The following is a 288,358-nucleotide window of genomic DNA, read 5'->3' on the forward strand; positions in this document are numbered from 1 at the left end:
ATGAAATTACTTATACATTATAAGGTAGATAGATATATTTTCTAATTCCACATATTAAACAAAAGGGTGAAGAGGGCTGGATTTTTTAAAATGTAGAATGGAGTGTTTTTTTAATCTGCATTCTCTTATTTCAAACAGTTTTATTAATTCAGCTTGATAGAAATAATTTCAGTTCAGGAAATAATGCAGAAGGCTTTATGTTTGCTCATGTGCTTCATTTACATCTTAAAATCAATGCATTTCAATCATATTTTGCTTAATCTACATAGCAAAATAATTTCATGTAGAATGTATTCATTCACATTTAATACATTTATCAATCCTGTTCTTGAAATGTTGGATTCCTAATCATATCAACAGTCTGGAAATAGTTATTTAAAAGAATGAGAATTTTATCTAAGGTGAATTCATTTTTATTCTTTTCATTTCAAGGAAAGTCTTCAAGAGAAGATTTCACATAAAAGCATTTATCCCACACATAGGCAGCAGAATTCAGCACTGCTGAGTGTATTTTGATACTATTAAAGAGATGAGCATATTTTTCCCATGTGCTTCCAAAGGTCTTGCAAGCAAACTGTTTTTCTCGGAATTCTAGAAATAATTTTGTTTCAGTTGGCAATTTCTGAGAAAACTGGGAATATCAGGGAAATAGATAATGATTAATTTGTTCTGAAATCACTTATGCACAACTTTATTTTCTATTAAATATTTTCACAGGATTCTTTGATGCTATAGGTCAGCAGGCCAGAGATTGCAATGTTTGCACTGCAGCCCAGGTAATGCAGGACTAGGAGGCAGTGGCAGCAGCATGCTCTTAGAATCAATTTTTGCTCTTATTCTCTATTGTACCTTTTCCCCCCAATATTGAAGAATCATTTTCAAGGCTAATTGATGAGTCTCTGGTGGCCACCAGTGAAGAAGTCAACTACTCGGGTGGTTTTAGTGATGCTTATATTTTCATTTCCCTTTAAGTTTTTCCCTTAGTTACCTATTATATTTTCTTGACCATTTCTCTTTATGACTTATTTCTATAGGCTCTATGAAGAATCAAGCATCATTCTTTCCTCCCCTTTTAAGAATTGTGTTCCTTGCCATTTGTTTCTTCAGTTCTAAAAGGAATGAATAGCGATGGCACAATGTCCAGAGGCTGGAAAAATGACAGCAATGTTAATGTATACATAAAATGGAAGTTATTCAATAAAAAGTTAATTTTTTATTTGAGTGTGCAGTGTGTCTCTCCTGTGAGCTTTATAATGCAACTGAATGTCAGTGTTAATCTTGATTTTCTGTTTGCCTGATATTATTTAGGTCAAAGCTTTGTTGGAAAAACCATTTAAATCTATATTGTTATGTAATTTATATTGTGACATATCTTAACAAGTATATCTTCTTTAAAAAATTAATATATTGTTCAGATCAATTAATTGGCTGATAGTTGAACCTGCTATTGTTACATCACTTCTGCATGTTTGTGTTACTATGCATGTAATAAAGTAACAATCAGGTCTTCTTAATGATAAACATTTTACTGCTATTATATCTGGAATCCAAGCAATTGTGCAAAACCTTATCCTAATAAGATGGACTTTTTCTACACCAATTCACAGTCATGGGCTTTTCTAGCTTGGACGTATGCTCTGATTTATATAGAGTCAGTATGCTTCCTCTGTGCATTATTAGAGTCAGACTGGCATGACACCATACAACTCATTGCTCCACATTATCATTCAGATACATAAGTTGGAAAGCCAGGACTGATGAATTCAAGGGGGAAGGGTGAAAATAAGGGATTGTAATGGAGCTAACTATATGCTTCATGAGCAATCAAAAATTGCCATTGTTCTTACACTCTGAAGTTCAATACTGGCATGTGGTCATCATGTAGAATGCTCATTTGATGTAGTTTAGATATCTGTGTGGTTTAGAGGTTGGATCCTTTCTCATTACTTAGTGCAATATAAGGAATAGTGAAATTGCTTTGTTAAAAATATTGAGAGATTCTTTTTTCCCTCCATTTCTATGAAAATGAATTAAGTGGGTTACATAGTACCCATTGTCCGCTGGACTCTGGATTTTAAGGGCACAGCCATTTCTGTATATTGGGTTCAAACAATTTTATCTCAGGCATGCTAGACTTCCACAGTTTATTACATTTATATGTTGCCCATCTCAACAAAGCTACTCTGGGTGGCTTACAATTAAAATTGAGTTAAAACCTGCATTCATAAAACTGATAGGAACATGATCCAAAGTGGACCTGCGGAGGGGCTTGGGGGGATAGAATTTATCTTAAAGCACCATATTTGCTATCCAAATTAAAAATAACAAAATTTGGGGAGCCATCTCACTGGAAACTGCAAACAGGGTACTAATGGGTTATATATGAGATACAGGCTGCACTTTTTGTACTGTTATGTAGTTTGCCCAATGTTAACATGAAACACAATTGTGAAGAAAATGTATGGTTACCACTCACCTATATTTTTGAGTCTTGAAAAAAAACTAAAGTGGATTATAGTAGTTTGCTTTGAGGAAAGTTGATTTTCCAATTATTAGGCCAGAGATCAGAATGCAGTGATACACTGATTCTGTAAAATGAGCAGAGGTTTTTACCTTCATTTTCACTAACAGTAGCTTACCTGGGTCATTACTAAGCAGAGCACTTAATAAATATTCAGTATTTGGTTCCTTATTTATTTATTTTATTTATTTTTCACATTTTTGAATCGCCCATCTCCCTCAGAGAAAGACTCCTGATGGTATACAATAAAATGTTAAAATATGAAAATTGTGTATAAGAATTTTAAAAACTAAAATATAAGAAATGTAGAACTTAAAAGGAAGCAAGAATGACTGAACCCTGTTAAAAATTAGTGTCAGGCCTACCCCAGCTCAGGATCTTAGGAAAGAAAGACCGTCGGCTTCATTTGGTTCAAGTAATAGGTTCTTTTACTAAAGTTAAGTGGTTGCAACAAAAGAAAGGCTAGATCTGAAGATTCCTGCACAAAATATTACATTTTCCTCCTTTCCTTGGTCCTCTCCCCTTGACCAGTCCACCTCTATCCAATGACATGCTGTTTAGGTGTTTTGGGTATGACCTGGGTGTTTGGCGCCACTCAATGCTGTTTCATATTCTGTTCCCAGGCCAGGTGTCCTTGAAGACTGGTATATGCCAGTTCTCAAACCTCTGGTTTCTGTCAAGGCTGTCACCCCCCCCTTCCCTTTCATCTCTATTCTCTACATTCCAGTGCCCCCTACTTCCCTCACTGAATTTTATGACAGGATGCTAGCAAAGCATAGAAGCTGCCCCAACTTCTCATGAACTTTAGTCCTGAATAGGAAAGAGAAATGGGAGGAGAGAGAGCAAAATTATTCAATGTTAAATGGGGTTTGTCCAGGTATTTGTCATGGAACTTTTGAATGAGTCTTGAGGCTGTTCTATGTTGGGCATCCACCCACTCTGTTTCTGAAGGGGGAAAGTCCTTCCACAATACTAGGTATTGGATTTTTCCTCTATGTGCGCCTGAGTCTAGAATATCTTTGACTTCAAAATGTTGCTCTCCCTCAATAAATATGGGATTGTGTGGTGTTTTTGATGCTGGGTGTAGGGGAGAGATGGTTGCTGGTTTTAGTAAACTTCAGTAGAATACCGGATAGATGGGCCTAAGGGTCTTTGGTAATTCAAGTTGAACTGTTACTGGGTTAATTATTCTTTTGATGGGTAAAGGACCATTGTATTTTGGATCTTGCTTCTTCAAAGGTTGTCTGGATTGCAGGTACTTAATGGATAGGTAGACTTTGTCACCAATTTTAAGCTCTTTAGGTTTAGAGTGTCTTCTGTCAGCTAGTTTTTTATATGACTCCCACACTTCCTCAAGCACTTTCTGAACTATTGGCCAGATGTTTTGCAATTGTTAAATCCATTCTGTCAGAGTTATAGTTTGTGGAGTGGCTTGGGGCAATTCAGGAGTAGATACAAAGTCCTGCCCTGTTGCCACTTTAAAAGGGGTAAACCTAATGCTACTGTGTATGGTATTATTATAAGCCACTTTGGCAAAATGAAGGAGATCTGTCCAATTGTTCTGCTGGTAATTAATATAGCACCTCAGATATTGTTCTAGGACCTCATTCATATGTTCACATTCCCCCCCCCCCCCAATTTGCTTCCAGTTTCAGAAATTCTTGCCAAAAGCAAAGTGAACACCACGGTCTGATATGATTCTTTCTGGTGCCCTATGGAGTCTGTATACGTATTGCATGAGTAGTCTAGCTAAGCTACATGCTGAGGGGATTTTTTGACACAGCATGTAATGTACTTGTTTTGAAAAGACATCAGTTATCACCCAGATTACAGTGTTCCCGAGCAACTCCACTATAAAGTCTATTGAGATTTCATTCCAGGAGGCTTTGAGTTTTGCCATTGGTTGGAGAGGTCCTGGCATTTTCCATTGGCACCATTTTAGAGATACACAAATGGGGCAGCTGGCTATACAGTATAGCTTTCTATGTCCTTTTTAAGCAATGGCCACCAGAATTGATGTTTTTACAAGATGTAGGGTTTTTATGAAGCCAAAATGTCTCACTGTTTTTGAGCGATGGCTCCTTTGGATGACCATAATTCGCTGACTCTCTGGGACATATAGTTTGGCTCTTACCCATGCTAAGCCATCACATAACATGCGGTGGGCTTGAAACTACTCATCTTTCTCTAATGCCATTTTTAACACACTGAGTAAATTGTCCACTGAGGTTTGAGTTTCCTTTCCCCCCTAGTGATGACTGGGGCTGCTAGCTGCCGAGATGGGATAACTGGCTGATGATTTCAGGCTTGGAGCTATTATATTGTGGCAACCTTGAGAGAGTATAAGCTAAAAAGTTCTGCCCTCCTGGAAGGTCCACAATGTAAAGTTGAATGGGTTAGAATACTGACACCAGTGGACCTGTTTAGGGGACAGCCTCCTGGCTTTTCAGGGCCTTCAGATTTCTGTGGTCTGGTCATAATTCAAACAGGGTTTTGTTCCTTTCTAGGAAGTATCTCCAGGTCAGGAGCACCCAGCACACCATGTATGCCTCCTTTTCCCACACTGCTCACCTGTGCTCAGTCTCAGTTTTCTAGAGGTGTATGCGCATGGTTGCAAAAACTCCTGTTCATTTTTCTATAACAATATAGCTACCATGGCTACATTGCTAGCATCCACCAGAATAATAAAAGTCGTGTTTGGATCAGGGTGCTTTAACACTGGTTCAGCCATGAACAAGTGCTTAAGTTTTTCAAGCACTGCTTGGCACTCTATGGACCATTTTAGGGGTTGGCTAGTCTTCAGCTTCCCTTCGCTTTTGATCTTTAATAGGTTAATGATGGGCAATGCTATCTGTGCAAATGATGGAATAAATTGGCAGTAAAAATTGGTGAACCCCAAGAAACTTCGAAGTTGTTTCGTCATGTTGGGAAGAGCCCATTCCAACACTGCCCGCACCTTTTCAGGGTCCATCTCTATCTCCTTGTGGGAAATGTGCTAGCCCAAATAGTCAATTTTGCACTGGTGGAATTCATACTTGGACAGTTTACCATACAACTTTTGAAATTTTTTAAGTATGGCTCTGACCAGCTTCAAGTGTTCAGCCATGGTTTTGGTGTAAATTAAAATAATCTGTAGGTATACTAGGACTCCTTTATACAGGTATTCATGTAACACTGCATTAATCAATTGCATGAAGACCACAGGTGCATCCTGTAATCCAAAGGGGAGTACCCAAAATTGGAAGCAACCCAAGGGACAGTTAAAGGCCCTTTTCTGCTTGTCCCCCTACTTGATTCTAACCTGGTAGTACGCCTCTCATTAGTCCAGTTTAGTAATAATCTTCTCTTTGGCCAGGTGGGCCAGCATGTCCTTCATCAGAGGTAGCGGGTAAACATGTTTGATGCACACTGCATTAAGCCCGTAGTAATCACCGCACAGGTGAAGGCATCCATCTATCACAGTGGTGGTGAACCTATGGCACACGTGCCAGAGGTGGCACTCAGAGCCCTCTCTGTGGGCATGTGTGCTGCTGCTAGCAGCTTGCACAGGTCCATTAGGCCGCCACCACTGCTTGGAGCAGCAGCCCCACCCAGCACAAAGGCAAAGCAGCCAGCTAGCAAGCTCGAATAGAGGTAGAGCATGCCTACGCCCAGCAAGCCAAAGGCCATCCCAACCAGGGAAAGCCAGATCTCTGTTGGCGTCATGGCCCCCCAGTCCAAGCTAGGATTGCATGCCTCCCCCCATCTCTGCTGGGTCTGGACAACCATGACGCCGAGAAGATCTGGCTTTCCCCACTCGGGGTGGCCTTTTGCCTGCTGGCCCTGGGCATGCTCTAACACCTCTATGCAGGGCTTCCTAGCTGACCGCTTCGCCTCCTGCAGATCTGGGTGGCTGCCTAATGGACTGTGTGAGTAGCTGGCGGCATGCAATCCTAGCTGGGACTGGGGGGAGGGGCATAGCGCCGATAGGAATCCGGCTTTTCCCACTCTGGGTGGCCTTTGGCTTGCTGGGCGTGGGTGTGCTCTACCATCTCTGCTGGGTCTGGGCAGCCATTACTGCTTGGGTGGCCTTTTGCCCTTGGCCTGCATGTAGAGCCTGTTCCCCTCATGCACCCGACGCACCTTGGCCCCGGGCAGCGGTGACAGCAGCCTAATGTTCCTGTGCAAGCTGCTGGTGGTGGCCCAAGGCGGGGCCAAGGTTCGCTATTACTGATCTATCATTTCCCTGAGAAGCACCAGATTGGTCACCTGGAGTCTATCTGCCTGTGTGAACCCTCGCTTCAGGTTTTTGCCTATGAGCTCCCTTGGGGTCATGGAGTATAGCTTTGGTAGTTTGGTCCCCCAGTAGTATTTCTTCTGAGGCAGTGAGGGGGAAGTGTGTCCAAGCTCTTTTTGCTAAAAATGTCCCATAGGTATTTGGGTATCAGTTCTGAGGCATTCCTGCATTGCCGCTCCCACTTCCTTCTTCGCCTCATCACCCAGTGGTGCAAGCAGCCTCATTTTGGCTTCTCCCTCAGGCGCTTTTTGCCAAATTTTTAATAGCCTTGTCCAGTTTTCAAAGGGATTCCATTTCAAAAACCACATCAAACCCAGTGTCAAGCAAGAACATCCGATGTTCCCTCCTGTATCTCCTCTGGTTACAACTGACCTTGGAAATACTGTACTGAAATATTGTTATGGCTAACTATTCCCTGAGTACATACTTTCCCCCCTCCCGTCTAACATTGTCTGACTTTAACTCTAGAAGTGATACACAGGTTAAATAAAACATGTCTGCTTCTTCATACCCAGCACATTGGGTCGTTCCATGACTGGGGCCATGATAAAGCTTAGAGTTTCTGTATTGGCCCCATCTTCATCTCTACTGGTTTGGTGATGAATGTCATGGGGGGGAGCTGCTACTGACCTATCAAATTGGCATCTGGTACAGCCTGAGTCCTGGAGGGAAACTAGGTTCCTCTTATACCTGGAGGAATGCACTACCAGTTCTTTTTTTATATATAATATTTTATTAATTTTCCAATTTTACATTTAAGTATTTAAAAAGCAACATGGTGGCTGGGTTAATCAATAGTTCAATAACAAAATCTTTAGTACAAATCTCAAGTTACAACATCAAATATTTCTTTTTCTCTTAACATTTATTGGCTTGTATTTAAGCTAATACAGTTCTTATTATATCAACTCACTAAAAACATCATTATTACATTTATCAATAAATTTTAGCTTATACATATCTTAATTATTTTTTACATTCAATCTTCATAAACAATCCATATCCTGTTATTAATTTTCCCCAATTTTTAGTTTCCCATCAATATTCCAATTTAATCTTTAATATTTATAATTTTCAGGCTTTAGGTAACCAAGATTTCCCTTATCTCAATTCATAACAGAATCTAATATCCAAAATACACATTTTATCTATTTGAATATAATCTTGTTCTATTTCCTAAAAGTTATCTATTTCCCACCATATTAAATCATCTACTTAATAATACAATATCCCCTTTAATAAATCAAAACCATTATATATATTACCTGGGTTAATCAATAAATCAAACATATTCATAATAATTAATTGTTTTTCTTTTAGGTCTAATTTTTAAATATTAAACAGATAAAATCCTTATTTTCTATTAATTTCCAAATATTTTAAATCTAATGACCAAAATTCCCCTTATCTCAACTTCTCCCTTTAACCTTCTAATTAATAATATGAAATCCCCTCTAATAAATCAAAACCTCAATTTTCTTCAGCCTTATTCTGGCTTTCTTCCTTTGCCAACTAGGTTTCCATATCAGTGCTTTTAAATCATCAAATATATCTCCCTCTATTATTATGTATGTTATTTGAAATAAAGGAGACCATTTAATTGCCTTTTTTTTATTGAAAATTTTTATTTTTTAAAACATACAATCATTTATAAAAATACAATAAAATTTTAAAATAGAGAACCCCCCCTTACCCTCCCTCCCACCCCCACCCCCCCTCCCTTCACTTCCCAGAGCAGAATACAGGGTTAAAAAAAAAAGAAAATTATAATAATTAAGAAAAAAGGAAAAAAAAGAGAGAAAGAAAAAAAAATATCATAATTAACCTTTAACTCCATAACCTATAAAACAATTCTCTATAATATTTGATATTCATTCATAAAATAAATAAAACTTTTTAATTCCATACTTTTTCTGAATATAATCTATCCACCTTCCCCATACAGTAATATATCTTTCTTGTGTATGATCCTTTAAATAAGCAGAAATTTTTGCCATTTCTGCAAAACTAGATACTTTAAATATCCATTCTTCTAAAGTAGGCAAAGAATCTTTCTTCCAATATAAACCTACTAGTAACCTTGCTGCAGTTAATAAATTCAACATCAAAGTAGTTTCTTTTTCATTTAAGTCAACAAAAATACCAAGTAAAAATAGTTGAGGAGTAAACTTTATCTTTTTTCTAAAAATCTTTTGAATGTTCCACCAAATCATAATCCAAAAAGCCTTTACTTTTTTACAATTCCACCAAACATGAAAGTATGTCGCATCATTATTGCCGCATCTCCAACATTTGGGCTGTATGTTGGAATACATACAAGATAATTTTTTAAGATCTAAATGCCATCTATAAAACATTTTATAAAAATTTTCTCTCAAATTTTGAGCTTGTGTAAGGACCCACCCCACTTTGCATCTTAAGAAGACAGAACTCTTGGAATAATTCTTCCAACAGGAATCCTTTATTAAGAAGAAGTGGTTGCAGGCATGCTAGACAGGACTTGGGGTCCAAGCTCTCCCATTCAAGGTTTTAAGGGGTTCCCCAGCAGTCCCACCCAATCACCCCCCCCGTCCAGTGATAGTTTCAGGCATCACAATTCCACCCCCTTACTCCTTTCTTTCGTCTGTATGGAGACTTCAGATAACTACATGAAAGGTAATTAGCTCTCTTTTGTCATGGTAAGGTTCTTTGATGCTATTTACATTCAAAGTCTCTCTTTGATGTTGCAATAAACACATTCAGCTCTTTGGAGGTCTACTGAAGGAAGTGAGGGCCATAAAGCCCCTTTGTTCTCCCCCTTCTCTCCCTCTTATGGCAGAATCCAGAGAAGGCAGAATTGGGAGTTTCTATATTTGATAATTAAAGATGAAATATAATTGGATTCTGACATCCGGCCCCTCTTAAAAATAAGAGAGATCAACCTGCAAGAAAACAAAACAGGTATAAAAGTTAGTTAGGCTTGTTAGGATACTCTGTGTGAAACTTCTTCAATAGCTTCGGGGCTCTGACATGACGTTTATGGACCCACTCGTTTTGTGAGGCAGGGAGGTGTTTCCAGGCAACTAGGTACTGAGTTGCTCCATGATATCTCCTAGAGTCAAGGATTTCCTTTATTTCGAAGTGTTGTTCGCCCTCCACCATGATTGGAGGTGGTGGGGGGGGGGATTTTTGGCCGTAGAGGTGACTGATGCTCTCTTTTCAGCAAGCTGCAATGAAAAATTGGGTGTATTTGCCTGAGATTTTTGGGTAATTCTAATTCTACTGTTACTGGATTTATGATTCTTTTAATTGGAAAAGGTCCTATATATTTTGGTCCAAGTTTTTTACAGGGCTGTAGGGACTTTAGGTATTTTGTAGATAAGTACACCATTTCTCCTATAATGAATGGTGTAGGCTCAACCCTTTTTTTATCGGCTTGTGCTTTGTATGCCTGCCTAGCTTCATCTAGTGATTTTCTGACTATTGGCCAGGTGTTTTGTAGGTTTTCCATCCATTCTTTCAGTGAAGGGATCGTTGGTTCTTTTGGGGTTAACTCTGGCATAGGGTTGAAACTTTGACCGTTGGCTATTTGAAAAGGAGTGTAGCCTGTGCTGGAGTGGACTGCATTATTGTAGGCAACTTCTGCAAAAGGAAGTAAGTCCGTCCAATCACTCTGTTGGAAATTTAAAAAACATCTCAAATATTGCTCAAGTACCGAATGGCACCGTTCCGTTTGTCCATCCCCTTGTGGATGATGGCTAGATGTCAGTCCCTGAGTGGTCCCTAAGAGGGAAAAAAATTCCTTCCAAAATGCAGACGTAAATTGCACTCCCCTATCAGAGATGATGCGTTGGGGTGCCCCGTGCAATCTGTAAATGTGCTGGATGAAAAGTTTTGCTAAGGCCTTTGCAGTGGGAATCTTTTAGCAAGGGATAAAGTGCACCTGTTTGGAAAATAGGTCCGTGACTGTCCAGATAATAGTATTCCCATTGCTTTCTGGCAATTCCACTATAAAATCCATGACTATTTCCCTCCAGGGGGCTGAGGGACTTGCCACTGGTTGTAATAGCCCTGGCGATTTCCCTTGCAACCTCTTTGCTGATGCACAGGTTGGGCAGCTGGCAACATAACTTTCTATGTCCTTTTTTATTGATGGCCACCAAAATTGCCGTTTAATTAAGTGTAAAGTTTTTACAAATCCAAAATGCCCTGCTGATTTTGTGTCATGGCAAAGCTGCATGAACGTGATTCTTTGGGTTGTTGGTATATATAACTTTTCCCCTACCCAAGGCAACCCGTCTCTCATTGTGCACACATTTTTGTTTTTCTGGAACCATTCATCTGTTTCCAAACTTTTTCTGAATTCAATTCCAGTTTGGCTGTCCAGTTGCGGTTTTAATTTGGCTTGGGTTCTTGTGGTTATTGGTGCTGCCAGTTGTGACTCTGCCATTATTGGTCTAGAGTTTGTGGTTCGTGCGCTGTTATATTGAGGCATGCGAGATAGAGCATCTGCCAGGAAGTTCTTTCTCCCTGGTAAATGTTTGAGCTTAAACTGGAACTGGTGAAAATGCTGAGACCAGCGGGCTTGTTTGGGATTGAGTTTCCTGGACATTTTCAGGGCTTCTAAATTTTTGTGATCGGTCCACACCTGGAAGGGGATTTTGTTGCCTTCCAGGAACTGTCACCACGTGAGTAATGCCCAACGTATCCCATAAGCCTCCTTCTCCCATACGGGCCAGCGCTGTTCTGTTTCCGTGAGTTTCTTGGATGTATATGCACAGGGTTGCAATACTGCATCATCATTTTCTTGTAATAGCACAGCCCCCACTGCCACATCACTTGCATCTGCCTGTATTATGAAGGGCTTGTCCATATCTGGGTGCCTTAGTACTGGTTCGGCAGAAAAAAGTCTCTTTAGTCTCTCAAACGCTGCTTGGCACTCCATTGTCCATGTTAGTGGCTGGCTAGGTTTTACTGAGGATGCTCCCTTCGTTTTTAGTAAGTTAGTGAGGGGCAAGGCTATCTGGGCAAATGAGGGGATGAATTGGCGGTAAAAATTTGCAAAGCCCAGGAAACTTTGTAGTTGCTTTCTTGTGCGGGGTGGCGCCCAATCTAATACTGCTTTGACCTTCTCTGGGTCCATTTCAATGCCCTGTGGGGATATGCGATAGCCTAGGTAGTCTATCCTTTCCTGGTGGAATTCGCATTTTGAGAGTTTGGCATATAGGTGAGCGGCTCGCAGCTTCTTTAAAACCGCTCTGACAAGTTTGACGTGTTCTTCTTTTGTTTCAGTAAAGATAAGAATGTCGTCCAAGTAAACAAGGACCCCCTTAAACAGGTGCTCCCTTAGAACGTCATTGATTAATTGCATAAAGACTGCAGGGCCCCCTGTAATCCAAATGGCAAGACTTTGAATTGATAGCACCCCATGGGGCAGTTAAATGCAGTCTTCCATTCGTCCCCTTCCTTAATTCTCACGCGATAGTAAGCTTCCCTTAGGTCTAGTTTAGAAAAATTTTTCCCTTTAGATAGGTGTGACAGCATGTCTTTCATGAGGGGCAGCGGGTATAGGTTGCTTTCACTGATTGTATTCAGGGCCCTATAATCCACGCATAAACGTAAAGAGCCATCCTTCTTCTCTCTAAAAAGGACCGGGGCAGCCACTTTAGGCTTGGCTGGCTCAATGAAATCTCTCTCTAGGTTTTTTTTTATAAATCTTTCCATTTCCTCCTTCTCTTTTCGGCTCATGGAGTATAATCTGGGCTTCGGGAGTTTTGCCCCAGGCTTGAATTCAATGGTACAGTCTGTGAGTCGGTGGGGGGGAAGCTCATTCGCCCTCTCCTCACTGAAGACTTCAGCAAGGTCCCTATATTCCTCTGGTATTTCTGTTAATCTTTTTTCCTCTCCTATGGATGCTTTTTCTATTCTTGATTCTGGTAGCCTCCCTTGGGGTTTTAAGTCCATAGGGTCCCCCTTCGGGAATTTGATTTCTGTCGTCCTCCAATTTACCCAGGGGTTCCATTTTTTCAACCATTCCATCCCTAGAATCATTGGGCATTCCATACCTGGGGTCACCACAAACGTTAAGTCCTCTTCATGGTTGCCCAGGGAGAGGTGTATTGGCAGAGTGGCTAGGGTAGCTGGCACCCCCCCCCTGCTATGGATCCATCTAGCTGGCCAAATGAGATTGGTTGTTCCAGTCTCCTGGATGGGATGCCCAGATTCCCCACTAGTGTTGGGCTAATGAGGCAGCAGGTGCAGCCAGAGTCTATTAAGGCTTTCACCTTCACAGCTTCGGGCATGGGGGGGATTAATATAGTCACTGTTTTGAAGATGGGTGTGATGCATCCACTTACCAGGGGTTCGCCCTCCGAGCTGTCATCTGAGGCATCCACCGGCCCTGTGGTGTAGGCTGGAGTTCTTTCCCCTTGGTGAGCAGAAGTGGGGGGTTCTGCAATTTCCATCATTCTCATGGCCGTTTCTTTTGGCTTAGCTGAAGACTTTCCGGATTTGTTGATTGGGGATCTGTCTGGGTTGTGCTGGGGGGCCTTTGAGCGGCATTCTACAGCTCGATGCCCTTCTCTTCCGCACTTGAAACACCCCATTTGCTTCTTGGCTGTATCCGATGATTTCACCGGTTGGTGTGTCAGCTCAGGCGGGGGGCGGCTCCATTGTTTTCCTCGGCAGTGCCTCTTCAATATGTCGATCTCTGCTTCCTCTGCCAAGACGTACCATTCCTCAAGTCGATGTGGGTCCCCTCAGGGCAGGCAAGCATCATATAGATCATAGTTTAGTCCGTCTTTGAAATGGCCAAGGAGGATGTCTTCTGGCCAATTCAGTTTTCTGGCAATGGCCCGGAATTCTTGTGTATACTCAGCCACTGGGCGTTTGCCTTGCCTCATCGTTTTTATCCTTTCACGGGCTTTGCGATCAGCCAGGGGGTCTTCAAATCGTCTTCTCAAAGAGGACATGAAACGGTTGAAGTTACTGAGTTCTGGGGCATTGGAGTCATGCAAGTTCACCACCCAATCTGCAGCTGGTCCATCCAGGGCAGATTGCACGATCCGGATGCGGGCTTTGTCGCTGGGAATGTCCTGCCCATATTCCTCCATGTAGCTGAGGACTTGGGTTAGGAAAAACCCCAAGCGTGTTGGCTCCCCTTTGAATTTCACCTCCAACGGTGGACGTCTTGGAATGGATCGGTGCCTCCGTTGTGGGTGGTAGTGTCTTCCGTCCAGATTGCCATCTGTGGTCCGGTAGGGGGTGGGGGCTCCTGGATCAGTAGATGTCCCTGGGGTTGCAGGTTCCACGTCCCCCTCGGTGTCTCTCCCTTTGCGGCTCCAGGAGCTGGGGCGGCCGTAGGGCTCAGTATTCTCCTCTCCTAGGAAGCTGAGAGTTCTCTTCATCAGGTCAATAGCTTTCTCTAGGATCCAGTCTGAGTACGGTGCCCAGCTTCCTCCCTCTTCACTTGCGTGCAGGGATTTCTCCATCTCCTGCTTCCATTCTGGTTGCTTGGTCCCCCGTCTCAGGGTCACCTTTCTTGATTCCTTTCCCCACTCACTTTTCTTTCCAACGCCCATTGACCAGCGAGGCTTGTGGTCCCGTGTCTCCACCACTTCTTCTCCCGAGGAATCTGACCTCTCGGATCCCAACATCTGGCAAGGTTCCAACTGGGTCAGCGGCTCTCTTTCCAGGGAGTTTTCCCCCTCTCTTCTCCATTGTCTGACATGGTAAATTTTTTGCAAAATTCCCCGGCAAGGGTCTCCCTTCCAGGTGGATTAATTTTGCAAGTCCTGTCTAATGTAAGGACCCACCCCACTTTGCATCTTAAGAAGACAGAACTCTTGGAATAATTCTTCCAACAGGAATCCTTTATTAAGAAGAAGTGGTTGCAGGCATGCTAGACAGGACTTGGGGTCCAAGCTCTCCCATTCAAGGTTTTAAGGGGTTCCCCAGCAGTCCCACCCAATCACCCCCCCTTCCAGTGATAGTTTCAGGCATCACAATTCCACCCCCTTGTTCCTTTCTTTCGTCTGTATGGAGATTTCAGATAACTACATGAAAGGTAATTAGCTCTCTTTTGTCATGGTAAGGTTCTTTGATGCTATTTACATTCAAAGTCTCTCTTTGATGTTGCAAAAAACACATTCAGCTCCTTAGAAGTCTACTGAAGGAAGTGAGGGCCATAAAGCCCATTTGTTCTCCCCCTTCTCTCCCTCTTATGGCAGAATCCAGAGAAGGCAGAATTGGGAGTTTCTATATTTGATAATTAAAGATGAAATATAATTGGATTCTGACAGCTTGTGTAAATTTAACATTTCTTATCCAAATTGTCTCCCATAAATCCAATGAGATCGGCTCCTGTATATTCTGAGCCCATTTAATCATACAGTCTTTAACCAATTCTGTTTCCGAATCTAACTCTAATAAAACATTATATATTCTTTTTATATGAGCTGGACCTTGGTTTTTAATCTGAATAACCAATTGTCTATCTTCTAGTGTTATTCCCTCTTTCTTGTCTACAGTCCATCTATCCAGTATTTGTAAATATTGAAACCATGACTGTAGAATATTTTGCTGCCTTAATACATCTAGGGATTTCAAATGCCAATTCGAACCAGAACAAATTAACAATTCTTTGTATGAAATTTTATCAAAATTTGTCCCCTTAGAGGTTCCCTCAATTGCATGTCTGGGAATCCCCCAGATAGGTATTTTATAATTTAATCTATAATAATACTTCTTCCAAACACGAAGTAAGGCATTCCTCAAAATATGTGATTTAAAAGTCCGATCAACTTTCTTATTAAAAATTAAATATGCATGCCAACCATATATTAAATCCCAACCTTCCAAAAAAAGAATATCCATATTTGTTAAATTAAGCCAATCACTTAACCAAGTTAGGGCAGCTGCATCATAATATAATTTCAAATTAGGTGCCTTAAGTCCCCCTCTTTCTCGAGCATCCTGTAATATCTTAAATTTAACCCTTGGTTTCTTCCCGGCCCATATAAAATTATTGATACCCTTTTGCCATTCCTCCAAATTTGCCTCTTTTTTAAGAATAGGTATCATCTGAAACAAAAAAAGAAACTTTGGTAGAACATTCATTTTTACAGCTGAAATTCTCCCCAACAATGACAATTGCAATTTTTTCCAATCTATTAAATCCTTTTGGACTTTTGCCCATAGTGGTTCATAATTGTTCTTGTACAATTTTCCATTTGAAGCAGTTAGATATACTCCCAAGTATTTAACCTTTTTTACCATCTGAAAACCTGTGGCTTTAATCAAACTTTCCCTTTCTTTAACTGACATATTCTTAGATAATATCTTAGTCTTATAATTATTAACTTTAAAACCAGAAACATTCCCATACTGTGTTATAAGTTCTAATAAACCATCAATCGCCTGATTCGGCTGTTCCAAAATTAAAACCAAATCATCCGCAAATGCCCGCAATTTATACTCATTCTTCCTTATCTTTACACCCTTAATTAACTTCGATTCCCGAATCTGAGTCAATAAAATTTCCAATGTTAAAACAAATAACAATGGGGATAATGGACATCCTTGTCTTGTCCCTTTTTGAATATTAAAATTCTCAGTCAATCCCCCATTTACAACAATTTGTGCAGATTGCTGCTGATATATAGCTTTAAGTGCATGTAAAAAATTATCCCCAAAATTCATTTTCTCTACCAAAGAAAATAAAAATTGCCAGTCCAATTGATCAAAAGCTTTTTCAGCGTCCAAAAAGATAAAAGCCACAGGAATCTGATTATTCTTATCCAAGTACTCAATTAAGTTAATAATTTGTCTAACATTATGTTTCATATATCTCCCTGTTATAAATCCTGCTTGATCACTATGAATCAAGTCTTTCATAACCTGCATTAATCTATTTGCCAAAATTTTTGTAAAGATCTTATAATCAACATTCAATAATGAAATTGGCCTATAATTCTTAGGCTCTGTAAGATCCTGATCTTCCTTCGGAATCAGTGATATAAAAGCTCTTTTCCAAGAAGGAGGAACTTGCATACCCAACAAAATACTATTAAAGAGTTCCTTTAATGGCTCTATCATTTCTTCAGATAAGATCTTTTTTTTTTATTAAAAAGTTTTATAAGTTTTACAAAAAGAACAAAACCATACAAAAACAAGAAACAACATATAGAAAAAAAACCTAAACATTACACAACAAAACCCCCCTTCCCCAACCCCCACCCAAACACCCCCCCTTCCCCCCCGAGCTTCCCAGAGCAGAATATAGGCTTAATTAGAAAACAATTAAAAAATTATATTTGTAAAAAAAAAAAAAAAGAAAATATAACATTAAAATATATATGTATATATATAAAAATAAAGATTATGAAAAGGCTATATAATATTTTTTATATCCAGTTTAAATTGTATAAATTTTATCCATTTATCCCAAACAGCAAGAAATTTCTCTTGCGTTTGTTCCTTTAAAAAAGCCGAAATCTTTGCCATTTCCGCCAAATAAGACACTTTAAGAAACCATTCCTGCAATGTAGGCAAAGATTCCTTCTTCCAATATTGTCCTACTAACAGCCTCGCGGCTGTAATCAAATTTAACATCAATATAACCTCCTTTGTATCACAATCAGTAACTATACCCAACAAAAATAATTGCGGAGTAAATTTTACCCTCCTTCTAAAAATTCTCTGGATATTCCACCATATCTTAATCCAAAATGCTTTTATCTCTCTACACGACCACCAAATATGATAAAAAGTAGCATCCATACAACCACATCTCCAACATTTAGGTTGTAAGTCACGGTACATAAGAGACATTTTTTGTGGATCAAGGTGCCATCTATAAAACATTTTATAAAAATTCTCCCTTAAGTTCTGTGCTTGTGTAAATTTGACATTTCTCACCCAGATGGTTTTCCAGGTGTCCAATGGAACTGGCTCACCAAAGTTCTGCACCCATCTAATCATACAATCTTTAATTAGTTCCGTTTCTGAGTCCAATTCAACTAAAACCCGATAAATCCTCTTAATGTGGGTTTGTCTTTGATCCTTCACTTGCTTAATAAAATTTTCATCTTCTCTAAGAAAACCCACCTTACAATCCACCTTCCATCTATCTACTAGTTGCCTATATTGGAACCAAGAGTAAATAATATTTTCTTGTGCTAACTCTTCCCGTGATTTTAACTGCCAGTTTTGTCCACCCCATCTAAGTAGCTGTCTATAAGACACCATATCCATTTTAGCACCTCTTTTTATTCCTTCTATCGCATGCCAAGGTATAGCCCATAATGGTACTTTAAAATCACTTTTATAATATTTTCTCCAGGTCCTAAGTAAAGAACTTCTTAAAATATGAGCTTTAAAGACCCAATCCATTTTTTTATTAAATATTAAATAGGCATGCCACCCAAAAAGTAAATCCCATCCCTCTAGATGGAGTATCTCAGGATTTGTCAAATTTACCCAATCACTAATTAGTGTTAGAACCACCGCATCATAGTATAATTTCAAATTCGGTACCTTGAGTCCACCCCTCTCACGGAAGTCTTGCATAATTTTAAACTTAACCCTTGGCTTTTTCCCTGCCCAAATGAATTTATTAAGGCCTTTCTGCCATTCACCTAGATTAATCTCATTCTTCAAAATCGGTAACATTTGACAGATAAGATCTTATAATACCTAGAAGTCAGTCCATCTGTTCCAGGAGACTTTCCAACCTTTAACTGCTTAATAGCTAAACCAATTTCCTCCACAGTAATTAAACTATTCATCCCATTTTGTTGTTCCTCTGAAAGTCTAGGAAAATGTACTGATTGTAAATATTTATCTATATCCAAACCCCTTATATTATCACTTGAATATAATTTTGTGTAAAAGTCCAAAAAGCTTTTTCTAATCAAATCTTGCTGAAAAACCTCAGTACCTTTATATTTTACTTCCTCTATAATTCTAGCTTTCTGTTTCTTTCGTAACTGATAAGCCAACCACCTCCCAGGCTTATTCGCATTGCAAAAAGTATTATGTCTCATGTACGACAGATTGGTAGCCACCTGATCTGCCATCAACATGTTAAATTGTTCCTTAAGCATCTTTATAGATACCTTTAAATTATTATCAGTAGGGTTAAGAACCAACTCTTGTTCTTTTGATTTGATCTCTTCTTCTATTTCTCTACGTCTTTATGACCCTTTTCCCCTAAAAACTTTATTCAATTGAATCAAAATTCCCCTCATATATGCTTTACTAGCGTCCCACACCATAGACATCGATGTTCCCTTATTCATATTTATAGTAAAAAAGTCCTTTAAATGTTCTTTACACTTTTGTACGAACTCCTCCCGATTAAATAAGTTCTCATTCAATCTCCAGGATCTTCTATTCCCGTCTTCCGAATATAACTCCATCCACACAGGACTATGATCTGACAATGTTCTAGGAAAAATTTTCACCTTCCTCACTCTAGGGAGGAAGTCACTAGTAATCAAAAAAAAAATCAATCCTTGAAAATGACTGGTGTCTATCAGAATAAAAAGTAAAGTCTCTATCACTTGTGTTCCTTTCTCGCCAAATATCAATAAGCTCCAGTTCTTCCTTCAAATCAAAGAAAGTCATAGGTAATTTAGTTTGAATAAAAGTTTTAGAGGAACTTCTTTTGTCTATAGTTGGGTCTAAAACCCCATTCCAGTCACCCATCAAAATTACCGATTTATAATCCAACTGAGATATCTTGTCATGCAGCAACTTATAAAATTGTTTCTGTTGTTGATTGGGAGCATATAGTCCAACAATAAGAACCTTTCGGCCTTGTAATAATAATTCCACAAAAAGATATCTTCCTTCAGAATCAGCCTCAATTAGTTTAGCTGAAAAAGTTTTCTTCACATAAATTACCACTCCCCCTTTTTTCCCAGGGGCTGGAGCAGTAAAATGTGTGCCCAGACGGGAATTCATCAAAAATTTAGAATCCTTTAAAGTTATATGAGTCTCCTTGAAACATATCAAATCATTATTATGTTGTTTCAAATAATGGAAAATCTTTCTTCGTTTCTGGGGCACGTTTAAGCCTTAACATTCCAGGTCAGGAACCTGACCATCTCCACCGGCCTGGAGCCTCTGGAGCATGGCCTGCAGATCTGCTGTCAAAGATCTTTTTGGTCTTGCCCCTCCCACAGGCTCTGTAACAACCAAACTTTCACCACTCTTCTGCAACTGCTCTTTTTCTTTACGTTTATGGGCAGCTCGTGTCATCCTTTGCTCTTTTATGTCAGAATTCGGTGCAGCTTGTTCCATAACCATCATTGATGAGGCTCCTGCCATAAGAGACTCTTCCGTCATCCTTATTTGTGGAGGTGGTGACAATCTTGCTTTTAAGATAGACTGATAAAAATCTCTTGCTTTGGAAACAGTAGTTAATCTGTGACGTATCCCTTCATAATTTACTATTATTCCTCTTGGAATCTCCCATCTGAACTGAATTTGACGATGTTTCAACTCATCAGACAAGAAAGTAAAATCTTTTCTGGCTCTTAAAATTTTTGGAGGTATCTCTTTTAAAATTATCACGTCTTGATCAGCAATTTGAAACTTTTGTTTGTAAAAAGCCTGTATAATTTCATTACGGATAGATCTTCTAGAAAAATAAATAACCACATCTCTTGGTAGATTTCTCTGTCTAGCAACCCGTGAATTAACTCTACAATTTTTTTCTATCTCATTCTCAATTATTTCAGGCCACCAGCCAATATTAGGAGCAATATCTTTCACAATAAGCATCTTTAAGTCTTCCTGAGGGTTCTCCCTCAGGCCTCTGATACGCAATGCGTGTTCCATCTCCCTATATTGTGAAATGATTTGTTCATCCTGTGTAATTTCTATCTTGTTCTCTACCTCCTGCATTCTAAATTCCATCCTTGATGCATTTTCAGTAATCTTTTCCATCTGGTCATCAATCCTTTCTATGTGCAGGGCTAAGCCCTGAAAGGCCAGAAGGATATGGTCTCTTACTTGTTTGTTCTTTTTCTCCAATAATTCTTCTGTATTAGCCCTCTCTGCAATTATAAGATCTTTTACCTCCTCCTTAATATCCAAGGCATGCTGTTTTAAAGCATCTTGTAAATCATTAAGAGAAATTGCAGGAGGAGGAGGAGAAGGTGGAGGTGATTTTGGTTTCTGAGATGCAGGCTGAGGCATTGGAGAAGAAATAGGAACCTTAGGGGCGGGAGGCAGACGTTTTGAAGCCATTTTCTTAAGTTCCAAGAAGAAAGATTCTTATTGAAAAAAAAAAGGGCACAGTTCTTTTAAGTATTCTTAAAAAAAAAAATAGAGAAAAAAAGAGGAAAAAATAAAAGCCAAATTCTTACTTCTGTATTTAAAGAGTTAATCTGTATCCAGGTTTTACTCTGTAATGCAAATCAGGCAAGAAAGACGATCGCCATTTTACTTTTCACTTCCCCTTTCTTCTAAAGGGAAAGTGAACAAAAGAAAAGGAAGAGGAAACTTGCTGAAGTTAAAGGCACCATCAAACTTGAGCACAGTCTCTCCTGGTCTGCTCCGTTTGCTTTCAAATACTCACAAGCAGCTGGAAAAAAAAGCAGATGTGGAAGCGGCAACTTGCTTCATCCCAAAAGCTTCGGAATGAAGTCTCCCTGGAACGCGGAGTTGCTCAGACTCCGAGGGAGCTCTACCCTCCGATCCCCAAAATAACAGGGATCCAGGGGAGCTCTTACCTTTACCTGAGAGCTCTCCTCCTCCCTTTTTCCCAGGGAGGAGATTCAAGCCGCGGGACAGCTGATTGTCAAAGTCCCGCTGCTTTTACACGCACCAGGAACGGGCGGCTTTGTAAAACGCCGCCATTCGTCGTCGCTGGAACCACCGGAAGTGAATTGCCTTTTTTTTTGAACTAGCCCATTTGTATTCATTAAGTTGTTTCCCTATTATTCCAATTCCCCACGATTGCCCTGATATGTTTATCTTCCATTCAATTTGTTCTTCTTTCTCACATTTCTTCTGATGTATATAGAAAGTCTTTCCCATTTTCAATGTAGTCACTCCCTTTTCTGGATTTTCCATTAACTGTATTTGTTGGTCAGTTGAGTCCTCTGTCTTAATATTTGATTGTTCCACTTCTTCTGTTATTTTCTGCATTGTTAGTTCTTTGGTTGTAGTCAAAGTTTGGGTTTGTGTATCTAAGCTGGTGTCTTGATCTTTTATGTTAGGTTTTATTTTAGCACAAGCTGAAAGAATGGTTTCATGTATTGCTTTCAACATGGAAAGGATCTTTTCCTGGTCTTTTTTTTTAAAACAAGTTTTATTAATTTTCCAATTTTACAAAGCTCCAGGTATTAAGGAAGCAACATGGTGATTGGGTAATCCATAATCCCATAACAAGCTCTTTCATGTATATGTGAGGTTACATCATCAAAAATTCCCTCTCTGTTTCCCTTGGTTATTATATCACACTCAAATTAATACATTGCTAGTTATAATTCAATAGGTTAAAACATTTATCAATATCTTTTGACTTATACGCCTCCATGTCCTGTTTTTAACTTTTACCTAATTTCAGTTACAGTATTACAATTAGCTTAGTGTCCATAGTATTTAGGTTTCTGATAACCCACAGTTCCCTTAGTTCGTTACAAAATAGTTATCATATCTAAGATACACTTATTATTTATTCAAATAAATTCTTACTTTATTTCACAATTGTATTCTATTTCTCATTCTAATATCATCACTTACTTATAAAATAACCTTTATCAATCCATCTTCTATATTATAATTCAAAACTATTATTCTAATAACACTTTTTTAGTTCCCTTATAAATCTAAATCCTAAGTATTAAACCAGTTAATGTCTTTTAAAATCTCCTTAGCCCATTAAATAAGGTTTTAGGCTCTTCCATTAAAGGTTACGTAAAGAAATCCCATTTTTTTAAGTCTGACTCTGGCTTTTCTTTTGTGCCAAACAGGCTTCCATAGCAGAGCCTTTAATCCTCAGGTGGATCTCCCTTCATTCCTTCAGATGTCATTTGAATCAAGGGAGACCATCCAATTATCAATTTTTCAAGGAAGCAGGTCCCTTCATAGTCATTAGATTGTTGGCCTAATAATTTAAATCTCCATGTTTGGCTTAGTATATTTATTGTCAGTTCAGACTGGTGTTATTCTTCTTCCAGTTTCAGCTGATTTAAATAAAAAGTCATATTCAATGTTGTAGTTGTTGTTTGGTTATCTAAATTCTCAATGTGCTGTGTAAGCAGATCTTTAGCTCCTTCCGCCTTAATGTAGCTTTGTTCAGTTTCTGTTGCTGTTAGAATTGCAGATTTTTTAGTTGAAATCAAAGTTTGGTCATCAGGGTTCTGAGTAGGTTGTAGCTGGTATTAGTTAAAGTCCACTTTAGTGTCAATTCCTTCTTCTGTTGCCTTTTGAGTTGTAAATTCATCAGTTGAGATCTGGGTTGGATTTTGTAGCTTTAAGGTGGCACCTTTATCTTTCAGTCTGGAAATCATTAGCTCAGTAGCCTCTAGGATTTTTTCAAGTATAAGTTTGTAATTAAGTTGTGGGTAGTATTCCTCCATTTTACAGATAGTCCTTTAGTGGAAGCTATTTTGATAAAAGTCAATAAATGTTCATCTCCACTATAGAGAGTTGTTTTCACCACCCAGCTGTTTCAAATTCTTATCTTTTTTGATAGTGTCAAGGACAAATCTTAGTCTGGCAGGTCTCCCAGTCAGAAGAAAAAATTCACTTGCTGTACCAAATTTCACCACAAGATGTTCCCAGTAACATGTAAAATCTTTTCCCAAACTCAAGTTAGGCTTTTATCCGGTTTAAAAAAGAAAAAGAAATATTCTTTTTTTTCCAGCTTTACAGATAAGTAAGATAATAAGTCTCTGTAGGAATAGAAAACTTTTGGGACCCCAGGTATCCAAAAATTACAAGTCCAATTATTTAGTCATTTAGTTTAGTTGTTCTTTTTTCCCCCATAGCTTTGTATTTCAGAATAGGCAGAAGCCGCCAAGTTAAGAAGGGGGAAAAAGAATTTCCAAAGGCTTTTACAGGAAAATAGTTGGGAAGCAGGAAAGGTAAGGTAAGGTCTCACTCAATTCCTCCGCATTGCTTTCGTTGTGCTTGGTAGTACTTTTGACCTTCAGCTGGAATGGCTTAGTGATCAGCCATGTTGATGGCTGATCTTTTCTTCGTCGGTCCAAAGGAGTTGCCTCGGATCAAACGGAGGGGCTACTGCCCTTCCGCAATCTATCAAGGATCCTCCTCAGTGGTGGTCGCCCCTCCAGGGTGACTTTTGATCCTTTCCAGGGTCTTCCAATGGAGGGAAACCAGACTGCGGAGAGACCACTCTCCCTGCACATCCGTTGGAGCTGCTATCTGGAACCGGAAGCCCAGATCTTTTCCTGGTCTTCATCCATCTCTTCCACATGTTTATAAATAGTCTTTATAGTAGAAATCGTTTGTCAAGCAAGATTTTATAGTCCAAGGAATTTCATCATCTCATATAGTAACCAATATTCCTGAAATAAAGAGATAGGAAAGCAATTCCCCACATATAACTCTGAAAGTCAGTAAAGGTTTACATTCGCTATTCAAGTAGGCCAGTTATGCCGCCCAGCTGTTCTCTCATAGCTGAGTTTCTCATAGGTGGTGCCAAGGTCAGAAGAGTCTTATCTAAGGTCTGGGCTTCAAGCCAAGTGTCTTTTAGGAAATAACAAGTTGTAATACCAAACTTCACCACAAGATGTCACTGATGACTTTTAAGGTTTTTTAAGTCCAAAATTTTTATAATCCTTTTTCCAATTTTATTTCTTTTTTGTAGATAAAAGCAAAAGTCTCCAATAAAAATAGGAAAGAAATTGGTCCCTAAGTTTTAGGAACCTATAAATCCAATTAGATTAGATTAAAGTTATTCTTTTAGTGCTTTAATTCCCCTGGGTAGTCAGTTGCTGCTATTCTTAGAGGGTGGGATAGAAATTCCCTTCCCTCTTTCCTCACAGGGGGAAAGATACTTCAGGCAGCTTTTACACAAAAAGAAAATACTTAGGGTAAAGAGAAGATTAGATCTCATCCAGTTTCATCCACGTTGCTTTTGAAGGTGGTAAGTTTGACTTCAGCTGTCTGCAGCCTAGTGACAGGCCATATTACTATGGCTGGTTTTTCCTCCACTGGTTTGGAGGGCTGCCTGGATCAAGCAGAAGGGTTGCTGCCCTCCTGCAATCAAGCAGGGGTCCCCTCCTTGCTCGTTGCCCCTACAAGGCGACTTTTGACCTTTTCCAGGGTCCTCCAGCAGAGCAAAACCAAACGCAGAAGATGGAGTTTGCTTTCCAGCGGCCACGGCAGCTACAATGGCAAACTGGAAGTCTGCACTACCAGTTCTAAGGGGATGTCACTGGGATCACAGAGTGCCTTACCAAGGGGTCATCATCTGTGTCAATGTCACTTTCCATTGAGTCCTGGACTGATGGAGTTCTCATGCCATCATTGGGTGATGGGATAAACTCAACGACCTCCACTCCCTCCAGGGCTGTTTTCCTGGCTCTTGGTGTCTGATTCACTGGTTTCTTAGTGGGCCCTGGAATGGTCTTTTGGGTTGGGCATGTGGCTCAGTAGTCAGCAGCTCAGTGCCCTTCTGTCCCACACTTGAAACAGACAGTTGACATCGGCGCAGGCTCTGCTCAAATCCTGCTTATCTCAGGGCCTCCTTCTTTTTGGTTGGGAGGGATCATCATCACCTGGCTGGGGCAATTCTGGGATTGGACCAGGTCACTCCTCAGCCAGGACATACCACCCATGAAGGGTGCATGACACACCCCTGGAGATATAGGTGTTGTAGACATCATTGTTCAACCAATCCAGGAAGCATTCTATTACTATGTCTCGTGGCTAGTCAGTCAACCTGCATGCCAAGTGTTCTAACTCTTAGGTGTAGGCAGCTAGAGGTCACTGACCTTGGCTGATGGTTTTGATTCTTGTTCTGGCTTTGTGTTTGGCAAACCCCTTCTGGAGTGCTGTCACGAAGCAGTCAAAGTTGCGCAGCTCTGCAGCAGCACTGTAGAGGATGACCATCCACTCTGCCGCAGTCCCCTCCAGTGCCATTGTTATGTACCACACCCTAGCCCCTTCAGTGGGTACAGTAGATATGGACCATACTCTTGCATGTAGGTCCAGACTTGGGCTAGGATAAACCCCAACTGTGGGTTTCTGCTGAACTTCACCACAAGACCTGGTGATCGGCAATTTGTCCTAGGTAGTGCAGCCCAAGTCAATGGTGGTGGTTGGGCTGCTGTGGTGGGTGCTGGCTGTGGTGCTGGAGCTGGTGCTGCTGCCAAGGGAGTGGGTACTGCCGCAGCAGCAAGCACAGCCACACCATTGCCTGTTATATCTTGCACTGGTTGGGTGGCTGACAGTGCCATCAGCGTTAGAGTCTCAATAGGCTCTAAGGTTGTTGAGACAGAATTTAGAGTTGATACAAGTGTCTGAATTTTAATTATGAGACTCTGGGGATGCTGAAGGGCTATAAATGTGAGGACTGGGTGTAAATCACTTTTTCAGTGCCATTCTAACTTTAAATGGTCACTAAACAAATGGTTTAGGTCAATGACTACCAGTAGAGTATTTCACAAGTATTGGTGCAATTATCTCATTTTCAACTTCTGGGGAGATACATAAACAAACTTTAGAGGGATTATTATAATAACTTATCATTATCACTGAATGGAGACAATCTAATCATACCAGTGTAAGTGTCCTCCTATATGATGACACAAGTATATAAAAAATTGAAGTGGTAAAGACAAGTATCTGAGCTTATTGTAGCACAAATATGACATAGGTCTATCCCTTTATATATCAAAATTGGGAATTCCCTACTTAGTGATGGATTTATTATGTGCCATGATGTTGCTGTTGACTGAATGTTTCATTCATAATACCAGACCTCCCCCATTCACTAAGAAAGTGCAGCAGCATCAGTCTCCAAATAGACAATACAATAGAAGCAAGCCAAAACTGATTAAATCAAACTGATAAGATTAGATCAAGGAAATGAACACTTAAGATTAGCATATCCCCCACCCTGGGGGCCAGTCACAACCTCAAAGAGGCAACAAAACATTAGTTAAATAATAAAAGAAACACAAATCCTAGCCCCAAAATTGTGAACACCAAAAATATATAAAAACCCATCAACGCACCAAACCAACTAGTCAGCTGTCCCAGAACCGATCGCTGAAGTCACTTCACCAATAAAGAGAACCTTCTTTTCAAGCAGCTGGCTTCTCTCTTCATTCGGCAGCACCCTCATTTCTTTTGGCTGGGGATTCGAGACAATTCTTCCTACACTTTCAAGTTATTTTTATGCGAAGTTGTTTTTATCATGTCTTTGTAAATTTGACCTACATTTAGGGATAGCTTCCTCCCTATCCCAATGGGATGAAATTGGAATCACCATAGTTTTAGGTTTTGGGCTTCTTGGAAAACAATTTAAAATATGAAATAGCATTATTCTAGTGTAGATACTTATCAATCAATTTTCCCTTAATAACATGTTACATATATCATAAAAACAATTGATAAATTATAACTTTCTACAATAGTGCAATTTCCATAGGAAAATTAGAGAAGTCAGGTTGGAAATGCTGTTATAAATAATTAAAAATATTGCCCTGATCATACTTGTAACAGAAGAGGAGAAAATATATGAAGCAAATAAGTCTGTTGTGAGGTATCAGGATATCTTATACAACATGAAATTTCAAAAGGAGTTGTTGATCTACAAACCAGTCTCTGTAGAAGTAACGAGTTCTGTGAGAATCCTAGAAAATGGTCTATTAGTCAAAGTTTAAGAGTGGGTAATTTAGCTATCTGAAAAGACCCTTTGATGTCAAGCTGCTTGCCAATCATTTTGTTCTCCATTGTTTTGTTCTTGACTATTATAGTGATTGACTATTGCAACCCAGAGAAAGTCATTTGATCTTTCCTACCTGGCCAATATATTTCTGTTCCACATGACAGATATGTGATATGTGATACATCATCAGTCTCATGTAGGTGGGAGAGCTTGGCTAGAAGTTTTGGGTAGATAAAGAAGCAGGCTGGACATTGATTAGTAGGGAAGTTCTGAAAGCCAGCAAAATGAGACATGGCAAAATGAAGTAGAATAGCTTGATAATATGTCAGGCCAGTGACACTGCTGGAATTTGAAAAGTGTTGGGAAAGTTGGCACCAGAATGATATTGTGTGAAAAGTATGGCCCCTTGGGTGCACACTGCACTGAAAAATGCATATAACTCTCAAGGTCTAGTGATGTACTGTATTGCAGAAATGTGACCTTTACTAAAGTAAAGTTTCAGTTCAGCTGTTAGGCAAATATTTTTTCCCCTATCCACAATTGTAAAAAATAAGTATACTTTAAACTTTGTGTGACCTACAAAGTTTAACAATGCATGGAATAGCAAACAGAAATGTAAGAGTAATGTTCTATTAAATTTGAATCCCAGCTTTTGTGGTCTTGGTTCACTATATATCAACCTTCTTTTGGGGATAGTGGCTGTGGATTATGGGAACTGAAGCCAACTATAAATGAAAAAAACCAAGTTGGAAAAGTTCCATGAATTGCTGTGAAATACAATACAGCACACACCAATCCTCTTTTTGAATTCATCATTTGGAGCCAACAATGCTTTGCAGCAAATTTAAATTTTATTCAAATCAGGATAAAATCTAAGTATGCTGCAAAACAGTATTGTTGTCCTGATTCCTGTACACACGCGAGAAGATGACAATATGTACTGTATGTGAAGAGAGACATGAGGCTGAGAGACTGCAGCAATAAGCAATACAACATATTTCTTAATTCCTCCATTCAATTGACATCCCACCAGGGATAATAGAAATGCCATTGTGCTCCTCCTTCCTCATACCAACATCCCAATAGTATAGACTAGAATAACCATTAAATGGTTGCCTAGGTAACATGCTTCCTTCCCCTGCATTCTGAATTCCAAGTCCAGGATACCTTTGGTTCTCCTCTGGAAAGTTATTGTGCAGGAATTGGATATCTGCAGTGGGGTCTCATCTCTGGAATTCCCGGTGATAATGCTGATCTCCTAATATTAAGATAACATTTATTTGTTCTCATAGCATTTTAAATATGGAAGTATTTTCAAAAGAATTTATAGCATCATAAAACTAGCACATTTTTATATATCTGTGGATCCAGTCTACTTAGTCAGACAGTGGTCTTGATGTGATGGGTGAGCTTTTTTTTTTCTTTCTTCATCGCTTTAGAAGCAAGCTCTGTTGTCTCAGTGATTAGCCACCATGACCAGATGCCTCTAGTCTCACTGTCTGGAGGGAACCAAGAGACAACAAACACAAACAATACAGTGAGGGGGAGAGAATACCTTTCAGACTGTGCTCATCTGCTACACTTGTAAGCATCACTTCTACTTGGGTTCAATGGTTGCCATGTCCCAAGAGGCTAGCTATACAAGGTTAGAGCCCTGCCAGAAATAGTTTATCTTTATTAAATCAATCTCCTGGAGTAACATGCTAATTATAAGACATGTTTTCTCATACAGTATTTCTACATCAGGCTGGAAAAGCAGTAGAAAAGAGGGTAAACAATTCAAGCCTTAGAATAATAGGTCATCTTAGGGCACTCCTCTAATGTCACCATTTCTCCTCTTCTATCCTTCAAGGGCAGTTTGAAAATAATATGCAATTGTTTTCAATTCCAGACATCTGGAGAAGAGACATTATCATGTATTCCAGTGACAGGAAGAAAAATAGACCTCTTGAGACTTCCTCAAGAAAAAAAGCCGGTCTTGGTGATAGGAGACTCACTATCCAGAGGAATGGAATCAGCAATTTGTAGACTGGACAATCTATCTAGAGAGGCATGCTGTCTCCCAGCAACAAAAATCAAAGATGTGATGGAGAGGGTTACTAAAATAATTAAACCAAAGATTATTATTCCTTTTTCCTCTTTAATGTGGGGATGAATGATACAATCGTCATTGTTATCATTGTCATCATAAGTTGGAGGCAACCTCTTCATCTCTTATAAAGAAATCATCTCTATGCTGCGAGAACTTGCCAATTGATAAATTACAGCTTTAACACTTTTCTCTCAATTCTCATTGAGTGGGATTTGCAAGGAAGCAGATATTACCTCTTTCTATTTCTTCAAGCACAATTTCAAAACCCTTTTCTGAAAAATACATAAAAAATAAGAACTGAGAACAACCACAGTAAAAATAACAAAGAATCAGTAATTCAAGCAGAGGTCTGATGCAAATGCACATTGTGTCACATTGAAGGGTTTCAGAAAGCTGCTGCCTCACTCAGCCACATGACATCAGGCAGCGAAGGAGCACAGGAATGCCAGGCTAAAGGAGAGGCCCTGTGAAGGGAAACAGAGCAAAGATGGGCCTTTTTCAGCTGTCAGGCTTTGAAATTTCTTGCATAGGTGTGTGCAGCTGAGTATGCTTATATGAGAGCTCATCATCTCATCTCCTGTGGCTGTACATGAGCCTGTCTGTTAAGTGGGAAAGAGCAAGTCCCTTTCTGTCATGCAGAATTCAAAGATGAGAGTTGATAAAGACAATAAATACTGTTCAGAAGCCACCAGGTAACCAAGCTAAAAACCACAATCATGTTATTACTGCAGTTGTCCAAAATTATATCTTCTTCATTGGTGTTTGATGTTTTCTGCACATTGCTGGTGTTTTCAAGCAATGGCCTAGGATTGGGATGCTTCTCTCAATTCCACTGATCCCCCTGAATTGATTAGTTTTCTGCATAGCTCCTTCCTTTTGCTAAAGCAAAGAAAATTTTGAGGTGATGCTATTCTTTAAAGCAGCATGGACTGCATGAACAACAAAATAACAGAGTTGGAAAAGACCTTGGAAGTCTTCTAGTCCATCCCCTGCTCAAGCAGGAGAAGCTGGCAACTTTCATACAAAGTTATATTTAGATCAGTTATATTCAGATCAGTAGGGCTGATGTAGACTTCTTTGCCCAAGCAGGGTAATAAAATCTGTAGATATATCTGAATCTATAAACAGTTTCTGTTACGTAGTTTTTACTCTGTTTTGGAATAATTCTTACCTGGAAATACGAAATATTTTTTGGTTGAAGGGAAAGTCTGTATACTTTATTATAGGTTTTTTTTTTCCAGCAGCAGAATATTTTTCTATCCACCCATATGTTTCCACATACAGTTCACTCTCATGACCTGTTTGCCAAGCAGGCCTCATCCCTGAAGATCCAAAATGACAGCCCATGAGAGCTCAAGCACAAAGCAGAAGCCAATACAGTAGAAAGATTATATCATTTCAAGTTGTTGCTGTACTGCCTGACATCGAACTGGTGATCACGTGATTGAATTTCAAAACTCCTTTGAACTATTTTTTAATAAAATGTTCAACAAAAGTGCTTTAAAACTTGCAAGGAAGAAGATAATACAAACTAATATAAACTAAGGAAGAAAAAAGAAATCAAAGAAAAAGCAAAAAGTGTAAGAAAAGAAAGTTCAAGAAAAATAGTAATGAAAGAAAAAAGATATAAGAAGGGACTTCTGATATTCTTCACAGCACATAAATACAAATATTTATTTATTTAGAAAATTAATATGGCCACCCGCTCACTGTCAGTGACACTGGGCAGCTTACAAATGTATATTTTTATATTTTGCAAATATATTTTAACCTTTCTCTAAAGTTATATCAGTTGCTCTTCTTTCTCTATAAGCTAGCCTATCTAATTATCAAAATCATAAATCACAAGTTCATTTTTTTAATAAATATTTTATTGGGTTTTATAAGGATAGGAAAGGGATGGGATCAGTAGGGATATAGGAAAGGGTAAACTTAAGGGAATTGGGATGGGTACAGTGATGGGGTTACCCCCAGCAAAAAATCCATGCTTAACAAGCAAGTTACCGTCAAATAAACATCACTTATATAATACTAAGAATTATAATAAACAGAATTAACAATAATCATAAGAATGAAAGATAGTAAATAAATATTATTCATCTTATTAAATAACCATGATTAATAAAATATTAATTAGTTATAATCACTAATGCTTAAAATCACATTCATCCAAATTAATTTCAAAATCTTTTCTCATTCTATCGTATTACTAGCCATTGATAAAAATTTTCCCATGTTTTAAAGTAGATAGTCTTCTTTCTCTTTGATCTCTAAAGTTAATCTATCCATTTCTGCACATTCTAAAATTTTAGTAATTATAGTCTGATCAGATGTAAATCTTCATTTTTCCAAAATTGGGCAAATACTATTCTCGCCGCTGTCAATACATGTAATATTAAATATTCATTCTCTTTTCCATAATTAGTTCCTAATAATCCTAACAAAAACAATTCTGGCTTAAATTCTATTTGTATTTTAGTCATTTTTTCCAGCCATCGATGGATCTTAAACCAAAATTTCTTTGCCTTAAGACATGTCCACCAGGCATGATTAGTAGGTACCAGGTTTTTGTTTACATTTCTAGCAAATATTCGATGCGTTTTTAAACATTTTCGCTAATCTAATTGGTATCATATGCCATCTATAAAACATTTTGCATAAGTTTTCTTTATATGAGGCTGCTTTAGTAAGTTTAATTATTTCTATCCCAGAGTTTTTGCCAATCTTCTAAGTTTATAGAATGTCCAAAGTTCTTTGCCCATATTATCATTGTTTCTTTTACTTGTTCCATCTTCCAACTTAACAGAAATTTATAAAGTTTTTTAATCAAATTTTCATCTGTTGTTAGGAGTATTTTATCAATTGATATCTGTTCTTTATAAAATCCCATTAATTTTACATCTTTTTCATATCTTGTTTGAATTTGCAGATATGACCACCATGTTAAATCAATACTTTGTTGTTGATGAACTTGTCTGTCTTTAAGTTTTCCATCCTTATCCAGCACATCTTTATAAGTAACGAGTTTGTCATAGTTAATTAAATTTGGGTAAGCAAATGCTTCCATTGTAGAAAGCCACTGAGGTATTTTCATGTAGATTTGATGTTTAATTTTCTCCCACTCTGAAAGCAATAATTCCTTATGGCGTGGTTTTGAAAGTATTTATGTATTTTATTTTTCTCATACCACATAAACGCATGCCAGCCTAATTGCAAATCATGTCCTTCTAAGTATAGAAGTCGTTTGTTTCTCAATGTGATCCATTCTTTAAGCTAAAGCAGAATATCTGCTTGATAATACAATCTCCAGTCCGGGAGACCAAAGCCCCCTCTGTCTTTAGTTTCCTGTAATAATTTAATTTTAATTCTTGCTTTCTTTCCTTGCCATATAAATCTCAGTATTGTTGTGTTTAAATCATCAAAAAATTTCTTAGTCAATTTAACAGGAACTGTTTGGAATAGGAAAAGTATTTTTGGTAAAATATTCATCTTAACAGTCACTATTCTTCCTAACAGTGATAATTGAAGATTTTTCCACTTTTCCAAGTCTGCTTTTATTTGTTTCACTAGTCTCTCATAGTTATCCTCTTTTTTTTATACTTGTGTCATCATATTGGAATAAAGGAAGGGTCCAAACGAAGGACCACCCTATCCTCAAAAAAGGTACACAAATCACTCTGAACTGAGAGTGCGGTCAATTCCGAAATCCGCCTAGCCGATGTGATGGCCACCAAGAATGCCACCTTTAAGGAAAGAAAATGAAGTGAACAAGACCTGAGGAACTCGAATGGCGGAGAAGTCAGGGCCTGTAACACCCTAGGCAAGTCCCAAGAGGGATAACGATGGACCACAGATGGTCTGGCATTAGCCGCCCCTTTCAGAAAGGCACGAACTGCCGGATGATGCGATAAAGGAACCAGGTTGTCACAGGTAAGGACCATTTGCAAGGTCGCAACCTGTTTGCAGATGGTACTAGGTGATAAACCATTATTCATACCTTCCAAAAGATATTCCAATATGTTAGGAATGGTGACTGATAATGGCCTGAGCTGCTGCTTAGTGCATCACATGCAGAAGTTCTTCCACGTGGCGTCATAAATCCTATTGGTCGAGGGGCACCTTGAGGCTTGAATCATCAAGATCACCCCGGACGAATAGGATTGCCTAGCTAAACTTTCCTGCTCAAGTGCCAGGCAGCCAACTGGAGCCACTGTGGATTTGGATGCTGAAGATTCCCTTGGCTGAGAGCCACTCGGTCCGGGGGAATCCTCCACAGTGGCGAGAGCGATAGATCCACAAGGTTGGCAAACCACGGACACCTTGGCCAGTGTGGAGCAATTAAGATTATCTCCGCCCTTTCCTGAATCAGTTTGTGGATGGTTGCCTGCAACAACGGGAGGGGAAGAAAGACATAGAGCAGACCCCCCAGCCACTTGCACTGGAGGGCGTCTGTTCCCTCCACCCCCCTTGTCGGAAACCTGGAGAAGAACCTGGGAAGTTGGGTGTTCATCGGGGAGGCAAATAGGTCCAGATGTGGATGGCCAAACCTGACCGAGATTTCCCTGAACAGTGCCGGGTCCAGGTGCCACTCTGAGTGGTCTACTGTGACCCTGCTCAGGGAATCTGCTTGCCAATTTGCTTCCCCCGAGATGTGTTCCGCTCTGATGGAACCCAGAGCGGACTCTGCCCACAGACCCAGCTCCAAGGCCTCCTGCATGAGTGACCAGGACTGGGTCCCTCCCTGTTTGCTGACGTGAATCTTGCCTGCCATGTTGTCCGTCAGGATCACGACGTGCTGTTCTGTCACTAGGGAGGAAAATGATGGAGTGCTAAGTGTATGGCTCTGAGTTCGAGCCAATTTATGTTGTGGGCTAGATCTGACCAGGACCACTGTCCCTGAGCCAGATGAGTCTGAAGATGGGCACCCCAACCGAACAGACTGGCGTCTGTAGTCAAGGTAAGCCTGAGAGACTCCTTGAAAATGGTCCCCTTGGACATTGCGGATGAAGCCCACCATAGAAGAGATAACAGAGTGTGATGAGGAACCCTGACCTTTCTGGTGGATGAACTGAGGTTCCGTTTCTGGAAGGGAAGGAGGAACCACTGAAGGCTTCTGAAGTGAAGTCTGGCCCACAGAACGATCCCCATGCAAGAAACCATCTTTCCCAGGAGTTGAGACAGCTGGACCAGAGGCACTGTTTTCTCCCTCCAAACCTGAAGCACGAGCTGTCAGATGCTGACCCGACGCTCCTGTGAAAGATAAACCTTGCAAAGATCAGAATCTATGATCGCCCCTAGATGAAGGAGGTGCCTTGTGGGGATCGTGTGGCTCTTTTTGAAGTTCACAGAGAATCCGTGAACCTGAAGAGTATGTATTGTGATTTCCAGGTCTGACTGAGCCGACTGGAAGGAATTGGACTGTACTAGAATATCATCCTCCAGATAGCATTGCACGCGCACCGCATCATCCTGAGGTGGGCCGCCAATACTGCCAAAACTTTTGTGAAAACCCTTGGGGCTGAAGAGAGACCAAAGGGAAGGGCTCTGTATTGGTAATGCCGGTGCGCATAACAAAACCGAAGGAACCTGCGGTGGTCTGGAAGTATCGGAATGTGTAAGTAAGCCTCTGTCAGATCTATGGAGGAGAGAAAGTCCCCTTTCCTGATGCTGGCCAGAATGGACTTTTGGGACTGCATCTTGAACCTTCTGTAGGTCAAGAAGTAATTCAGGCCCTTTAAGTCCAGTATTGCCCTCCATCCCCCTGAGGCTTTGGGGACCACAAACAGGATGGAGTAAAACCCCTCTCCTTCCTGTTCCTGTGGTACAGGCTCTATTGCCCTGATTTCTACCAAATGGGAGATGGCCATGGCTACTAATTCTGCCTTGGTTGTGTTTCGAGACACTGGGCACTGTATGAAACGATCTGGAGGAGGTGAATAAAACTCTAGAGCTAGACCATGTTTTATGGTCTCTCTGACCCAAGAGTCGGTGGTGGTGACCTCCCAAATGTCGCTGAACAGTTCTAAGCGACCCCCTATGGGAGAGTCCTCCTTGGCGTCACTTGGACTGCCTATAGGGATGGCCCCCGGAGCCCCGAAAGGGACGCTTGGATTGGAACTGGCCCTTGGCTGCAAAGCTCTGGTGGTCCTGTTGACGATCCTGCCTGGGGGGAAAAGATCGCAAGCCTCTGGGCCAATCCCAGGACTGCCCGGTCTGAAAGGGCTGCCTCCACTCCCAAGAACCACTGGGACGGAAGGCCTGCCTACGGAACTCCTGCTGGGGCCGCCTATCCGACCTTTTGGATGGATGTGCCAGGATTTACATTTGTCCTTGCCCTCAATTATGTGTGGTTCGAGAACTGAACTGAATAAGTGTGTACCACTGTACCTGGCCGTCGACAGACGCCACTTGGACTTTAAGTCAGTCCACCACTGTTTCAGCCACAGTAGTCTGCGGGAAGCAACTGTGGCTGCAATGGATCTAGCGGAATACCTATCTGAATGAAGAGAAGCGTCTGCCATGTACTCTGACACTGCCACTAGCTTCCCTAGTGTCTGATGTGTCCGAACCTGATCAGGGGAAACAAGTGTCTGGAGTTCGCGGAGCCACATAATTGATGCCCTTGCAAAAAAGGAAGATGAAGTCACAGCCCTGATTGCCCAAGCCAAGGATTGGTGAGCTCGGCAAAGAGAGAACAAAGAAGTTAGAGGAGTGTCCACAGAAGGCACATCTAAGAGGGAAGCAAATAAAGAAGAAATATTGAACAGTTTCTTCTCTGTACTATTGGGAGAAGGTAAAGTAGCCAGAGATGACCACTGTTTCTCCACCATAATACGAAACACATGCGGACAAGGAATCTGTTTCTCCTCCACAACCTGTTCTGCAAACAAAGGATTAGACTCCTGGCTAGTGGAAGTGGAAGGTTTGTCTTCCTGTGCCGAAGTGAGGTTGGCCGTGGTACAGGCCTTCATAAGTAGAGACCTGAAAAGAGAAGGATCAAAAAGACCCGAAGTTGATGCCTGTTCAGGCACTGCCTCCTCATCCTCTGACATGGGCATGTTGGCTATCTCCAGGTCCACTGACCCCTCCTCTCCTAATTGGGAGGAAGTTTCAGAGATGCCAGACCCGGGGACTGTGGCACGTCCCACTTGAGAAGGTGGTATGGATGGAGGCAATGGAGGTTGCAAGGGTTGTTGACTCCTAGAGGATGACATAAATTGCATAAATGCATGCTGCATAAATGCCTGAAATTGTTCTGACCACATATTCTGTTGGTCCCTAGAACTAACCCCATCCTCAGTTGGGGCATACGTGGCTTCAGGACCCTGTTGAGTAGATGAAGATGATGAGTGAGGGGACCAACCTGATCAGTTTCCCCCTGAGGAGACCATGCCCTAGGGGCATCATGGGAAGGCACAAAAAGAGGCTCAAATGGAGAAGTGTCCAATGGAACGGGGGGGAACCACTTCAGCTTCACTGGACATGAGCCTTTGGCCTTTGGAGAATTCCCTCTCCAGCGCCTGGTGTCTCCTCGAGGCCTCTTGGTCAGCTGCCTTGGAGGGCTCTTTGGTGGATAAATGCTTTGTCTTGGCTTTTTTCTTTCCCCACGCGTCCAAATCAGTTGATCTGCACTTTGTCTGTGCGGGGGGATACCAGAGCCCTGTGATGCCTGGGGCGAGGAACTATCTGCCATTGCAATCTAGATAATCTGGGCAAGGCATATCCAGAAGTGGGGGGAACCCAAACACGCAGATCTAGTTGTCAGAGATGGAAAACCGATCCTCGCTCTGAACAACAGCAATGGCAAAAACAGCCAGACAGTTCACTAGAACTGCCTGTTTAGGCCTTGTGGCACAGTGCCATAGACTAAAACAGAACAGGTGGATTCTAAATAAATTCCCCTTTGCTCAACCACATTAGTAAAGAAGAAGATACAACCTGAACTTCAATGAGTAGTCAGAATAATAATGCAAATGCAACGAGGCGATCACTGATGTGATTCTCTTAATAAGCACCATATATCCAGAAAAGAGCAACAAGTTCTTCCCCCCAGTGAAGGCCTGACGCAGGAGGCCAGAGCAACTGAGAAAAACAGGCCTCAATAGAGCTCAGAGGAACACAAGATCCCTACAAAAATGGCATCCGCGCCTAATCCGTGCTCAAAATGGCGGTCGCGCCCTGAACACTCATTCAAAATGGCGGCCACACCTGTTCAATGCTTACTGATAATGGCTAACATGCCAAAGAAAGGGGAAGAGGAAAATACAAGGTCCCTGGCAAGGAAATGGCTTTTAAAGAACTCGTAATCAAAACAGAGCCCTCCCCCCCCCCCCGTTCCTTAAAGCACTTGCTGTTTGGTCGCGCAGCCTCCACTGCGATCCAAATTGCTGCTTCCGAAGGGAGCCTCATGGCTTCGACGATTGATCTCCGAGGGATTTCTGTGAGCAGCAAGCCAGCTGTTCTGCTGATCCGCGCTCCTGCTGAGCAGTTCAATCAGAGCTAAAAGCCCCAAACAATAAAATGGCCTGTAGCCTGCTCTGCAGGAGCCTGTTAGGCTCGTTAAGACCTGAAAGGCCTGAAGAACTCTCTCTCCAGGCAATCTCTCAATGAATTTGTAAAGCCAATTTTTTTTCCCAATTTGATTCCAAATATCAATAAAGAATAAGCCACATCAATCTAGAAATCTTTCTAAAAATAAATTCCAATTAGAAATTCAACCATCAATTAACCTAATCTAACTGAGGAGGCACAAGAATTGCATCCTACCGAGCTGAGACTACGTCAAAAACTGGAGGACACTCCCAGACGGAGGCGTGGCTAAAGTTCTGACTTAGTTTCATCTGAGCAGGAAGGCTGAGATTACCCACTGGTAGATTCTACATTCATCATGCTGGAGAAGGAAATGAGTAATAAGATTTGAATGAAGTGAATGGGGATCATGATTATAGTTGCAGCAAGAAGGATAGCAAAGGGAAGATAGCTGAAGAGCATTCACAGTACTTACTCCCACACCTGCTGTTCTGAATGCTCATGTGATGAAATTGGCAAATCACCACAGCTGCATGTCTGACCACTGGATCAAATAGAGCACTGTTTCAAAAGGCTCATAGGAATAATACTCACTCATATGTACATGTTGCAGCTATCAGCCATTTTGACTTGTAAAGAGGGCAGGGATCAGCACAGGTTCAGCGAAGAATAGAATAGAATGGAATGGAATGGAATGGAATAGGAATAGGGCCTTGGAGATCTTCTAGTCCAGCCTCCTGCTCAAGCAGGAAAACCTATACTGTCTCAGACAGTTGAATGTCCAGTCTCCTCTTAAAAATCTCCAGTGATGGAGCACCCATGATTTCTGGGGGTAAGTTGTTCCACTGGTTGATTGTCCTCACTGTCAGGAAGTTTCTCCTCAATTCCAGGTTGTTTCTCTCTTTGATCAGTTTCCAACTATTGTTTCTTGTCCTTCCATCTGTTTCTTTGGTGAATAACCTGGCCCCCTCTGCCTTGTGGCAGCCCTCAGATACTGGAACACTGCTATCATGTCACCCCTATTTCTTCTTTTCTTTAGACTAGTCCAGTGATAGCGAACCTTTTAGAGACCAAGTGCCCAAAAACCACACACCCACCCCCGTCCCCACTCCGCCCTGCCTGCTGGGCCACCCACCACCTCCATGGCCTGCCACAGATCACCCAGGCAGCCCAGCACCACCATGGTGGCCACGCCCTATGCCCGTGCCCTGCAGCATCATCTACGCGCAACAGGGCACAAGGGCGGAGTCTTGTCCCTGCTGCCTGGCTACCATGTCCTTGGTTGTGCTGCTTTGTGTGGGCCGTGCCTGGGGGCGACTCTCCTCTGGGGGGGGGCTGCTGGTGAGGAGGGAGCCATGGGAGAAGGCGGGACTGGGGCAACAGTGTCTGTGCCCACAGAGAGGGCTCCGAGTGCCGCCTCTGGCACGTGTGCCATAGGTTCACCACCACTGGACTAGGCAAACTCAAGTCCTGCAGCTGTTCTTCATATGTTTTAGTCTCCAAGTCTTTGATCATCTTAACGGCTGTTTTCTGAACTTTTTCAAAGGTCTCAACATCTTTTTTGTAGTATGGTGACCAAAATTGGTTGTAGTATTCCAGGTATGGTCTCACTAGGGAGAAAGGACAGCAAAATGGAGATGGGATTTCCATTGCAGTTGCAAACAAAGCTTCAGCTCTCCACTGCAAATAATGCTAGCAGGGCAGATGCCAACTTTCATCAACATGTTAGGGAATTGGGTGTCCAAACCCAAAAGAGGGGCAAGCAGCAACAGCAGTAGCAGCACCTAAGAAGAATCAACTGCATATTGGACTTCTGATTTGTGATTGCAGCCCTGCTGGACACATGGAGGCAAGCCTCGTCTCCAACGTCCAGTTTTCTCCCACTGGGGAACCCTGGAAAGGGTCGAAAGTTGCCCTGTAGGGATGGTGAGCAAGGAGAGGACCCCTGTTTGATCACGGAAGGGCAGGAGCCCTTCCATTTGATCCAGGGCAGTTCTTCAAACCGACGGCGAAAAGACCGGCCATAGCAATATGGCTCGTCACAAAGCTTCTGACAGCCGAAGTCAAATTTACTACCAAGCACTCTAAAAGCAAAGTACCTTCTTCCTGTAAAAGCTTTTTGAAGTATTTTCTCCTTGTGAGGAGAGAGGAAAGAAAAAATTTCTATCCCACCCTCTAAGAACAGCTGCCTCTGACTACCCAGGGGAATCAAATCTTTAAAAGAACAATTTCAATTTAATTGGATTCATGTGTTTCTGAGATTTGGGGACCAAAAACCCTTCCTATCTTTACTGGAGACTTTTGTTTTTATCTACAAAAAAAGAGAAAGAAATAAAACTGGATAAAGAATTAGAAAAATTCAGAACTTTTCTTTAAAAAAGAAGAAAATCTTAAACAGTATCAGTGACATCTTGTGGTGAAGCTGGGTGTGGCAATTTGTTATTTCCTAAAAAGAGACTTGGCTCAGAGCCCAGAACATAGATAAGCTTTCTGACCTTGGCACCACCTGCGAGAGATTCAATTACAAGAGAATAGCTGGGCAGTAAAATTGGCCTTCTTGAACTGTGAATGTAAACTTTTACTGACTATTGCTTAACAAACAACTTTCACTAAAAACACTATCTACACACATGTGAAAGATGGATGAAGACCAGGAAAAAATTATTGGCATGTTGAAAAAAATACATCAAACTATTCTTTTAGCTTGTGAGAAAATGAGACCCAAAATAAAAGACCAAGATGCCACTTTAGATGTACAAAGCCAAACTGACTACAACCAAAGAATTAATGATGCAGAAGATAACAGAAGAAGTGGAACAACTAAATATTAAGACAGAAGACTCAATTGACCAACAAGTACAGCTAATGGATCCTGACAAGGAAGTAACAACATTGAAAATGGAAATGACTTTCTATACAAATCAGAAGAAATTCGAGATAAAAGAACATATTGAATTGAAGACAAATACACCAGAGCAAACATGGGGGACTGGAATAACAGAATGACAACTAAATGAATACAAATGGGCTAGTCCTTCCAGAAAACTGGCAATCAAATGGTCTCCTTTAATTCAAGTTACATTCCTGCCTGAGCAGGGGGTTGGACTAGATGACCTCCAAGGTCCCTTCCAACTTTACTATTATTATTATTATTATTATTATTATTATTATTATTATTATTATTATTATATAAGAATGGAGAGAGATGTATTTGATGATTTAAAAACGCTGATATGGAAGCCTAATTGACAAAGGAAGAAAGCTAGAATAAGGTTGAAAAAAATGGGGTTTTGATCCACTAGAGGGGATATCATATTCTCAATTAGAGGGTTAAAGGGAGATGTTAAGGGAATTTTGGTTATTAGATTTAAAATAGCTGGAAACTAGTTGAAAATAAGGATTTGATTTTTTCTAATTTTAGAAAATTAGATCTGAAAAGGAAAAAAATTAATTATCATGAACATGTTTTACTTACTGATTAACCCAGGCAACTTATATAATGGTTTTGATTTATTAAAGGGGATATTGTATTATTAAGTAGATGATTTAATATGGTAGGAAATAGATAACTTTTAGGAAATAGAACAAGGTTATATTTAAATAGATAAAAGGTGTATTTTGGACATTATAGTTTGTTATGAAGTGAGTAAGGGAAATCTTGATTACCCAAGGTTTGAAAATTATGGATATTAAAGGTTAAATTGGAATATTGATGAGAAGTTAAAAATATATATAAAAATTAATAACAGGATATGGATTGTTTATGAAGATTGAATGTAAATAAGATATATATAAGCTAAAAATTATTGATAAATGCAGGGGGTTTTTTGTCATAGAACGCTTGGAATGGAGTTCTGGCACCTTTTTTGGATGGAACTTTGTAGGGTAGACAAGGCGGGTTGTGTGACATGTATGAGTTCCAGCACTTTTTTTTTTTTTTTTTTTTACAAAAAAAGCACTGGATAAATGTAATAATGATGTTTTTATTGAGTTGATATAATTAGAAATGTACTAGCCTGAATACAAGATAGTAAATGTTAAGGAAAAAAAAGAAGAAATATCTGTTGTTGTAACCTGAGATTTGCACTAAAGATTTTGTTATGGAATTATTGATTAACCCAGACACCACATTGCTTTTTAAATACTCAAATGTAAAATTGAAAAATTAATAAAATATTATTTTTTAAAAAAGAATCAACTTCATACTTATACATAGGGTGCAATTATTATGACCAACTTAAATGTGCAGAGTCTAAGAGCTGGGGCTCCTGTACCCATACCCATACTCAGCAAAGATGTGCATCCCAGTTGACCTTGCACAGAAAGAAGCAGCAGTGAGCAGCAATAGCAGTTTCTAGGAAAAATGACGCAGTGGCACATGAGCAGACGGGGCGGGGGGGATGCAAGATCACTCCCTACCCCAAGATCACAACATTTAAAGTCAAAGTCGATGCCTCTAAATGCACAGAGAGTCCTGGTGGCACAGCGATTAGAATGCAGTACTACAGGCTAACTCTGCCAACTGCCAGCAGTTCGATCCTGACCCCCTCAAGGTTGACTCAGCCTTCCACCCTTCCGAGGTTGATAAAATGAGGACCCAGATTGTTGGGCTCAATATTCTGACTCTGTAAACCATTTAGAGAGGGCTGTAATGCACTGTGGAGCTGTATATAATTCTCAGTGCTACTGTTATTACTATTTCTGTCTATCCATAAGATCTGACAGAGTGGTTTTATTTCAATTCCCAATGTTAAGCAACGTCATCAGATGGGATAACTTTTCTCAAGTTTTGGTAAATACTGGCACTATGCCCATTTGGTATGTAGTCTGCCTTGGTCATGTGATGCTATTCTCCCTGTTATATTTAGCTCCATGTGATGTTGCATCAATTTTTAGATTGCATTGATTTCAACTGTATGGTATCCATAATCTATACAGAATAAGGCAGTTTTTATAAACCTTTATTTCATTATGTGCCATGAAGTCAGTGTCAACTCTTAGCAACCACATAATAGATTTTCTCCATGCTCATGTGTCTCTACATGGGTCCTTCAGGTCCAATGGTACTCTCATCCCAATTGTAACTAAGTCCATCAACTTTGTTCTGCTCATTCTTTTTTTTTCTTTCTTTCACTTTTGTCAGTATTACAGCCTTCTCTAGAGATCTGGGTTTTTATATAATGTGTCCAAAGTAGATAATTTGATTATTTTATAGCAAACTGCGTAAAAGAAATAAGTTAGCATAACTTCTATTCCTGTGATTGCTGGAATGATGGGGGTAGCAATCTTAAAGGCACCAGAATGAAAAAAAAGCTAATTTCAATACTGTCAGAAATAGAAAGAAAAACAAGATAGAAAAAACATACAGAAACTAAACTGATGAAGACTATCTTGGCAGCTGAATTTTTACCTATCTTGCAACTGCAAATGGAGAATGCAGTACAAAGAGCAAAACAAAACAAAAACCTAGCCAGCAAACCTAGGTGCCACATTCTCTGTTTTACTTTTATCTTATCTCCCCCAGGAAAGTCATCTAACAAAAGCAGGCAAATGGCTTTCTTCCTTCAGTCCCAGACCTTGGCCAGCCACTTCCATTCCACAGTACTTGACCTCCCTGGCTTCCAGGTTTCTATTCAAATGGAGAACAGCTAAGCAAAGGACCCTGAAGCTCAAGTATTTGCTAACTGCTCATGAATGTTTCTCTCCAGCCCAAGCTGGGATAAATGGCTCCATGAGGCAGAGGCATTCAAGAGACTGGACAAAGCTGAAAATCTCTAATGCATGTTTGCATACATATCTGGAGACTGAAAGGGAATAAAAACAGGCAGATTCTTGAGGAAAAAATCAAATCATCAACTAAAATGCAAAGCTGATTTGGAAATTTCTCAGAATTACAAAGTCTGTATACTTTATTCTACATCAGTTATTTATAGGATTCAGCTTGGTAATTATCTTAAATAGGTATCACTGACTTCAAAGGTATGTATTAACAAATGTGCAAAGGGCCACAAACTGGGCCTTTTCCAAATCCCTATAAAATATGAAATTACACTTATAGAGATAAAAATCAAAATAATCTATTATATTTTCATTTAAATTGAAGATAACAATAAATAGTGTGAAAGAAAGGAATGTCATTAAATTCATTAAATTATAATTAGATATCGAAATAAATCCCACACCTTTAAACTTGCTTTTAGCTAAATATGTATATATGATTTTGTAATTTTCTAAGATTAGATAAATTATTTAAAACCAGATAATCTCAAATTTCTCACCTTAACACCAGCTTCCAATACTTATATTTCCATTTTATACCTTGCTTTTAATAAAAAATTGGATTAGAATGCAAAATTACCAACTAGGGCAGGGATAGGCAACTTTGGCTCTTTTATGACTCGTGGACTTCAACTCCCAGAATTCCTGAGCCAGCATGGCTGGGAGTTGAAGTCCACGAGTCATAAAAGAGCCAAGGTTGCCTACCCCTGCACTAGGAGGAAAAAAAACCCTGCACTCTAAAGCAAGATGAATCAACAAACCTCAGCTTATTCCTGTTCCTAGCTAACTGTTTCACAGGGGAGAACCCATCACATTGGTGATGCCACTCCAAAGAACACTGCATTTTTGTGTACTATTCAATGTAACATATATGATAATAGAATGAGGTGGTCGTCATATTTAACACTAGAGAGTATTTCTAGCCAACAGTACTTATTCTGAAATAAGTAGTTTGGTGATTGGTGGCATTTTTAGAACAGAACAGAATAGAGCTGGAAGGGACCTTGGAGGTCTTCTAGTCCAGCCTCCCCTCCCCCCCCCGCTCAAACAGAACCTTTTAGCGGGAAGTTGTTTTTGTTTATGCAGTTTAACAGTTTAAGAATGAGGGCAGTAAGAAATAAAGACACAATTTTAGTACACAGAACAGGACATACAGACATATGCATCTCCCTCTAAAAATAGCAAGAATCTTTCTATCTTCCCTCCCCAAATCTCTTCCCCAGTGACTAATCTGACAAGAGGAGCTCAAAGAGCCAGCGAATGCCCCATCCTTTGTTCATTTTGCTCTTCTGCTAGTATAAGCACCTTCTCTTTTTGCTAAAGTTAAACAAAAGTAGTGTCCATGGTACTAACAAGCCACTCAATGGTCGCATCATTTTCAAGCTGCCTCCAGAAGCCATGAATGCTCCAAAACTGGAAGTTTTTAAGAAGAGACTGGACAGCCATTTGTCTGAAATGGTATATGGTTTCCTGCCTTAGATGACAGGAAGGATGACTAGATGACCTCCAAGGTCCCTTCCAAGTTTATAATTATTATTAAGTCATCCGGAGTCTGTGGCTTCAATAGGAAGGAAAGTTTGTTCTCTCCCTGATCAGTTTCCCCCAGTGCATATGGAAAGCCTACTATTCATATGAATAAAGACATCCTTGGACAGCTCTAAATGGCGAAAGCCTAGAAAAGAAAAAGGAATCTTGAGTTGCAGAAGAGGCAATATTGCTGCAGGATCAAAATTAAAAACAAAAGCAAAGGGAAGCTTAACTCAGCCTAGCAATTCTAGGCAAAGAGTAGAAGTAAAATGAGTTTTTTGAATTGTGTAAGCCAGGGGTCTTCAAACTTGGCCCTTTTATGACTTGTGGACCAACTCCCAGAATTCCTCAGCCAGGCATGCTGGCTGAGGAATTCTGGGAGTTGAAATCCACAAGTCATAAAAGGGCCAACTTTGAAGAACCCTGGTTTAAGCTATATACAGCTCAACTTTCCATAGAATTACCAGCTGAGTCAACCTTCTCACTGCTTTTGTTTTAATTTTCATCTGCAGCAATGTTGCTCTTCTGCAACTCAAGATTCATCTGTCTGCAGAAACTGTAAAGACAGCATGGTAAAAATCTTTTCCACCTGAACAATGGGCCCTATCCAACAAAATGAGTTTCAATGTGGAGAAAAGTAAAACTTTTCTGCAGACAAATGAATCTTGAGTGTGAGACTGTGTGAGACCTGGCTTTAAAACAGTAACTGTGAGAGGGACCTTGGAGTCCTAGTGGACAATCATTTGACTATGAGCCAGCAGTGTGCAGCAGCAGCCAAAAAACCTAATACAATTCTGGGTTGTATAAACAGAGGCATAGAATCAAGATCATGCAAAGTATTAGTACCGCTTTATAAAATCCTACTAAGACCACACCTGGAATACTGCAGCCAATTTTGGTCACCATATCACAAAAAAGATGTTGAGAGTTTGGAAAAAATTCAGAGAAGAGCAACTAAGATGATTAAAGGCCTGGAAATTAAAACACATGAAGAATGGATGCAGGACTTGGGTTTGGCTAGTCCACGGGTGTCAAACTTGCCGTATGATGTGTCGAGACGTATCACAACTTTTTTTGCATTGCCAGAGCTGGGGTGGGCGCAGTCCACTGTATGATGCAACCAGCCAATGGGTGGACAGTTTGACACCCCTGGGCTAGTATAAAGAAATGAAGAAACAGGGGATACATGATAGCAATATTCCAGTATTTGAGGGGCTTGCACAAAAAAGAGGGGGTCACATTATTCACCAAAGCACCAGAGGGCAGGACAAGAATCAATGGTTGGAAACTGATCAAAGAGAGAAGCAACCTGAAATTAAGGAGAAACTTCCTGACAGTGGAACAGCTTGCCTCCAGAAATCGTGGGCGCTCCATCACTGGAGATTTTTAAGAAAAGGCTACAGACAGTCACTTTTCTGAAATGGCATAGGTCCTCCTGCTTGAGCAGGGGGCTGGACTAGAAGTCCTCCAAGGTCCCTTCTAGCTCTATTCTATTAAAAAGATCTAAAAGACAGCACAGAACTTTCAAACTCCCAAGCATCTGGGTAGAGGACCTGAAATTGAGGAAGATCCATATTACCCATAGGGGCAAGAAGGGAATTTATTACACACACACACATTTATACTGTATATATTATGCTGGAGCCTTACTAGTTATTACTATTACTATTATTCTCTGTTCTATGAGCATCAAATATGTGATTCTGTCTCCTTCCCCAGTAAACATTTAGAGGTCCTTCTAATTCCTACTACCATCACCAAACCTAGGCTGATCATTTACAATTAGTTGAAATTGTAAAAATAACATTTTATCACACTATAATGGGAAAACTATGACTGGTAAATTCAAGATAGGTTGGAGTTCCTAAATAAATAGAAGCTAAAAGCATGATTGCAAACAATTCTAATAAGAAAAAACTGGAAGGCCACAAAAAGTAGCCACAGAAAACTTAGGGAAGATCTCAGTATAAGCAAGGATGCATCCAGGAGATGAAAAGAGGACCAGATCACAAAGGAAAGAGTAATGTGAACAAAAGAAAGTTCAGAATGCATTACAGTTAGTGGATGGTTTAAAAATGCTTTCCCCCCCCTCAAAAAAACCCTGTTTAGGTACAGTTTCTATAAAAGCTACTTGGTGAAGTTGACAAAGCACTTCAAAATCAAATCAAATCCTTTATTACAGTCAATAACCAGATATAGGTACAATTCAGTAACAGTATTAATGGGTGTCTCTGGTAAAGGTGGCTGAGAGCATTTTACAGAAGGCAGAAGAGGAAAAGTACAAAATAGCAAGTAGGAACTGGAGCACTAGAATATATTTAAAGTTTGTAAGGCAGCAAAAATGATTAACTGTTAAGTAAATACAAAACAATATTGCTGTACAAGAACCTATAGTAGAACTGTATTAAATACTGATTTATTAAAGCATTTAGACAATTATTTCATTCTTTGATAAAGTGACTAAATCAGTAGACCAGCGAAATGCCATTGACATAGAATTAAGGAGAAACTTCCAAACAGTGAGGACAATTAACCAGTGGAATAGCTTGCTTTCAGAAATCATGGACGCTCCATCATTGGAGATTTTCAAGAAGAGACTAAACAGTCACTTGCCTGAAATGGTATAGGTTCTCCTGTTTGAGCAGGGGGCTGTTCTAGAAGACCTCCATGGTCCTTTCTAGCTCTATTCTATTTTAAGAATTAAAAATGTAGTGATGAAATACGTTATGTATACTAAAATGCAACAGCTCTTCCTGGAATACTTTGAGCATAACTGATTACTTATGCTTACTTAAAACCTTAATTGTTTATTATCATTATCATTATTAAGATAATAATAATAATAATGGTGATGATGATAATGATAATAATAATAATAATAATAATAATAGAGAAAATCATAGAAAATGAAAAAGTTACATTGCTCTGGGACTTTAGAATTTAAATAGACAGGTACCTGTCACATAACACCCCAGACTTAACAATTGTCAATGAGAAAGACAAAAAAGTTTGGATAGTGGACATGACAGTGCCTGGAGAGAGCAGAATGGAAGAGAAAGAACTGGAGAAGATAACAAAATACAAAGACCAACAAATAGAAATAGAATGACTGTGGCAAAGGCAAGCAAAGGTAGTACCGATAGTAATAGGTCCTTGGGTGCAATCCCAAAACAACTGGAGCACCACTTGAACACGATTGGCATTGACAAATTTGCCATCAATCAATTACAAAAGGCGGCCTTACTGAGAACAGCTTCCATCCTGCGACGATATCTGTAACACCATCAAACATCCACATCTGCCTATCGCAGGTCCTTGGTAAGGACTCAATAGGTAGACAAAAATGCCAAACCTAGTCTGAACATCTGGTTAACTGTGCAATGATTAATAATAACAATAACAACAACAATAATAATAATGGTCAACCTATTTTCCAAAGCACCAGAAGGTAAGACAAGAAACAATGGATGGAAACTAATCAAGGAGTTTCCTAAATTTCCTAATGGTAAGAACAATCAACCAATGGAACTGCTTGCGAAGTTTTGGGTGCTGCATCACTGGAGGCTTTTAAAGAGACTCCAAAGCCATTTGTCTGAAATGGTACTATAGCAGCGGTTCTCAACCTATGGGGTCGATTGACCATTTATCGGGGGTCGCCAAAGGTGGCGATCCGTCATTTTTCGCGGCGCTGTGCACGCGTGCCGCGCACGCACGTTGCGCACGGGGCGGCGCCATGCATGCGCGTTGCGCATGGGGGCGCCGTGCACGCTCGTCGCGCATGGGGGCTGTCGCGCATGGAGATCGCACATGGGGTGCTGTGCATTGGGGCCCCGCCCCCATGCGCGCGGCGCCGCGCATGCGCAGAACGTTTGTGTGACGGGGGTCGCCGTCACACAAACGTTGAGAAGCACTGTACTATAGGATCTCCTGCTTGAGCAGGGGGTTGGACTAGAAAATCTCCAAGGTCCCTTCCTACTCTGTTATTCTGTTAAGAGCCAAAAAAAGGGAGGGGGACTTGGGTACTAGAAGTGTGTTTTTCCCACCTCTGCTTGATGAGCCCATCCAAAGGTCAGCTAGATACAGTATCTGCAGCCCAGAACTGGTAACCCATTACTGGCTGTTTTTAATAGCAAAGGGTTGGTTATAAAGACTAGTGCATATTTTCTCCAGGTTATATAAACATTTTTTTCTCTGGAGACTGCATAAGCAAGTGTTTACAATAGAGAAAATAGTTTTTAAAAGTATACAAAATGACAGTGAAATGCAGAATACTACTATGTATTAAAAAGACAATATGGTCATTCAATTAAAGCTTAAAGGATATAAAAGCACCACAACCAACATTGACAACTATAGTAATTTGTGATGTTAATCACCTTAAATTAACTCCTTTAGTATATCAAGCAATATTGTCTTAAACCAAACTTCATTTTTTTGTTCCTATTTAATCATTTCAGTCTGTAACTTTCCTTTGAAGTGAAAGAAAATGTCAATGTTTAAAGTGACTGATTATTGCTTTTTTGATTGCAAACACAGAAAAATGCATTGTTTTTGATACAAATATGAATGTATACAGAAGCTTTTTGACACACAAAAAGCAAAGTCATCACTGGAAAGCCAGTCTATAGACATAGCTTTAGAAAACATAGTTAAGAGTTGTATGAAATTAGAGTAAAATGGCAGCATGCACTATTTATTTCATCTGTTTATAAGTCACTTTAATCATGTGTATTAAGTCCATAAAACAAATATAAAATTGTAAATAATCACTATCCATTTTGCTAGACAAAAATCTATAAACTGATCCCTAGGTCTGCAGAAAAAGCCATATTTTCCCAAAATGACAATAGGTTGGGACTGTGTAAAGCAAAGCTGGCTGAGGAATTCTGGAAATTGAAGTCCACAAGTCTTAAAGTTGCCAAGGTTGAGAACCCCTGGTGTAAACTATACCAGACAGATATAGGCAACATAAAAGCCACATCTCCATGACATTGTTTTAATAACAGGCAAGGAGAGTGCCTGCTTATCTAAATATAAATGCTTTAACAAACTATACCAAATCAAGATCAAGATCAACCAAATCATATTAAACCAAGAAGTGCATATAGTTTGTTCACTTTTGCTGTACATGTTACACAAACTTGCAACAGAAATCAAGGACAATAAAGAAAGTCTCTTTCAACATATTAATAAAAAGAAAAAAATCAAAGAAACTGTAGGTCCACTAAAGAGAGAAGATGGCAAGGAAGTAACAAGGTAGTAGGAAGAAAGCAGAGCTGCTTAACTCACTCTTTGCATCAGTCTTCATACAAAAAGAAACTATAGCCCAACATACCGAAAAAACTACTGTGAAAGACAAACTAGAAACAAAAATTAAAATAAGCAAGAAAATGGTAAGAGAACACCTATCTGACCTTGATGAATATAAATCACCTGGACCTGACAGATTACATCACAGAGTTCTGAAGGAGCTGGCAGATGTTATCTCAGAACCACTGCATCATATCTTTCAAAAATCCTGGAGCATTGAGGAAGTACCTGAGGATTGGAAAAGGGCTGATATTGTTCCCATCTTCAAGAAAGGAAAAAAAAAAAACAGACCCCAGGAAACTACAGGCCAATCAATCTAACATCAATAGCTGGGAAGATCCTGGAAAAGATAATCAAAAAATAGATCTGCAAACAACTAGAAACAAAGTTATAACTGGTAGCCAGCATGGGTTTGTTAAAAGCAGATCATGCCAAACCAATCTTATTTCATTCTTTGATAAAGTGACTAAATTAGTAGACCAGTGAAACGCTATGGACATAGTATACTTAAATTTCAGTAAATTTAAAGTAGACCACAATCTGCTGCTTAGCAAATTAGAAAAAAGTGGAATAGTCAACATCACCACCAGATGGATCTGTAGCTGGAAAAAGTTCAGAGAAAAGCAACTAAAATGATCAAAGGCCCAGAGACTAAAACATATGAAGAACAGCTGCAGGGTTTGGCTAATCTAAAGAAAAGAAGAAATAGGGGTGACATGATAGCAGTATTCCAGTATTTGAGGGGCTGCCACAAAGAAGAGGGCATCAAACTATTCCCCAAAGCACTAGAGCACAGACAAGAAACAATGGTTGGAAACTAAACAAAGAGAGAAGCAATTTGGAATTAAGGAGGACAATTAACCAATGGAACAGCTTGCCTTCAGAAATTGTGGGCGCTCCATCATTGGAGATTTTCAAGAAGAGACTAAACAGTCACTTGTCTGAAATGGAATAGGTTCTCCTGTTTGAGCAGGGGGCTGGACTAGAAGACCTCCATGATCCCTTTCATCTCTTTTCTATTTTGTTCTGTTCTGTTCTAAATAATCAGTGTGGTCCCAGCAATCATAGTCTGTCTGAGCCTCAGAAGGTGACAGCCATTAGCTGCTCTGAATTACAAATCCAAGCATGCTTTACCACCTGATTAATATTTGGGGAGGTCTGAAGACTGGGGTGTTTGGAAGCATCACAGAAGAAAGCAAACTCCTTTCATTCTCTTACCAATAAAATCACCTGGACTTGTCCATGAAGTTAGCAGCATTTCCAATGAATTTAAAGGAGCCTTTCTCTTTAAATCCTGCAGAAATATTTTCAATCACCTTTTTTCTCCTCCCAAAACAACACTATCTGATTCTTAATTCTATTTTGGCCAGATTCACACGTTCATAAAGTGGCTTGTTTTAAGTTTAACAGACAACCTACGTTAGATGGTAGGCCGCAATTCCCGCTCTCCCTGGCGTCCTCCCTCCCCACCACTCAGGTCCTGCCCAGGCCACTCCCAGTTAATTAGGCCACCTTTAACATGACAATGACCCGGGAAGGTCTGTCTGCCGCAAGACGGGCCATAAAAGTTACCCCAAGGAGGCTGCAGGGTTTCGGTAACTTTTCCAGTGGGATTCCGCCTTCCACCCATGAACGCCCCGCTGGCCATAAATACTGCTTATCGCGTCTACCCTTCCGGAGTGGCGGTCCCCGGAATGGGTTATGAGCAGTATTACTGGCCTTCCCCGGAGGAGAAGGCGCAGGAGCCGGTGCACAGTTCGGAGGGGGGTCCTCCTCCAGAAGCTTTAAGCGACGTGGAGGAAAAGGCGTGTCACAAAAACCCAAGTAAGTCTCCAAGGGGAAGGGCCCCACTTCTAATATTTTGGCGGTCCCCTTGCCTGGGGATGGGAGCGAGTGTTCGTGCATCTCGTTAGGCCATGGTGCGAGTCTTCTCTCACTACACGTATGTAAAACTAACTGTTCTGGTTTATGTACTTCACTGCTTTACCTGAATCCTCTCCACGGTGTGTAAATGCACCAAGGCCTAGCCCTAGATGGAGCCGCTTCGTATCTCGAAGGGTCAGAGCCTCTGCAATAGATTTGGGGAAGTCTTCGGATGGTTCAGCCACGTGGGATTGCAACCCAGAGTAAAATACACAGATTGCCTTGTTTCACGTAACCCATATTTTCAGTCGATAGATACTGAATTTCCATCGTGGAAAAGCCGATGCTGACAAACTACGATGGCTGGTTTATAGAAGATTAGAAATGAGCAAATTATGTGCGAGCCAAGCTGTTCGTGAACTTTGAATGAATATGGGTTTCTTTTAAGAAGCAATTTAAGCAACTAAAATCCCCTTTGGAGTTCGCACCTTGAAAGTAAAATCTCCCAGTGGCTCCATATTTATTCTGAAGGTAATTCGGAGATGGGGAATGAAAGGATCCTCCGCGGCTAAGAGTTCTTAATGGGATGGAAACCGGGGAGAGGCGGCGCTTGCACAGAGTCGGGCCTGATTTCCAGCCTACCTTGTTTAATCGGCGCGAGAATAAAAAAGCCGCCTCTCAAGTGAGGCGGTTGTTCAAGATTGGAAGGCTTCCCGCGAACGGGGTACACCCAAAGAAAATGAGGCTGGTGCTGGGAAGAGCGCCTGTTCTGTCTTGGGTGTTTAGTACCCGTCCCCTTCTTAAGTTTGGCCAAAATTTTCTTTTCAAAATTTGAGAATATTCTGGGTTGGTTCCTCTTCTCATAAATCGCAATTATCATTGTTTAGTCATGTGCTTTGCAGTTATGGTATATGTTTAAGCTCTAGGCATTTTGATGCTAAAAAGTACACTGTTGTGTTTATTTTAAATGGATGTTGCTCTTATGAAATATTATGAAATACAGTGTTACAATATTATAAAAACATAAGGACAGTCAGAATTTAGTTTCTTTAATTTGATACAGTGTACTATCTACTCAGAAATAGTTTGAGCATCTTTCCTGCAAAATAAATGAAAATATTTTTTTATTTCACTAGGCAAAGATAAATTACAAATTTGGAGGTTTTGGTAAAACAATTTGATATTAAACATGGCCAATAATTCATAATTGGAGTTTGACACATTAATTGATGTTGACCCTAAAAATCTATTAAAAGATGTATCATACTGAATTTCTTTCATCCTGGATGCACAATTTTTCAAATCTCAAATCTAAGAATTGTTATTTGTTTGAAAATCTGAAATAGAGCATGCATAGTGAGAAAATAGCTATTTACCTCTCTCTCTATATATAGAGGTAAATATAATATCTAACTTCTTGTGGGGTCCTTGGTGTTTTTTGAACATGGTGGTTTTCTTTCAGATGTTTCATTACCAAACTAGGTAACTTCATCAGTGTTAGAAGGGAGTGGGGTTTGTTCTTATTTATATATACTAGTGTCTTGCCCTGCCAGTGTTAGTTTAATAATGAAACCTCTGCAAGAAAACCATCACCCTTGGAGATCATCAAAGACCTGACAGTTTCAACCCTGAGCTATAAACTATTGATCTAATTTATTTAAAAGTCATCTTCTTCTGCCCTTAAATGCTGTTTTTTGCCTGATTTCTAGATCTTTCTCCAAGGTCCTCCAGTTCTGGAATATTAATTCTTTACACTCCCGACTCTGCCACCAGTCCCAACAGGCAGTCTTCTTCTCCACAGCTGACTTCTACACCCCAGAGATGCAAGGAGGAAAATCCAGGAAGCAGGAAAGTCAAAACACGCACAGCTTTCTCTCAAGACCAATTAGAGATACTGCACCGCCGATTTCAGAGCCAAAAGTATCTCAGTCCACAACAGATTCAAGAACTGGCTGCAGCCTTGAAACTCACTTATAAACAGGTAAGGACTTCTGACACAGCCAGAATTCAGCCCAAGACATTTTCATAATTATAGAGAATTAGTTTGGTGTAGTGGTTAAGGCACCAGGCTAGCTACCAAGAGAACATGAATTCTAGTTCTGCCTTAAGCAAAAAGCCAACTAGGTGACCTAGGTCAGGCACTCTCTCTGGCCTAGGAAAGAGGCAGTGGCAAGCCACTTTTGAAATTGGGCCAAGAAAATTGCAGGGACTTGTCCATACAGTCACCAAGAATCAAAAGCACAAAAAGTATATAATTATATAATTTATATAATAAGTATAATATAGAAATATATTATGTGTGTATATAATAATAAGGTTGATGTGGGGGAATAGTAGTTTTAACCGGTCAGAGGACATCTAATTTAGACAAAACTGAATCCTAAGCATAACTCTATAGAATTAGATTTTGAATTATTTTGACTAGAGATTTTTAGGATCTGTCTAAGGTACTCTATAATCTTTGAGCGTGTGCTTTCTTCTTTCTGTAGCTACATCTAAACTGCATTTTTCAATCTTGTGACTGTTTAAAGTGAGATTGACAGATTCTCAAATAGTTTTGGTCCTCTGAACAGTTTTTCCTATTTTTTTTTATTTCTGCAAAGCTTGGGGTTCCTTCAAGCCTGCTGCCACCTCCTTCTAGTTGTAGGTAATGACTGTTGGTTTCCTGAGCAGCAGATAACAAAATCATCCAAGTGCATTGTGTAAACCTGTTCAGCATTTTTTTTCCTCTTACTAGATGCTAACAAGAATTGGAAATATATGGATGCCTAAATTGATTAGCTCTGCTATTCACATTGTTGGACAGCCAGGTGCCTTAATGCAGGGGTCCCCAACCCCTGGTCTGTCGACCTGCACCAGTCCGTGGCATGCCAGAAACTATGCTGTATAAACAAGCAAAGATCCATCCGCAGTATGCAGGCAGCACATGAAACCACTCCCCCTCCAGTCTGTGGAAAAAACTCTCTCCAAGGACTGGGTCCCAGATGCCCAAAAGGTTCGGGGCCGCTGCCTTAGGGAAGCTCACATGTTCTGACAGGAGAGTAATTCTTTTTCATGCTGTTCCTTAGAATTTGGTGTTTAAGACTGTCTGCCTGCAGTTCCTAAGGATAAGGGTTCCTAAGATAATTAACAGCCATAAAGGCTCTAGCTGTGAATTTTATCCAGTCTCTTTTTAAAACACCTAAATCAGAGACCTATTACCATATTAAATTATGATAAGTCCTACAGTTTAATTTTATCTTGTAAAAAGCATTTTCCTTTATTCTCAATGAGTGCTGACGTTATAAGAAGTGGAGGCAAATTCTTGACCTATGTCTTCCCTACCCAGCATATTTTAAATACTTCTGTAGCAACCAAAAATGTACACTGTATTCCAAGAGCCAAGTCTGCTGGAGCCTTTTTGTCCAGAGAAGGACAATAGCAAATGGTATCCTATCTTTTCACCACATTCCAGGTAAAAACATGGTTTCAGAATCAACGAATGAAGTTTAAGCGAACTCAGAAAGAAACTCTATGGATGAGAAAAGGGATGTGCCAAACTCAGGTAATCGGGCAACCCACTAAAAAGATGCGTATGGGCTCTTTCTTTATTGTACAGTAGGTATCGTAGCCTGGTGGTACATAAAATCATAGCTGATAGGTGAAGTGCATGTTTTGCATGAGAAAGTTTCTTGTTCAAAGCCTTGCATTTCCATGTGGAACTGGAAAGTGCCTCTGCCATCAAAAATTAGAACGTGACTGGATAGAGGGAATGTTTTTGACCTAGAGGGATTATTGATTATAAGGCACCTGCTTCTGTTTTTAATCCTTATTGTTTAAGAACTGGGGGCTAATGGGGCTTTTTGAACAAAAAATGCCATTAATGAAATTGTTTTGCTTATTTCTCACAGAATAGTTACTTGGACATAAACCCAAACTATCATGAAGGTTACAGTATTGGTGAGGCCAGGAACACCCATTCACTAGCTGCTGTGCATGAGAACTATACCAACAATCAAAACTATAGCAGTAACCAAAGTTATAATAGTGACCACCACCAGGTCTACAGTAGTCCTCAGAATTTTTATCCAATTGGTGAGGATGGGAGCTTCTTTGTAAAAGCTGGTGGGGCCTGTTACAGCCCACAAACCATCAATTATATCAACAACCAAAAGATGAATTTTTATCCTGGCTTCTCTGCAAGCATGGAGTATGCCACCATGAAGATGGAAGATGGGTATACCTTCCCCAATGCATCTTCTGCTGCATTCCCAGGACCCTCTGTCCACCAGCACTATCAAAGTCCTCTACAAACTCAAGGACCACAGAGCAACTGTAACTCCTAAGCTTCTTCCTTTTGTAGTCTTTTTTTATTTTGACAAAGTCTCCTGCAACTTCCCACTCCCTCCAGCAAAGGGATCCTGGCACTTTTCAAAAGCTAGGCTTTTGCATAGACAACAGTTTGTGTGTGTATGTATGTGTGAGAGTGAGTGATTTTGAACTTGACTTTCATTAGGTTTCTCCTAGCTGGCACTAGGAAGAGACTGGATATGGAAGACAGCTCTCATTCAGGAAATGAGAATTCAGGGAACATCAGACTTATTAGCTCTGTGCATGGCTTGCCTGTAGGCCCCCCACCCCACCCCAGCATCCCTCAATGCCATTTTATAAGTAATTTAGCTGGAGTTCAGATACAAGTGCAGTTGGGAAGAGGCTCTGATTTGTGAACATATTCCTTTAGTGTCCTTATGCTGATTTGTTGGATTTTTCAACAGTGAATTTTCTTTTACGTGCAAGATTCACAAAAGAGATAATTTATGATTTAATGTTTATTGTCAGATAAGTCAATGTAGCAATTCTGAGAAAGGGAAAAAAATGCCTTTCTACTTATTACCTTCCCATTTATCTGTTAATAACCTGTGCATTCCCCTTTGCACCACATCATATCAAGAGCAGAGGTTTTGTTTCTCCTTTAAACAAGTATTAGTTGCTTGTGGAATTATCGTATCTAGCATCATTTTCATTAGAATGCAATAGATACTATTGCTAGCCAATTGAAAGAAGTTTCTATATTCCAGTTCTTTTGCTATGCAAAAATATTGTATGAGTGAGTCATGTGGAATGAGCATTTGTTGTAGTTCCGCAAAAGTGTCTTTCTTTCCTATGAAGCTTTAGTACTTTAGGTTTTATTTCTGATTCACTCTACTTAATTTTCAGTTACATAAGTTATCAACAACCAAAAGGCCTAGGAGGAGATAGAAGAGAAATCTATTGCTGGCAACATAGATAGGGGGAAGGAATTTGTGGAAGAACAGTTATTGAATTCTTAAATGTTGCTTTTAATTGTTGGAAGTTTGTTACAGGTAGAGCTCACAAAACTTTTTTGTTACAGGTAGAGCTCACAAAATCTGCAACATTTTACTCTGTTACCACTAGTTTTTCAATTTATATACTGTAAGGGATTTATGCTACAGTGTTATAGTAAAAAGCATGAAACCTAACTAATGGGTTCTGTTCTTGAGCTTATTTGATTTATTGTACTTACGGTTGATTTACTGACTTACGGTTGGAAGGGGCCACTGAATCTGACACTCTATTCAATTCTGGAGTCTAAATTAAAGCACCCCAGTACATGGTGTTCATCACATATACAGGGAAGGAAGTCCCACCATTGCCTATTTCCACTGTCAAAACTATTGCTTTTATTGGCAGTAACATCAGAGATTATCAATTTCTTGCTCAGTGTGAGCTCTAAAGTATTCTGGACTGGCAGCTGTCCAACCTCTCTATGAAGATTGCCAGTGAAGGGGAAAGTATCACTACATAAGGCAACGTTATATTCAGCTAAAATTTGATTTCAATTCTGTGTCCTGTACTTCTAATCACTAATCCATTAAAACATGATTATTCTGCATTTTAAAGTTAAGCGATATGCAGAAATTCAGCATGTTCCTCAACTTGAAGAACTTTTGTCTGTTTGTGTAATTGCAGTGGCCACAACTCCATTCTGTTTTGCCTTTTTATTGGATTGACTGGATTGTAGAATAATTGTATTTAATGATTTCTCTATTGCATGTCTTATCAACATTTTGAAGTGAGGATTAAATTACAGATTGCTCATTTTGTAAAAAAAAAGGGATGATTATAAAATGACAACACACACAAAAACAAATTTTTAAGCAAAGTAAAGCAAAGTGAGACTACTCCCTCCAAGTCTTTATGAATGCTAGTCAGTATATGAGCGGTACACAAGCTGATCCCAACAAACATACATTCTTCCAGTGGAATCTTATAAAAGCCTACTCAGAAGCAAGACAATATTGAGGTCACTATCTTAAAAAAGTATTAACATGGGTGTTGAGTGGAGAAATATTCTCCCCCACACACACACTTCATTACTCCAGGAGAACAAACTAGAAAAAAAATCAGAAGAAAGTTTTGAATTATTTTCTAGTCAAAAGTTGCAAGAGGGGACTCTTACTGATAACGATGGAACAGACTTATCCATTTCTTTATTACACCAGCACATTTCACGGTCCAGCCCAGACTATCTTCTTGTTGGGAGATAAGAATGATTCTTTGGTCCAAAACATTCCCTTGTCTAAGGATGATCCATGGCAGTGTGGGAAATGAGAGCACACAGTAGTTGAACTGCACACTGATTCCACTATAGGGAAAGAGGAATTTCATAGATAGAAATGTTCACTGCCTACATGACAAAAACACTATTCTAATAACTTTCTTTACTTTTCTGCATGTGGTAACAAGTTGCCCACTTTTGTTCCAGCATTTATGTTTTCAATAGTTGACATAAAAATAAAGTTGTTCATTTCCCCATCAATCACCAAGTTTTTTCCTGCTTATTTCCCATACATTGGATTGTTCAGGATACAAAAACCATGGAAAGCACAAAAAGTTTTGATTGCAACTATCTGGTACCAGTGTACTTAAATTTTTTTTTTTGAAGTCAAATAATCAGGGCCAAAATACCCAATAGATGACCAATTTATTTGATACAATATAGATGTAATATATAAATATCTGTACAAACAACCATCTGGGTGGGTGCATTCTGTAATAAAGTTGGTGTTGATAGAGTGATTAGTTTCAAATTAATCACTTTGGTCTTCTAGTCCAAGCCCAATAGTACATTTTATTTGCCAAATGAGGCTTTTAAATACTACATTCATCTAGCTCTTGATACTTCAATGTAATCTGACCCTAATCTGTTTGGCCCAGATACTTTGCAACTTTCTCAGTGCAAATGCCCTCATGGCATTTTTGAAAGTAATCAAATGATTTTCCTCTACCAAGCTTTTAGCTTTAATTGGCTGTCACAGGTGTTCATTTTGGGGGAGATGCTTAGAGTTCATATATTTTATACTTGGGCTGTTATAATCTGCCCAGAGTTTGGAGTGAGCTGTAAAACCTATAAGAAAATTGATCTATATCGTTTTTCCCTCAATTACTCAAATCTGCCCTCAGACACTTGACTGGTTCTTTCAGCTGTCTACAACAACTATATGGTTAAAAAAAATAAGTACTGAGTGTGAGCTGGGTGGGCCGCCATATAAATTTTCTAAATAAATTTTATGTAAATGAAAAAAACAATAAAAATCCAAGACACTTCAAAAACTAGAAGTGGAATTTAAGTCTACCCACTGTGCTATTTTCTTGCTGTTTTCAGAAATGATTGGAGCTTTCATATCATTACACTTTAAAGCCTGTTCAACAAGATGAGTGCTATGGTTAATGCTAGAATAAAGTTTTAGATACAAAATTATAGCTCTCCAACAATATTTTTCCTGATATAAGTCAGCTATTTTCCATTCTAAAACAGACTGGAAATCAGACTGAAATTGATTTAATTAATCAAAATCAAGGTTACCTGCAACTAAAACTTTATTCCCTCCTTTCCAATATCTGGCTCAAGAACATGTCAGATGAAAGACAATTATTTGTCCAAGATTACAGATCAAATACTTTCTGAGGATACCAAGAATCCTATTCCATCTGCAGAAAAACATACTGTCCTACTTTTAGTACTCAGCAGATCTAGCACCCCTAGTCAGAAAGGACAAAGATGTAAAATACAATTGAGGGGGTTCCAACTTCCTCAGCTCAGCCATTCTTTCATATTAGTAATAGTATAGCATAGCATAGTGCAGTATAGTATATGTTCCATTTATGTGCTTATGCCCAAAGAACACCCAAATTATACATGCATTAAATGTAAAATATTTGAACTATTAGAGGAAAAAGTAAGGGATTTAGAGGATTTCCCCCTACCGATAAACCCTTGGAGGAAGACAAATGAAGGTATGTCACACATAGAAGGCAACACAATAATCAAAGAAAGAAGCAGCATAGATCTAATAAACCCCTACTGCCCAATCTAACCCAACCAGAAGCAGCCCCATTAAAACTGAGCAATCAATTTCTCCCCCTTGATGGAAATACATAGACCCACAACCGCCCCCTGAAGGAAAACATAGAGATACCTAGCAAAGAAACAGCACCAAATATCCCTAAAAGATCACATCAACAAACACACCTGAGATAAAGAGAAAAGCACCTCAGACTGCACCCCCCAAAAAAGGAAGGTGAGTGTTGGTGATAGGAGATTCTATTCTCAGAGGAACAGAATCAGCCATCTGCAGACAGCATTTTCTATGCGACGGATTCTTGGCAAGGGATGGGCTGCACCTCATGAAAACAGGGAAAAATGTACTCAGAACAAGACTGGCCCAACTTATCAGAAGGGCTTTAAAGTAACATTGAGGGAAAAGGGTGACCAATCTTTAGAATCTCTAGAACACAAAACCAGTCATAAATCCCAAGAAAACAAATCAAACAGTGAGGTAGGGAGTGATGAGAAAAAAGAAAAACTCGAGTAACAATTAGAAGATGCAGGAAAAATACCCACAGACAAGCATAAAGGTCTTAAATGCTTATATACAGATGCTCAAATCCTGGGGAACAAACAGGGTGAACTAGAAGCAATAGTATATGAGGGCAAGTATGACATAGTTGGCATTTGAGAAACCTGGTAGGACAAAACCCAGGACTGGAATGTACTGATGGATGGATACAAATTGTTCAAAAGAAACAAATCTACAAAAAGAGGAGGGGGAGTTGTGTAAGAGTACACTAAATCTACAGAAATGCACATGATCAAAGATAAAATCCTTCCAGAATGTATATGGGTCAATATAAAAGGGGGGGAAAGGGGGAAAAAGTGACATTGCTATAGGTGTATATTACAGGCTACCCAACCAATCAGAAGAAATAGATGAACTCTTCACCAACCAGTTAACAAACGTATGTAGGAAGCATACCACAGTAATAATGGGAGACTTTAACTACCCTGATATCAACTGAGAGACAAACTCTGTAGCAGTGGGATATCAGTTTCCTAACCAACTTTGCCAACAACTTTATCATCCAAAAGGTGGAGGAAGGAACTAGAAGTAAAGCTATACTGGATCTAATTCTTACTAGGAAAGATTCTATGGATGAAAATCCTAAAGTGGAAAATAACTCAAGAAACTCTGAAACTCTGAAAAATATTATCATAAAAGCCCAATCCAGCAGAATGCCATTGAAAAAGAAAGACAAGAAATTCAAGAAGAAATCAGCATGGCTTTACAAAGATCTCTCTGACAAATTGAAAGACAAGAAGGATAAGTACAAAAAATGGAAAGAGGGACACAGACTGCCAGAACAGCAGACTGCCAGAACATGCAAAAATGAAGTCAGGAAAGCAAAGGCTCAGAATGAACAAAGACTTGCAACAGAAATCAAGGATAATAATAAAAAGTTTCTTTCAACTTATTAATAAAAGGGAAAAAACCAATGAAACTGCAGGTCCACTAAAGAGAAAAGATGGCAAGGAAGTAACAGGCAGTAGGGAGAAAGCAGAGCTGTCTAACTCACTCTTTGCATCAGTCTTCACACAAAAAGAAATTATAGCCCAACATACCAAAAAAAACCATTGCAAAAGACAAACTAGAAACAAAAATTAAAATAAGAAAATGGTAAGAAAACAACTATCTGACCTTGATGAATATAAATCACCTGGACCCAACAGATTTCATCACAGAGTTCTGAAGGAGCTGGCAACTGTTATCTTAGAATCATTGCACCATATCTTTCAAAAAATCCTGGAGTATTGGGGAAGTACTTGAGGATTGGAAAAGGGCTAATGTGATTCCCATCTTCAAGAAAGGGGAAAAAAACAGACCCAGGAAACTATAGACCGATCAGTCTAATATCAATACCTGGGAAGATCCTAGAAAATATAATCAAAAAACAGATCTGCGAACAACTAGAAGCAGACAAGTTATAACTAGTAGCCAGCACAGGTTTGTTAAAAACAGATCATGCCAAGCAATCTTATTTCATTCTTTGATAAAGTGACTAAATTAGTACACCAGCAAAATGCTGTGGACATAGTATACTTAGTTTTCAGTAAAGCGTTTGAAAAAGTAGACCACAAGCTGCTGCTTAGTAAGCTAGAAAAAGGTGGGATAGACAACATCACCACCAGATGGATTTGGAACTGACTGACAAATTGTACTCAATGAGTCGTCCTCAATGGTACTATATCCACATGGTGAGAAGTAAGCAGTGGGATACCACAAGGCTCCGTCTTAGGCCCAGTACTCTTCAATATCTTCATAAATGACTTAGATGAGGGAAGAGATGGAGAACTCATCAAATTTGCAGTTGACACTAAACTGGCAGGAGTAGCCTACAACCCAGAAGACAAGCTCAGAATCCAAAAAGATCTTGACAAACTTGAACAATGGGCCCTATCCAACAAAATGATTTTCAATGTGTAAAAAAGCAAGGCTTTACACGTAGGCAGAAAAAAAAACAAAGGCACAAGTACAGATCAGGTGAAACCTGGCTCAAAAACAGTAACTGCAAGAAGGACTTTGAAGTCTTAGTGGATGATCACTTAAACCTGAACCAGCTGTGTGCAGCAGCAGCCAAAAAAGCTAATACAATCCTAGGTTATATAAACAGAGGCATAGAATCATGATCACGCAAAGTATTAGTACCATTTTAGAAAACCCTAGTAAGACCACACCTGGATTACTGCAACCAGTTTTGGTCACCATACTACAAAAAAGATGTTGAGACTTTGGAAAAAGTTCAGAGAAGAGCAACTAAATGATCAAAGGTCTGGAGACTAAAACATATGAAGAACGGCTGCAGGACTTGGGTTTGGCTAGTCTAAAGAAAAGAAGAAACAGGGATGACATGATAGCAGTATTCCAGTATTTGAGGGGCTGCCACAAAGAAGAGGGCATCAAACTATTCTCCAAAGCACCAGAGGGCAGGGCAAGAAACAATGGTTGGTAACTGATCAAAGAGAGAAGCAACCTAGAATTAAGGAGCAACTTCCAAACAGTGAGGACAATTAACCAGTGGAACAGTTTGCCTTCAGAAATCATGGGCACTCTATCATTGGAGAAAGGTTCTCCTGATTGAGCAGGGGCTGGACTAGAAGACCTCCAAGGACTCTTCCAGCTCTATTCTATTCTATGGGAAGTGTAGTGTAGTGTAGTGTAGTGTAGTGTAGTATAGTGTAGTGTAGTATAGTGTAGTGTAGTATATATAGTATAGTATAGTATAGTATAGTATAGTATAGTATGTTATAGTTATAGTATATTTAGTTATAGGTGTTATAGTTGTTATATTATACTTATATTATACCTATACTCTATTCTACTCTACTCTAAATTTAAAATAACCTCAGAATCCCATGTCCAAGACTCAGTTACAGAAACATGTTATAGCTGTTATAGTGTTTGATCAAGAAAGGGAAGAGGCAGGTTTTAGTCCAAACTCAGCAGTGGTTAAGGTGCAGGTCCAGAAACCAGGAGACTGTGAGTTCCAATCCTACCTTAGGCAGGGAAGCAGCTGGGTGACCTTGGACCAGTCACTCTCCTTCAGCCCAACCCACCTCATAAAGTTGTTGGGAAAACAGGAAGAGTATTAGGTATATTCACCACCTTGAGTTACTTATAAGGTAATAAAGGTAGGATAAAATCAAATAAATATTGGGGATTTGGAGTCAGGCATTCCCTCAGACCAGCCTACTTCAACAGGTTGCTATTCTGGGTAACAGGAGGAAGAAGCACTGCTTTATGTGCACTCTTTTGAGCTCCTGAATGAAAGCAATACCAATCTCTATGGTGATTGGTCTTGTTAAGTGGTGGCTTTGAGCCACTCACTATCTCTCAAGTTAAACTATCCCACACAGTTGATAACATTAGATGAAATTAACACGTAAGGCACTTCAAATTTTCAGATAAAACGTGTGTGTGTATGGTGTGTGTGTGTGAATGTAACATATAAAGCAGTTCCAATATAGTTATCTCTATTTAACATTAAAAAGATAATTGTTTCCTCTTGCTCATCCTCTTGCTGCAAAGGGTAGTGGGCAAGCTTCACATAGCTCCTATTTATGGACCCTGAAATCCTCTTTAAGATTGCACCCACAAAAATTCAGTGACTTTCAAATCACAAAGACTGGATTTCACCATAGACACGAGAGATAGAGGGAGGAAGAGAGAGAGAGAGAGAGAAGAAAGAAAAAAGAAAAGAAAGAAAGAAAGAAAAGAAAAAAAATGATAAAGCAATAACTTAATCCCCAGCAATCTAAATGGTTCTATCAATGCATTAGTCTTGTTCTTGTCTTTGTGTTAGCATTTGTGGGCCAAAGAAATAGGAGGAAATAAACACCTATGATATGCAAGAGATTGGGCAGGAAAAAAAATCATCTCCTTTTGCAAATAGTTTCAGGGGCTCAGTCCATGCCTGAAGGAAGGGCAACTTTATTTTTGCAGTACCCTGGGGCTTTGGCGCCCCATGCTATGTCTGCTCTTTCAGGAAACCTGGGACTGAGGATGTTGATTGAATGGTCAGTCTCAACAAGAGTCAGTTTCCGTAATGTAGCCTGGGGTGATGTCTTTGACATTTTCCTGACCTGTGGCATTAGAGGAAGAAATTTTGCATGAGAAACTGTAAATCTCAAGCCTTAATGCTTGGAGATGTCACTTAAAGGGACAATTAGAATGGCCCTGGTATTCATCTTCAGCCAAGTAGGGGGAAAATACCTTGCAGGCTTCTTTATAAGGATTACCAAGATTATGCATGCATGGCATTCCAGAGCATATAAATGCTAAGTATATGATGATTTTGAACAGTGGTTGGGGAAGAGGCTATAGGAAATCCAATTCATAAGGAAGTTGGAGGGCAAACCTGCCTATTTCTTCCAGCACCAATTCATTTTAATTTGAAGTTTTAACAGATCTTTCTTGTCATCAAATGCTTACTAAAAAAAAGTTCCACATGCATATATCTCTTTCATTTGCAGAATAGATGAGGCAATTATTTAATAGAACTTAAACAGCTTATACATAAAACACCTACACACCAGCATTTTTCCATTGGCTAAACCTCTCAGATGTGAAATTATGTAATGCTATAAAATTCAGTCTATTGGAAGAAACCTCCCCCCCTCCCCCAAAACATACCAGACTCCACAGACATATACCTATAGGATGGTTTGCATATTCTATTTAACTCCATTCCTGAGCCTTTAAAAAGTTTGTTGTACAGATATTAAGCACATGAGATGAAATGTATCCTGGTATGGAAATAAAATAATCAGGGAAGCCTCACTGTAGCTTTTCAAAACTTACTGCCACAAAGATGAGGGGGTCAACATATTTTCCAGCAGGTGGCAGGATAAGAAGCAATGGATGGAAACTAATCAAGGAGAGTAAGCAACCTAGAGCTAAGGAGAAATCTCCTAACAGTTAGAACAATTAACCAGTGGAACACAGTTTGCCTACAGAAGTTGGGGGTGCTCCATCCCTGGAAGCTTTTAAGAAGAGACTGGACAGTCGTTTTTCTGAAATGATAGAGTCTCCGGCTTGACCAGGGGTTTGGACTAGAAGACTTCCAAAGTCCTTTCCAACTGTTATTCTGTGGTTATTATTACTTGGATCCTTGAGAGGCATAAAAGCAGATTTCCTAAGCATCAGGAGTATGTCTCTGTTGGTGATTGATCTTAAAAGTCAGGAGCTATCTACCACATCAATATCTTCTTTGTCAATCTAAGATGGATGTTCTACCTGTTACCATTAGCTCTGGGTTTTTTTTATATTTAATTTTAATCCCAGTTTTTCAATTTGCCTTTGCTTTTCATTATTAGAGTTTGCAGATCCTTTGCATTTTTGGCTATCAGGGTAGTGTCCTCAGAATATTGTGGATTATTCACATTTCTTCCTCCAATTTTGAAGCCACATTAATCTTCCAATCCAGCTTCCCTTAATATAAAGGTTAACTAAATAAAGGGAGAGTATGCAGCCCAGTCACACTCCTTTGCTAACCAGGAATAAGTCTTTCTTACCATGTTCTAGTTGTTCGGTGGCTTCATGACTTCTGGATATATTTTTCATGAGGACAATGAGTTCAACACAATCAAAGGTCTTTATATAATTTGTAAAGCACACAGTGACTTCTTTTTGGTATTCTTTGGCTTTCTCAATTATTTAATATGCATCAGCAATAATGTCTCATGGTCCTCAGTTTTTTCTAAAGTCAGCTTGAATATCTGGCATCTCTTTTTTCATATAATACTCTATGTAGGAAGATCCTAAGCATTATTGTGCTAGCATGTCAAATTAAGAATATTTTACGATAGTTTGTGTGCACTGTTAACTTTCTTTTCTTTGATATTGCAGTGTAATTGACCTCTTCCAATCTGTTGGCTACTGTGTCATTTTCCAGATTTGCTGGCATACAGTAGCTTGGATAGAACCTTTACTGATCCTTCTTCTATTACATGTCATATTTCAGTTGTATTCCGATTTGACCTTCCATCTTGGTAATGAACAAAGTGCTAATCTAACTTCAGCTTGTAGAATTAGAGGTTCTTGTAAATATTTTATAAGATTTCTTGAAAGTTGTACGGTGTTTCAATATATTCCTTCCAACTTAGTTCCATCTCCCTTCAATGAGATATTTATAATTTGCTCATTTCCCAAATGAACGAAAGAATTTTATGTACAACTACTATTGGTGGATAAAGACCCTAAAACAATTTTTGCTATTATAATTGCAGTGTGTAGAACATATGCTTTGCTAATAGCAATCTGCAACTAAGTGCAATCACAGGATTTTTTTATCTCATGTGTTCCGAGTTTGTAACTTCTACTATTACTACTATTACAGAAGCTTCATCATTCTAATATAATAGTAAGGTTTCAGAAGGGAAAAAACTGACAACTCTAACCAAAAAAAGAAGGGGCATTCAAAGAAAAGGAATATGAAGAAGGCTTTTCAAGGTTACTGACCCCAAACCACTAATTTCTGCAGATGGGTAACCTGCTTGCTGCAGTGTTATTCTTGGATGCTCTTGGAGTTTTTTTTTTTAATATGCAGAGGTAGAATGTGAGATTTCTTGTGCTAGGATCAGTGGCACAGGGCCTTGAAATATTTTTGGGAGAAGTCAATGTAATAAGTTACTTTTTCTGTTTTCCACTCTACATCTTCCTCAGAAATTGATGGATGTTTACGATTAGTGATTTTGGTAATGGCAGAAAAGAAACTGGAGAATTTTGAAGAGACTTGGAGAAGGTATTTAACCTGGATAAAGGAATTTGACTTTTATCCAGACAACGACTGGATTCTCAGATCATGTTAAACCATGGTTTACTGAATGAAACACATTTGGTTGAGTTTACACAAAACATTAATTGAAAACCCAAACCCACATACTTAACATATAGTACCTATCAGTCTCCACAGTTTATGTGATATTTATTCCATCCCATTCCCTTTAAATCTGGCCAAGACAGATTAGACTGGACAACCAGAGATTATTAAAATTGGAAGGTCATGACATGCAGACTGGATGGCATGCTATGTTATGGGACGAGAAACATGAAGTTCACCAGTACTTCTGGAGGCACTACATCAAACAAGCGTTAATAGATGTATGGACCAAAATCCGGCAACGGAATTATAGACAAGTTCCCAACTGGATTTCAACATTAGAAGTGTATATACACCCAAGGTTTATCCAGTTAGGGAATGTGATAACTTATAAAAACATATTAGACGAGAGAGGAGAATTAAAATCGAGGAAAAATCTTCAAGATGCAGGGATAGAATTAGAATGGTGGGCATACCTCCAACTACAAGCAAGATATAGGAAAGACAAAAAAGAGTGGGTTATAAAAATAGAACCAACAGAACTAGACAAAATATTATTAGGGCCCGAGGATAAAATGATTAAAAAAATATATCACTTTCTTTTAGATCAGGCAATGTATGAAGAACAGGTCAAGGAGACTATGCTAATTTGGAGTAGGGATTTTGGTTTCAATATCGATCTGCATATTTGGCAAGAATTGTGGGAAAGAAATAGGAAACTCATTCTAGCTACCTCATACAAGGAAAATCTCTACAAGATGTTTTATAGATGGCACTTCCCACCCGTAAGGCTAGCCAAAATGGGTCAAAATATCTCACCTTTATGCTGGAAATGTAAAACAGCAATAGGATCATATTACCATATGTGGTGGGAATGCCCAAAGGCTTGTGAGTATTGGAATAGGATACGAAGATGGCTGAAAGATATATTAATGTTGGACTTAGAGTTAAAACCTAAACTTTTCCTGTTGGGAATGACCATGGAGAAATACAATAATGGAACAATCTATTTGCTGTTACATGTCTTGACTAGAGCTAGGCTAGCATTCACACAAAAATGGAAGAGCAAAAAAATTCCCACAGAGGAAGAGACACTATATAAAATATTACAATGTGCGGAAATGGACAGGCTCACAATGGTATTGAAAGACAAATGTAGATCAGTTTATTTCAAAACCTTGGATAAATTTTACCGCTGGAAGGATTCGAGGAGGACGGTTGGGATTATAGGCTAGTGTTAAGATAAAAATATATGTAATTTTAGAATAAGTATTGTATATAAAATTTAGATGTATATTCAGAGATGAAGAACCGATTGTAAAATGTGGAATAATTTGATAAGAATGTATATGTTGGAATGTCACGTTATATCCAATTTTTTAAATTGTATTATAAATAAAATTTTGACAAAAAAAATCTGGCCAAGACAGCTTGACTAAGATCCCTTACTACAGTATGTCCCAAAGTACCTTGGATGGGAGGGAAATTTAGATGAGAAATAGAGTCAGCCCAAGATCACTGAGAGAACAAAGAACAGTCATTGAACACAGAAACTCTAATTTTCAAGGAGCAATATTTGATTTTTGCTGATGTCAACAGTAATCTGCTACTTTCAGATTTCAGTCTGTGTTGCCCATTTCCTAACTTGGATCTTTTCCCTACTGTTCAAACATACAATACACACAGGGCACCAGCCTAGCAGAGGCTGAATTAGGGCTACTTCTTACTTCCAAGTAATCCATTGCTGGCTTCTGGTATTATCCAGAGATATTTTTCTGTAATTTTCCACAGATTTTTATAGACAAGTGAGGGGAGGGAGGAAATTCTCTCTTCAGATTGCTTACTATAGCTTTTTTCTCCCTTTAGCAACTGCTTCTGCCATCTGGCTACAAAATTCTGTAACTACAGCTGTCTTTTTCACATTTCCGATTGCTGCCATTTTGTAAGTATGCTTTATTAATTAAATTTATTAGAACATAGAAAATAGAATAATAGAATTGGAAGGAAACTTGGAGGTCTTCTAATCCAACCCCTTGCTTGAGCAGGAGACCTATACCATTTCAGAGAAATGGTTGTCCAGTCTCTTTTTGAAAGCCTCTAACGATGGAGCACCCACGACTTCTGAAGGCAAGCTATTCCATTGATTGCTTTCACCATTAGGAAATTTCTTCTTAGTTCTAGGTTGCTTCTCTCCTTAATTTCCATCCATTGTTTCCTTGTCTTTCCTTCTGTTACTTGGAAAATAGTTTGACACCCCTTCCCCCTTGTCTTTATAGGAGCCCTGAAATATTGGAACACTGCTATGTCTCCCCTAGTCCTTCTTTTCATTAGACTAGACATAGTCAATCCTGTAACCATTCTTTGTATGTTTTCGCCTCCAGCCCCCTAATCATTTTTGTTGTTCTTCTCTGCTCTCTTTCCAGAGTCTCAACATCTTTTTTTTATGTTGTGGTTACCAGAACTGGATGCAGTATTCCAGGTTTGGTCTTACTAAGGCTTTACAAAGCTGTATAAGAACTTTATGTGATCTTGATTCTATCCCTGTTAACACAGGGGATTGCATTGGCTTTTTTGGCTGCTGTCGCATACCACCTGGCCACCTGACTCTACTGCACCTGACTCTACTACAGGTTGGTGTACAATATTAATCAATTTATATAAATCATTACAAGAAGTATTGCCATTTTCCTCCCTCCCACCACTTGTCTATATAAATCTGTGAAAAATTAAGAAAAATCTCTCTGGAAAGGACCAGAAGCCAATGAATTACTTGGAAGTAAGAAGTGGCCCTAGTTCAGCCTTTCCTAAAATGGTGCCCTATCTGTACTGTATGTTTGAACAATAGACTTTAGGTTTATTATGTAAATCTTGCATTTATTTATTTACTTATTTATGAGACTTATATACCGCTTTAAATGCAAGCACTCTCTAAGCGGTGTACACCAGTAAGCAGTGTATATATATATTTACATTGCCCCCAACAATCTGGGTCCTCATTTTACCTACCTTGGAAGGATGGAAGGCTGAGTCAACCTTGAGCCGGTGAGATTTGAACCGCTGACCTGCTGAACACAGTCAGCTAAAGTGGCCTGCAGTACTGCACTCTAACTGCTGCGCCACCTCGGCTCTTTTTGTATTAGGTTTGGGGGGATTTTTGTGTGTGCTTTTGAGTCAGTGTTTCACTCCTGGTGACTGCCAGGAAAAGTCTCTGAAGTTTTCTTGGTAAGATTTTGGAAGTGTTTTTCTCTTGCCTGCTTCCCAGGGCTGAAGAGTCGTAGTGGTGCAGTGGTTAGAATGCAGGATTGGAGGCTAACTCTGCTCACAGCCTGGAGTTTGATCTTGATCAACTCAAAGTTGGCTCAGTCTTTCATCCTTCCAAGGTTGGTAAAATGAGGAGCCAGATTGTTGGGGGCAATATACTGACTCTGCAAACCACATAGAGAGTGCTATAAAGGACTATGAAGCATATATATAAATATTCAAGTGCTATTGCTATTGAAGGCCCAAGGATACTCAGTTGACTTCCTATCTTATCTGGGATTACAGTAAATTATTACAACCTGTGAAGTATTTATAATTTGTAGACTGTAAAATTTTAGATTACTTGTAATTTATTAAGCTATCACTATAATATATTATAGAAACATGATGTCATGTTGTCATTTTATCTTACCTACTTTTATCTCATACTACTTTTGTGCTGTAAGTCCCCAACTGGCAGAAAGAACTAGCAGTGTGCCTACAAACCAATTTAAAATCATACATATACATTGATATGATACAATCTTATTTGAGAGAATACTTTTCAATTTTACAATGTAGAATGGGGCTGTTGTTATTCCATGTCACATTTCTTTAATATTTTTCATATCTTTTGAGTTCCTTTTAGCAAACAAGCCTCTTAAAACTAATTTTCTATCAGTCTTCCCCCCAGCATTATTTTCCCCACTTGTATTTTTAATTGTACTTAAACCATAAATCAAACAATGCAGATCAATGAATTATGACAGTTCTGAAAACAGCTCAGTGAACTACATGAAGTGAACTACATAGCACCCCACTCAAAGAAGCCATGAGTGCCATGTCAACATGTTTAAGAAACATGACATTTTTAAACAGATCCATATGTTGTGCTAAGAGATGCAGTCCCCAGTATCCAAGATTGTACACTCAAATTAGGGAGGAAAATAGTTGCTAATTACAGCAACCTCTGCCTTCTGGAAATGCCTCTGGATTTTTAGAAAACATCAATATTCAGTGATGTATAGAAAATTTATAAAAGATTTGCAGAATTTTGATAATCTATTACTTATGTCTTGGAAAAATACATAGAAAGGTCTTGGAACCAATTCAGAGAAATTTATCTTTTGAAAATGAAGCAGACTGTATTAAGCCTTAATTTTACAGTAACTGTAACTGAAATGTAAAGAAATGAAAGCCACTCCAATATTCTTATGCTGGTTTCCAAACAAAAAAAGTGTTGGGGCTTAGAAGCCATATTGCCTTGCCTTTTAGCAAATCCAAACAGAAACTGAAGTGAAACTGAGCTCCATTTCTGATGGGGAACAAATAGCATGAAACTTTCCTTACTACCTTTATTAATATGGGAAGAGATGAGATGGGCAGGAAAGGTGTTGGGCTGATCTATTTGTCCTCCAATGTGCATAAAGGTTTACATCACATTTAGAAAAAAAATGACTACCAAGAGATGTCTATTGTCAATTTCTCAATCACTTTAGGTGGCACTAAAAATTGCTCATCAATCATCTCCTCAGTTTAAATAGCATTTATTCTTGCATCTTACTAAGAATACAGCAATGAACAATTGAGCCCTAGAAGAAAATAGAAAGAGGAATAAATGAAGTATCTGTTTTGTTTTGTTTTCTATTACTAGAATCACCCAACTGCTTTAATTAAGAATGCAGTTGCCCGTGAACCTCCCTATCAGCTTCTTGGATTTGCTTTTCTGTCAGAATCACAGCTTTGTACTTCTCATCAAAAAGTTTCTCGTTGGCTTCCGAGTGCAAGTCATTAAAAAAAATGGTCCTGAGATGCTCTGGCAGGTACTGAAACTCTTCATTGTTGATGTCTGAATCCTGCATTCTAGAGTGCAACACCCACCAGCGCCCCCAGAAGCCTACATCGAGGACCCGGCTGGGAAAATCAGTCCACCGTGGCTTTAGATACTTGCAGTGTGCTTGATAGAGGTCTGCTCCAACGTCGTAAGGCGCCTCGTAGAGGACGGAGAAAAACACGAGGTTCTGGACGCGCAGTTGGCCTCGGTTTCGGAGCACCGTCAGCCGCTGGGTATGCTTTTCCGAGCTGCTGCTGCGTGTCCAGGGCGAGAGGAGGAGGAGAATCCCTGAGGCTTCCAGGAGGCTGGAGCCGAATGAGGCTTCACTGGGATTGCGGAGGCTGCAGCTCACTGCTCCAGCCAGCAGTGACAGGTAGAGCCCTGCTTTCACTGGCCGCTGCCGGATGCCTTGGGCGACTTCTCGGCAGGCTTCAGCATAGTCGTGCAGGAGACTCTTCCACCATAAGGCTGAGGAGGAAGAAAAGATCACGTTAAGAGGAGCGGGAAAGAAAGATGGGGGGGGGAGGAGAAGGAGCAGGCGCGCCGCAAGCAGCCTCCCTCCCCGGCCTGCGAGGGGCAAAGCGGACTCGGCTACCTAGGCGGCCGGCGCGGAGACGCCCCCCAAAGCTCGGCTTCTTCTCCCCCGTCTCTCCGGGATTCGGAGGGCCCGTCATGTCCCCTCGTCCTGATATGCGACTGACCACCAAAACAGTAACTAAGAGGAAGTCAGAGCTGGGAAGGAAGGGGCAGCGTATCACATGGTTGCTGTCCGTTCTCCCTCCCGAAAGGCAAAAGCTGCCACGAGGGACCAGCTTCGACACAGTTTTACGGCCGCAGCTATTTATAAATGTTCATAAACAGGAAAATACTCTGCCACCAAAGAATCAGGCGCGGAATGCAAGGCTTCTAACAAGGCCCGCCTTCCCCCGCTTCCGGTGGCCACAACTGGGGCAGGGGAAGGATAATCTAGGCGGCCCGTGACGAAACCGCGGCGGCCTCCTAGCGCAACCGGTAGAGGAGGAGTCTCCTCGGCTACTCGAAGGAAGCGCCAGATCTTTCTCGTTATCGATAGGCCTTCCGCGGCTTGGCGGTGGGCTGGGCCTTCCTCTCCTTCCCGTCCCCTCCACGTAGTGAGGTTGAGCAAGTCCTGTGAACGACGTAGAACCGTGGAATAAACGGGACGGTTTCGCAAGCGAGGTGGCTAGAGTGTGGCCCTAGGCGTCTCTGAGCATCTGCAGAGTGCCTTTCCACAGTCGGTAAGCAGCGCCTGACATCCTCTGCCCATCCTTCCATCTCTCCCAGGTGATGTGCGTGAGAGCAGGGTAGGGCAAGCCTGGTGTGTCGTGGGAGTAGCAGTTGAGAGAGCCGCCTGGCGTTTCTGTGGATGAGGGAAGAAAGAACCGACTGGCTGAAGGGTGTCTTCTGCCCCATTCCCCAAGCTGCCTTTCATAGTCATGTCTTCTCTGAAAAGCTGTCTCTTTCCCTTTGTAGGTACTCTGGGCTCATAATGGCTGCTTCAGATGAGCTCAAATTTCATGGTGAGTATTTTCTCACCATTTAAACAGATATGGACACCCAGGCAGGCAATGTTTTCCTTTCGATAGGTTTTGTGTTTGAGATGCTGCCATCCCAGAGCATCCAGTTAGTAAACATAGACTTTGATTTGCGATCACAATTGAGTCCAACATTTCCATTGCTAAGCAAGGTACTTGTTGAATTTTGCCTCATTTTACTACTTTTTTTGCCACAGTTGTTAAGCAAATCATGTGGTTAAGCAAATCTGGTTTTCCCCATTGATATTGCTTGTTGGAAGCCAGTTAGGAAGGTTACAAATGATGATCACATGACCCTAGGACAGTGCAACTGTCTTAAATACTTGCCAAGCACCCTAATTTTGATCATGTGACTTTGAGAATTGTGAAAAAGGGAGATAAGTCACTTTTTTTTTAGTGCTGTTGTAACTTCAATCACTAAATGAATGGTTGTAATACAAGGACTACCTGTAAAGATTTTTTTGCCTAGCTTCTGAGGACCTGCCTGCTGTTAAGGACTGAAGCAGCAACAATGGCAACAGATTTATATACTGCTCTATAGTGCTTTATAGGACTCTCTGAGCAGTTTATAATGTCAGTATATTGCCCCTAACAGCCAGACTCCTCATTTTACAGACCTTGGAAGGGTGGAATGCTGATTCAACCTCAAGTTCTTTAGGATCAAACTCCAGGCTATGGGCAGAGTTAGCCTGCATTACTGCATTCTAATCACTGCACTTCCAGGGCTCTGTAAAAAGAGCTGTATAACTACAGAATTTAGTGGAACTAAAAATACATACTAGACTAAATTAAAGTACAGAGAAAGCTGCAGTCTTAAACCTATTGAGTATTCTCTGAATATGAAATACAGTACTTTAGTGAACAATTCTTATTATGTTTGTGTATTTTCCATGTCATACTCTTCAGCTGCAGTATATTCTGATTTTTCTGAATATATAAAGAATAATAAATTGAGTAGAGCTTAAAGGGAAATACAACTGTTGTGAATAATATGCATGAATAAAATGTTCCTGTTCCTGTAAATATAAATGTAACTCTTTCCCCCCACTAGGTTTGACAAATACTGAGTCATATATGTATGTTGTGCATGTTTGGGCAGGCTTTTAATTTCTAAGTCTTACATTTAGACAAGAGAAAGAAAACCCAAACTTGGTGGATACCTTTTCTTCTTTGGGCATCATTGATATTTCTGAGATTTCTCCAACAATCTCTGAGGAAAGATCTTCTAATTTCCTATTTTTTTTCCTGAAAATCCATGTTCTTTGCAAAAGCTCAATTTTTTTCTGCCTTTTATCACATGCTTTTTAAATACTTAAAATTGTTTTTAATTTAGTACAGCACTAGCACAGTTTCCTAAGTTTAGAAAGTGCTGGTGCAGATGGTCTTTGAACGCCAGACTGAAGTTTGATTTGAGTCAATTGGATATTTTCTCTGCAGAATTTAATGAAGCCATAGATTTGCTGGCTGGGAATGCTGATGCTACTACTCCTAGCATTAGTGAGAGGCAAAGCCACACAACTCTCAACATGTCTTCCAGCTGTAATGAGGATTATGAGCCAGATGAAGAGGATGACAAAACTGAGGTGAATTTGGGGGAGATAGAGGAAGATGCATCAATTTAGTCTAGGGATGTTTTGACATAAATTGGGAAATATAGTACACATGAGAGAAATAGATAATAGGATATCAGTAAAAGTTTTGATTACCAGAGTGTGGTAGACATACTTATTTATTGCAGAAAATATGTTTCCCAATATGTGACAGAGGAACTTAGAAATGTATCTGTTTTATATATTTGCTAAATTTATGTTTTTCCAAAAATTTAAGGTGGTATATGCAGAATTTAATTTTCTATGCAATAACATTCCTGCACAATATGTAAAGTTGGGCTGAAGGATAACTAGTCCAAAGTTATTTGTTTTGCTTCCATAAGTGAGGATGGACTGGAACTGAGATAACCAGGCCTTAGCCCAACACTCTAACCACTGGTTATCTATCAGGTAAATTATCTTACCTCCCCTGACCACTATGAATTTTGACCTCAATATTCAATATACATTTAATATGATGCCTGTTTTACCCCAATGTGAAAGAATAGGAAAATTTGCACCTTAATTTCTGACACATCCCTACTTTTTCACTGTAACTGATGATTTTTATTCAACTGTTTATAATATTTAATTATGCCCACAAGTCCACTCCTAATCCTTTGGGATGCCTCTTCCCTTACAGGAAATGTGTGCAGTTTGTAGGTCCTTTGAGATTTTCATGCAACCTTCTCACACCACCCTCAATACCACTGGAGGTATTTAGTTTTTGAGATCAGACTGTCTAATGAGTAAAACTAGTTACCTAGCCAGCAAATAGATCACTTTAGCTAAAGAAAACAAAATTGATAAAGAATATATCCAGCATTTGAAATAATTTAAGTTTTATAAGTGTAAACTATGAACTTACTCCAAATAATATCTTGGGAAGAAGAAAGATGCATAACTTAACTCAGTGCTTACCTGGATCTTCAGAAGCTGGTGAGAAGACTATATGTTGCTTACCATTTTAGTGGAACATCAAACTATGAATAATATGTGCAAAAAATACAATGTTTTTGAAAAGTGTGATCTTGCAAACTCTGTGTTTTAAGCATAAATCAACATACATTCTGAGACCAAGATTCAAGGGAGCCTTTCTACTTTGGCTATAGTATTTCTTGACAAATTGACATTAAAGTTCCAAAAAGGAATTGTTTAATTTGGAATTCATGCATCAAATTGGGTGTAAAATTAACTCTGTTAGCAAACTAACATGAACAGGGCAGAAATAATAATTTAATTTACAAAAATAGAAAAATTAGCAAACTGAACCACAATACAGGGATCAATGTAACAATGGTGAATTCATTGTTCCTATCTGATACCAAACCTCTGAAACTAGTCAGGATGGGCAATGTTTGAGGGTCTAGACTTCAGGCCGCCATATGACCTTTAATCCCCTAAAGATGCTTATGATTTCCAATTTGGCAGTTTTCTTAAAAGCTGTGGAAGGGTTTTAAATGAGAGAACAGAGGTAAGCCCAATTTTTGGCTCTTTGGGAAGCAGTTAAGGTGTTTAAGGGCAGGGATTAAGAAAATTCACAAAATGCAGATTCTGGGTGCTGAATTTTAGCAGAATTTTGGAGAGGGTGCTGCTTCACATATCCTGCAGGTAGAACTATTTATTCTAGCTTCTATTTATATTTGTTGGGTCACTTCCTGTGCAGCCCAGTACCTGAATAAAAGGGAGGTCCACACAGTCAGTGGGAAGGTTAATAAGATGGGACCTTCCGAAGTCCAGTGGGGAGGCTGTTTCAAAGGATTGGGGCCGCCATGGATTCCCCATTTCTCCAATGGATTCTTTTTTTTCTTCAGTCTGTTCTCACTATACTTCATTTCCCATCCTTGATCATCTTTATTCTTTCTCGCTCTCAGAATTTTAGATTAATAACGAAAAAGTATATGTATAATAAAAGTATTAACGTATTATCGACATTAATATTCATTAGAACAGTGGATTATTACTTTTGTTTTATGTTTTGTGAAATATAACAAAATATAATAAATGGGGGAAAATACAAGTGATGGTTCAATCAAAAAGGAGACAAATATGTAAATGTAATTAAGGTGAAAAAACTGAGTGGGGAAAAGTCCCATATGTTAGAACCAGCTCATCCTTTAGCATTTTAAAGGCATCTGTAATTTTAACAAATGTTCTCTTCATCCAGATTGTGAATAAAAGTATTGAAGAATAGAGGACCAGGACTGATTTGTGCAATATCCCACTCAATGCTTCTCCAGTTTAATAAAAAGCCACTTGACAGAATTGGTTTTCACAGCCTGGGACTGATCCTTACACTGTCAGTTACTGGCCTAGCCAAGCAGAATACTTGCCAATTACAGTGCACTGTTGGTTCCTGGTCAGTTATCTCAATGCTCATTAAATCACACCTTGAGCTCTGCAGTGGAGCTGTATTTGAAAAGCTTTGGGAAATTTCAGTAGATGTTGACCTGCCTCCTGACCCGATCATTTCTATCTTGAAATAACTGCTTTTTATGTTGTAACTATTTGATATTATGGATATTGTATATTAGAATTGTACTTTACCTTTATAATTTTTAATGTCAGTATAAAATATATCCCTTTTCTCTCCTGGACATGAAGAAAGCAGTAATTTCCATTTTCATTCTTGCAGCTCTTGAGCTTCCAGAAGAAGCATTCCAGTTTCTGGACGTTTGAATATTACCAGGCCTTCTTTAATGTTGACACATACCAGGTACTAGAATCCATGGGGCCATGTATTAAAGGCAAATCCAAAAAGCAAATTCTGAAAGCAGTTCTAATATGTGCCAAAATTACTTCTTGAAAGTTTTTTGTTTAGAGTAATCTAAACTCCAGAATTCAGGAAATAGAATTTAAACATGGCAATCATTTAAATATTCTTTTAATTACATAATTCCTTAACCTAGTGAGTTTTGAGCAGAATCAATGTTGCACTGGTTCAGAATTTTTATTGCTAGACCCTAAAAGAATGAAACACTGAATGAACACTAAACACTGAAGCTATTGGGCTGCGGATAGGCAGTTTTAAAAGTTTTCTAAGCAAGCATTATGGGATCAATTTGATGAAATAAATATTCTGGTGAAAACTAGCCTTTTGCTTTGCACCATGCCATTTTTAATATAAGAATAGCAAGACAAGAAGTTTTTGTAAGCATCCTGGCACCAACAAGTTGGGCGTCCCAACAGTTATAGAGCATTCAGGAATTAAATTGCTGAGGCATGATCTTTTTCTATTTATCAGGTATTGGACAGAATAAAAGGCTCCCTACTTCCGCTACCAGGGAAAAACTTTGTATGGCATCACTTGCAGAACAATCCTGACCTCTATGGTGAGTCCAAGAGAAATTCCTACTCCAAAAATATATTCTTTATTTCAAAGGCTAGAAACTGTAAGAGACATAGAACAAAGGTAGTTTCTTGCTTTACCTTCACAGATGCAAGAAATCTGCAGAAAGCCTCACGTTGCTAATTTTCCATTTACACTGTCAAATGCACACAAGGCATGTAGCAGTCCTTGGTTTTCAGCCCATTATAGCAGACCTGGGAAAGGCCATGCAGGATTTCTGCATTCACAAGGAGCTATAGTAGGCTGAAGCACTATGGTTAGTTTTCTTTATTTCAAGGATGATTCTGTTTCCCACAAGATCTCAAATTCTGTGCTGAGATACATGCCTCATTCTTAAAGTGCTGCTGGGTTTTCAACATTTTAGCTAAAGTGCCATTTTTCCTTCTCCTTATCCCTGATAATGGAAATGTACCGTATTTTCCGGCGTATAAGACGACTTTCTAAACCATGAAAATCTTCTCAAAAGTTGGGGGTCGTCTTATATGCCCAGTCGTCTTATACGCCGGAAAATATGATACATCAAAGCAAGCTCCCCCGTATCCTGCGCCCATGCTCCTCACCCCTTGGCGCGGGGATTGGCTGTCCAGATGAGAGTTTAAGAGTCCCACGCAGCCAAATAGCTCTAGAAAAGTGTCCCTTCGAGAAACAGCCAGGAGGAAGGGGCGAGGTTGGAGTGTTGGCGGACCACTGGCGGGAGAGGAGTGCTGGCGGAGAGCCAGCTGAGTAAGAATGCCTGTGTTGGGTCAGCGCCGGGGGCTTCCCTTGCTGCCGAAGTGCTGCTCAGCGCTCGCAGAAGGCCAGCAATTTCGCAGAAGCGTCCACCCCCCAGGCGGGGATCCTGCCCCTCCCAGTCTAGGGCGGTGGAGGGAGGCGGTGTGAATGGGGCTTTTCCTCCCCTGGGGAAACATCCCCGCCACCAGCCTCTGCTCGGGTGGCTGGCAGGAGCAGCTGGTAGGAGCCGGCATCTGCGCAGAGGGTGCCGCTTCCTCGAGGTTGACCACACCCGGTGCCGTCACGCTGAGCGCCAGAAGCCCTGGGACCTCGACGGACGGACGCTCAGCGTTTCCTCTTCCGTGCTCGGCCGCTTCTTTGGCAACCTGCCACCGTGGCTGGTGCTCTTGCTGCGCAGATGACAGAGCAATCCGCCCACAGTCTGGCAGGCGCCTCTACTGACGGACTTTAGGATGCGCTGCTTTGCCAGCCCCACCCGGCATGGGCAGCCTTGGGGGTCGGGCAAGTGGGAGTAGAGGGTGTTTTCAGATCCATTTGGAGGAAATGGATCCAAAGTCTCTACCTGTTGGACAGCTGGGCTTGGCTAGCGCCGCGACCCGCTTTCCTCCCCCCTCCCGCTATCCTTTAGTCCTCCTCATATACTGCAAAGCTTCACAAGTGCACCCCCACGCTTATTATGGGATGTTACCCAGCTACATTTGTCTTCAGCAGATCAGGAACAAGCGATAAAATAGAATGAAATGCTAATGTGTTTAGGACTTACATTACTTTTATTAGAAAGTTAAAGTACCCATCTTTTCCGGCATATAAGATGACTTGCTAAAACCATGAAAATCTTCTCAAAAGTTGGGGTCATCTTATACGCCCAGTTGTCTTATACGCCGGAAAATACGGTAACTTTAGTGCTTTTAGTCATATCTGTCCCCAAACCCTATTTTCCATTAAATTAAGAAAGATGGTAAAATCTACTGCTACCCAATTGTTTTGTTATATTATAAAAATAGCTTTCCTGTTTCTATTGTGCTGATAAGACACCTTTTCCTTATGAGACTCCTCATACTTTTGTTATTTTCTATGGCTCTTTTGCCCCTCATAGGACCCTTCTGGATCTGTGCCACATTGATATTCACATTAGCCATCAGTGGTAACTTATCTTACTTCCTGGAAAAAAGAGGGAGCTCCTCCATCCACTACAGCCCTCAATTCCACAAAGGTGAGATTTTGATGCGGGAGTGCTTCCTGGAACTTCAGTTCTGAGGATAGTATACTACTGGTTGAATTATATTGCTAATCATTTTTCTGTATATAGTTTATATACAGAAACACATAAATTTATATGCCACCCATCTTACTGTGAAGTGACTATGGTTGGTGGAAGTATAGCCATATCAAGAATAAGCAAGATAAATATGTGGAAAAAAATTATTTTTGTTGCCTGCTGAGCATTTTGATACACAGCAATAGCACTTAGACTTATGTACTGCTCCATAGTACTTTACAGCACTCTCTGAGTGGTTTACAACATCAGCATATTGCCCTCAACAATCTGGTCCTCATTTTACCTACTTGGAAGGCTGAGCCGCTCAGGATCAACCTCCTGACAGTAGGCAGAGTTAGCCTTTTAACCACTGAGCTACCATGGCTCCTGATTCATACATACTGATGAATATTTCTCGTTTGGCCATGAGAAGTAAAGAACTATTTCCTTGTCTTGTATTTAAAATGTGCAGATGAAGAACATTATTAAAAATATAGAAATCCTGGCTCCCAGCTTTTATTTAATTGCTTTAGAATTGAGACAAATGCATATATTGTTTACTTACCAGTACTGAGAATCAGTTTGCCCAGAAACCAGAAGACTGAGTTTGTCTTAGGCATGAAAACTGTCTGGTGCGTTTGGACCAGGCGTTATCTCTCAGACCAGCCCACTTCACAGGGCGGTGTGGGAAAAATAGGAGGCAGGAATATTAGGCACTTTTGCCATCTTGAATTATACGTAAAGGTGGGGGAAAAAAATCAAAATTGTAATAAAGGACTATTTTACAGATTATTATAAAACGTAATTAGCTTATTCTTTGAATTCCTATTCCATTCTCTTTCTAGAAATGATGGAAGGCTGTTTCAGTTTTAGTTCTTGCTAGGGAATGGTGCTTTTAATACAGTTTTCTTCTTCCACAGTGACTATTGCAGGGATAGTTATCTATTGCTATGCCTGGCTGGTACCCTTAGTTCTGTGGGGCTATCTACAATGGCGAAAGGGAGCCCATGTCACCAGTGATGTGTATACCTTCCTGGAAATGGTGTGCATTTATGGCTACTCACTCTTTGTGTACATTCCTACTGCGGTAAGTTGTCAGGCATTTGGCAAATTTATCATTCTTCTCTGTAGAATATATTCTTGCAAGGAATCGCCATGGGGGGGGGGAAAGATGAATTCTTTTTCAAGGCAACCTTAAGAATTTGACAATGATTCACTGTTATCTTCCTTCACAGGTTCTGTGGCTAATCCCTATCCCATGGCTGCAGTGGCTCCTGATCATACTTGCAATAGGGTTGTCAGGCTCAGTTCTGGTCCTTACTTTTTGGCCAGTTATCCGTTCAGATTGCAAGCCAGCTGCTTGTGCTGTAATGGCCATTATTGTTTCTCTTCATATCCTCCTAGCTATTGGATGCAAGGTATGTATCTTCTGTACTGCACTAGTGTATTTCAGTTGCTGAAAGAAACAGACAGTTGGAGAATAAGCATGTTTAGGGTTGTTTTTTGAACCTAGATTAACATATTTTGTGAAAGAGTTTGATTTGTATATGTTTCAGTTAGGATTTATAATTTTTTTTCTGCATAATCACCCTTTTTCTGTGGACTGTGTTAGATTCAGTCTTCTTAATTGGGCCAAATGCATTATCTGCAACATGTGTCTCTAAGTAGAAAATAAAGATTAAATGCTTTCAAAGTGTGTAGTTATAGGTGTGTGTATGTGCATGCATGTGTTGTTGCAAATTGCAGAGTGTAAGATGTTAAAAGCACTGAACATCTTTGAACATTGTCTCAGTCATCCAGATCATAGTTATCCCAAAGATGCTTTTTTACAAGGCCACTGGCCTGTTTTTTCTTTGAAGATGTTTCACTTCTCATCCAAGAAGCTTCTTCAGCTCTGACTGGATGGTGGGGAATGGAAGGATTTATATTCCTTGCAGACAGCTGGTCATTTGCCTTCTTTTAGAGAGTTGCCGATATCACCTGGAAGTTTATCTGTGTCATCAGGGTCACCTGAGTGGTGCAAATGATGTGGAGCCTTCTTGGAACTGTTGAAAGTACTGTGTTGTAGATTGAAGACAGATGATGTCGTATCCCTCTGTTGAGACGGCTGTTCAGTTTTGACAGAGATGGCCTCTTTGACCCCTCTTTCAAACCAGTGGTCCTCTCTGTCCAAAATGTGAACTTTGCTGTCTTCGAAAGAGTGGCCTTTGTCTTTTAAACGCAGATGGACTACTAAATCTTGTCCTGATGGGTTTGTTCTCCTATATTGTGCCATGCATATATGAAGTGGTTGTTTTGTTTCCCCAATGTACAGATCTGCACATGGCTCACTTCACTGTACTGTATATACCACGTTGCTGTTTGTGTTTGGGTGTTTGATCCTTGAGTCAGACAAGCTTTTGCCTTAGTGCAGGGGTGTCACTCAGTTTCATTGACGGCTGCATCAGCATTGTGGTTTCCCTCGGGGTGTGTGTGTGTGGCCAGGGTGGGTGCAGCCTACTGGGTGGGTCTGACCAGCTCTACATCATTCGCATCAAAGGTGCCTGTGGGGGCCTGGGCAGGAGTGGGACAGATCTGAGGGTCTCTGGCAGAAGGGGGTGGGACCAGGGCAAGTGCCAAGGCATGGTCCATTGGAGGAGCCTCACTGTTCCTCTCAGGCCATGTGGGGGGGGGGCTGGATGGTGGTGCGGGCTGCCCAGAGTCCTGGGCAGCAGAGGTCAAATGCCCAGCCTGGCCCTCGAGCACCGTGGCACCAAGCCCAGCCCCACTTCCTCAAGGGGGGGGGGCAGCTGCACTCGTCTCCTCCTCAAGGCTGCTGCTGCTGTGCTTGCTCTCCTTAGCCAGGTTGCTCATGATGGGTATGAGGGCAAAGAGGGAGACCCATTCCCTCTCCATGGGAGGAGACCTGGCTTTGTATCCAAAGCTTCCTTAACAATAGGATGGGAGACCCCTAGGATAGGCCAGGAGGAGGGGGCAAGGGGATGTGAAAGGGCAGCAGGGCAGGACTAAGGCAGGCAGGACTTCCCTCAGACCCTCCCTCTCCTCCTGATGAGGGAGGGAGAAAAACAGGGAAGAAACGCAGCTGAGGTGTCACCCTTCGTGAGGAATGAAGAAATGTACCATCTCCTGGAAGTGGCCAGCACATGGCCCTCACCTACTTTACATATCTGGCTTGGTGGGCTCTGGGGGAAGGGATGCCATGAGCAGCGTGAGAGTCAACATTGCCTGTGCAACAATGGGGCGCTTTCCTCACACCGCCAAGAGACTGAACCGGGCGGCGCGAATCCAAAAATAAGCATGATGCCGCCCAGCCCCGTTTCGGCAGGCAGTGGGGCGCTCTCCTCACAGCGCCGAGAGATTGAGCCGGGCGGTGCGAAGCTTGTCAGCTTTTCATCTTGCTGCCTGCTGAAACTGGGCAGGCTGGGGGCTAGGCAGCATTGCACTTCTCATCAGATTCACGCCACCTGGCTCAGCTCTTGGTGCTGTGAGGAGAGCGCCCCACTGCCTGCCGAAACCCCTCCCCCAGAGCCCATCAAGCCAGATATGTGAAGTAGGCAAGGGCCATTTGCTGGCCACTTCCAGGCAATGGTGCATTTCTTCATTCCTCACAAAGGGTGACACCTCCTCAGCATGCACCCAGGGGGCGGGGCCGACACAGCAGGGGCTGGTTCCTCGCTGTTTCCAGATGGCCTTGTGGAGCTAACACTGAATGCGTTTCAGCATAGATGGCCACCACAAAATTGTACATTGGCTCCCGGCTGTCCAGGGCCAAGGCAGCGGGGGCTGTTCCCTCGCTTTCAGGATGGCTTCGTGGGCTACATGAAACCACTTTGCAGGCCGCTTCTGGCCCGCAGGCCTTGTGTTTGACATGTCTGCCTTAGTGTATTCTTGGGTTTGAAGTGTGCATGTATGTTGTGTTGACTGAAGATCCAGCTGAGCTTGTCCAATATTTCTGCAACATATGGAATGTTTATTGTTTTCTTCTTTGTTATGGAGGAGCTGCTGCTGGGTCTTTTTTGGGATTTTATGAAAGCCCACTTGGGATAGCCACAAGTTCCTATCTTTGCTGGTAGGCAGGCCTTCAGCTCAGTGGTGTAGGGTTCTGATTACTCCCATTTTGTGCTCCAATGGGTGGCGAGAATCAAAATGTAAATATTGATTTGTGTGTTTGTGTGTGTGTGTGTGTGGGGGGGGGTTTCTGTAAACTTCAGTGTTAAGGCTTCTGTCTTCCTTAATGTATACTGCACAGACCAGGAAGGCTAGATTATTTTCCTTAACATCTTCCCATGTGAATTTGATGTATTTGTCCACTGAGTTGTTTGGTGAATGCTTCCAATTCCTGTGTTTTGATCTTGACCCAAGTATCGTCCACATACTTATAAGAGTGAATGGGTGGAATTCCTGTGAAGGAATTTAGGGTGTTGGTTTCTACCTCTTCCTTGTAGAGACTGGCCACAATGGGGGACACAGGTGAACCCACGGCGTAACCATGTTTTTGTCTGTAGAAAACAGAGCTGAAGAAGCTTCTTGGATGAGAAGCGAAACGTCTTTAAAGAAAAAGCAAAGTCCAGTTGCCTCATGAAAAAGCATCTTTGGGCTTTGAACATTGTGTTACTCATCAAACTATCCTGAAGGGTAAGGGTTGGGGTAGAGAGAAGAATAAGTGAATAGTATCTGTGAAGTATCTGGAATAAAAAAGCTGCTCTGTTTACTCCTTGAACATTTTAAGAAATTGGGTAAGGACAGTCATGATGATGAAATCCATGTTATTGGTTGGGGGAAGGCAGAGTCCTATTTGATTCCTGCTTCAACCAATTTAATCTTGTCTTTTTGAAGCTCTATTTCTTTCAGAAACCAAGCATCACATCTTCTACTCCTGTTGCTTACACAACAGCAACTCAACAGCAGAAGCATACACCCTCATTTACTGCAGCAGAGGGAAAAGGAAACTGATAATACCCTACACTAGACTGTGAAAAATATGTAGTGGCATCAGGTATTTTAATTCAAGTATTACTATCCCTTTTACTTATCCATATTAATGGAAATGCAGAATCACAACATTGTTGGAAAGGTTTGACCTCTGGATCTCTCCCCAATATTTGTGCTATTGAACTGCTTCTTTTACAGACGTCGATCTCGAATATCCAGTATCAGGGAAGAGAAACACCCGCTCAAGAGACATAAAAACAATGACCTGGAAGAGGATCCTCCCAGTGGGGCAAGCAAAGTCATGCACTGCCATTTCAACATTCTTTCTTTTGCTGCTGCCAGCCAGAGCACACCAGCAGTTGGTCTGATTTAGGAAGCAGCTCACCCTGGAAGCCACTTGTGAGGCCTGGCAATTCTAAGCATTCAGAGCTGCTTTGGTTGATGCAGCTGCCATTTGCTCTGCTGTAGCAGGGTGGCCTATTACAATAGGACAGGAGAGTTGGGCTGCATGAAGGGTTTGTCTCTTACATCTATTTCAGCTAAATCCTAGGTCATTTAAAGAATTACTTAAAGTTAATTTCTTTGGCATGCAAGGCTAATTTGAATTACACTATCATCTCTAGAAAGTACATTAGCTTTTTCTTAACTTCCTACATTAATATAAAGCAGATCTTTGCAGGAATGCCTGTTAAAAAGCCAGTACTTCTGCTGTACCCAGGACTTGTCTGAGTGTGACTTGTGATCACGTCAAAGGTAGCCACAAAAAGCTTAACGGGCAACAAGTTAATAATTTCCTAAGCTTTCCTTAACTATGACTAGAAGAGAGAAACGGGCAGCTCTTTAGCAATTTAAGGAAAGTCAAATCATTTGAGGAGCACTTCAAGTGCTGTGAATGCACTTCTATCAACTGTGCTTCAAAACAGGATTGTCCAGTGAATATGTGAATAAAAATAAACCTTCAAGCTGTTTCATCTAAACGTGGGATTGGGAAACCAGCCACTACAAACAGATCTTCAAAACCCTCCCAATTTTATTCAATAGTCACAAAATCATTGATTAGCCAGACCCAACAATTGGCTTTATAGACTCACAATTCAGCCACTATGAAGGCTCTCCCTCTCCAAAATGGTCCCACCGCCTCCCTCCAATTCAGCCACTATTGGGACCCAAAGAACATTGCCTTAAGTAAACCACTTCTCTCTTCCATAAAATAGTTGCTTGTCAAGTCCTTTTGGAAACATTGACTTGAGGCTCTTCAGAAGGAAAAAAAGGGTTACAAAATACACATAAAAGTACTACAAAGGGACCCCATAACAATTGCCAATCTATTTAGAGTCTCCTGGTGGCTACTGCGGGAAGCAAACAAGTCTAGTACTAAACCAGTTGGCACCCACTTCAGCCCAGGAGGAGGGAGGGGCTAATGATAGCTGCTGCCACACCTTAAGAACGGACCAGAAAATGGGATTAGGTTTAAAATGAGCAACAGGAAATTGATACACAAACCATTTTCAGCCAGCAACAATATTTTTGGTACATTTGTGTTTTAAATTTTTAACCCTTTGATGCTACATCAATATTCCCAAGAGACAGGCAATCATCAGACCTGCTGATAAGATGCTTGTGGCACATAAAACAATCTTTTTTCATCTCTGATGTTTTTCACATGGCCCAAGACTTACAGCAGTAAGATGCTGGAGCTTTTCTGAAAGCCAAGAAGTTGATACGTCTTTTGTCTTTCCTCCTAAGTCTTAATAATGCAACAAACACTAGTCCAGGGACTAGGATGCCTAAAAAATCGACATGGATATGCTGCTGGATTTTTACCTATGCCGTTCTACAGCCATCTGCAGCCCCTTTTTTTAAAATACTGGGAGTAGCGATAAATGATCAAGTTTCTATTGGTGGGCTGCCTAGAGCATGTTAGAGACCCTATGGCAGTTCAGATCTACAGCCTGTGCCTAACGCCAATCAGTCATGGCAGACTGAAGAACGATACTATTACTGACATGATTGGTTGTAACACAGCACAGGAACTCGGTCGTGGTTGAGCAAGTTGAAATTTCCAACATTTCATGAAAATTGTATGCAAGTCCGCTATTAAGCCAGTGGGTTTTTGTCTTCTATTGTGTAATGATTAGACCATCTCTGGGTAACTTACTGGAGGGCAGAAGAAATCCAGAGAATTGACTGCCAACTGTTTAGATACAGTGGGGAGGTGGACGGGGAGGTGGAACTTTTTCTTCATTTGGTTTCCTGATGCTGTCAGTTCAGGGATGAGGGTTTCTTAGCTCCCATAATGCATTGTGTTGGTGGTGATAGACATCGGGGATGCCATAGAAATGGCTGGTCCCCCCATAGTGAATTGACTGTTGACTGGGTAATGAGCAGTTGAAGTTCCTCCACTCTGACCACTAGACGAGCCTGTAGCAAGAGAGAAAAGCATTCAGCTGGATAGCAGAAGAAATTCTAGTTTTCAGCAAAAAAAGTCTAAGCACAACTAGCCACCTATTTTCTAAAAGTGGATCCAGATCCATTCCTGATCTAGCAAATTTTAATTTAAAATCAAAACATCAGATTTTGTAATATAACTGGCAAAATGTAGTTTTAATGCCATGGGAGGGTAGGGTAAGAAATAATAAAGAGGAGATCTGCTGTTTTGGAGTTCCATCTATAAGGAAGAGCTTGCTGCCTCTTGCATGGAGAAGACTACAAAATGCCAATGATTCAACTGCTCAATTCTAGTCCACGTTATGCACCAAAGATAGCAGGCTCTTGCTCCTGAAAACTCAAGCCAGAATAAAACAGTCAATAACCATAGTGCCCCCAAACCTGCCTTGATGCAAACTGGTCTGATGGCAAAATGAACTAGAATTTATTCCATTTAGAATTTTATCTAGCTTTGTTTCAATTTCAGGGATAATGTCAGTTTCAAAATGTACTGTAAAAGTATTTGCCCCTTCTCAAACCCAACATGCTACCTACTACTTTTCTCAGCCAAAGTGTTCAAAATCCTACAGAGGAGAAGAGAGCACGCAGGGCCATTTTCCCCTCAGTTCCAAAAAAGCCCAAGGGCAGGTTTACCTTGGACAATCCCTGTGCTCATGATGGATCCCATCCGGGAATGGGTGTGATTGACAATCCCAGTGTTGGCTGCTTGGAAAAAAGAAAAATACTCAGACAGGCCTAATCTCTACACGGGGCTACTTCACCTTTAACATGTTTCCATCATCTGCAAATATACACATTACAGATGTCTCACCCATCTCTAGCCCAAAAACAGGCCATGTGCAAAAGGTCTAACCTCTTACTCTGCATCTGATTAACAACTCAGCGAGTTACCATAAACGAGAATGGAAGTTGGGAATTGAGAATTCTTTCTCCTGCATTTACCTGAAGATCAAGCACAAGCCATTTCTCACAGGATAAAAGGGAAGGGTCAACTGGAATGTTGAATTTTAGAAATCTAAAGCTGGGCTGACTATGACTGACATTAATCTCTCCCGAGCCTCTCTGGATACACCACATTTCCAGCTTGGCATAAGATGTAGTTGCAATATTATAAACTACTGTGACAAAGAAGACACAGTCTTGATAGAATTATGTGGGGAGAAGCAGATTGGATTTGGAGGGTTAGGGAGCAGGAATGTCCTATCCCAAGGGTGTTCCAGAATATATAGCCTTACTTATTCTGACTCCAAAAGTAGCAGTTACAATTTGTTCCTAAGAAAATACTTCACTAGAACACAGGTGGCTGTGGGGCTGATCCTAACCATCAACAATAGGTATCTCCTGGGAAATTAGCTCAAATATAAAGTTTCCCTTAAAAAACATTTCATTTCATCTGATACAAAGCTAATTTCAGCAAGTTTGAGATGTGCAAATCTTTTCATGTTTCCACCCTGTAACCAACAACCCTAAATCTTTCTCATCCGGAATACCTTCGGCCTGGATATGCCTGGCAGATATTTGGGAACTCTTTCCCAAATGTAGCATTAATTGGCAAGTAGATGAAGAGATTCAGCCTTCTTCAAACTGTGGTATGTGCAAAAGGACTTATGATCGCTTGTTAGACACTCTTTCTTATCATATTTGAAAACCACAGAAACATTTTTTTGTTATTATACAACGATTTATGTAGGTTCTAAAACTGCATGCCTTAAGGTAGCGGCTCCCAACATTTTCTATACCCCACATCCCTAGAACGCTTCTGATATATTCTCGCACCCCTTACAAAAGTTCGAAATAACGGCAACAAATTATGCATATACACTATAATTTTGAAAACTCAAGTTTTTTGCACCCCTTGGAATATCGCCTCGTACCCCAGGGGGTGCAAGCACCCCCCCCCCGTTGGAAACCCTTGCCTTAAGGAATGGCCTGAAATTCAACTCTCGGCTATTGCTGAATGAATTTGAAAGGGTATAATCCCCCATAGAGTATGTTGTTTCTTCCCATTCTTTTGTTTCCATTGTTTCTTCCCATCTTGGCAAAATTCTGCAGTATATCTTTAATGTTCTAGCTGATAATTTAGGAGCTCTGACCCCTACAGCTGTATCTGACAAATCAATTTGGAAACAATTTATCACAAATACCAGGAGAAGAGGCACACTTGATTCATTTACACTACAAGGTGCCATGACTTTGATTCTCATTTCTACTAAACAGTCCCCAGAACAGATAGAAATGGGAGAAAATGATTCAAACCCACTTTGCTGACCAGGTTCATTAATAAATCCTAATACTCAAAAGGACAGGAGAAATTCTTACTGCAAAGTCATTTTAAGTTCAAGGCTGTATAACAGAGGTCTTCAAACTTGGCCTTTTTATGACTTGTGGACTTCAACTCCCAGAATTCCTCAGCCAGCATGCCTGGCTGAGGAATTTGGGAGTTGAAGTCCACAAGTCATAAAAGGGCCAAGTTTGAAGACCCCTGCTGTATAATGTCCACCTATCCCTTGTATGTTGTTGTTAGTTGCGAAGTTGTGTCCAACCCATCGCTACCCCATGGACAATGTTCCTCCAGGCTTTCCTGTACTCTACCATCTTCTGGAGTCCATTTAAGGGCATGCCTACTGCTTCAGTGACTCCATCCAGCCACCTCATTCTCTGTCATCCCATTCTTCTATTGCCCTCAATCTTTCCCAGCATTAGGCTCTTCTCCAGTGAGTCCTTCCTTCTCATTAGGTGGCCAAAGTACTTGAGTCTCAACTTCAGGATTTGGCCTTCTAAAGAGCAGTCAGGGTTGATCTCTAGGACTGACCGATTTGATCGCCTTGCAGTCCAGGGGACTCGCAGGACTCTTCTCCAGCACCATAGTTCAAAGGCCTCAATTCTTTTGCGCTCAGCCTTTCTTATGATCCAACTTTCACAGCAACAGGGAAAACCATAGCCTTGACTATACATACTTTTGTTGGCAGGGTGATGTCTCTGCTTTTTAGTATGCTGTCTAGATTTGCCATAGCTTTTCTCCCCAGGAGCAAGCGTCTTTTAATTTCTTGGCTGCAGTCCCCATCTGTGGTGATCTTGGAACCCAAGAAGATAAAATCTGTCACTACCTCCATTTCTTCCCCATCAATTTGCCAGGACTTGAGAGGGCCGGATGCCATGATCTTGGTTTTCTTAATGTTGAGTTTCAAGCCAACTTTTGCACTCTCCTCCTTTACCCGCATCAAAAGGCTCTTTAGTTCCTCTTCACTTTCTGCCATTAGAGTGGTATCATCTGCATATCTTAGGTTGTTGATATTTCTCCCGGTTCTCCCTTGTATAACCACTTTTATTCTCAAGATTATGCTGGAGTTTCACTTCTCAAGAGATATTAATATTACTAAAGCATGAGTGTTAGATGCCTGGAAAGCTTCGAGATTTCCTTTCTGAGAGGAAACAGTCCTGGTTTGCTACTTTTCATTCTAATCACGAATACAATGTTTATGTATTATTAGATTTTCCACTAGGGCAGGCATGTCAAACTGCCGGCCTGCAGGCCGGATGCGTCATGCCAAAACCACGCCCACCCCATTGCCAGCAATGGGAAAAAAGTCCCCATATATCGCTCTGGCATGTCTGCACTAGGGGAATAGTTTATTCCAACAAAAGCCATTCCACTGAGAAGAACTGGAAGTTCTTTGACTTTCTGTTAAATCACTGAGCTCTGCAGACTTCCGGTGGTTAAAGCGGTGGAAATGGCGGCTACTTTGTAGCCGTCCTCCTGAGATGGTGTCAGATCCGCGGAGCACAGCGTTCATCAGCTGGCCCGCGGCTCGCAATCCCCTTCCCGGGCGAAGGGAAGGGGTAGAGATCGCATGAATAGAGGTAGAACCTCTTAACCCTCCCTGGATTTTTATTTTAGGGGGGTAGAAAGAGTGCTCCCTCGGAGTTCATTGCCTTCTCCGCCTCTCAGCTGTCTTTGTTTCTTTGGAAACAAAGCGAAACGCCGCTACCATCTCCGTATTTAAAGTAACCGTGAGTAATCTTAAACCGGACAGAACTGTTTAAAGGATTTTATTCATAGTTTAGTTTTATTTTATTTTTTTTTAGTTTATTTAGTTTATTTAGCATGTGTTGATTTTTTTTTACTTTTTGAGCTTTCCCTTTTTTTTTTTCTCGGGCGGAAAAGTGAGAGTGAAAGTAAAATGGCGTTTTGAAAGTTTTTTTTTTTTCTTTTGAAAGACGGACTGGCTGAACTGTTGTTTAATACTGCTTTCCTTTTTAAGTTTTTCTTTATCTCTTGGGAGCTTTTAAATTGATTCCATTTTATCCTATTTTACCTTATTTTTAACTTTTGGATTATTTATTTTTTATTGGTATTTTTTGAAGAAAGAAAGATAAATTGAAATGGCTTCAAAACGACAACCAGCTACTACAGCTCCTAAGGTAACTTCTTCTCCTGCTACCTCTACTGTGCAACAACAACTTAAAATAATACCCTCAGTGCAGCAACCTAAAACTACTCCACCCTCACCTCCCCCATCTGGCACATCAGCACAAGACATTAAAGAAATAATGGTAAGTGCTGTGTCACAGTTTAGGGAGGAAATGAAGCAACTTTTGGAACAGAATAAATCTGAAAGCAAGGAAGAAATGAAGAAAGAGATGAAGGAGCTTTTAGAACAGAATAATACTATATTGAGGGATGATATACTTCTAGCTTTATCTGGAGTGGCCTCAGTGGTTGTGAAGCTGGACTCTAGAGTGGAGGAAATTGAAGAAACAGTAGAACTTTTGGACTATAAATTCCAAGATATGGAGAAAAAAGTGGAAACTTCACAAGATGATATTCTTATGTTCCAGTATAGACAGATGGAATATGCTTTGAGAATAAGGGGCCTGAAAGAAGATAAAACTCAAGATCTGATGGAAATGGTGATTAATGACTTGGCTGTTATTTTGAATATAGACAAAGATGAGTTACGTGGGGAAGTGGAAAGAATTTATAGAGTTAATTCTTGGATTGCAAAACAGAGGAATCTGCCTAGAGATGTGGTGATATATTTTGCTAAGAAGTCCTTGCGAAATCAGATTCTGCAAACTTTTTATAATAAAAGATTCCAGATTGCTGCTCAAGATATTATTATTTTAAAGGAAATTCCACCTAAAATTTTAAGAACCAGAAAAGATTTTGCTTTTCTAGCAAATGAACTTAAAGCAAGACAAATGCCATTTAGATGGGAGATTCCGATGGGCATTGTTTTGAGCCATGCGGGGACACGTTATAGACTTAATACAGTTGCTAAAGCTAAGGAATTTTATAAAACGGTCCTGGGTGCAGGCTCACCTTTGCCCATGATGCACAAAGTCCTGAGTGATAAAGAGATGGAACAGAAATCTGAAGATACAGGTGCGATGACTGCTGGACAGGTGGTATGGATGTCTCAAGCAGAGGTTAAAGAACAGAGAATGACCCGTGCAGCACACAAACGTAAAGAAAAAGAACAACAGAAAAAAGAAAAAGAAATCAAAGAATCTACTCAGCAAATTGTTTCAGTGCCGGTGGGAGGAGCAAGACCCAAAAGCTCTGCAACATATTCTTCAGTAGCAGAATTTGAGGGGATCTTCTCCAGGCTTAAGGCCAAGGGAGATGGCAAAGCTCCTGACCTGGAATGTTAATGGATTAAATATTCCTCAAAAGAGAAAAAAAATCTACCATTATTTGAAACAACACAACAATGATGTTATTTGTTTGCAAGAAACTCATATTACATCTAAAGACCAAAAATACTTAAACAATCCTCGTTTGGGATCTCATTTTGTATCTCCCGCCCCTGGGAAAAAAGGGGGTGTGGTAATTTATGTTAAACAGAACTTATCTGCTACCCTGTTAGAATCAGATCCTCATGGAAGATATGTTATGCTTGAACTTGGTTTATATGGCAAGAAAATTCTTATTGTGGGGTTGTATGCACCAAACCAGCAACAGGAGCAATTCTATAGGTTGCTACATCAGAAAATAACTTTGTTGGATTATAGATCTGTGATTTTAATGGGAGACTGGAATGGTGTCTTAGACATACAAAAGGACAAAAAAGGCTCTTCTACCTTTTTTAAACAGGCTAAACTACCTAAAGCCTTTTTTGACATGAAAGAAGATTGGGAATTGAGGGACTATTGGCGTGAACGTAATCAAGAAGAAAGGGACTTTACCTTCTTCTCAGATAGACACCAATCTCTTTCAAGAATTGATTTCTTTTTGATTACAACAGACTTATACAACAGGGTGAAGAATGTAAAAATTTTTCCTAGGACATTGTCTGACCATAGTCCAGTATGGATGGAACTGTTTGCTGAGAAAGAAGACAGGAGATCCTGGAGGGTGAATGAGAATTTATTCAAACAAGAAAAAAATGTTCATAAATTAAAGGAATGTTTAAAGGAATATTTTGCTTTAAATATGAATAAGGGAACATCAATGTCAATGGTGTGGGATGCAAGTAAAGCTTTTATGCGTGGTATCTTGATAAAAATGAATAACTTGCATAGACAGAAACAGACTCAGAAACGTAAAGATTTAGAAGAGGAGATTAAATTAAAAGAGAAACTTTTAATTTCAAATCCTTTAGACGAAAAGGTGAAAGGAGCTTTAAAACTGTTAAAAACACAATTTAACATGTTGATGGCTGATCAAGCTGCAACCAATTTATTATTTATGAAACAAAATATATTTTGTAATGCTAATAAACCAGGGAGATGGCTGGCTTATCAGTTAAGAAAGAAACAGAAACAGAGGAATATAGATAAAATAAATTATAATGGTAAATTGGTTTATCAGAAAGAATTGATTAAGAAATCCTTTTTAGAATACTATCAAAAATTATATAAGAGTGCCAATATTCAAACTACAGATATAAACAATTATTTAGGTAAAGTTAACTTTCCTAAATTAACAGAAGATCAGGAAAAAGAGATTAATGGCTTAATTACTAAAGAAGAAATTGTTACAGCTATTAAACAATTGAAATTGGGCAAAGCGCCGGGTACGGATGGGTTGACATCTATCTATTACAAAACTTTAGTAGAAGAGATGATTCAACCATTGTGTGAATTGTTTAATAATTTATTACAGGGTTTAGAGATCCCTCCATCTTGGCGTAATGCATTTATATCATTGATTCCAAAAGATAATCAAGATCTTACATTGCCTAAAAATTACAGGCCTATATCTCTTTTAAACGTGGATTATAAAATCTTTGCAAAAATTTTAGCTAATAGGTTTATGGGGATCTTGCAGCAGTTTATACATAAGGATCAATCGGGTTTTATAACTGGAAGGTATATGAAAAATAATGTTAGACAAATTATTAACTTATTAGAGTATCTAGAAAAGAATAACCAAGTCTCTGCAGGCCTGATATTTTTGGATGCTGAAAAAGCCTTTGACCAAGTGAATTGGCAGTTTATGTTATGTTTAATTAAGGAGATGAATTTTGGACAAAATATATTACAAGTATTATCTAATATATATCAAAAACAGACTGCTCAACTTATTGTAAATGGGGGTTTGTCAGAGGCTTTTGTAATAGAAAAAGGAACAAGACAGGGATGCCCGTTATCTCCGTTATTGTTTGTTTTAACATTGGAAATTTTGTTGATTAAAATTCGGGAGTCTCAAGAAATAAAAGGAATAGAAATTAATAAAAAAGAATATAAATTAAGAGCCTTTGCAGATGACTTGGTTGTTACTCTGTCTCAACCTACCTGTTCGGTGGTAAAATTATTACAATTGATTCAACAATATGGATGTGTTTCTGGTTTTAAAATTAATAATAATAAGACCAAAATATTAGTTAAAAATATGACTAATGGTGATAAACAGGTTTTAGTTAACTTAACAGATTTTGAAATTGTTGATAAGGTAAAATATTTGGGGGTCACATTATCTGCTTCTAATGCAAAACTGTATAAAAATAATTATGAAAAGCTGTGGATGGAGGTACAGAAGGATTTAAAAAACTGGAACAATCTACAGTTATCCCTTATGGGTAGAATTGCAGTTATCAAAATGAATGTCCTGCCAAAGTTTATTTTTTTGTTTCAAATGTTACCTATTTTAAAGAATGAACGTAATTTAGATGAATGGCAAAAAGGTATTAATAAATTTGTTTGGGCAGGGAAAAAACCAAGGGTGAAACTTAAAATAATGCAAGATTTTCGTGAGAGAGGAGGACTCAAGGTACCAAATATGAAATTGTATTATGATGCTGTAGTATTAACATTGATCAGCGACTGGGTGAATTTAACAAATATAGAAATACTTCATTTGGAAGGTTGGGACTTACTTTTTGGATGGCATGCCTATTTAATATTTAATAAAAAAGTGGATTGGGTTTTTAAGTCTCATATTATAAGAATCTCTTTGCTTAGAGTGTGGAGAAAGTATTATAAAAGTGACTTCAAAATACCATTATGGGCTATACCTCGGCATGCCATAGAAGGCATAAGGAAAGGGGTTAATATGGATATGGTCTCTTATGCACAGTTACTTAGATGGGATGGCCAAGATTGGCAGTTAAAATCTTTGGAAGAATTAACGCATGAAAATTTAACTTATTCATGGTTCCAATACAGACAAATAGTGGACAGATGGAAGATGGATTGTAAAATGGGCTGGCTTAGAGAAGATGAAGCTCTTTTAAAACAAGTAAGAGATCAAAGGCCAACCCATATTAAGAGAGTTTATGGGGTTTTAGTGGAATTGGACTCAGAACCTGAATTAGTTAAAGATTGTATGATTAAATGGGCACAGAATATTGGTGAAACGATTTCAATGGATACCTGGGAACTTATCTGGGAACTTATTTGGATAAGAAATGTTAAATTCACACAAGCGCAAAATTTAAGAGAGAATTTTTATAAGATGTTTTATAGATGGCACCTTGATCCAAAGAAAATGTCCATTATGTACCCTAATCTGCAGCCGAAATGCTGGAGATGTGGACATTTGGATGCTACTTATTATCATACTTGGTGGACGTGTAAGCATATAAAAGCTTTTTGGATTAAGATATGGTGGAATATCCAAAGAATTTTTAAACGGAGGGTAAAATTTACTCCGCAATTATTTTTACTAGGTATTGTTATTGATTGTGATGCTAAGGAGGTTATATTGATGTTAAATTTGATTACAGCCGCTAGGCTGTTAATAGGGCAATATTGGAAGAAGGAATCCTTGCCTACTTTGCAAGAGTGGTTTCACAAAGTTTCGTATCTGGCAGAAATGGCAAAGATTTCGGCTTTTTTAAAGGAGCAATCTCAAGAGAAATTCTTTGCAGTATGGGAAAAATGGATAAATTTCATACAATATAATTTGGATATGGAAAAATACCATTTAGCTTTTTTATAACTTGTAATGATTGTTTTTTCCTTCTTTCTTTCTTCCTTTTTTTCTTTACGTATTATTACTTATATATATGTTCTATTTTTCATCTACTTTTTTCTTTTTTCTTTCTCTCTCTCTTTTCTTTTCCCTTTTTTTTTCTTTCTTTTTTTTTACTATATATTATTTATTTTAAAGCTTATGTTATGCATATTATTATTATATATATTATTATTATGACCTTTATTATTTTTATTAATTATCTTATAAATTGTAAACGTTATTTTTTAAAATTTGTTAAATAATCCTATATTCAGTTCTGGGAAGTCGGGGGGGGGGGGAGGGTGGGGTGGTTTGGGAGGGGGGGGGATGTTTATTTGTAAAATTTTTGAAAAATTTCAATAAAAAAAAAAAATCACTGAGCTCTGCAGTGATTTTGTCTAGTCTATACCATCATGTAGATGGTATTTAAACATGTGGAGTTCAGGTTTGACAAGTCTGTTCTGCAGATCATGTTTTCATGAGGGCACCATTACCCTTCAGGGAAATCAGGTTATATTGCTTGTAAAATTAGGGAGATTTTGATTGCCTACTGATGAACCCACTACCAATTGCACTGCTTTTTATCCTGTTTTATTTTAACTTATTTTTAATGTTTTTCTATCTATAATTCTGGTTTGTGTCATAATAAAAATTATATTCTTTTATTCAGGGAAGCCAACTTGGTAGATACCCAGATACAAAAAGGAAAAAATAGGGGTAATGAGAATTACTCTAATACATTTGCTGGCTTCTGGACATAATAGTTTTTGCCTGCCTGCCTGCCTGCCTGTCTACCTACCTACCTACCTACCTACCTATCTACCTACCTATCTTCAATGGTCAATGTAGCAAATTTGGATACTTTCCCAGTAAAACATGTTGCAGTTACTTTTGTTCAATTGCACTGTATGGAAATAGATTATTTAAAACTAAACCATTTTAAAACTTATTTTTCTAAACCAGAAAACTATAAAATAACAGCACTTTGGAACTAAATTCATGTTCAGTTCTAAGGCAGTAAAGTACATTTTTTTCAGAAGAGTGTGAAACAGTGGCACAACACAAAATCAAAAAAATGGAAAGGTAATTCTGTGGCCAAAGGCCCACATACCCTATCAGGCATTCAGAGGAGAGTTCTTAGATGAAGCAGGATATATTAGCTTTCCAAAAGGCTTAGCTACAAGTGTTGAGCCAGGTGTAAAGCCCCAAAGACTCAATACTGAGGTGATAGTGATGATCTGAACTCTTCAGATCTGCCACCAACACTGCTTCCTAAGACTCCCTCTTTAAGCCAGAATATACTGCACAATGCAAATAAACTCACCTAGAGGAATAAGGTTGTTGTGGCCAACATTAGTGCCACCGGCAATCACACTGCTGAGGTCATAGGCTGTGGGCATTCCTGCAGCAGAGTAGAAAGGAATAGAGTCAAATGTGAGAAAGGCACTATTCAAGACACAAATCTTCAAAAACTCTGCTTAGCCCTTTTGATGTAGGAAAGAACACTTGGACACTTAAAAAGCACTACAGACACAGGAGTCTCTTAGGCAAGTGCAGATACAGCACCACAATCTATAAGCCACACTTAAATGGGGTGTCTATTCCTGCCCAATCTGGAAGCTTTTCTACCCAGGTATATGGTTGCAGGGCAGTAAAATAAGAAGTGAATGCACAAAATTATATTCTAGTCTAAAGAAGCATGGCAGACAAGTGATAACACAAAACACAGATGTGGCTGACATCAGTGGACAAGGACTGTCTGACTTAATTTCCCAGTTAGGAGAATAAGACTTGCAGTCAATGTTGATTGGGAACTGGAGGAGGAAAGATGATAAGAAAAAAGCAACTTTGTGTATTTGCTTGGTAAGAGACAACCAGTTTTTCTTCCGCTCTGGGTATTATCCTCAATGGCGGATACAAATGTGATGTACTACATAACCATTATCAAAACATAATCAAGACTCTTCCAGGAATAGTGATAATGCCAATGGAACATACTTGTGTTAAGCTTATACTTGTTCACCCTGAGGAAAAAGCTGCTATATCCCAAGCAGCAGCATTCTTCCTGCAAAGGAACCCTAAAAACACTCCTTTCAGGAGAACTGAACTCTTTAAGGCCATCCTTTTTTTAACGTTTTATTGATTTTCTAATTTTACATTTAAGTATTTAAAAAGCAACGTGGCGGCTGAATTAATTGATAATTCAATGACATACAAGTATCTTTAGTACAAGTCTCAAACTACCACGTTAAATATTTCCTCTCTTTTCCCCTTAGTATTTATTGTCTCATGTTTAAACTAATATGATTCTTATTATATCAATTAAATAAAAATAACATTCTTACATTTATCAATAATTTTTAGCTTATACATATTCTGGTTACTTTAATATTCAGTCTTTATAGACAATCAATGTCCTAAGTAGTTTTTCCCAATTTTTAATTTCCCATTAATATTTAAATTTAGCATTTAATATTTATGATTTCCAAGTTTTAAGTAACCAAAATTCCCTTTATCACAATTCATCACAAAGTCTAATATTCAGGATACAGGTCTTATCTATTTGAATATATTCTGTTTCTCACCATCTTACATTATCTAATGAATAATACAGTATAACATTCTTATTTTCTATTAATTTCCAAATGCCTTAAATTTAGTAACCAAAGTTTCTCTTGTTTCAACATCAAATACTTCCTCTCTTTTTCTCTTAATGTCTACCATCTCATTTTAAGCTAGTACAGTTCTTATTATATCAGCTAAGTAAAAACATGTTTATTACATTTATCAATAGATTTTAGCTTATATATATCTTAATTACTTTTACATTCAACCTTTATAAACAAATCAATATTCAAATTTAACTTTTAATATTTATACTTCCAAGTTTTAAATGACCAATTTTCTTTATCTCAGTTCATAACAAAGTCTAGTATTCAAAGTACACATCATGTCTATTTGAGTATATTCTATTTTAATCCTCACTAATAAGTCAAAACCCCAATTTTCTTCAGCCTTATTCTAGCTTTCTTTCTTTGCCAACTTGCCTTCCATATCCGTGCTTTTAAGTCATCAAATAGATCTCCCTCTGTTATTATATATATTGTTTGAGATAAAAGAGGCCATCCAGTCTCCATTTTTTTGGAAAGGCTAACAAATTGTCTCTCAATTTTTCCATATCGACGTACTTGTCTTGAAATGTTTATCTTCCCTTCGGTCTGTTCTTTTTCTTGATCCTCAGGTTTCTTCTGGTTTATATAGAAAGTCTTTTCCATTTTCAGTGTTGTCAATCCCTTTTCTGGATTTTTCGTTAACTATGTTTCTTGATCAGTTGAATCTTCTGTCATAGTATTTGATTGTTCCACTTCTTCTATTATATTCTGTGTAGTTGATTCTTTAGTTTAGTTGGGTTTGTATATCTAGGCTGACATCTTGTTCTTTCCTGTAGCTTCTTATTTCACCAGAAGCTGTAAGAATAGTTTCATAAATTGCTTTCAACATAAACAGAATCTGTTCCTGATCTTCATCCATGTTCTCTTAGTGGTGTGTTAAATTAAAAGCTTTACAATCAGAGAATGAAAATAATTTTGTCACTGAGTATAGAACACAGCTGGGCTTGTCACAGCGGATATCTGCCAAGGTTGCAAAAGTCTTATCTATAATCTGGGCTTCAATCCAGGTCTCTTTTAGACAATAACAAGTTGTAACATCAAGTTTAGCCACAAGATGTTGTCCATACCGTTTAAGTTTTTTTAAAAGTCCAAAATTTTTATAATCCTTTTTCCAATTTTACTTCTTTTTTGTAAGTAAAAACCCAAATCTTCAATAAGAATAAGAAATCTTTTAGCCCTCAAATTTTAGAAAGATAGAAATCCAGTTAAAATCAGGTTATTCTTTCAGCATTTTAACTATCCCCTGGATAGTCAGTCGCCGCTGTTTTTAGACAGTGGGATAATTTCCCTTCCCTCTCTCCACAGGGGGGAAAATACTTTGGGCAGCGTATACAGGTAGAAAAAATAGGACTGAAGAGAGGTTCAGATCTCACCCAGTCTCATCCGCGCTGCTTTATAGGTGCCTGGTGTTAAGTTTGACTTTGGCTGTCTGCAGCCTAGTGACGGGCCATATTTCTATGGCTGGTCTTTCGTCCGCCAGTTTGGAGGGCTGCATCGGATCGAGCAAAAGGGCTACCGCCCTCCCGCGATCAAGCCGGGGTCCCCTCCTTGCTTGTCGCCCCTTTCAACCCTTTCCAGGGTCCTCCAGCGGTGCAAAATCAGATGTGGAAGACAGAGCTCACTTTCCAGCATCTGCGGCAGCAAACCGGAAGAGGTCATCCTTTTACTTTATGGAAAGATGCCAAAGTTGAAGTCTTGTGGCTTTCAGGATCATATTGATATCCTGATTGCTCATGTTCTAGTCCCAAAATAAACAAGAGGGATGTAAAACAGTATCTTAGCCTAGAAGTGAGAAGCAAGAATACAGTACCAGTAACGGCCATCCCTGTGTTCATGTTGTAGGTGCCACCTGTATTCCACATGTTCTCTGAAGGCGATGTATAGTGTGAACCTGGAGGTGGTGAAGGAGTTGTACCTGTGTACCTGAAAGGCAGACACAAACACACTCACTCAATCACCTGCAACAATGCCAATACAATCCCCTCTCATTAAGCTACATCTTGGATAAAGTGCCTATTGGCCTTTCTAATGTGAAAGATCCTACATAAAGTCTTACAGACTCATTTGCAGAAAGACATCATGTTTACTCTGCAGTGGTTATGCTGCTTCCATCCATTCAGAGAGTCAAAGAAATATCATTTGATCAGAGTGTCTAAATTTTACATGCAACAATGTAAACATAACTACTCTATCTCGTGTATTCTAGTTTAGAATTCATTCATGCAAACTCCATCCTCTCTTAAAGAGTTTTAAAGATGATTTATACCACACTATTATTTCAGTTCTGTGTTAACTTTATAAGAGAGGCCATTTCATTATTTCTATCATTTCCCATTTTTAGTTTCAATTTTAATGTTCTAGCCAGCATTTATCCTCAACTCAGTTTCTGGGAGACTGAAGTTCAGACAATGGTTCCTAATGTGGAAAACAAAAGACTGCAAGATGCTGAAATTTGAAAAATATATCATGCAATGACTCAAGCAAATTAGCCACCTCTCAAATTAACAAAAAAAGTTATATTACCATAAAAATTATAAATCAGAAAGTTTCTGAAATAATTATTTAACAGCAACAAATAAAGTAGTTATGTTTACATTGTTGCATGCAAAATGAGAGAAATACCATTTTTGTGTGGAGACTGAAGACTCTCTCAGTTTTGATTTTCAAAATACATTTCCAAAATCTAAATTCCTTTATTGTCCCTTTATATGTCCTCTGTATCAGGATTTGTTAATTCATAATAAAAGATAGATTCCACAGACTAATATAGGTAGACAACTGGGAAAAGTTTCTTTCTCTTATCAATATAAATTTGGGATGATATAAAGTGCAACAGAGTTTTTCTGAACTATGGCAATACACATTACCGGTAACACCTAACCAGTGGTAAACTATTGCTAACAATAGGTAATTTTTTAAACTATTATTTTACTGTCTACATATTGTAGTTTGAAGAATTTACATCTTTGCTGTGATCTCCTGAAGAAATAACTAAGAACAAATATGCTGTCTTCTACTACTGTTTGACCATATATGTTAAGCGAGAGAGGCTGATTAAAAATTTACAATAAGCAAAAGTACAGTATAGTGGATTCTAATATTATGTATTTCATATTTGCTCAGTGGCAAGTAGAAACTGAACCAATGCATAATCTACCAGATGGTAAGGTCCTTCTAATTTTTGGAACTGTTTTGTGTAGCTTTTCCCATGTAAAAAATTGTGCACAATATGAACATATTACTAAATTGCAAAAACATGTAATAGTAACATGTTAAAATCTTTATGGATTTCTCAGGCAAAATGAAGAAACTACAAAGTATGTTAAATACACACAGAAAATGTGTTCTTTCAAGTTAATTTTGACTCCCTGCCCTTTTCTTGGTAACTTTTTTCAGAGGTTGATTGCCATTACCTGCTCTCCATGGCTGAGGGACTGGTCCAAGTTATACAGTTGACTTTGTGCCTCAGGCAGAATTAGAACTCACTGCATTCTAGTTTCTAGCCCAGCGGTTCTCAACCTATGGGTCGGGACCCCATTTGGGGTCGATCGACCATTTCACGGGGGTCACCAAGCAAGGCTGTCTGCCATTTTTTTCCCCTTTTCCGGCGGGTGCCTTACCTCCCTTGGGCTGGGCCAGCTGGTGGCCCAGCCGGTGATCAGCCTGCTCCGTCTCTGCCGCTTGCCAGCTACGCCTCGGCCGGTGCAGGGGGTGGCATCACGCATGTGCGGCGCTCCCGGGCAGGGAAAGTCCTCGACTTATGACCGGTTGGGTAGCCCTCGACTTACGACCGGTTTAGTCCTTGACTTATGACCGGTTTAGTCCTCGACCTATGACCGGTTGGGGGTCGCGGCATTAAAAAGGTTGAGAACCACTGTTCTAGCCTGATGTCTCAACCATCATACCAAAGTAGTCTCTCCCATACATGCTTAGATCAATAATATAAACACATTACCCATTGATAATTGACAGTTGCAATCAACATTTTGTAAATATTTAAAATTGTTATTCTTTAATGTGATACGGTAATGAAAGATTTTCTTTTAAATGAAAGGGAAAAAATTATACAAAATACAAAAAGCATTTAGATAACCTTCTCTCTTTCATTTTTCCTCCACTGTTTATATGCTGTTCCTCTATAGTTCTGGGGGGACGTCTTCAAGCCAGTCTTCAAATCTCTATTGCAGGAAATAATCCCCCTCCCCCATTTTAAAGGAGCCTTTTGTCTTTTTACAGCATAAAGCTTAAAGCACTACAGAAAATTAAGTGTGGCTGTTTCTTAAGAGGCCATGGTGGGCCACAATAAAAATACCTCCTATCCTTTGATCCCTGAAATCTTCTCTCCAAATAAAACTAGTGGAAGAGATTGAGTTCAGATTTTCTTTCTTCCTGCCTCAAAGGTACTTTTTCAAAAGGCAACTGGATTTTGTTTTTTCCTTGAAGATGTTTTGCTTCTCATCCAAGAACCTTCTTCAGTTCAGTCAGAGTGCTGATTTACCACCAGCCTATCAAATACAACTGACCTTCCTAAACCAGATGTGGGCTCACTTGGATTGCTACGCTTATGCCTACTTGGATGGGGCTATGATGGTGAATGCGGTAGCGGCAAATTTATTGGGGGAAGCGGCTGATTGGGTGACCAACCTCCATGATGAGGGGTCTCCTGAATTGCACATTAATCTATTCATGGAGCAACTGAGGGGTCAGTTTGAAGATGAATCCCGAGTCTTGATGGCCGAGAAAGAAATCCAACGCCTGAGGCAAAGAGGTTGCCCCGCAAAGGAGTACCTCTGTGAATTCAGGAGTTGCTAACTGGTTGGGGCAGTAGCCTGAACAGTCACTGGTCAATTACTTCAAACGGGCTAGATCGCAACTTTTGCCAACTTTTATCATCAATTTATTCCCTCTTTCGCAGTGATAGCCATGCCAGTCACAGATTTACTAAAAACAGGCAAAGGGGGGGGGACCCCAACTTTGTTAGCCACTGCAATGGTCATTAAGAGTGCCAGGCAGCATTCAAAAAATTAAAGCAACTGTTTGCAGCTGAACCAATCCTTAAACACCCTGACCCCGGACAACAATTAATCATTCAAGCTGATGCAAGCGATGTGGCCATAGGTGCTGTTCTTTTACAAAAAAATCACAGAGGAGAGTTACAATCTTGCACTTATACTTCCTGGAAATTAACTGAAACCAAGAGGAGGTGGGTGATTTGGGAGAAAGAGGCTTTTGCAGTTCGTTGGGCTTTGCTGACATGGTGTCATTTCTTGGAGGGGGGGGAATATCTCTTGTGGTATGGACTGATCACAAAAATTTGGAAGCTTTCAAGACCCCCCACAAATTATCCCCCAAGCAAGTCCGATGGGCTAAATACTTCAACTGTTTTAATTTCACTTTAAAATATTTTCCTGGAGGCAAGAACTTTTTAGCTGATGCCTTGTCTAGAATGCCCAAGTTCAAGAGGAACCGAGAGGAAGTAATTAACTCCATTATTCCTCTGCCACAATCCGCTTCCCAAATAACAACCAGATTGCACACACAGACACCCCCTGCTGGTCCTGACGATTGATCGCTAAAGGAATTGAAGGAGAAATTAGAGCAGTGGTTCTCAACCTTTTTAATGCTGCGACCCCCAACCGGTCGTAAGTCGAGGACTACCCAACCGGTCGTAAGTCAAGGACTAGTCAACTGGTTGTAAGTCGAGGACTTTCTCTGCCCGGGAGCACCGCGCATGCGTGGTGCCGCCCCCTGCGCCAGCCGAAGAGTAGCTGGCAAGTGGCAGAGATGGCGCAGGCTGACCACCGGCTGGGCCACCAGCTGGCCCAGCCCAGAAACCCTCCCTGCGCCCGCCGGCCTCCCACCTCCCACCCCTGGCCCTTTTTTACTTACATTTTTAGTAGTTGCTCAGCAGGGAGGGGTGGAAACTTCCAGACAGCTCGTCTTCGCTGCAGACAACTTGCAGCACCGTTTGCAGTGGGACTTTTGGCGGGCTCAGCAGGGCAGAGACAGTTTGGACAATTCCTATTGGCTTTTGAAAGCCAATAGAATTAGACTCTATTCAAGAGAGTCTATTCTATTGGCTTTCAAAAGCCAATAGAATAAAAGGGAGTAGCACAGCTAAGGAAAAGGGGAAAAAAATTTGCGGACTGCGTTGTTTGGCGACCCCCATGAAATGGTTATTCAACCCCAAATGGGGTCCCAACCCACAGGTTGAGAACCGCTGAATTAGAGACTGATGCCTGGTTTAAAGATAACAAATCTATATTGACTTTAAGAGGAGGATTAGCTTGGAAAGTTTCTAAGTTATACCTCCCTGAAGGCCTCGGACTCCAGATGTTGCAATGGAGTCATGATGCTAAGTAAGCGGGTTCACTTTGGATTTTTAAAAACATTGCATCTAGTGCACAGGCAGTTCTGGTGGCTGAGAATGACAAGGGCATTGAGAGTTACAGTATGTAAAAAGTTGTGCCACTTGTGTTACCATGAAGAAGCATCCTAAACAACCACCAGGTTTATTGCAGCAAGTGGCCAACCCCTCTCAGCCTTGGAAGGAGATAGCTATGTATTTTATAGTAGAATTACCTGAGAGCATGGGAAACACTGATCAATCTATTTTCCAAACATCACTTGCTCAGGACTTCCCTCTACCCAGAAGCTAATCAAACTGTTTTTGAAGCACATATACCGACTCCATGGTGCCCCAAAGAAGATTATTTCTGACAGAGGGGCCCAGTTTACTTCAAAGTTCTAGAGGGAGTTTGTTAAGCTGCTTGGTTCCTTCCAGGGGCTTTCATCTGCTTTTCATCCAAATACTAATGGAGCTGCTGAGAAAGCTAACACAATGGTGGAACAGTACGTCAGATGTTATGTAAATTACCAGCAACCTAATTGGGCTGACCTTTTGCAGAGGTAGCCTACAATAATACTGTGCACAGTACCACTGGTCTCATCCAATTCAAAATAGTGATGGGTTGAGATTTTGTGTCCATGCCTGAGTTCCCACAGGAGCCTCTACTTCCCAGACTTTGGACATCTTTCTGGGGGGGGGGGTGAAGATGAAAAAGGCATTGACCAACACTATCAAAGTTTACAAAGAACAAGCAGACAAATGATGTGCCCCTCAAAACCCTTTTTATGTTGGACAATTAAGTTTATATTTCAACAAAATATCTACAGTTAAAGTTGCCCAGCAAAAAATTGGGTCCGAAATTCCTTGGTCCTTTCCCCATTATCAGGATCATAAACCCTGTGACAGTGGAGTTAAAACTTCCACAACTGTTGGGGAAAGTTCACCCAGTGTTTCATTGCAGTCTTTTGAAACCTGTGTCAGAATTCACTTTAAGACCTATTCCAAAAGATCCACCTAGTCCAATGGTGGTAGAGGGAGAGATGCATTATGAGATAAAAAGTATTCTCGATTCTAAGCTGTACAAGGGAAAGTTACAATACCTTGTCCAGTGGAAAGGTCACCCCCTTTCAGAGGCTACATGAGTGAAATGTACAAATGTGAAGGCAGACAGATTGATAAAAAAGTTTTATGATAAATACCCTCACAAGCCGCGAGAGGATACCTAACCTGATTTTTGTTTCCCCTGCAGGAGACGTTTTCTTTCTGAAGAGGAGCCGACTGTCAACTTTGAAAATGAGCGTGGCTGCAGCCATTTTCCCTACTCATTTTTGGTTGACACATAGCATGGAGGGAGGGGGATTTACTAGGTGCTTCGCTAGACAAAACAGACTTTCTCCCATGGGAACCAAGGTCAACGGCTGCTCCCAGGACTGCAGGCTGTGCGTTTTGTGAAAAGCCCAAAAAGTTGTATTGGGGAACATAGTTGCTAGCCTAGCTTTAGAGGTGGGATTTCTTAACTTTGTATTGAGGATTGTTACGTGTCTATTCAGACTTGGTTTCACTTTTGATGTGCTGATGCTTTGTATCAATAAACATGTTCTTTGAGGAACTTGCAAACCTCGGAGTTCTGCTTTATTTGTCGGAACCATGACAGATATTCTGCCTTAGTTATGTGTCCCTTTCCCCATTTTTTATACTTATCCTTTTTTTTCTTTCAGTTTATCAGAGAGGGCTTCAGTTTATGAAAAGGGCTTTAAACTAAAATTGAGGGGGGGGCAATCTTCATGACCTTTAGAAACTTATTCCAGTCCGGTTTTGACATCACGGCAACGCCTGCTGGGGGACCCTGGAAAGAATCGAAAGTCACCCCATAGAGGCGGCAAGCAAGGAGGGGATTTTTGTTAATCACGGGGGGGAGGAGCCCTCCCATTTGATCTGAGGAAGCCATCCAAACCGGTGGGGGAAAGACTGGCCACATTCGTGTAGCCAGTTCAAAGCTGCTGATAATGCAAGACAACAAGCACTATCAAGCAATCTTACAGCAACGTAGATAAAACTGAGTGAGACCTGATCCTCTCTTTATGATTTGAAGACTTCTTCCTAAAAATCTGCCCAAAAGACTCTCCCCGATGAGAGAGGAAAAGGGTATTTCCGCCCCATTCCATCAGAAAAGAAAAGCAGCTAATTAAATTATGTGGGGGGAAAATGGAGATACCTGTAAGACTAATTTGGAATTAATATATATATATATGAGTAATAGCATTAAAAATATGAACCCTGGGTATATTCATGTTTAAAATAAAATGAGCACCAGGGTAGTTAAAACTATAAAAAGTTTAATTAAAAAACGCCAAGCTTTTGCCGTCACCTGCCGGCATCATCAGGGCTTAAAACGCTAGGAAGTGAGGAAGTCCCTTATAAGCAAGCCAAGGTCTGCTCCCGGCTCCTCGATCTTGTTATCGGACCTAATTGGGTGGATTGCAAGTTGTCTACTAAAACATTAACCCAATCACAACTTACCCTATTGCAACGGGATGTGGGCTACAACCTCACAGATGCAGGTACGCTTGATTTTGTGGCAGCATTAGAGCCTGCCTTATGCCACATTAGAGTGGGGGAAGAGGTTAAGAGTTCCATTAAGCAGCAAGTCACAGGCCTTATAATAAATCACAGACGCTACCAAACGTTATCTAGGAGTGAAAGGGAAGCCCTGAGCCAACTTAAAAAGGATGACACTATTGTCGTACTTCCGGCAGATAAGGGGAGGGCAACTGTCGTCATGGACAAGGCAGGGTATATAAATAAGGCGCTTGAATTGCTCAATGACAGTACAGCATACAAACACTACGTGCTATTATGTGCCCCAAGGAGCCGCTCCCCAGCATGGAGAGATCAGCAGTCATATACAAGATTGATTGTATGGACTGCCCATGTAACTATGTTGGGGAGACCTCTAAACAAATGAAGACCAGGGTCCATGAACACAAATTGGCAGTAAAAAGGGGCGAGCAGCACTCCCAGATATGAGCACATATGGCGGAATTTGACCACCGCTTTAACTTCAATGAGGTATGCGTCTTGGCAAGTGACAATACAAAGGGGGGGCGGCTGCTCAAAGAAGCATGGCTCTCCAATAGGGACTCCATTACCCAGCATATTGACCTCTGCTCGGCACACTTGGCATTAAGATCATGGAGTGCACCCAATCACCCACCCCGTTACCGGCAGCTTGATGGCATATTCAGCAGAGAAATCAAGGAGGATATGCCAACCCCCCGACAGATTGTGGACAATTTAGAGGGGAAGGAGCAACGTCTAAAAGCCCTCACCACCCCTGCAGTACGGACGCGCCTCCAAAAGACCAGGGAGGCGGCAAAAATCGAAGCCCAGAATCTCCACGTTATGAACACTGGGGATATCCCAATTGGAATGCAGGAAAACATCGCAGACAGAGAGGCAAAGAGACAATTAAGATTGACATCCCACTTGCAGCTTGGGAGAAGGCGATTGATCCAAAGAGGACGAGACGGCTCCCCCACCCAGTGACGCCAACCGAATTAAGAACATATGGAACGTGGGATGACGTTGAGAGTAACGACGTGTGGATGGATAGCCCGAAGATGAGGGAGAAGAGCGAACCCCGATGGGAGGATGTGTGTGTGGGGGGGCTTGTGAAACCAGCTTGCTGCGTCTTGCACCGGTAACACCCATTGACTCTAACGATCCACACCATACTCATGCAACAACAAGAAACATCGGAGGGAGGAGGAAGAGGAGCATGATGACGTCCGAGGAGACCAAAATCCCACCTCCCCCCACACCGATGGTATTGATGGTAGCGTGTGGAGGAGGGATGCAGAAGACGGCAGTAGAAGGGGGGGGGAGACATGATGACTGGGCATGGGCATACTTACAAGGTTTATCATGCGGACAAACAGCTTACCGAATCACCCCAATTCATCACTGTAACCCAGATAGCTCAGAATGTCACACAGGACCACCCTAGTAACAACTGTGCACGAGGAAGAGGTATTGGAGAAAAAAGAAAAAACACTCGTAGAGAGAACAGCTGCATGGATGTGGACTGGGGGAAAAAGAAAAAGGGGAAATGCAAATCATCACACAAGCCCGAGCGGGAAAGTGGAAGAGGGGGGTGAGAACGACCAGGGAGATAGAGAGGGCGTTCCACCTATCCTGGAATCCAAGGAAAAGAAGACAAGTGATGACATACACTTAGATAAGTGGTGCAGGGAGAAACGGATCACCGGAGTGCAATCCACCCAATTAGGTCCGATAACAAGATCGAGGAGCCGGGCGCAGACCTTGGCTTGCTTATAAGGGACTTCCTCACTTCCTAGTGTTTTAAGCCCTGATGATGCCGGCAGGTGACGGCGAAAGCTTGGCGTTTTTTAATTAAACTTTTTATAGTTTTAACTACCCTGGTGCTCATTTTATTTTAAACATACATACATACATACATAAATACATACATACACGGCTTAGAAATTTGTGGACTAAAAGTGTTTTTAAGACCTTTTTTTAAAAAAAAGACTTGAAAAGTTTACATTATAAGTTTTAGATTTAAAAACTGAAAAACAGCGTTGATGACATTTCGTGGTGAATTACTTATGCCTAAAAGAAACATGGTTCGAAGCCCAGAATTAGATAAGAGTTTGGTTGGCCTTGGAAGCTTTTACTATTGAGAATTGCAGCTGAGAAAAAAAGGAACAGACTTGGAGGCTGCTGTGTGGCAGAGATGACAATATTATTTTAAAATTGGCCTGTCTGAATTATGAACACAAATACTGACTTTCAGAACTGTATTGTGGAACTATTTTCCTGTAGAAGAAAAATATGGAACACTTTGGATTATAAATCTTGATTGTTAAATAATCTTTAATGGTTCTTTTTTCTCCCTGGACAGAAAGGATATATTTCTCATTGGACAGAAAAAATTGAAATTTACTTATATCTGCTTAGGGGAGATTTAGGAACGGCTAGTTGGTTGGATAAATTTATAAGGCTACTTACAAAAAAAAAAAATAAAAATAAAATGGATGTTCCATACTTAGCTCTAAATAGTAAAAAACCATCCTTAACATCTGTCCCCAGTAGTCTTAGTTTGCCATATCACCAAGAAAATACTGATGAATCACAGAAAGAAATTCTCTCCACGTTGAAATCAATAACAAGAAACAATTGCTTTAGCTTGTGATCAGGTTAAAAATAACACAAAGGAGACAAAAGAAAAATTTTCTAATTTAGATCTACAAACTGAGAAAAAAACTACAGAGAAGAAACCAGCAACCCAGAAAATAGAAGGAAAACTAGAGAATGCTGACACAAACATTGAGGATCCAAAGGAAGAAGCTAACGACCAGACAGATAAATGAAAACTTAGAAAACACAACAATAATATTGGAAACTGAAAAGACATTTTACAAACCAAGGTTTCAGAACATACTGGAGGATAAGGAAGGAGAACTGATGGAATGGAAGATAAAGCTGTTAACAGAATTGTGGGGAACTGGAGAAGGAGGAAGGCTGTTTAATGAATATCAATGGGCTAGTTCTTCCAAAAATACTTTAATTAAATTGTTTCAAATAATATATACAAAAATAGAGGAAGAATTATTTGATGATCCAAATGCACTGACTTGGAAAGTTAGTTGGCAAAGGAAGAAAGCTAGAGTAAGATTGAAGGAAACAGAAGCTTTGACCTATTAGAGGGGATGCTAGATTACTAATTAGATGTTTGAATATGGTTAAGAATAGATTGTTAGAAATAGAAGTATTATTATAACTAGATAGATAGGATTTGTAATCAGAATATCAAATCTTGGTATGAAAAGGGAAATAAGAATATGCTAAGAACTTTGAATAAGGGAAGCTTTTGGTTACCCAAATATAACTTGTTTTGAAATTATAAATGATTGGGATACTTTGAACATGGATGGGAAATTAAAATAGAAAAAAGCGAAAATAGGATATGGACTAAATAAATGGAAATTGAGTGCAAATGCAATTAAGATATGCTTTGGTTAGAAAAGATATTCTAAATTGATATTATTGACACTACTAGAAAAATGTAACAAATGTTGATACGCAATTGTATATTTACTAACAACAATAAGAATTGTATTTGCTTAGTGTGGAAAAACGGTTATTTCCAGAAGAAGAGTAGATGTACTGGAGGGTATAATATTGGACTTAGTTTGAAGAAGCTTATATGTACCAAGGAATCACTAATGGACTCATTCATCACATTGTGTATTGGTCACTTGATTGTGAAAATAGAAAATTAATAAACATTTATATAAAAAACACAAAACTTATTCCAAGCAAAAACCACTAGATAACCAATCAGATAAGGAGGTAGGGAGTAAAGAGAAAGAAGAAATTTAAAAAAAACATAATGAAGTAGAGAGTGATGGAAAGGATGGAAATCCCAGTTACAAGTAGGAGATATAAGAAACATACCCAAGACCCATAAAGGACTCAAATGCCTAGACACTAATGCTTAAAGTTTAGGGAACAAACAGGGTGAACTTGAGGTATTAGTACATGAAGGTATAGTTGCCATTACTGAAACTTGGTGGGATGAAACTTGTGACTGGAATGAACTGATGGAAGGATACAAACTATTTAAAACAGACTTAACAAAAGAGGAGGCGGAGTTGCATTATATGTAAGAGATCACTACATCTCTACAGAAATCCACGAAAGCAAGGATGAAAACCTCATAGAATCCATATGGGTCAATATAAAAAGGAAAAAAATGACATTGCTATAGGCATATACTATAGGCCATTCAACCAAGTAGAAGAAATAGATGAACTCTTTGCTGATCAGTTAACAAATGTATGTAGGAAACATACTACAATAGTAATGAGAGACTTTAACTACCCTGATATCAACTGGGAGACAAACTCTGCAGCAAGTGGGAGATCGAACAGATTCCTAACCAACTTAATTGACAACTTTGTCACCCAAAAGATAGAGGAGGGAATTAGAGAAAAAGCTATACTGGACCTAATTCTTACTAATAAAAAAGAAGTGATAGAGGGAGTTCAAGTTGCTGTAACATTGGCCGAGAGTGACCACGTCATACTAGAATTCAATATAATACAAACATAAACAATAGACTATAATTCAACTAGTGTCTTAAACTTTAAAATAGCTGATTTTAACAAACTCAGAGAGAGTTTAAGCAAAATTTCATGGATAAAAATTTTAAAGGGGTAAACAACTCAAGAAGCTTGGGAAACTATGAAAAATATGATCACAAAAGCCCATACCAGCACAATACCACTGAAAAAGAAAAGCAAGAAATGCAAGAAGATACCAGCATGGTTGCACAAAGATTTCTCAGACAAACTGAAAGACAAAAAGGACAAGTACAAAAAATGTAAAGAGGGACACATAACAAAGGCCGAGTATCAGCAGATAGCCCAAATCTGCAAAGATGAAGTCAGGAAAGCAAAGGCTCAGAATGAACAAGACACTTGCAACAAAAGTCAATGATAATAAAAAAAAGTTTCTTTCAACATATAAATAACAAGAAAGAAGTCAAGGAAACAGTCAGTCCAGTAAAGAGAGAAGATGGCAAGGAAGTAATAGGCAGTAGGGAGAAAGTAGAGCTGCTTAACTCATTCTTTGCATCAGTCTTCACACAAAAAGAAACTATAGCCCTGTCTACCAAAATCATAACTGTAAAAGACAGACTAGAAATAAAAATTAAAATAAGCAAAAAATGGTAAGAGAACACCTGTCTGATCTTGAGGAATATAAATCACCGGGACCTGGTGGATTACATCCCAGAGTTCTGAAGGAACTGGCAGATGTTATCTCAGAACCATTGTACATATCTTTGAAAAATCCTGAAACACCAGGGAATTAACTGAGGATTGGAAAAGAGCTGATGTGGTTCCCATCTTCAAAAAAGGGGAAAAAAACCAGACCCAGGAAACTACACACCAATCAACCCAACATCAATACTTGGGAAGATACTGGGGGCAAAATAACCCCAGATCTATAGAACATCTAGAAATAAATAAAATTATAACTAGTAGAGAGTACGGGTTTGTTAAACACAGATCATGCCAAACCGAACTTATTTCATTCCTGACAAAGTAACTAAATTAGTAGACCGACAAAATGCTATGGACATAGTATACTTACAGTAGATTTCAGCAAGGCATTTGACAAAGCAGACCACAACCTACATTTTGGTAAACTAGAAAAATGTGGGATAGACAGCTTCACCACTAGATGGATTCGTAACTGGCTCACAAACCGTACTCAGTAAGTATTCCTTAATGGTATTATGTCTACATGGAGGAAAGTGAGCACTGTGGTACCACAAGGTTCCGTCTTAGGCCCAGTACTCTTCAATATCTTCATAAATGACTTAAGATGAGGGAATAGAAGGAGAACTAATCAAATTTTCATATTACACTAAGCTGGCAGAAATAGCCAACATCCCAGAAGACAAGTTCAGGATCCAAAAAGATCTTGAAAGACTTGATCAATGTGCCTGATCCAATAACAACTTCATAACAATGAGGACAATTAACCTGTGGAACAGCTTGCCTTCAGATATTGTGGGTTCTTCATCACTAGAGGCTTTTAAGAAGAGACTAGACAACCACTTATCTGAAATGGTATAGGTCTCCTGCTTGAGCAGGCAGCTGGACTAGAAGAGGTCCTCTTCCAGTTCTATTCTGATTTGATTTGATTTGAACATGAAATTTAATGTGGGGAAAAGCAAGGCTTTACACCTAGGCAGGGAAAATCCAAGGTACAAGTACTGATCAGGTGAAACCTGGTTCACAAACAGTAACTATGAGGGGGACCTGGAGTCCTAGAGGACAGGAAAAGAGCTGATGTGGTTCCAATCTTCAAAAAGGAAAAAAGTAAATCCAGGAAACTATAGATCATCTGTAGTTAATTAACATTAACATTAATCATGAATACCTAGAAAAATCCTGGAAAAAGTAATCAAGCAACTGATTTACAAGCACCTAGAAACAAACAAGGCAATTACTAGAAGCTACCAAGAGTTTATTAAAAACAGATCATGCCAAAGAAACTTTATTGCCTTCTTTGACAAAGTGACTAAATTAGTGGATCAGGAAAATGCTGTGGACATAGTTTTCTGAGACTTCAGTAAGGCATTTGACAAAGTAGACTATAGTTTACTTCTAGGTTAAAACAGAACATTGTGGGATAGACAGTACCGCCACCAGATAGATTAGTAATTGGCTGACCACCTCACAGCATGTAGTCCTTAATGCAGAGGTGGACAAGTAATTTTCCCAAGGAGCTACATGAAAAACTGGAATTATGGTAGAGGGCCACTGCTCCCCTGCTACCATCCCCACAATGGGCTGCCCAGGAACAGTCAAAAGGCTGAATGTGGCCTGTGGGCTGTAAAATGCCCAGGTCTGCCTTAATGAAACTACATCTACATGAAGGAATGAATGCAGTGGGGTACCTTAAGGTTCTGTCTTAGGCCCAGTACTCTTCAACATTCTTACAAATGATCCAGTTGAGGGACAGAAAGGGTGCCTATCAAATTTGCAGATGACAGCAAACTGGGGGGGAATAACTAACACTTTGGAAGATAAACTCAAGATTCAGAAGGATCTTGACAGATCTGAACACTGGGCACTATACAACAAAATGCAATTTAGTGGTAAAACAGAATATCAGAGTTGGAAGGGATTTTGAGGTCTTCTAGTCCAAGTCTGTGCTCAAGCAGGAAACCTTATAGTATGTCAGACAAATGGCTGTCTAGTCTCCTCTTTTAAAAACCTCCAGTGATGGAACATCCACAGCTTCTGAAGGTAAGCTGTTCCACTGGTTGATTGTTCTCATTGTCAGGAAATTTATCCTTAGTTCTAGGTTGGATTCTTCTTTGATTAACTTCTGTTGTTTGTCTTCCTTTGGATGCTTTGGAAAATAGGTTGACACCCATTTCTTTTGGCAGCTCTTCAGATATTGGAACACTGCTACATGTTATCCTGGTCCTTCTTTAGAGTAGCCATACCCAATTCCTTCAACCATTCATCATGTTTTAGTCTCCAGGTCCCTAATCATCTTTGTTGCTCTTCTTTGCACTCCCCCCCCCAAAGTCTTAACATCTTTTTTATAATGTATTATTTCAGGTGTGGTATTAATAAGGCTTTGTATTTCATGTGATCTTGATTCTATCCTACTGTTAATACATACTTGGAGTGCATTGGCTTTTTTGGCTGCTGCTGCACACTGCTGGTTCATATTTAAATCATTATTTACTAGGACTCCAAAATTCTTCTCAGAAGTACTGTTTTTGAGCCAGGTTTCACTTAATCTGTACTTGTATGTTTGTTTGTTTTTTGTTTTTGTCTAACTATAAGAACGTTACTTTTCTTCATTCAATTTGTTGGATAGGGCTAAGTGTTCAAGTCTGTCGAGATCCATCTGGATCTTAAGCCTACCATCTGGGGTGTTGGCTGTTTTTTCAAGTTTAGTGTTGTCTGCAAATTTGATGAGTTCCCCTTCTATTCTCTCATCTAAATTATTTATGAAGATATTGAAGGGTAGTGGACCTAAAAGGGAGCCTTGGGGTACCCCACTGCTTACATTTCTCCATTTAGATGTAGTTTCATTGAAGGCTACACATTGAGGGCAATTTGTCAGCCAGTTACAAATTCATCTGCTGGTGATGTTAACTATCCCACATTTTTCTAGCTTACCGAGAAGTAAGTTGTGGTCTACTTTGTCAAATGCCTTACTAAAATCCAAATATACTATGTCTACTGCATTTTGCTGGTCTACTAATTTTGTCATTTTGTCAAAAGAATGAAATAGGTTTGTTTGGCCTCATCTGTTTCTGACAAACCCATCGCTTCTGGTTATAACTTAGCTTGCTTCTGGGAAATAAGATTTATTCACAGATCTTTTGCTTGATTATCTTTTCCAGGATCTTCCCAGGTACTGATGGCAGGCTGATTGGTCTATTATTTCCTGGATCTGTTGGCATCATGTTTCTGACAAACCCATTGCTTCTGGTTATAACTTTGCTTTCTTCTAGGAAATAAGATTTGTTCACAGATCTTTTGCTTGATTATCTTTTCCAGGATTTTCCCAGGTACCAATGTCAGGCTGATTGGTCTATTATTTCCTGGATCTTTTTTTTTCTTTACATTTTTTGAAGATGGGAACTATATCAGCTCTTTCCCAGTCCTCTGGTAGTTCCACTAGGTCTTTGAAATATATGTTTCAATGGTTCTGAGATCATGCCTGCCAGCTCCTTTAGAACTCTGGGATGTAGTCCATCAGGTCTTGGGGATTTGAACTCTTCTAGAGTGGACAGGTGTTCTCTTACTATTTTCTTGCCTATTTTAATTTGTATTCCAATTGTATGGCTATGTTTTTGTTATATTTTGGTTTATATTTTCTTTTTGCATGAAGACAGATGCAAAGAGTGAATTAAGCAGTTCTGCTTTCTCTCTACTGCCTGTCATTTTCTTGCCATTTTATCCCATCAGTGGACTGGTTGTTTAATTGACTTTTTTTAGCTTTTTATATGTTGAAAGAAACTTCATTACTTTTGACATTTGTTGCAAGTCTTACTTCATTCTGAGTTTTTGCTCTTTTGACTTCCTCTTCACAAATTCAGGCTATTTGTTGATATTTTGCCTTAATTATATGTCCCTCTCTCCATTTTTATACTTACCATTTTTATCTTTCAGTTTATCAGTGAGATTCTTGTACAATTATGCTGGTTTCTTTTTGGATTTCCTGTTTTTCTTTCTAAGTTAGGCACTTAGGCAAGAAAAACTAAATGCACAGGTATAGAATAGGAGGTATCTGGCTCAACAGTAGTAATTATGAGAGGGATTCAGGTGTTCTAATTGGCCACCAGTTAAGTATGAGCCAGCATTGTACTGCAGTTTCCAAAAAACCCCAATGAGATCTTAAGTTGCTTCAACAGAGGGATAATATCAATATCATGTGAAGTGATAGTGCCCCTTTAAACTGCACCAGTGAGACCACACTTGGAATACTGTTTCCAGTTCTGATCACAATGATACAAAAAAAATGCTGAGACTCTTAAAAGAACACAGAATAGAACAAAAATGAGGCTAAACTGTATGATGAATGCTTGACAGAACTAGGTTATATCTAATCTAACTGCCAGAAGGACTAGGTGACATGATTTATTTATTTGTCTCCTACCTCTTATTATATTTACAAATAACTCAAGATAGTGAACATATCCAATACATCTGCCTACTAATTTCCCCACGACAACAACCCTATGAGATGAGTTGGATTGAGAGAGTGACTGGACAAAGATCATCCTGCTGGCTTTTCATGGCTAAAGTGGGACTAGAAGTCATAGTCTCTTGCTTTCCAGTCTGTTGCCTTAACCACTAGATCAAACTAGCTCTTGATAGCAATCTTCCAGTACTTGAGGGGCTATGACAAAGAAGCGTCAACCTACTCTACAAAGAACTTGAAGGCAGGACAAGAAGTAACAGTTAGAAACTTATCAAAGAGAGATCCAATCTAGAACTAAGGAGAAATTTCCTAACAGTGAAAACAATTAATCAGTGGATCCACTCTATTGCAACTTTATCTAATTCAGCTCTGATAAAGAGCAGATTTTTACCTTATCTGCCTAGAGAAGCTCAACCTCTTCAATGTCGGTCTGAACTCAATCATCCCTGGCCCAAAGCTGACTTGAAGTTATGTAATATATTTGTCATGGTTGACTCACTATGCAGCCCCACTCGCAATCAGGGAGGTGGGAAGGAAGGCATTGGAATGTAAGATAGGCCTGGGAGGGTAATTTGGAATGCCAAGTGGGCTGACTGGAAGCTTGAGACAGACCCAACTCTCCAAGATCACCGGCTGGGAAGAGCTGGCACACCCTCAGGCCGGAGCAGGAACGCAAATCAACTGGAGCATTGTAAGGACCCACCCCACTTCGCATCTTAAGAAGACAGAACTCTTGGAATAATTCTTCCAACAGGAATCCTTTATTAAGAGAAAATGGTTGCAGGCATGCTAGACAGGACTTGGGGTTCAAGCTCTCCCATTCAAGGTTTTAAGGGGTTCCCCAGTAGTCCCACCCAATCAACCCCCCTTCCAGTGATAGTTTCAAGTATCACAATTCCACCCCCTTTCTTCTTTCTTCCGTCTGGATGGAGACTTCAGATAACTACATGAAAGGCAAATACCCTTCCTTGTTATGGTAATGTTCTTGGGTGCTAACACTTTGAGGTTACAATAAACATACATTCAGCATTCAGCTCTTTGAAGTCTACTGAAGGAAGTGAGGGCCATAAAGCCCCTTTGTTCTCCCCCTTCTCTCCCTTATGGCAGAATCCAGAGAAGGCAGAATTGGGGTTTTCTATGTTTGATAATTAAAGATGAAATATAATTGGATTCTGACATCCGGCCCCTCTTAAAAATAAGAGAAATTCACCTGAAAGAAAACAAAACAGGTGTAAGACTTAGTCAGGCTTGTTAGGACACTTTGTGTGAAACTTCTTCAATAGCTTCGGGGCTCTGACATGACGTTTATGGACCCACTCGTTTTGTGAGGGAGGGAGGTGTTTCCAGGCAACTAGGTACTGAGTTGCTCCATGATCTCTCCTAGAGTCAAGGATCTCTTTTATTTCGAAGTGTTGTTCGCCCTCCACCATGATTGAAGGTGGTGGGGGGGGGGATTTTTGGCCGTAGAGGTGATTGATGCTCTCTTTTCAGCAAGCTGCAATGAAAAATTGGGTGTATTTGCCTGAGATTTTTGGGTAATTCTAATTCTACTGTTACTGGGATTTATGATTCTTTTAATTGGAAAAGGCCCTATATATTTTGGTCCAAGTTTTTTACAGGGCTGTAGGGACTTTAGGTATTTTGTAGATAAGTACACCATTTCTCCTATAATGAATGGTGTAGGCTCAACCCTTTTTTTATCGGCTTGTGCTTTGTATGCCTGCCTAGCTTCATCTAGTGCTTTTCTAACTATTGGCCAGGTGTTTTGTAGTTTTTCCATCCATTCTTTCAGCGAAGGGATCGTTGGTTCGTTTGGGGTTAATTCTGGCATGGGGTAGAAACTTTGATCGTTGGCTATTTGAAAAGGAGTGTAGCCTGTGCTGGAGTGGACTGCATTATTGTAGGCAACTTCTGCAAAAGGAAGTAAGTCCGTCCAATCACTCTGTTGGAAATTTAAAAAACATCTCAAATATTGCTCAAGTACCGACTGGCACCGTTCCGCTTGTCCATCTGTCTGAGGGTGATGGCTAGATGTCAGTCCTGAGTGGTCCCTAAGAGGGATAAAAATTCCTTCCAAAATGTAGACGTAAATTGCACTCCCCTATCAGAGATGATGCGTTGGGGTGCCCCGTGCAATCTGTAAATGTGCTGGATAAAAAGTTTTGCTAAGGCCTTTGCAGTGGGAATTTTTTGGCAAGGGATAAAGTGCACCTGTTTGGAAAATAGGTCCGTGACTGTCCAGATAACAGTATTCCCATTGCTTTCTGGCAATTCCACTATAAAATCCATGGCTATTTCCCTCCCGGGGGCTGAGGGACTTGCCACTGGTTGTAATAGCCCTGGCGATTTCCCTTGCAACCTCTTTGCCGATGCACAGGTTGGGCAGCTGGCAACATAACTTTCTATGTCCTTTTTTATTGAGGGCCACCAAAATTGCCGTTTAATTAAGTGTAAAGTTTTTACAAATCCAAAATGTCCTGCTGATTTTGTGTCATGGCAAAGCTGCATGAACGTGATTCTTTGGGTTTTTGGTATATATAACTTTTCCCCTACCCAAGGCAACCCGTCTCTCATTGTGCACACATTTTTGTTTTTCTGGAACCATTCATCTGTTTCCAAACTTTTTCTGAATTCAATTCCAGTTTGGCTGTCCAGTTGTGGTTTTATTTTGGCTTGGGTTCTTATGGTTACTGGTGCTGCCAGTTGTGACTCTGCCATTATTGGTCTAGAATCTGTGGTTCGTGCGCTGTTATATTGAGGCATGCGAGATAGTGCATCTGCTAGGAAGTTCTTTCTTCCTGGTAAATGTTTGAGCTTAAATTGGAACTGGTGAAAATGCTGGGACCAGCGGGCTTGTTTGGGATTGAGTTTCCTGGAAGTTTTCAGGGCTTCTAAATTTTTGTGATCAGTCCACACCTGGAAGGGGATTTTGTTGCCTTCCAGGAACTGTCGCCACGTGAGTAATGCCCAACGTATCCCATAAGCCTCCTTCTCCCATACGGGCCAGCGCTGTTGTTTCCGTGAGTTTCTTGGATGTATATGCACAGGGTTGCAATACTGCATCATCATTTTCTTGTAATAGCACAGCCCCCACTGCCACATCACTTGCATCTGCCTGTATTATGAAGGGCTTGTCCATGTCTGGGTGCCTTAGTACTGGTTCGGCAGAAAAAAGTCTCTTTAGTCTCTCAAACGCTGCTTGGCACTCCATTGTCCATGTTATTGGCTGGCTAGGTTTTACTGAGGATGCTCCCTTCGTTTTTAGTAAGTTAGTGAGGGGCAAGGCTATCTGGGCAAATGAGGGGATGAATTGGCGGTAAAAGTTTGCAAAGCCCAGGAAACTTTGTAGTTGCTTTCTTGTGCGGGGTGGCGCCCAATCTAATACTGCTTTGATCTTCTCTGGGTCCATTTCAATGCCCTGTGGGGATATGCGATAGCCTAGGTAGTCTATCCTTTCCTGGTGGAATTCGCATTTTGAGAGTTTGGCATATAGGTGGGCGGCTCGCAGCTTCTTTAAAACCGCTCTGACAAGGTTGACGTGTTCCTCTTTTGTTTCAGTAAAGATAAGAATGTCGTCCAAGTAAACAAGGACCCCCTTAAACAGGTGCTCCCTTAGAACCTCATTGATTAATTGCATAAAGACTGCAGGGCCCCCTTGTAATCCAAATGGCAAGACTTTGAATTGATAGCACCCCATGGGGCAGTTAAATGCAGTCTTCCATTCGTCCCCTTCCTTGATTCTCACGCGATAGTAAGCTTCCCTTAAGTCTAGTTTAGAAAAAATTTTCCCTTTCGATAGGTGTGACAGCATGTCTTTCATGAGGGGCAGCGGGTATAGGTTGCTTTCACTGATTGTGTTCAGGGCCCTATAATCCACGCATAAACGTAAAGAGCCATCCTTCTTCTCTCTAAAAAGGACCGGGGCAGCCACTTTAGGCTTGGCTGGCTCAATGAAACCTCTCTCCAGGTTTTTTTTTTATAAATCTTTCCATTTCCTCCTTCTCCTTTGGGCTCATGGAGTATAATCTGGGCTTCGGGAGTTTTGCCCCAGGCTTGAATTCAATGGTACAGTCTGTGGGTCGGTGGGGGGGGGGAGCTCATTCGCCCTCTCCTCACTGAAGACTTCAGCAAGGTCCCTATATTCCTCTGGTATTTCTGTTAATCCTTTTTTCCTCTCCTATGGATGCTTTTTCTATTCTTGATTCTGGTAGCCTCCCTTGGGGTTTTAAGTCCATAGGGTCCCCCTTCGGGAATTTGATTTCTGTCGTCCTCCAATTTACCCAGGGGTTCCATTTTTTCAACCATTCCATCCCTAGAATCATTGGGCATTCCATACCTGGGGTCACCACAAACATTAAGTCCTCTTCATGGTTGCCCAGGGAGAGATGCCTGAAACCAAAGACTGAGAAGTCCGAGCAATATAGCCACCAATGAATACAATAGAGCTGGAAGGGACCTTGGAGGCCTTCTAGTCCAGCCCTCCGCTCAAGCAGGAGAACCTATACCATCTCAGGCAAGTGACCATCCAGTCTATTCTTAAAAACTTCCAGTGATGGAGCACTCATGATTTCTGAAGGGAAACTGTTCCACTGGTTAATTGTCCTCACTGTTAGGAACTTTCTCATTAATTCCAGGTTGCTTCTCTCTTTGATCAGTTTCCAACCATTACCCTCTGGTGCTTGGGAGAATAATTTGACCCCTCTTTGTGGCAACCTCTCAAATACTGGAATACTACTATCATGTCATCCCTACAGTATTTCTTCTTTTATTTATACTAGCCAAACCCAAGTCCTGCAGCCCTTCTTCATACGTTTTAGTCTCTAGGCCTTGGATCATCTTAGTTGCTCTTCTCTGAACTTTTCCAAGGTCTCAACATCTTTTTTGTAGTATGGTGACCAAAATTGGTTGCAGTATTCCACATGTAGTCTCACTAGGATTTTATAAAGTGGTACTAATACTTTGTGTGACCTTGATTCTATGCCTCTGTTTATGCAACCCAGGATTGTATTATGATTCTATCCTACTGTTCATGCAGACTAGGAGTGCATTGGTTTTTTTGGCTGCTGCTGCACATTCCTGGCTCATAGTCAAGTGATCGTCGACTGGGATTCCAAGGTCCCTCTCACAGTTACTGTTTTTGAGCCAGGTCTCACCTAATCTGTATTTATATCTTTGATTTTTCCTGCCTAAATGTAAAACTTTGCTTTTCTCCACATTAAAACTCATTTTATTGGATAGGACCCATTGTTCCAGTTTGTCAAGATCTTTTTGAATCCTGAGCTTGTGTCAGAACCCATTTCTTTGATGGGGGGCTTTCTTCTTTTCCTTTTCCTTTCTATGGGTTCTGCCACACTCCTGGGGGGGGAGGGGGAGGCTTTGGGGAATTGTATATGTATTGCCCTTTCACTTAGCTGCTACAATGTATCCTCTCCGCTTCCTCTATCTGCTTGCTCTTTGAACTATTCTCCCCTTGATACCAACCTGGGGTGGCCATCTGGCTTATCTCTTGCTGTGGAAGAGAAAGTGCAAGACCCAACGTTTTCACAGGCTTGGGAATGGAGTCTTATCAGCCTCATTCCCACAGCGGACGTAACACCTGGGATTGGCCCATTTGAACTGACCGGATGAACTGTTGGGGTGGGGTTTGCTTTTTGCTCCAACCTATTGATTTGAGTGGGAAAACCTCAGATCCTGCCTTCTATGCCTGCTGTCAACAACTCCTAATAAAAGTTCCTTTTGCAATGAATCTGTTCCAAGAGTTCTGCTTTCTTGGGAAGAGGTTTAGAGGCGGGCCCTTACAGCTTGTCTTCTGGGGTGTTGGCTATTCTTGCCAGTTTAGTGTCATCTGTGCATTTGATGAGATCCCCTTCTATTCTATTGACAACCTACTCCTTGGCAAACTAGGAAAAGATGGGATAGGCAACATCACCACCAGATGGATCTGTAGCTACCTAACAAACCATATTCAACAAGTAGTCCTCAATGGCACTACATCCACATGAAGAGATGTAAGTGGTGGGGTACCACAAGGTTCCATCTTAGGCCCTGTACTCTTCAACATCTTGAGAGAATAGAGAGGGAACCCATCAGATTTGCTATTGACACCAAACTGGCAGGAGTAGCCAACACCCCAGAAGACAAACTCAGGATCCAAAAAGATCTTGACCAACTTGAACAATGGGCCCTATCCCCCCCCCAAAAAATGAGTTTGAATGAGGAGAAAAGCAAAATTTTACATTTAGGCAGGAAAAACTAAAGGCACAAATACAGATTGGGCAAGACCTGGCTAAAAACAGTAACTGTGAGAGGGATCTTGGAGTCCTAGTGGATGATCACTTGAATATGAGCCAGCAGTGTGCATCAGCAACCAAAAAAGCTAATGCAATCCTGGGTTGTATAAACAGAGGTATAGGATCAAGATCACGAGAAGTGCTATTACCGCTTTATAAAGCCCTAGTAAGATCACACCAGGAACACTGCAGCCAATTTTGGTCACCATATCACAAAAAAGATGTTGGAAAAAATTCAAAGAAGAGCAACTAAGATGATCAGGGGCCTTGAGACTAAAACATACGAAGAATGGCTACGGGACTTGGTTTGGCTAGTCTAAAGAAAAGAAGAAATAGGGGAGAAATAATAGTAGTGTTTCAGTATCTGAGGGGCTGCCACAAGGCAGAGGGAGCCAGGTTGATCACCAAAGGACCAGATAGAAGGATGAGAAACAATGGTTGGAAACTGATCAAAGAGAGAAACAACCTGGAATTGAGGAGAAACTTTCTAACAGTGAGGATAATCAACCAGAGGAACAGCTTACCCCCAGAAATCGTGGGCAGTCCATCACTGGAGATTTTTAAGAGAAGACTGGACATTCACCTATCTGAGATGATATAGGTTCTCCTGCTTGAGCAGGGGGCTGGACTAGAAGACCTCCAAGGTCCCTTCCAGCTCTGTTCTGTTCTACTCTATTCTATTCCCTCATCTAACTCATTGATGACGATATTGAAGAGTACTGGAGCCTTGTGGTACCCCACTGCTTACTTCTCACCATTTTGGATGTAGTACCATTGAGGACTACTTATTGAGTATGGTTTATCAACCAGCTACAAATCCATCTGGTGGTGATGTTGTCTATTCCACCTTTTTCTAGCTTACCAAGCAGTAGTTTGTGGTCTACTTTGTCAAATGCCTTACTGAAATCTAAGTATACTATGTCCACAGAGTTTCACTGGTATACTACTTTAGTCACTTTATCAAAGAATGAAATATGAGAATAGGATATATGGTGAACTAATAAGATGATTTTTATAAAAAATAACATAAATTAATAAGAAAAAATGTCATACATGGACATTATTACTATTTGTACAAACTTGAAAAAAATATTTATATTTAACCATCTATGCATTGAAAATATTAAGAATGATATTTAAGTTTGAAGAATACTATTGGGAGAAGGGAAGATCAAAGAAATACACTATTAATTAATATATAAATTATAGAATTACAAAAATTAATTATTACTGTTAATTAACTATTATTGCTTTTTTCCCCAAAATATATGACCCAAGACAACACACGGTACACTAGGCACTAAGGATTGTTATTGTAAAAAAATCAATAAAACATTTCTAAAAAGAAAAAAAACAAAGAATGAAATAAGATTGTTTTGGCATGATCTGTTTTTAACAAACCTGTGCTGGCTACCAGTTATAACTTTTTTCGCTTCCAGTTGTTCACAGATCTGTTTTTTGATTATTATTTTCAGGATCTTCCCAGGTATTGATGTTAAGACTGATTGGTCTGTAGTTTACTGGGTCTGATTTTTTTCCTTTCTTGAATATGGGAACCACATCAGCCCTTTTCCAATCCTCAGGTATTTCCCTGGTGCTCCAGGATTTTTTGAGATATGATGCAATGGTTCTGAGATAACATCTGCCAGCTCCTTCAGAACCTAGGTTGTAATTTGTCTGGTCCTGGTGATTTATATTGGTCAAAGTCAGATGGGTGTTCTCTAACCATTTTCTTGCTTATTTTAATTTTTGTTTCTAGTTTGTCTTTTGCAGTGTTTTTTTGGTATGTTTTACCATAATTTCTTTTTGTGTGAAGATTGATGCAAAGAATGAGTTAAAAAGCTCTGCTTTCTCCCTGTTGCCTATTATTTCCTTGCCATCTTCTCTCTTTAGTGGGCCTACAGTTGACTTTTTTCTTGTTAATATGTTGGAAGAATTTTTTTATTATCCTTGATTTCTGTTGCAAGTATTTGTTTATTCTGAGCCTTTGCTTTCCTGACTTCATCTTTGCATGTTCTGGCTGTCTGCTGATAATCAGCTTTAGTTATGTGCCCCTCTTTCCATTTTTTGTATTTGTCCTTTTTGTCTTTCAGTTTGTCAGAGAGATCTTTGTGCAGCCATGCTGGTTTTTTTCTTGAATTTCTTGTTTTTCTTTTTCAGTGTTATTATGCTGGTCTGGGCTTTTATGATAGCATTTTTCAGAGTTTCCCATGCTTCTTGAGTTGTTTTCCCCTTTAGGATTTTCATCCATAGGATCTTTCCTAGGTTCTCTCTGAGTTTGTTAAAGTCAGCTCTTTTGAAGTTTAAGTCACTGGCCGGATTTTTTTTCTATTGTTATTGTTTGCATTATATTAAATTCCAAGGTTTCAGCAACTTCAACTCCCTCTATCACTTCTTCCCTATTAGTAAGAATTAGGTCCAGTTTAGCTTTACTTCTAGTTCCTTCCTCTACCTTTTGGATGACAAAGTTGTCAGCTAGGTTGGTTAAGAATCTGTTTCATCTTCTGCTCGCTGCAGTTTGTCTCCCAGCTCATATCTGAGTAGTTGAAGTCTCCCATTACTACTGTGGTATGTTTCCTACCTACATTTGTTAACTGATTAGCAAAGAGTTCATCTATGTCTTCTGCTTGGTTGAATGGCCTGTAGTATATGCCTATAACAATGTCATTTTTTTTCCTTTTATATTGACCCCTATAGATTCTACAAGGTTTTCATCCTTATTTTTGTGGATTTCTGTAGAGATGTAGTGATCTCTTACATATAATGCAACTCCGCCTCCTCTTTTGTTAAGTCTGTTTCTTTTAAATAATTTGTATCCTTCCATCAGTTCATTCCAGTCACAAGTTTCATCCCACCAAGTTTCAGTAATGGCAACTATATCGTATCTGCCTTCATGTACTAATACCTCAAGTTCACCCTGTTTGTTCCCTAAACTTTGAGCGTTAAGAGTCTAGACATTTGAGTCCTTTATGGGTCTTGGGTATGTTTCTTATATCTCCTACTTTGTAACTGGGATTTCCATCCTTTCCATCACTCTCTACTTCATTATGTTTTCTTTTAATTTCTTCTTTCTCTTTACTCCCTACCTCCTTCTCTGATTGGTTATCTAGTGGTTTTTGCTTGGAATAAGTTCCTAAAGATTATGAAGATTGCCCCCCTCCCCCCTCAATTTTAGTTTAAAGCCCTTTTCATAAACTGAAGCCTTTTCTGATAAACTGAAAGAAAAAAAAGGATAAGTATAAAAAATGGACTTTAGAATTCCAGGCCCAGAATGGACTTCTGGAAGTGGTATTCACACAGAGAACTGGTTGTTCACATATTTGAATCCCACCACTGCCCTTATGGCAATGCCATTTTCCCCCCCTTTTATATTGACCCATATAGATTCTGGAGGGATTTTATCTTTGATTATGTGCATTTCTGTAGATATATACTATTCTCTTACATATAATGCAACTCCCCCTCCTCTTTTTGTAATTCTGTTTCTTTTGAATGATTTGTATCCATCAGTCCATTCCAGTCATGGGTTTCGTCCCACCAGGTTTCTTTAATTCCAACTATGTCATATCCACCCTCCTATACTATTGCTTTTAATTCACCGTTTATTCCCCAAACTTTGAGCATTAGTATATAAACATTTAAGACTTTTATGTCTGTCCATGGGTTTGTTTCCTGGATCTCCTGATTGTTTAATTTTTTTTTCTTTTTTCTCATCACTCCCTACCTCTTTGTTTGATTTGTTTTCTTGGGGTTTATGATTGGTTTGTATTCTAGACATTCTAATGATTGGTCATCCTTCCCCCTCAATTTTAGTTTAAAGCCCTTCTAATGAGTTGGGCCAGTCTTTTTCTGAGTACATTTCCCCGTTTTTGTGAGGTGCAGCCCATCCCTTGCCAAGAGTCTGTCGCATAGGAAATGCAGTCCATGGTCCAGGAAACCAAAGTTTTCTTGGCAACACCAACCTTTTAGCCAGTGGTTTATTTCTAGAATTCTTTTTTCCCTCAATGGGTGTTGGCTTTTTGTTAGGACTACTGAGGAGAACACTACTTGTGCTTCTAGCTCCTTAACTTTATTGATTAGCTGCTTATAATCTCTCAATATTGTGCTCAGGTTCTTTGTTGTGTCATTTGTCCCAATGTGAGGGAGTAGGAGAGGATAGTAATCTGTGGTCCGAATTATTTGGGTTAGATTCTCAGCCACATCTTTGATTTTTGCTCCAGGGAGACAACATACCTCCCTGGATTGTATGTCCGGTCTGCAGATGGATGATTCTGTTCCTTTGATAGTAGACTCTCCTATCACCAACACTTGCCTTCTTTTTTGGGGGGGATGCAGTCTGAGGTGTTTTTCTGTTTATCTCAGGTGTGTGTGTTGATGTGACTTTTTAAAGGGATATTTAGTATTGTTTCTTTGCTGGGTTTCTGCATGTTTTCTTTGAGGGGGAAGTTGTGGGTCTGTGTATTTCAATCTAGGGGGAGAAATCAATTGCTCAGTTTTAATGGGGCTGCTTCTGGTTGGGTTAGATTGGGCAGTAGGGGTTTATTAGATCTATGCTACTTCTTCCTTTGATTGTTGTGTTTCCTTCTATGTGTGACATACCCCCATTTGCCTTCCACCAAAGGTTTATCGGTAGGGTCAAATCCCCTGGAGTTATTTGTCCATTGTTTGTTTCGACTTGGGTATAGCTTTCTTTTGTAAGTTGGAGTTTGGCTAGAGTTGCCTCTAGATCCCTTACTTTTCCTCTAGTAGTTCACATAGTTTACATTTAATGCATGTATAATTTGGGTGTTCTTTGGGCATAAGCACATACATGGAACATGTATTGCACACCACAATAATATCCATCAACTGTTCCATGAATTTTTTGTTTGACAATCCCTCTTTTATGATTGTTGGATGTGCTTTGCTGTTAGCATGCTTCTCTATTCTAGGTAATTATGCCTATTTTCTTTCTATCCTATGTTTTGCAAATAAAAATAGCATCAGTTTCTTTTTCCAAGAGTCTGTTGTACGGCTGCTGGTCACAGTCCCCGGCCTACCGGTCTGCTGCCTTTCGCAGTCCCCGGTCTACTGGTCTGCGAGGGATGAGGAATGAGCGAGGGATGTCCTGAACTAGGGGATGAAGACTTGCTTTGCAACGAATGTGGGCAAGGCAGCAGAGGCTGAAGACCCCCTTCTCTTTTCTCAGATCAATGTGGTCTGAAAGCTAAGAAACTAACTGAATGGGACAACCTCACTAAGTGGAAGCTCCTGATCACCAGCCACAGCCTGTCCAGTTGAGGAAGAAGTTCAGAGGGATGGAGATTCATGCTATGACAATGCTGGAAGCCATAACCACCATCAGTCATCTGGGAGTTTTGAAAACTCTGGTGATCCTGGCTACTTCTCCTATTCTCTAGCTGGTGTCCCTGGTGGCAGCAACTGCAGCCAAGGAACCAATGCAAGCAGCGGGGGGCTTCGCCACTACTCCTCTGTTGCAGCCAGAAGCTCCAATGGCCCCAGCCCAGTCGGGGCCTAAGCACAAGCAGCCGCAGCTGGAATCCTAACACTGGTGGTGGCAGCTGGTATTCCACCCCAGGGGTTCATCCTGATAAGGGAGGAACGTCAACTCCCTGGTGGACCATTTCAATGGGTGCCTAAACTGCCTAGCCCATTTCTGGCTCAAGCCTGGCACTAAATGGAATGTTATGGAGTAATGTACCCAGACAATATGGCCTGGGTCATGAAAAATTTTCAAGATGAAATTCTTATGCTTCAATATAAACAAATGGAATATGCCTTAAGAATCAGAGGTTTGGGTGAGTCTGTGCAAGGAGATCTGAGAGAGATGGTTGCTGTGATTTTGAATAGAGAAAAAGAGGAAATACTTAGTGAAATGGAACAGACATTTAGAGTTAACTCTGTGGTGGCAGAGCAAAAGAATTTGCCAAGAGATGTGGTAATTTACTTCGGGAAAAGATCTCTGCGCAATGAAATTATACAAGCTTTTTATAAGAAGAGGTTTCAAATTGCTTCACAAGATGTTATAATTTTAAAGGAGATCCCATCTAAAATTTTAAGAAGAAGAAAGGAGTTTGCTTTTTTAGCAGACAAACTTAAAAAGAGACAAATTTTGTTTAGATGGGATGTTCCGACTGGAATGGTGGTGAGTTACCTGGGGATACGTTATAGTCTTAATACTGTTTCTAAAGCAAAAGACTTTTATACTTCGGTCCTGGGGGTATGCTCATCGCCATCTACCACGTTCAAAGCTTTGGAAGATAAAAAGGCAGAATTGCAGTCTGAAGTGCTTACACTTATGAAAATTGGGAAACTTCAGTTTGAGGGGCCTCAACAAGTAGAGATGGAGGAGCAGAAGACAACCTGTGTAACATACAATTGTAAAGAAAAGGATCGACAGAAGAAGGTCAAGGAAGTTTCACAAGTATTGGTTCCTGAATCTGCAGGAGAAGCAGGATTTATAAACTTTTTGGAGCAACCTTTAAGGGCAGAATTGCAGTGTGAAGAGCCTATATTAATTAAAAAGGGGAAATTTCAGTCTGAGGGGCCTCAACAAGTCGGGATGAAAGAGCAGAGGACAACTCGTGCAACATATAAACATAAAGAGAAAGACCAACAGAAGAAGAAGGTTAAGGAAGCTTTACAGCTATTGGTTCCTGAGCTTGTGGGAGAACCAGGACTCACAAATTTTTTGGAGCTATCTTCAAGGGCAGATTTTAAAGCATTTTTTTCGAGGTTTATGGACAAGAGAGACTGATAAGGATTGTGTTTATAGTGAATGGAACTGGCTATTGGAGAGAAGATTATGGAGATCGAATGAATTTTAGATAACAAGTTTAAGTTTAAGTACTTAGTTTAAGTACTCAGAAGACTATTGAATTGTGGGAGAAGTAAGATTTACAAACTTTTTGGAATTACCTTTAAGAGATTTATGGATAAGAGAAGGAATGTGTTTATTGTGGAGGAATTTGTTATTGGTAAAGATTTAAACAGGTATAAGGGAATTTTAATGTCTTAAGTAATGTTTAAATATGTGTTTTGGGGTAATAATATAAGTATGATATGAAAAGGTTTAGAGTATATTATAAAATGATGGATAATAATATAAGTATGATATGAAAAGGTTTAGAGTATACTATAGTTTGTTTAAAGATTGGTTTTTTTTTTATTATTATTATTATTTTTAAGAGAAGTTAATTTGTTTAATTAAATGTATTTAGATTTGTTTAGGATTTATATGTTTTTTAAGTCCTTTTTTTGATAGGAGAGAAGATCATGGAGATTGAATGAAAATTTTAGATAAGAAGTTTAATTATAAGTATTTAGTTTAATTATTTAAATGGGTATCCAGTTTTGATGGTATAATGAATGTTTATATGCTTATTTTTGTGTTCTAGAGTAAAGAAAGAGGGAGATTAGATTTTATATTGTAGGTATAGATATTTAAAGAAAGTAATGTTTAAATTTGTGTTTTGGGGATTCTTTATAGAATGATGGATAATAATATAAGTATAATATTAGAAAAGGTTTAGAGTATATTATAATGTGTGTTTAATGTTTGCAATTATTATCTTTTAGAGAAGATATTTTGTTTAATTTAATGTATTTAGATTTGTTTAGGATTTATAAGTGTTTTAAGTTTTTTTTACTTTTTATTTTCTTTCAAAAATTTTAATTAAGCCTGTACTCAGCTCTGGGAAGGTTGAGGGGGGGGGTATGGGAGGTTTGGGGAGATGGGGGAGGATATGGGAGGGTGGGGGGTTTGGGGAAGGGATTTGCTTTGTAAAATTCAAAAACTTTCAATAAAAAAAAAATATGGCCTGGGTCCATGTCATCGTGGTCAACCTTTCGGAGCGGTTGGTGTTATTGCATGATGAAAATGCCCCAGACCTGAATGACCTCAGCGTCTTCAGGATGTATCTGGATGATATATTAAATCTATAGCAAAACCAAGGAGGAACATGTGAAATTGGTCAGAGCAGTGCTTGAGAAACTGTGGAAGGCAGAACTTTACATGAAGTTGTCCAAGTGAGATTTCCATAAGACCAGCCTAGACTACCTATGGTACTGGATTTTGAAAAGATGGCATAGAGATGGATCCCAGGAAGGTCCAGGTGATGTTACAGTGGGAGCCCCTGTGAATGAGGAGACAATTGCAGAGCTTTCTCGGCTTTGTAAACTTCTATCGTCAATTTATTCCCACTTTTGCTCAAATAGCTCTATTGAGCCCAAACCCAGCCAACCCCTGGTCACTTGAATGCCAAGCCGCTAGAGTGTCTTTTTGCTGCTGAACTGGTCCTAAAGCACACTGACCCAGATGAGCCATTTGTGATACACGTAATCCCTGAGTTATGAGTGTTCACTTAATGCTCGTTCAAAGTTATGTGATGAGCACCCCCTAGTGATTACGAGAAAGTTCCAAAGTTACGAATATGGCAGCTTCAGTGGCACTGCAACTTTCAAGGGCCTGATCCAAGCCTTGGAGGCGTTTTCCTAGCCATTTGCGCCAGGAATGGAGGTGTGTGTGGGGGCTTCTACATGTCTCCAGAGCTCAGTTCCGGGTGGCAGCAGCTTGGAGCAGTCCTCTGAGGGCTGGACCCAACCACTGGAAGCATGCAGAAGCCCCCCCCCATCTCCGTTCCTGGGGCAAACGGCTAGGAAAACCCCTTCAAGGCTTGGATAAGGCCCTTGGAAGCTTCTGCGTCCTGCCGTGGCCTGATCCAGACTCCGGAGGTGCTTTCCAGACCCAATCAGGCCGCTGGGGGGGGGGGCTGAGGAAGCGTTCCTGGCCTCAAATCCGGGCCGCAGCTGTCTGGAAAAGACCTCCAGAGCCCGGATCGGGCCATGGGGGGGGGTTTACGGAAGTGTTCCCTGGCCTCAAATCCGGGCAGCAGCAGCCTGGAAAAGGCCTCTGGTTTGGGCCATGGGGGGCATGGAAGCATTCCCTGGGCTCAAATCTGGGTGGCAGTGGCCTGGAAAAGGCCTCCGGAGCCTGGATCGAGCCACAGTGGGGGTGCACAAGCATTCCCCAGCCTTGGGCTGCGGCAGAGATGAGACGAATCTTTTCCAGGTGAGTCCGGTGCAGCAGAAAGGGAGGGAAAGCATGCAGTATCTTAGTGGGTCGGGGAGGCCTTGGCCTTCCCCACCCTGAGATAACTCATGTTCTCTTAATGAGCTGCGTGCATTTTAACGAGCAAGGGAGTAATCTCGTACCTCGAACGAGATTCATACTACGAGTTTTCGAGTTATGAGTGGAATGGGCAAGCTCCATTACACTTGTAACTCAAGAAATACCTGTACATGCAGACTCCGGTGATGTGGCTGTGTAGGCAGTGCTGCTCCAAAAAAATACAAAAGAGAATTGCATACGTGCACCTATACCTCCTGCAAACTTTCAGAGACTGAAAGAGACAGAGAGATGATAGGCTATCTGGGAAAAGGAAGCCTACACAGTCCGCTGGACTCTCCTAACATGGAGACAATTCTTGGAAGACAGTAAGATTCCTTTTGAGATGTGGACGGACCACAAGAACTTAGAAGCACTGAATGATCCCTGAAAGCTGTCTCAAAAACAGGTCCGATGGGCCCAATACTTCAATTGCTTCAACTTCACTCTCCACTATCTACCAGGAAGGTGAAAAGTCTTGAGAGGAGGTCATCAATTCCATTATTCCTTCCAAACAAGTAGCAGCATCGGCCCTACGAGACAGCAGGAAATTGCCATCACCACTGACCAAAGACCCAATGCAACCACTAATAGAAGCCTTGGCAGGGGATGAAGGGTTCCAACAACACAAAGGCAAACTGTCCTTAAGGGATGGACTGACATGGATGGGGAGCAAACTATACATCCCGTTGAGCCAAAGGACCTTAGTATTGCAGCAGAGCCATAATGCGAAGGCAGTGGGACATTTTGGATTTTTAAAAACCTTTCATTTCATAAAGAGACAGTTTTGGTGGCCGCAGATGAAGACATAGAAGCCAGCTGTCCTGTTTGTGCTTCGGTGAAGAGGCTGCCTAGCAAGCCTGCAGCACTTTTACAGACTGTGGCCAGCTCCACAGCTCTCAGGAAGGAGATATCTATGGACTTTGCCAGAGAGTACTGGGAATACTGTGATCTGTGCCATTATGGACTTATTCTCTAAGCAAGCCCACTTTGTGGCATGCCTGAGGATCCTTTCTGCTCGATCCTTAGCTAGACTCTTTGTACAACACATGTACCAACTGCATGGTGTTCTGAAATGCATAATCTCAGATCAGGGAGTGCAATTCACATCAACGTTTTGGTGTCAGTTGCTGAGCTTGTTAGGCTTCTCTCAGGGTTAGTTCTGCCAATCATCCTCAAACAAATGGAGCCTGTAAAAGCGTGAATGCAGTCTTGGAGCAATACCTTTGATGCTACATGAACTACCAGCAAGATAATTGGGCTGAACTTCTGTTCTTTGCTGAGGTGGCACAGAATAATTCTGTACATTGCAGTATTGGGATTACCCCTTTGAGTGGACATTGGTGCAGAATTTGTGCCTATGCCAGACCTTCCTCCAGAGTCTCCTTCGTTGACTTCATTGGCTGAATGGATAAGTACTTTGAAAGCCATCTTGCCTGTAGTGCGTCAAATGTTAGAAGAAGTAAGGGAAGTGCAGAAGAGACAGGCTGACAAGAAGAGAGCACCTCAGAAGAAGTTTAGAACAAGGGATGAGGTATACCTATCCATGAAGTTCTTGCATAGGGGCAGCTCTGCAAGAAGTTGGGTTGTAAGTATACAGGTCCTTTTCCTGTCATTTGGGTAGTGAATCCAATAATGGTGGAATTAAAATTGCCAAAAAACCTCATGCACATTCATCCAGTGTTTCACTGTAGTTTGTTAAAGCTCTTCTGTAGCTCACTGCTGAGACCGACCATTGACCCTCCCCCTCCCTATAAGGGTAGAAGGAGAAAGACATTTTAAGGTCGAGATTCTTGACTCTTGATGCTACAAGGGAAAGTTGCAATATTTAGTCTTATGGAAGGGGTTTCCCTTGACAGAGGCAGAATGGGTGACGGCAACAAATGTCCATGACCCTAAGACTCATCCAGAGGTTCCATGTTAGGTACTCAGACCAATCCCGATAGATTAATTAGTGCAAAGGATAGGATAGGATAGGAGCTGGAAGGGACCTTGGAAGTCTTTTAGTCCAGCCTCCCGCTCAAGCAGGAGAACCTATACCATCTCAGAAAAGTGACTGTCTAGTCTCTTCTTAAAAACCTCCAGTGATGGAGCACCCACAATTTCTGAAGGCAAGCTTTTCCACTGGTTAATTGTCTTCACTGTTAGGAACTTTCTCCTTAATTCCAGGTTGCTTCTCTCTTTGATCAGTTTCCAACCATTGTTTCTTGTCCTGCCCTCTGGTGCTTTGGAAAATAATTTGACACCCCCCCTTCTTTGTGGCAGCCTCTCAAATAGTGGAATAATGCTATCATGTCACCCCTATTTCTTCTTTAACTAGTCAAATCCAAGTCCTGCAGCCGTTCTTCATATGTTTAGTCTCCAGGCTTTGGATCATCTTAGTTGCTCTTTTTTGAACTTTTTCCAAGGTCTCAACATCTTTTCTGTAGTATGGTGACCAAAATTGGTTGCAGTATTCAGGTGTGGTCTCACTAGGGTTTTATCCAGCGGTACTAATACATCACATGATCTTGATTCTATGCCTCTGTTTATGCAACCCAGGATTGTATTAGCTTTTTTGGCTGCTGCTGCACATTGCTGGCTCATAGTCAAGTGATCGTCCACTAGGACTCTCACAGTTACTGTTTTTGAGCCAGGTCTCACCTAATCTGTACTTATATCTTTCATTTTTCCTGCCTAAATGTAAAACTTTACTTTTCTCCACATTAAAACTCATTTTGTTGGATAGGGCCTATTGTTCCAGTTTGTCAAGATCTTTTTGAATCCTGAACTTTTGGGGTGTTGGCTATTCCTGCCTGTTTAGTGTCATGTGCAAATCTGATGAGTTAAAGAGTTCATGTATTAATACATGTGTTTCTTTCCCTGCAGAATTAATCTTCTTTCTGGAGGGTTGGCAAATCATGGTTGACTCGCTTCATAGCCCCACTCAAAACCAGAGAACAGTAACGGGAGGAAAGAGGGAAGGCACTGGAATATAAGGGAAGTCTGAGAGGGAAATATGGAATGCAAGTGCGTCGACTGGAAAACTTAGACAGACCCAAGATCACTGACTGGGAACATTCGAGATGTCATGGTTCTGACAGATGAAACTCTTCAAAAGAACTATGAGGCATTGTTTACCTTAAAGAATCTTTTATTCAAGAAGCATAGTATTGGTACTACATCGTTGAAGGCAAAAATTGGATTCAGCCAAAAACTGAATTCCCCTCCCCTAGGCACAAAGTAGCAAAGCACAATTCCCTCCTCCAATTAACAGTCATAAATCACATTCCCCAATGAGCTTGAAGTGCAGCCTTTCTTCCCAGCTCTCCAGCCCACCAAATCTTCATCGGCTCTGGGCGCAATAACCTTCATTCCCACAGCTGAATTATTATTGTTATGATTAACTGGACACTCATCCACATCCCCCCTCCCAGCATCATCTAACTCTAAAAGCGAAAGAGAAAAGATTGCTACGTTTCCATCTGTTGTCAAAGCAAGAACATTCGATTTTAGCAGCGATGATATCTGACCCCCCTTACAAAAAGGACAAAAGCATATGTTAGGGGTTGCCTCTTGGTTTCAACTCAGCTTCAGGTGGGGGTGGCTTCTTATAGCGGGTGATCTGAACGTCTAGTTTTACTGCTGCCTGGTACTATTCTTGCAGCTGACTAGGTACTCAATAGATACAGGCCTGGAAGAGGTGGTTGTCTAGTCCCTCCATGAAGTGATGGACTAAGAGCAGTGGTGGCGAACCTATGGCACGGGTGCCAGAGGCGGCACTCAGAGCCCTCTCTGTGGGCACCTGAGTAGTCACCCCAGTCCTAAGCCTTCAGCTGGGTTTTATAAAACCTTTTCACTTTAGGCCTCCGCTGCCATGTGCAAAAAAAAAAAAGGTTCAATCAATCAATCAATTTCAACTTCTCAGGAAAAAAAAGATCTCGCAAAGTTGGAATTGATTAATTGAACTTTTTAGTCCCACCCAATCTGCCGTTACCACCGCAGCCACGCCCACCTAATGGGCCACACCCATCCAATGGGCCACACCCATCCAATGGGCCACACCCACCCATCACCTGACAATACGTAAGTGGGTTTTGGGTTGCAGTTTGGGCACTCGATCTCTCAAAGGTTCACCATCACTGGACTAGGGATTGCTCGGGCCACCTCTCTATCTAACCAGCTATCTTGCAAAACTCTCGTACATATTCCAGTGCAGGCTTGCTTTATCTTGTGGACTTGTTCCTCTGCTTTGAGGGCAATGGATGGGTCCTCGAACCTTGCTCTCAGTCCTAGATGGAAGAGATAGGAATCCTCCAATTCGGGTGCTTGCTCGTTATATAAGTTGTTCAGCTTCCCCTTCCAAGCTGGATGAAACCATGTCGACCATAGCAGCTGGGTTCGGATAAAAATAGGCACAGCAGTTCAAGTGAGAGCGCACCTGGTTGAAGAAAAAGATCAGCTTCTCCAGATCCCTATCTAAGGTTGCTCTAAGAGGTGGCACCATCAATGGTTGCTGGCCCCCTCACTGTGGATGTTGTACCCCCAACTGTTGCTGCCCCTCCATGGCAGCTACCTCATGCCCAGTTGCTGCAAGCCTCCCAACAGTTGCTGCACGCTCGGGGATTGTTGCTACATTGCCTGTGGCTGGGGTAACCCCAACTGATGTACGGCTCCCACCAGTCTCAGTGGCAGCTGTAGTGGTACCCCCAGTTGCTGCAGACCTCCCAGTGGTTGCTGCATGGGCAGGGGTGCGGCCATCCCCACTGCTGCTGGCTTGCGGGGGGTTGTGTCATCCCCAGTTGCTGTAGGCCCCCGAGGGGGTTGTTGCTGGATCCCTATCGGTTGTGGGCCCCCCAGCATTTGCTGCATGTTCGGGGGCAACAGCCAGCCCTACTGCTGCTGTTGTACTCCCAGCTGCTGACCTCCTGACAGCTGTACCCCCATCTGCTGCTGCACATTCGGGGGCTGTGGCCACCCCCAGCTCAACTGCTGCATTGCCAGAGACTGCTGGCCCCCCACCTGTGGGGGCTTCAGCATCCCCCATTACTATAGGGGTCCCGGGCTGGGTGGCTGGTAAGCGTGTCGATCCAGAGTTTGGCTGTCCTGGTGATGGCTCGGGCTCTTATTTCGTTGTCGGTGATCTGGGCTTTTGGAGGGGCGACTGGAAGTATTCCTTCCCGTGGGGCTGGAGACCCTGGCTTCGAGGACGGGGAGGCTGCCTGGTCTGCACAGGTGGGACTGGGGGTTCCCCTTGTCAGGAGTTGGTGGCTGCCTCGCCGATCATCGTGATCGCTCGTGTATGGGGAACGGGAAGGTTGCTCTCTACTTCTCATCTCTAGCTCCTCAAATCTTTCCACCAACTTCTCCACTGACTGACTACGGGCTGCGGTCAGGTACTTCCACACCCGAGTCCTCAGTGGTAGTTGATTTTGTGGCTCACCATCAATCTGGGGAACATGACGTGCAGGAATCCCCTCTCTCCAGTTCAACCTCATCCATCTTTGAGGCACTTGATGCTGGCAAGGCCGTCTCTAGATGTCTGGTGTCTCTGCTGGGTAAGGTCCACTCCAACGACCCGATCAGCTGTTCTCATGGCTTGGGCTTTGCCTCCAACTGAGAGGCCTGGAAATGTTCCTTCACCACTGGTGCGCCTCTGGGGCAGCAGCCACAGCCGGAGTGCTGGTGTCAGGCGCTCTTTCTTTCTCCATTCTGAAATCTTCCCCGAATCTTTGTCAGTCTATCCCTCAACTCTAGGGATAGCCACTGGGGCTTGGGACCCCAAGATAGTTAGGTAAAAGTTGCAGTTTTGGGCTTAATGTCATGGTTCTGACAGACGAAACTTTTCAAAAGAACTTTGAGGCATTGTTTACCTTAGAGAATCTTTTATTCAAGAAGCATAGTATCGGTACTACATAGTTGAAGCCAAAAACTGAATTCCCCTCCCCTAGGCACAAAGTAGCAAAGCACAATTCCCTACTCCAATTAACTGTCATAAATCACATTCCCCAATGAGCTTGAAGCACGGCCTTTCTTCCCAGCTCTCCAGCCCGCCAAATCTTCATCGACTCTGGGCACAATAACTTTGATTCCCACGGCTGAATTATTATTGTTATGACTAACAGGACATCCCCCCTCTCAGCATCATCTAACTCTAAAAGCAAAAGAGAAAAGTGGCTACGTTTCCATCTGTTGTCAAAGCAAGAACATCCGATGTTAGCAGCGATTGATACAAGGTAGACAGACTGTTCCCAAAATAAAATGAGTGCAAATAATTGTTGGAAAATGGACAATGGGAGGTCCGGGGGGGGGAGGGAAAGTTTTCCTATGGTGTTTGCATGCAAAACAGTTAGAACTGGCTTTTCTATTGTACCCATATGGAATTTTCAGTAACGTTGTACTCTTGGTAAAAAATGTCCCAGGAATTTCTTTTGCTATCTAACCCAATGGGGTTAGATGTTGACAGTATGAATGTAAACTGAGTTTTATTAATCCCTCACAGCATATAAAACTGAACAGCCTCATACTTTGATCTTAAAGTCCAGTTCCCAAGGTTTTGAAATATAAAGAAAACATTAGAATAATATTAATATTCTTACCTTAAACCAGATGGTTTAATTGCTTCTATGCCTTTTGGCTAAGAACAATATAAAAGTTTTTTTTAATTGCAGACTTTAAATATATTTGTTGGATATATAGCTAAAATTTGTATTTTGGTTCTGCTTGATAATATATTAGAGTAGACTTCAGACACACCATTATCAGACCACAGACCTACACTCTCTCACTCACACACAAAAAGGCAAAGATACATATAAAAATTCACAGTATGATACCTGAAAAAGGGATTTTTCAGGTCAAGAAGGTTGCTGGATTTAGAGCCTGTTTGATCCACTTGAGCAACAATACTTATGTCATAACTTTGTCTGAAAAAAAAGAGTAAGAGATATGGTGAATAATCATCTAGTTATCCTTTATGACAATTAGAAAAGACCAATTCAAGCTAATGGAGATCCTAAATGTATTGGAAGATAAGAGAAAGCAATTGTGAACTTGATTTAAAAAGGAAATATAAGAGGCACTAGAACCAATTTCAGTCACTGCTCTTCTAAAGTATTATAGAAAAGGCCAAACATTTTCTATTACACTATTTAATCTAGAAAGTGCAATAATTGTAAATAAATAATTCTATGTAGGCCTATCTTATTTTATTTTATGAATGCACAAGTATAGCTTGCTGCTTTTCAAGAACTGTTCTCAAATGTACCGTATTGAAAAATAATCAGTACTATTAGAGATAATAAAGGCAAGTTGACAATGAAATACTAATTGCAAAACGTTTACTTGAAAAAATAAGTTTTTATATTAAATTGTACTTTGTAACTGATTTTGGAATCTGTGAAGTAGCAATCAACTCACAACATCTAACAAACTTATTTCAAATAATTTTTGCTACATTCAAATTCACTATTGAATACATTAGATCCTCGGCCATAGCAAACTTTGAGAAGCTATTTTGAGGACACTTCCCCATCTTCTCAAGATGATTCCTCACATCTTACCTCTTGTTGGCAATGAGGAGGCATGTCCCTGAGAGGGTGTCACCAGCCTTAGCAAAAAGTGGAGACTGAAAAAGGCACCGAACTTGGTACCAATGAGTAAGAGGTTCTGTGGGAGCAGTTGAAAGCCAAACAGTCATTCTAATACAAGGAGAGAGACAAAACTCAGTAGAAACTTCATAAATCCATAGTCTACCTTTGAAATATTTACTGTAGTTTTAAAAATAGATTCAGCTGTGCAACTGATTTGTGCAACCAATATAACATGCATTAGAAATTCATATGTAACATATTAAGTGCATAGATTCAGGGTCAAATAACTCAACTTTAGAATTAACTACCCTTTTTAATTAGTCTTGAGATAAATAATGCTAGATTAGGAAACTCTTCATTTCCAAATAAGACCAAATTCTGTTTAAGAAAGAAAATGTAGAAGTACATTTTCTTTCAGAATTATTCTTCACATATTCAGCCATAGGAAACAAATCAAAACATAACTACCATTTATAGTTGTTACTGTAATCTGGCATGTTCAAGTTAATGTTGCACAACATTGTAATAACAATTAAAATTAACACTTGATGATAGGAAAGCACATCTTTGTCCTCACTTACAATGAACCAATGAAGGCTACATCAAACCAGAAAGCCAACCCATGGACTAATCCTGAATGTAGCATGTGGAATTTGAATGGAATTTCTATCCTGGAAAATAAAAGTCACAGTCATTCGCATGAAGCTAACTTCTTGTAGATACATTGGCCTATATACATGGACAATATACAGTGCACATTACATATTAGGAATATAAAATAATCCCTTTCACACATTATATAAGGCACAATTACTCAAGTCAAACATTATAGTCTAGAGCAGGGGTAGTCAACCTTGGCTCTTTTATGACTTGTGGACTTCAACTCCCAGAATTCCTGAGTCAGCATGGCTGGTTCAAGAATTCTGGAAGTCCACAAGTCATAAAAGAGCCAAGGATGCCTACCCCTGGTCTAGAGCAATGCTAAGAATTGTATTTAGAACTTTTCCAACGCAGAAGAATTCTCACTGCACATTTCAGAGGCTCAGAATGGCTTATGTACTGACATTTTGACAAAGAGGGTCACGATTTTCCTTTAAGTATTATTTGATTAAGGCAGTGTTTCTTTAAAGGAGACCTTAAGATGTATGGACTTCAGTTCTAGAATTTCCCACACAGTCACACATCTTAAAGTTGCCAAGGTTGAGAAAAATCTGGATTAAAGAAATGTAATCATTCTTTTAAAAAAGACTGATTCTTAATTCCTATTTCAATTTAAATTTGCACATTCACATTTCAAGATAAAAAAAATCTTCAAACAAATATAATATATAATAATTCAATGTTAGGCTTCCAGTTCTGCGCAGCTAGTGCACCAGCCGAGGGATCGAGACAATCCGATCCCTAAGGTTGATTTCTCTCTGTTTGGGGACCCTAAATGAGCCCAAAGCCATCCCGGAGAGGTGGCAAGGAAGGAGGGAAGCCCCATCGATCCTGGGGAGATGGTGCTTGATCCGGACATCTGAGGAAAACTCTCCAAAAACCAACAGAAGAAAGGCTAACATCATTCATGAGTCTAGCCCAAACTACATGCAGCCGAAGCCAAAAAGCACTAAACTAAACGTGATTGTAAACAGCGTGACTGAACTGGGTAAGAATATCGATTTTCTCTTACCTGACTGATTTCCTGAGAAAAAAAGAAAAAACAATCCTCTGAAAGTCAGGGGGGTCTTTGTTCTACCCTCCTCTAAACAGAAGCGGCGAATTAAGTTTACGGGGGGAGGGGAAATTGAAAGATGGATTGGTGCTGACATCTAGTAGTGGATGAAAATACTACCCTAAATATACAGCCCAGAAAGAGAAGGCTGTTGTTGTGACCTTCAGGTTGTTGATTAAACAAAGAGCAGCTGAACTAGCTACAAAGTGAGAACTACAAAACTTGGAAAAAATTGACCTTCCTGGATTATAAATATTTTTTAAATTGCGACTTTAAAGTAATTGGCAGAGAAAGGACTTTTGGTCATTATGGAGCATCAGAGATCTGCAGAAAGAACATACCAAGAAAAAATAAATACTTACCAAGAGGAAATGTTTGTTCTGTTACAACAAATGCAAACAATATTAACTTCAAACCATGAGGAAATTAAAAATGAATTTGAAAATTTAAATGAATGTATTCTCAATTTAACATCACAACAATCAAATGACCAGAAAACAAAAAGAGAGAGAGATCATGTAAAGCAGACAACTGAATATAAGCTAGTGGAGACTCAAGTGGAGAAGGACTTCCAAGAAACATTGAACATTGAAAAGATAACTCTAAGATGACAACGTAAATTTGAGGATAAGGAAAAAGATTTGACAAAATGGATTGCTGAACTGTTGGGAGTACCACAAGAAATGGGGAGACAAGGGATGATGAGAGAAATCTTCAATGAATATGAAGGGTCAAAATCTTATTACAAAGGCATGATGTTTGATTTGTCTACTACATCCACAACATTTACAAGATTATGGAAAGACTCTTTGACGCAACGGAATATATTGATTGGGAAAGGTGCTCGGCAAAAGAAGAGGGCTAAAGTGAGAATTGAGGAATTAGATGATGGGGTGTATCAGAGGGAATATTTAAAAATTAAACACTTGTTTGAATATGATTGAAGAAATTGAAAGATTTTAGTTTAAGAGCAATGAACTCTCTAAGACAGTATCTTTTTTTTCTTTTGTTTTCGATATGAGAACTATAAAAATGTGTGGGATGATTAACATAAAGAAAATGTTTTAGATATTTAAATGTAATTGATTTTAAGAAAATTCCAATGGATAACTAAAAAGGGGGAGATGTTTTGAACAGAGTTAAAAGATTAGATGATTGGATTTATTAAATGGAGCATTTAAAGATTAAACATAGGTTTAATTAATGGGTAAAAAGAACAGAAAGAATTTGGAAATAAGAATTTGGAAATAATTCAAGAGGGATACGTATTTTAAGTAGTATATTATTTTATTTTTTTCTCTTTTTTTCTTTTTCTTTTTCTCTCTCATATCTTTTCTTTTTCTACGTCTTTTGTGTCTTTTTCTTATTTATTTTTTAAGATATGAAAATAGATTTAAATACTTTAAGGTAATTAATTCTGGGAAAATTTTAACCAGTAGAAATGTTTTGAACATTGTAGGGAAAATAAATTTAAATAAGAACTGTGAACAGGATTTGTGATGAGGCAACCAAGATGACCAGATAGAAAAGAAGCATGATATTGATGAGATTATTATTATTAGAAATTTTAGAAAAATCTTTATATTTAATTGTTACGTATCAAATTAATAAGAATTGTATTAATTTAAGTTGCAAAGAGAATATTATTGGAAGAGAAAATCAAGCAAAGTTATAATGTGGATTTTGGAATATAGAAATTAACTGTTAGTGATTACTTTGTAAATATAAACCCAGACAACATGCTGTTTACCAAATATCAAGATGTTTATATTAAAAAAAATCAATAAAATATATATTTTTTAAAAAAACAATTCGATGTTAAATGTTTACCTATGCTGATAGCTCAGAATTATCAACTGGGTTTCAATTTGACCTCAAAAGTAACCTACCTGGATTGAAAACAGGAATTAGCTAAATGATACGGGTCTTCTTTACTTCTCACAAGCAAAGTACGCTTGATATAAACACTATAAGAGCTTTGTTCTTTCACCAGGGCAAAATCCACACCCCCAATGTAAGTAAAGAGGCTAACCAGAATCAAGGTCTATCTTGGGTCAGTTCTGGATCACCATGGAAAATATTTCAGGGAAAAGTTCTATCAGTTCCAAAGTAATGAATGAATATTCCCAAAACAGAAGGTTCAGACTACTATTCATGCCAGTTTCTCAAACTATAAGCCCATGATGGCTCATTTGTATAGATTCCGAATGGGAAGTGCATGGAGGAAGGAGAGTTATATTGTCAAGTGAGATCAAAAGATAGCTGCAAAAGTTTGCTAATGTGCTATAGAAAATAATTGACCATAATTATGTTGGTTGATATTTTGGTATCTAATTGCAAACAAGTCTTATTAATAAAAAACAAATGTAATATTTCTAAAGGAAATATAAGTTCTCCAACTTGGAATCAGAGTGGGATCAGAGTCTTGAATTTTTGGGAGAAAAGATTACCTGTGCAAATCTGCTTCTTTGGCATCTAAGAAGTTTACGGTGTATTTAACAGATTTGGCCATTAGAATCCTAATATCAAAGGTATCCTAGGAACAAAAAAAATAAATTAATGACCACTTCTGTTTGGGGCAGGGTGACTAAAATCTTGGCTCCCAACTAATGGAAGGATGATAGTATATTTTCTTATGGACTGGAAAATGTCTGAAAAAAAAATCTTTCAGTTTTGATTTTTCCTCCAGCTCATCTGCAGTTCACCAAATGGAGAAAGCTAGATTATATTATAGGGTTATGAACTTTCTACAAAAACTGAAAGTTGTCTGTCAGTACACACATACAGTACATGTCTGCAACTCCTTAAACCTGGCAGCTGCACAAACCTGGGAATAAATATAGCTATTTCAGATCTGAAGCATCACACAGTTCTATTATGCTACATTTTCCTTCTCAGTTTTCAGGCACACTGAGGCAGGACCACAGGCAGACAGTGGCAATGGAACAAACTACCTTGTGATTTAAACCCCCCTCTAGTTCCAACTTTCTAGCTAGCCAACATTTTGGTCACAATTAATTCCAAAAACCTTTAAATGGAAGAAAACCAGCTATCCATGAATTAACATAAGCACAGTGTTTGCATTCAGAATTTTTATTCTAAGTAGGCTTCTTTTCAAGAAAAGAAACAAGGATGTGCTAACACTGTGTCATAGCTGCCATTCTGCTGCTGCTTCACTTTGCATGTTGCCAGCCTGACATAGCAAGAGTGGGCGGAATTGGAATGTGGGTGATTTGGAAGGGATTGGGTTTGAAGGAGAGCCCGCTCTGATGTGAGGAGCACCAATCAGGCACAAGGTCAGTGAAAGGAATGCAGATAGGAAAAGCTCAAATATAAGGTCTGTTTCCAAAACAACCTGACAACTTTCAATTAGACAGTGACTGAGGGGTTGGCTAGGGACAAAAGAAAGTTAATTACTGTGTTTTTGTGCCTAGCCGACAGATTAAGTCTGCTCTATTTTGTAACAAGACTGAACATCGACTTCTTAGGAATCAGCGAACTAAAATGAACAGGAATGGGTGAATTTAATTCAGAGGACCATTAGGTATACTACTGCGGACAAGAATCCCTCAGAAGAAATGGAGTAGCCTTCATAGTCAATAAAAGAGTAGGAAAAGCAATACTGGGATACAATCCCCAAAATGACAGAATGATCTCAGTGCGAATCCAAGGCAAACCATTCAATATCACAGTAGTCCAAGTCTATGCCCCAACTACTGAAGAAAATGAAATTGACCGGTTCTATGAAGCCCTACAGCACCTTATAGAATCAACACCAAAAAATGATGTCCTTATCATCATGGGGGATTGAAATGCTAAAGTAAGAAGCCAAAACTAGAATAACAAGCAAGTTTGGCCTTGGAGTACAAAATGAAGCAGGGCAAGAGAATACAATGGTCATAGCAAACACTCTTTTCCAACAACCCAAGAGACTGCTCTACACATGGACATCACCAGACGGTCAACACAGAAATCAAATTGACCATGTGCTCTGCAGCCAAAGATGGAGAAGCTCTATACAGTCAGTAAAAACAAGACCAGGAGCTGACTGTGGCTCAGATCATGAGCTTCTCGTTGCAAGATTTAGGCTTAAATTGAAGAAAGTAGGGAAAAACACTGGGCCACTCGGGTATGAACTAAATCATATCCCTGATGAATATACAGTAGAGGTGACAAATAAATTTAAGGAATTAGATCTGATAGACAGAGTGCCTGAAGAACTATGGATGGAGGTTCGGAACATTGTACAAGAGGTAGCAACTAAAACCATCCCAAAGAAAAAGAAATGCAAGAAAGCAAAATGGCTGTCTGAGGAAGCTTTGCAAACAGCTGAGGAAAGAAGGGAAGCGAAAGGCAAAGGAGAAAAAGAAAGATACACCCAACTGAATGCACAATTCCAGAGAATAGCTAGAAGAGATAAGAATGGCCTCTTAAATGAACAGTGCAAAGAAATAGAAGAAAACAACAGAATAGGGAGACCCAGAGATCTCTTCAAGAAAATTGGAGATATGAAGGGAACGTTTCATGCAAAGATGGGCATGATAAAGGACCAAAATGGCAGGGACCTAACAGAGGCAGAAGAGATTAAGAAGAGGTGGCAAAATTACACAGAAGAACTAAACAAGAACGAGCTTAGCATCCCAGATAACCACAATGGGGTGGTCACTGACCTCAAGCCAGACAGCCTAGAATGTGAAGTGAAATGGGTCTTAAGAAAGCTGAGCAACAACAAAGCTAGTGGAGGTGATAGTATTCCAGCTGAGCTATTCAAAATCTTAAAAGACGATGCACTAAAAGTGCTACACTCAATTGGCCAGCAAATTTGGAAAACTCAACAGTGGCCACAGGATTGGAAAAGGTCAGTTCACATTCCAATTCCAAAGAAAAGCAATGCCAAAGAATGTTCACACTATCGCACCATTGCACTCATTTCACATGCAAGTAAAGTTATGCTTAAAATCCTACAAGCTAGACTCCAGCAGGATGTGGATCGAGAACTTCCAGAAGTATAGGCAGGATTTTGAAGAGGCAGAGGAACTAGAGATCAAATTGCCAACATACGCTGGATCATGGAGAAAGCTAGGGAATTCCAGAAAAACATCTACTTATGCTTCATTGACTATGCTAAAGCCTTTGATTGTGTGGATCACAACAGATTCTGGCAAGTTCTTAAAGAGATGGGAGTACCAGACCATCTTATTTGCCTCTTGAGAAACCTATATGCGGGTCAAGAAACAACAGTGAGAACTGGACATGGAACCACTGATTGGTTCAAAATTGGGAAAGGAGTCTGGCAAGGCTGTATTCTGTCGCCCTGTCTATTTAACCTATATGCAGAGCACATCATGAGAAAGGCAGGGCTAGATGAATCAAAAATTGGAATTAAGATTGCCGGGAGAAATATCAACAATTTAAGATATGCAGATGATACCACTCTAGTGGAAAAAAGTGAAGAGGAACTAAAGAGCCTCTTGATGTGGGTGAAGGAGAGTGCAAAAGTTGGCTTGAAACTCAACATCAAGAAAACCAAAATCATGGCATCCGGCTCTTTCAAGTCCTGGCAAATAGATGGGGAAGAAATGGAGGTAGTGACAGATTTTATCTTCTTGGGCTCCAAGATCACTACAGATGGGGACTGCAGCCAAGAAATTAAATTGCTCCTGGGGAGGAAAGCTATGGCAAATCTAGACAGCATACTAAAAAGCAGAGACATCACCCTGCCACCAAAAGTACGTATAGTCAAGGCCATAGTTTTCCCTGTTGCAATGTATGGCTGTGAAAGTTGGACCATAAGAAAGGCTGAGTGCAAAAGAATTGAGGCCTTTGAATTATGGTGCTGGAGAAGAGTCCTGCGAGTCCTCTGGACTGCAAGGCGATCAAACCAGTCAGTCCTAGAGGAGATCAACTCTGACTGCTCTTTAGAAGGCCAGATCCTGAAGTTGAAACTCAAGTACTTTGGCTACCTAATGAGAAGGAAGGACTCACTGGAGAAGAGCCTAATGCTGGGAAAGATTGAGAGCAATAGAAGAAGGGGATGACAGACAATGAGGTGGCTGGATGAAGTCACTGAAGCAGTAACGTGAGCTTAAATGGGCTCCAGAAGATGGTAGAGGACAGGAAGGCCTGGAGGAACATTGTCTATGGGATCACGATGGGTCAGACATGACTTCGCAACTAACAACAACATTCTATAACCACTTCATTGTCACTAAAGTATACTCTTGGAAAAAGAAATAAACCAGGAGTCTTTCTTTGCTAAATCTTAAGGAGGAGGAGTTGTATCAAGTTTCTGTATGAGTCAGATTAAGTTCTTCTCAAAGAACTTCCAAGATTCCATGAATGTGTTCAAAATCATAAAGTGGTACTTGAGATGAAGTATTGTCTGAAGAATTCCCAGCCAATTTTTGCTTGGTGACAAAAGGACAAATATTAGTTAATTTAGTTATTCTGTGTGAGGGAAGGGTGCTATTATTAACCGAACAACTATATCTAGGATTAGAACCACCATGGGTAATATTCATGCAAACATGGTCTTGAAGACATGTCAGCACATTTATCTGTGCATAGCAGTATGGCTTCCATTCTTGCCATCACAGATTATTCCAACTACTGCCAAACCTCCAAAGCATTACAGGAATAATCCAACTTACCACAACAGGCTGTCTGAAATATTCATCTACTGCTGCACCCCGGAGTGCTGACAAATCTACTCCATGAAAAGATGGCTGATACCTATAATATAAGACACCACCAACTGATAAGATGAAAAATATAAAATAAAATATAAAATATTAAAGAGAAGAAACCCAAGAGGAAACTGATGCAAGATTTGAAAAGAAACACGTCTCACATACATTAGCTTCATCTGAAAGAACCCATTCTGGAAAGATAGCTATGGCACTGCAGAACACCCAGAAGAACTTGCCAGCTACTTAACTAGAGTAGGCAGAACAGGCAGCACTAAGTTCAAATGAAACCAGAGATTCTTCATGTAGTTCAACACTACAGCAAATTCCTCTTCATACATATCATACATTTGGGGAGACAGTTCATGTTTTCTGTGGGATAAACTACAGTGGCAGAATCTGGATTTCAGCGGAGAAAAGACGCACCAAAAGTTAGCTTTTGTGAACTGTTCCATGTATAGCTGTTCATCTGTAAATGGGGCTAGATGGACATCACCAATAGTTGGAAACATATTTCCTGAAATGGAGCAAAAAACAACATATATTTATAGTTTTATTTTTTTCTGAATAGAAACATTTTATCTTATTGTTCAGTTTCAATAAAATCCCCAAAGTTTAAACAAATATGTTTTAAAAACCAAACCATAGACAAAAACAAAAGACAAATATGTTTTAAAAACCAAACCAAAAACAAAACCAAAAATGAGATAGGACAGAATTTTGATTTGATTTGTTAACTTACTTTTATTTTGTTTTGATACCTTATCAGTCTTGAAAATTGGCCATAGATGTGGCCAATTTTCAAGACTGATAAGGTATCAAAACAAAATAAAAGTAAGTTAACAAATCAAATCAAAATTCTGTCCTATCTCATTTTTGTTTTTGTTTTTTTAACATATTGGCTGACAAATTCTAAAGAACTCAAAAATTTGCATATGATTTGTATCCTTGAATTCACCTAATAAAACTACCTTATACTATTAATGGTGCAAAATTACAAGCATGGAAAAACATTCAAGTTAAAGCCATTTCAACATTAAATGGGCTTTACTACTTACTGAAAATGTTCAGAACTTACCAAGAAAATTCTATCCTTGAAATAGCCCACCACCAAAATGTTTTTGATAAAGTCTGAATAGCCTATTTGAAGAGGTTTGAAACCTCTGGTACATCTTTGCTTAGAACCCCAAATTCTCCTTCCATCCTGACCAAAGGACTTGAAAGACAGCCATAGTATATCAGCAGGAACAGCCTCACAGAAGAGGACTGAAGTTTATTCAAACCTGGGCTTCAAAGCTGATCCTGAAGCCATGGCTATTTCAAATGGGAATGGTCATTTTTCATGATGGATTGATGTTTCTTCCCATTACTCCATCGTTCTTCCTTTTCAAAAAGTATATATATAGAATAAGATATAAGTAGATGTGCATAAATAAAAGCACCACACAGAGGAGGATCACCAGTACCGATATTTTGTTAATCTTATTAATTACAAAAATTATGGTGCTAGAGTTTGATATAATAAACAACTCTAATAGTCAATTCCAGCATTCAAGCCAACCATTCAAATATAAGTAAATGTTCATTCCATCTTTGGAAGATTTTTTTAAATAGGAGAAAGGTACTGGTATTGGGAGAATACTAATAAATGGGCCGAAATAAAATTAATGAAGTTATTCTAAATATAAAAGAACTGCAAGAATCTAAAAAAATTCCATAAACCTAGCATATTTAAAATCACTAAGGAAAGATACTGCTTATCTACACAAGACTTATTTAATAGAACAGGATAAATTTCTATTAATGAAGTAGAAACAGGGTAGAAGCAGGGTGGGACAGGTTCTAACACCTACTTTAATAAAAACTAGGTTCTTCTCCCCCAAGTCCTGCCCTGCTGCCTCACCGTGGCCGGGGGTATATGTGTGTTTTTGGGAGTGTATGCCAAGTGTACATATTCCCATCAGGGTCATCCAAAGCATAAAGGTCATCCTAGCTGCCCAGCGAAAGCAAGCAGACACCTACTTTGGGCAGAAGCGATATAGGAAAGTGCTTGAACGCATTTTGGTGACAACAGCAAAGGGATCCATTCATACTTCATGGGAGAAGGCAATGCTAAAGCATTCCTGTACCTTTACTAAAAACCCCACATGGACAGAAAATATAACATGATTGATGATATAGTGTTTGAGGATAGACCCTTCTGGTCAGATGGCATTCAATATGCTACTGAGTAAGGACATCTTTTGGAGCCTTAATTTTGTTTATGAAATGGCTAGATTAAAACCTTTGGGGCATCTAGTTTTTGATATTGCCATATAGAAAAAGAAGTCAGAAGTAGCAAAGACAAAAGTAAAGTGGGAACAAAAAGCAAGAAGGCTCAACACAGTGAACAATGAAACACCAAATTGACACCTTAAGTCATCAAATCAAGATGGACTGGTAAGATTACAATTAATTACTCAGGATATGAAAAAGAAGGTAATTAGGAAAGTTATAGCAAGAACAATACAGGTAGTTCTCTCAACTTAAGACTGTAATTGAGCCAACAATTTTGGTCATAAGCTGTGACAATGGTAAAGTGGGCCATCATGTGACCAGAACTGATTTTATGACCTTTTTGTTGCAATCCTTAAGTGAACAGAGTGGTGGTAAAGGGAATGGTCATTACTCATTGTTTGCTATGAGGTGATTTCTCCTGGAAACTAAAGTACCGTATTTTCCGGCGTATAAGACGACTTTCTAAGCCACAAAAACCTTCTTAAAAGTTGGGGGTTGTCTTATACGCCGAGTCGTCTTATACGCCGGAAAATACGGGTATTCTATTTTATTCCTTTACACATGTGGTTTGGTATATTACTCATCAAGTTTTCTCTCCCCCACCCTCACTCAAAAAGAGTCCTTGATTGGTAGAGTGGCAGTGGGGAGAGCAATTAAACTCTAAGCTGTTTGTTTCAGCAATCCGTCCCCGCGGCTCACCTCTAGCAGGCGTGTGGTTTGCAGCTGCTTTTTGCTAACTTGAAGTCACAGGCTGGTAAGTGCCTGTGGGTCTCAATCTGTCTCCTCGCTGCTTCGCACTTTCCGAGCTGGAGATCAGGGTGGGAGGGAAGGATTGGAGGGAGAGGGAGGAGGGAAAGGAGGCGTGTGTGTGTTGTGTGTGTGTGCGCACGCTTCTCCTCGCTGCTTTCTGAGCTGGGAAGGATTGGAGGGAGAGGGAAGAGGGAAAGGAGGCCACGCGCACGCACACACACGCTTTGCATTTTCTGAGCTGGAAATTGGGGTGGGAAGGAAGGATTGGAGGGAGAAAGGAGGCGTGTGTGCATGCGTGTGTGTGTGTGTGTGCGCGCACACACACACACTTCTCGCTGCTTTGCACTTTCTGAGCTGGAAATGAGGGGGGGGAAGGATTGGAGGGAGAGGGAAGAGGGAAAGGAGGCGTGTGTGTGTGTGTTGTATGTGTGTGCGCACGCTTCTCCTCGCTGCTTTCTGAGCTGGGAAGGATTGGAGGGAGAGGGAAGAGGGAAAGGAGGCCACGCGCACGCACACACATGCTTTGCATTTTCCGAGCTGGAAATCGGGGTGGGAAGGAAGGATTGGAGGGAGAAAGGAGGCGTGCGTGCGTGTGTGTGTGTGTGTGTGTGCGCGCGCGCGTTAAAGAGTATGGCAAGGGGTAAGTGTGCATTAAGAAGAGGCACCCCACATTGGCCAGAACTTGAAAAACACGTAGCAGACATGGTGAATGAGCAGCGCCAAAATGGTTATGTAGTGACACGAAATAAAATATGTTTGTCTGCACTTCAGTGGGCCAAATCTAACCCAGATCACAGCAACAGATTTAAGGCCACAGTATCTTGGTGTACTAGATTCTTGAAAAGGCATAATATGGTACTGAGGCAAAAGACAAAAATGGCACACAAATTACCTGCAGATCTTGATAGCAAAGTAATTAGTTTCCATCGATACGTAATACAACAGCGCATTAAACATGGCTATGCATTAAGTAGTATTGGAAATATGGATGAAACTCCAATGAATTTTGATATGGTTGGAAATAAAACTGTCCATCAAAAAGGTGAAAAAACAATTTTAATTAAAACAACAGGACATGAGAAGTCCAGTTTTACAGTGGTACTAGGATGCACAGCTGATGGTGCCAAACTGAGACCAATGATTATTTTTAAAAGAAAAACAATGCCGAAACTCAAGTTCCCTGTTGGTTGTTTTGTACATGTGAATGAAAAAGGCTGGATGGATGAAGAAGGGGTAAAGCTATGGCTTGATAATGTATGGAGCAGGCGACCAGGTGGACTTCTTCAAAAACGTAGTCTACTGGTGTGGGATATGTTCAGGGCTCATTTAACTCCCAGCACCAAGCAAAGGCTTGCAAGAATAAACACAGATACGGCAGTTATTCCTGCAGGATTGACATCGTTGGTACAGCCACTGGATGTGTGCCTAAACAAGCCATTTAAAGATCGCATTCGAGAACAGTGGAATGAATGGATGGTTAGCGGTGAAAAGTCATTCAGAAAAGGAGGAAACATGCGTGCTCCACAGTTGGATGTTTTGTGCAAGTTTGTCATAAAAGCCTGGAATGATATTGATGCAGAAACAGTAATCAAGTCTTTCAAGAAGTGTGGCATATCAAATTCATTAGATGGTATGGAGTATGACTACTTGTGGCAAGATGAAGAGGAAGCTGAAGCTGAGACCACACCATCTGATACGGAATTCGATCCATATGATGACTGCCTTACAAATGTACCACAAGATGTCATTGATATTTTTATGATATCAGATGATGAACAGGATGATTTTGAAGGCTTTTAAAGGGAAACTGTCACGCAAGCAAAACCTGTAAAAATAGCTTGCAGTTATGATGGGCGTTGCTGACTTGCCAGGGACTTGCCCGGCACTTGCTCTTTCTATTGTTTTTTATCTTCCTCCTATCATCATCAGTTCAGTTTGGTTGACAGCTTAGAAAACAAACAGCATGGCAGCTCCCATGGTTTTATTGTCTTATCCTTCCTTTCAGCTTTAGAGTGAATTAGGAAAAGTTTAATCCACTTGCACTGTTTTATGTTTATATGTTTGATGACAGCCTTATGTTTATAAATGACAGTTTTTCTGTTAAGTACCTGCATGTCATAAGCATTTGAATTAAAATTACCATATTGAAATCAAATCTGATGTTTTTAAATTTTTATTTGGTGTGCGTTGGAAGAGGGGTAGTCTTATATGGTGGGTATAGCCCAAACTCTATATTTTAACTTGAATAGTTGGGGGTCGTCTTATACGCCCAGTCGTCTTATACGCCGGAAAATACGGTAAATGCCAGTTTGCAGCAAAAACATAGTAAATCATAGTCATATGACCATGGGGTACTATGACCATAAATGTAGGCTAGTTGCCAATCACGCAAAATGCAGTTACCATATATGCCAGCGTAGTAGGCGACCCGGCGTATAAGACGACCCCCGTCTTTATCGCCGAGTTGCCTTCCTAGAACGTCGTCTTATACGCCGGAAACTACCAGTATTTCCGGCGTATAAGGCGACTCGGCGTATAAGACGACCCCTGTCTTTGGCGCCGAGTTTAGCGCTTCCGGAAGTCGTCTTATACGCCGGCATATACGGTATGTGACTACGGAGTGGGAGGGTCATCAGAACTTCAAATCTGGGTTGTAAGACCCATTTGGGGGATTTGCTGTAATTCTGAATAGTCACTAAGTGACTGATTGTATGTCGAGGACTACCTGTATTTTGCTACAATCCAATCAATGACCAAGCAATATCAATTATACTTTGCAGACAACCCTTTAATATGACATTCAAATAACTATGCACTTTTTCAAAAAAAGAGAATGAGTTTTATGATAAATTTAAAATACACAGAAAATGCAAGCAAGATGTACTACTTTGTGATTGGAATGCCAAATTTGGAAACTTTAATAAGGAAAATGTATTTGGAATATAAGACTTAGGAAAACAAAATAAAGCAGAACAACTTATCAATTTCTGCTGCTCCATTGATTTCATCATAGTAAAGTCTGTCTTCAAACAAACAATAGGTAAATATATAAACCAAGGGCATTTGCAGACACTTTGGTTTCAATTTTGGAAAAATCTATGGAATAATAGAGGTATTAATGGAAGAGTTCAAGGAATTTTGTACACTAGCTGGATTTAAAATTAACAAATCTGTCCTCTGAAGATGTTGACAAAATATGAAGATGGAAAATCAAAAAGAAGTGATAGCAAAAACTCATTTTCAGATTGAGAAAAAAGTAAAATATCTAGACTTTTTTTTCTTCCATTCAATCGTGTCTGATTCTCAGAGACTGCTTGGACAAAGCACTGCATTTTTTTCTTGCCAAGATTTTTCAAAAGCAGTCTGCCATTGCCTTCTTCCTAGGGCTGAAAAAAACTGGCCAGTCCAAGGGCAAACAACCAGCTTTGTGCCTAAGATGAAACTAGAACTCCAGGTCTCTTGCTTTTTAGCCTGATACCTTAACCACTACACTGAACTGGCTCTCTAAGTGAAAACCTTTAGATCTTCAGACTAATGCTCTCCCAATGAGCTATTTTGGCTTGTGCTAACTGTAAACTCTCCATTCTAAGAGCTATTAATACTTTATTCTGCCATACCTGTGAACAAATGAAACTCACTGTTCAATAGCACACCAGATACGATTCACCATTAAAAAAAGGGTCAATACAGGCAGTCCTTTTACTTACAGCTGGTCATTTAACAACTTGTTCTGTGATGGTAGGCTCGGACAATATCACACCATCCTAACCTATCACACAGTCACATGGCCAAGTTCAGGCATTTGGCAAATGGCTCACATTTACAACTGGCTGCAGCAACCCCTGGTTAAGTGAGTGCAATCTGCTATTTTTTTTTTTTTTTTGCCAGTTTCTGGTGAAAGATGGTAATTTGGGAAGAATGGATTCAGATTTATGATTGCATGATTCATTTAATGATTTGCTTAATGACCACCATAAAAACAATTGTAAAATTGGGTCCAAGTGGATACCTCAGCCTATGACTGTCATGACTGAAATTCTAGTTCTAATTGTGGTTTTAAGTTGATAACTACTTATAGTAATACAGCAGGAGGGTAGTCAGTGAATGATCAGAATATAACTAGTATTATTGTCATATATAATGCTGATCTGATAAGTGCTATCCTTGGAGGGGCCAACATGTAATCAAGTAGCAGCATATATCCAAGCTCCTGACTTATGACCAGCCTTATCCTCTCTGGCCCAGATCCTCTGGTCTAGACACCATCCAGAACAAAGCAAAGAAACCAGTGCCCAGAATGCAGAGAAACATATAAGAAGTGATTCCCATTTCCTACCAAAGAGGCAGCCAAAACAGTGTGTAATAGATCTATGGTTACTAACCTATGTTAACTAATTGAACAATGCCTAGTATCAAAATTCCTAACACCATCCTGAGCATGCCAGAAGAGAGCTCCTCTTTCTCCTCCCTCTATTTCATTATCATTGGGTGACTTTGGCCCACTCACATTCTCTCAGCCCTAGGAAGAAGACAGTGGAAAACCATTTCTGAAAAACATTGCCATGAAAATTGCAGGGACGTGTCCAGATAGTCTCCAAGAACCAAACACAAATGAACAGAAGAAAAAAAGAAGAAGTTACTTACCACTAGGTTTTAAATACTTCTTGGCATGCAGGTAACTCTCCAGCATTCGTTCGTTGAAAAGCATGTAGCCCATTGGCTCAGAAATAATGATGTCCACCTGTTCTGGAAGTGAGATTTCCTCTACCTTCCCAGGAATGACCACAATTCGATCAGTAAGATTATTACTCTTCACTAAAACCTGGACAGAAAGAAGGAAAAATTAGAAAGCAGTCATTACACAGATATTTACGAGAATTAGTGCTGTGATTTTGAATAAAGAAAAAGAGGAAATACTTAGTGAAATTGAAAAATTATTTAGAGTTAATTCCGTGGTGGCAGTGCAAAAGAACTTGCCAAGAGATGTGGTAATTTACTTTGGGAAAAGATTTCTACGCAATGAAATTATACAAGCTTTTTATAAGAAGAGATTTCAAATTGCTTCACAAGATGTCATAATTTTAAAGGAGATCCCATCTAAAATTTTAAGAAGAAGAAAGGAGTTTGCTTTTTTAGCAGATGAACTAAAAAGAGATGAATCTCGTTCAGATGGGATGTTCCGATTGGAATGGTGGTGAATTACCTGGGGATATGTTATAGACTTAATACTGTTTCTCAAGCAAAAGATTTTTATACTTTGGTCTTGGGGGTATGTTCATCGCCATCTATTAAGTTTAAAGCCTTGGAAGAAAAGAATGTAGAATTACAGTTTGAAGAGCCTATATTTATGAAAATTGGGGAACCTTTGCTTGAGAGGCCTCAACAAGTTCAGATTGAGGAGCAGAAGATAACTTGTGTAGCACATAAGTGTAAAGAAAAGCAGCAACAGAAGAAGGCTAAGGAAGCCTCACATCTAGTGGTTTCTGAATCTGTGGGAGAAGCAAGACTTATAAAGCCTTTGGAGCAATCTTCAAGGGTGGAATTGTTGTCTGAAGAAATGGAAAATGGGAAATCTCAGCTTGAGGGGTTTCAACAAGCTGAGAGGAAGGGGCAGAGGACAATTCGTGCAACATATAATTGTAAAGACCAACAGAATAAGGAGTTTAAGGAATCCTCACATGTATTGGCTTCGGAGTCGTTGGGAGATTCAGGAATTTTGGAGCAATCTTTAAAGGCAGATCTCAAAGCATTTCTCTCGAGCTTGATAAGGATAAGGACGGAGAATGAAAATTAGAGATTGATAAGGATGGAGAATGAAAATGGACAATTGAGACTGATAATAATAATATCAGTATGATAAGGATGGAGAATGAAAATGGACAATTGAGACTGATAAGGATTGTGTTTCTTGTGGATGGAATTTGTTATTGGTGAAGATTTAAATGTTTAATGTGTTTATTGTGGATGGAATTTGTTATTGATAAAGATTTAAATGTGTATAAGGGAATTTTAATGTTTTAAGTCTTAAGTAATGTTTAAATTTGTGTTTTGGAGGGAGTTTATAAAGAATGATAATAATATCAGTATGATATCAAAAGGTTTGGAGTATACTACAATGTGTTTAGTGTTTGGGTTTTTTTAATTATTATTATTACTATTTTTAAGATGGAATTTGATTAAATGCGTATAAGGGGATTCTAATGTTTTAAGTTTTAAGTAATGTTTAAATTTGTGTTTTGGAGGGAGTATAACTTGTTTATTCTAATGTTTTAAGTTTTAAGTAATGTTTAAATTTGTGTTTTGGAGGGAGTATAACTTGTTTAACTAAATGTATTCAGATTTGTTTATGATTCATATTAGATTTTATATTGTAGGTATAGATGTTCAAAGAAAGTAGTGTTTAAAATTGTGTTCTGGAAGGAGTTTATATAGAATGATGGATAATATTATAAGTATGATTAGAAGATGTTTAGAGTATATTATAATGTGTTTAATGATTCCAATTACTATTTTTTTTAGAGAAGATAATCTATTTAATTTAAGGTATTTAGATTTGTTTAGGACTTATATGTGTTTTAAGTTTTTATTTTCTTTTTTTTAAAACATTTTGGACAAGCCTGTAATCAACTCTGGGAGGGCTAGGGGAGGGTTAGGGAGGTTTGGGGAGCTGGGGGAGGGTATGGGAGGCTGGGTTTGGGGAGGGGATTTGTCTTGTAAAATTTAAAAAACTTTCAATAAAAAAAAAAGAACTCTCCCACCTGACTTCCGGTGGATTTGCGCTGGCGATGGCGGATACTTTGTATCCGTCCTCCTGAGAAAGTGTTAGAACCGCTGAGAACAGCAGGCATCAGCTGTTCTGCGGTTCAAAACCTCCTTCCCGGACAAAGGGAGGGAGGGGAGTATCAATTGAATAGTGGTAGAGCCTCTGAAATCCCCCAAAGAATTTTTTTTTGGGGGGGGGAGAAAAGAGTGCTCCCACGGAGTTCAGATTGTCTCCGCTTCTCAGCTGTCTTTGTCTCTAGGGACAAAGCAAGACGCCGCTCCCACCTCCGCTGTTAAAGTGATCTGGTGAGTTATTTTAAAAGCGGACAGAGCTGAATAGAGGATTTTATTTTTATTTTTATTTTTTTTTTACTTTAAGTTTAAAGATTTATTTTTATTCCCTTTTTTTCTTTTTTTTTTGCTGAGAAGGAAAGTAAAATGGCGATCGGCAGGCTTTTTTCTTTTTAAGTGATCGGAATGGAACGGATTTGATTGTTTATAATGATTTTCTGAAGGTGGATCTGGGTTTTAGGAGGATTATTTTCCCTCTCTGTTTAACTTTTTTTCGTCACTTTTTTAAGGGATTTTTTTTTGTATTTTTCTGTATTTTTTTTTTCTCAAGAAGGAGGAACGAAGAAATAAATCTTTGAAGATGGCTTCAAAGCATCAAGTGACTTCTACAGTATCCAAGGTGGCCTCTTCTTCTGCGATATTACCAGCACAACAACCTAAAGCTACACCACCATCTTCTCCTCCTCTGCAACCAATAACGGTAAAAGATATGCAAGATATAATGGGAAATGCTATATCTCAAATTAGAGGGGAAGTGAAAGAGCTTTAAGCGGAGAATAATAGTATTTTGAGGCAAGATATAGTTCTGGCTTTAAAAGGACTTGCTTCTGTGGTTGAAAAATTGGACTCTCGAGTTGAAGAAGTTGCAGATAAAGTGGAGATGTTGGAGGAAAAATTTGAAGGAATGGAAAAAAAGGTGGAAATTTCTCAAGATGAAATTGTTATGTCTCAATATAGAGAGATGGAATTTGCTTTAAGAATCAGAGGCCTGAGAGAGGACATGCAACAGGACCTGAGAGAGATGGTAGTAAATGACTTTGCTGTGATTTTGGGCAGAGAAAAAGAGGAAATATCCAGAGAAATTGAAAAAATATTTAGAGTTAACTCCTGGGTTGCAAAGCAAAGAAATCTGCCAAGAGATGTGGTAATTTACTTTGGGAAAAGGTCTCTGCGCAATGAAATCATACAAGCTTTTTACAATAAAAGGTTTCAGATTGCTGCACAAGATGTCATCATCTTAAAGGAGATCCCATCTAAAATTTTAAGAAGAAGAAAAGAGTTTGCTTTTTTAGCAGACGAACTTAAAAAAAGGCTGATGCCATTCAGATGGGATATTCCGATTGGAATAGTGATGAGCCATGCGCGGACACGTTATAGACTTAATACTGTTTTTAAAGCAAAGGAGTTTATATTTCGGTCCTGGGAGCACGCTCATCACCACCTACAATGTTTAAAGTCTTGGATGGGAAGTAGGTTGAACAGCAGTCTGGAGAAGCTGTATTGATGAAAGCTGGAAAATCACAGGCTGAGTGGTTTCAACAAGCTGAGATGAAAGAGCAAAGAATGACTCGGGCAGCGCATAGACGTAAGGAAAAGGAACAACAGAAGAAAGATGTTAAAGAAGTTCCACAAGAATTTGTTTCTGAGCCTGTGGGAGGAGCAAGACCTAAGAGATCTTTGGTAAAATCTTCAATGGCAGATCTTCAAGCAGTCTTCTCCAGGCTTTTGGATGAGGGAGATGGTAAAGCTCCTGACATGGAATGCTAATGGCCTTAATTCCCCTCAGAAGAGAAAGAAAATCTTTCATTATTTGAAGCAACATAATAACGACATTATTTGTTTGCAGGAAACGCATATTATCTCTAAGGATCAAAAATATTTAGTTAATGCTCGATTGGGATCTCACTTTGTATCTTTTGCTCTTGGGAAAAAAGGGGGTGTAGTTATCTATGTTAAGCAAAATTTATCAGCTTGTTTAGTAGATTCTGATCCTCAAGGGAGATATGTTATGATTGAAGTGGGATTGTATGGTAAGAAAATACTTATAGTAGGTTTGTACGGACCAAATCAACAACAGAAACAATTTTATAGGTTGCTACATCAAAAACTGATTTTACTGGATTATAGATCTGTTATATTAATGGGAGATTGGAATGGAGTTTTAGATACATATAGAGATAAAAAAGGACTTTCTACTTCTTTTAAACAGGCCAAATTACCTAAGGCCTTTTTTGATTTGAAAGAGGACTGGGAGTTGCGAGACTATTGGCGAGAACATAATTTGGAAGAGAGAGATTTCACCTTTTTTTCGGACAGACATCAATCTTTTTCAAGAATTGACTTTTTTCTGATCACAACGGATTTATATTTTAGGGTAAAGAATGTAAAGATATTTCCAAGGACATTGACAGATCATAGTCCAGTGTGGATGGAATTGGATACTGAAAAAGAGGAGAGGAGATCTTGGAGGTTGAATGAAAACTTGTTTAGACAAGAAATGAATGTTCAGAAACTTAAAGAGCATTTAAAGGAATATTTTGTTTTAAATATGCATAAGGGAACTTCAATGTCAATGGTATGGGATGCAAGTAAAGCTTACATGCGTGGGGTTTTGATACAAATGAATAAGACTTATAGACAGAAACAGGTGCAGAAACGTAAGGAGTTGGAAGATGAAATTAAATTAAAAGAAAAAGTTTTAATTTCGAATCCTACAGATGAGAAGGTTAAGGAATCCATAAAATTGCTTAAATCGCAATTTAATATGTTAATGGCAGATCAGACTGCAACTAATTTATTGTATAAGAAACATAACACATTTTGTAATGCTAATAAGCCAGGGAGATGGCTGGCTTATCAATTGCGAAAGAAACAGAAGTCGAGAATTATAGATAAAATAAATTATAATGGTAAATTGGTATTCCAGAAGGAATTGATTAAGAAATCCTTTTTAGATTATTATAAAAAATTATATATGGGTAGGAAAGTACAGGTTTCAGATATAGATAAATATTTACAAGATGCTCATTTTCCTAAATTAACAGAAGATCAGAAACAAGAAATTAATAGATTGATTACTATAGAGGAAATGATGACAGCAATTAAAGAATTAAAGTTAGGTAAAGCACCTGGTACTGATGGATTGACATCAATTTATTATAAGACTTCGATAGATGAGTTGATAGAACCTCTAAGGGAACTTTTTAATAATATATTACAGGGTTTAGAGACCCCCTTGTCTTGGGGTAGAGCTTTTATATCTTTGATCCCAAAAGAAGACCAAGATCTTACTCTACCAAAGAATTATAGATCTATATCTCTTTTGAATGTAGATTATAAGATTTTTTTCGAAAATTTTAGCTAATAGATTTATGATTGTGTTGAATCAACTAATACATATGGATCAAACTGGCTTTATAACTGGAAGATATATGAAAAATAATGTTAGACAAATTATTAACTTAATAGAATATCTGGATAAGAACAACCAAATCTCTGCAGGTTTGATATTTTTAGATGCTGAAAAAGCTTTTGATCAATTAAATTGGCAATTTATGTTAAGATTGGTTGAGGAAATGAACTTTGGAGATAAAATTTTACAGGCTCTTCGAGCCATTTATCAAAAACAAACGGCACAACTTATAGTTAATGGAGGTTTATCAGAGGTATTCTTAATTGAAAAGGGGACCAGACAGGGTTGTCCATTGTCCCCATTGCTGTTTGTTTTAACTTTGGAAATTTTATTGATCAAAATTCGGGAATCATCGAAAATAAAAGGAATAGAAATTAATAAAAAAGAATATAAACTAAGGGCTTTTGCAGATGATCCGGTTGTTACCTTATCTCAACCAATTCATTCCGTAACGGAGTTGTTACCATTGATAAATCAGTATGGACAAGTTTCAGGTTTTAAAATTAATAATAATAAGACTAAAATATTGCCTAAGAACATGACCAACTTGGATAAGGAGACCTTGGTTAGATTGACAGGCTTTGAAGTCGTTAATAAGGTAAAATATTTGGGTGTTATTTTATCTGCTTCCAATGTAAAACTGTATAAAAATAATTATGAAATGCTGTGGGTTAAAATACAAAAGGATTTGGACAATTGGAAAAAGCTGCAATTGTCCCTCTTGGGGAGAATAGCAGCGATTAAAATGAATGTTCTGCCAAAATTTCTTTTTTTATTTCAAATGATACCTATTTTAAAGAAAGAAGCAAATTTAGGTGAGTGGCAGAAAGGTATCAATAAATTTATCTGGGCAGGGAAAAAATCAAGAGTAAAACTTAAAATTATACAAGATATACGAGAGAGAGGTGGACTTAAGGTACTGAATTTGAAATTGTATTATGATGCTGTGGTCTTAACATTAATCAGTGATTGGGTTAACCTAACAAATGTAGATATACTCTTCTGGAGGGATGGGATTTACTTTTTGGATGGCATGCCTATTTAATTTATAATAAAAAGGTTGATAGGGTTTTTAGATCTCATATCTTAAGAACTTCTTTACTTCAGGTTTGGAAGAAATATTATAGAAGTGATTCAAGAATTCCATTATGGGCTATTCCATGGCATGCAATAGAAGGAATAAGGAGAGGAGTTAAGATGGATACTATTTCTTATACACAATTACTTAAGTGGGATGGTAAAAATTGGCAATTAAAATCTACGGATGAATTAGCACAAGAAAATATTATTTATTCATGGTTTCAGTATAGACAACTATTGGAAAGATGGAAGATAGATTATAATGTGGGCTTGCTCAGAGAGGATGAGAATTTGTTAAAACAAATTAGAGATCAAAGTCGAATCCATATTAAAAGAATTTATGGTGTCTTGGTGGAATTGGATTCAGAAGCAGAGTTAGTTAAAGATTGTATGGTTAAGTGGGCACAAAATTTTGATAAACCGATCTTATTAGATACATGGGAAATTATTTGGGTGAGGAATGTTAAATTCACGCAAGCCCAAAATCTACGGGAAAATTTTTATAAAATGTTTTATAGATGGCACCTTGATCCACAAAAAATGTCTCGTATGTATTCAAACCTGCAGCCTAAATGTTGGAGATGTGGTTGCTTGGATGCTACTTATTATCATATCTGGTGGTCATGTAAAAGTATAAAAGCTTTTTGGATTAAGATATGGTGGAATATTCAAAGAATTTTTAAAAGAAGGATAAAATTTACTCCAAATGGTTTTTGTTGGGTATTGTTCCGGATTGTGATGACAAACAGATTATTTTAATGTTAAATTTAATTACTGCAGCTAGGTTGTTAATAGGGCAATATTGGAAGAAGGAATCTTTGCCTACTTTGCAAGAATGGTTTTTTAAAGTTTCTTACTTAGCGGAAATGGCAAAAATTTCGGCTTTCTTGAAAGATCAATTGCAAGAGAAGTATCTCTTGGTGTGGAAAAGATGGATAAATTTTATACAATATAAGTATGATATAAAAAAATATTATCTAGCTTTCGAATAATTTATATTTAAAGTTTAAGATATTATCTAGAAGTGTAATTATTATTATTCTTTAATTTTTTATTTATTTTTTATTTTTTTATCTTCCCTTTTTTCCCCTCTTTTTGTTTTTTATATATAATGGAGTTAAAGTATTTTACAATTTGTTTATTGAGTGTAATTATATTTGCTTAAGGTTTATTTGGGCTTAAAACTTTTTTTCTTTTAAGTTCTAGTTAAGCCTGTATTCAGCTCTGGGAAGAATGGGGGAGGGTTTTGGGGTGGGTTGGGAGGGATTGGGGAAGGGGTTTTTATTGTAAAATCTTAAAAATTTTTAATTAAAAAAAAAAAGAACTCTCCCAACTTGAAATATCCCTGGTATGGTCATTTAACAACCTCAACAGGAGAGTTGGGATTGTAGTCGCTGACTAACAACTAACCTCTGCATGTTGAGCCATCGTGCTTGCTTCCACTGCATAAATTTTTCTTGCTCCAGCTTGGGCTGCAAAAAATGACAGGATGCCAGAACCACAGCCAACATCTAATACAATCTGGAGGAAAAATTAAATCAATAAAATCATAAAAACTAAATATCAGTAAAAACTTTTCTATAAAATGTAGTTTTACAATTGATTAAATATTTATTAAATACTAAATATGTAAGATAAAACTAAGTCATCCTTACTGATAGCTACTGTCAGAACCCCAATGTATTTTGTATTTCTTTCCTATGCCCTCATTTTCAGGTTCTACCATTCTATTGGTGGGAAGGGAACCTAAGGGTGTTCTGCTGTATACTTCCTTTGCTCTGTTCTATCCCCTTTGAAGTATCTTTCTTGGGGTGTGAAAGGAATGCGCTTTCAGCTATCTGTCTTATCTCCAGGTGGAGAGACAGAAGCCGCAGAGAAACCTGACAGCCTTGAGAATGGCACTTTATCGGTTCTTTCCCACATCAATTTAACACCTATGGATTGGCTCAATTCAAATTAGCCAGACAGACATTTGGGGTGGGGTTTGAATTAGCCAGATAGACATTTGGGGTGGGGTTTGGAAGGGCCCTTTTAATGTAACATTTCACATGGGAAATCCTCAGATCCTGACTTATTATCCTGCTATCAATAGCTTCCAATAAAAGTTCCTGTTGAGACAATGCAAGTTTTAAGAGTTCTGCTTTCTTGGGAGGCTTAACTGAGGCAGGTCCTTACATTAGGCAGGATCTGCAAAGTGGTCAACCCAGAGGGAAGAAAACCCCTACTATGGGTTTTCCACGGTGCATGGTTGCAAGCAATGTCTAACCATTGCAGCAAGAGGGAAGAAAGTGAGTGCTGGGTAGCAACCCCCCCCCCGAAGGCTTGCCTTAGCGACAGCTCCTCTAATTCTTCTGGCTTGGGAGATGAGGCTACAACTGGGGAGACCCTCTCAAAACCAAAGTGGTTGATCAGCATTGGGAAGGAGGACTGGGAAGGAAGGTCCCGGAAAGTGACCATCAGACTTGGCAGCCACAAGCTAGGCTGGAAACAGGAAATGGAGCGGTCACCCAACCTCAGCGAAGAGGAGGATAAAAGGCCGAAACGAGACGATCGCTTCCTTAACAAGCCATAAGTCTCATGATGGAGCTTTCAAAAACTTTGAGAAAGAAACAGACCCTTGCAGAGACAGAGATGAGGAAAGCTGGAGGAGGAAGTTAGAAGGGGGGAAAGTGAACCCTCCAACTCAGCCACCTCTGCCAATGCCATGGACACCGCAGGAACCGCCACCGCAGCAACGACCCCAGCTTGAGCTACACTAGTCAGTGGTGATGGGCACAGAGCCAGAAGGAGGGGCCCCGCCATATCGAACATAAGACTCCCCCCCCTTGATGTGGAATACAATGGGGATCCCTAGCAACTAGGTTTTTTCCTGGCCCACATCCTGGGTTACATGCAGGAGTATGGCCAGGAGATCCCTAGCGAGAGCGCCCAGGTCAGGGTCGTCACCCTGGCCCTAGAAGGTGCAGCAGCTTGGTGGATGGTCACCTTGCAAAAGGTGGAGGCGCCGAAGCTTTGAAATTTCAATTGATTCATGGCAGCACTGAGACGGGGGTTCAAGGATCCCTTGGCTGACTGGAAGGCCAGGGATTGGATTAAAACTGTTAGGCAGGGTCGATGCCCCGTGACCAAATACACTGAAGAATTCCGAGATCTGGCTTGTTGTCTCAACTGGCCAGAGGACATTTTAGTAAGCTGTTTCAAGGATGAGCTGAACCTCTACCATGTGTATATTGCCCAAGGAGCCCCTACCTGTCTCCACAACTGGTGCATCCTAGCTGAGGAAGCAGAGATCAATCAAGCCCGAAATCAACATCATTTCGATCAAGTGTGGAAATGCTCCCCACTGGAGAGGAAGCGAGAAGTGACAAAAACCACTGCAGTGACCCTGCGCTCAACTGCCTGCTTTAAAAGTGGCTGTCAAAGCAAAAACATCCATTCAGATCTCGGCATCCACCATGCTGTACCAACACTTTGTTTCACGATTAAAGACTTTTTAGGATAAACAATGCCCGAAAGTTCTTTGAAGTGTTTTGTTAGTCGGAGCCTGGACATCGGCAAAGTGGGCCATCTAGCTATGGAGTGTCATTCGAAGACTCCGGTGAGAAAAGGAGATAGGCTGGGGGGGGGAACCCATAAAAACACCCAGTGCCCCAGGGAGATGGCGATGATAAGGGCTGAGGTCATGGAGTTACAGCCCTCCAAGAAAACGGGAGGGGGAACTCGAACCCCACCAGAGAAGGGACCAGACGTCTGACAGTGACTCCGATGATGAGCCCTTGGTAAGTGGACCCATCACACCCATTACCAGGCACATAGAAATGCTGATCCCAGGGATGGAGAGAAGGTAGCCCTAAAGGCTTTACTGGACTCGGGCTGCACCAGATGTTTAATAAGCCCAATCCTAGTGAGAAATCTGGGGATCCATGTGAAGAAACTGAAGAAGCCTGTTTCATTCGGTTAATTAGATGGCTTTATTATAGGGGGCATCTTGGCCACCTTTGTCATGATGCCAGTAAAACTAACCATAGGGGACCACGCTGAGACTTTGACTTTTATAGTGACCCCTGGCATGGAATGGCCCCTAATCCTAGGACTGGTATGACTAAAAAATGGAACCCATGGGTGAACTGGAGGACAGGTTCCCAAAGGGAAACCCCACTTGCCCAATAGCCACCGCAGCACCAAAGAGAAGTGTGAGCCTGAGGTGGTGGCAGCTATCAACGATCGGGAATCAGAAGGCATACCCAGGGAGTACCAGGACTTGGCTGAGATCTTTAGTGAGAAGGGAATCTGATGAATTGCCCCCTTACCGTCCCACTTCCTGTGCTATTGAGATCATGCCTGAAGCTAAGCTGCCAAAACCCAAGCTCTATTCGATGACCCCTGAGAGTTAGAGGAGCTATGCAAATTCATAGATAAGAATTTGATGCATGGCATCATTCAACCAGCAAGACCAAAATGGCTGCGGTCTCGTCTCTGCGTAGATTATACATGCTTGAATGCTGTGTGCATGGACAATGTCTACCCCTTGCCACTCATGAAGGACATGCTAGCCCATCTCCCGAAGAGAAAGATTTTCTCCAAGCTAGATCTGCAAGAAGCATATTACTGGATAGAATGAAGGAGGGAGATGAGTGGAAAACTGCATTCAACTGCCCCTTGGGGTGCTTCCAGTTCAAAGTACTCCCGTTTGATCTACAGGGAGTATTTCCCTCCTTCGCTCAGATCGCAGTCCTCATTACTAACTTGCTAAAAACAAGAGGAAAAGCCAAAACCTAGCCAGCTGCTAAAGTGGACTATGGAATGCCAGTCAGTATTTGAAAAATTAAAATGACTTTTTTTCTGCGGAGCCAGTGCTAAAGCACCCAGATCAAGAGAAACCGTTTGTCATCCAGGCCGATACCAGCGATGTAGCAGTGGATGCAGTACTGCTCCAGGAGAACCAGTAAAGCCAATTGCAACCTTGTGCCTACATCTCAAAGTAACTCGTAGAAACCAAGCAAAGATGGGCGGTCTGGGAGAAGGAGGCTTATGCTGTGTGCTGGGCCCTACTCACTTGGAGGGAACAAGATGCCTTGGTTGGTCATAAAAACCTCGAAGCACTAAAGTCTCCTAGGAAGCTGTCCCCCAAACAGGCTCAATGGGCCTAACACTTCCATCAATTCAATTTTACTTTCCAGTACTTACCTGGAGGGAAAAACCTCTTGGCAGACATCCTATCACAGATGCCATGAGCAAAGAGCGCCTCAACCCTTGACAGGACAGCAGCCACCGAATTCAAGCAAGCTCTGGAGAAGGACGAGTGGTTCCTCAACCACGAAAACTTTGCTCAATGCGAGATGGACTGCCATGGGTGGGGGGGAAACTATAGATCCCTACAACCCAGAGATTAAAATTCATGCAAAACTGCCATGATTCAAAACTAGTGGGACACTTTTGGTTTGTGAAAACCCTCCACCTGATAAAGAGACAATTCTGGTGGCCATCTTTAAAAAAGGACATTGACAGCTATGTAGCCAATTTCCCTGTTTGCATAGCAGCTAAATGAAGACAGGAAAAAACACCTGGCCTCCTACAGGTAGTTGCGAGCCCTTCAGCACCATGGAGAGAGATCTTTATGGACTTTATCGTAGAGCTACCACAAAGCACTGGGAACACTGTCATTTGGGTATTGACGGATTTGTTCTCCAAACAAGTCCCTTTCATTTCTTGCCAAAAAATTCCAACTGCTAAGGCCTTGGCTATGATGTTTGTGCAACATGTCTATCGGCTACATCAGTGGTTCTTAATCTTCCTAATGCTGCGACCCTTTAATACAGTTCCTCATGTTGTAGTGACCCCCAACCCCCAATCCAGCTGGCCGGAGGGGGGGCAGGAAGGCCGCTCTGCTGGCTCCACCCAGCCTGGTTGGAGAAGCGCCATTCCTCTCCCTCTTTCCTCTCTCTCTCTCTCTCTCTCTCTCTCTTTCCTACCTCTTTCCCTTTCTTTCCTCTCTTTTACTGTTTCTCTTTCCTCTCTCTCTTTCCTCTTTCTCTTTCCTTTCTCTTCTCTTTCTCTCTTTCCTCTCTTTCTTCTCTCTCTCCCTCTTTCCTCTCTCTTTCCCTTTCCTCTCTTTTTCTCTTTCCTCTCCCTCTTTCTCTTTCTTTCCTCTCTCTCTTTCTCTGTTTCCTCCCTCTTTCTCTTTCTCTCACTTTCCTCTCTCTTTTCCTCTCTTTCTCTGTCTTATGGCAGCATCGTCGGGGATCCCCACCGCCCCCGGCCCAGCCTCCGCCGCATCCTCAGCTGAACGGGCAGGGAGGGGGAGCAGGACAGGAGGCAGTGGCTCCGGCGGCACGGCAGCATCGTTGGGGTTCCTCGTTGCTGCCCTTGGCCCGGCCACTGCCCCGCCACGTCCTCAGCTGAACGGGCAGGGAGGGGGAGCAGGACGGGAGGCAGCGGCGGCGGTGACAGCGGCGGCTCCACAGCAACATCGTTGGGGTTCCTCGCTGCTGCCCCCAGCCTGGCTGCCGCCGCATCGTCAGCCAAACGGGCGGGGAAGGGGAGCAGGACAGGAGGCAGTGGCTCCGCTGGTGGCGGCAGCACGGCAGCATCGTTGGGGGTCCCTGCTGCCCCTGGCCCGGCCGCTGCCCCTGCTGGGACTTCACGTTGCCTGGCCTCACCCTCTACCCATTGATGGAGCCGCGGTGGGGGCTGGTATTGGGCGGCCCCTGCCAGCCCCTCTGCCAGTCCCTGGCCTCACCCTCCGCCCATAGATGGAGCCATGGTGGGGGCTGCTGCTGCGCAGCCCTCTGCCAGCACCCCTCTTGCCCCAGCGCCCGCCCAAGCCGCCTTGGGGGCAACAGGAAGAAGAAGGGGAGGAGGAAGAGGAGGGCAAGGAAGGCGCCGCCAGTGCCGGGCCCCAGGAGGTGGCTATCCTCTCCTACCTTTGCTGCATCTCCTTCTTCCTTCCCGGCAGCCTGGACTCCGGCGCGCCTTCCCGGCCAGCAGGTCCAATGGTTGGGCTGGCTGGGGATCGCAGGGGCTGGTCTCCTTTGGGCTGCAGCTTGTGGGAGGGCTGGCCCGCTCAGCGGAGCCTCCAGCGGGTCGCTCCCAGCAGGGATCCCGGGGCTTTCCCGGGCGGCTCCAAGGTCACGAGGCCCTGGGCGCACTTCTCCCAGGGGGTGGGGCACCTGGGCGCAGGGCCAATCAGGAGCCCTGCACGAGGTAAGTCCGCCTGAGAGAGAGAAGGGAAGCAAAAGTGCCTCTCTGTCTCTCTCTCTCTGCAAATGGCGGAGGAGGCCATGCGGAGACGGATGCGGAATGGTGTCTCAGTTCCTAAGACCATCGGAAATATGTGTTTTCCGATGGTCTTAGGTGACCCCTGTGAAAGGGTTGTTCGACCCCCAAAGGGGTCGCGATCCACAGGTTGAGAACTGCTGGGCTACATGGAGCTCCAAAATGCATAATCTTGGATAGGGGGGTCCAGTTCACCTCCAAGTTCTAGAGAGCATTTTTGGGCACAGATCAGGGTCTGTCATCTAGTCATCATCCTCAAACAAATGGGGGGGACAGAACAAATGAACTCAGTGCTAGAACAATATCTGAGATGCTTCATAAATTATCAATAAGACAATTGGACTGATCTGCTACCATTTGCTGAAGTAGTTTATAACAATGCAATGCATTCCAGTACTGGTTACAGACCTTTCCATGTGGCTATAGGCTAGAGCTTCAACCCGATGTCTGAATTGCTTGACAATGAACCTATCATCCGTCCCCTTGAGGAATTGCAAAATACGTGACCAGTGGTTAGAAATGCCTTAGATGAAGCTATTGAAGCTTATAAAGTACAGGTAGACAAAAAAAAGTGTGGAGCCCAAACCTTTTAGGGTGGGGGACAGGGTATATCTCTCCACTAGGTTTCTGCAATCCCTGCAATCCTCAAAGAAGTTAGGGCCAAAATTTGTGGGACTCTTCCCTATTAAACGCATCATCAACCCAGTCACAGTAGAGCTTGAACTCCCTAAAACATTAAAACAGGTCCATCTGGTATTTCACTGTAGTTTGCTAAAACCTGAAATGAATTCACCTTAAGGCCAGCAATAGCCCCTCCACCACAACCAATTATGGTGGAAGGGGAATAACATTTTGAAATCAGGGAAATCTTAGACTCCAGAAAATACCATGGGTCTACCCAATACTTAGTGGTATGGAAAGACCTCCTGGCCCCCCAGAATGTGTGGGTACATAAAAAGCAAGTGAGGGCCTCTAGACTGCTCAAACATTTTCATACTCGTTACCCGGATAAACCTGATTACCACTATGTTTCATTTTCTCTTCCTGTTATTATTTTCTCTTCTCCAGGTGGATCTCTCTTTTTTTAAGAGGGGGAGGGCGGCATATCAGAACCTCAATGTATTTTGTATTTCTTTCCTATGCCCTCATTTTCAGGTTCTGCCATTCTATTGATGGGCGGGGGGCCTGAGGGTGTTCTGCTGTATACTTCCTTTGTTTTGCTTTATCCCCTTTGAAGTATCTTTCTTGGGGTGTGAAAGGAATGTGCTTTTGGCCTTATCTCCAGATGGAGGGAAAGAAGCTGCGGAGAAACCTGACAGCCTTGAGAACGGCACCTTATCAGTTCTTTTCCACAACAACTTAACACCTATGGATTGGCTCAATTCAAACCAGCTGGATGGACAGTTGGGGTGGGGTTTGAAAGAGCTCTTTTAATGTAATATTTTGCATGGGAAATCCTCAAATCCTGCTATCAATACCTTCCAATAAAAGTTCCTGTTGAGACAATGCAAATTTCAAGAGTTCTGCTTTCTTAGGAAGCTTAACTGAGGCAGGTCCTTACAGCTACAACATCTGGAAGAGTGGATCCTAAAGCCAAGCTCTGGTTCCAATGCTCAGAGTTCTAAATTTGTTTATTATTAGTGTATTTATTAAAGATATGCAGCTTTGGATCCAAAGCAGAAAAATTGCTTTGAAGAAGACACAACTTGAATGCTTATGCACAACTTTTTGAGAATTAATGTCCAATGAATCTGGAGGGCACCAGATTAGGAGATCTGCAGCAATTCAAAATATTTGTAATTAGGGCATTAATAATTATGGCATAGTTATCTCTAGAAAACAGTGTAGTTGATGAACAAATGGAAGCTGATAATGCCTGCTCCCTGGCTATCAGCTCTACCTGTAATTCAATTTACAGCAATGGATTATTAGAAATCTCAAATTGTGTACCTTGCCTTTCGAGCTTCATCCAGTATTATAGCTGCAGATCAAAATTTTCCTGTTCAACAGTATCTTATATGAGAGAAACCGGGGGGGGGTTGCACCTCATTTATTGCACTATCCCTGTGTTACTAAATCAGACATCCTTCTTTTTCAAATTCTTCAAGGTTCCATCATTTCCAGATAGACTAAGCAAAATATTAGAGTAATGTGACTTAGATATGATATTTGAATATATATTTACAATATGTAAATTCAGTCTTACCCGTTACCAACTATGCAATATTCAGAAGGAATCTTCATTGGTTGCACTTAAGGCATTATTAAACTTTAGCCTTACCTTATCTTTGAAATCACTGTGGTTTTGCAGGATTGCTCTCTGATATGTGCCTGTTCGGACATAATCCTGCATCATATTTTGCTGTTGGGATAAGTATCCATAAAACTAAAAGAGGAAAGAAAAAGTATCTGCTAAAACCAATGCACTCACAGAAAAGAATGCTACAATTTTAGAAAATGCTCTCTAACATTTCCAACACCTAAGACCGGGTAATCTTGGGCCCATGTCCGAGACCCTGGCACTTAAGAATCTGTAGTTTCTGTTCAAATCCCTGAGCTGTGTATTGGTAATTTTCCTGCATTTTAAGCATGTCAAGAATCTACATGACTTTCCAGCAGGAAAAGTCCTACTTAATTTCTTCATTAGCTAGCCCTCTACAGTTTGTTTTAAAGAGCATGCAAGCAACAGATCTTCACCAGTGGATCCAAGGAACTGACATAGTTCCTCCCTCCCCTCCACCAGAAAAAAACAATTGTTGAAGTCACCTACCTGGAAGTATTGCACAGCAGATGATTCCTCTGTGCGCTCACTGAATACTGACTGCTCCATGCTGTGGCCTCGGCAATTTTTCAAGATATTATAAAATGAGCAGAAGTCTAAAGATAAAGCCAAAACATTGCTTTTCAGATTTCAAAAAAACATTGCCCCAATCACATCCAAAAAGGATACAAACAACTTGAGTGGAGATGTAATCCAAAACCTATTGGTACCTGATTTTTATGGGAACACTTGCCCAGGGCTTTTCTCTAGGAACATTTAATCAGGTTATGTGATATAGGTAGTCCTTGACTTACAACAGTTTGTTTGGTGACCGTGCAAAGTTACAAAGGCAATGAAAAATGTGACTTATGACTGTTTTTCATAGTTATGACCTTTGCAGCATTCCCATGATCATGTGATCAAAATTCAGATGCTTGGCAACTGGTCCTTTGCAGTGTCCCAGAGTCATGTGATCACCTTTTGCAATCTTGTGGCAAGCAACATTAGTGGGGAAGCTGGATTCACTTAACAACCAGATTACTAACTTATCAACTGCAGTGATTCACTTAACAACTGTGGCAAGAAAAGTCATAAAATGGGGGCAAACTCATTTAACAAACTTAACAACATAAATGTGGTTATAAGTTGTGTGTCAGTTGTGGTCATAAGTTGAGGACTACCTGTACATTTATAAATTACTTCATTTATTTACTGGATTTATGCCTTGCTTTTTTGCTTACTCATAGCAGTTAGAACATTTCAAATAAAAATGCTAAATTTAAATGTAATATTCAGATCAACAGATTAAAATCAGCTAATGTGGAAGTGATATGTTCTCCATTTCACAAAATTTTCCTCTCAAGGGAGAACATTCATAGTCTGAAACAAGAGATGAGACAAACAAGCCTCTGTCGGCAGGGCATCTTTTTCAAAAATTCTTCTCTTGCTGATTTCCATGAACAGCTACCTTCATTATAAAAGATGCAGTCTAAGCTGTGTGGGGCTTTAAAGGTCAACATCAACGTATCAACTATGCCCAGGAAGCAATCAGTAAGGAGTAGAGATCTTTCCAAACAGGAATCATACAATTCCTATACTTTCTACTGTTTAAGGAATACATTTTGGCCCAACTGCAATTCTTAGATGCCTCTCAAGCAATACCTACATACAACATGTTGCAGTAGTTAAGCACGAGGTAACTAATGCACGGATAACTATTACTATGTCTAAATCATCGCTGCAAGGATCACAGCTAGCACCCTAGACACATCTATGCCAATGTAGTCCAGGTCACAATAATCAACTGTGAATCCAGTGACAACTGAGGATCAAGGAGCAACTTTAAACTGTGCATCACTTTTCAATACTAGTTCATGCTTACAAATGGCAGAACTACTTGAAATTTCTTCTCTAATACTACATATATATTTAGTTAATTTTTGGACACCAAAAGAGAATGTACATTTTTATTAACAAATAGAGGTGAATAGTATCAAAATCCTATAGTCACATTTAAGTTAAATTAAGTACAGATAACTGTCCATACAAATGTTATAATTTTAGCATGATAAACAAAATTTTGTTTTTTTGTTTTTCCCCCAAATATCCTTTCTCTTATATCTTAACTTTTCCAAATGTTCCAACAACTGTCCAACCTGTCTACTGAATACAACATAAATAGCAAAGGTTTAAAATTAAAATCTAGACAGTTGGGCTAAACAAGGCATGACTTTGCCACTTGATGGTCCAAAACTTCTATTAAGGAGAACAATCAATGCAAATGATGTCATAGGAGAGTATGTCAGACTGAATTATTTAATATGATGGATGTTTATCCATCCTGAAAATCTATGTGTTGGCGGTGCATAGAATTATTTGCCAGTGCAATATTATTGTTCCCCAAAACTTCAAAAACAACAACTCAAAATTGCTAGTACATACCACTTGGCGCTGCAAATTGTATAAGGACACTATTGCATCCCAATGTGATAATAAAGGACTGTTTTCCCACTCGGCTGCATTCTGTCTCCTTTGATACAGAACACTTGAATACACAAACATCATCTTCTAGGAAAGAAAAGAGAAAAAAACAATGATACACATTTTGCTTTTTCAAGATGGAGAAAGCCATTCTGAACCATTCCTACTTTCCAAACTGTCAGATGCAAAATCCACAAATAGAACAGGAGCAGATTATCTCATTCACATGCCCGTGTATGTTATCAATAGATATTCAGGGGCATGTTAGGCCTACTCATAGGGATAGATCATGACCAGTAGAACTAGCACTAACAATAGCACTTAGACTTATACAGTATACTGCTTCATAGTCCTTTACAGCACTCTCTGAGTGATTTACAAATGTCAGCTTATTGCCTGCAACAATCTGGGTCCTCATTTTACTGACCTTCGAAGGATGGAAGGCTGAATCACCCTTGAGCTGGTGAGGATTGAACTCCCTGGCTGTGGGCAGAATTAGCCTGCAATACTATATTCTAATCACTGTATCACCATGGCTCCCTACAGATTATTTCAAAGTTGCCTTTAGCTTTTCTGTAGTTGCCTTTACTAATTCTCTAGCTTCTTATTTTTATATCTGACAAGAAATTCCTATTGGCAGTTTCTAGAAATGTTCAGGAAAGTGAGCAGACATTTTTCTAATAAAGGAGAATATTTGTAACCCATGGTTGAAATGAGGGGTCCTCAGTGCCCTCTGAGATTGGTTGTATTATTGTAGATGTTTCATTATCCAAACTAGGTACAGTGAGGGAAAAAATTATTTGATCCCCTGCTGATTTTGTACATTTTCCCACTGACAGAGAAATGATCAGTCTATAATTTTAATGGTAGATTTATTTTAACAGTGAAAGACAGAATAGCAACAAAAAAATACAGAAAAACACATTTCAAAAAAGTTATAAATTGATTTGCATTTTAATGAGTGAAATATGTATTTGATCATCTATCAATCAGCAAGATTTCTGGCTCCCAGATGTCTTTTATACAGGTAACGAGCAGAGATTAGGAACTCTCTCTTAAAGGGGAGTGCTCTTAATTTCATCTTGTTAGCTGTATAAAAGATACCTGTCCACAGAAGCAATCAATCAATCAGATTCCAAACTCTCCACCATGGCCAAGACCAAAGAGCTATCCAAGGATGTCAGGGACAAGATTGTAGACCTACACAAGATTGTAATGGGCTGCAAGACTATTGCCAAGCAGCTTGGTGATAAGGTGACAACAGTTGGTGCGTGTCAGAACCCAGTAAGTCATTTCTTTATTTTTTATTCCTGTGGGTTCTGCCATACTCCTGGGGGGGAGGGGGGAAGTCATAGCTGTTACAATTTATCCTCTTTGCTTTACTATAGCTGCTACAATTTATCCTCTTCACTTCTCTCTATCTGCTTGCTCTTTGAACTATTCTCCCCTTGATGCCAACCTGGGGTGAGAAAGGAATGTGCCTCCAGCCATCTGGTTTATCTCTTGCTGCGGAAAAAGAGGCGTAAAGGCCTAACGGACAAACAACTTTGGGAATTGCGTCTTATCCCCGTTCCCACGGCAGATTCACACCTGGAGATTGGCCCGTTTGAACTGACCAGATGGACTATTAGGTGGGATTTGCCAGCTGCTCTTTTAACCTATTGATTCATGCAGGAACCCCTCAGTTCCTGCCTTCTATAACTGCTGTCAACTTCTCCTAATAAAAGTTCCTTTTGAAATGAAGTCATTCCAGGAGTTCTGCTTTCTTAGGAAGAGGGTCTGAGGCGGGTCCTTACATTAGCAGGATCTGAGGGGTCCAAGAGCACCTTTATAAGGGGGTACTTGTCTACTTAGGTCAGTGGTTCTCAAAACCTGTCTAATCCCGTGACCCCTTAATACAGTTCCTCATGTTGTGGTGACCCCCAACCATAAAATTACTTTAGTTGCTACTTCATAACTATAATTTTGCTACTGTTATGAATATTAATGTAAATATCTGATATGCAGGGTGTATTTTCATTGTTACGAAGTGAACATAATTAAAGCATAGTGATTAATCACAAAAACAATATAGCGATGCTTGCTGGAGAAGCTTACTCTTCCTTGCTCAAAAATGTTGGAAGGGAGGGAAGGGGAAGGAAGGAAGGAAGATTGAAGGGGAAAGGAAGGAGATGGAGAAGGAAGGAAGGAAGATTGGAGGGGAAAGGAAGGAGATTGAAGGGGAAAGGAAGGAAGGAAGATTGAAGGGGAAAGGAAGGAAGGAAGGAGAAAGAGATTGAAGGGGAAGGGAAGGAAGGAAGATTGAAGGGGAAAGGAAGGTGATGGAGAAGGAAGGAAATTGAAGGGGAAAGGAAGGAAGGAAGGAGAAAGAGATTGAAGGGGAAGGGATGGAGATGGAGATGGATGGAAGGAAGGAAGATTGAAGAAGGAAGGAAGGAAGGAAGATTGAAGGGGAAAGGAAGGAAGGAAGATTGGAGGGGAAAGGAAGGAGATTGAAGGGGAAAGGGAGGAAGAAAGATTGGAAGGGAAAGGAAGGAGATTGAAGGGGAAAGGAAGGAAGGAAGGAAGGAAGATTGAAGGGGAAAGGAAGGAGATGGAAGGAAGACTGAAGGGGAAGGGATGGAGATGGAAGGAAGGAGATTGAAGGGGGAAGGAAGGAAGGAAGGAAGGAGAGAGAGATTGAAGGGAAAGGGATGGAGATGGAAGATTGAAGGGGAAAGGAAGGAAGGAAGGAAGGAAGGAAGGAAGGAAGGAAGGAAGGAAGGAAGGAGAGAGATTGAAGGGGAAGGGATGAAGATGGAAGGAAGGAAGATTGAAGGGGAAAGGAAGGAAGGAAGGAAGGAAGGAGAGAGATTGAAGGGGAATGGATGGAGATGGAAGGAAGGAAGGAAGGAAGGAAGGAAGGAAGGAAGGAAGGAAGGAAGGAAGGAAGAAAAGAAGGAAGGAAGGAAGGAAGGAGAGAGATTGAAGGGGAAGGGATGGAGATGGAGAAGGAAGGAGACTGAGGGAGGGAGGAAGGAAGGAGAGATTGAAGGGGAAGGGAAGGAGATGGAAGGAAGGAAGGAAGGAAGGAAGGAAGGAAGGAAGGAAGGAGATTGAAGGGGAAGGGATGGAGATGGAGAAGGAAGGAGATTGAGGGGGAAAGGAAGGAAGGAAGGAAGGAAGGAAGGAAGGAAGGAAGGAAGGAGAGATTGAAGGGGAAGGGAAGGAGATGGATGATTGGATGGATGGAAGGAAGAACTGATCGATCTTTGGAGAGTCATGTTTTTCCAGATGGTGATGAACTGCAACTCCCAGCATTCCCCACTCTTTCACAGTGCTTTTTAGGGCTGCTGGGGATGATAGTCCAGTAAGGTCTGGAGACACACACAGATGCCCTCCGACAGTGAGGGAGGCAGGCCGGGCGGCACAGGGAAGACTCCGGCGCAGCATGGAGGGTGGCCGGAGGGCGAAGCACGGCCGGGCAACCAGGAGGTGTGGGGATTGGCTCAGCACCGCAGCTCAGCTCAGCCAGCAGTAGCAGCAGCACGTTGCCCGAGGAGGACAGGAACAGAGGGGGTGGTGGTGGCAAATCATGAAAGCAACGTCCACACATTCAGGGTGCAAACGCCTTGGACCGTTTGGCTCCCCCACCCCTTTATTTACTGATCTGCCACAAGCTCATGCAAACAAGCCCCAAGGAGTTCTGAACGAGTGGTTGTTTAAAAAAAAAAAAGCTTTCAGCAACGAGGCAGAAAGGGCTCTTTTTTCCCCCTTTCTCAGCAACTGAGAAGGCAGTCTCTTTCCTCTCTCTCTTTCCTCTTTCTCTGTTTCCTCCCTCTTTCTCTTTCTCTTTCCTCTTTCTTTTCCGCTGTTTCTCTCTCTTTCCTCTCTTTCTCTCTCTTATGGCAGTATCGTCGGGGGTCCCCACCACCCCTGGCCTCTGTGCGTCCTCACAACGGGCGGGGAGGGGGAGCAGAACGGGAGGCAGCGACTCCGACGGCAGTGGCAGCGACAAGGCAGCATTGTCGGGGTCCTTGCTGCCCCCGGCCCGGCCGCCACCCCCACTGGGACTCAGTGCTGCCCAGCCTTGCCCTCCACCATCTATGGAGCCGCGGTGGAGGCAGTGCCCGCCCGAGCTGCCTGGGGGGGCAACAGGAGGGAGGAGGAGGGCGAGGAAGCAGTCACCCTAGCTGGGACTCTGTGCTGCCCGGCCTCGCCCTTTGCCCATCCAATGGAGCCGCGCTGGGGGCTAGTGCCGCATGGCCCCTGCCAGTCCCTCATCCAGCCCAACTGCTCCCCCCAGGGCACCCCTCTTGTCCCGGCGCCTGCCCGAGCTACTTTGGGGGCAGCAAGAGGAAGAAGGGGAGGAGGAAGGGGAGGGAAAGGAAGCCACCGCCAGCGCTGGGCCCCAGGAGGCGGCTCTCCTCTCCTACCTTTGCCGCATCTCCTTCTTCATTCCCAGCAGCCTGGATTCCGGCGCGCCTTCCCAGCCAGCAGGTCCAATGGTCGGGCTGGCCAGGGATTGCAGGGGCTGGTCTCCCTTGGGCCGCGGCTTGCAGGAGGGTTGCCCCGCTCAGTGGAGCTTCCAGTGGGCCGCTCCCAGCAGGGATCCCGGGGCTTCACCGGGTGGCTCCAAGCCACGAGGCCCTGGCCGTGCTTCTCCCAGGAGGTGGGGCACCTGGGCGCAGGGCCAATCAGGGGCCCTGCAGGAGGTAAGTCCGAGAGAGAGAGAGAGAGAGAGAGAGAGAGAGAGAGAGAGAGAGAGAGAGAAGGGAAGCGAAAGTGCCTCTCTCTTTCTTTCTCTCTGCACGTGGCGGAGGAGGCCATGCGGAGACAGATGCGGAGCGGTGTCTCGGTTCCTAAGACTATTAGAAATATGTGTTTTCTGATGGTCTTAGGCGACCCCTGTGAAATGGTCGTTCGACCCCAAAAGGGGTCGCGACCCACAGATTGAGAACCGCTGACTTAGATGATATCCTGATATTCATAGAGACTAAAGAAGAACACGTGAAAGTGGTTAGAGCGATATTAAATAAGTTACGCATAGCCCATTTGTATGCCAAACTGTCTAGGTGTGAATTCCACAAGGAGAGAATTGATTACCTGAGATATTGTATATCCCTGAATGGCATAGAGATGGACCCAGAAAAGGTCTGAGCAGTGCTAGAATGGGCTCCGCCACGCAACCAGAAACAACTGCAAAGCTTTCTTGGGTTCGCAAATTTTTACCACCAAGTCATCCCCTCTTTCGCTCAAATTGCACTACCCATCACGAATCAATTAAAAACCAAAGGGGGGGGGAGCTGAAACCCAGCCAGCCTTTGAAATGGAGTATGGAGTCTCAAACTGCTTTTGAGAAATTAAAAATACTATTCTTAGTAGAACTGGTCTTAAAACACCCGGACACCGAAAAACCTTTCATTATTCAGGCAGATGCCATTGATGTGGCGGTGGAGGTGGTACTGCTTCAGGAGAATAATGAGGGGAAGTTGCAACCCTGTGCCTACACATCGAGGAAACTGATGGAAACTGAGCAAAGATGGGCAGTCTGGGAAAAGAAAGTTTATGCTGTTTGATGGGCTTTCCTAACCTGGCAACATTTCCTGGAAGGGTACAAAATCCCCTTTAAAGTATGGACTGACCATAAAAACTTAGAGGCTCAAAAAATGCCCAGGAAATTATCCCCCAAGCAAGCGAGGTGGTCCCATTTCAATTTCACCATTAAGCAGTTGCCAGGGGGGGAAATTTCCTGGCAAACGCGCTGTCATGATTATCGTAATACAATAGCACCAGAACCGAAATAACAAACCTGCTCATGCTGTTGAAACAATTAGCAGCATCGATCACTACGTGAGCGCAAGCAAAAAATCCCAAACCATTAGCAAGCACTGCAGGGTTGGAGTTCAGACAAGCATTAGAAAAAGATGAATGGTTCCTAAGCCATAGGAACTTGTGCACAATGAATGATAGATTACCATGGGTGGGGGGAAACTCTACATTCCAAAGAGCCAGAGACTAACCTTCAGGCAGCTGTACCACGATTCCAAAGCAGCTGGACACTTTGGGTTTGTGAAAACCCTTCACCTAGTGAAGCGGCAATTTTGGTGGCCGTCAATAAAAAAAGGACATTGAAAGCTATGTAGCCAGCTCTCCCATTTGTATCATGGCCAAACGGAGGCAGAGGAAAACTCCAGGGTTATTGCAGACGGTAGCCACCCCGTCAGCACCCTGAAGGGAGATATCTATGGACTTTATCGTGAGGCTGCCAGAAAGAGGGAGAAATATGGTCATTTGGGTCATGACAGACTTGTTTTCAAAGCAGGTGCATTTCATCCCATGTCAGAAAATCCCCACGGCAAAAACACTAGCAAGAATGTTTGTACAACACATATACTGGCTGCATGGAGCCCCATAACGGATCATATCCAATAGGGGGGTGCAGTTCACATCAGAGTTTTGGAAAGCTTTCTTGGACCTTTTGGGGACCACCCAAGGACTGTCATCTAGTCCAGGGCTTTTCAACCTTTTCACCCATTGTACCACTTTTAGGATATGGCAATATCCGAGTACCACCAATCGCCTAGCAAGGTGTCAAAAACTTGATGACCCAAAAAAAAGAGGAAAAAGTGATAAAGTACAGGTAGTCCTCGACTTACAACAGTTTGCTTAGTGACTGTTCGAAGTTACAATGGCACTGAAAAAAGTGCCCCCAAGCCACAGCCGAGCAAGGCACCTGCCTACCCACCCAGTGGCGCTCTTCCTACTGTTCAAGGTTTTCATTGTTGTGAGCATTTCCGTTGAGGATTGGCAGTGGGGGTGGGGTGGGAGGGTGTTTGGTTTTTATTCCCCCCATTTGCTGGGTGGTTGCAGCAGGTTTTGGTCACTTCACATGACCCTGGGATACTGTCATAAATATGAATCCGTTGCCAAGCATCTGAATGTAAATCACAAGACCCTGGAGATGCTGCAACATTCCAGCTGACCGGCACTTCTGGGCTCAGCAGAAGCGCCAGGATCAGCGCCGAGCTCCAGCTGGAGCCTCGTGCTGATCCTGGTGCTTCCACTGAGCCCTGACAGTCCCGAAGAAGCGCTGATCCTGGCGCTCCCACTGAGCCCTGATAGCCCTGCAGCTCCAGCCATCTCTTGCTCAGGCTTGTGTGGTGCTGACAACGGTTCAGCTCATTCCCCCCCCACTACCACTTTTCTAGGATGGTCGCGTACCACCTGCCAGGTGCCAATGTACCACAGGTGGTACCTGTATCACTGGTTGAAAATCCCTGATCTAGTCATCATCTGCAAACAAATGGTTGGACACAACGTTCAAACTCAGTACTGGAGTAATATCTGAGATGTTTTATAAATTACCAGCAAGACAACTGGACCGACCTCCTTCCTTTTGCAGAAGTCGCCTACAATAATGCTGTGCACTCCAGCACTGGCTTCACTCTATTCCAAGTCGCGACAGGACAAAGCTTCAATCCGATGCCTGAACTACCATCTAACAAACTGAACACCCCCTCCTTGAAGGAATGGATTGCACAAGTTCAGAATACCTGGCCAGTTGTGAAAAAGGCTTTAGAAGAGACTAAGGAAGCATACAAAATTGAGGCAGATAAAAGACGATCAGAGTCCAAGCCTTTCCAAGTAGGAGAGAAAGTATACCTGTCCACTAAATACCTAAAATCCTTACAACCATCCAAAAAACTAGGGCCAAAATTTGTGGGGCCTTTCCCCATAAAACAGATAAATCCAGTGACAGTAGAATTGGAATTCCCTAAAACACTTAGACAGGTTCACCAGTGTTTCACTGCAGCCTGTTAAAACGAGAATTGAACTCGCCCTTAAGGCCAGCTGCAGCCCCTCCTCCTCCTCCAATCATGGTAGAGGGAGAGCAGCATTTTGAAGTCAAAGAAATCATAGACTTAGGAAGTATCATGGCTCCACACAGTATTTAGTTCTAGTAGCTTGGAGAAACGACCCTCCTTCCCAAAATGAATGGGTCCATAAACACCAGGTCACAGCCCCAAGATTACTTAGTAAATTTCATGCTAAATATCCTGACAAACATGACTAACCTGTGTGTATGTTTCTTTCATTTTTGCTTCCTCTACAGGTGGATCTCTCATTTTTTAAGGGGGGGGGAGGCATGTCAAAACCCAGTGTTGGGAAAGGGGGTCATTTCTTTATTCTTTATTCCTGTGGGTTCTGCCATACTCCTGGGGGGAAGGGGGAAAGTCGTAGATATTACAATGTATCCTCTTTGTTTCACTATAGCTGCTACAATGTATCCTCTTTGTTTCTATTTGCTTGCTCTTTGAACTATTTCCCTTGATGCCAGCCTGGGGTGAGAAAGGAATGTTCCTCCGACAATCTGGCTTATCTCTTGCTGTGGAAGAAGAGGCACAAAGATCTAATGGCCTAACAACCTTGGGAACAGCGTCTTATCATCCCTGTTCCCACAGCAGATTCACACTTGGAGATTGGCCCGTTTAAACTGACTGGATGGACTATTGGGTAGGGATTGCCAGGTGCTCTTTTAACTTATTGATTCGCATGGAAACCCCTCAGATCCTGCCTTCTATGCCTGCTGTCAACTTCTCATAATAAAAGTTCCTTTAGAAATGACATCCTTCTGGGAGTTCTGCTTTCTTGGGAGGAGGGTCTGAGGTGAGTCCTTCCAGTGCGATTATTTGCAAATGGAAGAAACACAAAATAACTGTCAATCTCCTTCGGTCTGGCACTCCATGCAAGGTCTCACCTCGTGGAGTTTCAATTATCATGAGAAGGGGTGTTTTCTTACCTGAACGCCTTTTCTCAGCAGGATGATGTAGAATCCACCTGATTGGGTTTCATGACAGCCTTCTAGCCCGATAGATTAGGTCAAAACTTTGGCCACACCCCTCCTCTGGGCGTGACTCCAGTTTTGACTGAGACGAGAATTGCTTGATGAATTCTCTGTAATAGCTCCTTGTTAATCACCTGCCTAGACTAACTGTATGGGGGTGTGTGGATTCTACATCATCCTGCTGAGAAAAGGGGCGTTCAGGTAAGACAACGCCCCTTCTCCAGCAGGATGGATGTAGAATCCACCTGATTGGGACATACCAAAGCCCTCATGTCCCCCTGGGAGGGAGTGTCTAGGCCACTGGATCCTGAGCAGAGACTACCTGTTGTAGCACCTTTCTACCAAAGGCAGCATCCGCCGCCGCAAAGGAGTCCACACGGTAATGTTTAACGAACATGGAGGGAGAAGACCAAGTTGCAGCCCTACAAATTTCTTCCACCGAGGCTTGTGTGGACCACGCGGCCGATGTGGCAGCGCTGCGTGTTGAGTGAGCTGTCACGTGTGGGGGCATGGGAATTGCCTGAGAGACATAGGCTTGGGCTATACAAGCTCTAATCCACCTGCCTATAGTTGAAGATGAAACTTTCTTCCCCATAGTTGATGGTTGGAAGGAAACAAATAGTGCTTCCGACTTATGGAAAGAGGAAGTACGCTTTAAGTAGTAACACAGAGCTCTATGCACGTCTAGTTTGTGCCATCGATGTTCTAGCCTGTGTGTGAGTTTTGGATAAAAATTGGGAAGAATTATTTCTTGAGACCTGTGGAAGATGCTGTTTACCTTTGGGATGAACGCAGGGTCCGGTTTAAACCACCTTGTCCCTGAAGAAAGTGCATAGATCCTTTCTGACTGATAATGCTGCTAATTCCGAGATCTTTCTAGCTGAAGTGATAGCCACTAGAAAGGCTACCTTTAAGGATAAATGGTGGAGAGAGCATGAATTGAGAGGCTCGAATGGGGTTGATGTCAAGGCTTGTAGAACCCTGGGCAAGTCCCAAGAAGGATACCGATGTACAACAGGTGGTCTGGTATTGACTGCTCCCTTTAGAAAGGCGCTAATAGCCGGATGTTGCGACAAGGGACTTGAATTGTCACAGGAAAGAACCGTTGAGAGGGCTGCTAACTGTCTACGAATGGTGTTGGCTGATAGGCCTTTATTTAATCCTTCTAATAAGTAGTCTAAGATATTTGGAATAGTAACCGAGAGTGGATCCAAGTAATGTATTGAGCACCACCTGCAGAACCCCTTCCATGTAGCGTCGTAGATCCTGTTTGTCGAAGGACGCCTTGATGCTTGAATGATCGATATCACCCCAGTTGAGTAGGATTGCCTGGCTAAACTTTGCCGCTCAAGTGCCAAGCGGCTAGTTGCAGCCACTGAGGATCTGGATGTAAGAGTTTGCCCTGAGGATCACTCGGTCCAGGGGAATCCTCCATGGGGGTGATATCGAGAGATCCACAAGGTCGGCAAACCACGGACGCCGTGGCCAATGTGGAGCAATCAAGACTACTTCTGCCCCTTCCAGGATCAACTTGCGTATGGTTGCCGGTATCAATGGGAGTGGTGGAAAGGCGTACAGGAGTTGCGCCGGCCACCAACATCGGAGAGCGTCCGTTCCCTCCGTTCCCGGTGTCGGGAATCTAGAGAAGAACCTGGGTAATTGTGTGTTCTTTGGGGTGGCAAATAGGTCCAGGTGCGGTCTACCAAACCTCTGTGAGATCTCCTCGAACAGAGCCGGATCCAGACGCCATTCCACATGGTCCACTTTGGCTCTGCTCAGGGAGTCTGCCTGGAGATTTGCCTCCCCTGAAATGTGTTCCGCCCTAATGGAACCCAAATTTGACTCTGCCCACCGAGCTAGGACCGATGCTTCCTGCATCAGTCCCAGGATCGTGTTCCTCCCTCCTTGTTGACATGGGCCTTTGCTGCCACGTTGTTGGTTAGAACTAGAACATGTTTTCCCATTACTAGGTGGGAGAATCGACGGAGAGCCAGGTGTATGGCCCGAAGCTCCAGCCAATTGATGCTGTGAACGAGATCCGAGTGTTTCCACCGATCCTGAGCTAGGTGAGTTCCCAGATGAGCTCCCCATCCGAATAGACTCGCATCTGTTGTGAGAGTGATCTGGGTCGGTTCCCTGAATATGTTTCCCTTGAGCATATTGGGTGATATCCACCAATTTAGGGACCTCAGTAAGTAAGGTGGGACTGTGACCCTCCTGTTGGAGGTACTGAGATTCCTTCTCTGATAAGGGAGGAGGAACCAATGTAACTGTCTTGAGTGGAGTCTTGTCCATGGAACGATGCCCATGCAAGATATCATCTTCCCCAGGAGTTTTGATAGCTGTGCCAGAGGCACTTTCCTGTCTCTCTGAACCTGATGGACCAGTTTCAAGATGCTGTCTCGACGCTCCTGGGAAAGATATACCCTGCAACGGGATGAGTCTATTACTGCTCCCAGATGCTGAAGCTTTCTTGTGGGAGCGAGGTGGCTTTTTTCGAAATTGACTGAAAATCCGTGATTCTGCAGGGTGCGGATTATGGTTTGAACATCTAATTTTGCTTGCTCGTGTGAGCTGGATTGAATTAGAATGTCGTCCAGATAGAATTGTACGCGCACCGGCATCATCCTGAGATGGGCCGCTATGACTGCTAGTATCTTGGTAAATACCCTTGGGGCTGAGGAGAGTCTGAAGGGTAGGGCCCTGTACTGGTAATGCCGGTGTGCGTACGAAAATCGGAGGAATTTGCGGTATTTGGGATGAATGGGAATATGCAGGTACGCCTCCGTGAGATCTATTGAGGACAGGAGGTCTCCCTTCCTGATAATGGCTAATATGGACTTTAGGGACTGCATTTTGAACCTCCTGTACGTTACATAATAATTCAGACCCTTTAAGTCCAGTATCGCCCTCCACCCTCCTGAGGTCTTTGGTATCACGAAGAGGATGGAGTAGAATCCTTTCCTCTCCTCTTCCTTTGGTACCCTTTCTATGGCCTGAATTGACAAAAGGTGTGCAATGGCCGAGGCTACCAACCTTGCTTTGGATGTGTTTCTGGAGAGGGGGCACCTGATGAAACGGTTTGGTGGGGGAGAGTAGAACTCTAAGGTGAGATCGTACCTGATTGTTTCTAATACCCAGGCGTTGGTGGTGGTCTGCTCCCAGACCTCGCTGAACTTTCCCAACCGACCCCCTATGGGAGAATCTTGTTTGGCGTCACTTGGAACGCTTAAAGGGTCGACTTCCCGATCCCCTGAAGGGACGTCTGGATTGGAATTGGCCTCTGGCTCCCATGTTTGGACGATCCTGGGAATGATCCTGTCTCTGATAGAAGGATCGTGAGCCTCTAGACCAGTCCCAGGATTGCCCCGTTCAAAAGGGCTGTCTCCACTCCCAGGAGCTGCTGGGACGGAATCCCTATCTGTGGAATTCTTGTGGGTTTTTTCTATCCAGCTTTTTTGATGGGTGGACTAGAATCTTACGTTTGTCCCTGCTTTCACTTACATGTGGATCCAAAATGGATCCAAACAAGAGTGACCCACTGTATTTGGAAGTTGATAGACGCCACTTGGCTTTTAGGTCAGTTTTCCAATTCTTGAGCCATAGGAGTCTGCGAGCGGCTACCATGGCTGCTATTGACCTTGCGGTGTATTTGGTTGCGTGTAACGAGGCATCTGCCATGTATTGTGAGGCAGCCAGTACTTTGGCCAAAGTTTGGTGAGTTCTGACCTGATCAGGTGGTACAGTGGTTTGCAGTTCGCGAAGCCACATAATACAGGCCCTGGCGAAGAAAGATGAGGAAGTTGCCGCCTTGGCCGCCCAAGCTGAGGCCAGGTGCGCGCGACGGAGGGAGTGTTCAAACTTCTTATCTTCAGCTCTCAGAGCTTCTGCCATGTCCCCTGGAATAGCAGACGTGGAGAAAAGTGAAATCAGGGGACTATCCACTGTGGGGACCTCCAGCAAGTCGGAAAAGGAAGGAGGCACATTAAATAACTTTCTCTCCACGCTGTTAGGCGTAGGTGCTGCTGCTAAGGAAGACCATTGCTCCTCTACAGAGATGCGAAGTACCTCAGGACAAGGGATGTACTTGTCCTGTGCTACTTTTTTGGCGAAAAGGGGGTTAGCCTCCTTACTTGTGGAAGGATTCTCCGCTTGAACTGACATTAGATTGACAGTGGAAACTGCCTTGATTAACAGGGATTTAAGAAGAGCTGGGTCAAAAAGGTCAGTGTTTGTTGTCTGCTCAGGAATGGTCCCTTCATCCTCCGAAAGGGGCATGTCAGTCAGGTCCAAGTCTATGGATTCCGTCTCTCCTATTTGAGAGGAGGTCTCAGCAATATTTGTAGCAGGATCTTTGTTCCGCCCTTTAAGGGATGGGGGTTGAAAAGTTAATTGTCCTTTAGAGGACATAAATTGGGAGAAAGCATTCTGCATAAATGCTTGAAATTGGGCAGACCATATGTCCTCCTGAGCTCTGTCGTTAGATGCAGGTACAGGTGGAGTATGGTCTGGTGAAGATGCTAGTGATGAGGAGTGAGGGGAATCCACCTGTTCGTTTTTTCCCAGAGGAGACCAAGTTCTGAGGACTTCCTGAGGAGTAGGTTCTGGTATAGGGGCCTCCAATGGGGCAGGGGAAACCATGTCAGCCTTATTGGATCTGATTCTCTGGGCCCTGGAGAATTGTCATTCAAGCGCCAAATGTCTCCTTGAGGCCTCTCGCTCAGCTGTTTTGGAGGGTCCCTTCTGGGAAATATGTTTTGTTTTGGCCTTCTTTTTCCCCCCCACTTCAGATTCTGTAGATCTGTGCTTTTATCGTTGTTGGGGGGGCAGTTTGGGGCCCTGTATAACTGAATGCGAGACACTATTTGCCATTGTGGCCAGGTACCCTGAGTAGGCAATACCTGGTGTGGGGGAAAAACAGACACGCAGATCACTTACAGAGGTTGGAGGCTACAAGCCAGACTCTGACACCAACACAATGGCCGGATGGACAGGTACTTTGTTGAGAGGAAAGGTCCTGTAAGGCCGGTGACAAAGGTCACCTTAGAGAACAGGTGGGATTAAATTGGAATTTCCTCGCACTCCTCCAGCAAGGATAGTGACTAACAATAAACCAATAAAAATTGGTTGGAGTAATTGTACTGTCCCCTGATATATAGGCTGTTAAAACAGACCCAAGGGAGTGAAGAAGGTAAGCTCTATTCTCCCTCTCTTCCCTCTCCCTTCTTCTTTTTTTGCTTTTATATATATATATATATATATATATATATATATATATATATATATGTGTATATTATATATAACTCTGTTGCTAGGAAGGCAGAGAATGCCTGAGGGAGCCTCTGGTGGTTGCTCCACCTAAAATGGAGGACAACAGTGAGCACGCTCAAAATGGCGATGAGGGAGAAGGCCACGCCCCTTAATTGTCAAAACTGTCAGAAAGCCACGAGATTAAAATGGCAATTGCGGCGTTTAGTGTAAAAAACGGCTGAGGTAATTAGTAGGGTGGTCAGAGGAATGGTGGGGGGGGGCGGGAGTCAAGAAGATCTCCCTTGGCCCGCTTAGCCCTTATTTGGTTAACGGGGTGATCCGCAGTTCTGCCGGTCGTTCCGTAGACCACGGAGCCCGTAGCGCCTCAGCTGAGGGAAAATGTTCTCTGTCAACAACAAAAAACCTCAGAACTTCTCTGTTCGCACGAACGGCGATCCGCGGATCAGCCGGTTTTCCGGGGGCCACGGAATAGTGCGTCTCAGCTGTTTTCTTTTGCCGAAAGGACAAGGCTGAGTAACAAAGGGCCTATCTCTGTGCGATCTGCACAGCTACGCTCACCTCGCTGTATCTGCCGGAAAGCTCAGAGCTCCGAGCCAGCAACCAGAATCGTCCTCCTGTGCTCCCTCAGCAAATAAAGATTGCAATTAAAGGTGAATGTAGAATTCTGACTCAAATAATTTTGACTATCTGCGGAGCTAAAATCTTCTGCTGTTAACGGGCTCGAGACTAAGTCAAAACCGGGGTCACGCCCAGAGGAGGGGTGTGGCCAAAGTTTTGACCTAGTCTATCGGGCTAGAAGGCTGTCATGAAACCCAGTCAGGTGGATTCTACATCCATCCTGCTGGAGAATAGTGAGGAACTACACAGGAGGATCTCTAGGCAGCTGGGACCATAGTCACCAAGAAAACAATTGGTAACACAGTACACCATGAAGGACTGAAATCCTGCAGCACCTACAAGCTTCATTTGTGCATGGGTGGGAGCTAGGTTGCAACCATTTCCTCCCCCTTGCTGCTGCTGGTCCATGGAGCCAGAAAGGTTGGGGAACACTGTACTAGCAGATCAATAATACAGTATTTAAAATAAGTTTGCACAAACTGGATTCAACACATCATGCTGAACCAAAATATGACTTGCATAGTTTTACAAACCATCTGTTGTCATTAATAATATACTATGCTTCTATAGTTTAGGCTGAATATAATCTGAGAAACATGCTATGGCCACTATAAGTCCTGTGCCTGGTTTTCAAACATTTCCATTCCCAATACTTAAGAAAAGACCAAAGCACTTATTTGTTCATGCCAAAGAAGCACCAAGTATCAACAAAAATTAATCCTGCAAAATATGCCAGGCACAGGAAGAAAATATATATGCCTGTCTCAAACTTGCCTGAAACTGAGGGGTAGCATCACTGAGCACTTACAGCCACTTAAAGAAAGAAATATATCATCTTTTCTTCCATATTAGTTCTTGGCTCTTATTGCCCCTTTCATTACCTTACAGTACTTATATTTTGGTTCACAACTATGAAGCCTCATACTCAGTTAAAAAAAAAGCTCTGACACAATATTTGTGTTTAACAAGAGTCTTTGGAGAGCTTCTTTCTATTAACAATCATAACCAAAACCAAATAGATTTTTATCCACTATGCCAGTAATGGGAGTCCTATAAACCAACTGACAAAGGGATTTTCAGTGAATCCATATACCAGACAAGATTCAGTAAAAAAAAGCAGTGTTACAGAAAAAAAAGCAGAAACAAGAAAGTAAAGGATATGAACCTAAACAGATGCTGTGGCCTCCTCTAGCACGCCTTGAAGGCATACTTTCCATTATCTATTATGACTAGGGATGCAAAAATACAGACAACTAATGCCAGTTGCTGCCACCTACTAATCAACTTAATTTTTGCAACCTAGATATGGAAGGACTGAACTGTATCATTAAACCATATGAAAATTAACTTTGTGTATGCTTCTTGAAATATTTTGTCAGACATGTCCAGAATCTTCTCATAGGTTCTTTGTGGCAGCCCCTCAAATATTGGAAAATTATTATGTCATTCCTAGGCCTTTTCACTAGATATATCCAATTCCCTTCTTTACATTTTTTATCTTCCAGCCCTCCTAAACAGCTTTGTTGCTCTTTTCTGTACTCTTTTCCAGAGTTTCAACATTTTTTAATATTGTGATAACTAAAACTGGATACAATATTCTAAGTGTGGTCTTACCAAGACATTAATGATGTGTGTTTCTCCTGCAGGGAAATAGTTCCACAACACAGTTCTGAAAGTCAGTTAATATTTATATTTGTAGTTCAGGGAGGCTGGTTTCAAAGTAGTTCATCATTTCTGCCACATCGATAAGCAGCCCAAATGTTTTTTTTTTTCCTTTTCCCAGCTGCAGTCTTCAAAAGTGAAAGTTTCCAAGGTCAGTAAGAATCTTATCTAAATCTGGGCTTCAAGCCAAGTTTCCTTTAAGCATAACAAATTGTAGTGCTATAATTTGCCACTAGAAGTCATTAGCACCGTTTTCTAGATTTTTAAATCCAAACTTATATTACAAACTTTTCAAAAAAATTTAAGTCTCAAAAGCACTTTTAGTCCCCAAATTTCAAAGCCATATATGTGTATTAATTCCAAATTAATCTTGTAATTTTCTGTTTCCCCCAAGTAATTAGCTTGCCACTTTTCTTTTCCTGAGGGAATAGGGTGGAAATTCCCCTTCCCTCTCTCATCGGGGAAGGTGCTTTGGACAATTTTTTCCAGGAAGAAGTTAGAGTCATAAAGAGAGGATAGAGTCTCACACAGTTTCATCCACATTGCTGAAAGGTTGCTTGTTAGTGCTTATTGTCTTCCGTTGTTAGCAGCTTCTGACTGGTTACACAAATGTACCCAGTCTTTCCCCCACTGGTTTGGAGGGCTTCCTTGGATCCAATGGAAGGGCCACTGTCCTCCCACGATCAATGAGGGTCCCCTCCTTGCTTGTCATCTCTACGGGGAAACTTTCGATCCTTTCCAGGGTCCCCAGCAGGGTGAAATCAAACGCGAAAGATGGAGCCCCGTCCTCCTTCACCTGTCACACTGTGACATCAAACCAGAACCGGCAGGTGTTCTTTTACCATTTTCTTGCCTATTTTAATTTGAATTCCTAGTCTTTTTTTTTATGTTTCTGTTTTTAGTAGGTTGGCTATTTTTTTCTTTTTGCGTAAGGACAGATGCAAAGAAAATTAAAAAGCTCTGCTTTTTCCCTGCTGCCCATCACCTCCTTGCCATCTTCTCTCATTAGTAGACCAAGTCTTTCTTCCACCTTTTTCTTGTTTTTTATATTTTGAAACTTTTTTAAAAATATTTTTGACATTTGTTGCAAGTCTTACTTTATTCTGAGCCCTAGCTTTCCTGACTTCATCTTTGCAGATTCAAGCTATATACTGGTATTCTACCTTAGTTATGTTCCCTCTTTCCATTTTTTATACTTATCCTTTTTGGCTTTCTGATTATCAGAGTTCTTTATGCAACCATGCTGGTTTCTTCTTGGATTTTTCTTTTTCTTTTTCAACAATATTGTGGTGGACTGGGTTTTTATAATCACATTTTTCAGAGTTTCCCATGCTTCTTGAGTTGGATTCCCCTTAAGATTTTCATCCATGGATTCCTTCCCATGCTCTCTTTAAGTTTGTTGAAATTAGCTCTTTTAAAATCTAAGGCACTAGTTTTATTTTGTTCTATTGCTTGTGTCTGCATTATACTTTAAATATAAACATTTATCTGAACTAAATAGTCTTCACATCAATCTGAAATAAAACTTAAAGCCACTGGTTATGCAGTTCATAATTTAGAACAGCTATCATAAAATCAAGGTGTTCAGTTCTAAAGCCACGTTTAAGGATAGCAATGTTGCTTGAGAGCCAGTTACTCAGAATGAAGGATTAAAAGTTATTAAGCAGAACAACATTTTTTCATGCCTTGGAAAGTGAATGCTCATGTAGAACACTACTACTTGCAGAATGGTATTCAATCCATATTCAGTATACGGAACTTTAAACACCATTTCAAAACAGATAATGTGCTTTGATTTTTTCGTATACAGAGAAAATTGGAATTAAAATTAGCATTAAATAGAAGATTCAATTTTAGATACAGGTAGTCCTGGACCTGTGATTACAATTGAGCCCGAGATTTTTATGGCTATGTGAAACATTTGTTAAGTGAGATCTGCTCCATTTTACGACCTATCTTGCCACATTTGTTAAATGAATCACTGTGGTTATTAAGTTAGTAACATGACTGTTAAATGAATCTGGCTTCCCTATTGATTTTGCTTGTCAGAAAATCACAAAAGATGACCCTGGGACACTGCAATCGTGATAAATATGAACTAATTGCCAAGAATCCAAATTTTAATCAGGTTACCATGGGAATGCTACAATGGTCGTGTGAAAAACGGTCATAAATCACTTTTTTCAGTGCCACTAAACAAATGGTTGTAAGTCAAGGACAATGTGTATTACATGTAGTTTTATTTAAATGTATATTCACATACCATTTTAAAGCTTTTTATAAATAGAGAACAACTATGACTGTTCTGATATCCTTTTTACCAACCATGGAAGGAACCTAACAAACTGCTTAGAAAAATAAACTCTTAGAACTGTCAGGTCCCCCAAAATATTATTGTTTCCTAATGCCTTTTCCTGAATCTGTAACTTCTTTGTGGCCTGCCATTCTGTTGGGAGGGAGGATGTCTTGGGGATGCTTTGCACTGTCCTGCTATTGTGCCCTTCTCCCAGGGGATGGAATGTATCACCCTCATCTGAGAGACGGTTGCACTTGGAACCAGAAGGAAACGAAAGCAAGAGAAACCTTGAATGAGCGTGCCAAAGAACCCAGTTACCAAAACACTATTCCACCTGTGGATTGGCTAGAATTCAAATGAATACCGGGACTCTGGGGGGAGGAGTATTGAATGATACTTTTATTACATTGCTTTCGTAGGTTTTTCCTCAGACATTGCCTTGTTTTTCCCTGCTATCACTAGCCCCTAATAAAAGTTCCTTTTGAGACAATGCCTATTTCAAGAATTCCGCTTTCTTGGGTGGCTTTTCAACCAGTGGTACGGGTACCACCTGTGGTACATTGGCACCTGGCAGGTGGTACGCGACCATCCTAGAAAAGTGGTAGTGGGGGAGGGGAATGAGCTGAACCGTTGGCAGCACCGCACAAGCCTGAGAAAGAGATGGCTGGAGCTGCAGGGCTGTCAGGGGTCAGTGGAAGCGCCAGGATCAGCGCTTCTTCGGGACTGTCAGGGCTCAGTGGAAGCACCAGGATCAGCACGAGGCTCCAGTTGGAGCTCGGCGCTGATCCTGGCGCTTTTGCTGAGCCCAGAAGAAGCGCCTGTCAGCTGGAATGTTGCAGCATCTCCAGGGTCTTGTGATTTATATTCAGATGCTTGGCAACGGATTCATATTTATGACAGTCACAGTGTCCCAGGGTCATGTGAAGTGACCAAAACCTGCTGCAACCACCCAGCAAATGGCGGGAATAAAAACCAAACACCCTCCCACCCCACCCCCACTGCCAATCCTCAACAGAAATGCTCAAACAAATGAAAACCTTGAAAAGTAGGAAGAGCGCCACTGGTGGGCAGGCAGGTGTCTTGCTCGGCTGTGGTTTGGGGGGGCACTTTTTTCAGTGCCATTGTAACTTCAAACAGTCACTAAGCGAACTGTTGTAAGTCGAGGACTACCTGTACTTTTATCACTTTTTCCTTTTTTTTTGGTCATCAAGTTTTTGACACCTTGCTAGATGATTGGTGGTACTCGGATATTGCCATATCCTAAAAGTGGTACAATGGGTGAAAAGGTTGAAAAGCCCTGGCTTAGTAGGCCTTACAAGAACGAATTATGGATAGACACTTAGATTATAAATGTGGAAAGAATAGAAAAAGAACTAGAGGCACAATACCTGATACATTCCTAAAAATGGCTGATGAGCTTAATATACAGGATATTTGGAGAGAGGAATCTAGGGAAAAAATAGTTTACATTCTACTCTGGACATCATCAATGGTCCAGAATTGATATGGTGTGGATGTCAGCAGACTTAAATTTAGAGGTAGAGGATATTGTAATTGATACAAACTCCTGGGCTGACCATAATCCAATTAGAATTAGATGGAAAGGGCAAAAAAGAATGAGGAGATGGACCTTGAAAAGGGCAATCCTAAAATACAAAGAATTTAGATTGAAATTGGAAGAACAAATGGATCTGTTTTTCGAGACAAATAAAAAGGAAGATATGAACTGCCAAAACTTATGGGATACAGCCAAAGCATATATGAGAGGCGCTGCAATTTCCTATATGGCCAGGGAAAACAAAATTAAAACACAACGACTAAGAATTAAGTAGAGTTGAGGAAGATTTGCAAAAGGAACCACAAAGACGTGAGTTGAAAAAGCAGATAGATCTAATTAAACATAAGATGAACATTATTGGGAAGGAAGAGCTAGGACAGCAGATAAAACGTACTAAACAAAAAATTTTTGAAAACGCCAATAAACCGGGGAGATGGCTGGCCTATAAAATTAAAAAACACAACAACAAACAGAGGATTACTAAACTTTGCAACACAGAAGATGATATGGTGTATCAAAACGAAGGAAAGAAATTAGTGGCATATGAGTTCTATAAGAACCTATATAAAGATGATGAATGGAGAAATAATGATGACGTTGTATAGTATTTGCAAACAGCTGACCTACCGAAAGTTCCAAAAAAATTTAAAACTTTGTTGAACAAAGAGATAACACTTTTGGAACTTTCGGAAGCAATTAAGAAACAAAAAAATAATAAAGCACCTGGGCCAGATGGTCTACCTGTAGAAGTGTATAAAATCATACAAGAACTTTTAAGCCCAATAATGTTGGAACTATTTAATGAGGTCATAACCAAAGCTAAAACACCGGCTTCATGGAAGAAGCTCTCCTTACTCTCATTCCTAAGGAAAACAGACTTGGCGCATATTAAAAACTATAGACCCATTTCATTATTAAACTCAGACTATAAGATCTTTATGGCTATAATGGCGCAAAGACTTGAAAGATTTCTAACAGATTTTATACACTCTGATTAAAATGGCTTTTTATCAAAAAGATACATAAGAAATGTTAGGATTGTTTTGGATATACTGCAGTATTATGAGGTGCAAAACGAAAAGCAAATGAGTTTAATCTTTCTTGATGCACAAAAAGCTTTCGATAATGTGAAATGGGATTTTATGTTTAATCAATTGTCATATATGGACTTCGGGGAAAACTTTATAAATATGTTTAAATCAGTCTATTTTAATCAGGCAGCGAAAGTAATAATTAATGGAGAAACGACCGATAGCTTTCCTATTCAAAAAGGTACAAGGCAAGGTTGTCCGTTATTGCCATTGTTGTTTATATTATCCCTAGAGATATTGATCAGAGTAATTCGAAAAGATAGACAGATCAAAGGTTTAGAGATCAAGAAAGAAACGTTTAAAATGCAAGCTTTTGCAGACAATTTAGTTTTTATAATTGAAGAGCCATTGCAATCAGGGATAAGATTGATGGAAGTGTTGAGTAAATATGGGGAAATAGCAGGTCTGAAGATAAATAAAGAAAAAACTAAAATGCTTATCAAAAACATGACTAAAGTACAGAAAAATGAATCAGCTGATAGAATAGGTATTCAAATTACGAATAAAATATTTAGGGATACAACTAACCACTAGATGTGTTATACTTGAGACAATTATGATAAACTAATTGAACAAATTAAAGCTGATTTAGATACTTGGACCAACTTACAGCTCTCCTTCATGGGCAGAATAGCTGTAATTAAAATGAATGTGTAACTGAAAATCTTATTTCTGTTTCAATGTATACCCATAAAATTGGATAAGAATTTTTTTCAAAATCTTAACAAAATTATTCTCAAATGTATTTGGCAAGGAAAAAAAGCGAGGATCAAATTAAAATTATTGCAGGATTCGAAGGAGACCCCCTCCCTGACATGGAAAAATACTATCAGGCCATAGTTTTAATATGGGTGCGGGATTGGATACTTTTGAAGAACAGGAGATTACTATGTTTGGAAGATCATGACCTACAAATAGGATGGCATGCTATGCTATGGGACCAGAAATATAGGTCACATAAATATTTTCGCAGGCACTATATTAGACGGGCTTTAACTGATGTATGGATCAAAACCTGGCAACCGAACTATAATCAAGTCCCTGGCTGGATCTCACCGTTAGAAATATATGTACATCCAAAGTTTATTCAAGTAGGGAAGATTATAGCATATAAAAACGTACTAGATGAGAAAGGGGAATTGAAATCCAGGAAAACTCTTCAAGACGAAGGGACAGAATTAGAATGGTGGGCATACCTTCAATTACAGGCGAGATGTTGGAAAGACAAAAAAGAATTAGGCATAAAAATAGAATTGATAGGGATGGATAAAATACTATTAGGTACTGAGGATAAAATGATTAAAAAGTTATATCATTATTTGTTAGATCAGGCAATGTACGAAGAACAGGTAAAAGAAACCATGTTAACGTGGAGCAGGGACTTTGATCTCAACTTTGATCTGCATATCTGGCAAGAACTATAGGCACGAAACAGGAAGCTCACCCTGGCCCCATCCTACAAAGAAAACCTTTACAAAATGTTTTACAGATGGCACTTCCCACCCGCAAGACTAGCTAAAATGGGCCCAAACATCTCCCCTATGTGCTGGAAATGTAATTTGGCAAGAGGGACATATTATCATATGTGGTGGGAATGCCCGAAAGCCCGTGACTTTTGGAACAAGGTTAAAAAATGGCTAGAAGAAATACTAATGACAGAGGTAGAGCTAAAACCAGAACTCCTTTTACTAGGTATTACCGCGCAGAAATATGATAAAGGGGCACTTTACTTAATGTTACATATCTTCACGGCTGCCAGATTGGCCTACGCACAAAACTGAGAAATAAAGAAATTCCAACAGAAGAAGAGGTTCTACATAAAATCTTATTGTGTGCGGATATGGATAGGCTTACTATGGAATTAAAGGACAAGACAGAAACGGACTATTTTGAAATCTGGGACAAATTTTATTGCTGGTACGAGTCAAGAAGAACTGTTCAGGCTTTAAGTTAGTGTTAAGATTGTGGTATATAAAACTGTATGCTAGTATATAGAGAAACAAATTTGAGACTGTATTATATAGGAAAATATGTATATATACAGATTAGGAATTATAAGTATGACAAGGAACAAATTGTTAGGATTATATATACTGGAACGACATGTTATGTCCTTTTTTGTTTTAACTGTTTTATTAATAAAAAACTTTAAAAAAAAGAACAAAAATTATATACCCAATTTTCATTAAGAGGCACACATACTTAAAACTACTACAAGTCTTGCAGATGCATTTTTTCAGAATGACATACAACAGGGGTCCCCAACCCCTGGTCCGTGGACCAGTACTGGGCCATGGCATGCCAGCAACCGGGCCACACAAACAAGCAAAGCACCATTCACGGGATGCAGGCAGCACACAAAACCACGCACTCCAGTCTGCGGAAAAACCTCTCTATACAGAACCAGTCCCTGGTGCTCAAAAGGTTGGGGACCTCTAATATACAATATACAGCACACCTCTCCATAAGCTCTCATAGAAAGAGAAATATAAATACTACATTATGTCAAGTCCCCATGGATGAGATGTCGCATGACTTCCACACCTTGGAAAGTATATACTGTAAATGCCGGCGTATAAGGCGACTTCCGCGAGCGCTGAAATCGGCACCAAAGACGGGGGTCGTCTTATACACCGAGTCGTCTTATACGCCGGAAATACTGGTAGTTTCCAGCGTATAAGACGACGTTCTAGGAAGGCGGCCCGGCTATAAAGACGGGGGTCGTCTTATACGCCAGGTCGCCTTGTACGCCGGCATATATGGTATTTCTATATAGTATTCATCCTATCTGGTGTTTTTAATTATGATTACCAACTTGGCAGCTGTCAGACACAAGTAGTCAGATGTTATTCTTTGAGCTTCATACCTTCTGTTGAGAACTGAACTCATGGACCTTCGCATTTCAGAGATTCCATACAGTGCATTACAGATAGTCCATTACTTACGACCGGTTACTTAGAAGACCTTCCCAGGCTACTTATGACCTGGATTCAAAGTTCCAACAGTAAGATGCCCCTAAAGTTACACGATTGCATTTTGGGTGCTCAGTAACTGGGCCACATTTACGGTTGTTTGCAGCATCCCATGGTCAACTGACCATGATTTACAACAGTTTCTTTCTAGAAACTGGCATTTGCTTCCAATTTCTGGCAAAAAAATGTCCACTGTGGACAATGGGCTCACTTAATGACCATGGAGTTCCCTTAACATTCACTGATTCACTTAATGACTGACATGAAAAAACTGTAAAATTGGGCACAGCACCACTTATGACCATAATTCCGGGCTCAATTACATTCGAAAGTTAAAGACTACTTGTATTTTTGGGAGCTATCCAGGTCCTGGCAATCAACAATATTGCAAGAAGGGTTAGGTCAAATATATAGAATCAATTTATAGAATTTACATATGAATAAGACAGATTGTATATATAATTTCCTGAAATACTGCTAAGAGCTAAGCTTTTTGGATTCTCCCTAAATTTAAAATAATATAGGTAGACCTTGACATACGAATGGTGACAGTTCAAAATTACAAGATTCCCCCCAAAATCTACTTAAGACCTGGTTTCAAAGTTATAGCCACTGGATCGCTCCCAGTCATTTGCCCTTACAACAAACTGCAGATGTCGTGATGTGCTCCTCCATTGATTACCTCCCTCCATCCTGCCCTGCCAGTCCTCGCAAGCACTGGGTCTGCTTTGCCACCCCACCGGGTTTCCACCCTCTTCCCCACTCCTGTAACTGATTAGTATGAGTGGTGTGTGTGTGTGTATGCAAGAGACACTAGCGAAGAGAGATGGACATACTTGTCTTTGCCAGTTCTGCCACTACTGTTCCAGGAGAAAAAGCAGTGGTGGCACAGGCAAAGGCAGGTGTGCCCAACATTGTCCTTCCATAATGTTTCTCTCTGGCAAGATAGTCAGTCACTGTGTGGCAGGCATGCGGGCAATCAAACAAGAGGCATTATGATAGAAGAACAAGCTGCATTTTCCCTAGGCCATTTTCCTCCATTCCAGAACTGAGCACTATTTTGAAGAGCCCACAATTCATTACAGGCACTCTGAAAATGGTACTTCTTTCTAGGCTGCAGCCATGTGGGAATGCTGAGGGATGGACAGCTTGTTTCATTCCCAATGTGATCTGCACAGTTTCCAGAAGGAGGTCTATGGTAAAAAGTGAGCAATCAGTGATGGAGGTGAGGAGGATCATGTGGGACTTGATGGGCAGGAAGCAGAGTAAAGATTAACAAAATTGGAAGGGGCCTTGGAGGTTTTCTAGTGCAACCCCTGCTCAAGCAGGAAACCCTAGACCATTTCAAATAAATAGTTGTCCAGGAGGTGGGAAGGCCTGGGGCAGGGCTTGCACTAGCCTCCCGTGGCCACCTCAGGGGCCCTTGAGGTTTCCCATGCTCCACTTAATGTCCTTTGTGTTCTTTTAACAACTGCATCAGGAGAGCAGAAATCAGGGGTCATTAAGTAAGGCAGCTCACTATACGGCTATCCCAACTTTTGACCATAATGAGCAGGCTCAATTACACTCATAACCCAAGGACTACCTATACTACCTGTTTCTTCCCCAATTAAAAGGCAACATAAAGATGTAGATGTAGATTAAATCCTATACAGGATATAGCATACTTGGACTTCAGTAAAGCATTTGACAAAGTAGACCACAGCCTACTTCTTGGCCATATAGAACAATGGGGAATAGATAGCACCATCATCAGACGTATTTGCAATTGGCTGACCAACCACACTCAAGAGTGGTCCTCAATGGAACTACATCTCCACAGAGGAAAGCACACAGTGGGGTACATCAAGGTTCTGCCTCGGTCCCAGTGCTCTTCAACATCTTCATAAATGATCTAGATCAGTGGTTCTCAACCTTCCTAATGCCACGACCCTTTAATACAGTCCCTCATGTTGTGGTGACCCCCAACCATAAAATTATTTTCGTTGCTACATCATAACTGTAATTTTGCTACTGTTATGAATCGTAATGTAAATATCTGATATGCAGGATGTATTTTCATTGTTACAAATGGAACATAATTAAAGCAGCATATGTAATTATATATTGTGAAATATTTATTTCTAATTACAAATAAATGAAATTTTGTCTTGAAGCATGGTGTAGCATGGATAACTGTCTTAATATAATAACAGTAAACTACATTGCTACATTTTGCAACAGTATGCATAAAAAGCCAACATCAGTGCGAAGGTTGAGATTGCTTCTTTCTCACCAGATCAGAAATTCTCGGGGCAGTCTTTGCAAGAGCACAATGAAGATCATCTTCCACAACAAGTCTACTTCTGTATTTAGACTTGATCACCAACAAGCTGGAAAACCCTGTTTCACAAAGATATGTTGTTGGAAATGGAATGTTCCTTGCTTTGGAAAATAAATTGACCTTCTCTTCTGTGGCAGCCCATCAAATACTGGAATACTGCTATCATGTCTCCCACAAGGACTCCGAAGAGCTCTTCCAAAAAGGCCTGCGTCTCCAGCAGCCCCTGCTCCTCCTGAATCAAGCCCTTTTCCAGCGCTGCTCCGCCAGGGCTGTAGGAGAGGAGCGGCAGGACTCTGCCCCGAGTGCCCCAAGGCGCCTACTCGAGTCGGCGCTGCAAAGTGCTCTGCAACCAGGCTGCCTGGATGTGCTCCCGCAGGGTTGGTGCCACGGGGATGCCGAAGGAATAGCATCTGGCTGGAGGAGGCAAAAAGCACTAGGGCCGCGTGCAGTTGGCTGGCTGCCCGCTGGTGCTGCTAAAGGCAAAAAAGTCTACCTCCGCGCCTGCTGATTCGGCCACGAAAGAGCACTCAAGCCAGCCTGCTTGGTTTGCAGAGAGCAGCTTGTCCATGGTTAAATGCAGCAACTGGGGGGACCCAGCGGCGCTGCACGACAGCATGAATGCACCGGGGAGACACGAAACTGGGAGCGCCTTAAGAAGCCGCCCAGGGCCCGGCCCATTTGGGAACGGGAAACCAAAACCGATGGCTGTTATCTTAGGTGACCCCTGTGAAAGGGTCATTTGACCCCCCCCAAAGGGATCACGACCCACAGGTTGAGAACCGCTGATCTAGATGAAGGGATACAAGGAGAACTCATCAAATTTGTAGAGGACATCAAGCTGGGGAGAATTGCCAGCACTCTGGAATATAAACTTGAGATTCAGAAGGAACTCAACAGACTTAAGCATTGGGCCTTCTTCAACAAGATGCAGAACAATGAGAAAAGTAAGATCCTACACTTAGGCAGGAAAAACCAAATGTATAGGTATAGAATAGGAGGTACCTGGTTCAACAGTAGTAACTGTGAGAGGGATCTAGGTCTCCTGATGGATCACCATTTAAATATGACTCAGCAATATGCCACAGCTGCCAAAAAGCCAATGCAGTTCTGGACTGCATCAATAGAGGGATAGCATCAAGATCACAGGAAATGATAGTATGGCTCTGTTCTGCACCAGTGAGGCCACATTTGGAATACTGTGTCCAGTTCTGGTCACCATGATACAAAAAAGAATGTGAGCCCTACAAAAAGTGTGAAGAAGAGCAACAAAGTTGATAAGAGGTCTGGAGGATAAATCATATGATAAATTACTAAGGGAATTAGCTAAACGTACCCTAATGAAGAAAAGGCTCAGGGGAGACATGATAGCAGTCTTCCTGTCAACTATCCCCATATGCTAGCCAGCAAAAGAAACTCATGAGACATTTTTTTCCCACCAAGAGTATACTTTACTTAAAAGCCATGTGGGTAAAGAAGTGGAAAAGCCAGTTCTAATATTTCATGTGTAAAAAGCATAAGATAAATCCCCCCTCGGACTTCCCATTGTCCTTTGTCCACCAATAGGTTGCACTTGGGTTGTTTTGAGAACAATGTGTCTGCCTTGGACATTCCCAGAGTTGATGATTTTGGAGTGGAACGGTCTCAGGCTTCTAGATGGTATTCCAGAGTTTCCCTCCCAAACCATCCTCACATTCTGATGTCTTCCTTTCCCCCTTCCATTAATGTTGTCTGGTCGCAAGCAGGCTGTGTAGCGAGTCACCATGATATGCCAACTCTCCAGAAAGATTAATCCTACAAGCATTATTCCTACACTAGACTTTGCGCATAACCATACTATCGGGGTCAATTTGGGTACTTGGCATGCAACCTCTGAGTAAGCCTGGGAGCATGGACATTCCTGCCACCACCCACTCTGCCTCTGCTAATGGAAACCCTTTCCACAAAACCAAATAGTGCAATCTTCCTTGATCTCAAAATGCTTCTCTCAGTTTACCCATATGGGGGGGGGGAAAGCGGCTTAATGGCTGGCCATAAAGGGGACATATGAAAGGGCTTCAACAAACTACAGTGAAACATTCAGTGAATGCATCTGAGATTTTTGGGTAATTTTAATTCCACTGTCACCAAATTTACAATCTGGATAATGGGGAAAGGACCTATTTACTTAGGGCCCAACTTCTTGCAGGGCTGCTCCAACTGTAGGAACTTTGTAGACAGGTATACCTCCTCCCTTATCCTAAACTCCCTCGGAGGTGCCCTCTTCTTGTCAGCCTGCCTCTTCTGCACTTCCTTTGCTGCCTCTAGTGCTTTGTGCACTACGGGCCAGATAATTTTTAGTGTACTCATCCATTCAGGCAAAGAGGATGATGAAAGAGACTGTTGAGGAAGCTCTGGCATAGGTGTAAATTCCACTCCAGTAACCACCTGAGAGGAAATAAACCCAGTGCTACTGTGCATAGAGTTATTGTATGCCACCTCAGCAAAGGGCAGAATCTCAGTCCAATTGGTATTCTGGTAGTTCATGTAGCAACCAAGATACTGCTCCAGGACTGCATTTGTATGTTCACAAGTGCCACTCATTTGAGGATGATGGGTGGAGCTAAGGCCCTGGGAGGAGCCTAGCAGCCTCAGGAATTCTCTCCAAAATTTTGAGGTGAACTGCACCCCACGATCTGAGATTAAGCATTTTGGAACACCATGCAGCCTGGTAGCTTAGCCAGAGTTCAGGCAGAGGGGATCCTAGGACATGCCACAAAGTAGGCTTGCTTAGAAAATAAGTCTGTAATGACTCAGATCCCAGTGTTCCTAGTGTTCCTGCCGCGGCAGCTCCACAATAAAGTCCATAGATATCTCCCCTCCAGGGAGCTGTGGGGCTGCTTACCATCTGTAACAGCCCTGGAGGCTTACCAGGCAGCCTCTTTGCCAAAGTGCACACAGGACAGCTGGCTCGATAGGCTTCTGTGTCCTTCTTCATTCGTAGCCACCAAAACTGTCTCTTTACAAGGTGAAGGGTCTTCACAAATCCAAAATGCCCCACTGCCTTCATGTCATGGCTTTGCTGCAATACTAAAGTCCTCTGGCTCACCAGGACGTATAGCTTGCTCCCATCCATGCCAGTCCGTCTCTTAATGACAGCTCACTCTTGTATTGCTGGAACCACGCAGTCCCTATCAGGGCTTCTTTTAATGGCTGCATCAGGTCCTTGGTCAACGTTGATGATGCTTCCTGCTATCTCGTGAAAGCTGGTGCTGCTATTTGCTTGGAGGGGATGATGGAGTTAATGACCTCCTCTCGAATACTGTTATACTGTGGCATCTGGGACAGGGCATCTGCCAAGAAGTTCCGGCCTCCTGGTAGGTAGTGGAGGGTGAAGTTGAATTGGCTGAAATATTGGGCCCACTGGACCTGTTTGGGAGACAGCTTTCAGGGAGCCTTCAATGCTTCTAGATTTTTGTGGTCTACACCTCAAAGGGGATTTTACTGTTCTGCAGGATTGCCTCCAAGTAAGGAAGGCCACATAGGCTTCCTTCTCCCAGAGCCCATTGTCTCTCTCTCTCAGAGAGCTTGCGGGAGGTGTGAATGCATGGCTGTAATTCTCCCCTTACATTCTTCTGAAGTAGCACTGAAGTAGACATATCAATATGGCCATGGGGGCAGTGCTGGGCTCATCTGGGTAAGGGTGTTTTAGGACCAGTTTGGCGGAGAGAAGACATTTGAGCTTCATGAACGCAACTTGACACTCCAGTGAGCAGCTTAGGAGTTGGCTGGGCCTGGGCTTAGTTTCCCCTTTCATTTTTGACAAATTTGTGATCGGCAGGGCTATCTGAGCGAACATGGAGATAAACTGACAATAGAAGTTAGGAAAGCTGAGGAAATCTTATAGCTGTCTCATTTGCGGAGGATCCCATTCTAGGATTGCTTGGACATTCCCAGAGTTTATCTCTATGCCATCCTTCGAGATTCGGTAGCCTAGGTAGTTCAAGCTAGTCTTATGGAAATCACACTTGGACAGTTTCGCAAAAAGCTGAAACTTCTGCAGGACCAAGTTTCTCTGGCTGGCTGGGACGTACAATTTACTCCCCTTCCATGCCAAGCCCACCTTTAGCATCAAGTCCTCCTTGTATCTTTGGAATCTTTCACCCCCCCCCCCCAGGCATCTTTTAGTGGCTGCCTCAGCGAGTCTCCAGCCAGCTGCAGAGACCATTTTCTGCTGTCTCGTAAGGACTGGTGCTGCAAGCTGCCTCGATGGGATGATGGAGTTAACTATCGTGTTTCCCCGAAAGTAAGACCTACCATGAAAATAAGCCCTAGCTTGGTTTATGGGGGTGGTATGTATAGATACATACTTTCTTTCAAGAGCAGGCAACAGAATTTAATTTTTAATGTGGGCCAGTGTGGTCATAGTAAAAAATGATAATAAGAGTTATCTCTTATCTATATCAATATATAATCCAAATATATCAGTAACCCCTTGTACAAGTGCTCATGCAGGACTTAATGTATTAACTGCATAAACACTATGGGGTACCCTTGTAGCCCAAACGGCATCACCCGGAATTGGTAGCAACTCGGGGAAAAGTTGAATGGCGTCTTCCATTTGTCCCCCTCAATTCCCACTTGGTAGTATGCTTCTCTCAAGCCTAGCTTCATGAAAATTTTCCCTCTGCAAAGTGGCCCAACATGTCCTTCAATAAGGAAGGGTGTCAACTGTCTAGTTGGTGGATCCAGAAAAAGAAAGTCCTGGGACATTATTTTACCAAGATTATAAACTTTACTGAATAAACCATATTGGCACAGACGAAGCAAAACCAGTTCTGCGTTTCCTGCGCAAAAGCTAGAATAGTTAATTCCCCCCTTTCCCTATGGGCCACCCACGATCCATTACATCCACCAATCACTTCTGTTCATTTTGTTATGGGAACCAGCAAGCCACGCTAGTCCACCTGGTTGATGTGTCCTTGGGTTGGAGCACTCTCTCACAGGAACAGACGATGCTCAGATGCAATTGCCCCCACCCTTGCATTCCATCCCCCTCCTCATCCATTTTCTTTGTCAAGCTGCGAGTGAAGAAGAATATATGTCAAAGTGCAAATCGATCTTGACACCAATCGACCCCCTGGAAGAAGGATAGACCTGAAACAACAACAAACATATATGCACATCATTACTCACAACTCAACTGTGGCCACACCCCTCATTGGGGCCATTGAGGATACCTATTACAAAACTTCTTAACCTCGCTGCCCTAACACCAGGAGCACCACCCACTCAGTATCCATCTAGTGAGCCAATGACACTGAGGATGGGGCTCTCTGTGGGAATTCTAGCATAGGCATGAACTCAGTCCCTGTGGCTACCTTAAAAGGGATAAACTCTGTGCTACTATGCACCGAGTTGTTATATGCCATCTCCATTTGGCCCAATTAGTTTGCTGATAATTTACATAACAGCACAGGTACTGCTCTACCAATGAGTTTGCATGTTCAACCACCCCATTGGTACTAGGATGATAGGCAGAGCTAAACCCTTAGGGGGAGCCTATCATTTTCAAAAATTCCCACCAAAATTTTGTGAAAAATTGCACCCCCGGCTGAAATAATGCACTTTGGGAGCCCATGTAGTCTGTAGATGTGTTGCACAAACATCTTGGCTAATAGCCAGGCAGGACATGCCACAAAGTCTGCTTGCTTCGAGAACAGGTACATATTACTGTGTTTCCAGTACTCTCTGGCAACTCCATGATAAAATCCATGGATATCTTCTCCCATGGGTTAGCTACTGACTGTAGCAAGCCAAGGGGCTTCCCAGGTAGGTGCTTCATGGAGGGGCACACTGGCCACATAGGCTTCTAAGTCCTTTTTCATCTTTGGCGACCAAAATTGTCTCTTTACCAGGTGAAAGGTCTTCATAAACCCAAAATGCCCTGCGGGCTTCATGTCATGGCTCTTCTGCAGGACCAAGTTTCTCTGGCTGGCTGGGACGTACAATTTACTCCTCTTCCATGCCAAGCCCACCTTTAGCATCAAGTCCTCCTTGTATCTTTGGAACCACTCCCCCCCCAGGCGTCTTTTAATGGCTGCCTCAGCGAATCTCCAGCCAGCTGCAGAGACCGTTTTCTGCTGTCTTGTAAGGACTGGTGCTGCAAGCTGCCTGGATGGGATGATGGAGTTAACTATCGTGTTTTCCCAAAAGTAAGACTTACCACAAAAATAAGCCCTAGCTTGGTTTATGGGGGTGGGCCTAATATAAGCCCTAGTATCGGGATGAGGCGCATTCTTAAAAATCAACCTAGGGAAAGGGTGGGGTTGGAGCTGCCCCAAACCCACTTACCGTTGCAGCCAGGCCTCCCATGAATCAACATTTGCCTCGCCGGCCCATTTCTGCAGCACCCACAGTCTGCATTTCACCATCAGAGGCCTCCAGGAAATGCCTCTTCAGATGAGAATGGAGCTCCAGATTCCCCCTGGCCTGCATTTTGCTGTCAGAGGCCTCTCCAGAAGACCTCTGATGGTGAAATGCAGGCCAGAAAATGCCACGTGCATCAATCCGGAGCTCCATTCTCAAGTGCAGAGGCATTTCTGTCGGCCACAGAAGTGAGTCAGCTGGATGGGGCTGTCAGTGCCGCCGCCATGAGGTGAGACCATGGAAAAGACACCCCCAAAAATAAGACCTGGTACCTCTTTTGGAAGCAAAATAAAACAAGACATATTGGCATAGGGTTGCAACTCCCCCTTTTCATTCTTTTGGGATCATCACCAATGTCACATTGCTGGCATCTCTCTGGATTATGAAAAGCTAATCTGGGTTGGGTGTTTCAAAGCAGCAAAGAGCCACTTCAGTTTTTCGAAGGCAGCCTGGCATTCAATGGACTAATTTAGTGGCTGACTTGGTTTGGGTTTCACCCCCACTACCCCCATCTTGAACAGGTTGGTGATTGGTAGGGCGATCTGGGCAAAAGGGGGCGTGAATTGCCAATAAAAGTTTGCAAATCCCAGGAAACTCTGCAACTGCCTCTGCATCTGAGGGGCCTCCCACTCCAGAACTGTCTTCACCTTACCCGGGTCCATTTCAACCCCATCCTTAGAGATGAGATACCCCAGCTAGTCTAGGCTGGTCTTGTGAAAGTCATATTTAGACAACTTCGCATACAGCTGGGCTTTGCGTAACTTCTTAAGTATTGCTCTCACTAGCCTCACATGCTCTTCCATGGTCTCAGTATATATTAGAATGTCATCTGGGTATACCAGCACCCCTTTGTATAGGTGTTCATGCAGGATCTCATTTATTAACTGCATGAATACTGCTGGCACCCCTCGCAGTTCGAATAATATCACCCAAAATTCGTAACATCCTAGAGGGCAGGTAAATGCAGTTTTCCACTTAACCCCTCTTTAATCCTCACTCAGTAATACTGTGCTTTACTGAAAATACGATCTACTCCAAAAATAAGCCCTAGCTTGAGTTTTGGGCCTAATATAAGGGCTACCCTGAAAATAAGCTCTACTTAAGAGTTTGCATAGCCGGTTGTCGGCCGATTCTGTCTCACTGCCACTGTAGACACAAGGCAAGGGGGGCTGCCAGTGCTGCTACCGCTAAGCGAAGCTGCTGGTGGAGGGGGATTCTGACCCACGCGCCCTGCTTACTGTACCTTGCCGCAGGCTCCTGTACTGATAGCCAGGCTCACATTGCCCCACTTGGTGAGTGGCTGGTTTAAGCTGCTCCCGGCAGGACACTGCATCATGCCCAATGCTGCTGCTATGAAGCTTGGCAGATCCTCCCCGCCCATTTGACCAATGCAAGGCCATAGCCAGACCTTTCACGCTTAATCCTAACCCCCACTCACCCCATGGCAACCACAATGCCCAACCCCAACCCACAATGCCCAATCCCAACCCTATCCCCCACTCCCCCCAAGACAACCACAATGCTTAATCCTAACCCTAGCTCTCAAGTTTGACACCCTTGATTTAATGGCACCGATAGATTAAAAGAGCATACTATTTTAAACCCCAGACAAGTTTAAAAAGAAAGAGCTATTCTGACAAGTTCAAGAAAGGAATAGTGGAGGACTCTCAGGGCAAGAAACCTACGGCTTTGTGCAAAGAGAACAATTTGGATTTCTGTATGATCTGAAAATGTCAACCAGACTATGATAACCTCAGTCAACAAGTGGACAAGGGAAATGCCAAGAAACGAAAGTGCGGATTAGATAGGCAGCCATTATTTCCTGAACTGGGACATAACATCTGTATTTGGGTTGCTGACAAGAGAGCAAAGGTTTTGGTTGTGCGCAAGGCTGATATTCAAGCATTTGCCCTTGCATTAGCACCACAGTTAGAATTCAACACATCACAACACTGGCTGGATGGCTTCCTTCAGCTATATGAACTGTCTCTAAGAAGATCTACAACACTGTTCAAGCTGCAGGATGCTCAACTTATTAAATGTGCACTTGCATTCAAGTTCTTTGTTGATGACATCGACTTTTCAAAATACCAACTCTCCAACATGATTGCCATGGATGAAACTGCAGCGTTTATGGGCCAACGATCTCAAACAATAATTGATCAGAGGGGTGCCTTATCAATCTATATTCCTTCCACTGGTTACAAAAGTGCATGCATTACTTGCATTTTGGCAATTCGTCTGGATGGAAAGAAAGCCCCACGTCTAATCATCACTAAGGGCAAGAAAGGTAAGATTGAATATGTTTCAGGCATTTATGTTCTTGCAACCGAAAAAGTCTGGTGCATACAAGTTGTTGTAAGGAAGTTTTGAGAGGTGGTCAAAGAGGTCTGCTAATCTGGGATTCAGCCAGCATTTACTGCGTAAAAGACTTGAAGAAGTTCCTTGGAGAGAGAGGAATAGATAAATTAATGATTCCTACAGGAATGACTGCATATCTCCAAACTCTTGATATTGCGATAAACAAACCATTCAAGGGCTATATGCACAGGGAAATCAATGACTATACTGAACACAGAATGGAGAGAAATCAGCGTGGAAACTTTGTGAAACCTAGCCTGCCAGAGGTCATGACTTGGATGAAGAATTCATGGGATAAAATCACTGACAGCTATGTTGACAATGCACTACAAGCTGGCTACATGGACAAGAAGTGTTCATTTAAGGAGACCGCTATTGCTGGACATGAGAGATTGGGGCCAATGGTTCTATAGGAAATGGAGTTGCAAGAAGTTAAGGTTGGAATTTGGGGTTTGGGAGAGTTACCATATGAAGATGTTACAGAAGAAGATGACATGACTGTTTGTGAATAAATGTTGATTGCTTTACCGTACATCACCATTGTGGTTGCCCTGTGTGGTTGTCCGGGGGGGTTAAAGCTGGGCATTTTGGGTTAGGGATGGGGTTAGGCATTGTGGTTGCCATGGGGGGTTAGGGTTGGGCATTGTGGGTTAGGGATGGTTAAGCGAGGTGCATGGGGCAGATCCCTCCTCATCTATCAAGTCTCTTCCCTTTCACTCTCCTTCTGAGCCAGACTGCTGGTGCTTTTGGCCAACTGGCCCTCTTCGCAGGTCTACCCACAGAGCCACCGAAGTGGCAGGTAGAGTCCCGGAGGGTCGGGGAGGGTGGTGAAGCGAGCAGGCTTCTGCCTGCAGTGCCGGATGCCCCTTTCTTGCCAGAGCTAGAATGACGGCATGTTTCAGTACCGGTACGGTACATGCTGGCCTGGGCAGCTGCGAGAGAGAGATGGGACCATTTCAGCACCTGGCGCCCTTGGGGGGGGGTTCTTTGCCATCTGCTTTTCAGCTCCGTTGCATCTCTGCCACCACAGAACTTGAGAGCTTACCCCACTACCGCCCAGATGCCTTCACTTACCCCAAGCATTTTTTTGCTAACCTAATTTCCAGCTCCATCGCGTTTCTCCCTCATGTTCCTCTGCTGCCGCATGCAGGGAAACAAAAGAAGTTTGTGGAAGTAAAAAAAAAAGTTCAATCAATCAATTGTAACTTCTCACACACATATACAAAAAGATCTTGTGAAGTTGGAATTGATTGATTGAACTTTTTTTTAGTCCCACAAACTTCTTTTGTTTCCCTGCATGTGGCAGTGGAGGAATGTGAGGGGAAAATGTGAGGGAGAAACATGATGGAGCTGGAAATTAGGTTAGCAAAAAAATGCTTGGGGGAAGTGAGGGCATCTGGGCGGTGGTGGGGCAAGCTCTCAAGCTCTGCGGTAGCAGAGAAATTCCATGGAGCTGGAAAACAGGTAGCAAGCCAACCCCCCCCCCCAAGGGCACCAGGTGCTGAAAAGACCCAACTCCTGCAGCTGTGCAGGCCACTGGAGGGAAGGCCAGCATGTGCCATACCAGTACTGAAATGCAGCGTCATTCTGGCTCTGGCAGGGAAAGGGCAGCTGGCACGGGCGCAGCAGGCAGGACACCCCCTCGGTTCAGCATCCTCCATCCCCGACCCTCCAGGGCTCCGCCAGCTCTTTGGCCCTGGGCTGCCGCCTCCCCACTCACCTCTCAAGTGGGCCAGGCAGACCAGGAAGGCAGCCCCCCAGCATCCCCTGGGCAAAGACCCCTCACCCCACTCAGAGAAACATTGACCTGGCCATCCCTGCCTGCCTGGGGAAACACGGTAGCCTTCCCTCAAGTCCTTTAGTAAAGATACATATTCTCCATGCAGATGCAATTTAATCCTCTGTAATCCATGCATAATCTGAGAGACCCGTCTTTCTTCTCCTTGAAGAGCACAAGGGCTGCCATCCTTGACTTTGCTGGTTGGATAAATCCCCTGGCCAAATTCTTATCTATAAACCCCCAAAGTTCCTCCATCTCCCTCAATGTCATGGAATACATATTCGGCGTGAGTAATTTAGCCTCTTGCAAGATCTCAACAGCACAGTCTTTGGGGTGGTAGAGTGGGAGTACATCTAATTTCTTCTCATTTAATGCCTCTGCTAGGTCATGGTATTGAAAAGGAACAAGCGGTTCTAACTCCACACTTCCCTTTAGTGTATTCGCTGACTCCAGCTTGTATCTGGCATTCTGCGCTTTCACTGACTTCTACTGGCTAGCTGCTTTCTTCCTCATTTGTCACTTGTTGCTATCCCAGTCTGCTGATGGATTCCATTTCCTCAACCAGGTTAGGTCAGCATCCAGCAAGGCCAGTTCTCATGAGCAACATGCTCCCAGTACTCCATCAGGTCGAGCTCCACATTTGTGACTAGTACCACACCCAAGGTTGCAGGGCACCCCGGGGCAGCCAGTTGTGATACAGCTCCTTGTTCAGCCTCTCCCAGAAATGGTAGACCAGCATGCGCTCAGGCCAGTCTTTAGGTGAGCTACTAAGCTACGAAAATCTTGGATGTACTCTGTCACTGACTGCTTGCCCTGCAGTAGGGAGCGGAAGTGCATCTCTGCATGCTGGGCTGCTGTGGAGTCCTCAAATCTGTTCCACAATGCCTGTACAAAAGCATTTAGTCTTGTAGCTCCAGAGTTCCCTCATTATGGAGTGACACCAGCCTCTACATTCCCCTCCAGGTTGGATGTAATGGCATTGACCCAGGCATGCTTGTCCAGGTATATCACCCATGGCGTTCCATGTAGTTCCAGATCTGGTCAGAAATTAGGCCAAGTTGTTGGGTCACCAATCAAACCAGACCACTAGGGAAGGTGGTGGTCAATCCTCTTACATCAAGACATATCCAGGCAGCAACTCCACTGCTGCCAGAGGTGCCTGAGTGGGAACCCCGGCTGCTGCTGGGATTGCAATGGGGCAGCAGCAGGGACGGGAGCAGCTCCCACTGCTCCAGGTGGGGTTGGTACCATTGGCTGCAGGATGGGAGGAGATGGGCCAGGCAACAGTTTCATGGCCCAGGCCCAACCCCCATGGTTCCTAGGATCTCCAGCCTGCTGAACTTTTCCCTCAGCTGCTCCATCAACAGACTGCGAACTGTAATTGGGAACTTCTACTCAGCTGGGTCATCCCACTTGGCTGCTTGCCTAGCCTTCCATTTGCTCTCCCAAGTCACTATGACTCAGGGGGATCAGTTGATCCTCTGCTTCCGCCGCCTTCCTCATGGGGCCCGGGTAGGGTCCTTCTGTCACTCTCTCCCCCTTGAGTGTGGGCTGCTGCTCCGGCTTCTCAGCCCTCTGTTTGGGGCGTGTGCTAACCACTTGCATCCTGGCTGGGGTTTCAAGACGAGGCTTCCCCAGGCTTCTCCCCATCTTCCATTCCTTTGTTGATTACCATCTCAAGGCTGCCAACCTCCTAATGGGGTCCAGGTAGGCTGCTACTTACAGAGCTTATTTAATGTCAACTGTCCAGTTGGCGGATCCAGAAAAAGAAACTCCTGGGACATTATTTTACCAAGAGTACAAACTTTACTGAATAAACCATATTGGCACAGATGAAGTGAAACAAGGTCTGAGTTCCCCACACAAAAGGTAGCATAGTTTCTTTCCCTATAGGCCACTCACAGTCCATTATTTTCCCAGAGCTGATGACCTTGGGGTGGAACTGTCTCAGGCCTTCAGAGTTTCCCTCCCAAACCACCGTCCTATTCCAGTGCCTTTCTTCCCCCTCCCATTATTGTTGTCTGGTTGCGAGCAGGCTGTGTAACAAGTCAACCATGACACTTCCAATGCAAGAAGGGCTATCATATGGAACAGGGCGTCAATTTATTTTCCATAGCACCTGGGGGCAGGACAAGAAGCAATGGGTAGAAGCTGGTTAAAGAGAAATCCAACATAGATCTTAGGAGAAATTTCCTGACAGTGAGAACATTTAATCAATGGAACAGCTTATTTCCCAGTGTTGTGGGTGCTCCATTGCTGGAGATTTTCAGGAAAAGATTGGGTAACCATTTGTTCAGGATGGTATAAGGACTCCTTCCTTGGGCAGGGGTTGGTCTAGCAGACCTCAAAGGTTCCTTCCAGCACTATGTTTATATGAGAATAAATAACTAAATGCACCCATACCTATAGACATTAAACTCATTTTTTTCAGCAAAATAAGCAGATAGCCAAACAAGGAAAGATTTATAAAGCTTTCAGCAGACTGGATATAAAGATTAATCCATCATACTTAAAAAAAGAGAGGGCTATTAAAATAACAGGATGAAAATAACTGCCAGCCAAACTTTAATTACATAGCCTCACACAGGCTGGGACTTTGAATCATCAAGATAATACTTCTGATCTTCCTTAACCATTTTAAGAAAAGCAATTCAATAAGGACTCTACTAGGTCACTCACACTCTTGTGTCCACAATTCCACCCTTGTTAAGGAGAGTTATAGGGGCAAAATCAACCACAATATCTGCTATTCTCCCCATAATAAGTTTCACACTGTTGACTTCCTATTTCCGCCAGCAGCATCATCGGCTGGGAGACTCGGGATGCCGAGCTCTTCAGCTGAGTTTCTTCTTGTTTGGGGACCCTAAATGGGCCAGAAGCCACCCCGGAGAGGTAGCACTGAAGGAAGGTACTTCCAGGGACCTAGGAGGAACGGCGGTCTCTTTGATCGGTCCAAGAAGAAGCCTCCCAGAAACCAACAGAAGAAAGGCTAGCTAACTCCTAGTCTAGCCCTAGCTGTAAGCAAATGGAAGTCAAGAAGCTCTATCTAAACTGATTGTAAACAGTGTGTTTGAAGCTGGGTAAGAACTAATTTTCTCTATCCTACTTATTTTCCTGGAAAAAAAAAAAGAACTCCCAAGAAGCAAACCTCCGAGAGTGGAAAAAAAGGGGAGGGATTCTCTCCCCCCCCCCTTTTGGCTATTGGAAGCAGCTAATTTAATTCTTTAAGGAGAAAAAGAAAACTGAAAACTGATCCAACACTGCCACCTGGTGGACGAGGAGCTAAAAAACTTTTTATTTGTGGCTTTTAAAATCTTAAAGTACAGCTGTTCAGAGAAAGTGATATTTACAGAAACAATGGATGTTTTGCAAGAGGAAATATATGATATACTACAATCCATTCAAAGGACAGTGATCTTAAACCATGAAGAAATACAAAACAATTTTGAATGTATAAGTTAACTTATCTCTAATTTCAGCTTACTTCAAAAATATCCTCAGGAGAACACAGCAAGATGATGGAATATAAATCAGAGGGAAAAGGCTTAAAGATGGACTTTTACAAAATTAAGTATGACTTAATTCAAGTGGAAGGAAAGACAATTTATACTTCAATATCACAAAACAAATTGGAAGACAAGGGAAGGGATTCTAATGGAAAAAAGAGTGCAAGTGCGCAGGACAGAGATATTGATTTACTTTCTACCTTTACAGGAACACCTATGATCATATGGGAAAACTTTTCGATCCAGCAAAGTATAGTGATCAAGAAAGATTCGGGATAAAGAAAAGACATTAAGAAAAAAGAGAGAATATTTAAAAAAGAATCATCTGTTTGAATATGATTAAAGAAATTGAAAAATTGAAAAACACTATTTTAAGAGAGATGAAATGTTTTAGATGCTTAAATGTGATTGAATTCAAGAAAAGTATATATATGTATGTATGTATGTATGTATGTATATGTAGGTCTTTGGTTGTTCGGGTTTTCTCCCGCGTAAAATTGGAAGTGTCTTGGCGACGTTTCGACGAAGTCCCATTCGTCATCTTCAGGCTGGTGTTTTCAGCTTCGTGCTTTGAGCAGCAATGTGTGGTCTTAGCTGTTTCTTACTTTTAACTGCCAGTGGGGGTATGAATTGATTGGGTGGGAGCTTGGCTGTGTTCTGATTGGGTGGAGGTGTGTTCTGAATGGTTAGGGGCTTGGCTGTGCTCTGATTGGCTGGGGGAGTGTTCTGTTTGGTTGTGCTCAGGTTAGTCTGAGTTGCAGAGGGGTTTGAGATTTTGGGCTGCCTTGCTATTTTTGGCTTCGCGTTCGTGGTCGTGCTTCCTCTTCATGGAGGGTGTCAGTTTGCTTCATGTATGGATTGGAGGGGTTTAAAGTGGCTAATGATGCAGCTGTGGTCTGGCTTCTGGTTTGTGGTCGTGCCTCGTCATCGGTGTGGCTTTGGGTTTGTTTTTTGCGTGGATGTGTGGTGGTGACATCCTGTGTGGTTTTTGTGAGTGTGGTCTGGTATCATTTTTTGTGTTAGGGAGTCGTTTGTCAATAAGAGCGGGTTTCCAAATGGCTGGTAGGCGGGAGGTATCATCTCGCTTGTTCATGCTGTGTGGGCGTTTTTCTATCTCGATGGCTTCTCTGATTATTCTGTTATTAAAATGTTCACTTTTGGCAATGGTTCTGGTATTTTTAAAGTCAATTTCATGTCCTGTGGCTTTAAGGTGTTGAACCAGGGAAGATGTTGGTTCCTCTTTTTTGACTGAGTTCTTATGTTCTTCAATTCGTGCACTTATTCTTCTGTTGGTTTGTCCGATGTATGTGGTGGGACAAGTGGTGCATGGGATTTCGTATACTCCTTGATTTTCTAATTCAATTTTATCTTTGGGGTTTCTAAGGATGGTGGATATTTTTCTGTTTGTGCAGAATGCTGTTTTGATGTTGTGTTTATGGAGGATCTTACTGATTCTGTCTGTGGTGCCTTTTATGTATGGGAGTAGGGCTTTGCCGTTTTCTTGTTCTTTGTCTTGGATTTTAGTGGGGGTTTCTTTTTGGATTAGGTTTGTAATCTTATTTCTATGGAATCCATTGGATGTTAGTACATTGGTGAGAGTGTGTAGTTCGGGTTTTAGGTGTTGTTCGTCAGCTAAGCGTTTTGTTCTGGAGATGAGTGTCTCCAGAACAAAACGCGAAAACCTCAGAAAACACACACACACACACACACACACACACATATATATATATATATACACATACATACATACATACATACATACATACATATATAAATTAGAGTTAAGGGACTAGATGACTAGATTTATTGAATAGAATGTCTAAAGATTAACTATATTCTTAACTACGATTAAAAAGAATAAGAAATTTCGAGAAAATAAATACAATTAATCTAGGAGGGATATATATTCTAAGTACTATATTATTTCTTATGTTTTGTTATTATTGTTTTCCTCTCTTTTTCATTTTCTTTTTCTTCCTTTTTTTTAAAGAAAAGAAATGTATTAATATGATGATGATTGTTTAGGAATATTATAGTAGTAAAGTTGGAAGGGACCTTGGAGTTCATCTACTCCAACCCCCTGCTCAGGCAGGAAACCCTACACCATTTCGGACAAATGGCTGTCCAGTCTCTTCTTAAAAACTTCCAGTGTTAGAGCATTTACTGCTTCTGGAGGCAGGCTGTTCCACTGATTAATTGTTCTCACTGTCAGGAAGTTTCTCCTTAGTTCTAGGTTGCTTCTCTCCTTGATTAGTTTCCACCTGTTGCTTCTTGTCCTGCCTTCAGGTGCTTTGGAAAATAGCTTGATTCCCTCTTCTTTATGGCAGCCCCTGAGATATTGGAATACTGCTATCATGTCCCCCCTTGTCCTTCTCTTCGTTAAACTAGACATACCCAATTCTAGCAACCGTTCCTTATATGTTTTAGCCTCCAGTCCCCCAATCATCTTTGTTGCTCTTCTCTGTACTCTTTCTAGAGTCTCAACATCTTTTTTACATCGTGGTGACCAAAACTGGATGCAATATTCCAAGTGTGGCCTTACCAAGGCATTGTAGAGTGGCATTAATATTTCACGTGATCTTGATTCTATCCCTGTTAATGCAGCCTAGCACTGTGTTGGCCTTTTTGGCAGCTGCAGCACACTGCTGGCTCATATTTAGGTGATTGTCTACTAGGACTCCGAGGTCCCTCTCACAGTTACTACTATTGAGCATGGTGCCACCTATGCTGTACTTGTGCGTTTGGTTTTTCTTGCCTAAATGTAGAACCTTGCTTTTTTCACCATTGAATTTCATTTTTGTTAGTTAGTGCCCAGTGTTCAAGTCTGTCCAGATCCTTCTGTATCTGAAGCCTGTCTTCTGGAGTGTTGGCTATTCCTGCCAGCTTGGTGTCGTCTGCAAATTTGATGAGTTCCCCATCTATCCCTTCATCCAAATCGTTGATGAAGATGTTGAAGAGTACTGGGCCTAGAACAGAGCCCTGGGGCACCCCACTACACACTTCCCTCCATATAGATGCAATTCCATTGAGGACCACTCGCTGAGTACGCCCGGTCAGCCAGCTACGGATCCATCTGGTGGTGATTCAGTCTACCCCACATTTTTCTATTTTATCAAGTAGTAGGTTGTGATCTACTTTATCAAATGCCTTACTGAAGTCCAAGTAAATTATGTCCACAGCATTCCTCTGATCCACTAATTTTGTCACTTGGTCAAAGAATGCAATAAGATTTGTCTGGCATGATCTATTTTTGACAAACCCATGTTGGCTTTTAGTAATGACTTTGTTTGCCTCTAGGTGTTCGTTGATTCGTTGTTTGATTATCTTTTCCAGGATCTTCCCAGGTATTGAGGTCAGGCTGATAGGTCTGTAATTTCCTGGATCCATTTTTTTTCCTTTTTTGAGGATGGGAACTACATCAGCTCTTTTCCAGTCCTCTGGTAGTTCCCCTGTGTTCCAGGATCTTTGAAAAATATAGTTCAGTGGCTCCGATATCACATCTGCCAGTTCCTTGAGAACTCTGGGGTGTAATCCATCTGGTCCTGGCGATTTGAACTCATCTAGGCTGGACAGGTGCTCACTAACCATTTTCTTGCCTATCTTAACTTGTGTTTCTGTTTTGTTTTTTATGGCACTATTTTTGATAGGTTGGTCTGTTTTTTCCCTTTGTGTAAAGACAGATGCAAAAAATGAGTTAAATAGTTCTGCTTTCTCCCTGTTGCTTGTCACCTTCTTGCCACTTCCACCCACTAATGGACCAATCATTTCCTTCACTTTTTTCTTGTTTTTTACATGTTGAAATTGGTACACTTTAAGAAGGATGAAATATTTTAGATATTTAAAAGTGACTGAACTCAAGAAAAATATATATAATACATATAAAATGTTTTGAATTAGAGTTAAGGGATTAGATGACTAGATTTATTGAACAGAATGTTTAAAGATTAAATATATTTTTAACTATGATTAAAAAGAATTAGAAATTTGAGAAAATAAATACTACTAAGCTAGGAGATATATATATTTTAAGTACTATTTTATTTTCTCTGTTCTGTTACAACTGCTTTTTTCTATTCTTTTGTATTTTTTTATTTATTTTTTCTCTTATTCTCTTTCTCTTCCCCTCTCTTTTTACTTTTATATTTAATACTTAAGAAACACAAAAATGTGAGATGGCTTATATGGAAAAAATAGAGTCAAGTCTGTCAATGTAAATGTAATTAATTGCTACCAGTAAAAATACTCAGAATTTGATGGGAGAAATAAACTAAAGTAAGGACTGTAACAGGATTGATGATAAGGCAAATCCAAATGAATGGAAAGAAAAGAAATGTATTAATATGATTATTTTTTAGGAATATTGGAAAAATATATACTAAATTGTCAGTTATTAAAATATTAAGAATTGTATTAATGCAATGTTTGCAAAAAAGGATGTTTTTAGGGAAAGAGGAAAGTAATCAAAATTAATATATGAAATACAGACTATAGAAACTAATTGTTAAGGACTGTTTTTACAAATGTAACCCAGACACCACACTGTTTACCAACTATTGAATGACTTATGTTTGTGTAAAAAACTAATAAAAATATAATTAAAAAAAAGATTCACACTGTTCAGGACTATAAATATTCTAATTTTGGGAATATAATACTTTCATTTATTTCATATATTAAATGCAGAATGCATTTTTTACTGGAAGTGTATTAATGCTACAGGAATTATACACACATACACACTCAATCTGCAAGCACTCACAATCCTACATTTACCTGCTAGCTCCCACCACACAATCATGCAGAATATAAGCAAAAAAATATGATTTAAATTCCCTCAAGTAAACCACAACTTATTTCTTGGTAAACTAGAAAATTGTGGGATAAACAGTATCACTATCAGATGGATTTGTAACTGGCTGACAAGCTGCACTCAATGAGTAGTGTAGTCCTTAATGGTATTACATCTACATGGAAAGAAGGAAGCAATGGGATACTACAAGGTTCCGTCTTAGGCTCAATACTCGTGAATATCTTCATAAATGACTTAAATGAAAGAACAGAACAGAACAGAATAGAATAGAATAATCTGGAAAGGACCCTGGAGGTCTTGGAGAACCTATACCATTTCAGACAAGTGACTATCTAGTCTCTTCTTAAAAACCTCCAGTGATGGAGCACCCATGATTTCTGAAGGCAAGCTGTTCCACTGGTTAATTGTCCTCAATGTTAGGAACAATAATTCCAGGTTGCTTCTCTCTTTGATCAGTTTCCAACCATTGTTTCTTGTCCTGCCCTCTGGTGCTTTGGAGAATAATTTGACCCCCCCCTTCTTTGTGGCAGCCTCTCAATACTGGAATACTGTTATCATGTCATCCCTATTTCTTCTTTTTTTTAGACTAGCCAAACCCAAGTCCTGCAGCCATTCTTCATATGTTTTAGTCTGCAGGCCTTCGATCATCTTAGTTGCTCTTCTCTGAACTTTTTCCAAACTCTCAACATCTTTTTTGTAGTATGGTGACCAAAACTGGTTGCAGTATTCCAGGTGTAGTCTCACTAGGGCAGTGGTGGCAACCTTTTAGAGATCAAGTGCCCAAACTGCAACCCAAAACCCACTTATGTATTGCCGGGGGAGGAGAGTGTGGGGGGGCTGTGCTGGGATCAGGGCTCCTTGTGCCTTCCACTGCCTGCCTGTGCTCTTCTGCCGCAGATGGTGTGGCTTCACTTGCCTGGCAGGGCGGGAGGGGCACTCATGCATGAGGGCACACATGGGGCTGCTGCCTCGCTGTCAAGCCTCCAGGGGCTTGCCATGCAAACGGGGGAGGGGGGAGGTACATGGCAGCTCACCACCGTAGGGAACCGCCATGCCGCCCTCCACCACGGCAATCGCCCAGACCGAACAGAGGCTCGCAACGGCCCATCCCCGGGGGCCCCGTGCTGCAGCGGCCGTACAGACGCAGACGGCCGCAAGTCTGACCGTGGGCCCAGCTTCTTCCGACGGACGAAACCCATCGGAGATACGAAAGACCGCCAGCGCGGGACTGGGACGCCATTTCCCGGGCCAGTGACGAGAAGCGCGGGGGACTGCCGGGACTCCGTGACGCCCCTACAGGCGTGCCCAGACGGGGTAGAGGGTGGGGAATCCTTACCAGGCTGGTCGGACGAGGAGCGGGCGGAGTCCGGTAACAGCACACAGACACCTGCTGCACGGCATGAGGAACACGGAGGCGGAGTCCCGTTGGTGAAAGGGAGGGCACAGGGAGAGGTCAGGACCTTTATCCGGTTTGGGCGGATGCTAGTTTGGGGCTAAGGGCGGGGACACAGGGTGTGACAAACCTTTATGAAGCACTGGGAGAAAGCCACTCCCAGTGCTGACTTTGTTTCATCAGAAGAATAAAACAAGTTGATGAGTTCAGTGTATACCGGCATTCCTGCCTCTTCATTTCGGATGACAGTGGATACCACTGACACTCGCTTTCCGTGCTGTGCCGGGGCTGGGCTGGACTGGGTACAGAGCCTCCATGCTGCTTGTTCCCCTGCAGGGTAGGCGGCGGGAGAGCCCACCCCGCCTACCCTGCATCCCAGGGCGGCTGCCACCGTCCCGCGCTCTCCAGCCCATTGCCGGACAGCTGGCCACACTGAGCTCGGGCTGATGGAGGCCAGAGACGAGCGAGAGCCGCGGCTGCCCAGCTCCTCCGCCTGAGGCCACATGCAGGGAGAGGTGCCGTGCCTGGCTCGATAAGCCGTGGTCCGCCCACAGGAGGAGGAGGGCTGGCCGGGGATGGGCACAGCGCTGCCCACAGGGGGAATCTGACCAGTCCCATCCTGGAGGGGGGAGAGGCCGAGGGAGCCCGAAGGGAGGCAGGTGTGGTGCTTGGGGGTAGCCGCTCTCCCTCCCTCCTCCCGCGGAAGGGCTGGCTGGTTTCAGCATCACCTGGGCATCTGCCCAGCGGCACTGGTGGGCTCGGCCTTCCTTCCTCCCTCCCTCCCTCCCTCCCTCCCTCCCTCCCTCCCTCCCTTTCCTTCCCTCCTCTGTCTCTTTCTCCCTCCCTTTCTCCGAAGTCCAAACTTATGTGTCCTTCCCCCACTAGCCTTCTGCAAAGCGCAAACAGACACCGTGTCCTACTTGTCTTCTCCAAACTCACACCCACCATCACTTCCAAAGGCCATCTGCTCACTCACTCACTCTCTCACTGAACTCCCGCCAAAACCTGCTTTTATAGGTTCCCCTCTCCCCACCCAGATCTCACAGCTGTTCCCACGAAAGCGCTGCTGGATTCAGTTTCCTTGCCCTCCAGTTCCCACTAGTCAGGCGCCTGTGGAGAGGGGGAGGGAAGTGTCCCTCTGGCATGCGTGCCAACAGAATGGGCTCTGTGTGCCCAGTCTGGCACGCATGCCATAGATTCGCTACTATGGCACTAGGGTTTTTATAAAGCAGTACTAATACTTTGCGTGATCTTGATTCTATGCCTCTGTTTATACAACCTAGGATTGTATTAGTCTTTGTGGCTGCTGCTGCACACTGCTGACTCATAGTCAAGTGATCACCCACTAGGACTCCAAGGTCCCTCTCACAGTTACTGTTTTTGAACCAGGTCTCACCTAATCTGTACTTATATCTTTGATTTTTCCTGCCTAAATGTAAAACTTTGCTTTTCTCCACATTAAAACTCATTTTGTTGGATAGGTCCCATTGTTCAAGTTTGTCAAGGTCTTTTTGAATCCTGAATTTGTCTTCTGGGGTATTGGCTATTCCTGCCAGTTTAGTGTCATCTACAAATTTGATGAGTTCCCCTTCTATTCCCTCATTTAAGTCATTGATGAAGATATTGAAGAGTACTGGGCCTAAGACGGAGCCTTAGGGGAACTCATTAAATTGCAGATGATGCTAAGCTATCAGAAATATCCAACATCCGAGAAGACAAGCTCAGGATCCAAAAGGATCTTGATAGATTTGAACAATGGGCCCTATACAACAAAAATAAATTTAATGTGGAGAAAAACAAGGTTTTACACTTAGGCAGGAAAAACTAAATGTACAAGTACAGGTTAGGTGAGATCTGGCTCAAAAGCAGTACTTCTGAGAGGGATCTTGGAGTCACAGTGAACACACTAAAATATGAACCAGCAGTGTGAAAGCAGACAAAAAACTAATACAATTCTTGGTTGCATAAACAGAGGCATGGAATCAAAGTCATGCGAACTATCAGACACTTTATAAAACCTTAGTAATACCACACCTGGAATACTGCATTCAATTTTGGTCATCACATTTACAAAAAAGATATTGAGACTTTGGAAAGGGTTTAGAGAAGAGCCCTTAAGATGGTTAAGGGCCTGGAGATTAAAACATATGAAGAATAGTTGCAGGAATTGAGTATGGCTAGTCTAGAGAAAAGAAGGAATAGGGATGACATGATAGCAGTGTTCCAATATTTGAGGTGTATCACAAAGAAGCGGACGTCAGCTTATTTTCCAAAGCACCAGAAGGCAAGACAAGAAACAATAGATGGAAACGAATCAAGGAGAGAAGTAACTTGGAATTAAGGAGAAACTTTTCCTAACAGTGAATTAAGCAATGGAATAGCTTACCTTCAGAAGTTGGCGGTGCTTCATCACTGGAGGTTTTTAAGAAGAGACTGGACAATCATTTGTCTGAAATGGTGTAGGGTGTCCTGCTTGAGCAAGGGGTTGGATTAGAACAAGGGACTCCAACCTCTGGTGTCTGCAACCAGACCATAGAGATGACAGGCGAGTAAGCACACGCACCCCCACTTGTGGAAGCAGTAGGCAAGCATGTGCATGTGTATTCTATTTGTGTGAGTGGTGTGTGTGTGCACATGGCGCTCATGCAAATAGAGCTGCATGGGCATTTGCTGGCTGCTCTCATGGAACCATCACCTTCCACCTGCCCTTCCGCAAAGCCATAAAGGTTGGGGAACTAGACCAGGGCTTTTCAACCAGTGGTACGGGTACCACCTGTGGTACATTGGCACCTGGCAGGTGGTACCCGACCATCCTAGAAAAGTAGTAGCGGGGGAGGGGAATGAGCTGAACCGGTGGCAGCACCACACAAGCCTGAACGAGAGACGGCTGGAGCTGCAGGACTGTCGGGGCTCAATGGAAGCGCCAGGATCAGTGCCGCTTTCCAGCTGATCAGCGCTTCTTCGGAGCTGTCAGGGCTCAGTGGAAGCGCTAGGATCAGTGCCAGGCTCCATCTGGAGCTTGGCGCTGATCCTGGTGCTTCTGCTGAGCCCTGAGGAAGCACCAATCAGCTGGAAAGCGGCACTGATCCTGGTGCTTCTGCTGAGCCCAGAAGAAGCACCAATCTGCTGGAATGTTGCAGCATCTCCAGGGTCTTGTGACTTATATTCAGATGCTTGGCAACTGATTCATATTTATGACAGTCACAGTTCCCAGGGTCATGTGAAGTGACCAAAACCTGCTGCAACCACCCAGCAGACAGGGGGAATAAAAACCAAACACCCCCCACCCCACCCCTGCTGCCAATCCTCAACAGAAATGCTCACAACAATGAAAACCTTGGACAGGAGGAAGAGCGCGGCCGGGTGGGCAGGCAGTTGTCTTGCTCGGCTGTGGCTAGGGGGGTACTTTTTTCAGTGCCATTGTAACTTCTAAGAGTCACTAAGCGAAATGTTGCAAGTCGAGGACTACCTGTACTTTATCACTTTTTTCATTTTTTTTTTTTCATTTTTTTTTGGTCGTCAAGTTTTTGACACCTTGCTAGGCGACTGGTGGTACTCGGATGTTGCCATATCTAAAAGTGGTACAACGGGTGAAAAGGTTGAAAAGCCCTGGACTAGACAACCTCCAAGGTCCTTTCCAGCTCTATTATGATTCTTTTCTAAGTAATATAATATTCTATTTGGGTTTTGTATAACAAATACAAAAATTAATTCAATTAAAAGATATTGCACAACTTTAACACAAAAGCTACCACACAGAGGTAACAACTTTGAAGTTCCATTATTTACACATCCCTAATTTCCAGTTAGGCATTTTAGGCAGGGCATAAGTATCTGGACAGCAGGATTGAGAAGATCAAGAATTCCATCAAGCAATTTTCCTGCTCACGGAAAACTGCTGGGTTTTGTATAACAAATACAAAAATTAATTCAATTAAAAGATATTGCACAACTTTAACACAAAAGCTACCACACAGAGGTAACAACTTTGAAGTTCCATTATTTACACATCCCTAATTTCCAGTTAGGCATTTTAGGCAGGGCATAAGTATCTGGACAGCAGGATTGAGAAGATCAAGAATTCCATCAAGCAATTTTCCTGCTCACGGAAAACTGCTGGGTTTTGTATAACAAATACAAAAATTAATTCAATTAAAAGATATTGCACAACTTTAACACAAAAGCTACCACACAGAGGTAACAACTTTGAAGTTCCATTATTTACACATCCCTAATTTCCAGTTAGGCATTTTAGGCAGGGCACAAGTATCTGGACAGCAGGATTGAGAAGATCAAGAATTCCATCAAGCAATTTTCCTGCTCACGGAAAAGGGGCGTTGGTCTTACCTGAACGCCTTTTCTCAGTACGGAGATGGATAATCCATGGATGGGTTTTCTCTGTCTGCCTGCTCTTGAGACCAAGTAGCCAAAACTTGACACGCCCCCACTTCCTGTGGAGTCCATTCTTAACGAGGGCGAATTGGCTGATGATTGACGAGGTATTGGCTCTCAGCTCCCTACTAGCGGCCTGCTGGCCTTGGGGTGGGTGTGGATTATCCATCTCCGTACTGAGAAAAGGCGTTCAGGTAAGACCAACGCCCCTTCTCCAGTACAGGAGATGGATAATCCACGGATGGGACGTACCAAAGCCTCACTGTCCCAAGGGGTGGGAAACAGATAAGGCCGGTAGATTGATCTCTGAGACAACTTGCTGGAGGATCCTCCTACCAAAGGAGGCGTCCGCCGATGCAAAGCGGTCTATCTTGTAGTGTCGTATAAACGGGGAAGGCGAGGACCATGTCGCGGCCCTGCAAGCTTCCTTGATTGACGCCTGGGTAGCCCATGCCGCCGAAGTTGCAGCGCTTCGGGTGGAATGGGCCGTGAGATGACTTGGGGGTGGCAGGGATGATACATTGTAAGCTTCTGCGATACAGCTTCGGATCCACCTTCCAATGGTGCCCGCGGAAACTTTCCGCCCCAAGGTGCCCGCTTGGAAGGACACAAATAGGGCCTCCGATTTGCGGAAGGGTTCTGTATGCTTTATATAATGCTGCAAGGCTCTGCGGACGTCCAATGTATGCCACTGCCGCTCCCGGTCATGTGTTGGATTTGGACAGAAGTTTGGGAGAATTACTTCCTGTGTCCTGTGAAAAAGTGAATTCACCTTCGGTATGAAGGAAGGATCTAACCTAAGGACCACCCTGTCCTTGTGGAAAATGCATAGGTCGTTTCTGACTGACAGTGCGGCCAGTTCCGAAATTCGTCTGGCCGATGTGATGGCAATCAGGAACGCCACCTTTAGTGACAGGTGTCGCAAGGAAACGGTCGCCAATGGTTCAAATGGTGACCGAGTGAGTGCGTGAAGGACTCGCGGTAGTTCCCAGGACGGGTACCTGTGAATTACTGGAGGTCTGGTGTTATAGGCGCCCTTGATAAAGGCGCTGATCCTGGGGTGGTGAGCTAAGGGAACCGAATCCGTGCAGGTGAGGAGGGTGGACAAGGCCGCCACTTGCCTGCGGATGGTCGCGGGGGCGAGGCCTCTGTCTAGTCCCTCCAAGAGGTAATCTACTATCTGAGGGATGTAGAGTTTGTGTAAGTCAAACTGCCGTTCCCTGCACCAAAGGCAAAAATTTTTCCAAGTGGAGTCGTAAATGCGGTTTGTTGCTGGATGGCGTGAAGCTTGAATTATGGTAATGGCCCCGGGAGAGAATAGTTCCTGTGCCATTATCTGGCGCTCAAGTGCCAGGCGGTCAGTTGTAACCATTGGGGTTCCGGGTGACTGATGGTTCCCTGGTGTAGGGACACTTGATGAGGGGGAATGTTCCATGGGGGCGACTGAGAGAGGTTCATCAGGTCGGCGAATCACGGTCTCTGTGGCCAATATGGTGCTACTAGGATCACTTCTGCCCGCTCCTGAATCAGCTTGCGGATGACCGCCGGTATGAGTGGTAGTGGGGGAAAGGCATAAAGCAGACCCTGAGGCCACTGAGTTCTCAGAGCGTCCGTCCCCTCTACTCGCGGGTTGAAGTAACGAGAGTAAAATCTGGGGAGCTGGGCATTGTCTGATGATGCAAACAGATCGAGGATCAGGTACCCGAACTTGCGGGAGATGTCTAGGAACAAGTTCGGGTGTAGCCCCCACTCCGAAGGGTCCACTGTGGTGCGGCTTAGGAAGTCCGCTTGCTGGTTGTTGACCCCCGATATGTGTTCCGCTTTTAGTGACTTCAGATTGGGCTCTACCCAGCTGAATAGGAGTCGTGCCTCTGTCATCAGGGTTTTTGATCTGGTCCCCCCCCTGCCGATTGATGTGCGCCTTGGCTGCTACGTTGTCTGTTAGGACTAGAACGTGGTGGCCTCTGATTCTGTCTTTGAATTGTTGCAAGGCTAGGTGGATAGCCCTGAGTTCTAGCCAGTTGATGTTGTTTCTCAGATCCGTGGCGGACCAACGACCCTGTACAAACTGAGAGTCCAGATGGGCTCCCCAACCATACAGACTGGCGTCTGTAGTGATGGTAACTCTGACTGGTTCCTTGAAGGGTGACCCCTTGGTCACGGCCCGAGAGCACCACCAGCGTAGCGCCCTGCCGTGACCCTGACTAGGTGGTTGGAAGCGCTGGTGTTCTGCCGTTGGTAAGGGAGCAGAAACCACTGTAGTTCCCATAGGTGGAGCCTGGCCCAGGGTACAATGGCTATGGCCGATACCATCTTGCCCAATAATTGGGAAAGTGTTAGTATCGGAACTGAACGTTGCCTGTGAACCCAGCGAGCCAGTTCCCTGATGCCGGCCACCCGGTCTTGGAAGAGATAGACCATACAGTTGGTTGTGTCTATCGTGGCCCCCAGATGCAGCAGCCTGGACGAGGGAACTGTCTGGCTCTTCTGAAAGTTTACTGAGAATCCGTGTAATTGGAGGACGCGAATGACGGTCCTTACGTCCGCCTGAGCTGTCTGTAGGGATGTTGCTTGGATTAGTATGTCGTCTAGGTAACATTGGACGCGTATTGGGATTTTTCTCAGTTTGGCGGCTACCACTGCTAGTATCTTGGTAAATACCCTGGCTGCCGAAGATAGACCGAAGGGGAGAGCTCTGTATTGGAAGTGTTTTCCCCCGTAACAGAAACATAGGAACCGGCGGTGGTTTGGGTGGATGGGGATGTGAAGGTAGGCTTCCGTGAGGTCTATCGATGCCAGGAAGTCTCCTTCTCTGATGCTTCCCAGGATGGACTGAAGGGATTGCATCTTGAATTTTTTGTATGTGATGTAGCGGTTGAGGTTTTTGAGGTCCAGGATTGCCCTCCATCCTCCTGAAGTCTTTGGAACCACGAAGAGGATGGAGTAAAATCCTCTGCCTCTGTATTCCGCTGGGACCGGTTCTATGGCTTGAATGTCCAACAGGTGTTGGATGGCCTCCTGCATGAGTTTGCGTTTGGTGGGGTTCCTGGAGACCGAGCAGTTGATGAGTCGGTCTGGGGGTGTGACCAGGAACTCCAGGGACCGCCCGGACTGGATGGTTTGTAGTACCCAGTTGTCCGTGGAGGTCTGCTCCCACTGGTGGAAGAAGTGAGCTAGTCTTCCTCCAATGGGTAGGTCTATGTAGGAGTCATTTTGTCTTTCGGTACGGACGACCCGTTCCACGAAAGGGTCGTCTCGACTGGTTTTGTTGTCTGGGCTGGAACCCCGGTCTGTCGTAGGGGCGGCCGTACGGTTTGTTCTGCCTGGGAGTGAATGGCTTGGGTGCCTGACTGATAGGCGTGGTTGTCGGTTGGCGAAAGGACTGCCTACGAAAGTAAGGTGTGGTACGGTTGTCTGACCTTTTGTTCAAGTGTGCCATGACCTTCCGCTTGTCTTTGTTCTCTACAAGATAGGGGTCCAAGGCCTCCCCAAACAGACCGTTGCTTGAGTAAGGGGCGGTCGCTATCCGCCACTTAGCCTTGGTGTCAGCTTGCCAGTGTTTTAGCCATAGCATTCTCCTGGCAATTATGTTGGATGCTATGGATCTGGATGAAAAAATGGCCGATTGGAGTGTTGCGTCTGCAGCGTATTCCGTGGCTGCTACCATCTTAGCCAGGTCCTGGTGTGTTCGTATGTCATCCATAGGAACTATGGTTTGTAGTTGTTGCAACCAGATGAGGGTGGCCAAACAAAAAAGGAGGCCGAGGTGGCTGCTTTGATGGCCCATGCCGCTGTCTGGTGGGTTTTGCGAAAGGCTTGTTCCCACTTTTTGTCATCTGCCTTAAGGGCCTCCACTAGGTCCCCAGCCATGGCTGTCTGGGAGACCAAGGGGGTCCAGGCTTCATCTACTTTAGGTATTTCTAAGGCCTCACTGAGGTCTGTGGCAGCGCTGTATAATTTTTTGTCCGTACCACTCACTGATGGGAAGGAAGCGGGAGAGTCCCATGGCTTCTTGATCCCTTTCAGGAAAATGGCGGGGCAAGGTATATAGTGCTGCGTTGTCACCTTTTCTACGAATACGGGTCTGGATGTGGTGGCCGGTGTCGCTTGCGGCTGAGAAAACTGATCCGTCCCCATGTCCGCAATGGCTGTGGCCTTGCATAGTATCGTGAGGAAGCGGTTGTGATTAAATAATCCCCCTGAGGGGGGCTCAGGGGGAAGCTCATCCTCTGACATAGAGATCCCAGGTTGATCCTCCTCTTGTGGTGAAGAATAACCACTCATGGAGGACTGGGCTGGGGAGGCGGGTTCCTGAATGCCTGAGGACTCTGAGGGGAGTTCCGAGTGTGGCATGGCTGAGGTGGAGGGCCCCTGGTCGTGGTGGGCGGAGCGCCGTGCTAGGGCTCGGTCCACCACTTTGGTTAATAGGGCCTCTAGCCATCCATCTGCCCAGATGTCCCCTATGTCATTACCTTTGGGTGTGGTGACCGCAGGTGGAGAGGTGGACTCAGTGGTTGTGCCTGCCGCTGTGGTTGTTTGTTGGGCTGATGTGGATGGCGAATCCAGTGGTTGCGGTGTTCCTGGAATGGACCACACTCTCTGGGTTGATATGGATGGACCCAATGGTAATTCCATCTCGGTGTCCGCCATTTGAACCAATTCCAATTGGGCCTGCCTCTGCGCTCTGGAGAACTCCTTCTCCAGGGCCTGGTGCCTACGGCTGGCTTGCTTTTCTGCCAACTTGGAGGGCCTCTTGAGCGAGTGTTTTGTCTTCGCTTTGCACTTGCCTGCCGCCTTCTGGTCAGAAGGTGTGTTGCAGCCGTAATTGGGAGGTGGAGGGGTCGTGCTCATGGATTGAGGCAACGAGGGTCCCTCCATTCCGCTTGAGCAGTCCCAGAAAAACTGAGAAGACGCTCAGGCAGGCAAGTATTGGCGGGAGCGAAATTGGAACAAGTACCAGGACTGTTCCCCTGATCACCCGACCACAACAAAAATATTCTCTCTGGGCTAAGGTCACGGTAGCTGAGGGAGGTACCGAAGGCACGTTTGGAACCACTCTTTGGGTTCCGCCCGGAGGCCTTAGGTGACCAGGCAACGTGCACCAGTAGAAAAAGGAAAAGGGAGGCAAAAAATATCAGTGGCGACCTCAAAAGGGTCTGTAGGCCTGACTTAATACACAACAGGTATCAAATGGCGGTCACCTAGAGCGGAATTTATTCTTATTAATATTATTACTATTATACTAATAATAGGAACAACAATAATAATAATAAAATAATAATAATAATAATAACAACAACAACAATAATGGTGATGATGATAATATTGTGTGTTCTGCCTTTAGGCCTGTTGGCCTTGCTGTCGCTTAATTTTTAGCTTTAATTTTTTATTTTATTTATTTATTTATTTATTTTTAAAATTTATTTATTTATTTTTATTATTATTATATTTTGTCCTATTATTATATGTGTGTATCGGGGGTGGAGCGCTGGCTGTGCGCTCCTATTCCGCCTCTATCAGTACTTCCAGTTATGATGTGGAGCTTCCTTAAGCTCAGTTTGCCTTCCTCTGGCAAGAGATGGCGGCCGCGGCTCGTTTCTCCCTGAAAACGGGCTTTGCGGATCCCAGGCGAGTTCTCTAGCCCCCATTTCCTAGTTGGGGCTTACTCCCTTCCTGTGCTTTGGCTTTTTTAAAAAGAAGGGTGGCCGCAGCTCGTTTCCCTCTGAAAATAAGCTCCGCGGCCTCCCAGAAGCTGCTTGTGCCCGGGGATTTAAATTTGGAGCGCTGGTGACGTTTTAAGGGAATCCCAGTCAGGGATTGCCTTTGTTGCCTGAAAGCGGCAACTAAAATGGCGCCCGTGGTTGCCCTGGGCTGCTAGGGAATCTCCGATGATCCGAATTCAAGTTTGAATCCGGACCTGGAGATTGTTATTTTTTCCCCCAATTTGAGGAAAAAATCCCTTGGAAGGTTGGGGAGAAAAGCTCAGCAAGTGGTCTCTGCTGATGCTTTTTTCCCCCCTTTTCCACCTCCAAAGCCCTGGGGCTGGCTGGGATCCGTGGGGAGTTCCCCCCCACACCCCCTTTTCCAATTTTAATATAGGATCAGGGATGATCCCAAGGAAAACTTGGTGGTTGGGGAAAAGGTTCAGCAAGTAGTCTCTGCTGATGCCTTCTTCCCCCCCTTTCCACCCCCCAGAGCCCTGGGGCTGGCTGATATCTGTGGGGAAATTTCCCTCCCCACCAATCCCCTTTTTAATTTTAGGTTTGAGATCAGGACTGATCCCCAGAAAATTTTGTGGTTAAATTCCTATAGGTGGCAATTTTTTTTTGGAAGGGGAAGCCAATTATCAAGGGATAATCAATCAATGGATTTCTTTGTCTAACCTGATAAGCTGAGAGCCACGCCAAAACGAGTCTTCTCGAGCAGAGACCAAGTTAAGAATGGGCTCCACAGGAAGTGGGGGCGTGTCAAGTTTTGGCTACTTGGTCTCAAGAGCAGGCAGACAGAGAAAACCCATCCGTGGATTATCCATCTCCTGTACTGGAGAACTGCCAAATTAATGGAGGGTCAGGGACAAGGCTTATGACCTCAGCAGGAAACCTTTTATTACAGAGCATTAATACAATGAAGCTTTGTCTGTGGAATGCGTAAGCAACCAAGGCAGGACATGAACAATGGCTCAGACAGAATTTGATTAGAAAAGCAAGGGTTAGCACAAGACCAGGAGGAGAGGGGGAAAAAAGTCGAAAAGCATTTGTCTGGCATGTAAAAAACACAATTCAGATCCTAGAAAAGAGAGCCCTGCCTTTTCAAGATACTGCCTTTGGAAGATATTCAATGCAAATGTCTCCCATGCACATTAATTAGGCTGTCAAGCTGGGCCTCTCTAAGTTCTTTGTGAGCAATAAAGAGGATAGCAGATGTGCCCTTGGGCTTCCATACACACATCACAAAAGGGCTGAATGCCTGGTAAAATCAAGGGATTCAAAAAGGCTGCCATAGAACTTTCACATCAGAGCTGGATTTATGAGTTGGAGAGATGCTTTTGCCACCACACCACTCTTTTTAAAAATGCTTTTGTTTAAAATGCACACCATTTTGGATGTGCAGTTAAGTTTATATAAATACTCAGTGGTTATGATATAGAAGAGTTGGCCTTCAATATGATTTTGCAACATAGAATTTGGGATTTAACAAAGAACATGTTGACAATAAAAGTAAGCAATAATATAAGGTACAAATCAATTGACAGCCTTTTGGATGTTGATCATTTAGTGTTTCATGACATACTAACTTTTTAATTGCATCAATATGCCTACTTATATTTATTAGAGCCGGAGATAGCACTCCCTGCTCTTATCATGATGATTTTGATGATTTTACACACTTCTTTAAAAATAGTCATATGTTTGAACTCCCCAAGATTCTGAATAAGTGTCAAAATCTTTTAAATCCTTCAATCATAAACATACTGAATATTTGCAAAATATTATTATTGTAAGTTGATAATATAGAACTGATGTTCTCCACCATACATTTTGGGCTGCAGTGCCTTCTATATTTATCATCTTGCTACTGTCAAAGCTTCAAATAGCTAGAAAGCTTTAAGCTGCCTTTATATTTAGAAGCATGACAATTTTTGACCAATTTATCAGGTATTTTAAACTTATATAAGACAATTTTCATTTCAAATTTCATTTCAAATTTCAATACTTTAAACAGGAACATCAGCACATTATAGATGCAGACTCAATTAGTCAAGGATTCCTAAGATAGAAAATTAAAGATATTTTACTCATTGTAATTAAGGAAGGTGATTATTTCAGCTAATTGGTATAGTACAGAAATGGGAAAATATGTAGCTCTTAATGCTCATTTTAGCTGCTGAATTTAGTTAAATTCAACATACCTGAAATACAGCTCCTCATCTGTGTTGTGGATAAAGGTCTTTATCTGATATAAAATCTTTTCTGTTTCTTCAGTTTAAATAGAACTGAAGTGGACATTTAATCCCCATATCATGGGTTATTCCCCGCTCCCCAATACTCCAACTCCTAACCCAACCAGATTAGGTAAATAAAAATTTACCCAAGGTATATAACATTATTTTAACACCTTAGAACAGCGTTTCTCAACCTATGGGTCGCGATCCCATTTAGGGTTGAACGACCATTTTACGGGGGTCGGCAAACAACGCAATCCGCCATTTTCCCCCCTCAGGGGGCGCTGCCGCGCATGCGCACCACGCATGGGGGCGCCGCTGCGCATGCACGGCGCGTCCGTGTGACGGGGGTCACCGTCACACAAAGGTTGAGAACCGCTGCCTTAGAAGTTTTAATGTTAATAATATTTTGTCATATTATATTCCACTTACATTTAAGAAGTCACACTGGTCTTTTGCTTTTTGTCTTTGCCTGATTCTTGTTTTATACTGGTCATTGACTGAGGTAAAAACTAGAAGATATAGCTTTCATTTTTAATAACTGTAAAAGCATGTCATCTCAAAGCAAGCTAGGACTCCAAAATTAATTTCAAGTTCTGATTTCAGACTCCTGTTTATTAAGGGAGCCATAAAATTGTAACCATCAACTGGCTATATACTAAGCTCCTCTAGCAAATTCCAGTTTACTGATTCTACTCATAAAAGACACATCACAATGGAGGCACCTGCATACTAACTCTTGAAGAATACACTTGGATCCTCCAGAAGTATAATCTAGCAAAGTATATTTTGGCAAAGACGACCACAATTTCAGCATACCTGAGTGGAGAACTACGAAACTGCAATTATTTCATTACTTTGCACATTCTTTTCTTCCAGATCAGATATGATCTAAACATAATTATAGAGATATTGTTTTGAAATATTTCCATTCAGTAAACTGCAATTATTGCTTTGGCAACAATCCCAGCCCACAAAATCAGAAAACACAGGTTTTCTTAAGAGAGGATACTGCACTTTGTTGCTCTAAACCAGTGGTTCTCAACCTGTGGGTCGGGACCCCATTTGGGGTTGAATGACCATTTCACGGGGGTCGCCAAACAACACAATCCGCCATTTTTTCCCCTTTTCCTTAGCTGTGCTACTCCCTTTTATTCTATTGGCTTTTGAAAGCCAATAAATAGACTCTCTTGAATAGAGTCTAATTCTATTGGCTTTCAAAAGCCAATAGGAATTGTCCAGGCTGTCTCTGCCCTGCTGAGCCCGCCAAAAGTCCCATTCTGCAAACGGTGCTGCAAGGTGTCTGCAGCGAAGGTGAGCTGTCTGGAAGTTTCCACCCCTCCCTGCTGAGCAACTACTAAAAATGTAAGTAAAAGAGGGCCAGGGGTGGGAGGTGGGAGGCCGGCGGGCGCAGGGAGGGTTTCTGAGCTAGGCCAGCTGGTGGCCGGCCTGCGCCATCTCTGCCGCTTGCCAGCTACGCCTAGGCTGGCACAGGGGGCGGCACCACGCATGTGCGGCGCTCCCGGGCAGGGAAAGTCCTTGACTTACGACCGGTTGGGTAGTCCTCGACTTACGACGGGTTGGGGTCGCGGCATTAAAAAGGTTGAGAATCACTGCTCTAAACAGCTGTACTAATACATGAAATAACAAATCTAGAGTAACAATTTATAAAAGTTTATTAGGACACCAAAATATTCAAAAATACAAGGCATTGAATAAAGAATTGAAATATCTTGTACTAAACATCAATAGAGTATCTATCTGTTATCTAAATATCACACTTTAAAATTAATAATTACCAATATTACTGAATTAATTAATATCAATAGAAATCCTTGGACTACTAATCTTTCTAAGAAGAGATGGTTCAACTAACTGTTGGCAATTGAAAGTGCTTGAAATGCAACACTGGTTCATAAAAAGTGGTTTGGTGTTGTAGCAGCTCTATTATGGACAAAAATTATTTCATAGAATAATTTTGTTTGGTGACATTTTTTGGCTATTATATTTTTATTTTTGAATTATTCATCTTTTTCTACATTCAAATATTTACTGCCACAAGACCCAAATGTGAGAGATTTAGATTTCATACATCAATTTCAATATTTAATTTCCCATTTTCCTATAGTAAATTAAAAACAATAATTTAATTATTTAGTAAGATATTAATTTAAATAAACACTATTTTTATTTATTTATTTACTTTTGTGTGGAGGAGGTTCTTTTTCCTTGTTTCTTTTTCCATTTACCATATGTAATAAAAATATTTTAAAATATACTTTGGTTGTACAGTCCAGTCTCTCTAGAAACAGAAAACTAATTATAAATGGAAAAATTGTAAATTAAGCACCAGAACATAAAAGAAAAACATATGTTCTGTAGTTTCTTCTACTTTAGACTAACATAAACAAAAAGTAGCACAATTTCCACAATGATTGATGTTCTGTTGATAACAATAGTTAAATTCAATTTGGCAGTATGAACAACTAAAAAAAGGTTGGAAAGAAAAGTTTACATAACACTGAGAAAGACTGACTCTGGCAACTTTCAAATATGCATACTGTTCTACAGTTTGCAGAATATTATATTAGACCAGGGATAAAAAACATCTGTAACCCTCCAAGAATTGTTGACTTACAACTCACCACTGTCTAAGCCAGTGGTTCTCAACCTTTGGGTCGAACGACCATTTCACGGGGGTCGCCAAACAACGCAGTCCGCCATTTTTTTCCCCTTTTCCTTAGCTGTGCTACTCCCTTTTATTCTATTGGCTTTTGAAAGCCAATAGAATAGACTCTCTTGAATAGAGTCTAATTCTATTGGCATTCAAAAGCCAATAGGAATTGTCCAGGCTGTCTCTGCCCTGCTGAGCCCGCCAAAAGTCCCATTCTGCAAACGGTGCTGCATCAGTTGAGTAGTCCTCGACTTACGACCAGTTGAGTAGTCCTCAACTTACGACCGGTTGGGGGTCGTGGCATTAAAAAGGTTGAGAACCACTGGTCTAAGCTGCTTAAAGATGGCTGGGTGTTGTAGCTAAGCAACATCTCTACTCTACCCTTCATGTCAGTTACAATAACCTAATAGCTGAACCCAAAATCTAGGGATGACAAACTGGGAATGGAATGTAAATGGTTCTGTTTCCATTGGATTGCCAAACTTTCTTGTAGACTATACCATTATAGAGGTGGTTTAATGGATCCAAAAATGGTTCAGAATCAGACTGTGGTGCTTCAGACATTGTGCTTTAGGCAAAACTTTATTTGCTTTTAAAATACAGGAAGAGGTTTGGAATGTTCCCAAGGGAAGAAGAACTTAGCTATTCTGCTATAGTTAACCTATCTAGCATCCACTCTATAACAAAATGAATTTTTATAAGTGATCAACTTTAGCTCATTCTGGATTTCCTCATGGGAATTACAGTAATATATTTCTTATTTCTTCTAATAGTCTGAGTAGTCTCTCAAAGTAACGCCTGAATATGTTCTGAGACTCTACATAAAAAAAAAAAAAAAAAAAAAAAAGACCCATTCCCTTTGGACAGTCTCATGAAGGAAGATTTCAAAGTCTATCTAATATACAAAAAAAGCCCAGGACTTATCAAAAATCATTCAGCTCATCTGCAATCTGGAATCCACAAATTATCCTAGTACAGGCATGCTTATTCCAATTACAAGGATCTACTTTACATACTAGTTTAGTAATTCCATACTTTATCCCTTGTAAAAGTGCCACTTACTTTATGACTTCAACTGTTTTCTCATTTGCTCCAAAAGGTAAAGGCAGTTAGTGAATAGTCAAGACTGCTCTCCCACATCAGCACCGAACAGCCAATATATATGTTAATGTTTCCCCATCATATTCATTCTTTAGATCAAGTCACACAGATTGAAAAAGTGGCCTCCTTACTATCCCAGACCTATAATAGATATACTTTCTGTATTCATGTGAGGAAGTGCAAAAATAATTGCTTGCATACAAGAGAGTATATTTCAAAACTGAATTACTGTAGCATGTAAAAATTTGAATGAATTTGTCATTCTAATACTCAGTTCAGATTTACTAATCTAAATAACTAAATAAAATACTTTGTACACAAGTCTCCACTTCTCATAATACAATATCAAAAAACTGTCAAGTAATATAGAAATCAGTGTACAAAATATTTTGAACCCACCCAACATGTTCAAGTTACGGTATCATTCTGACTGAATTACAGTAACTGAGTCACAGTACAGAAGACCATATACATTGCAGTATTCATATTTACATTTAGTATAGCCAATTTAACACTATGAACTCTCTGAACTGTCTTCACATTATCAAACAAAAACCACAAATGTTAAGTATACACATGAGTCTCTGTGAAACTAGTTTTTGGTTCATACTAAACAACAACTATATTCATTCATTGCAAAATACCTGTTTGTAAAAGACACCAATATTGAAGGAGACCAACTATGGGATGCACACTCAATGCAGCCATTTGATTCTCAATTATGTCAACATACAAATCCAAGTCAGATCCCATTGAAGGGATAAAAGTGTAATAATAATACTGGCCAAATTGTCACAAGGATTGGGGGGGAATACTAAAAAGTCATTCATAATGAATGAGGGCAAATATACTAATTCAGAATGATTATTATAGTTGCAGAATTATTTACGAAACAGTTTCAGGAATTATTAAGGCTGTGTTCTTAAAAAGCTGTTTTATGCTCAGAACAAATCCTTGAAGTTTCTTTACATGTGCTCCGGTAGCTACAAATATTTTTTAGAATCTGATGTTTAAAAAAAAGCATTCAGAAATTACCCCACTGATTATTCAACCTACAAGTTTGTAAAATTTTACTCTCAATTTGCCAATATAAGCAGGCATTACATTATTAACAATCTGTTTTAAATCATGGAATTTCTCAGATTGGTGCAAATTTATTAGAAGTTTGGGGCAACAGTCACGGAGTATTTACTTGGCTAAAACATAAAAAAGCCATGGGGTATTATCCTTTATCTGCCTGCAAACGAAAATAAATGGATTGTTCTCCAAGGGAAGCTGTGGCTCATGAGCACGTAAATTAAAAAAACTCCGGAATATGTCGCGACTCCCACCTGTTTTCCATGTGCTCATGGGTGAAACTTGGTCTCCTTCCTATGAACTACCGTGAAATAATATAGATATGAATTACTCTTCGCACATGTTCAGAAACCCTTGGCCTTTAAACACTGGGGCGACAGACAGCTCTCCCTCGCAACCTCAAGCAGAAGCGATGGCGAGAAAGCAAGTAGCCGGCTGCCCCTTCGCATCCCTTCATCAACTGTCCGTCCTACAACTCATTCATTAATTATTTTCATTCATTCATTCATCTGACCCTCCTTTTTCATGCGACTAGACCCCCACCGGCCCAAGCGAGCATGTCAGCGAGCATGCCCGCCAGTCCAGCCCCATTTCGCCACTCACGGCTATACAAAGCGAGGCAAACGGCGTCAGACCCAGTGCGAGCCTCGAGACGCAGCGCCTGTTGCTCTTGGTGCCGCTGGATTTCCCCATTGGCATCGCCGATAGTCAGGAGCCGCACACCCGGGAAGACCGATACCACCGCCGCCGCCATCTTGGCATCCCAGGCCCGCTCCGCGGCGGCGGCGACGGCGGCTGTAGGCAAAGCCCGAAGGCGACTGAGGAAGGCGTCAGAGAAGGAGAGGCCGGAAGCCGCGCCTTTCGAGCACCGCCAGGCTGGACGAGACAGGGAGCGATATGCGCCCTCTACTGGCTGGCGGGGATAAGGAAGGGGGGCGCTTGCATGTGATTTTTCTATTATTTTGGAAAACGACAAAATAAAACGGTACTTAATAAGATTGTTATCAATATTTTTCCATCAAGCTGGAGGAGGTGTTGAGTGAATTTGGTTTTTTTATGAAAATGAAGAAAGAATACTTATGAAATTCATAAATAACAGAAATATGTTCAGTAGTTGATACAAAAGATGACTACAACATTCAAAACAACCTTAAAAATCACAGGAGGACTGAGGCGAAGTCCAGTGGATCAACCTGGGAGTTGAGTCATTGATTGCATTTGCATAGCACCAGAAATTGCTGGAAGAGCAGCTCACTGTGAGTTCAGGAGGACTGAAAGTCCAATGAACCAAGGCTGCAACCCACATACCAACCCACATTCAAAATCTAAAACAGGAAGGATGCAAAAGAATATCTATTTGCACTGACTCTGTTAAATTAATTTTTACTAGTGGAAATTAAAAGATAGAAGGTATTGAAGTTACAGGAATCTGTGAACATCCAGAGACAAAGTCATAACCAAAAGCAAACATGGGTTTGTCAAAAACAGATCATGCCAGACAAATAATAATAATAATAATAATAATAATAATAATAATAATAATAATAATAATAACTGCTTCCATCCTGCGACGATACCTGTAATACCATCAAACATTCACATCTGCCTATCCCAGGTCCTGGGTAAGGACTCGATAGGTAGACAAAATGCCAAATCCAGTCTGAACATCTGGCTGACTGTGCGATGATAATAATAATAATAATAATAATAATAATAATAATAATAATAATAATAATAATAATAATAAAGTTGGAAGGGACCTTGGAGGTCATCTAGTCCAACCCCCTACTCAGGCAGGAAACCTTATACCATTTCGGACAAATGGCTGTCCAGTCTCTTCTTAAAAACTTCCAATGTTGGAGCATTCACCGCTTCTGGAGGCAGGTTGTTCCACTGGTTAATTGTTCCTCAGTTCTACTGCATTCTTTGACAAAATGGCAAAATTATTGGACCAGAGAAATAGTGTGGATATAAGCTACTTGGATTTCAGTAAGGCATTTGTTAAAATAGACCATAACCTACTACTTGATAAGATAAAAAAAGTGGGTTAAACAGCATCATCACTAGATGGATTTGTATCTGGCTGACCAACCACACTAAACGTGTAATACTTAATGGAATTATCTATATGGAGGGAGGTATGGATTGGGGTACCTTCCAGCTCTGTCCTAGGCCCAGTACTCTTCAATATCTTCATCAATTATTAGATGAGGGGATAGAAGGGGAACTCATCAAATTTGAGGACGACACCAAACTGGCAGGAATTGCCAACACTCCAGGTGATAGGCGTAAGATACAGAAAGAGCTTGACAGAATGGGCTGTATGTAACAAAATGAAATTCAATAATGAAAAAAGTAAAGTTCTACATTTAGGCAAGAAAAACTAAATGCACAGGTATAGTATAGTGGTATCTGGCTCAATAGTAGTAACTGTGAGAGGGATCTAGGAGTCATAGTGGATCTAGGAGTCATAGTGGACGATCACTTAAATATGAGCCAACAGAGTGCTGCAGTTCCCAAAAAAAATCAATGCAGTCTTAGACAGAGGGATAGAATCAAGATCACAGGAAGTGTTAATACTACTACATAATGTCTTGGTAAGACCATACTTGGAATACTGCATCCAGTTTTGATTGCCACGATATAAAAAATGTTGAGATGCTAGAAAGAGTACAGAGAAGAGCAACAAAGATGATTAGGCTAAAACATGAACTGTTGCAGGAATTGAGTATGTCTGATTTAATGAAAAGGGCTAGAAGTGACATGATAGCAGTATTCCAATATCTAAGGGGCTGCACAAAGAAGACAGGGTCAACCTATTTTCCAAAGCACTTGAAGGCAGGACACGAAGCAATGGATAAAAAATAATAAAGGAGAGAAGCAACTGACAGGAGAAATTTCCTGACAGGGAGAACAATTAACCATTGTAATGGATTGCCTTCAGAAGTTGTGGGTGCTCCATCCCTGGAGGTTTTTAAGAAGACACTGGACAGATTTGTCTGAAATGGTATAGGGTTACTTGCCTGAGTAGGGAGTTGTACTAAAAGACCTCCAAGGTCCCTTTCTACTCTGTTATTCTGTTATTGAAACATAAAGCTATGTAATAAAGGAGAGAAGCAACCTAGAACTAAGGAGAAATTTCCTGACAGAGAGAACAATTAACCAGTGGAACAGCTTCCCTCCAGAAATCATAGGCACTCCATCACTGGAGATTTTTAAGAAGAGGCTGGACCAGTGATGGTGAACTTTTTAGAGAACGCGTGCCCAAACTGCAACCCAAAACCCACTTATGTATCGTTGAGTGCTGGGTGGGCGTGGCCCACTGGGTGGGTGTGACCCATTGGGTGGGCGTGGCCCATAGGGTGGGCATAGCTGTGGGGGTCACTGCAGATTGGGTGGGTGTGGTTCGGGTGGGCGTGGCCACCTCAATGTTGCTCATGGGGAGGGACGCCTCTGGCAGCCAGGCAGGGTTGGGGGAGGTCCAGGGGGTCTCTGGTGAGTGGGACAGTGGGCAGGAGGCTCGTCCTGCAGGGTGAGGCAAGGCGAGGCAGGGGACAGGGCAGGGGTGCCATTGCCGCACGACAAGGCACGGTGAGGCAGGGGCCAGGGCGGCTGCTGCCTGACACCATTGGCCCCTGCACAGAGCAAGTGCACGGGGGCCAACTGTGTCCATCAGCAGCCACATCCTGCTTGATTTCGGCACAATGTGGCTGTTTGCCGCTGGCTGCAGCCATTTGCGGCCTCGCGCGTCGCACCCAATGCTGCTGCTATGAGGCTGCGGAACAAGCTGGGCAGAGATAAGAAACTGGTATGCCGGTTCCTTACCTCCACCTGGCTTGTGGGGGGGGGGGGACAGTAAGTGCCGCCTATGCAAAGAAGCTGAAGAAACAGTGGACCACTTGGTAATCTGTTGCAAGAAGATTGCACAGACTGATTACAAGCAGCGGCATGACAAAGTAGCAACAATGGTGCATTGGAAGATCTGCAAAAAATATCATTTGCCTGTAAGCAAAAACTGGTGGGATCATAACATAGAGAAAGTCATAGAAAATGATAAAATTAAACTGCTCTGGGACTTCAGAATTCAAACAGACAAGCCCTGCAACATAACACCCCAGACTTAACAATTGTCGATAAGAAAGACAAAAAAGTCTGGATACTGGATGTGGCAGTGCCTGGAGATAGCAGAATAGAAGAGAAAGAACTGGAGAAGATAACAAAATACAAAGACCTACAAATAGAAATAGAAAGACTGTGGCAAAAGCAAGCAAGGGTAGTACCAATAGTCATAGGCTCCTTCGGTGCAATCCCAAAACAACTGGAGCACCACTTGAACACCATTGGCATTGACAAATTCGCTATTAATCAATTGCAAAAGGCGGCCTTACTAGGAACTGCTTCCATCCTGCGACGATATCTGTAATACAATCAAACATCCACATCTGCCTATCCCAGGTCCTGGGTAAGGACTCGATAGGTAGACAAAATGCCAAATCCAGTCTGAACATCTGGCTGACTGTGCGATGATCAATTAATTATTATTTTAATTAATTAATTAATAATAATAATAATATTACCCCAGGAAGTTAAGAAGAAGTCAGCTTCAGTTTCTTTCTAATCTTTTCTTCCTGCCCTGGACATCATCATCATCATCATCATTGAAAGACTGTGGCAAAAGCAAGCAAGGGTAGTACCAATAGTAATAGGCGCCTTGGGTGCCATCCCAAAACAACTGAAGCACCACTTGAACACCATTGGCATTGACAAATTCACCATTAGTCAATTGCAAAAGGCGGCCTTACTAGAAACTGCTTCCATCCGGCGACGATATCTGCAATACCATCAAACATACATTATTATTGTTGTTGTTGTTGTTGTTGTTATTATTAATAATTAATTATACTTAATTAATTAATTATAATTAATTGTAATTAATTATTATAATTAATTATTAATTATAATTAATTATTATAATTAATTGTTATTATTAAATATTATTATTAATTATAATTAATTATAACAAGTAATTATTATAATTAATTAATTATAATTAATTATAATAATTATAATTAATTAATACTTATAATAATTAATTATAATTAATTATAATTAATTATAATTAATTATAATTAATTAATTATAATAATTAATTATAATAAATAATTAATTATAATAATTAATTATAATTAATTATAATTAATTAATTAAGGAATGTTCTTCCAACTGAGTGATAGAAGCTAGAAAGAAAGAAAGAGAGACTGAAGTCAAGAAAAAGATTAGAGGTGAATACATCAAGAGAGTGAAGAAGATCTTAAAATCCAAACTCAATGGAGGAAATACCATAAAGGCAATCAACACCTGGGCAATCCCAGTTATTAGGTACACAGCTGAAATAGTGGACTGGACTCAAGCAGAACTAAAAGCAATGGATAGGCAGACCAGAAAAATAATGACAATGAATCATGCCCTTCATCCACGCAGTGACATTGATATACTTTATCTACCAAGGCAAATAGGTGGGCGTGGAATGCTACAAGTACATCAGATGGTTGAAGAAGAAAAAATGGCTTTGGAAGAATATCTGAAGAACAATGATGAAGATGCACTGAAATTAGTATCTCAGGAAGGCTTACTGACTACTGGAGAGACCAAACTGGCCTACAAGAAAGACCAAATGAAGAACAGAATAGAGGCATGGGAAGACAAAGCACTACATGGCCAATACATGAAAAAAATAGCTGGGAAAGCAGATAATAACAAAACTTGGCAATGGCTAAGAGCAGGAAAAGTGAAGAAAGAGACCGAGGGACTAATTCTGGCTGCACAAGACCAAGCCTTAAGGACAAATGCATACAAAGTCAAAGTTGAGAAGACAGCAACAGACAGTAAGTGCCGCCTATGCAAAGAAGCTGAAGAAACAGTGGACCACCTGGTAAGCTGCTGCAAGAAGATTGCACAGACTGACTACAAGCAGCGGCATGACAAAGTATCAACAATGGTGCATTGGAAGATCTGCAAAAAATATCATTTGCCTGTAAGCAAAAACTGGTGGGATCATAAAATAGAGAAAGTCATAGAAAATGATAAATTAAACTGCTCTGGGACTTCAGAATTCAAACAGACAAGCACCTGCAACATAACACCCAGACTTAACAATTGTCGATAAGAAAGACAAAAAAGTCTGGATAGTGGACGTGGCAGTGCCTGGAGACAGCAGAATAGAAGAGAAAGAACTGGAGAAGATAACAAAATACAAAGACCTACAAATAGAAATAGAAAGACTGTGGCAAAAGCAAGCAAGGGTAGTACCAATAGTCATAGGCTCCTTGGGTGCAATCCCAAAACAACTGGAGCACCACTTGAACACCATTGGCATTGACAAATTCGCTATTAGTCAATTGCAAAAGGCGGCCTTATTAGGAACTGCTTCCATCCTGCGACGATATCTGTAATACCATCAAACATCCACATCTGCCTATCCCAGGTCCTGGGTAAGGACTCGATAGGTAGACAAAATGCCAAATCCAGTCTGAACATCTGGCTGACTGTGCGATGATCGATTAATTATTATAATTAATAATAAATAATAATAATAATAATATTACCCCAGGAAGTTAAGAAGAAGTCAGCTTGAGTTTCTTTCTAATCTTCTCTTCCTGCCCCGGACATCATCATCATCATCATCATTGAAAGACTGTGGCAAAAGCAAGCAAGGGTAGTACCAATAGTAATAGGCGCCTTGGGTGCCATCCCAAAACAACTGAAGCACCACTTGAACACCATTGGCATTGACAAATTCACCATTAGTCAATTGCAAAAGGCGGCCTTACTAGAAACTGCTTCCATCCGGCGACGATATCTGCAATACCATCAAACATCCACATTATTATTGTTGTTGTTGTTGTTGTTGTTATTATTAATAATAATAATAATAATTAATTATATTTAATTAATTAATTATAATTAATAATTATAATTATAATTAATTGTAATTAATTGTAATTAATTATTGTAATTAATTGTAATTAATTATTATAATTAATTATTAATTATAATTAATTATTATAATTAATTGTTATTATTAATTATTATTATTAATTATAATTAATTATAACAAGTAATTATTATAATTAATTAATTATAATAATTATAATTAATTAATAATTATAATAATTAATTTTAATTAATTATAATTAATTAATTATAATAATTAATTATAATTAATTATAATAATTAATTACAATTAATTATAATTAATTAATTAAGGAATGTTCTTCCAACTGAGTGATAGAAGCTAGAAAGAAAGAAAGAAAGAAAGACTGAAGTCAAGAAAAAGATTAGAGGTGAATACATCAAGAGAGTGAAGAAGATCTTAAAATCCAAACTCAATGGAGGAAATACCATAAAGGCAATCAACACTGGGCAATCCCAGTCATTAGGTACACAGCTGGAATAGTGGACTGGACTCAAGCAGAACTAAAAGCAATGGATAGGCAGACCAGAAAAATAATGACAATGAATCATGCCCTTCATCCACGCAGTGACATTGATAGACTTTATCTACCAAGGCAAATAGGTGGGCGTGGAATGCTACAAGTACATCAGATGGTTGAAGAAGAAAAAATGGCTTTGGAAGAATATCTGAAGAACAATGATGAAGATGCACTGAAATTAGTATATCAGGAAGGCTTACTAACTACTGGAGAGACCAAACTGGCCTACAAGAAAGACCAAATGAAGAACAGAATAGAGGCATGGGAAGACAAAGCACTACATGGCCAATACATGAAAAAAATAGCTGGGAAAGCAGATAATAATAAAACCTGGCAATGGCTAAGAGCAGGAAAATTGAAGAAAGAGACCGAGGGACTAATTCTGGCTGCACAAGACCAAGCCATAAGGACAAATGCATATAAAGTCAAAATTGAGAAGACAGCAACAGACAGTAAGTGCCGCCTATGCAAAGAAGCTGAAGAAACAGTGGACCACTTGGTAAGCTGTTGCAAGAAGATTGCAGAAACTGATTACAAGCAGCGGCATGACAAAGTAGCAACAATGGTGCATTGGAAGATCTGCAAAAAATATCATTTGCCTGTAAGCAAAAACTGGTGGGATCATAAAATAGAGAAAGTCATAGAAAATGATAAAATTAAACTGCTCTGGGATTTCAGAATTCAAACAGACAAGCACCTGCAACATAACACCCCAGACTTAACAATTGTCGATAAGAAAGACAAAAAAGTCTGGATAGTGGACGTGGCAGTGCCTGGAGACAGCAGAATAGAAGAGAAAGAACTGGAGAAGATAACAAAATACAAAGACTTACAAATAGAAATAGAAAGACTGTGGCAAAAGCAAGCAAGGGTAGTACCAATAGTCATAGGCTCCTTGGGTGCAATCCCAAAACAACTGGAGCACCACTTGAACACCATTGGCATTGACAAATTCGCTATTAGTCAATTGCAAAAGGCGGCCTTATTAGGAACTGCTTCCATCCTGCGACGATATCTGTAATACCATCAAACATCCACATCTGCCTATCCCAGGTCCTGGGTAAGGACTCGATAGGTAGACAAAATGCCAAATCCAGTCTGAACATCTGGCTGACTGTGCGATGATCGATTAATTATTATTTTAATTAATTAATAATAATAATAATAATAATATTACCCCAGGAAGTTAAGAAGAAGTCAGCTTAGGTTTCTTTCTAATCTTCTCTTCCTGCCCCGGACATCATCATCATCATCATCATTGAAAGACTATAGCAAAAGCAAGCAAGGGTAGTACCAATAGTAATAGGCGCCTTGGGTGCCATCCCAAAACAACTGAAGCACCACTTGAACACCATTGGCATTGACAAATTCACCATTAGTCAATTGCAAAAGGCGGCCTTACTAGAAACTGCTTCCATCCGGCGACGATATCTGCAATACCATCAAACATCCACATTATTATTGTTGTTGTTGTTGTTGTTGTTGTTGTTATTAATAATAATAATAATTAATTATATTTAATTAATTAATTATAATTATAATTATAATTAATTGTAAATAATTGTAATTAATTATTGTAATTAATTGTAATTAATTATTATTATTAATTATTAATTATAATTAATTATTATAATTAATTGTTATTATTAATTATTATTATTAATTATAATTAATTATAACAAGTAATTATTATAATTAATTAATTATAATAATTAATTACAATTAATAATTAATTATAATAATTAATTACAATTAATTACAATTAATTAATTAAGGAATGTTCTTCCAACTGAGTGATAGAAGCTAGAAAGAAAGAAAGAAAGAAAGAAAGAAAGAAAGAAAGAAAGAAAGAAAGAAAGAAAGACTGAAGTCAAGAAAAAGATTAGAGGTGAATACATCAAGAGAGTGAAGAAGATCTTAAAATCCAAACTCAATGGAGGAAATACCATAAAGGCAATCAACACCTGGGCAATCCCAGTCATTAGGTACACAGCTGGAATAGTGGACTGGACTCAAGCAGAACTAAAAGCAATGGATAGGCAGACCAGAAAAATAATGACAATGAATCATGCCCTTCATCCACGCAGTGACATTGATAGACTTTATCTACCAAGGCAAATAGGTGGGCGTGGAATGCTACAAGTACATCAGATGGTTGAAGAAGAAAAAATGGCTTGGAAGAATATCTGAAGAACAATGATGAAGATGCACTGAAATTAGTATATCAGGAAGGCTTACTAACTACTGGAGAGACCAAACTGGCCTACAAGAAAGACCAAATGAAGAACAGAATAGAGGTATGGGAAGACAAAGCACTACATGGCCAATACATTAAAAAAATAGCTGGTAAAGCAGATAATAACAAGACCTGGCAATGGCTAAGAGCAGGAAAATTGAAGAAAGAGACCGAGGGACTAATTCTGGCTGCACAAGACCAAGCCTTAAGGACAAATGCATACAAAGTCAAAATTGAGAAGACAGCAACAGACAGTAAGTGTCGCCTATGCAAAGAAGCTGAAGAAACAGTGGACCACTTGGTAAGCTGTTGCAAGAAGATTGCAGAAACTGATTACAAGCAGCGGCATGACAAAGTAGCAACAATGGTGCATTGAAAGATCTGCAAAAAATATCATTTGCCTGTAAGCAAAAACTGGTGGGATCATAAAATAGAGAAAGTCATAGAAAATGATAAAATTAAACTGCTCTGGGACTTCAGAATTCAAACAGACAAGCACCTGCAACATAACACCCCAGACTTAACAATTGTCGATAAGAAAGACAAAAAAGTCTGGATAGTGGACGTGGCAGTGCCTGGAGATAGCAGAATAGAAGAGAAAGAACTGGAGAAGATAACAAAATACAAAGACCTACAAATAGAAATAGAAAGACTGTGGCAAAAGCAAGCAAGGGTAGTACCAATAGTCATAGGCTCCTTGGGTGCAATCCCAAAACAACTGGAGCACCACTTGAACACAATTGGCATTGACAAATTCGCTATTAGTCAATTGCAAAAGGCGGCCTTATTAGGAACTGCTTCCATCCTGCGACGATATCTGTAATACCATCAAACATCCACATCTGCCTATCCCAGGTCCTGGGTAAGGACTCGATAGGTAGACAAAATGCCAAATCCAGTCTGAACATCTGGCTGACTGTGCGATGATCGATTAATTATTATTTTAATTAATTAATAATAATAATAATATTACCCCAGGAAGTTAAGAAGAAGTCAGCTTCAGTTTCTTTCTAATCTTCTCTTCCTGCCCCGGACATCATCATCATCATCATCATCATCATTGAAAAACTGTGGCAAAAGCAAGCAAGGGTAGTACCAATAGTAATAGGCGCCTTGGGTGCCATCCGAAAACAACTGAAGCACCACTTGAACACCATTGGCATTGACAAATTCACCATTAGTCAATTGCAAAAGGCGGCCTTACTAGAAACTGCTTCCATCCGGCGACGATATCTGCAATACCATCAAACATCCACATTATTATTTTTTGTTTTTGTTGTTGTTGTTGTTGTTGTTGTTGTTATTATTATTAATTATAATTAATTGTAATTAATTATTATAATTAATTATTAATTATAATTAATTATTATAATTAATTATTATTATTAATTATAACAAGTAATTATTATAATTAATTATTATAATTAATTATAATTAGTTATAATTAATTATTATAATTAATTAATTATAATTAATTTTAATTAATTATAATTATTATAATTAATTAATTATAATAATTAATTATAATTAATTATAATTAATTATTATATAATTATAATTAATTATTATAATTAATTATAACTAATTATAATTAATTATAATAATTAATTATTATAATTATTAATTAATTATAATTAATTAATTAAGGAATGTTCTTCCAACTGAGTGATATAAGCTAGAAAGAAAGAAAGAAAGAAAGAAAGAAAGAAAGAAAGAAAGAAAGAAAGAAAGAAAGAAAGACTGAAGTCAAGAAAAAGATTAGAGGTGAATACATCAAGAGAGTGAAGAAGATCTTAAAATCCAAACTCAATGGAGGAAATACCACTTGGTAAGCTGTTGCAAGAAGATTGCAGAAACTGATTACAAGCAGCGGCATGACAAAGTAGCAACAATGGTGCATTGGAAGATCTGCAAAAAATATCATTTGACTGTAAGCAAAAACTGGTGGGATCATAAAATAGAGAAAGTCATAGAAATGATAAAATTAAACTGCTCTGGGACTTCAGAATTCAAACAGACAAGCACCTGCAACATAACACCCCAGACTTAACAATTGTCGATAAGAAAGACAAAAAAGTCTGGATAGTGGACGTGGCAGGGCCTGGAGATAGCAGAATAGAAGAGAAAGAACTGGAGAAGATAACAAAATACAAAGACCTACAAATAGAAATAGAAAGACTGTGGCAAAAGCAAAGAAGGGTAGCACCAATAGTCATAGGGTCCTTGGGTGCAATCCCAATTGACTAATAGCGAATTTGTCAATGCCAATTGTGTTCAAGTGAACACAATTGGCATTGACAAATTCGCTATTAGTCAATTGCAAAAGGCGGCCTTATTAGGAACTGCTTCCATCCTGCGACGATATCTGTAATACCATCAAACATCCACATCTGCCTATCCCAGGTCCTGGGTAAGGACTCGATAGGTAGACAAAATGCCAAATCCAGTCTGAACATCTGGCTGACTGTGCGATGATCAATTAATTATTATTTTAATTAATTAATTAATAATAATAATAATATTACCCCAGGAAGTTAAGAAGAAGTCAGCTTCAGTTTCTTTCTAATCTTTTCTTCCTGCCCTGGACATCATCATCATCATCATCATTGAAAGACTGTGGCAAAAGCAAGCAAGGGTAGTACCAATAGTAATAGGCGCCTTGGGTGCCATCCCAAAACAACTGAAGCACCACTTGAACACCATTGGCATTGACAAATTCACCATTAGTCAATTACAAAAGGCGGCCTTACTAGAAACTGCTTCCATCTGGCGACGATATCTGCAATACCATCAAACATCCACATTATTATTGTTGTTGTTGTTTTTATTATTATTAATAATAATAATTAATCATACTTAATTAATTAATTATAATTAATTATTATAATTATAATTAATTGTAATTAATTGAAATTAATTATTGTAATTAATTGTAATTATAACAACTAATTATTATAATTAATTAATTATAATAATTATAATAATTATAATTAATTAAAAATTATAATAATTAATTATAATTAATTATAATTAATTAATTATAATAATTAATTATAATTAATAATTAATTATAATAATTAATTACAATTAATTATAATTAATTAATGAAGGAATGTTCTTCCAACTGAGTGATAGAAGCTAGAAAGAAAGAAAGAAAGAAAGAAAGAAAGACTGAAGTCAAGAAAAAGATTAGAGGTGAATACATCAAGAGAGTGAAGAAGATCTTAAAATCCAAACTCAATGGAGGAAATACCATAAAGGCAATCAACACCTGGGCAATCCCAGTTATTAGGTACACAGCTGGAATAGTGGACTGGACTCAAGCAGAACTAAAAGCAATGGATAGGCAGACCAGAAAAATAATGACAATGAATCATGCCCTTCATCCACGCAGTGACATTGATAGACTTTATGTACCAAGGCAAATAGTTGGGCGTGGAATGCTACAAGTACATCAGATGGTTGAAGAAGAAAAAATGGCTTTGGAAGAATATCTGAAGAACAATGATGAAGATGCACTGAAATTAGTATATCAGGAAGGCTTACTGACTACTGGAGAGACCAAACTGGCCTACAAGAAAGACCAAATGAAGAACAGAATAGAGGCATGGGAAGACAAAGCACTACATGGCCAATACATGAAAAAAATAGCTGGGAAAGCAGATAATAATAAAACCTGGCAATGGCTAAGAGCAGGAAAATTGAAGAAAGAGACCGAGGGACTAATTCTGGCTGCACAAGACCAAGCCTTAAGGACAAATGCATACAAAGTCAAAATTGAGAAGACAGCAACAGACAGTAAGTGCCGCCTATGCAAAGAAGCTGAAGAAACAGTGGACCACTTGGTAAGCTGTTGCAAGAAGATTGCACAAACTGATTACAAGCAGCGGCATGACAAAGTAGCAACAATGGTGCATTGGAAGATCTGCAAAAAATATCATTTGCCTGTAAGCAAAAACTGGTGGGATCATAAAATAGAGAAAGTCATAGAAAATGATAAAATTAAACTGCTCTGGGACTTCAGAATTCAAACAGACAAGCACCTGAAACATAACACCCCAGACTTAACAATTGTCGATAAGAAAGACAAAAAAGTCTGGATAGTGGACGTGGCAGGGCCTGGAGATAGCAGAATAGAAGAGAAAGAACTGGAGAAGATAACAAAATACAAAGACCTACAAATAGAAATAGACTGTGGAAAAGCAAGCAAGGGTAGTACCAATAGTCATAGGCTCCTTGGGTGCAATCCCAAAACAACTGGAGCACCACTTGAACACAATTGGCATTGACAAATTCGCTATTAGTCAATTGCAAAAGGCGGCCTTATTAGGAACTGCTTCCATCCTGCGACGATATCTGTAATACCATCAAACATCCACATCTGCCTATCCCAGGTCCTGGGTAAGGACTCGATAGGTAGACAAAATGCCAAATCCAGTCTGAACATCTGGCTGACTGTGCGATGATCGATTAATTATTATTTTAATTAATTAATTAATAATAATAATAATAATATTACCCCAGGAAGTTAAGAAGAAGTCAGCTTCAGTTTCTTTCTAATCTTCTCTTCCTGCCCCGGACATCATCATCATCATCATCATCATTGAAAGACTGTGGCAAAAGCAAGCAAGGGTAGTACCAATAGTAATAGGCGCCTTGGGTGCCATCCGAAAACAACTGAAGCACCACTTGAACACCATTGGCATTGACAAATTCACCATTAGTCAATTGCAAAAGGCGGCCTTACTAGAAACTGCTTCCATCCGACGACGATATCTGCAATACCATCAAACATCCACATTATTATTGTTGTTGTTGTTGTTGTTGTTATTATTATTATTAATAATAATAATTAATTAGATTTCCGGTGGTTCCAGCGATGACGAATGGTGGCGTTTTACAAAGCCGCCCGTTCCTGGTGCATGTAAAAGCTGCGGGACTTTGACAATCAGCTGTCCCGCAGCTTGAATCTCCTCCCTGGGAAAAAGGGAGGAGGAGAGCTCTCAGGTAGAGGCAAGAGCTCCCCTGGATCCCTGTTATTTTGGGGATCGGAGGGTAGAGCTCCCTCGGAGCCTGAGCAACTCCGCGTTCCAGGGAGACTTTATTCCGAAGCTTTTGGGATGAAGCAAGTTGCTGCTTCCACATCTGCTTTTTTTTCCAGCTGCTTGTGAGTATTTGAAAGCAGACGGAGCAGAGCAGGAGAGACTGTGCTCAAGTTTGATGGTGCCTTTAACTTCAGCAAGTTTCCTCTTCCTTTTCTTTTGTTCACTTTCCCTTTAGAAGAAAGGGAAAGTGAAAAGTAAAATGGCGATGGTCTTTCTTGCCTGATTTGCATTACAGAGTAAAACCTGGATACAGATTAACTCTTTAAATACAGAAGTAAAAATTTGGCTTTTATTCTTTCCTCTTTTTTTCTCTATTTTTTTTTCTCTTTTTTTTAAGAATACTTAAAAGAACTATGCCCTTTTTTTTTCAATAAGAATCTTTCTTCTTGGAACTTAAGAAAATGGCTTCAAAATGTCTGCCTCCCGCCACTAAGGTTCCTATTTCTTCTCCAATGCCTCAGCCTGCATCTTAGAAACCAAAATCACCTCCACCTCCTCCTCCTCCTCCTTCAATTTCTCTTAATGATTTACAAGATGCTTTAAAACAGCATGCCTTGGATATTAAGGAGGAGGTAAAAGATCTTATAATTGCAGAGAGGGCTAATACAGAAGAATTATTGGAGAAAAAGAACAAACAAGTAAGAGACCATATCCTTCTGGCCTTTCAGGGCTTAGCCCTGCACATAGAGAGGATTGATGACCAGATGGAAAAGATTACTGAAAATGCATCAAGGATGGAATTTAGAATGCAGGAGGTAGAGAACAAGATAGAAATTACACAGGATGAACAAATCATTTCACAATATAGGGAGATGGAACACGCATTGCGTATCAGAGGCCTGAGGGAGAACCCTCAGGAAGACTTAAAGATGCTTATTGTGAAAGATATTGCTCCTAATATTGGTTGGCGGCCTGAAATAATTGAGAATGAGATAGAAAAAATTTTTAGAGTTAATTCACGGGTTGCTAGACAGAGAAATCTACCAAGAGATGTGGTTATTTATTTTTCTAGAAGATCTATCCGTAATGAAATTATACAGGCTTTTTACAAACAAAAGTTTCAAATTGCTGATCAAGACGTGATAATTTTAAAAGAGATACCTCCAAAAATTTTAAGAGCCAGAAAAGATTTTACTTTCTTGTCTGATGAGTTGAAACATCGTCAAATTCAGTTCAGATGGGAGATTCCAAGAGGAATAATAGTAAATTATGAAGGGATACGTCACAGATTAACTACTGTTTCCAAAGCAAGAGATTTTTATCAGTCTATCTTAAAAGCAAGATTGTCACCACCTCCACAAATAAGAATGACGGAAGAGTCTCTTATGGCAGGAGCCTCATCAATGATGGTTATGGAACAAGCTGCACAGAATTCTGACATAAAAGAGCAAAGGATGACACGAGCTGCTCATAAATGTAAAGAAAAAGAGCAGTGGCAGAAGAGTGGTGAAAGTTTGGTTGTTACAGAGCCTGTGGGAGGGGCAAGACCAAAAAGATCTTCGACAGCAGATCTGCAGGCCATGCTCCAGAGGCTCCAGGCCGGTGGAGATGGTCAGGTTCCTGACCTGGAATGTTAATGGCTTAAACGTGCCCCAGAAACGAAGAAAGATTTTCCATTATTTGAAACAACATAATAATGATTTGATATGTTTGCAGGAGACTCATATAACTTTAAAGGATTCTAAATTCTTGATGAATTCCCGTCTGGGCACACATTTTACTGCTCCAGCCCCTGGGAAAAAAGGGGGAGTGGTAATTTATGTGAAGAAAACTTTTTCAGCTAAACTAATTGAGGCTGATTCTGAAGGAAGATATCTTTTTGTGGAATTATTATTACAAGGCCGAAAGGTTCTTATTGTTGGACTATATGCTCCCAATCAACAACAGAAACAATTTTATAAGTTGCTGCATGGCAAGATATCTCAGTTGGATTATAAATCGGTAATTTTGATGGGTGACTGGAATGGGGTTTTAGACCCAACTATAGACAAAAAAAGTTCCTCTAAAACTTTTATTCAAACTAAACTACCTATGACTTTCTTTGATTTGAAGGAAGAACTGGAGCTTATTGATATTTGGCGAGAAAGGAATACAAGTGATAGAGACTTTACCTTTTATTCTGATAGACACCAGTCATTTTCAAGGATTGATTTTTTTTTGATTACTAGTGACTTCCTCCCTAGAGTGAGGAAGGTGAAAATTTTTCCTAGAACATTGTCAGATCATAGTCCTGTGTGGATGGAGTTATATTCGGAAGACGGGAATAGAAGATCCTGGAGATTGAATGAGAACTTATTTAATCGGGAGGAGTTCGTACAAAAGTGTAAAGAACATTTAAAGGACTTTTTTACTATAAATATGAATAAGGGAACATCGATGTCTATGGTGTGGGACGCTAGTAAAGCATATATGAGGGGAATTTTGATTCAATTGAATAAAGTTTTTAGGGAAAAAGGGTCACAAAGACGTAGAGAAATAGAAGAAGAGATCAAATCAAAAGAACAAGAGTTGGTTCTTAACCCTACTGATAATAATTTAAAGGTATCTGTAAAGATGCTTAAGGAACAATTTAACATGTTGATGGCAGATCAGGTGGCTACCAATCTGTCGTACATGAGACATAATACTTTTTGCAATGCGAATAAGCCTGGGAGGTGGTTGGCTTATCAGTTACGAAAGAAACAGAAAGCTAGAATTATAGAGAAAGTAAAATATAAAGGTACTGAGGTTTTTCAGCAAGATTTGATTAGAAAAAGCTTTTTGGACTTTTACACAAAATTATATTCAAGTGATAATATAAGGGGTTTGGATATAGATAAATATTTACAATCAGTACATTTTCCTAGACTTTCAGAGGAACAACAAAATGGGATGAATAGTTTAATTACTGTGGAGGAAATTGGTTTAGCTATTAAGCAGTTAAAGGTTGGAAAGTCTCCTGGAACAGATGGACTGACTTCAAGGTATTATAAGATCTTATCTGAAGAAATGATAGCGCCATTAAAGGAACTCTTTAATAGTATTTTGTTGGGTATGCAGGTTCCTCCTTCTTGGAAAAGAGCTTTTATATCACTGATTCCGAAGGAAGATCAGGATCTTACAGAGCCTAAGAATTATAGGCCAATTTCATTATTAAATGTTGATTATAAGATCTTTACAAAAATTCTTGCAAATAGATTAATGCAGGTTATGAAAGACTTGATTCATAGTGATCAAGCAGGATTTATAACAGGGAGATATATGAAACATAATGTTAGACAAATTATTAACTTAATTGAGTACTTGGATAAGAATAATCAGATTCCTGTGGCTTTTATCTTTTTGGACGCTGAAAAAGCTTTTGATCAATTGGACTGGCAATTTTTATTTTCTTTGGTAGAGAAAATGAATTTTGGGAATAATTTTTTACATGCACTTAAAGCTATATATCAGCAGCAATCTGCACAAATTGTTGTAAATGGGGGATTGACTGAGAATTTTAATATTCAAAAAGGGACAAGACAAGGATGTCCATTATCCCCATTGTTATTTGTTTTAACATTGGAAATTTTATTGACTCAGATTCGGGAATCGAAGTTAATTAAGGGTGTAAAGATAAGGAAGAATGAGTATAAATTGCGGGCATTTGCGGATGATTTGGTTTTAATTTTGGAACAGCCGAATCAGGCGATTGATGGTTTATTAGAACTTATAACACAGTATGGGAATGTTTCTGGTTTTAAAGTTAATAATTATAAGACTAAGATATTATCTAAGAATACGTCAGTTAAAGAAAGGGAAAGTTTGATTAAAGCCACAGGTTTTCAGATGGTAAAAAAGGTTAAATACTTGGGAGTATATCTAACTGCTTCAAATGGAAAATTGTATAAGAACAATTACGAACCACTATGGGCAAAAGTCCAAAAGGATTTAAGAGATTGGAAAAAATTGCAATTGTCATTGTTGGGGAGAATTTCAGCTGTAAAAATGAATGTTCTACCAAAGTTCCTTTTTTTGTTTCAGATGATACCTATTCTTAAAAAAGAGGCAAATTTGGAGGAATGGCAAAAGGGTATCAATAATTTTATATGGGCCGGGAAGAAACCAAGGGTTAAATTTAAGATATTACAGGATGCTCGAGAAAGAGGGGGACTTAAGGCACCTAATTTGAAATTATATTATGATGCAGCCGCCCTAACTTGGTTAAGTGATTGGCTTAATTTAACAAATATGGATATTCTTTTTTTGGAAGGTTGGGATTTAATATATGGTTGGCATGCATATTTAATTTTTAATAAGAAAGTTGATCGGACTTTTAAATCACATATTTTGAGGAATGCCTTACTTCGTGTTTGGAAGAAGTATTATTATAGATTAAATTATAAAATACCTATCTGGGGGATTCCCAGACATGCAATTGAGGGAACCTCTAAGGGGACAAATTTTGATAAAATTTCATACAAAGAATTGTTAATTTGTTCTGGTTCGAATTGGCATTTGAAATCCCTAGATGTATTAAGGCAGCAAAATATTCTACAGTCATGGTTTCAATATTTACAAATAATGGATAGATGGACTGTAGACAAGAAAGAGGGAATAACACTAGAAGATAGACAATTGGTTATTCAGATTAAAAACCAAGGTCCGGCTCATATAAAAAGAATATATAATGTTTTATTAGAGTTAGATTCGGAAACAGAATTGGTTAAAGATTGTATGATTAAATGGGCTCAGAATATACAGGAGCCGATCTCATTGGATTTATGGGAGATAATTTGGATAAGAAATGTTAAATTTACACAAGCTCAAAATTTGAGAGAAAATTTTTATAAAATGTTTTATAGATGGCATTTAGATCCTAAAAAATTATCTTGTATGTATTCCAACATACAGCCCAAATGTTGGAGATGTGGCAATAATGATGCGACATACTTTCATATTTGGTGGAATTGTAAAAAAGTAAAGGCTTTTTGGATTATGATTTGGTGGAACATTCAAAAGATTTTTAGAAAAAAGATAAAGTTTACTCCTCAACTATTTTTACTTGGTATTTTTGTTGACTTAAATGAAAAAGAAACTACTTTGATGTTGAATTTATTAACTGCAGCAAGGTTACTAGTAGGTTTATATTGGAAGAAAGATTCTTTGCCTACTTTAGAAGAATGGATATTTAAAGTATCTAGTTTTGCAGAAATGGCAAAAATTTCTGCTTATTTAAAGGATCATACACAAGAAAGATATATTACTGTATGGGGAAGGTGGATAGATTATATTCAGAAAAAGTATGGAATTAAAAAGTTGTATTTATTTTATGAATGAATATCAAATATTATAGAGAATTGTTTTATAGGTTATGGAGTTAAAGATTAATTATGATATTTTTTTTTCTTTCTCTCTTTTTCTTTTTTCTTTTTTCTTAATTATTATAATTTTCTTTTTTTTTAACCCTGTATTCTGCTCTGGGAAGTGAAGGGAGGGGGGGTGGGGGTGGGAGGGAGGGTAAGGGGGGGGGTTTCTCTATTTTAAAATTTTATTGTATTTTTATAAATGATGTTTTAAAAAATAAAAATTTTCAATTAAAAAAAATCAATAATAATTAATTATACTTAATTAATTAATTATTAACTAATCACCATTAGTCAATTGCAAAAGGCGGCCTTACTAGAAACTGCTTCCATCCGGCGATGATATCTGCAATACCATCAAACATCCACATTGTTGTTGTTGTTGTTGTTGTTGTTGTTATTATTAATAATAATTAATTATACTTAATTAATTAATTATAACTAATAATTATAATTAATTGTAATTAATTATTATAATTAATTATTAATTATAATTAATTATTATAATTAATTGTTATTATTAATTATTATTATTAATTTATTAATTATAACAAGTAATTATTATAATTAATTATAATTAATTATAATAATTATAATTAATTAATAATTATAATAATTAATTTTAATTAACTATAATTAATTATAATAATTAATTACAATTAATTATAATTATAATAATTAATTACAATTAATTATAATTAATTAATTAAGGAATGTTCTTCCAACTGAGTGATAGAAGCTAGAAAGAAAGAAAGAAAGAAAGAAAGAAAGAAAGAAAGAAAGAAAGAAAGAGAGAAAGACTGAAGTCAAGAAAAAGATTAGAGGTGAATACATCAAGAGAGTGAAGAAGATCTTAAAATCCAAACTCAATGGAGGAAATACCATAAAGGCAATCAACACCTGGGCAATCCCAGTTATTAGGTACACAGCTGGAATAGTGGACTGGACTCAAGCAGAACGAAAAGCAATGGATAGGCAGACCAGAAAAATAATGACAATGAATCGTGCCCTTCGTCCACGCAGTGACATTGATAGACTTTATCTACCAAGGCAAATAGGTGGGCGTGGAATGCTACAAGTACATCAGATGGTTGAAGAAGAAAAAATGGCTTTGGAAGAATATCTGAAGAACAATGATGAAGATGCACTGAAATTAGTATATCAGGAAGGCTTACTAACTACTGGAGAGACCAAAATGGCCTACAAGAAAGACCAAATGAAGAACAGAATAGAGGCATGGGAAGACAAAGCACTACATGGCCAATACGTGAAAAAAATAGCTGGGAAAGCAGATAATAACAAAACCTGGCAATGGCTAAGAGCCGGAAAAGTGAAGAAAGAGACCGAGGGACTAATTCTGGCTGCACAAGACCAAGCCTTAAGGACAAATGCATACAAAGTCAAAATTGAGAAGACAGCAACAGACAGTAAGTGCCGCCTATGCAAAGAAGCTGAAGAAACAGTGGACCACTTGTAAGCTGTTGCAAGAAGATTGCACAAACTGATTACAAGCAGCGGCATGACAAAGTAGCAACAATGGTGCATTGGAAGATCTGCAAAAAATATCATTTGCTGTAAGCAAAAACTGGTGGGATCATAAAATAGAGAAAGTCATAGAAAATGATAAAATTAAACTGCTCTGGGACTTCAGAATTCAAACAGACAAGCACCTGCAACATAACACCCCAGACTTAACAATTGTCGATAAGAAAGACAAAAAAGTCTGGATAGTGACGTGGCAGGGCCTGGAGATAGCAGAATAGAAGAGAAAGAACTGGAGAAGATAACAAAATACAAAGACCTACAAATAGAAATAGACTGTGGCAAAAGCAAGCAAGGGTAGTACCAATAGTCATAGGCTCCTTGGGTGCAATCCCAAAACAACTGGAGCACCACTTGAACACCATTGGCATTGACAAATTTGCTATTAGTCAATTGCAAAAGGTGGCCTTACTAGGAACTGCTTCCATCCTTCGACGATATCTGTAATACCATCAAACATCCACATCTGCCTATCCCAGGTCCTGGGTAAGGACTCGATAGGTAGACAAAATGCCAAATCCAGTCTGAACATCTGGCTGACTGTGCGATGATCGATTAATTATTATTTTAATTAAGTAATAAATAATAATAATAATAATAGTAATATTACCCCAGGAAGTTAAGAAGAAGTCAGCTTCAGTTTCTTTCTAATCTTCTCTTCTTGACCCGGACATCATCATCATCATCATCATCATTGAAAGACTGTGGCAAAAGCAAGCAAGGGTAGTATCAATAGTATTAGGCGCCTTGGGTGCCATCCCAAAACAACTGAAGCACCACTTGAACACCATTGGCATTGACAAATTCACCATTAGTCAATTGCAAAAGGCAGCCTTACTAGAAACTGCTTCCATCCTGTGACGATATCTGTAATACCATCAAACATCCACATCTGCCTATCCCAGGTCCTGGGTAAGGACTCGATAGGTAGACAAAATGCCAAATCCAGTCTGAACATCTGGCTGACTGTGCGATGATCGATTAATTATTATTTTAATTAAGTAATAAATAATAATAATAATAGTAATATTACCCCAGGAAGTTAAGAAGAAGTCAGCTTCAGTTTCTTTCTAATCTTCTCTTCTTGACCCGGACATCATCATCATCATCATCATCATTGAAAGACTGTGGCAAAAGCAAGCAAGGGTAGTATCAATAGTAATAGGCGCCTTGGGTGCCATCCCAAAACAACTGAAGCACCACTTGAACACCATTGGCATTGACAAATTCACCATTAGTCAATTGCAAAAGGCGGCCTTACTAGAAACTGCTTCCATCCGGCGACGATATCTGTAATACCATCAAACATCCACATCTGCCTATCCCAGGTCCTGGGTAAGGACTCGATAGGTAGACAAAATGCCAAATCCAGTCTGAACCTCTGGCTGACTGTGCGATGATCGATTAATTATTATTTTAATTAAGTATAATAATAATAATATATTAATATTAACCCAGGAAGTTAAGAAGAAGTCAGCTTCATTTTCTTTCTAATCTTCTCTTCTTGACCCGACATCATCAATCATCATCATCATCATTGAAAGCTGTGGCAAAAGCCCAGCAAGGGTATATCCAATAGTAATAGGCCGCCTGGGTGCCATCCCAAAACACTGAAGCACCACATTAACCCATTGGCATTGCAAATTCCCATGTCATTGCAAAAGGCGGCATTACTAGAAACTGCTTCCATCCGGCGACGATATCTGTAATACCATCAAACATCCACATCTGCCTATCCCAGGTCCTGGGTAAGGACTCGATAGGTAGACAAAATGCCAAATCCAGTCTGAACATCTGGCTGACTGTGCGATGATCGATTAATTATTATTTTAATTAAGTAATAAATAATAATAATAATAATAGTAATATTACCCCAGGAAGTTAAGAAGAAGTCAGCTTCAGTTTCTTTCTAATCTTCTCTTCCTGCCCTGGACATCATCATCATCATCATCATCATCATCATCATTGAAAAACTGTGGCAAAAGCAAGCAAGGGTAGTACCAATAGTAATAGGCGCCTTGGGTGCCATCCCAAAACAACTGAATCACCACTTGAACACCATTGGCATTGACAAATTCACCATTAGTCAATTGCAAAAGGCGGTCTTACTAGAAACTGCTTCCATCCGGCGACGATATCTGCAATACCATCAAACATCCACATTGTTGTTGTTGTTGTTGTTGTTGTTATTATTATTATTAATAATAATTAATTATACTTAATTAATTAATTATAATTAATAATTATAATTAATTGTAATTAATTATTATAATTAATTATTAATTATAATTAATTATTATAATTAATTGTTATAATTAATTATTATTATTAATTATAATTAATTATAACAAGTAATTATTATAATTAATTAATTATAATTAATTATAATTAATTATAATTAATTAATTATAATAATTAATTATAATTAATAATTAATTATAATAGTTAATTGCAATTAATTATAATTAATTAATTAAGGAATGTTCTTCCAACTGAGTGATAGAGGCTAGAAAGAAAGAAAGAAAGAAAGAAAGAAAGAAAGAAAGAAAGAAAGAAAGAAAGAAAGAAAGACTGAAGTCAAGAAAAAGATTAGAAGTTAATACATCAAGAGAGTGAAGAAGATCTTAAAATCCAAACTCAATGGAGGAAATACCATAAAGGCAATCAACACCTGGGCAATCCCAGTTATTAGGTACACAGCTGGAATAGTGGACTGGACTCAAGCAGAACTAAAGCAATGGATAGGCAGACCAGAAAAATAATGACAATGAATCATGCCCTGCATCCACGCAGTGACATTGATAGACTTTATCTACCAAGGCAAATAGGTGGGCGTGGAATGCTACAAGTACATCAGATGGTTGAAGAAGAAAAAATGGCTTTGGAAGAATATCTGAAGAACAATGATGAAGATGCACTGAAATTAGTATATCAAGAAGGCTTACTAACTACTGGAGAGACCAAACTGGCCTACAGGAAAGACCAAATGAAGAACAGAATAGAGGCATGGGAAGACAAAGCATTACATGGCCAATACATGAAAAAAATAGCTGGGAAAGCAGATAATAATAAAACCTGGCAATGGCTAAGAGCAGGAAAATTGAAGAAAGAGACCGAGGGACTATTCTGGCTGCACAAGACCAAGCCTTAAGGACAAATGCATACAAAGTCAAAATTGAGAAGACAGCAACAGACAGTAAGTGCCGCCTATGCAAAGAAGCTGAAGAAACAGTGGACCACTTGGTAAGCTGTTGCAAGAAGATTGCACAGACTGATTACAAGCAGCGGCATGACAAAGTAGCAACAATGGTGCATTGGAAGATCTGCAAAAAATATCATTTGCCTGTAAGCAAAAACTGGTGGATCATAAAATAGAGAAAGTCATAGAAAATGATAAAATTAAACTGCTCTGGGACTTCAGAATTCAAACAGACAAGCACCTGCAACATAACACACCAGACTTAACAACTGTCGATAAGAAAGACAAAAAAGTCTGGATAGTGGACGTGGCAGTGCCTGGAGACAGCAGAATAGAAGAGAAAGAACTGAAGAAGATAACAAAATACAAAGACCTACAAATAGAAATAGAAAGACTGTGGCAAAAGCAAGCAAGGGTAGTACCAATAGTCATAGGCTCCTTGGGTGCAATCCCAAAACAACTGGAGCACCACTTGAACACCATTGGCATTGACAAATTCGCTATTAGTCAATTGCAAAAGGCGGCCTTATTAGGAATGCTTCCATCCTGCGACGATATCTGTAATACCATCAAACATCCACATCTGCCTATCCCAGGTCCTGGGTAAGGACTCGATAGGTAGACAAAATGCCAAATCCAGTCTGAACATCTGGCTGACTGTGCGATGATCGATTAATTATAATTTTAATTATTAATAATAATAATAATAATATTACCCCAGGAAGTTAAGAAGAAGTCAGCTTGAGTTTCTTTCTAATCTTCTCTTCCTGCCCCGGACATCATCATCATCATCATCACATCATCATCATCATTGAAAGACTGTGGCAAAAGCAAGCAAGGGTAGTACCAATAGGAATAGGCGCCTTGGGTGCCATCCCAAAACAACTGAAGCACCACTTGAACACCATTGGCATTGACAAATTCACCATTAGTCAATTGCAAAAGGCGGCCTTACTAGAAACTGCTTCCATCTGGCGACGATATCTGCAATACCATCAAACATCCACATTATTATTGTTGTTGTTGTTGTTATTATTATTATTATTAATAATAATTAATTATAATTAATAATTAACTATAATTAATTATAATTAATTAATTATAATTTATAATTAATTATAATTAATTGTAATTAATTATTATAATTAATTATTAATTATAATTAATTATTATATTTAATTGTTATTATTATTAATTATTATTAATTATAATTAATTATAACAAGTAATTATTATAATTAATTAATTATAATAATTAATTTTAATTAATAATTACAATAATTAATTCTAATTAATTATAATTAATTAATTATAATAATTAATTATAATTAATAATTAATTATAATAATTAATTACAATTAATTATAATTAATTAATGAAGGAATGTTCTTCCAACTGAGTGATAGAAGCTAGAAAGAAAGAAAGAAAGACTGAAGTCAAGAAAAAGATTAGAGGTGAATACATCAAGAGAGTGAAGAAGATCTTAAAATCCAAACTCAATGGAGGAAATACCATAAAGGCAATCAACACCTGGGCAATCCCAGTTATTAGGTACACAGCTGGAATAGTGGACTGGACTCAAGCAGAACTAAAAGCAATGGATAGGCAGACCAAAAAAATAATGACAATGAATCATGCCCTTCATCCACGCAGTGACATTGATAGACTTTATCTACCAAGGCAAATAGGTGGGCGTGGAATGCTACAAGTACATCAGATGGTTGAAGAAGAAAAATGGCTTTGGAAGAATATCTGAAGAACAATGATGAAGATGCACTGAAATTAGTATATCAGGAAGGCTTACTAACTACTGGAGAGACCAAACTGGCCTACAACAAAGACCAAATGAAGAACAGAATAGAGGCATGGGAAGACAAAGCACTACATGGCCAATACATGAAAAAAATAGCTGGGAAAGCAGATAATAATAAAACCTGGCAATGGCTAAGAGCAGGAAAATTGAAGAAAGAGACCGAGGGACTAATTCTGGCTGCACAAGACCAAGCCTTAAGGACAAATGCATATAAAGTCAAAGTTGAGAAGACAGCAACAGACAGTAAGTGCCGCCTATGCAAAGAAGCTGAAGAAACAGTGGACCACTTGGTAAGCTGTTGCAAGAAGATTGCACAAACTGATTACAAGCAGCGGCATGACAACGTAGCAACAATGGTGCATTGGAAGATCTGCAAAAAATATCATTTGCCTGTAAGCAAAAACTGGTGGGATCATAAAATAGAGAAAGTCATAGAAAAATGATAAAATTAAACTGCTCTGGGACTTCAGAATTCAAACAGACAAGCACCTGCAACATAACACCCCAGACTTAACAATTGTCGATAAGAAAGACAAAAAAGTCTGGATAGGGGACGTGGCAGTGCCTGGAGATAGCAGAATAGAAGAGAAAGAACTGGAGAAGATAACAAAATACAAAGACCTACACATAGAAATAGAAAGACTGTGGCAAAAGCAAGCAAGGGTAGTACCAATAGTCATAGGCTCCTTGGGTGCAATCCCAAAACAACTGGCGCACCACTTGAACACCATTGGCATTGACAAATTCGCTATTAGTCAATTGCAAAAGGCAGCCTTATTAGGAACTGCTTCCATCCTGCGACGATATCTGTAATGCCATCAAACATCCACATCTGCCTATCCCAGGTCATGGGTAAGGACTCGATAGGTAGACAAAATGCCAAATCCAGTCTGAACATCTGGCTGACTGTGCGATGATCGATTAATTATTATTTTAATTAATTAATTAATTAATAATAATAATATTACCCCAGGAAGTAAAGAAGTCAGCTTGAGTTTTTTTCTAATCTTCTCTTCCTGCCCCGGATATCATCATCATCATCATCATCATCATCATCATCATCTTTGAAAGACTGTGGCAAAAGCAAGCAAGGGTAGTACCAATAGTAATAGGGGCCTTGGGTGCCATCCCAAAACAACTGAAGCACCACTTGAACACCATTGGCATTGACAAATTCACCATTAGTCAATTGCAAAAGGTGGCCTTACTAGAAACTGCTTCCATCCGGCGACGATATCTGCAATACCATCAAACAATCACATTATTATTGTTGTTGTTGTTGTTGTTGTTGTTATTATTATTCTTAAATTAATTATAATTAATTATAATTAATTATAATAATTAATTATTATTAATTATAATTAATTATTATAATTAATTATTATAATTATTAATTAATTATAATTAATTAATTAAGGAATGTTCTTCCAACTGAGTGATAGAAGCTAGAAAGAAAGAAAGAAAGAAAGAAAGAAAGAAAGAAAGAAAGAAAGAAAGAAAGAAAGAAAGAAAGAAAGACTGAAGTCAAGAAAAAGATTAGAGGTGAATACATCAAGAGAGTGAAGAAGATCTTAAAATCCAAACTCAATGGAGGAAATACCATAAAGGCAATCAACACCTGGGCAATCCCAGTTATTAGGTACACAGCTGGATTAGTGGACTGGACTCAAGCAGAACTAAAAGCAATGGATAGGCAGACCAGAAAAATAATGACAATGAATCATGCCCTTCATCCACGCAGTGACATTGATAGACTTTATCTACCAAGGCAAATAGGTGGGCGTGGAATGCTACAAGTATATCAGATGGTTGAAGAAGAAAAAATGGCTTTGGAAGAATATTTGAAGAACAATGATGAAGATGCACTGAAATTAGTATATCAGGAAGGCTTACTGACTACTGGAGAGACCAAACTGGCCTACAAGAAAGACCAAATGAAGAACAGAATAGAGGCATGGGAAGACAAACACTACATGGCCAATACATTAAAAAAATAGCTGGGAAAGCAGATAATAACAACCTTTGGCAGGCTAAGAGCAGTGACATTGAAGAAAGGATACCGAGGGACTAATTTCTGGCTGCACAGACCCAAGCCTTAAGGACAATGCATACAAAGTCAGATTAGAAGACAGCAACAGCCAGTAAGTGCGCCGATTGCAAGAACTGAAAGAACATGGACCCACTTGGTAAGCTGTTGCAAAGAAGATTGCAGAACTGATTACAAGCAGCGGCGACAAAGTAGCAACAATGGTGCATTGGAAGTTTGCAAAAAATATCATTTGCCTTAAGCAAAAACTGTTGGATCATAAAATAGAGAAGTCATAGAAATGAATAAAATTAAACTGCTCTGGCGACTTCAGAATTGAAACAGACAAGCACCTGCAACATAAAACCTCAGACTTAACAATTGTCGATAAGAAAGACAAAAAAGTCTGGATTAGTGGGACGTGCAGTGCTGAGAGAGCAGAATAGAAGAGAAAGAACTGGAGAAGATAACAAAATACAAAGACCTACAAATAGAAATAGAAAGACTGTGGCAAAAGCAATCAAGGGTAGTACCAATATTCATAGGCTCCTTGGGTGCAATCCCAAAACAACTGGAGCACCACTTGAACACCATTGGCATTGACAAATTCGCTATTAGTCAATTGCACAAGGCGGCCTTACTAGGAACTGCTTCCATCCTGCGACGATATCTGTAATACCATCAAACATCCACATCTGCCTATCCCAGGTCCTGGGTAAGGACTCGATAGGTAGACAAAATGCCAAATCCAGTCTGAACATCTGCTGACTGTGCGATGATCGAGTATTATTTTTTAAGTAAATTAATTATTAATAATAATAATATTACCCCAGGAATAAATAATAAGTCATCTGAGTTTTTTTCTATCTCTCTTCCTTCCCCGGATATCCTCATTAAACATCATCATCATCATCATCAATCATCACTTTGCAAGACTGTGGCAAAACAAGCAAGGGTAGTACCAATAATAATAGGCGCCTTGGGTGCAATCCCAAAACTGGAGCACCACTTGAACACCATTTGCATTGACAAATTCATCATTAGTCAATTGCAAAAGGCGGCCTTACTAGGAACTGCTTCCATCCTGCGACAATGTCTGTAATACCATCAAACAACCACATATTATATTGTTGTTGTTGTCGTTATTACATTATTATTCTTAAATTAATTATAATTACTTATAATTAATTATAATATTAATTTATTATTAATTATAATTAATAATATAATTAATGATATAATTATTAATTAAATTATAATTATTAATTAAGGACTGTTCTTCAAACTGAGTTATATAAGCCTAGAAAGAAGAAAGAAAGAAAGAAGAAAGAAGAAAGAAAGAAAGACTGAAGTCAAGAAAAAGATTAGAGGTGAATACATCAAGAGAGTGAAGAAGATCTTAAAATCCAAACTCAATGGAGGAAATACCATAAAGGCAATCAACACCTGGACAATCCCAGTCATTAGGTACACAGCTGGAATAGTGGACTGGACTCAAGCAGAACTAAAAGCAATGGATAGGCAGACCAGAAAAATAATGACAATGAATCATGCCCTTCATCCACGCAGTGACATTGATAGACTTTATGTACCAAGGCAAATAGGTGGGCGTGGAATGCTACAAGTACATCAGATGGTTGAAGAAGAAAAAATGGCTTTGGCAGAATATCTGAAGAACAATGATGAAGATGCACTGAAATTAGTATATCAGGAAGGCTTACTAACTACTGGAGAGACCAAACTGGCCTACAAGAAAGACCAAATGAAGAACAGAATAGAGGCATGGGAAGACAAAGCACTACATGGGCAATACATGAAAAAAATAGCTGGGAAAGTAGATAATAACTAAACCTGGCAATGGCTAAGAGCAGGAAAAGTGAAGAAAGAGACCGAGGGACTAATTCTGGCTGCACAAGACCAAGCCTTAAGGACAAATGCATACAAAGTCAAAATTGAGAAGAGAGCAACAGACAGTAAGTGTCGCCTATGCAAAGAAGCTGAAGAAACAGTGGACCACTTGGTAAGCTGTTGCAAGAAGATTGCACAAACTGATTACAAGCAGCGGCATGACAAAGTATCAACAATTGTGCATTGGAAGATCTGCAAAAAATATCATTTGCCTGTAAGCAAAAACTGGTGGGATCATAAAATAGAGAAAGTCATAGAAAATGATAAATTAAACTGCTCTGGGACTTCAGAATTCAAACAGACAAGCACCTGCAACATAACACCCCAGACTTAACAATTGTCGATAAGAAAGACAAAAAAGTCTGGATAGTGGACGTGGCAGTGCCTGGAGACAGCAGAATAGAAGAGAAATAACTGGAGAAGATAACAAAATACAAAGACCTACAAATAGAAATAGAAAGACTGTGGCAAAAGCAAGCAAGGGTAGTACCAATAGTCATAGCTCCTTGGGTGCAATCCCAAAACAACTGGAGCACCACTTGAACACCATTGGCATTGACAAATTCGCTATTAGTCAATTGCAAAAGGCGGCCTTATTAGGAACTGCTTCCATCCTGCGACGATATCTGTAATACCATCAAACATCCACCTCTGCCTATCCCAGGTCCTGGGTAAGGACTCGATAGGTAGACAAAATGCCAAATCCAGTCTGAACATCTGGCTGACTGTGCGATGATCGATTAATTATTATTTTAATTAATTAATTAATAATAATAATAATATTACCCCAGGAAGTTAAGAAGAAGTCAGCTTCAGTTTCTTTCTAATCTTCTCTTCCTGCCCCGGACATCATCATCATCATCATCATCATTGAAAGACTGTGGCAAAAGCAAGCAAGGGTAGTACCAATAGTAATAGGCGCCTTGGGTGCCATCCGAAAACAACTGAAGCACCACTTGAACACCATTGGCATTGACAAATTCACCATTAGTCAATTGCAAAAGGCGGCCTTACTAGAAACTGCTTCCATCCGACGACGATATCTGCAATACCATCAAACATCCACATTATTATTGTTGTTGTTGTTGTTGTTGTTATTATTATTATTAATAATAATAATTAATTAGATTTCCGGTGGTTCCAGCGATGACGAATGGTGGCGTTTTACAAAGCCGCCCGTTCCTGGTGCGTGTAAAAGCCGCGGGACTTTGACAATCAGCTGTCCCGCGGCTTGAATCTCCTCCCTGGGAAAAAGGGAGGAGGAGAGCTCTCAGGTAGAGGTAAGAGCTCCCCTGGATTCCTGTTATTTTGGGATCGGAGGGTAGAGCTCCCTCGGAGCCTGAGCAACTCCGCGTTCCAGGGAGACTTCATTCCAAAGTTTTTGGGATGAAGCAAGTTGCCGCTTCCACATCTGCTTTTTTTTCCAGCTGCTTGTGAGTAATTGAAAGCAGACGGAGCAGACCAGGAGAGACTGTGCTTAAGTTTGATGGTGCCTTTAACTTCAGCAAGTTTCCTCTTCCTTTTCTTTTGTTCACTTTCCCTTTAGAAGAAAGGGAAAGTGAAAACTAAAATGGCGATGGTCTTTCTTGCCTGATTTGCATTACAGAGTAAAACCTGGATACAGATTAACTCTTTAAATACAGAAGTAAGAATTTGGCTTTTATTCTTTCCCCTTTTTTTCTCTATTTTTTTTTTCTCTTTTTTTTTAAGAACACTTAAAAGAACTGTGCCCTTTTTTTTTTTTTTCAATAAGAATCTTTCTTCTTGGAACTTAAGAAAATGGCTTCAAAATGTCTGCCTCCCGCCACTAAGGTTCCTATTTCTTCTCCAATGCCTCAGCCTGCATCTTAGAAACCAAAATCACCTCCACCTCCTCCTCCTCCTCCTTCAATTTCTCTTAATGATTTACAAGATGCTTTAAAACAGCATGCCTTGGATATTAAGGAGGAGGTAAAAGATCTTATAATTGCAGAGAGGGCTAATACAGAAAAATTATTGGAGAAAAAGAACAAACAAGTAAGAGACCATATCCTTCTGGCCTTTCAGGGCTTAGCCCTGCACATAGAAAGGATTGATGACCAGATGGAAAAGATTACTGAAAATGCATCAAGGATGGAATTTAGAATGCAGGAGGTAGAGAACAAGATAGAAATTACACAGGATGAACAAATCATTTCACAATATAGGGAGATGGAACACGCCTTGCGTATCAGAGGCCTGAGGGAGAACCCTCAGGAAGACTTAAAGATGCTTATTGTGAAAGATATTGCTCCTAATATTGGTTGGCGGCCTGAAATAATTGAGAATGAGAGAGAAAAAATTTTTAGAGTTAATTCACGGGTTGCTAGACAGAGAAATCTACCAAGAGATGTGGTTATTTATTTTTCTAGAAGATCTATCCGTAATGAAATTATACAGGCTTTTTACAAACAAAAGTTTCAAATTGCTGATCAAGACGTGATAATTTAAAAAGAGATACCTCCAAAAATTTTAAGAGCCAGAAAAGATTTTACTTTCTTGTCTGATGAGTTGAAACATCGTCAAATTCAGTTCAGATGGGAGATTCCAATAGGAATAATAGTAAATTATGAAGGGATACGTCACAGATTAACTACTGTTTCCAAAGCAAGAGATTTTTATCAGTCTATCTTAAAAGCAAGATTGTCACCACCTCCACAAATAAGGATGACGGAAGAGTCTCTTATGGCAGTAGCCTCATCAATGATGGTTATGGAACAAGCTGCACCGAATTCTGACATAAAAGAGCAAAGGATGACACGAGCTGCCCATAAACGTAAAGAAAAAGAGCTGTTGCAGAAGAGTGGTGAAAGTTTGGTTGTTACAGAGCCTGTGGGAGGGGCAAGACCAAAAAGATCTTCGACAGCAGATCTGCAGGCCATGCTCCAGAGGCTCCAGGCCGGTGGAGATGGTCATGTTCCTGACCTGGAATGTTAATGGCTTAAACGTGCCCCAGAAACGAAGAAAGATTTTCCATTATTTGAAACAACATAATAATGATTTGATATGTTTGCAGGAGACTCATATAACTTTAAAGGATTCTAAATTCTTGATGAATTCCCGTCTGGGCACACATTTTACTGCTCCAGCCCCTGGGAAAAAAGGGGGAGTGGTAATTTATGTGAAGAAAACTTTTTCAGCTAAACTAATTGAGACTGATTCTGAAGGAAGATATCTTTTTGTGGAATTATTATTACAAGGCCGAAAGGTTCTTATTGTTGGACTATATGCTCCCAATCAACAACAGAAACAATTTTATAAGTTGCTGCATGGCAAGATATCTCAGTTGGATTATAAATCGGTAATTTTGATGGGTGACTGGAATGTGGTTTTAGACCCAACTATAGACAAAAGAAGTTCCTCTAAAACTTTTATTCAAACTAAATTACCTATGACTTTCTTTGATTTGAAGGAAGAATTGGAGCTTATTGATATTTGGCGAGAAAGGAATAAAAGTGATAGAGACTTTACCTTTTATTCTGATAGACACCAGTCATTTTCAAGGATTGATTTTTTTTTTATTACTAGTGACTTCCTCCCTAGAGTGAGGAAGGTGAAAATTTTTCCTAGAACATTGTCAGATCATAGTCCTGTGTGGATGGAGTTATATTCGGAAGACGGGAATAGAAGATCCTGGAGATTGAATGAGAACTTATTTAATCGGGAGGAGTTCGTACAAAAGTGTAAAGAACATTTAAAGGACTTTTTTACTATAAATATGAATAAGGGAACATCGATGTCTATGGTGTGGGACGCTAGTAAAGCATATATGAGGGGAATTTTGATTCAATTGAATAAAGTTTTTAGGGAAAAAGGGTCACAAAGACGTAGAGAAATAGAAGAAGAGATCAAATCAAAAGAACAAGAGTTGGTTCTTAACCCTACTGATAATAATTTAAAGGTATCTATAAAGATGCTTAAGGAACAATTTAACATGTTGATGGCAGATCAGGTGGCTACCAATCTGTCGTACATGAGACATAATACTTTTTGCAATGCGAATAAGCCTGGGAGGTGGTTGGCTTATCAGTTACGAAAGAAACAGAAAGCTAGAATTATAGAGGAAGTAAAATATAAAGGTACTGAGGTTTTTCAGCAAGATTTGATTAGAAAAAGCTTTTTGGACTTTTACACAAAATTATATTCAAGTGATAATATAAGGGGTTTGGATATAGATAAATATTTACAATCAGTACATTTTCCTAGACTTTCAGAGGAACAACAAAATGGGATGAATAGTTTAATTACTGTGGAGGAAATTGGTTTAGCTATTAAGCAGTTAAAGGTTGGAAAGTCTCCTGGAACAGATGGACTGACTTCAAGGTATTATAAGATCTTATCTGAAGAAATGATAGCGCCATTAAAGGAACTCTTTAATAGTATTTTGTTGGGTATGCAGGTTCCTCCTTCTTGGAAAAGAGCTTTTATATCACTGATTCCGAAGGAAGATCAGGATCTTACAGAGCCTAAGAATTATAGGCCAATTTCATTATTAAATGTTGATTATAAGATCTTTACAAAAATTCTTGCAAATAGATTAATGCAGGTTATGAAAGACTTGATTCATAGTGATCAAGCAGGATTTATAACAGGGAGATATATGAAACATAATGTTAGACAAATTATTAACTTAATTGAGTACTTGGATAAGAATAATCAGATTCCTGTGGCTTTTATCTTTTTGGACGCTGAAAAAGCTTTTGATCAATTGGACTGGCAATTTTTATTTTCTTTGGTAGAGAAAATGAATTTTGGGGATAATTTTTTACATGCACTTAAAGCTATATATCAGCAGCAATCTGCACAAATTGTTGTAAATGGGGGATTGACTGAGAATTTTAATATTCAAAAAGGGACAAGACAAGGATGTCCATTATCCCCATTGTTATTTGTTTTAACATTGGAAATTTTATTGACTCAGATTCGGGAATCGAAGTTAATTAAGGGTGTAAAGATAAGGAAGAATGAGTATAAATTGCGGGCATTTGCGGATGATTTGGTTTTAATTTTGGAACAGCCGAATCAGGCGATTGATGCTTTATTAGAACTTATAACACAGTATGGGAATGTTTCTGGTTTTAAAGTTAATAATTATAAGACTAAGATATTATCTAAGAATACGTCAGTTAAAGAAAGGGAAAGTTTGATTAAAGCCACAGGTTTTCAGATGGTAAAAAAGGTTAAATACTTGGGAGTATATCTAACTGCTTCAAATGGAAAATTGTATAAGAACAATTACGAACCACTATGGGCAAAAGTCCAAAAGGATTTAAGAGATTGGAAAAAATTGCAATTGTCATTGTTGGGGAGAATTTCAGCTGTAAAAATGAATGTTCTACCAAAGTTTCTTTTTTTGTTTCAGATGATACCTATTCTTAAAAAAGAGGCAAATTTGGAGGAATGGCAAAAGGGTATCAATAATTTTATATGGGCCGGGAAGAAACCAAGGGTTAAATTTAAGATATTACAGGATGCTCGAGAAAGAGGGGGACTTAAGGCACCTAATTTGAAATTATATTATGATGCAGCCGCCCTAACTTGGTTAAGTGATTGGCTTAATTTAACAAATATGGATATTCTTTTTTTGGAAGGTTGGGATTTAATATACGGTTGGCATGCATATTTAATTTTTAATAAGAAAGTTGATCGGACTTTTAAATCACATATTTTGAGGAATGCCTTACTTCGTGTTTTGAAGAAGTATTATTATAGATTAAATTATAAAATACCTATCTGGGGGATTCCCAGACATGCAATTGAGGGAACCTCTAAGGGGACAAATTTTGATAAAATTTCATATAAAGAATTGTTAATTTGTTCTGGTTCGAATTGGCATTTGAAATACCTAGATGTATTAAGGCAGCAAAATATTCTACAGTCATGGTTTCAATATTTACAAATAATGGATAGATGGACTGTAGACAAGAAAGAGGGAATAACACTAGAAGATAGACAATTGGTTATTCAGATTAAAAACCAAGGTCCGGCTCATATAATAAGAATATATAATGTTTTATTAGAGTTAGATTCGGAAACAGAATTGGTTAAAGATTGTATGATTAAATGGGCTCAGAATATACAGGAGCCGATCTCATTGGATTTATGGGAGATAATTTCGATAAGAAATGTTAAATTTACACAAGCTCAAAATTTGAGAGAAAATTTTTATAAAATGTTTTATAGATGGCATTTAGATCCTAAAAAATTATCTTGTATGTATTCCAACATACAGCCCAAATGTTGGAGATGTGGCAATAATGATGCGACATACTTTCATATTTGGTGGAATTGTAAAAAAGTAAAGGCTTTTTGAATTATGATTTGGTGGAACATTCAAAAGATTTTTAGAAAAAAGATAAAGTTTACTCCTCAACTATTTTTACTTGGTATTTTTGTTGACTTAAATGAAAAAGAAACTACTTTGATGTTGAATTTATTAACTGCAGCAAGGTTACTAGTAGGTTTATACTGGAAGAAAGATTCCTTGCCTACTTTAGAAGAATGGATATTTAAAGTATCTAGTTTTGCAGAAATGGCAAAAATTTCTGCTTATTTAAAGGATCATACACAAGAAAGATATATTACTGTATGGGGAAGGTTGATAGATTATATTCAGAAAAAGTATGGAATTAAAAAGTTTTATTTATTTTATGAATGAATATCAAATATTATAGAGAATTGTTTTATAGGTTATGGAGTTAAAGATTAATTATGATATTTTTTTTTCTTTCTCTCTTTTTCTTTTTTCTTTTTTCTTAATTATTATAATTTTCTTTTTTTTTAACCCTGTATTCTGCTCTGGGAAGTGAAGGGAGGGGGGGTGGGGGTGGGAGGGAGGGTAAGGGGGGGGGTTTCTCTATTTTAAAATTTTATTGTATTTTTATAAATGATGTTTTAAAAAATAAAAATTTTCAATTAAAAAAAATCAATAATAATTAATTATACTTAATTAATTAATTATTAACTAATCACCATTAGTCAATTGCAAAAGGCGGCCTTACTAGAAACTGCTTCCATCCGGCGATGATATCTGCAATACCATCAAACATCCACATTGTTGTTATTGTTGTTGTTGTTGTTGTTATTATTAATAATAATTAATTATACTTAATTAATTAATTATAACTAATAATTATAATTAATTGTAATTAATTATTATAATTAATTATTAATTATAATTAATTATTATAATTAATTGTTATTATTAATTATTATTATTAATTATAATTAATTATAACAAGTAATTATTATAATTAATTAATTATAATAATTATAATTAATTAATAATTATAATAATTAATTTTAATTAATTATAATTAATTAATTATAATAATTAATTATAATTAATTATAATAATTAATTACAATTAATTATAATTAATTAATTAAGGAATGTTCTTCCAACTGAGTGATAGAAGCTAGAAAGAAAGAAAGAAAGAAAGACTGAAGTCAAGAAAAAGATTAGAGGTGAATACATCAAGAGAGTGAAGAAGATCTTAAAGTCCAAACTCAATGGAGGAAATACCATAAAGGCAATCAACACCTGGGCAATCCCAGTCATTAGGTACACAGCTGTAATAGTGGACTGGACTCAAGCAGAACTAAAAGCAATGGATAGGCAGACCAGAAAAATAATGACAATGAATCACGCCCTTCATCCACGCAGTGACATTGATAGACTTTATCTACCAAGGCAAATAGGTGGGCGTGGAATGCTACAAGTACATCAGATGGTTGAAGAAGCAAAAATGGCTTTGGAAGAATATCTGAAGAACAATGATGAAGATGCACTGAAATTAGTATATCAGGAAGGCTTACTAACTACTGAAGAGACCAAACTGGCCTACAAGAAAGACCAAATGAAGAACAGAATAGAGGCATGGGAAGACAAAGCACTACATGGCCAATACATGAAAAAATAGCTGGGAAAGCAGATAATAACAAAACCTGGCAATGGCTAAGAGCAGGAAAAGTGAAGAAAGAGACCGAGGGACTAATTCTGGCTGCACAAGACCAAGCCTTAAGGACAAATGCATACAAAGTCAAAATTGAGAAGACAGCACCAGACAGTAAGTGCCGCCTATGCCAAGAAGCTGAAGAAACAGTGGACCACTTGGTAAGCTGTTGCAAGAAGATTGCAGAAACTGATTACAAGCAGCGGCATGACAAAGTAGCAACAATGGTGCATTGGAAGATCTGCAAAAAATATCATTTGCCTGTAAGCAAAAACTGGTGGGATCATAAAATAGAGAAAGTCACAGAAAATGATAAAATTAAATTGAACACCATTGGCATTGACAAATTCGCTATTAGTCAATTGCAAAAGGCGGCCGTATTAGGAACTGCTTCCATCCTGCGACAATACCTGTAATACCATCAAACATCCACATCTGCCTATCCCAGGTCCTGGGTAAGGACTCGATAGGTAGACAAAATGCCAAATCCAGTCTGAACATCTGGCTGACTGTGCGATGATCGATTAATTATTATTTTAATTAAGTAATAAATAATAATAATAATAATAGTAATATTACCCCAGGAAGTTAAGAAGAAGTCAGCTTCAGTTTCTTTCTAATCTTCTCTTCTTGACCCGGACATCATCATCATCATCATCATCATTGAAAGACTGTGGCAAAAGCAAGCAAGGGTAGTATCAATAGTAATAGGCGCCTTGGGTGCCATCCCAAAACAACTGAAGCACCACTTGAACACCATTGGCATTGACAAATTCACCATTAGTCAATTGCAAAAGGCAGCCTTACTAGAAACTGCTTCCATCCTGTGACGATATCTGTAATACCATCAAACATCCACATCTGCCTATCCCAGGTCCTGGGTAAGGACTCGATAGGTAGACAAAATGCCAAATCCAGTCTGAACATCTGGCTGACTGTGCGATGATCGATTAATTATTATTTTAATTAAGTAATAAATAATAATAATAATAGTAATATTACCCCAGGAAGTTAAGAAGAAGTCAGCTTCAGTTTCTTTCTAATCTTCTCTTCTTGACCCGGACATCATCATCATCATCATCATCATTGAAAGACTGTGGCAAAAGCAAGCAAGGGTAGTATCAATAGTAATAGGCGCCTTGGGTGCCATCCCAAAACAACTGAAGCACCACTTGAACACCATTGGCATTGACAAATTCACCATTAGTCAATTGCAAAAGGCGGCCTTACTAGAAACTGCTTCCATCCGGCGACGATATCTGTAATACCATCAAACATCCACATCTGCCTATCCCAGGTCCTGGGTAAGGACTCGATAGGTAGACAAAATGCCAAATCCAGTCTGAACATCTGGCTGACTGTGCGATGATCGATTAATTATTATTTTAATTAAGTAATAAATAATAATAATAATAATAGTAATATTACCCCAGGAAGTTAAGAAGAAGTCAGCTTCAGTTTCTTTCTAATCTTCTCTTCCTGCCCTGGACATCATCATCATCATCATCATCATCATCATCATTGAAAAACTGTGGCAAAAGCAAGCAAGGGTAGTACCAATAGTAATAGGCGCCTTGGGTGCCATCCCAAAACAACTGAATCACCACTTGAACACCATTGGCATTGACAAATTCACCATTAGTCAATTGCAAAAGGCGGTCTTACTAGAAACTGCTTCCATCCGGCGACGATATCTACCATCAAACATCCACATTGTTGTTGTTGTTGTTGTTGTTATTATTATTATTAATAATAATTAATTATACTTAATTAATTAATTATAATTAATAATTATAATTAATTGTAATTAATTATTATAATTAATTATTAATTGTAATTAATTATTATAATTAATTATTAATTATAATTAATTATTATAATTAATTGTTAATTACATAACAATTGTATAATTAATTACAATTAATTATAATTAATTAATTAAGGAATGTTCTTCCAACTGAGTGATAGAAGCTAGAAAGAAAGAAAGAAGGAAAGAAGGAAAGAAAGAAAGAAAGAAAGAAAGAAAGAAAGAAAGAAAGACTGAAGTCAAGAAAAAGATTAGAGGTGAATACATCAAGAGAGTGAAGAAGATCTTAAAATCCAAACTCAATGGAGGAAATACCATAAAGGCAATCAACACCTGGGCAATCCCAGTTATTAGGTACACAGCTGGAATAGTGGAATGGACTCAAGCAGAACTAAAAGCAATGGATAGGCAGACCAGAAAAATAATGACAATGAATCATGCCCTTCATCCACGCAGGGACATTGATAGACTTTATCTACCAAGGCAAATAGGTGGGCGTGGAATGCTACAAGTACATCAGATGGTTGAAGAAGAAAAAATGGCTTTGGAAGAATATCTGAAGAACAATGATGAAGATGCACTGAAATTAGGATATCAGGAAGGCTTACTGACTACTGGAGAGACCAAACTGGCCTACAAGAAAGACCAAATGAAGAACAGAATAGAGGCCTGGGAAGACAAAGCACTACATGGCCAATACATGAAAAAAATAGCTGGGAAAGCAGATAATAATAAAACCTGGCAATGGCTAAGAGCAGGAAAATTGAAGAAAGAGACCGAGGGACTAATTCTGGCTGCACAAGACCAAGCCTTAAGGACAAATGCATACAAAGTCAAAATTGAGAAGACAGCAACAGACAGTAAGTGCCGCCTATGCAAAGAAGATGAAGAAACAGTGGACCACGTGGTAAGCTGTTGCAAGAAGATTGCACAAACTGATTACAAGCAGCGGCATGACAAAGTAGGAACAATGGTGCATTGGAAGATCTGCAAAAAATATCATTTGCCTGTAAGCAAAAACTGGTGGGATCATAAAATAGAGAAAGTCATAGAAAATGATAAAATTAAATTGCTCTGGGACTTCAGAATTCAAACAGACAAGCACCTGCAACATAACACCCCAGACTTAACAATTGTCGATAAGAAAGACAAAAAAGTATGGATAGTGGACGTGGCAGTGCCTGGAGACAGCAGAATAGAAGAGAAAGAACTGGAGAAGATACCAAAATACAAAGACCTACAAATAGAAATAGAAAGACTGTGGCAAAAGCAAGCAAGGGTAGTACCAATAGTCATAGGCTCCTTGGGTGCAATCCCAAAACAACTGGAGCACCACTTTAACACAATTGGCATTGACAAATTCGCTATTAGTCAGTTGCAAAAGGCGGCCTTATTAGGAACTGCTTCCATCCTGCGACGATATTTGTAATACCATCAAACATCCACATCTGCCTATCCCAGGTCCTGGGTAAGGACTCGATAGGTAGACAAAATGCCAAATCCAGTCTGAACATCTGGCTGACTGTGCGATGATCGATTAATTATAATTTTAATTATTAATAATAATAATAATAATATTACCCCAGGAAGTTAAGAAGAAGTCAGCTTGAGTTTCTTTCTAATCTTCTCTTCCTGCCCCGGACATCATCATCATCATCATCATTATTGAAAGACTGTGGCAAAAGCAAGCAAGGTTAGTACCAATAATAATAGGCGCCTTGGGTGCCATCCCAAAACAATTGAAGCACCACTTGAACACCATTGGCATTGACAAATTCACCATTAGTCAATTGCAAAAGGCGGCCTTACTAGAAAATGCTTCCATCCGGCGACGATATCTGCAATACCATCAAACATCCACATTATTATTATTGTTGTTGTTGTTGTTGTTATTATTATTATTCTTAAATTAATTATAATTAATTATAATTAATTATAATAATTAATTATTATTAATTATAATTAATTATTATAATTATTAATTAATTGTAATTAATTAATTAAGGAATGTTCTTCCAACTGAGTGATAGAGGCTAGAAAGAAAGAAAGAAAGAAAGAAAGAAAGAAAGAAAGAAAGAAAGAAAGAAAGTCTGAAGTCAAGAAAAAGATTAGAGGTGAATACATCAAGAGAGTGAAGAAGATCTTAAAATCCAAACTCAATGGAGGAAATACCATAAAGGCAATCAACACTTGGGCAATCCCAGTTATTAGGTACACAGCTGGAATAGTGGACTGGACTCAAGCAGAACTAAAAGCAATGGATAGGCAGACCAGAAAAATAATGACAATGAATCATGCCCTTCATCACGCAGTGACATTGATAGACTTTATCTACCAAGGCAAATAGGTGGGCATGGAATGCTACAAGTACATTAGATGGTTGAAGAAGAAAAAATGGCTTTGGAAGAATATCTGAAGGACAATGATGAAGATGCACTGAAATTAGTATATCAGGAAGGCTTACTGACTACTGGAGAGACCAAACTGGCCTACAAGAAAGACCAAATGAACAACAGAATAGAGGCGTGGGAAGGCAAAGCACTACATGGCCAGTACATTAAAAAAATAGCTGGGAAAGCAGATAATAACAAGACCTGGCAATGGCTAAGAGCAGGAAAATTGACGAAAGAGACCGAGGGACTAATTCTGGCTGCACAAGACCAAGCCTTAAGGACAAATGCATATAAAGTCAAAATTGAGGAGACAGCAACAGACAGTACTTCCGCCATGCAAAGAACTGAAGAAACAGTGACTCATTGGTAAGCTGCTGCAAGAAGATTGCACAGACTGACTACCAGCAGCGGCATGACAAAGTAGCAACAATGGTGCATTGGAAGATCTGCAAAAAAATATCATTTGCCTGTAAGCAAAAACTGGTGGGATCATAAAATAGAGAAAGTCATAGAAAATGATAAAATTAAACTGCTCTGGGACGTCAGAATTCAAACAGACAAGCACCTGCAACATAACACCCCAGACTTAACAATTGTCGATAAGAAAGACAAAAAAGTCTGGATAGTGGACATGGCAGTGCCTGGAGACAGCAGAATAGAAGAGAAAGAACTGGAGAAGATAACAAAAACAAAGACCTACCAAATGAGAAATAGAAAGGACTGTGCAAAGCAAGCAAGGGTAGTACCAATAAGTCATAGCTTCCTTGGGTGCAATCCCAAACAACTGGAGCAGCACTTGAACACAATTGGCATTACAATTCGCTATTAGTCAATTGCAAAGGCGCCTTATTAGGAACTGCTTCCATCCTGCGACGATATCTGTAATACCATCAAACCTCCACATCTGCCTATCCCAGGTGCCTGGGTAAGGCCTCGATAGGTAGACAAAATGCCAAATCCAAGTCTGAACATCTGCTGACTGTGCGATGATCGATTAATTTATAGTTTTAAATTATTCATAATAATATAATAATATTACGGCACAGGGAAGTAAGAAGAAGTCATCTTGAGTTTCTTTCTAATCTTCTCTCCTGCCCCGATCATCATCATCATCAGCATCATTATTGAAAGACTGTGGCAAAAGCAAGCAAGGTTAGTACCAATAATAATAGGCGCCTTGGGTGCCATCCCAAAACAATTGAAGCACCACTTGAACACCATTGGCATTGACAAATTCACCATTAGTCAATTGCAAAAGGCGGCCTTACTAGAAAATGCTTCCATCCGGCGACGATATCTGCAATACCATCAAACATCCACATTATTATTATTGTTGTTGTTGTTGTTGTTATTATTATTATTCTTAAATTAATTATAATTAATTATAATTAATTATAATAATTAATTATTATTAATTATAATTAATTATTATAATTATTAATTAATTGTAATTAATTAATTAAGGAATGTTCTTCCAACTGAGTGATAGAGGCTAGAAAGAAAGAAAGAAAGAAAGAAAGAAAGAAAGAAAGAAAGAAAGAAAGAAAGAAAGAAAGAAAGACTGAAGTCAAGAAAAAGATTAGAAGTGAATACATCAAGAGAGTGAAGAAGATCTTAAAATCCAAACTCAATGGAGGAAATACCATAAAGGCAATCAACACTTGGGCAATCCCAGTTATTAGGTACACAGCTGGAATAGTGGACTGGACTCAAGCAGAACTAAAAGCAATGGATAGGCAGACCAGAAAAATAATGACAATGAATCATGCCCTTCATCCACGCAGTGACATTGATAGACTTTATCTACCAAGGCAAATAGGTGGGGGTGGAATGCTACAAGTACATCAGATGGTTGAAGAAGAAAAAATGGCTTTGGAAGAATATCTGAAGAACAATGATGAAGATGCACTAAAATTAGTATATCAGGAAGGCTTACTAACTACTGGAGAGACCAAACTGGCCTACAAGAAAGACCAAATGAAGAACAGAATAGAGGCATGGGAAGGCAAAGCACTACATGGCCAATACATGAAAAAAATAGCTGGGAAAACAGATAATAACAAAACTTGGCAATGGTTAAGAGCAGGAAAATTGAAGAAAGAGACCGAGGGACTAATTCTGGCTGCACAAGACCAAGCCTTAAGGACAAATGCATACAAAGTCAAAATTGAGAAGACAGCAACAGACAGTAAGTGCCGCCTATGCAAAGAAGCTGAAGAAACCGTGGACCACTTGGTAAGTTGTTCAAGAAGATTGCACAAACTGATTACAAGCAGCGGCATGACAAAATAGCAACAATGGTGCATTGGAAGATCTGCAAAAAATATCATTTGCCTGTAAGAAAAAACTGGGTGGGATCATAAAATAGAGAAAGTCATAGAAAATGATAAAATTAAACTGCTCTTGGACTTCAGAATTCAAACAGACAAGCACCTGCAACATAACACCCCAGACTTAACAATTGTCGATAAGAAAGACAAAAAGTCTGGATAGTGGACGTGGCAGTGCCTGGAGATAGCAGAATAGAAGAGAAAGAACTGGAGAAGATAACAAAATACAAAGACCTACAAATAGAAATAGAAAGACTGTGGCAAAAGCAAGCAAGGGTAGTACCAATAGTCATAGGCTCCTTGGTGCAATCCCAAAACAACTGGAGCACCACTTGAACACCATTGGCATTGACAAATTCGCTATTAGTCAATTGCAAAAGGCGGCCTTATTAGGAACTGCTTCCATCCTGCGACGATATCTGTAATACCATCAAACATCCACATCTGCCTATCCCAGGTCCTGGGTAAGGACTCGATAGGTAGACAAAATGCCAAATCCAGTCTGAACATCTGGCTGACTGTGCGATGATCGATTAATTATAATTTTAATTAATAATAATAATAATAATAATATTACCCCAGGAAGTTAAGAAGAAGTCAGCTTGAGTTTCTTTCTAATCTTCTCTTCCTGCCCCGGACATCATCATCATCATCATCATTATTGAAAGACTGTGGCAAAAGCAAGCAAGGTTAGTACCAATAATAATAGGCGCCTTGGGTGCCATCCCAAAACAATTGAAGCACCACTTGAACACCATTGGCATTGACAAATTCACCATTAGTCAATTGCAAAAGGCGGCCTTACTAGAAAATGCTTCCATCCGGCGACGATATCTGCAATACCATCAAACATCCACATTATTATTATTGTTGTTGTTGTTGTTATTATTATTATTCTTAAATTAATTATAATTAATTATAATTAATTATAATAATTAATTATTATTAATTATAATTAATTATTATAATTATTAATTAATTGTAATTAATTAATTAAGGAATGTTCTTCCAACTGAGTGATAGAGGCTAGAAAGAAAGAAAGAAAGAAAGAAAGAAAGAAAGAAAGAAAGAAAGAAAGACTGAAGTCAAGAAAAAGATTAGAGGTGAATACATCAAGAGAGTGAAGAAGATCTTAAAGTCCAAACTCAATGGAGGAAATACCATAAAGGCAATCAACACCTGGGCAATTCCAGTCATTAGGTACACAGCTGAATAGTGGACTGGACTCAAGCAGAACTAAAAGCAATGGATAGGAAGACC

At 40.4% G+C, this 288,358-nt stretch overlaps 4 protein-coding genes across 8 annotated transcripts; 2 read left to right on the forward strand and 2 right to left on the reverse strand.

Moving 5' to 3' along the window:
- The first annotated feature begins 51,819 nt into the window (after positions 1 to 51,819).
- LOC120318692 (homeobox protein NANOG-like) lies at positions 51,820 to 60,833 on the forward strand. Its single transcript, XM_039366671.1, has 4 exons — positions 51,820 to 52,714; positions 54,463 to 54,734; positions 56,208 to 56,297; positions 56,644 to 60,833. The coding sequence occupies exons 1-4, from the start codon at positions 52,519 to 52,521 to the stop codon at positions 57,076 to 57,078; spliced, it is 993 nt and encodes a 330-aa protein (XP_039222605.1). The 5' UTR covers positions 51,820 to 52,518; the 3' UTR covers positions 57,079 to 60,833.
- A 12,407-nt stretch (positions 60,834 to 73,240) lies between these two features.
- On the reverse strand, positions 73,241 to 74,471 carry TIMM29 (translocase of inner mitochondrial membrane 29). Its single transcript, XM_039366594.1, has 2 exons — positions 74,140 to 74,471; positions 73,241 to 74,012 (listed from the first exon to the last, which is right to left on the reverse strand). Exons 1-2 carry the CDS (start codon positions 74,216 to 74,218, stop codon positions 73,384 to 73,386), a joined length of 708 nt encoding a protein of 235 aa, XP_039222528.1. The 5' UTR covers positions 74,219 to 74,471; the 3' UTR covers positions 73,241 to 73,383.
- Positions 74,472 to 74,645: 174 nt separating this feature from the next.
- On the forward strand, positions 74,646 to 109,418 carry YIPF2 (Yip1 domain family member 2). 3 transcript variants are annotated; one of them, XM_039366592.1, is made up of 10 exons: positions 74,646 to 74,800; positions 75,036 to 75,082; positions 76,535 to 76,680; positions 79,322 to 79,402; positions 79,931 to 80,018; positions 81,864 to 81,980; positions 82,946 to 83,112; positions 83,261 to 83,443; positions 86,862 to 87,021; positions 109,076 to 109,418. In XM_039366592.1, exons 2-9 carry the CDS (start codon positions 75,052 to 75,054, stop codon positions 86,976 to 86,978), a joined length of 930 nt encoding a protein of 309 aa, XP_039222526.1. In that variant the 5' UTR covers positions 74,646 to 74,800; positions 75,036 to 75,051; the 3' UTR covers positions 86,979 to 87,021; positions 109,076 to 109,418. The 3 variants fall into 3 exon arrangements, with proteins under 3 accessions (XP_039222526.1, XP_039222525.1, XP_039222527.1); XM_039366591.1 differs by lacking the exon at positions 109,076 to 109,418 and adding an exon at positions 87,156 to 87,919; XM_039366593.1 differs by lacking the exons at positions 75,036 to 75,082; positions 109,076 to 109,418 and adding an exon at positions 87,156 to 87,919 and having other exon boundaries at positions 74,650 to 74,800.
- On the reverse strand, positions 87,970 to 242,784 carry CARM1 (coactivator associated arginine methyltransferase 1). 3 transcript variants are annotated; one of them, XM_039366589.1, is made up of 16 exons: positions 242,555 to 242,784; positions 177,854 to 177,976; positions 175,922 to 176,028; positions 175,433 to 175,537; positions 167,287 to 167,397; positions 159,195 to 159,372; positions 151,950 to 152,040; positions 151,488 to 151,569; positions 147,288 to 147,373; positions 143,705 to 143,794; positions 143,094 to 143,231; positions 142,368 to 142,457; positions 103,288 to 103,400; positions 100,130 to 100,207; positions 90,039 to 90,107; positions 87,970 to 89,378 (listed from the first exon to the last, which is right to left on the reverse strand). In XM_039366589.1, exons 1-16 carry the CDS (start codon positions 242,703 to 242,705, stop codon positions 89,242 to 89,244), a joined length of 1,749 nt encoding a protein of 582 aa, XP_039222523.1. In that variant the 5' UTR covers positions 242,706 to 242,784; the 3' UTR covers positions 87,970 to 89,241. The 3 variants fall into 3 exon arrangements, with proteins under 3 accessions (XP_039222523.1, XP_039222522.1, XP_039222524.1); XM_039366588.1 differs by having other exon boundaries at positions 177,854 to 177,979; positions 242,555 to 242,783; XM_039366590.1 differs by lacking the exon at positions 90,039 to 90,107 and having other exon boundaries at positions 177,854 to 177,979; positions 242,555 to 242,782.
- Positions 242,785 to 288,358: the final 45,574 nt, after the last annotated feature.

This window comes from Crotalus tigris, unplaced genomic scaffold (genome assembly GCF_016545835.1).
Source record: "Crotalus tigris isolate CLP2741 ecotype Arizona unplaced genomic scaffold, ASM1654583v1 scf7180000020347.5012614909:4044961, whole genome shotgun sequence".
NCBI classification, from domain to species: Eukaryota; Metazoa; Chordata; class Lepidosauria; order Squamata; family Viperidae; genus Crotalus; species Crotalus tigris.

What these genes read in the sequence shown, in the direction of transcription:
- CARM1 (XM_039366588.1), bottom strand. Translation starts at nt 242,705, where the DNA reads ATGGCGGCGGCGGTGGTATCGGTCTTCCCGGGTGTGCGGCTCCTGACT. An exon ending in ATTTCAGACAGCCTGTTGTG is followed by an intron (nt 147,374 to 151,487) that starts GTAAGTTGGATT and finishes TTTTGTTCCTAG; the next exon opens with GATACCTTTGATATTAGGAT. An exon ending in AAAGAAGCAGATTTGCACAG is followed by an intron (nt 143,795 to 147,287) that starts GTAATCTTTTCT and finishes TTTATTTTCCAG; the next exon opens with GATAGAAATTCCATTCAAAT.
- LOC120318692 (XM_039366671.1), top strand. Translation starts at nt 52,519, where the DNA reads ATGAACGCCCCGCTGGCCATAAATACTGCTTATCGCGTCTACCCTTCC. An exon ending in GGCGTGTCACAAAAACCCAA is followed by an intron (nt 52,715 to 54,462) that starts GTAAGTCTCCAA and finishes CCTGATTTCTAG; the next exon opens with ATCTTTCTCCAAGGTCCTCC. An exon ending in AAGGGATGTGCCAAACTCAG is followed by an intron (nt 56,298 to 56,643) that starts GTAATCGGGCAA and finishes TATTTCTCACAG; the next exon opens with AATAGTTACTTGGACATAAA.
- YIPF2 (XM_039366592.1), top strand. Translation starts at nt 75,052, where the DNA reads ATGGCTGCTTCAGATGAGCTCAAATTTCATG. An exon ending in AAGAGGATGACAAAACTGAG is followed by an intron (nt 76,681 to 79,321) that starts GTGAATTTGGGG and finishes TCATTCTTGCAG; the next exon opens with CTCTTGAGCTTCCAGAAGAA. An exon ending in CAGCCCTCAATTCCACAAAG is followed by an intron (nt 81,981 to 82,945) that starts GTGAGATTTTGA and finishes CTTCTTCCACAG; the next exon opens with TGACTATTGCAGGGATAGTT.
- TIMM29 (XM_039366594.1), bottom strand. Translation starts at nt 74,218, where the DNA reads ATGACGGGCCCTCCGAATCCCGGAGAGACGGGGGAGAAGAAGCCGAGC. An exon ending in TCTCCGCGCCGGCCGCCTAG is followed by an intron (nt 74,013 to 74,139) that starts GTAGCCGAGTCC and finishes CTTCCTCCTCAG; the next exon opens with CCTTATGGTGGAAGAGTCTC.